The sequence below is a fragment of the Aotus nancymaae genome, unplaced genomic scaffold (genome assembly GCF_030222135.1).
Source record: "Aotus nancymaae isolate 86718 unplaced genomic scaffold, 86718_ANA_hifiasm-v0.15.2.pri h1tg000058l, whole genome shotgun sequence".
In the NCBI taxonomy this organism is placed as follows: domain Eukaryota; kingdom Metazoa; phylum Chordata; class Mammalia; order Primates; family Aotidae; genus Aotus; species Aotus nancymaae.
In genome coordinates, this window is record NW_026988472.1 from 13,983,926 (window position 1) to 14,272,283 (window position 288,358).

General features: G+C 38.8%; 2 protein-coding genes and 1 non-coding gene across 18 annotated transcripts; all 3 read right to left on the minus strand.

Annotated features, from left to right (window-relative positions):
* Positions 1-3,131: 3,131 nt before the first annotated feature.
* On the minus strand, positions 3,132-206,092 carry KDM6A (lysine demethylase 6A). 16 transcript variants are annotated; one of them, XM_064364402.1, is made up of 31 exons: positions 205,576-205,823; positions 205,301-205,364; positions 149,781-149,906; positions 129,320-129,428; positions 117,548-117,597; positions 101,675-101,733; positions 92,431-92,551; positions 77,221-77,275; positions 74,530-74,564; positions 63,567-63,660; positions 61,388-61,514; positions 56,056-56,154; positions 55,691-55,910; positions 55,001-55,135; positions 54,396-54,551; positions 53,742-53,837; positions 52,415-52,516; positions 51,323-51,718; positions 46,175-46,953; positions 33,909-34,038; positions 32,238-32,343; positions 31,417-31,622; positions 30,121-30,185; positions 29,971-30,045; positions 29,159-29,307; positions 26,881-26,995; positions 23,073-23,260; positions 22,139-22,280; positions 7,515-7,641; positions 5,498-5,668; positions 3,132-4,360 (listed from the first exon to the last, which is right to left on the minus strand). In XM_064364402.1, the coding sequence occupies exons 1-31, from the start codon at positions 205,734-205,736 to the stop codon at positions 4,331-4,333; spliced, it is 4,488 nt and encodes a 1,495-aa protein (XP_064220472.1). In that variant the 5' UTR covers positions 205,737-205,823; the 3' UTR covers positions 3,132-4,330. The 16 variants fall into 16 exon arrangements, with proteins under 16 accessions (XP_064220472.1, XP_012303588.1, XP_064220474.1 ...); XM_012448165.3 differs by lacking the exon at positions 149,781-149,906 and having other exon boundaries at positions 205,576-206,092; XM_064364404.1 differs by lacking the exon at positions 55,001-55,135 and having other exon boundaries at positions 205,576-205,822.
* A 20,011-nt stretch (positions 206,093-226,103) lies between these two features.
* TRNAE-CUC (transfer RNA glutamic acid (anticodon CUC)) lies at positions 226,104-226,175 on the minus strand. The gene has a single exon. It is a non-coding gene; the product is annotated as a tRNA-Glu (tRNA).
* Positions 226,176-237,028: 10,853 nt separating this feature from the next.
* DUSP21 (dual specificity phosphatase 21) lies at positions 237,029-237,879 on the minus strand. Its single transcript, XM_012448213.2, has one exon. The coding sequence runs from the start codon at positions 237,765-237,767 to the stop codon at positions 237,201-237,203; it is 567 nt and encodes a 188-aa protein (XP_012303636.1). The 5' UTR covers positions 237,768-237,879; the 3' UTR covers positions 237,029-237,200.
* Between the last annotated feature and the right edge of the window lie 50,479 nt (positions 237,880-288,358).

Sequence of the window (288,358 nt, forward strand, 5' to 3'; positions counted from 1 at the left end):
ATCCTCATTGCAGCATGCTGTGGTCATTTTTTCAAAAGACCTAGCTTGTCTACCACCACCATGGCTCATTTAAGCTTTCTTCTTTGCAGTCTGTCTGCCTTTATGTGCTGTTAGCAGGTATTTTGGTCCACCTTTCTCCTCACTTGATCCTGGATGATCTTACTGGCCTTAAGCACCACCTCAATGGACAGCTACATACATACTTCTGGTCCAGGCCAATCCCAATTCCAGCCTAGCATATCCAACCGTAATCTCTAAGCAAATTAGATGTCCTACAGGCAGTTCATTATCTTCTGCCTCTAGACCTCCTCTATTTCTTATTCTGGTTAGAAGCACCCTCACCCAAATGGAAGGCATTTAGTTAATTACGTCTGTAGACTTTACTTGTCTTCTAAATCTGTGCCCTTACTTTATCTTCACCATATCCAAAGTTCAAGCCCAAATCACCTGTTCCCATGAATTTCTATGCTTTAGAACTATCCTGGCAGCAAATAGAGGGAATCTGTTAAAACAGGTAGGAAGGCTACTGCAAATTCAATGCTCTTCTTTGGCTTAAATCCAGTGGCTGGTTCCATATTAACTACAGAGTAAAGTCTAAGCATCTCTTGGCCAAGGAAACTTTCCAACTTTGGGTCCTTCCTACCTTTGCAGTTGTCTTTTAACACACCACCCCTTAGGCCAAACTACTAAAAGTTTCCAGATCTTGTTCTGTAAGGTGTGATGATGTAACCCCTGTTGCAATGCAAGCCCCACTACTACCTTTTTTTTTTTTAAATCTTCCAGGTTCTGCATATTTACATAAATCTTCCATCTTAGATGTGTGTACAGAGAGAAGGCAGGAATAATATCTTATTCATATTTGGTTTCAGGGGATGCTAAATGAATATTGGCTGAATAAAAATCCATACAGCCAGGCACAGTGGCTCACATCTGTAATCCCAGCATTTTGGGAGGCCAAGGCGGGCAGATCACGTGGTCAAGAGATCGAGGCCATCCTGGCCAGCATGGTGAAACCACGTCTCTACTAAAAATACAAAAATTAGCTGGGTGTGGCGGTGGTGCCTGTAGTCCCAGCTACTCGGGAGGCTGAGGCAGGAGAATCGCTTGAACCCGGGACGCAGAAGTTACAGTGAGCCGAGATCGCGCCACTGCACTCCACAGCCTGGCGACTGTGAAGAGAGTGAGACTGTCTCAAAAAAAAAAAAAAAAAATCCATACAATAACCTAAAATTCTCATAACGAGGTCCTCTTTGAGAAACAGACACTTTGAGTTAAACTTGTAATATTATGTGATCTTAAATTTCAATTGACCAATTAATTACTAATATATTGAAGAACCTGTCAATTTACAACTTTGGGAAAGTGACTTAGATCTTATTTCAAAATATAAAGCCCCTGTAATCCTAGCACTTTGGGAGGCCAATAGGAACACTTGAAGTCAGGAATTCAAGACCAGATTGGGCAACATAACAAAACCCCATCTCTACAAAAAATACAAAAATTAGCCAGGCATGGTGGAGTGTACCTGTGGTCCCAGCTACTTGGAGGGCTGAGGTGGGAGAATGGCTTGAACCCAGAAGGTCGAGGCTGCAGTGAGCTGTCTTTGTGCCAGTGCACTCCAACCTTGGTGAGACCCTGCCCAACACCCCCAGCCCCAAGTTTTTAAAATTGATTTAAGATACTAAGTTCAATTGCTATACTGATGGTAAGTTCTTGTGTCCCTATTTAACTGGTGGCAATGAGAAGAGTATGATTTAGCACTTTCTGGATCACATCTACTTTTTCTATGCACTGTGTGATTAGCTTTTTTCTCTCAAAATTTGTGTGCTAGGATGTAAACTTGTTTCATTATTAAGGCATCTAGATAGAGTGTGCCTTAATGGGATTGCCTATACAAACAGTAAAAAGAAAAAAAATTATTCTATGTCTTCTAAAGCTTAAAAATGCAAATTATAAAGGATGTTCAATTGAAGATAAAAGCAGTTTACATAGGATTTCAATTATCTAATTATATTTCAGAGTAATGTTGATGTGTTTGATTTCTACTCCCTATCCTCTACCCATTCAAAGACTAGGTTCCTGAATAAGTATTATTCTTGACATAGAATCCAAATATGAATTACACTAAATTTCTCTTAAATGTCAGATAATTTATCTAAATGTCAGGTAACTTATTCTTTTAAATGTCAGATAAATTAATCTTGGCAACAAACTATCTTAAAATCATAGAAAATAAGACATTGTGTCAGTAAGATAAACTAGAACAGGTTAGAAACCTTTAGGTAGAGCTTCAGCATTATGATAATCTTTGCTTCTTGATGGTTGGCTTGCAATTTTTGTTTGCAAAAATGTTTGTCTTGAGTTATTCTCAATAACCTTTGGATAGGAGATTTTACAATAAAACCACTTATTAGTGATTAAACATCCTGAATAGCATTTGGACAAGCATTCCTGCTCCGTAACTAAAATAGATTTGGAATTCTTTCCTTCTGAAATTATAAATGAGATGATTACTTCTAGTAGTCAATATTTACCAAATTATTAACTAATTGAAAAAAGTACCTCCATGCTTTCAACCTTCAAACTGTTTCTAAGAGGATAACATACTCTAAATCTGAAAGTATGTGATTAATGCAATCAGCAGGGCATTTTACTAGATAGATTATAAGCTCTCTCTCTCTATATATATATTTATGGCATTATCTATGCTTCTTCACTAATGCTTGCTGGAAAATTCATACGAAGAACAGTATGATAAAATGAGAATATGTGACAAATGCTTCCGAAAATGGAGGTACAAATGCAAGGTGCTGTTATTATAAAATGAAATACTATAACTAGCAGTGCCTTGTGAATGCTTAATATAGATGCTATATTTTACTAGTGATAGGGAATTTGCAGCACCCCTCCCCCAAATCGTGTCATGCAAGCAAAAAAGCATGAGATTTCAAAACTACCTAACATTAAAAAATAAGTATCTTAATTTATTTGCATTCTAAAATAGAGCCCTTCATCCTGAATCCCCTTTTCCATATAAAATGTTACTAAGTCATGTACAGGATTTGTCAAGCCCATATAACATTCCCTTTAAAATCTTAAGTTCAATCACTGTTTGTTTTCTACTATTATACTACATTTTGGCAGCAATTGTTTATTGGTCTGTCATTGCAGTAATTGCAACTTAACAATAAACCAGTCTGACATTTTAGGTCTTGAAGATACATACCATATATATTTCTTTAAAAATAATCATACTTTTTTTGTAAGCAATACTTTACAGTAGACACCTCAAAAATCTACCATAGATGTGAAACTTAAAACGAGAAAAATTTAAGTTCTAAATATTTATACATATATATCCAGATTTCTATATATATTATATATACATACATAAGTATATATAAAATATATATAATCAGATTTCAAAAATGAACAAAAACTGGGCACTGTACATAAAGTCCTTTTAAAACTCAAACAATAGAAAACTCTTTAAACATTAAACAATTTTAATAAAAGTTTCTGTACAATGCTAAGCAGTTTTATTTACACATAGAAAATGTAATAGGAGTAGTGTTTGAAATTACAGAACTCCTTAAAATTTCAATGGCAGGTAAATCTGGAAAAAATAACAGCATTCCATTCACAAATATTTTCAAGCAATAAATATGTATTTATAAATAGTGTAAATTTACATCAAGATTAGAAACAAAAATCACAAATCTGAAGTTTATTCCTTAGTCTATGTGCAATCCATTACCTTTGTGACTTGGCTGTTAATTTTTTTAATGTTTTATTTAGGAACCAAAAGTGTAACCATCATGGTCTCAAAACAAGACAGAAAAACATAAAAGCAGTAAAAAAGTGTCTTAGCTAACTTTTCACATTAAAAAAAAGTTGACCAAAGAAAGACTTAAAATTGCTAACTACCTTACAAAGAAATGACCAGCTAGGCTAGTATTTTTTTTCCAAGGAAAATTCTGAAGGGGGAAAAGACAGATGAAAATAAATTCATCAGCCCAGAAATAGAGAAATATAAAAGAGGTTGTCTTCAAGTCAGTAGTCTGTATGATGTTGCCAGTTTTGTCAGATATATACAAAACATGGAAATTATTATTTTTTTCTGAAGTACAGCTGATCAGCCTTGTGAGAGTCCTGGAGTAGGAGCAATACTCTCTCCTGTCCAGTTGGTTGACACTCCGCACTTGGAAGGTTGCATAGACAACAGTTTTCAGCCAGCAGCCTTACGAGATAGCTACAAAAACCAGTGGTGCAGAACTGGGTTGTTTCCTGAATAGCAGAAAAGGCCTCATTTAATGTCCATGGAACAATATCAAGATGAGGCGGATGGTAATGGAGGAGCCTGAAAATAAAAGTAAGATAGGTTATTTTGGTATACAAATTGTTAATAGCTCATGGCTACAAATATATAGTCTGCTTATGAAGTTAGGCGAAATAACTCCCAAGAAAGTTCAACAGCCTGCTATACAACATAAAAGCACAACCTACCTTACTATCTCCCATTCGGCCAATTTTCCTAAGAGTCTAAGACCATTGTCCTACTCAGAGTACTTGCAGTTTCCTATACTTCTTCACCAACTAGTCAAAAACTCTTGCAATGTTATTAAGTTTACCATTTTTTAAGATTGCTTAAAAAAAGGGGGGCTTCTTGAAAAATAATTTAACAAATTACAATTTCACTAGTGATTGCCTTCAGAATCTATCTCAGCTAGATAATATATTTTGTTCAACATATTCCAGATAATTTTCTTCTTCAGCAATCTTGAAGACCATTCAAGTGAAAATAGCAGAAACTAAATTTCAAAAAGTTAGTTTCTGATCACATATGTGTAGGAGACAAGTACTGGAGAAAATCAACAATTCATAAATTATCTCTGTGTTTCTATTCATAAAGCTATTGATCTGCTAGAGTAAAATGCTTCCCCCAAGCATCTGCTGTCTGAAATTAAAAACTGTGTGCAATTTATAAGTATACTTGAATTTCATAAGGTTATATAACATACCAGGAAGTTAAGCTCCATCAAATATTCTCATGAGGTTAATATTTCTGGCAAGGACAAAATTTTAAACAAATACAATTAGCTCTAAAAGCAGATGTGTATTTAAAGCACACTTACTGATTCACTTTGTGGGCTCTAATAACCTACGTACACAAACACTTTATCAACCGAGATAAAATGACATAAAGGATATGATAGTGTTTTATCTAAAGCACACAAAGATTTTTAAATATAATTGTTGTAAAATCCTTTAGGCTGGCCTCACCCAGAAAGAAAAGTGAAAATGATATATGCCAATTTTATAGGAATAAATACTTGGAAATGGAGGGGGGAATGATATGAATATACCCTCATGCAATATGTAACGAGCCAAAGGAAAACTTAAAATATTTCATTACCTCCTACTTATCAGGTGGCAGAACAAACACTGCTGCTTCATAACCCAGCTAACTATGTACTCACATGTTGATTTGACTTACTAATGTAAATTGGTCATAAACTTGCATCAGATCCTCCATTTTGTACTGTTCTAGCACCACAAAGTTTTCCAGGTTTCCGCTTGTTTTTCGTGCACAATCTTGGCAATGTACTATGTAGGTCTTCCGTGAGTTACTCTCGTTAGTGACAAAAAGCAGATTAAAAACCTCCACCTGTTTTATACAAGAGAAAAATGTATTCAGTAGAGATGGTGGTATTTACCGTACTGCTTTAGTATAATCATGAAATTCTACTTGAATGAAATTGTGAACAGTGATCTCTGGTTAAGAGCAGGTGGTAAGAAAAATATGGCTGTGTTTGAGAATCTTTAATAGACCAGGTTTATTTTGCACCAAATCCAAAGACATGGGTGGAATGCATATTTAGGGCAGTAATCAAAGGGGGAATGACATACTCATGACAACCACCAGCAAAGCCCAGTTCAAAAGTTTGATAAAGGTCAACCTATTTTTAAATCCAAAACACTAGTATACAATGAGATATAAGTGATCATTTTTATGTATTCATGAGCACAACATGATTTTAGAAATAATTCCTCTATCTTCTACAGAAAGATTGATGAGTCGCTAAGGTGTAGGTAGGATAAGGAACAACACACCTAACTGGAATCTATCTATCTCCTTATGACTTATTTCGGTTAGGTCATACAACATTTAAAAAATCAATGGATTTAATCATTTCAAATAAAGGTTGACATTAGAATTACAGAATTTCAAGGTTTGAAATGGACCATCAACATCCTGTCTTTGGCTTATCCTTGAATTTCTTCAGTGACAGAAAACTCTTATGATTCCATGTCTTCTTTGAACAATTAACTACAATCCCAGAGTTCACTATGTTATCCATTACTGTCAACAGGCAGCAATATGAACCTAGTGACCTGAGCTAGAAAGTTGGTGAGCATTCTTCAACTTGTACTTCTGCTTCTGCCATTTAATGAGGTGTCTTGCTGATTTTACCCTCTAAATATTTTTTGAAATTATTTCCCTTCTTTGATATTCCCATTTCCAGGTTCTAGTCTAGGTAACAACTCTTAAGACCACTGCCATAGCTTATATCGCTGTCCTTTCCAACCACTCTTCTCCCTGAAACACTTACCTTACCCTTAGTTGCCTGCTCAAAACCTTTTAATAGCTTCAATGACCTCAGAATATCAAATTCCTTAAAACCATTCAAGATGTGCTACAAATTACATGCCACCTAGACTTATGAGTAGAATTTGCACAGTCTGTGTCCCAGCCAAATTGGAACACATTCAACCTTTTCTAAAACCATTCCATTTTCCCATTTTCTTGTTCCTATAGTCCATGACAGTCTATCTCCGATTCCCATCACTTTCTTAGCCTACTGATACACTTTTTTTTTTCAAGGGTGGACTCAAATGCTAATACTTTTGTGAATTCTTATGCCAATACTACAAGAAAAAATTAGGTCATTTTTTCCCCTCAGTGTTTTTATAACGGTAAGTCCAATCTCACATTCATCATAGTCTCATGTACATTGTAATTAGTTGTTTATAATCTGTATGCTCCAAGTAGAATTTAAGCTCCTTTATATTCATAGCAGCCACCACATCTTTGTTCCTACACCTCTTGCAAGCCTTGGCAACAGAAGATTCACAAATGTATTGTGAATTGCACCAGAGAGGACTGAACATAGATCTGCCTATACTGAACCACACACCCAGTTTATTGACATCTGTGTACATCTAGACTGTTCCCAGTTTAAAATCTCAGACTAAACCTGCTGATTCTCATCTGTTGAAGATCTACCACAAAAATGACTCTGTAGTAGATACTTTTAAGGTTAATTCACAGTGAAATATTGTTATTATCACACTAAACTTTAATACAATGGCTAACAAAGTTGAATCCAATGTTAATAACTATAAACTGCATTGCATAAAAGTATAAACAAGTTTTTTTAAAAAAAAGAGAAACCAAAAGTAGAGAGGGAAGAGGCTTTATAAAACAACTGTGGATAAGAACAATTACTTACTTCACAAATGCTACAGTAATGAGCTGGTTCTTCTTTTGTCCGCCCATGCCATATAATCTCTTTTCCTGCAGCGATGAGGGCTTCCCTCAATGTCTGGCATTGCTTCAGAGTTCTTAGAAGACAATACCTATTGTGGGGGAGAAATTATTTGTGACCAGCAACTGAATATTGAATATTTTTAGCATAAAAGATATACTAACTGGAAATAATGCCAAGAGACTTGACTCTAATGTCTATGATTTCATAATTTTTCTTTCATCAATTTATCAATTATTCTCAGATTTAGAAAAAAAGGCAATGCTCAGCAGGCCTGAAAACTATTAAAACATTAAAAGTTGAGAAAATCGATATCTGGATATCAAAATACAATGGTCTTAATAGATAAAAACTGACTCCCTGCTTAAATGTGAGTTGCTCATTTTGGCTCTTATTTGGGCAAGTCAGTTAACCTCTCTGGGAGTCAATTGCTTTATCCTTGAAATAAGGGGTGTGAATTCCAGGTCTGAACTGCTATGATTCTAATGAGGCAGGAAGGCACATTATTTTTTATCAGCGCTACCTAAACACTCATTAACAACATCATCTGTGCAGCTGCTTTTGAAACTCAAGTCTATAAGCAGAAAATATATTTAAGAATTTAGTTACTACAGGATACGATATTCATTTAACTATAATAGTAAAGAAAAAAGTATGTCTTCATTTTATCTTGAAGGTAACAGTAGAATTCATTCATATTAACATAATTGAACGTTTCTTGTAACTTATACCTTTTCTAAACTCATACTTAGGATGCTAACAACATAGTAAATTCTCACAATTTGTAATGATTCTCTTATAGTTTTCTGTCATTACTTGGAATTCTTTGCTGAATTCTCTTACTTTCCTGTGAATCTTAGTGGCTCAGGTTCTCCATTTGAATGGAGAGGTTGAACTAGATGATCTCTAACGCACTTTTCAGCTCTAAAATTCGGAAACAATGAAAATATCATAAAGAAAGTTTAGCAACTGAGCATTGTCTTGAAAGCAAAGGTCTTATCTATTTTATTACTGCTATCTACTTATCTACTCACCACCTAGGACAGTGCCTAGCATATAGTAGCTTAATCAATAAACAACTAAAATTCAAATTATAAGTAATAAAACATTTAATTTACCTTATTATTTCTTTGCTATTTTATAAGTTACTATGTTAAAGTATTGTTATTTATCAGAACCCACGTATATTAATCCGGCAGTGGGTGGGGAGGCGGGGAATGACTAAATCTTTGTAAAACCTGTTAGCTTATTTAACAAACATAAAACAATATCAATTTCATAGTTGTAGGCCAATTCCTTAAGTATCATATTCAAAGACTGCACTGTCAGCTTGACTTCAACAATTCTTACATATTTAACTTATTTAGAAACAAAAACAATGCTTTAGACCAGCGGTCCCCAACCTTTTTGGCACCAGAGATCAGTTTTGAGGAAGATGAGTTTTTCAACAGACCTAGGGGGAGGCGCAGGGGGAAATGGTTTTGGGATGACACTGTTCCACCTCAAATCACCAGGCATTAGCTTCTCATAAGGAGCGAGGAATCCAGATCCCTTGCATGTGCAGTTTACAATAGTGTTGCTGCTCCTATGAGAATCTAATGCCACCGCTGATCTGAAAGGAGGTAGAGCTTAAGTCATAATGCCAGCTTGCCTGCTGCTCACCTCCTGCTGTGCAGCCCGGTTCCTAACAGGCCAAGGACTGATACTGGTCTGCAGCCCAGGGGTTGGGGACCCCTCCTTTAGACTGTAGTTGTGTGTCAAGGCTAGGACAGCTATCGGTGCGTGTATGCATGCCTGTACAGAGTGTCAGGGAAAGTAGCAAGTAAAAATTTAGAACATGAAAAGAGAGAAGAATATAATTCAGACTCTGCCTCTAGCTCTTGAACAGTACCTGCTCCTCTCTTTTTCCCTCCCCATGTCCCATACAACACTTCTAAAGGTACAGATTTTACTGAACAAGTTTTCCAAGTAGGGCTTCAAAATAAGGTCTCTTATAGGAAAATATTGCCTAAAACTCTGTAGATACCATTGGAAAGACTTCAAACTCAACTGTCTTGACACATGGCCAAACAAAAATAATGTAATAAAAGTAAATAAAAAATAAGAGCCAGACAGGAGCCATGTATTTGCTATTTCACATACATTATGCCAAGTAAGCCTCCTAACAACCTTGTGGAGAAAGGTTATCTCTATCTTGCAAATGGGAAAACAGGAGTGCAGAGAAGTTAAGTTTGTCTAATGTCATAAAGCTATTTAAGTGGCTGAGCTACGAGTTTTTAAAAGAAAATCTCGAGCTTCCCCTTACTATCTCACACTGTACCCTTCTTTTCGGTCTCTTTTCACATCTTATTCTCACCCACTCCCCCTGTTCTTTTCTTGTGAAGATGAGATTCTTGGTTGGGCTCAGGAAGCACAATTTTTCCAAACACAGAGCCTTGGTTCTGTGGATTATCAGGCTACTCGTTACTCAGCAGATAAATTTTCATCTTCAATGACTACTTTGGCAATTAGACCGTAGTTTACAATGTATTGTTAGCTTGGTAGTTTCATCTTAGAAAGAGGCAGTATATCGATTTCCTACAAATAACAAGGGGTCAGAGATAAGGTTGCTAAGAGTAAATACTAAGCTGTAAGTAGTCAGTCTGCTTCTGGAATAAATTCTGCTCCAAAATTTATATTTTATATTTTGTGTGATACCAAAATCTTAGAAAATTGACAGTTCTATTTATCTTATCTGACGATGAATAACAAAACTGTGATTTCTCCTTGCCTTTACTTTTTTAACATTGAAAATTTTTGTTCCTTCTCATTTTCAAAAGGCAGCACTTGGAACAGAAGAATTGAGAGAGATAGAGGCTCTTATGGAGTCCACAGTAATGAGCAAGTCCTAAAGAAAAGATGTGATTCAACTGAATGATAGGGAAAAATGGAAAGTAAAGTGATTTAGGGAAAGGATCCTAGTAAAGAAACAGATATAATATTTAGGACCTTACAGTAACCTGTTCTGCTTTGATTAGCCCCAGACAGATTTTATACAAAGACAACATTTAAGTACATTAACAAGCTAAAAAATAAAAGCTAGGCCGGGCGCGGTGGCTCAAGCCTGTAATCCCAGCACTTTGGGAGGCTGAGGTGGGTGGATCACGAGGTCAAGAGATCGAGACCATCCCGGTCAACATGGTGAAACCCCGTCTCTACTAATACAAAAAAATTAGCTGGGCATGGTGGCGCGTGCCTGTAATCCCAGCTACTCAGGAGGCTGAGGCAGGAGAATTGCCTGAACCCAGGAGGCGGAGGTTGCGGTGAGCCGAGATCGTGCCATTGCACTCCAGCCTGGGTAACGAGCGAAACTCCGTCTCAAAAAAAATAAAAAAATAAAAAAAATAAAAGCTAAACAAAATCAGCGTTCTCATTTCCTCTTAATTTTAGTTCTGCTGAATTTCTGTAAGTTTACCTTATGGTAATTAAGAACTCAATTTGCTAAAAACAGAAGAATAAATCATTTGCAAAAGGTGTAAACACAGAGAAGATGGAAAATGATATTTGCATACGTGCACTTTAGAAACAGGGCCAAAAATGATTTTAGCAGCTATAAAAGCAGGAAATTCTTTGACGTTTAAGGATAAGTATTTGTTTCAGGACCCAATCCCCGTTTTTGGCTGTTTGGATGAAAGACTATACAAAAAGGCAGGGGATAAAGGAAGTTCCAAAATGGAAGAAAACCATGAAAAAGAGGCTGATTGAGGGCTTGGCATATTTGAGGTTATATAACTAGAATCTAATCCAACCAAAAAGTGATCTGCAAAGATGAAGCTTAAAGAGCAATAGAATTTTAGAAAACAACTTCACACAGGGAATCGAATGAAAATCCACTTGCAATATTAGAACAAGAAAACTGGATAAAATAATATGTAGACAAATTATCATGAGCCTTATTTATAGGCAAGTAATGCACAATATATTCATAAATCAATACATTAGGACATTAGGCAAAAAATAAACATAGTATGCTATGGATACTAAAAGAAGAGAGAGATCATCTTCAGGTGAGGGGAGGTAGAGAATCACAGAAGTTTTCATACAGAAGTTGAAATTTCTGAATCAATTTACTTATGAAAAGAAAGGAGAGGTGGTGGAAGGCACATTCTGCACAGAAAGAATGCCACGAGAAGGTTGTATGGGGGCTTCATTAGGGAACAAACAACTGTTCTTACAAGATTTTAATCTTAGTGTGAGGATTCTGGGGCAGGAAATAATAGGAATGAAGCCATACTAATATTACATTACATAAAAGTTAAGACAACACTGGGGGTTACTCTGACATTCTAACAGCAATGTGACTCAGTTTCCAAACTAAGTTACCAAATATCAACGTGGAGATAGATAAAATATGGGTTAACTTGGTATTGCACTTTTAAATGCTTTATGGTAACAATCTCAGCCACTGAGATGTAGATAACAAATTAGCAAACACCAGGAGGTGCCTTGCTCTACCCAGTTTCCCTTACTGAAAGAGCCATGCAGGAAAAACAAGCCAACATGTGAGCTCTCTTGCCATTTGTCACTCCAGGGCTGTGTTCTCCTAGGACAACAGTGGGTATATGAATGTCAATAAGGCATCTAACAGTTTTATTTATACCAACCACATGGCTGAAAATCAAGGTCTCAGTCAATAAAATACTTAAGAACTTTTAAGCTTCTAAATGGAAAAAAAGAAAGCATGAAAGCAAATATATATTAACCATGATAATGCATTTGTAGAATTTTTAGATTTTGTTTGGTCAATGTTATCAAAAAGCATTATATATCAAACTCAACAGAGTATCAGAAGACCACCAGGACTACAGCACTAGGATTAATGCTAATTATGGACTGGTCTTTATGGCTATACCATTACCTATGCATACTGTTGGAAAAATCTTGGTCCATTATTATTAGGTCAAATGAGTGCTGACTAAAGAGTTTTATTACATTGTATCTATCCATTTAAAAAAGGGAATCAAAGAGAAAAGAGAGTCAATGAGTTTGCTTTAATTTACATTTTAAAATTCTGTGTTTGTGATAAAGTGTATTTTATGTAGGTAAGGTAATAAGCTATAATGCATGTGAAAGAAAAGGGAACAAAAAAATTCTTAGTTCTAAAAAAGACCTAACTTGTCTGATAAGGTTCACTAGGCACCATGAAAAAGGTTCCCACAGTTCTTTGCATAGAGCTCTGAAGACCTATTTTAATAAGAGTTCCAGGTGATTCTTCTGATCAGCAAGTAAGAACCAATGCAAATCTCTTACTTTATACGTGTCAAAATTAAAACCCATGTCTCAGAATTGCAGCATATTTTTCGATAGACACTGATAAAATATTAACTTCAGAAATCACTGCATTTTTAGGATTAGAGCCTTTAAGAGACCATAGAAAGAGCTGTAGAGTGGGCAAGAGCAGATTCTATACCTAGACTGTCTGGGTTCAAATTCCAGCTACACATTTCTTACTGTCAGTGCCTCAGTTTCCTCAGCTGTAAAAAGGGGATATTTAACTTATAGTGCTGTTATAAGGATTACATATGTGATACAAAATGTTTAGATTTGTGCCTGGCGGTTACTGCTCAGTAAATGTTAATTATTTGAACTTGACATGTCAAATTCCTAAACTGTATTAAAATAATCATATAATTACTAAATTAATTTGAAAAAATTGTATGACGAATGCCAACTCAAAGTATAATAGTTAACACACCAAAAAGAAAATGAAACAAGGTTATTCTAAAGGTGTTTAGTTTGGATTCCATTAGGTAAGGGTTTTTCAATCTCAGCACTATTGGTATTTAGAGCTGGGTAACTCTTTGTTGTGGGGAGCTGTCCTGCGCACTGCAGGATGTTTAGCAGCATTCCTAATTTCTACTCAAAAAAGCTAGAAGCATCTCTCCCACCCAAGTCATGATATTGCCATATGTCCCCTGGGAAAGGAAACAAGGGGAGGAAAAACCGTCCACATTTGAGAACCACTATACTAGGTCCAAGAATATTAACTTACTAAAAAAATAGAAGGTAATTGGGGTTTCTATAAATGAAAATAATAATTACAACTACCATTTACTGAATGCTTACCCTATGCTAAGACTTGCATGATAGTCATAAAAGTTCTTCTATTAGAAAGAGAGTATTATCATCATTTTTCAGAAGAGGAAGTAAAGGCGAATAGGTTTAGTAATTTGTCCACAGTGCCCCAGTCAGTAAATGAAGAAGCTAAGATATGAAGGCAGATTGGATTCCAGAAAACTACACAGTGCTGCCCTTCCTGTGATATTTTACTGGGATATTAAATAGTGTAGATTCTAAGAAAAATAAAAAAGGATGGGCAAACAGTGAACACATAGCGATCACATATACACAGAAGGCAGAGAAAGCACATATAACATTAACATTGTACATATAAGATGGCACATTTAAAAACTTTAATACTGGCCAGGCATGGTGGCTCATGCCTATAATTCTAGCACTTTGGGAGGCTGAGGCAGGAGGATCCCTTGAGCCCAGGAGTTGAGACCAGCTTGGGCAACATAGGGAGACCCTGTCTCTATTTTTTTTCATTTAAAAAAAAAGGTGGCAAGGCGAGGTGGCTCATGCACGTAATCGCAGTACTTTGGGAGGCCAAGGCAGGCAAATCACGAGGTCAAGAGAGAGAGACCATCTTGGCCAACATGGTAAAACCTCATCTCTACTAAAAATACAAAACTTAGCTGGGTGTGGTGGCGTGCGCCTGTAGTGCCAGCTATACGGGAGGCTGAGGTGGGAGAATGGCTTGAATTTAGGAGGCAGAGGTTGCAGTGAGCCAGAGTCACTGCTCTCCAGCCAGGCAACAGACTGAGAATCTGTCTCAAAAAAAAAAAAAAAAAAGAAAAGAAAAAGAAAAAATATACAAACAGTGCTTTTATAAGATGGTCAAAAGAATGACAAAATAATATGACAAGAAATTAAGTTTGTGAGGAGTGGTTTTTAATGGGTTTGGCACTGTTGAAATTTAAGACTTTATTTTCAACCATTGGCTTATATGTCATTAGTATTTTTAGAATGTGTTATTGTCTGGCAGATTACAGGGGATTAACACAAATGAATGTGTATCCTGAAAATTAACTTTCTACTCCTCAGTATACTATTTAACATGCTCCTCCTAAATCTAAGACTTCCTAATATTAAACTTTTCAGAGGAAAATGTAATCTTTGGCATTCTGTTTCTGACGTATTTTAAAATTTACTAAACTACTTATCGTGATGATTTAAGTGGAACTCACAAAGTTGCTGGTGAAGAAACCAAAGTTTCTAATGTATTGAAAACATATTATCATTGCATTAATTTGACAACAGTCTAACGTGACTGTAACAACTTGTAGCACATTTGTTGGGGTTGGCTGTATCAACTGCCCCTATAAGTCTATTTATTCTGATAGCCTGTTTACAGGAAAATCTCATCAGTACCAACAGTTTGCAGAGCTCATCTCCTGCACTAACACTTGATTCCTTTCAAGGGTCCTGCTAAAAACAAATACTTCAGTGGTAAAACAAGGAATGTATGAGTCCTATGAAAATGAAGCAAAGAGTCTTAGGATTGTACATAGAGAAAACAAAATATAGGCCAAAGTACTGTATCACAAATATCTTAAAATGGGAATCATGAATTTGCAGAGGGTTTCGTTTAAATCAATCTACCAGTTGTAAAATTAAAATCACAAGATAAAAAATAAATACTATGACATACACAGATTAAAAACCAATAATAATCTCACCCCTAATTTTAAGCTTTAAAGTTGCCTTTTTAGTAAAACTTAACTTACTTAAGACCCACTAATGAAAATATCTCTGACACAGTTTATACTGGTGTGAGGCAGGAGTTTAACAAAAGTAAATATCATTAGTAGTTCTTGTCAAAAATTTACCCCAAATAAAATTACGAGAAAACAAATCCAGAATGTAGAACTCTGCACAACACAAAGGTCTGCTATCTTCAAAAAGAAAATGTCATTAAAAAAGACTTTCATAAGTTTAAAAGAAAGAAGACATAATGACTACATATTCAATTAAATGTGAACCTTCATTCAATATGGATAAGGGTGGTAGAGTGAGCAGAGGCAAGAGCTAAAAAAAAAGAACATTTTTTGGATAGTTGGGAAAATCTAAATGTGGACTGTGTATTAAAGGATACTATGGAATTTCCTGTTTTCTAGATATGGTAAATGGTATTACAGGTACGTAGGAGAACAACCTTTTCTTAAGATGCAGGATGAAGTATTCGAGATATATCACGATGTCTGCAAATTACTTTTTCATATAGCTTACATGAAAAAGCGCGTGCAAGCATGTGAGCGTATATGGAGACTGCTAAATAAATGTGGCAAAAACCTAACTGATGAATCCAGATGAGGTTACACAGGTATTTACTGTTCTATTCTTTCAAAGTAAAAGTTGGCGGAAGAAGTATAAACAAGTTGGGGAGGAGTGCAGCGATGTGTTATATATGTAAATTTTATATTTTTTAAAGGAGAATAAATATATTAACATAGAAAAACTGTCATAGTTCAATGAATTAAAGGAGGTCAGTACCCTTGATCTTAAAGTTTTCCTTTATTCATTTCTTGGTGTGGGCACTGCTCTACTTTAAAAGTAGACAATGGTTGGGAAAACTCAATAGCTAATACCTTAGCAATGATCGCCTATCAGCCAGCTAAGGGCTATGAATGTATTATCTCAGACTCCTTTTCTAAGCAATAGAACCATACATCCATCTAGCTGCTATTTAACAGAAATTTCAACTTAAATCTTGTAGGAGGAATTCAAGTTCTGCATGTCTAAAGCTAGCCAAGTTGGTAATCATCATTTTCTACACCCAACTCATTTCAAGCACAAATGTTCCACTGTCTGGCCCATGCCGAAGTCCAGCAATACAGACTTCTCCCTCAACTCCACCACCAAGCAATCATCAAGTGTAGTCTATTTTATCCTCTAATATTTCTCTCTCCTTTTGTCTGAACTGGAGCAATTATCTCCTGATTTAAGCCTCTAAATTTTCTGCCTTCCATTTAATGTTTCATCTTGCTGCCAAGTGATCCAACATGCAAAAATTTGACTATTATTTAAAATATTAAATAACAATAAAGCCTTCTCATTGGCAGCCATTGCCAATGTGAAGTCTACCTGAAATTTTTAGCAACAAAAGTTTAAATCTATCTTCAGCTAATATGATTACACAAGTATGACATAAAACAGGGAAAGACACTTAAAAGTTTGGCCTAAAGGAGAAATTAAGTTCATTTGTAGAGAAAAGTTATTTCATTTAAACAGTTAAATGACGTCAAAAGAGAAGTCATGCACTGAGCTCCCACTTAAATTTTTCTAAGGAGTTAGGTTGTGAACTTTTAAGTCAGGTTCACTGAATTATCAAATGAAAGAAGTAATCAAGAGAATATATATTCTTTTGACTTATGCCAACATACGAGATATTTGGAAGAATGTGAAGTAGAAGATGATTAATGTATTTTAGCAAGATAGCTAGACTGTAGAAATTTGAAGAGATTTACTAAATAACTTACTCAGATAAATAGAACTTAGTGACCTCAATAAGAGAAGTGCTGGGCTTATCGAAGGTAGAAAGCCAAACCGCTGTGGGTGGCAGAGTGAACAGGAGATGAAGAAAATAATTCAAAACAGGGAAGGAATGGCAAGAGAGAACCACTTATTAAGAATGGGCACAGCTCAAAAATCAGAAAAAACCAACACCACTTCATTTTTTGGCAGGAACTAGATTTGAAGATTAGAGCAATGATTTGGATATAACAATTATACAGCAAAACTGTACTTGTGGAAAAACACCTCCTTCTCTATTTCTGTAACAATACATTCTCCATGCTCTCCTGTTATCTAGTTCACCTATTTCTTTTTCTTAAACAGACATATTCATCCCCTCTCCCAAGTGCTATCCCCAACTCTTTCTTTCCCCTTCCCTCTGAAGGCAGTCACACACTCCTAGGTAAAGACTCCCTAGTCAGTTTCTTCTAAATAGCTCTACCCAACTCTTACTGGCTCCCCGAACTTGCCCCCAAATGAAGTCATGTGCCATAGACTCACTCAAGCACTTTCACAGACAGATGTGGGTTTAAAATCTGGCTCTACCTCTCTCTAGTCGACTGAATGACCTTGGGATGCTGTGAAGAGTAAGTGAGATACAGTCTGGGAAGCACTTTGCTCGGTGCTTGGCTAAGTACTAAGCTCGATTTATTAATTAGTATTATTACTAAACCATCTACGTATATAGACTTAAAAGCCAAAGAATCTTTGATTCACTACTTCCTCTTACCAAAAGTTTGCTCTATTTAATAGCTAGAAACACCTTTATGAAACCTAAATTAGATCGTATTAGCTAAAAACCCACCAAGAGCTCACCAACAGAAGTCTTAAGTTTGGTATAAAAAGCATAAACTGCTTCAACTTTTACAACTACACCATATTCAACTACTCATCACACATCGCGCTCAAGCCAAATCATATCACCAATTATTGTCAATATACATATAGCAGTTGTATTGTAAATACATTTAAGCTCATGCAAATGTACAGCAGGGAGGGTAATCAGGAGGGAGGGCAAAGAAGGGAGGTACAGGGGAGAGAACGACAGCAGGAGGAAGAGAACATGATTTGGAGTACACATTTGCTATTCCTCTACAGAGTTCCTCTGACCCTCTCAGAATTATGATGTTGAGTATGACTTTAGTGGTTGAAGACTGGAGTTATTCATACAACTCGGCCTTTCTACATAAGCCAACTATTTTGCCTGGTGCTCAAGTGAAGAAAAGGGATTTACTCCTTCACTGGACGAAAACGTAACTGTGTTGGACTTACAGAGACATGGTATGCATGCTATTTTATGGATGAGCTGGGGCATCTTTCTGGTGGTGCAAGAGTTTGGTTTTAAGCTGGCTTAAGTGTTATTCCTTTCTCTTCTCCCTGCCTCCTCATTTTCATCCATCACACAAAATACATTCTTCCCCAGAATGCACAGCTTTTTTAAAAAAACTCTGACTCCTTGGGCTAGAAACATCCAGTGGCTCTATCACTGAATTTCTTTCAATCTATTTATTTATATGCACTAACTGTCACTTGAAGAAAGGACCTATACCATGTATTTATAAACCCCCAGGGCCTAGCCTAGAGCCTTGTATACAATAAGCAAAGACTCATTAAATCAAAGAAAGGGAGTGATGTTGGCTGCTGAAAAGTACATTTTTAGCAATGGCTGAATGACAATATTTCAAAAAGGGAGGCTTATAAAGTAAGGCCTAGGGGTCTAGAGTTGTGGTTAACATTTTCAAATGGTGTGTCAATTGGTGTGTCAACAGGTACTCAAGCTGGGAAGAAAACTGTTAATATCATGAGAAACACAATCAAGATTTAAATGATCAGACATTTTGTAGTATATGGTAAAATGGAGTATAGATAAGAACGTAAGTCCATCTAGGTTTAAAAAAAAAAAAAGGAATGTATAAGAAACAACAGTATCACTATAAATTATAAGTGGAAAAACACCCAAATTTTGTGTGTCTAATCTCAACACAGGACAACTTTATAACAACATAAATGTCAATGCCTAACATTTCAAATATTGACAGGAACAATAATAAACTGGAAGGAGTCTCCAAGGATAACAAGAATAATGAGGGTGGGGTAGAGAATGGAAAAGATGACAGAGGTGATTAATGTTTAAATTAATGACAATCAGGTATCAAGAAGAAAAGGCTATGATAATTTTTCCTTGTTCCTTTTTCTCTCTCACCTAACCATTTAATCTATGAGCAATTCCTAAGAGCTTTAGCTCCAGAAGAGTCCCTAGTTTGACCCCCTATTTTCACAGGGGTTCTCTGTCCAGGTGGTTGGTCTCTACTGTTACAATTGCCTCCTAATTTGTCCTCCCTACTTCTAAGCTTACCCCCTGGAACCCATTCTAGACAAAGCAACTATATCCATTTTCTTTTTCGAGACAGAGTCTCGCTCTTTCGCCCCGGCTGGAATAAAGTGGCACGATGTTGGCTCACTGCATTCTTCACCCGCCCAGGATCAAGCAATTCTCCTGCCTCAGCCTCCTGAGTAGCTGGGATTACAGGCACACGCCACCATGCCCAGCTAATTGTATTTTAGTAGAATCGGGGTTTCACCATGTTGGCCAGGCTGGTCTCGAACTCCTGACCTCAAGCGATCTGCTTGTTTCAGCCTCCCAAAGTGCTAGGATTATAGGTGTGAGCCACTGCGCTCAGCCACTAAATTCATTTTCTAAATTTTAAGTAAAACCTATTCCTTTCCTGCTTAAAATCCTCTATGGCAAGCTGTAACACCTAGAATTAATAAACTACTCACCATGTCCAGAAAGTCCATGTACAATCTTGTTTCCTGCTTGCTTCATTAAGTTTATTACCATCACTCTCCCTTTCTCTCATTCAGCTATAGTCACCCTGGTCTTTTTGTCCCATAAACATGCCAAAGTTATTCCCAATTTAGCCTTCACCTGTTCTCTACATATGAAAAGTTCTACCCATAGATCTTCGTGTAGTTGATTTCATCTCATTATTCAGGGCTAAGCAGAAAACTCACACTCTCAGATCAGTTAAGCAAAAGTAGCACTCTGACCTTTCCTCCTCCCAAATATTATTGTATTTTATCTTATTCATATAAATAAATTATTCACATAAAATAATTATACTGTTTTTTCTTGTTCTACTAGAATTTAAGTCTCCAGAGGACAAAAATTTCATCTTAAATGCTGGTATGTCTATCATCAGTGCCTAGAATAGTCACTGGCATGGAGTTAGTTTTCAAACATTTGTTGAATGGGATTTATTCTGCATAAATCCTAAATCTATTTAGGAACAGGTAGACTTCAGGCCACTTTGTAAACAACTTTCAAGAATTACAGTGAGATGAAAAGAATATTTAAGAAGTCACTGGATGACCACAAATTATGAATATAGATGCGATTACTATATGAAGCAGGAGCTGATTACGTGACCTTAAAATCCTAATTATAAAATCCTAATCTACCCATAAAGTAATGAGTTACTTTCAGTCTATATAGCTGTTAGATAAATGGCTTCTATACTGAACTACCTTTAAGTGATCTAATGACTTAGCATCTAGTTTATGACTACCTCCAACTTACTAAACACCTTCAGTGACTTTAGGTCATTTTTGGCTCAAAACAAACAAACAAAACAAAACAAAACAAAAAACACTGAACTTGCTATTCAGGGTAAAGTACCATTCTGAAGTATAACAGGATAAATGGAGAGACAATTCGCCACCCCACTATAAATTATATTTATGGAGAATATGGTACCTAAGATCCAATGCTGTAAAGAATTTGTACACTACTTGCTATGATTTAGTATTGGTCCTTTTTGTCTCCCCTATCCTTCTACCCATGACTAGATAAAACGGTGCAATTGAGAAAAGGCTGTGTCATTAGATAATTCATAGGCATGTTACATTGGCCACACAACTTTTGTTTAAATAAAAGTTTGGATCCAGATTTGAAATCATTTTAACAAACCAGGATTACTTTCAAAAGATAGTATTTTGAAAACAACACATGCTGACCAAATTAATATATCTGCAGGAGAAATACTTTATGTAAACACTGTTAACAAAGACCAAGACAAATTTATTTTTTATCAATGAATACAAAGCAGTGTATTCCAAAATGAGCTTTTGGGAAAACTAATTCTTCAAAAGATACTGGTCAAATAAGCTTGGGATATACTGTACACTGTAACTTTTCTCCCCCATTCACAAATTACATTAACACATACAGTATCTAAAATACTTTACAAAAAATAAATTAAAAAAATTTTTAAATAAAGAACTTGTTCACTTGCTGAACTTTAATCTATCATTTCCCATATTCCCTTAGCCAGAATTCCCCATCTTTTGTGGACAGTTAGTAGTGGAAAACACAGTTTAGGGAAACACTGATATATAGCATTGTTTGAAAACAGTACCTCTAAATAGATTTACAAAATGGCTAAGATAGAAATTCTGAAAACAAACGAGAAGCTTACTGGTATATATGTATTCAAACTAGGTCCCTAGATAAGAATTTATATAACTTATATTAGAGTTTAAAAGTAGCTCAGAAAAGAGACATTTAAAAGATAAGATTATGTAATTGAAAATTTAAAAATTAGCATTTTAGTCAAATCCCTATATTAACTGCTAATTTGTCTGTGACAACAAATATTCTGTGATGCCATTTTCCCCTCAAGTTACTAAAGATAGATTTTCAATATAAAACTAAAGTTCTCCTGGGATATCAGAGAGAAATGGGAAAGAAGCACAGGTTTGTGAATCTACTGATTTATAATCAAACATGTCTTTTTTTCCTTTCTGTACCACAGTGGGCTATTTGAAAGGGAAAAATATTTTTAACACGTGGATTCTCTTATTACATTCTGCTACACTTCCGGATGTCAACATAATTCTAAGGGAGAAAAAAAATTTAATAGTTAACACTCCCCAAAAAGAGAGAGACTACAGCAGTTTTAGAAAACACTTACTTAATCATTTCAAAAAGCTTTGGATCTGAGACCTTGATATTTCGTGCCATATTCCAGGAAAGATGAACCATGGGTACTATTGACTTCACACTTTGCAATTTGTTCCATTCGTACCGTTCCACTGCCAATTTATACTGGCAGGCTAGGAAAAAAAAAACAGTTATAAAGCAACCCAAAGTACCAAAAGATATGAAGATAACCATTATCACCTGCTCAGGTGATATCTTCAACATTAATTCTGAAAACCTCCAAACACTGTAAAAATATTTTTTATGCTTTATGATAATTACAGTAGTAATATTAGCGATCATATGAAGAGTGCTTCCTATGCCTATGTGCCAAGCATTGTGTTATTTTTATTTTTATTCGTTATCTCTTTTACTCTTTACCATCACCTTATTAATTTCATTACTTGCATTATACAGATGAAGAAATCAAGAACCAGAGAGGTTAAATAACTTGCCCAAAGTTACAGGAGCCAGATCCTGGTCCTAATCCAGGTCTTTTTGGCTCTAAACTCCACATTCTTAACCTTAAGTGAATATTGCCTGAAGGCAGGCATAATTCAAACAGATTTTGACATTACAGAGCTATTCATATGAAATACTAGGCTTTTTTTTTTAATGTGAAAGAGTAATTTTTCTACTTTGTTTTCTCGCATAGGATTTTTTAAAATAAAATAAACCACGCACTCTAAATATTATTATTACATCCTTCATGTATATAAAGCCATAAACTTGTTATCTGCTAATATCTATGGTCTTAGATTTCCATTTGTTAACCTGAATTACATTTATTGTACTACAAATTACAATTCTATGCAAGGAGACATTCTTCTTAGAACTTTTAGTGAGTTATATTTCAAGAAAAAAAGAACAGACCTATTGGATGTAATCCTTTATAAACTTTTTTTTTAGTGTATTCTTTATAATACCTGTAAGTGGACCAACATTCCAAGCAATGTTGTTGCACCAGCCAATAGCCTGAACCCAATGAACAGTGCCTGCATTTATCCAGACCAAATCTCCAGGTCGCTGAATAAACCTATACACTGGAACGTTTGCTTCATAAAGATCTTCAAGGTTGGGCCACCAAGAACCCATTAGGAAATTCAAATTATTTCTGAAATGAAAAAAAAAATAATGCAAATAATGGAAATAGATCAAGTACATTAAGAAGCTCCCAGTAATACCGGAAGAAAAAGTCACAATTTTTTTTTTTTAATAAACACTTGCTCACTTTATTGAAACATAATTGCTCCTGCAAACAGATCTGCTATATGTATGTAAACAGTGTGCAATTATGGTTGAGTACTAAATGACTAAAGATCAGTATTACTGTCTTTTTTTTTTTTTTTTGAGACAAAGTCTTGCTCTGTCGCCCAGGCTGGAGTGCAGTGGCTCCATCTAGGCTCACTGTAATCTCAGCCTCCCAAGTAGCTGGGATTACAGGTGTCTGCCACCATGCCTGGCTAATTTTGTATCTTTAATAGAGACAGGGTTTCACCATGTTAGCCAGGCTGGTCTCGAACTACTGACCTCAGGTGATCCGCCTGCTTCGGCCTCCCAAAGTGCTGATGTTACAGGCATGAGCCACCATGCCCGGCCCAGTATTACCATCTTAAATTGATTTTTCAAAGATCCAAATGAAATCCAAAGCTACTTTCAAGTAACACATACATTAAGTTTTAATAAAGACTATTTTTGACTGAAGCTTTCTCCCTGGAGCACCTAGAAATCCCTAAAAGGTAAATGGAAGGTGGAGTTGTCATCAAGTCATTTAAATCCATAAACAGGAACACTGGTAAGACAAGTACCAGGAACTTCCCTTAATTTCTGAGGAAAAGGAGACAGAGTGTCAGTCTCTATACAGTTTTGATGATTACCTGATTAAAACTATGCAGTTGAAAACAACGTCATCAAAAACAAACAATCACGCAAATGCACAAATAATCATGACCACTACTACCAATATACTTTGGAAACATTCCATAGATCATATTATTAAGCTTTTATTTTAATATCTGGCTTCTTATACTCCACCATGATATGAAGTACTTTTTAAACTACATAGAAACTTTTTCCATAAAATAACTTTATAAAATTGAATTAACTACTTCAAATTTCATATTTTGGGGAAGGAAGAACTTAGTAAAAATGTTCCTTTCCTTAAGATCTAAGAAATATTATCAATTTTATTTGCCTTGTGCTACAGTGCAAGATAAAGTATACTTTACAATTGTTTTTACTGGTTTAAATTTTATTTTTTATCTAGATAAAGGGTTGGCAAACTATGGCCCACGGGCCAAATTCAACCCACTGCTTGTTTCTGTAAACAAAACTTATTAGAATACAGCTATGTCCATTCATTTATGTACTATCTCTGACTATGTCTGTGCTACAGTGACACAGTTGTGACAGAGAACATATGACCTGCAAAGCCAAAAATATTTATCATCTGGCCCTTTATGGAAAAAAATTGCCAAACTATGATCTAGAAGGAATCTTAGCCTCTCTTTCTTTCTCTTGAAAAATGCAAGGCTACGCGTTAAAGTATAGACTAGAGTGCAAATGGTAGCCTAACTGCAAAGAGATAAGGATTGGCTTATTTTGTGTGACAAGGCCAAGTAGACACAGTCCAGAAAAAGTTGCCTATAAAGCAAAAAATGGCTATAAACAAAAATCCTAGCCTTATTTCATCCCTGTACTGCCATTACAAAATTATAGAAAACTTTTTATCCAAAAGTAATCCCAAATAAACAAACAAACAAACAAAAAACAAAAAACAAAAAAAAAACAAATTTGCCAAAAAGCATGCATTGTTTTAACCATATATTCAAAAGAATGGTTATTTCAAGACAGGTATTATTTAAAGCCATAAAATAAACTAGAGGCAGTATACAGTCACTATCAAAAACAACAATCTTTATATGAAACAAAATTACAGGTGAAATGCTGAAGAAGCAAGTACTACTTTCACAACTGAGTTATTAAATTTACCTAACCCTTCCTACCAACTTGATATTTTTATTATCCCCACGCTCAAGCTTTTTGGACATCATCTGCTTAGTCTAATTATCTTTTTTTTCCCCAAGACACCTCTCCATTTAGATAGGAAAGAAAACTACACCTTAAAAAACAGCCAATCCCTACTCAGAAACAATGAACAAGGATCACTATACTATAGCTCCAACATAGTATTAACTCAAAGTTTAAGAAATAAAAATCTTTCTATATAGCACAATGGAGATTTCCCATATGACAATGTTCTTTCACTGCTGCTACTAGACTGCTGGTACATAAAACAAAGTACAGATTAAAGTAGATCAGGTTATTTCATCAGTACATTAGAAACTTTAAAATTCCTTATCTTTGGCTTTCTTACAGTGAAAGAAACCAATATATGAATAGTGAAGACAATATAAGGTAATGATCTCTTGTTTGCATATAAGGAAACAATGAATTAATATCCTTTTTTTGGTTTTTCAACGATGATGTACTTCTTACTAAATCCAAATATTTACAGCAAAGATTCTTAAACCAAAGTAAGAAATGAGAAATTAGTATGGGGCTGGGCACGGTGGCTCACACCTGTAATCCTAGCACTTTGGGAGGCTAAGGTGGGCGGATCATGAGGTCAGGAGTTCCAGACCAGCCTGGCCAACATGGTGAAACCTCATCTCTACTAAAAATACAAAAATTAGCAGAGCATGGTGGCACACACCTATAACCCCAGCTACTCAGGAGGCTGAGGCAGGAGAATTGCTTGAACCTGGGAGGCAGAGGTTGCAGTGAGTCGATATTGCACAATTGCACTCCAGCCTGGGCAACAGAGCAAGACTCCATCTCAAAAAAAAAAATAAATAACTAAATAAAGAAGTTAGTATGTGGAATATATGTATAATTAGTTTTCAATGTAATCTCATATGTAAATATTTTCTGTGTTTTCTTTTTCCCTTTTATCTAATTGGGATGGGGGGCATAACACCAAATGTGTATATAATTTTATCCTATACTGATTTTCTAATGTTATTACTAAATGAAAATATCAGGTCCTTATATAAAGTACTTTTTAGAAAAGAAGAAAGAATAAGGTTCTATCTAGACAAATGATCAAATTGAAACCAACTAAAAAAAAATTCCAAAGTACTCATTAACCTAAGACACAGAAATAAATAAAGGCTATTTCTGGGATCTTAAGGAAAGGAACCAGCCAAGTTCTTTCAACTAGAGAAAACAAAATCTAGTCTGGATGTGGTGGCTCATGCCTGTAATCCCCACACTGTAGGAGGCCCAGGCAGGTGGATCGCCTGAGCTCAGGAGTTCAAGAGCAGCTTGGGCAACATGGTGAAACCCCATCTCTATTAAAAAACAAAAAATAAGTAATACATTTTATAAAATTTATTCAAAGAAAAAATTGTCAGTCCAAACAAATTCTTCTTGGAATATACAGATTTCAAATGAGTAAGTATGCATCATTTTAAAAATTAAGTAATTCAACTTTTCTATCTTCTAAATTCATGGGTACTACTATTGCAAGAAGTGGTTTCATGGCATCTTTCTTAAAGTATTTCCAATAACACAAAATATGAGATTTGGAATCAAATCATTTAAAATGAATTCTTTGCCAAATGTAAGTGAATACTGGCAGTTTATCCATTAGGATATCCAGCTTGGTAAGCTGTCCTTTACAATTACTGCTTTCTAATATATATTTTAAGAAAATTTACTTTAGAAACCTACTTTTCACAGAAGTCATTCAGAACACCCCAGTAACCTTCAGGAACAACAAACCATTCACAGTCACCTGGGCCAATATTTATATTAACTGAACAGAAGTTGTTATTTTCTTGATGACCTGAAATGTGAAAAGAAAAAAAATTGGAGCTCCAGTGGCGCAATTGGTTAGCACATGGTACTTATACAGAAAAAAAAATAATCACCACACCACAATTCTATAGAAAAATGGGTCTTGAGAAACAAAACCTTACAAATGCTTAACAGAGAACACTCTAGTAGTATTTAGTTTTTCATCACTGTAGCATTTTTGTGTCAACTCCTAACTTAGAGCTTCTATGACAGGCAGTATAAATCATGGTTAAGAGATTAGGCTCTGGAGCCATGCTCCTTGGCTTAGTCATGAACCTGGGCAAGTTGATAAACCATTCTGACTCAGTTTCCCTATATGTAAGAATGGATAATAATGATCTCTGTAAATTGTTGGGCTGTTTTGAAGATCAATAAACTAATGAATGCATATAACAGTGCCTAATACAGATGCTCCTCGATTTACAGATGGGACTAAGTTGAAAAAGCATTTAATACTCTGATAAACCCACCATAAAGTCCAAAAATGGTAAGTTGAACCATTTCAAGTTGGGGACTGTCTGTACACAGTAAGCAATAAATATTAGCTATTATAGATATCATTACCATTTTTTCCTTGTGAACTAAACTCCAGCAACAAAGTTTTTACCCAATAATGAGGTACTCAAAATAATGTTTTTTGCCCAATATTTATATTAGTGTCCAATGACAGAGTAGAAAGCAGAACACAGTTGTTCCATCATTTGTTCCAGAACTCTTTGCAATTTATCTGACTATGGATAAAATATCACAGAATTGGGCTTCCAATGGTCTGAGGATAACAACTATAAGCAATAGTTCTAATCCTGGCTGTACATTAGAATCCTCTGGGGACCTCTGTTAAAAACCCACCCTCATGCCTGGATCTGAATCCTAGAGAATAATTAATTATATACTTTTAAAAAACTACCAGGTGTGGTGACTCAAGCCTTTAATCCCAGGACTTTGGGAGGCAAAGGGAAGGATAACTTAAAGTCATTACATGAACCTCAAAACAAGTAGGCATGGTGGCATGTATTTGTAGTCCTAGTTACTTGGGAGGCAGGAGAATTGCTTGAGCCTAGGGGTTAAACAAGGTTACAGTGAGCTATGAGCACATCACTGCTCTCTAGGCTGGGTGATACAGCAGGACCAGGAGAATCAAACAAGCAGACGGGATGGGAACCAATGAGCCATATTACCCAGAAGCAAGCATAGCTCTATTTTGAAATAATTCTTAAGCATGATGCAGTAAGAATATGAACAAAGTAGGAAGCAGTCTGGGTTTCAAACCATGGCTGCATCACGTAGCAAAGAGAAGCACCTGAGGGAGACTGGTGCAGCCCACAGTACATTGGTACAGCTGAACTGGTTATCGACAGTATCTCTTCTAACTGATCAGTGCTGGGGTTGTAGTAATTGTTAAATATTTTGAATATCACCCTGTGAAATTTCATGTCAATGCAAAGGAGCACGAAGAAGATGGTACTTTAGTACTGGATAGAAAATTTAAGTCTAAAAACAATGTAATTCATTTTACAAATGAAGAAAAAGATGTAAAGAAGAAATGTAACTTGCCAAAAGTGACAAGCCTAATTAGTGGCAATGGCAGTCTAGACTAGATATTAGAATGAGTCTAGTAATGTTTCCACATCATGAAGTTTTTTAAAAAACTGTGCGTTGTGATCCACTTAGAAATTTGCAATCTACACTTTATTGTTTAAATGAAACAATGGAATAGATTGGAAAACGTATTCTTCAATGAAACCGCTGCTGTACACATACATGTGCAGCATTAGGTTACAAATAAAATATACTTTTTATTGTGACTGGGGTTAAAAAATAATTCAAAAACACCACACCCCCCATCACTTTCTGAAACAGATGAGATCAACAATAGAGTCTTGAGGCCAAAAGAACTTATTTCACAGTGCTGCTTCAATGACTCCTTTCCAGATTAAACTGTTATAATGTTTTTGAGCTATTACACTAAAAAAAAATAATGAAAAGGGGAAAAATCATAATCTGAGCCTAGTTAAAAAGTACAATATTGTAACAGGAACAACCCTTTCAGTTTTATTCATTATAAATGACAAGATTCCAGCTGTCTTTGCATGTTTCATATTTTGATTTTGTTTTCAATTTTAACATGATATCGTTAGTTCATACAAATTACCTGGTGTTCTGCTCCCTGGAACTTTCATGTATAGTTGAACTGTGTTCATGCCCAGTATGGTATGACCAACATGGCTTAGAAGATTTCCTGCTGATACGACACGCACAAAAGCAGGAAGTTTAGTCAGCTCATGTAGCTGCAACTTCCACCTGCAATAAAGTAACACATCAAAAGTGAAACTCTGCTACAAATATCTGTGGAAATTTATCATTTCTTCAAAACCCTTGTGTTCCAATCAGAAAAACAATTAAATCTATACATATTTTACTTTTCCATAGGAAAATGCTTAAATTTTAAAATTTTTCCAACAAAAATAGGCATAAAAATTATTGACCAAGTAAATAAAAGGAAAAAAACCTTTCTATTTTTATAGTTGTATAATTATATTTTATAAATACACTTTCATATAACTATTTCATATAATTAAAAATATAATTTTGTGATTATGTAATTAGCATATAGTCAGAATCTTGATGAAAAACTGTACAAAAGTTTTAAGTAAAAACAAAATTTGGCAGGGTGCAGTGCTCACATCTGTAACCCCAACACTTTGGAAGGCTGAGGTCAAAGGATCCCTTGAGCCCAGGAGTTCAAGACAAGCCTCAGCAAAACAGTGAGATTCCATCTCTATTTTTGAAAAAAAAATTGAAAATTTTAATTTTAAAAGTAGCAAAAATAATTTAGCTTAAATTCATGTCAACTTAAAAAAAAAGACAAGAAATGAAACAGAAGAAGAAATTGTAGAGAATTTCCAATCTTGCACAGGATAGCTCTTTGCATCAGTTCACAGAAATATGACTACAAGGACTTACTTTTTGTCATCGGATAGGTCAATATTGGTCCCAAACTTTATGGTTTTAAAGGGTCCTTTCCTCCTCCTCCCAGAACTTAAAAAAAGAGACACAATATTAGAAACATACCTTTTAAAAAGAAATACTAAGTGGACATTAAAAATGACTTACTTATCTGACGATGTAGATTCACTATCTGAGTGGTCCTTATGATGACTTCTTTTTTCATTTTCTTCCTATAGATTAAGCAAAAAGCAGTCTAGTTTAGTATTCTACAACTGGCAATCCTTTCCACCACACAACGGAAAAAAAGTTCATATCTAGATTGAATAGTATTATTTATGTTTTGAAACTAAGTTTCATGTTTTTATTTTTTGAGACAGGGTTTGATTCCCATTGTCCAGGCTAGAGTGCAGTGATACAATCCCAGCTCACTGCAACCTCTGCCTCCTGGACTCAAACGATTCTCCTGCCTCAGCCTCCTGAGTAGCTGGGATTATAGGTGCACACGACCACGCTGAGCTAATTTTTGTATTTTTGGTAGAGACGGGGTTTTGCTGTATTGCCCAGGCTAGTCTCAAACTCCTGAGCTCAAGCCATCCACTCGCCTCAACCTCCGAAAGTTCTGGGATTACAGGCATGAAACACCATGCCTGGCCTTCAAACTAAATTTCTATAGGCCTCTTACACATGAAAATTTCTTCAAACACCACATTAAATAAATACCCAAGTCAAATCTCATTGGCATGGCATCCAATTACCTTCACTAGCCACAAAGTTATACTACAGATTCTCATACTTGCTCCATTTTCAAGAGGAGAGAAAACCTGAGGAAAGTTGAAAGGCCTAGGACATCTCATCTTGATTATAAATGATGTAAGGTAGCAGAGGTGTGTGCATGTGTACATAGCTATATATGTATAAGAGTGGAAGGTAAGGTACTTTTTATTCTATTTCCCCATAAAGATATTTACTTCATCGACCCACAGGTTTGTTTAGATTTTACTAAAAGCAAACTGAGGCTAGGTGTGGTGACTCACGCCTGTAATCCCAGCACTTTGGGAGGCCGAAGTAGGTGGATTCCTTGAGGTCAGGAGTTAAAGATCAGCCTGGCCAACATGTTGAAAACCCGTCTTTACTAAAAATGCAAAAAAGTTAGCTGGGCGTGGTGGCACGTGCCTGTAATACCAGCTACTCAGGAGGCTGAGACAGAAGAATTGCTGTACCTGGGAGGCGGAGGTTGCAGTGAACCAAGATTATGCCACTGCACTCTAGCCTAGGTGACAGAGGGAGACTGTCTCAAAATAAATTAAATAAATAAAATAAAAGCAAACTGCATAGCACTTATGAAGTATTTTATGTAACATAAAATGATGAGATACATATAAAAGTAATGTACCCGTTCAAAACTCCAAAGTAAAATCATCTTTAAAATCCTAAAATAATCTTTAGGATGCAAATACTTACTCTCAATGATTCCTGGAATGAGGAGGCCTGGTACTGTGCATATTTAGCAATTGTAGTATGAGATCTATTACTTTCACAATGCCAGATTTTCCTTGTTCCAGTGGGATCCCAGTTTTCATCTGCTGGCTGCAACAACTGTGTCCTCACTTCTACCATATGTTCATTGTTAGCTTCCACCAAAGTTTTAGTAGAGAAAAGTCCCAGGTCTTAATAAATACATAAATGTAGTTAAAAAATGAAAATTATATTTGGGATAATATTTTAAGTGCTTTTTTGTTTTTTCTTTTAAGGAAGAAGGTAAAGCATTTTATGGCACTGTATCAGTTCCTATAAAAACCAACTAGGGCCTCTACACAACCTGAGCTATGTGCCAAGTTTGCAGAACCATATGCCGAAGCCCTGAATCTAACTGCTATGTCATCTCATCCGAAAAGAATTAAGTGTGTAAAGACTGAAATTTCACTTATTTAATTTCTGCAGATGCCAGGAAATAGTTATGGGGCTATAGTATTTATTGGTAGCATCAAATTTCACCTACATTTTATAATGAAATTTTTTCTATTAACCTAAATCACAATTTTGTAAATGGACCAAAATAATAGCTAAATTTAAAAACTATCACAAAATTGCCAGTAACCAATACCACCATCAATATTATTCACATCATGGATTAAAGAAGTGATACACACACTCTCTCTCTTTCTTAGTACTAAAAAAAATTTAAATAAAAATACAAAAAAAAAAGTTTCTGTCAGTGCTTGAAAAGTTAAAAAATAGCAAAGAAACAGACAAACTTTTTCCTTTTTTTATTTAAGGCTTACCTAACTTAAGAGCTCCAGCAAGGCCACGTATTACTGTAACAGGGTTGTTTGGATTTGTACAAAATTGATGTAATGGAGGAAAGAAAGCATCACGTTTATTTTCCAACTGTAAAATTAAAATATGTGGTTAGATCTCAGGAAAACAGAGCTTTTATTTAAATATTATGCTCCAAATTAATATTCATTTTTTTTTACAGTTTAAGACATTTTATAGGGTGGTATTTCTATTTGACAGTATCTTATTAATATGACTTTTGAGTCTAGCTTCAATTAGATAGTAACCACATACATTTCTCCTGTCCATTTTATCATGACTAATAATGTAGAAGAAATGAAATTGAAATTAAACTTAAAAATCAAAGTGTTTTAAATATTATTCAATCTTGAAAAAAAGAAAATCCTGACACATGCAGCAACATGGTTAACCTTGAAGACGTGATGTTAAGTGAAATAAGCTAGTCACAAAAAGACAAATATTGTATGGTTCCATTTACATGAGGTATCTAGAGTAGTCAAATTTATAGAAAGAGAAAGTAGAATGGTAGTTGCCAGGGGCTGGGAGGAGGGAGAAACAGGGAGTTGTTCAATGTGTAGTTTTAGTTTGTCAAGATGAGAAAGTTCTGGAGATTGGTTGCACAACAATGTGAATATGCTTAACAGTACTGAACTGCACACACAGAAATGGTTAAGACGGTAAATTTTATGCTATGTGTCTTTTAAATATTACAATAAAAGAGGAAAATAAGAAAAAAAAAGTCTCAACAAATATTATCAACAAAAGCAGACTGAAGAGGACCCATAAAAGATAAAAACTTAATTTTGAATATTTCTCCTGAGACCTCACTTTAAACGTTTTTTTTTTACATGTCTATCCCAGTTCTTCCCTTAACTAGTAAGGGATAAATAACAACTGGTTGGAGGAAGAATTAATGTGATAATATTTGGCCTCTAGGGGGCAAAGGGATTAAAAAAATCTATAAAACAAACTCTAGTATCATTTTATAGATTCAAGATGATTATACATACACTACCCTAACTTTATACTTATAAAAAATTTTAATTTGGGATAGAAGCAGGAAAATGAAAGGAAATAGGGCAGGAAGATCTATCTGGAAGAAACAGAAATAGGAATTGCTTTGACTGAACTCTTATCAACTTCCTATATGAGATTCCTATATTTCTATAAAGCAAAACTAATTCCCAGTTTTAAATATTTTAAATAACCTATTAAGTTTTTTAGTAACATATATCTACTATGATACGTTCTCAAACACCTTTTTTGAAGGTAGTATTTTTTTAGGGGGGTAGATGTATAAAACAGAATGAATGTTAAGGTCCACATAACTAAGTAGAATGCAGATTTAAAACCCAGTTTACTCAAAAAAAGTTACACTTTTAGGCAGTGTTTTCCTAATACTGCTCAAAATTAGGGCAATAAAAAGTATTTCTCATGATTCTAATATCATCACAGTTAATAGCTGAGAAGGTCTTTTAAAAATGCTATTATAAAATCTTTTTGAATATATCTTTTTTCCCCCAAAAAATATTTAACCTGCTGCCAATAATTGTAATGTTTCCTAAAGGGCAGCCATATAAATTTAAAGAAAGATTTTATGAAAGACAGGTAGCGGCAAACACTGTTTTATTTCTAGTCAGTCAATTCAGACTCACGTAAATACTAGGTGTAGGTGGATTCAACTTGTCCTTTGGCAAGGGAGGGTATGGTGAAGATGGTGGTCTTGGAGGCGGACATTTATCCAACAAAATGCTACTGTTAGATAAGCCATTTTTACCTAGATTCCTTAAAAAAGAAAGGGGGGGGAGACAAATAAAACAGTTGTACATTTATTTGGAAAACAGAAAAAATCCTGAATTAAGTCCTAATTAAATTACTAGGCATTTGCACAAATCCATGAGATGTGGATCCATCAGGAAAAACACTAAGAATGATTATTAATTTCAGCAAAGACTTGATTCCTATATATCCTCCACTGAAGGAAAATAAAAGATATCACAACATATAAATTATTGATGACATTCCTTATTTTGCTTGAAATTTTCCAATTTATTTTCTTCACCTAAACAACAAACATAAGCTCCAATTTCCTCTCCACTATCACATTCTTTTCCATCAATGTTAAAACATTAACTTTACCAAAAAAGTTCTAGATAACAGTAAAAAACAGAATGTCTCTTTTCCTGTGTCTCATCTTAGCAATTATAATCAGAATACCTTTGTAACAACTCAAACCTGAGATTTTTTCCTTTTTCTCAAATCAGAAAAAAATTTCCTATACAACTCCTTGACTAATAAAATTCAGCAAGACACCAATCTAACTTATACAGCAAATTACACTATTTCTTTTTAAACAATGCATATAATTGCTGTCTACTCTCTGACACTGTATATAATTATTACTTACTGGTATTTAGGTTGATGAAGGTATCCTTCAGTTAAAATTATAAATTCTTAAGATAGGGTAGAATTATTCCCTAACCATAATTCTTATGGTGCAAGCAAGAAAGATATTTCCAAAGTTTTTACCAAACTTAGAAAATCGACAAGAAATAATTTTGAGCTTTCAAACCACTCCAGATTAACTAACTTACCTCACTGAATTATTACAAGTTCAACAGCAATCAATTCATTAAAATATCAAGTACTCTTAACATACTAAATTTCATATAATAATTTGAAATTTTCAATTATTCTGGGAAGTCAAAAACTCGGTAATTTTACTTACTTAAGAAGGTATTTTCATCACAAATTACAGAATAAAACAGGTTGAAACAATTAATTCTCCTAATTTTGCTACACTGAACAAAGTGTTACAAATTAGCCTTTGGTTGGTACTAATGAAACTAAGGCTTAAAATTTCACTGCCATAGACTTTTAAGATGTTATACTAAATAGCACCATGGGTGTTAATTTCTTAATTTTTTCAACTACAACTCCAGGTAGAAACAAAAAAGTTCATGGCAGGTCTCAAAGGAATGTTTTACGTTGAAAATAACTAACTTTCAAATAACAGTATATCAAAATATCATTAAACTGAAATTTTACAGTCAGCTAACAATTCAGGTTACAGGTTGAATAAATTTTCTGTCCAAAAACTAGTTTTCAATTATCTCTCCACAAAGTGCATGTGCCTTGTAGATTTAAAGACAGATAGACATTTAAGCTTTTAGATTTGGGTATAAAATTAGTACCAATTTATAAACTCCATAAAATTTTTGCTTTTTACAAGTAGAAAATTTTGGGCAGAGAATGGGAAATAAACAATTCAAGTATTATCATTAAACCAATGCAAGATAAAACAGTTACAGTATCTACATAAACAATAATTAGTTTTCATGTTAAATTGTGTATCTGCCACTCTATCGAATATAAGCAAAATATGACGCAATACTCAAAAAGAAAATCTGTCTTTTAGGAAAGGAGATGGATGTGCTACTGTATAGTAAATGATTACTATTTTGAAGAAATTGAAAGATATGAACCATGTATTAAAACTGACTATGCTATAAAAGAGTACCTCTAATTAAATGTGTCACCAAAATTTAAGCTTCTACAACATTCTGGACATTTGAGAGATGAGACTAGAAAACAGGTTTTGACACTAGAATTCTGTCTCTATTATTTATACAGTTCTTTAACAATTAAAAAAGAGACAAACGAGAAAGTAAAACAATGGAAAACATTGTTGCCAGTATTTTCAAATAGAAAAGAAAAAGATGGAACATGACTAAGGGAGATAACAATTCAATCACTTGAATGCTGCAATTAAAATTTTAGACAAGAAAGAAGCAAAAGTATTATAGCTGCTTTTTAATGTATACCATTGACCACTGCAACATTAACATAAACTAAACAAGAATCAGATTAAAAAATAACCAGCACTTTAAAAACTAGCTACATATATGGAAATAAAGGGGTACCCAATAGTGCATACAAGTCATACCTAGCAGTTTCTTATTGTGTTTGAAACACTGATTACCTGCCTATTAAGGTCAAGTTTCAAACAAACAGGAATTTCCCTGAAGGAATTGATGATATATATAGTGGTCTGCATAGCAAATATAAGCTATTTCCACTTAAAATATACTGACTAATCCTAATGCAAAGGGCAGGGCTGTGGATAACAGGAACAGACTTTATCTTCCGAACATGTAAGTGTCCAACATTGTTTAGAACACCTCAAGCCAAATAATAAAACTTTAATGTAAATATCCAAAGTGGAGAAAGGAGTTAAGAAAGAAGCAGGTTTTGGAATGGATTTAGAGATTATCCCATCTTAAATCCTTTTCTCCCATTTTTGAAATCTCTTTGAGAAAAGTCAGAGTAGGGGAAAATTAACTGTTGCTCAATTATTTAAAATACTGGCTTAAACTTACTTTCAAATTTACCCATATCATTTGGTAGGTAGAGAAATGGTAAAAATGTGTTCTGTGGTAAACTCATCTACACTTAAATTATCTCTTCTTAGGAAGCTCCCAGACCAGAGATGTCAAATCTCTTGTACCTGTGTTACTTTCCCCTTGAGTTACGGACTCCTGCCCAGCACAGGCCACCATCAAGAGAACACAGAAATGGCAACAACATGACACTTATAATTTGCCATCTTACCTTTTTCTCTATGCCTCAAAAGACTGTTATCTCCAATTTATTAGAGTACTTTTTGGTCTCTTCATTAATTAATTGAGTCCTGGATTTACTGGAATAACCCAAGTAACCCCAGGGTTCTATAGTGTTTTGATGTATCTAGCTGTTTACAAGATACATATAAAAAAATTAAGTCTCCATAATAAGGCAAAATGGCCTTTTTGAGTTAAAAGCTGAAAATATAACTGTGAATGTACAGAAATATTCTGAAATAAATGTTTGTATATGCCTGGAAAATGAGATGGAAGATTATAATCTTTAATACATTAAGAAATACAATCAACTAAGCACCTATAGCATAAAGCTTTATTAATACAAACTTATGAAAACTGCTACTGCACACTTTGTAATTTGGGGAATAGAGCATAGCTCCATGGAACTCTTTCTGACAATATTCGTCCTTAGGTCCATAGAGTTCATGATGTTAGTTCTGAACCTCCAAATCTTCCCCATTTTCTAGCAACCACCCTGAGTCTACAGAGAGTGGATGACAGAGAAAGCCCCTCCTCCAGCAATGAGAGCAGCAGTACGTAGGAAACAGGACAGAGGCTCCAGCAGATGAGGGAGGAGCAGGTAGAACACTGTCAAACTGGCAGTGAATCAAGGCACTGTGTCTAAGGAGAGCCAAGTGTAGCATTTAATCTGAACACTCCCTATTTGTTGTAGGCCCAGAGTTGAAGTGAATGACAGTGTAACTTCTAGACAAAAAAACTAACATAAAAACCTATAATATAAAAATTTCTAAATAAACAAATTTTAGGAACTCAAGAAACTCACTATATGCTTTAAAAGAATTTTTGAGACCATCCAATGCACTTTTAAGTTACTGACATTTGCCGGGCGCGGTGGCTCAAGCCTGTAATCCCAGCACTTTGGGAGGCCGAGGCGGGTGGATCACGAGGTCAAGAGATCGAGACCATCCTGGTCAACATGGTGAAACCCCGTCTCTACTAAAAATACAAAAAATTAGCTGGGCATGGTGGCGCGTGCCTGTAATCCCAGCTACTCAGGAGGCTGAGGCAGGAGAATTGCCTGAACCCAGGAGGCGGAGGTTGCGGTGAGCCGAGATCGTGCCATTGCACTCCAGCCTGGGTATCAAGAGCGAAACTCCGTCTCAAAAAAAAAAAAAAAAGTTACTGACATTTAAAAATCTTGTAAGAAAGTTAAGATTAATTACAGTAATCACCATGTTGTTGGTCACTAAGGAAAATGCTGCCAACAATGTGGACCCAATAGATAAAGAAAAAAACAAAACATAAAAAACGATGTAACTTCTGCTCTAGTTTATATCAGAATAACAGCTAAATAGTTAAAAATTGACAGGAAATAATGAAATAGAAAGTAATAGAAAATAAAACACAGACCAGCTATGGATGGTGGCTCACACCTATAATCCCAGCACTTTGGAAGGCTGAGGCGGGCGGATCACCTGAGGTAGGGAGTTCGAGCCCAGCCTGACCAACATGGAAAAACCTCATCTCTATTAAAAAATATAAAATTAGCCGGGCGTGGTGGCTCATGCCTGCAATCTCAGCTACTTGGCAGGCTGAGGCAGGAGAACTGCTTGAACCTGGGAGGTGGTGGTTGCAGTGAGCTGAGATCATGCCATTGCACTCCAGCTTGGGCAACAAGGGTGAAACTCCATCTTAAAAAAATAAATAATAAAAATAAAAAAACACAGACCAAAAGGTATTTTAAACACTCAAATTCTTTAAAGAAAAATATAGTGTAATTTACAGTAAAGATCTAGCGTCACAATTAAAGTGATAAATTTAAATTTAAATTTATTTTTAATTAATTCTTCCCCATACTCCATTGCTTGTACTCCACATCCCTCCCAAGGAGCAAACTTACATACAAATAATAAAATTTAATTTCACCTCAATCATTTGTCAGTTACAAACATTTAATGGTAGACCCAGGATACCTTCTAATAAAATAATCTGAACAGCAGAAAAGATAACCATACTTTTAGATAACAATAAATAAGACATATAAGCACTAGCGACTGCAGGAAGAGGTTTATATGGCTATAAATAAGAACTGCTTTGAACTTTAAAATGTAAAAGCTATATTAAATGGTCAATGTAGCCATACTAGAACTAATGTTTATATTTTCTAATTATAGAATGGTTATTTTCTACATATTACGACAATCTACAACCAAAAAACCATCTTTTTAAAATCTACTATATGTTTGTTCAAACTTTAAATTTAATGTACCAGAAAGTATTACAGAATTAATTCTTGTTTGTTCCAGGTATGTTAACTAAATTTCATTCAATATTTAGTCACTTATGGAGGACAACAATTACAAGAAAATGAGAAAAATTATATGTTTTATATATAAAATGAAAAGGCCAGTAAGAATTTATGTCCTATAAATATCAGAGAAAGATGGTGCTGCCTGATCCTTTGATTCTTCTTTTAGGAGGTTCATTTCTTCCTAAATTTCTGAGGCCCTGCCCTTCCTAGACTAGCACAGTATGTCTGGCTCCTTCCAGAATGGCTAACAGTCTGTCATGTCTCTCTATTGCCCCTGACCTCTTCCTTCCTCTTCTGCCTCCTTTATAACCTCTTCTAGATTCAAATGAAAACAGTACAGTTTTCTCAACTGTAAGCAAAGGCTAGCCTTGATAATTGATGGGGTCAATTCCTAACCTAACATTTAATAGGTTCTGATCACAATAAAAAAAACCAATAGGGTTTTCCAGCCTGTTTTTGGCCGAATATGATTTAACCCATTCTCTTGTTTCAATCCCCAGAGCTAAGTCAATCACACTGAAACTGACAACCCTAGTAACAATAGAGGGCAGTAACAGCACAATCAGACATACCCACTCAAAATAAACAATTTAGGGAGGATCCAAGATGGCCAAATATGAACAGCTCCAGAGTGCAGTTCCCAGCAAGAATAGCACAGAGGGTGAGTGCTCATCGCATTTCCAAACAAGTTTTCACTGCCCATAGACCAGGAGATTCCGGGCTGAAAAGCGCCAAGAGTTTTTAGTGCAGCGGTTTCAGCCAGTGCCGAGTTGGCACACACAAACTCACACAAGTCTGGGTGGTTGTTTCCACTGGTGCCTGGAACACCTGGGAGACAGAGCCGCCCATCCAACTGAAAGGGAGGGGGCTGAGACAGGGAGCCAGGCAATCTGGTTTGGCGGGTACCACCCCCACAAAACAAGCAATCTGGAACACTCTGGACTGAGAGTTTCTCAGCAAGCGCAGCTGGACCCAGGACAGTCCAGCTCAGTGGGGAACAGGGCATCCCACACTACCAAAGCAGTCTGCCACTGCCAAGGCAGTTCACACAGCAGCTGGGCAGAGCCTGCGACAGCTCAGCAATACCTCTGCTGGCAGACTGTGACTAGACTACTCTGTGAAAGGTAGGGCATCTATGAAAAAAGGCAGCAGCACTACAGAAACTTATAAATAAAGCCAACCTTCCTAGGACAGAGCACCTGGGAAAAGAGGCGGTTGTGAGTTCAGCTGCACCAGACTGAAAGGTACCTGTCCAGCAGCTGTGCATGGAGCAATGGAGCTCCCAGCACAGTACTTGAGCTCCTATAAGGGACAGACTGTCTCCTCAGGCAACTCCCCGATCACCATATGCCCTAAGAGACACCTCATAAAGGACAGCTCAGGCAGACATCTGGTGGGTACCCTTCTGGATCAAGGATAGCAGAGGAAGAAACTGGAGGCAACCCCTGCTGTTCTGCAGGCCCCGCGGGTGATCCCCAGGCAAGGGGGGTCTGGAGTGGACCTCCAGCGGTCCTGCAGCATAGGGGTCTGACTGTTAGAAGGAAAACTAAGAGGCAGAAAGAAATAGCTTCAACATCAACAAAAAGGACATCCATTCAGAGACCCCATCTGAAAGTCACCAACTACAAAGACCACAGGTGGATAAAGCCACTAAGATGGGAAGAAACCAGTGCAAAAAGGATGAAAACACCAACAACTAGAATGCCTCTCCTCCTCCAAGGGATCACAACTCCTCACCAGCTAGAGATCAAAGATGAATGGAGAATCAATCTGATGAATTGATAGAAACAGGCTTCAGAAGGTGGGTAATAACACACTTCTCAGAGCTAAAAGAACATGTGCTAACCCAATGCAAAGAAACTAAGAACCTAGAAAAAAGGTTAGATGAGATGTTAACTAGAATAAACAACTTAGAGAAGAATATAAATGACTTGATGGAGCTGAAAAACACAGCACGAGAACTTCGCAAAGCATACAAAAGTTTCAATAGCTGAATCGACCAAGCAGAAGAAAGGATATCAGAGACTGAAGATCAACTCAATGAAATAAAACTAGAAGGCAAGAATAGGGAAAAAAGAGTGAAAAGAAATGAACAAAGCCTCCAAGAAATATGGGATTATGTGTAAAGACCTAATCTACATTTGATAGGTGTACCTGAATGTGACGGAGAGAATGAATCCAAGCTGGAAAACGCTCTTCAGGATATTACCCAGAACTTCCCCAACCTAGCAAGGCAGGCCAACATTCAAGTCTAGGATATACAGAGAACACCATAAAGATATTCCTGAAGAAGAGCAACCCCAAGGCACATAATCATCAGATTCATCTGGGCTGAAATGAAGGAAAAAGTGCTAAGGGCAGCAAGAGAGAAAGGTCAGGTTACCCACAAAAGGGAAGCCAATCACACAGCGGATCTCTTGGCAGAAACCCTACAAGCCAGAATAGAGTGGGGGCCAATATTCAACATCCTTAAAGAAAAGAACTTTCCACCTAGAATTTCATATCCAGCCAAACTAAGCTTCAAAAGAGAAGGAGAAAGAAAATCCTTTATGGACAAGTAATTGCTGAAAGATTTTGTCACCACCAGGCCTGCCTTACAAGAGCTCCTGAAAGAAGCACTAAACAAGGAAAGGAACAACCAGTACCAGCCAATCCAAAAATGTACCAAATGGTAAAGACCATTGACGCAATGAAGAAAATGTGTCAACTCAGAGGCAAAGCAACCAGCTAGCATCAAAACGGCAGGATCAAATTCACACATAACAATATTAACCTTAAATGTAAACAGACTAAATGCCCCAATCAAAAGACACAGACTGGCAAATTGGATAAAAAGTCAAAACCCATCGGTGTGCTGTATTCAGGAAACCCATCTCACGTGCAAGTACACATATAAGCTAAAAATAAAGGGATGGAGGAAGATTTATCAAGCAAATGGAGAGCAACAAAAAGCAGGAGTTGCAATCCTAGTTTCTGATAAAATGGACTTTAAATCAACAAAGATCAAAAGAGACAAAGAAGGGCACTATATAATGGTAAAAGGATCAATGCATCAAGAAGAACTAATGATCCTAAATATATATGCACCCAATACAGGAGCACCCAGGTACATAAAGCAAGTTCTTAATGACCTACAAAGAGACTCAGACTCCCACAAAATAATAGTGGGAGACTTTAACACTCCAGTCAATATTAGACAGATTAAAGAGACAGAAAATTAACAAGGATATCCAGGACTTGAACTCAGATCTGGACCAAGTGGACAGACATCTACAGAACTCTCCACCCCAAATCCACAGAATATACAATCTTCTCAGCACCACATGGCACCTACTCTAAAATTGACCACAAGTAAATCACTCTTTAGCAAATGCAAAAGAATGGAAATCATAACAAACAGTCTCTGAGACCACAGTGTAATCAAATTAGAACTCAGAATTAAGGAACTAACTCAGAACTGCACAACTTCATAGACCCTGAACAACTGGCTTGTGAATGTCTACCAGATAAACAATGAAATGAAGGCAGAAATAAAGATGTTCTTTGAAACCAACGAGAACAAAGACACAACACACCAGAATCTCTGGGACACATTTAAAGCAGTGTCTAGAGGAAAATTTATAGCAATAAATGCCCACCAGAGAAGCGAGGAAAGATCTAAAATAGACACCCTATCATCAAAATATCATGAAAGAGCTAGAGGAGCAAGATCAAAAAAACTCAAAAGCTAGCAGAAGACAAGAAATAACTAAGATCAGAGCAGAACGGAAGGAGATAGAGACACCAAAAATCCTTCAAAAAGTCAATAAATTCAGGAGCTGGTTTTTTGAAAAGATCAACAAAATAGACTGCTAGCCAGATTAATAAAAAAAAAAGAAAAAGAAGAATCAAATAGATGCAATAAAAAAACGATAAAGGGGATATCACCACTGACTCCACAGAAATACAAACTACAATCAGAGATTACTACAAACAACTCTATGCACATAAACCAGTAAACCTGGAAGAAATGGATAAATTCCTGTACACCTGGCACCCTCCCAAGCCTAAACCAGGAAAAAGTTGAAACCTTGAACAGACCAGTAACGAGGGCTGAAGTTGAGGCAGCAATTAATAGCCTACCAACCAAAAACAGTCCAGGTCCAGACGGGTTCACAGCTGAATTCTACCAGATGTACAAAGACGAGCTGGTACCATTCCTTTTGAAACTACTCCAAACAATACAAAAAGACGGAATCCTTCCCAAATCATTTTATGAAACCAAAATCATCCTGATACCAAAACCCGGCAGAGACTCAGCAAGAAAAGAAAACTTCAGACCAATATCCATGATGAACATAGATGCAAAAATCTTCAAAAAAATACTGGCAAATCGATTGCAACAGCACATCAAAAAGCTTATGCGTCACGATCAAGTAGGCTTCATCCCAGGGATGCGAGGCTGGTTCAACATACACAAGTCTATAAACATAATTCACCACATAAACAGAACCAAAGACAAAAACCACGATTATCTAAATAGATGTACAGAAGGCCTGTGACAAAATTCAACAGCCCTTTATGCTAAAAACTCTCAATAAACTAGGTATTGATGGACTGTATCTCAAAATAATAAAAGCTATTTACGACAAACCTACAGCCAATATCATACTGAACGGGCAAAAACTGGAAGCATTCCCTTTGAAATCCAGCAGTAGACAAAGATGCCCTCTGTCACCATTCCTATTCAATATAGTATTGGAAGTTCTAGCTAGAGCAATTAGGCAAGTAAAAAAATTAAAGGGTATTCATTTAGGAAAAGAGGAATTCAAATTGTCTCTATCTGCAGAAGACATGATTGTATATTCAGAAGACCCTATCATCTCAGCCCAAAATCTCCTTAAACTGATAAGCAACTTCAGCAAAGTCTCAGGATACAAAATTAATGTGCAGAAATCACAAGCATTTCTATACACAATAACAGACTAACATAGAGCCAAATCATGAGCGAACTCCCATTCAGAATTGCTACAAAGAGAATAAAATACCTAGAAATACAACTAACAAAGGATGCAAAGGACCTCTTCAAGAACTACAAACCACTGCTCAACGAAATAGAGGACAGAAACAGATGGAGAAACATTCCATGCTCATCATTAGGAAGAATCAATATCGTGAAAATGGCCATACTGCCCAAAGTAATTTATAGATTCAACGCTATTCCCATCAAGCTACAAATGACCTTCTTCACAGAACTGGATAAAACCACCTTAAACTTCATATGGAACCAAAAGAGAGCCCACATAGCTAAGACAATTCTAAGCAAAAAGAACAAAGCTGGAGGCATCACGCTGATTTCAAACTATGCTACAAAGCTACAGTAATCAAAACAGCATGGTACTGGTACCAAAACAGAGATATAGACCAATGGAACAGAACAGAGACCTTGGAGGCAATGCCACACAACTACAACCATCTGATTTTTGACAAACCTCACAAAAACAAGCAATGAAGAAAGTATTCCCTGTTTAATAAATGGTGTTAGGAAAACTGGCTAGCAGTGCAGAAAGCAGAAACTGGACCCCTTCCTGACACCTTACACTAAAATTAACTTCAAATGACTTAAAGATTTAAACAATAGACCTAACACCATAAAAACCCTAGAAGAAAACCTAGGCAAAACCATTCAGGACATAGGCGTAGGCAAGGACTTCATGACTAAAATACCAAAAGCATTGGCAACAAAAGCCAAAATAGACAAATAGGACCTAATTAACCTTCAGAGCTTCTGTACAGCAAAAGGAACAATCATTAGAGTGAACTGGCAACCAACAGAATAGGAAAAAATTTTTGCAATCTACCTATCTGACAAAGGGCTAATATACAGAATCTACAAAGAAATAAAACAGATTTACAAGAAAAAAACAAAAAAACCCATTCAAAAGTGGGAGCAGGATATGAACAGACACTTTTTAAAAGAAGACATATGAGGACAACAAACATGAAAAAATGCTCATCATCACTAAGTATTAGAGAAATGCAAATCAAACCACATTGAGATACTACCTCACACCAGTTAGAGTAGCAATCATTAAAAAAATCTGGAGACAACAGATCCTGGAGAGGATGTGGAGAAATAGAACACTTTTACTCTGTTGGTGGGAGTGTAAACTAGTTCAACCATTGTTGAAGACAATGTGGTGCTTCCTCAAGGACCTAGAAATAGAAATTCCATTTGACCCAGCAATCCCATTACTGGGTATATACCCAAAGGATTACAAATCATTCTATTATAAAGACACATACACATGTATGTTCACAGCAGCACTGTTTACAATAGCAAAGACCTGGAACCAACCCAAATGCCCATTGACAATAGACTGGACAAGGAAAATGTGGCACATATACACCATGGAATACTATGCAGCCATAAAAAATGAGTTTGTGTCCTCTGTAGGGACATGGATGAATCTGGAAACCGTAATTCTCAGCAAACTGACACAAAAACAGAAAATCAAACACCACATGTTCTCACTCATAGGCAGGTGATGATCAGTAAGAACACATGGACACAGGGAGGGGAGCATCACACACTGGGGTCTGTTGGGGGTGGGGCCAAGGGAGGGACAGCGGGACTGGGGGCGGGGGGAGGTCAGGGAGGGATAACATGGGGAGAAATGCCATATGTAGGTGACGGGGGGATGAAGGCAGCAAACCACATTGCCATGTGTGTACCTATGCAACAATCCTGCATGATCTGCACATGTACCCCAGAACCTAAAGTAAAATTTAAAAAAAAATGTATAAAAAAAAAGCAATTTACAGGATTACTTCTCACATCTGATACATCAATAAATTTGACCTCAACATCTAAGCATAACAAGGCTTCTGTCAAACTCTTACTTTAGATGAATGACTACACCATGTTTTGCTTACTTTCCATAGCTTAAAAGATCCAAATTATGTTTCAGCATTCTGATCATGCCAGTAAGTCAAACATTTTCACTTTGATGAACTTTCGCACACTAACCTGCATGCCTTCAGAACTTCTGCTGAGCTGGGATATATGGACACAGACATTGATGGTATGATCTGAGGACTAGGTTTGTGGTTAACCAGAAGCAGATCTGTTTTCATGGGGCTCTGAGATTCTTCCATCCCTTCTCCATTAATTGTGTGTAGCCCACTGTGAGGGCTGTTAAGGCTGGTAACACTGTTTGTGGTTGTCTGCTCAGTAGATTTTGGAGAAGGTGTTGCTGTGGAAATGGCTGAAGATGGTGAAGAGGCAACAGAGTTATCAGTCTTTGTATGAACAGCTGGGTGGATGTTATTGACTTTGTCACAGGTTCCAGTACCCACATTGTTATTGGCTTTTCCCATCAACAAGGCAGAGAGCTGAGGATTGTCTGAACTTAGTAAACCTGGTGACTTAGAATCTCCATGGCTAGGACTGCAAACAGCATCTGCCGTCATCTGGTGGACATGATTAGGAAGTCCCTCGACACTGGCAGTGCTGTTAGGTGTCTCTCCAGCGTGCCTGCTTGTTTCAGGCACCGTCAATATGTTTCCTGAAGGCTTGCTCTCTTTGGTTAAGGTAATGCCTTGTTGTCCACCTGAGGTAGCAGTGTGAGAGGAGAGGTGATTGAGAGCAGCCCCCTGTGTTACTGAATTGCTAGGCAGGGTGGGATGTCCATTCTGATTCTGAATACCAGAGCCAGCTGCCTGGAGATGCTGGGAAGGCCCAGTGGAAGAGAGAGGTCGTTCACCATTAGGACCTGCCGAATGTGAACTCTGACCTTTGTGAAGCCCCTAAAATGAAAGAAAAAATAGTTTAAAACTAATATTAAGCAAACTCAGAGGGCATATACAGAATTTAAAACATTAAAAAGAAAAGCTACTAAAAATAAATATCTAACTATGTAAGATAATTTGACCCAAGTCCTAAAGTTATCAAAAAGTACCTGTAATTTAGCTAATCAGTATTTAACATCTTTAGAGAAATTTTCCTTCCTTACTATCTAAAATGACTCCAATATTAGTGTAGAATAAACTACTTCAGATGAAGCATTACAAATTTTAAGTTTCAATATACATATTTTCATCTCTAAAATCAGACATGGATAGACATTACAGATAGAATAGATCATTAATATTTAAAAGCCAGTGACCACGGATCAACATAAACCAATTCTCACCAGTCTGTGATCTGTTAAAAGATTAAGATAGAAAGTGAGTTCATTAAACCTTTAAAATTATCATTAACATATAATCTTCTATAATTCAAATCCTATTGTTAAAGCAGCTAACCTCAAAATTAAGGGCTGAAATATTAAATCTATGAAAATATTTAAAACATACCTAAAGTCTCCCCATCTATCCATCCACACATATTTAAAAGACTAGATAGGCTTGGTGTAGTGGCTCATGTCTGTAATTCTAGCACTTTGGAAGGCCAAGGCAGAAGGATCACTTGAGGCCAGGAGTTTGAGAGCAGGCTGGGCAACACAATGAGACTCCGTCTCCACAAAGAAAAAGAAAAGGATAAAGAGGGAAGGGGAAAGAGGAAAGGAAAGGTGGCAGACAAGTTAGGTGTGGTGGTAAGTTTGCCTGTAGTCCAGCCACATAGCAGGCTGAGGTGGGAGGATCTCTTGAGCCCAGGAGTTTGAGGCTGCAGTGAGCTAAGATAGTGCCACTGCACTCCAGCCTGGGTGACAGGGTAGAACCTTGTCATTTATTATTATTTTTTTTAAAAGGGGGGAGGGGGGAACATTCTAAGTCTCTACTAATGACTTTGAGATAAACTTCATTTTTCATCAACTTAATTTGAAAAATTAGAAAAATACACTGCTACTGTTAAAGCAATCTGAGGGAGCAGTATACTAACAGCTAATAGAAGTTTTAAGACCAGAGGAAGATCACTTAGGGCATTTAATGGAATGAAAATATGATAAATAGAACTAAGATGTATAATTTTTACCTGAAATTTGCCTCTGGTGTCAAAGAGAAACTTCTTTAAGAAAAATATTTTCATTTCATTTTACTGACAAAATAATTAAGTAGGACAGCCAATTTTTCAGCAACCCTGATTAAAGTAACATTAGAATCATAAAACAATGGTTTAATAGTTTCCAAATTATTATAATTTAAGATCAAACCTAGTAACATGTATGGGATTTACAAGATTATCGTAATTATATATTAACATATTTTATCTTATATTCCCAATAATAAATAGACCTCCATCTCCAGAAAAAATTTTAAAGCTGTTGCATTTTGAGTTGAGATTACTTCAGCAACAAGGTTAGAGAAATTTGTCATTAATAAGCCATAAAGGAATAAAAATATAGCTGACGACAAGATATTTATATACGAAAGGGTGCATTTAATCATCTAGTTAAAATCAGCTAGCATGCTCCTAAAACCAGTTTCTGAAGCCGAAAATTTTAAACCAATGCTTTTACTCAATAGGCTTATCTACCTAAAAAACTACATACATTAAAAGTTGATATGCATCGGCCAGGCACAGTGGCTCACGCCTGTAATCCTAGCACTTTGGGAGGCCAAGGCAGGCGGATCACCTGAAGTTACGAATTCGAGACCACCCTGGCCAACATGGTAAACCCCTGTCTCTACTAAAATAGAAAAATTAGCTGGGCATGGTGGTAGGCACCGGTAATCCCAGCTACTTGGGAGGCTGAGGCAGGAGAATCACTTCAACTCAGGAGGCAGAGGTTGCAGTGAGCCAAAAATCACACCACTGCACTTGAGACTAGGTGACAGAGCCAGACTCTGTCTCAAAAAGAAAAGCTGATATACATCATGAGTGTGTAAAGGAGTGCAATTAGTTGTAAATGATTCAATAAGTAACAAAGTTCAATCATAATAAAGGAAGGTTGAAATTTGTAAGTTACATGAAAATTTCTCATAATGTAAAAATACTGCATATTGTATCAATATTTAAAATATTATCCAAGAAAGTTTGGGCATTTGAGTTAAAATTTCATCAATTATAAAATATTTAATTCAGAGGCTAATTATTTAACAAATACACTGATTACAATATGCAGACATGTGACAAAGTAACCATTTTATTACATCTTCTCTATCTGCAGATCAAGGTATTTTAAGCTATAAATTCTTTAGAGTGCTTGCTGAATAATCACCTACAATTAATATAATTTTACTTCCATATCTTAAATTATACCCTTGTTACCAAAAGCAATCTGAATAAACTCGTTCAAAACTGTAATGTAAATTCCTCCCTTGAGCAAAAGCTAAAAGGCAGATATACCATTTAGGTCTGTCTAGTTTTCATTTCAACTTCAAAAATTATTCAAATAGGTTTATATAAGACAGTTACCAAAAAAAGCCTCTTTATTTAGAGTCTATGATATTAATACCATACATCAATAGCAGAGATAGAGGCTCCCCAGCTGTACTGCTACCACTCTGGGTGCCATCATCATCTTTTAACCTGGATTACAGATATAAGCTCTAAACCAGTCATACCATTTCTACTTTTGCCTCTTTCATTCTAACCACAGAGTACCAAAGAGGACCTACTTAAAAACAAAGTTAGACCACATCACTCTTCTGTTCAAAATCCCCCTATAGTATCCTGGATACTCAGAATAAAATCCAGTATCCTTACAAGGTATCCTTGGATACAGTATCCTAAACATGATTTAGCCAACCTGTTTCCAGCTGGAGCACATGTCTCTCTCTTCTCACCCCTTGCCTGTCCTATTCTGCCATGCTTGCCCCCTTGATTCTCCTCAAACGTGCACAGCACAATCCTATCTTAGGGTCCATTGCTCATGCCGCTCCTTAGACCTGGAACAATCTTACTACAAATAGCTTCAAGGCTCACTCCTGTAACTCTCATCCAAATGTTATTTTTCAGAAAAGGCTTCTCTGCCCTTCTGATTTATAACTGCAACTCTCCTACCACCAATCTCTAGTATTCTGCTGTTCTCTTTCTAATATATTAGTGCTTTTTTCCGTAGTAGTAACCACAACCATCATCAAACATTATATATGTATTGCTTATTTGTTTATTGTCTATTTACCTAAACCAAGTAAGACATCTCAGTAGGACATGAACCTAGAAGGTAACTCAGTATTTCTCTAGTATAAAGTACTCACCACTTTAGATTAGGGTCCCACCAAGGATATTACTTCAATAATAAACTTTAAAATCTTAGAAAAATAACTTATTTCGGTTTAATCAATAATATAAGACTAACTGGCAATCAGCCAAATATTCTCCTTAAGTCAAATATTTCTCATAAATTAATACAAGTACAAGCAATTTGGCTATATGTATTGAAAGTATTTTCTTAAGGCTTACTCTTTGGCCCTTCAGTTTCACCTCAGCAAGTACCTATATCATGGAAACGATCCAAAATACAGGAAATACTCTATGCACATAAAACCTTCAGAAGTAAAAACTTAGAAATTAAATGTCTAACGAATGTGCTAACGTAGAATAAATTATGACCCATTTCCTTGACAAAAATAATGTTCATGCAATTCATTACTCTGTTTCAAAAACCATAGTGGATCAACTTTGCCTTCAAGATAAATTTGGCCTCTCCTTCCCTCCTCAGCCTCTTATTTCACCCTCCCCTCTTCATAACCTGTCTTCCAGGCACAATTCACCAGCCCTTTCTTCCCCTAAAGTCTAGTTTCTAGAAGACTCTAACATCTTGGTTATGTGCTCTCCTAGGTACTCTGATAGAACTTTCCCACAAAAAGTCACACTTCACAGTCATTATGGTAAATGCTTCTTCACAGATCTTTTTCTCCCACTAAAGCAAATACCTAACACCTAGTGTAGTGCCTAATCTTAAGTAGGCAATTTATGCAGAAATGAACTAACTAATATTACATAAATGTGCTTATGATGCCAATGTAAATTAACGGTGTGTTTTGAGTATTATAGGATCTATTTTCTTCCTTTGTAAATTTGCCAGGTTATCTATGTCGGTAGAAATTGTACAAAGGGAACAAAGATATACTCACATATGTATATAATGAATCACAATGTAGTAATAACATTGTAGTGTTGCAAAATTCTTATATAAAACCAGTTCCCCAAACACTTCTCTCAAAGTGTACAAAACCCAATAAAAACAATTATGTGAAAAGCTAACAACGCAGCTAGTCCTTCTATTACCTGAGTGGAGTTAGATAGTTGGTTTTTCCACGGCTCCTCTGCGCTGCTGGTCAGGTTTGTGCGGTTATGAGGTAGAGTGACTGCGTTTCGCTGCAGGTAAGGCACGTTTCCATTACTTCCACTTCCTGTTACATGATTATTGCCTATCAAAATAGAGTCTGTACTTCCCAGCGTTCTTGATGTGCTACAGGGAACATGGCCAGCAGAAAAGGGTCCATTGGCCAAAGGCTGCCCAGGGCAGGCAGGACGGACTCCAGGCTGAGAGACACTGGGCACTCTGGTCAGAGCAAGCTGTGGTTGCTGGCCAGAGACTGAGTTTGTAGGCAGTGATGAGTCAGCTGTTGGCCCGTTAGGAATTCCAGTAGATCGTACCTGTGCAACTCCTGTTGGTCTCATCTGTCAAAAAACAAGGGAAAAGTAAACGCTGGTGTGTAATCTATAGGGAGAGAATCTATAGGAGACAGATTATGAAGATGGATCATTAGGGAATGTGTGATTTTATCCAAATGCTTAATTTCTCTATGTTGAAAAATACATATTAAAACAAGAAATTGTATTTGTTCATTTTAAAATAAGCTTCCTTGGAAAAGCAGAAATCTGTTTCACTAGAAAAAAAAAAAAGAAAAAAAAAAAAAAAGAAATACCATTAGTAATGACAAAAGGAAGCAGCTGAAAATTATAGAAAATGACTCCAGAACTTACAGGTCCTTGTCTCAACCACAAAAGAAGGGACATCTCAAAATTTCATTCTGTTACATCTATGCCAGATCTGGTAAACTAAGCCCTAAAGACCTTGCCTCAGTTTAGGATCACTTGTTAAGTACTAAATAATGTAAACAAACCCTTAGAATACATGTGAAATATCATGTAAATAAATAAAATACAAAGTATTGTGTTCAAAATTAAATTTATAGTTGCTTTTGTCTAAAAATCTCCGTCAAATACCAGTATTTTAGGATACAGAGATTACTAAATTCTGTCAAATACCAGTAGAAAATAAAAGTGAACATAAACATGCTCTAACATGATATTAGAGTCAATAAAAATACTCAAAATGCTAACAAATTTTAGGGAAAAATATGCTATACACACTTGGTGTTGTTGCATTAAGACAAACTGACTTTCCAGCTGTTCCAGCATCAGTTTCTGTGCTGGATTTAAATTATTTCTATTTGCGCGGAGTTGTTCCAAGTGCTAGAAGAAGAACAAAAAGAGAATATAGTCAAAGATATATTTAGGAAATAAGATCACTATTCTAAGCAACCTTTCCCTGAAATGACTAAACTCAGAACCACTATCTGGTCAAACATACTGTCTTCTGACCAACAGTCATAGACTCTAAGATGAAGTCCTTTAATAAGCTTGAGAAATGTAAGAAGGAACTAAGCATTCATCTGAACAAAGTTTACTATGACTTCTCTGCAAAAGATGGGCATAAAATTTTACTCATCCACAGAGTATTTTTCAGTATTCACACAGAAAGCTCTTGAAGCTTAAAAATATATTGACAAGTATGCTAAAAGCAGCACTGTTTGGAATAGGCAAAGTCTGAAGACAACCTGAATGTTCAAAATTAGTGATCTGCTTAAATAAGGGTGCTACATCTATATAAAGAAATATGATGTAACCATAAAAGAACAAGGAAGCTCTTCACATACTGATGTGGAAAAGTCTGTAAAAATCCTATCATTTGTGCAAAAAAGAAGAAAAATAATAATACATGTGAGAAGGGGGGGATGTATATTTGCTTATACATACATAACACACCTCTGGAATGACAGATGAGAAATTAGTAATACCAGCTGCATTTTGAATGGGTAGGGGCCAGAGTTAGAAGAAAACTTTACCCTATATACTCTATATTCATACTTTATGCAGTGTGAACCATGTGAATACATTACCTGTTTTTTTTTTTTTTTTAAAGAAGAAATTAAAAACAAGAATGAATGATTTCCATTATTCTGGTAAATGCAGGCTTGTTTTACTTTTGTTCAGATTAATTGAATGTACTACCATTTAACTTACAAGAATTAATACTTAGGGCTGGGTGCAGTGGCTGACACCTGTAATCCCAGCACTTTGGGAGCCCAAGGTGGGTGGATCACTTGAGGTCAGGAGTTCAAGACCAGTCTGGCCAATATGGCGAAACCCAATCTCTACCAAAATACAAAAATTAGCTGGGTGTGATGGCACACGCCTGTAATCCCAGCTACTCTGGAGACTGAGGCACAAGAATCACTTTAACACAGGATGCGGAGGTTGCAGTGAGCCGAGATTATGCCACTGTTCTCCAGCCTGGGTGACAGAGCAAGACTCTGGTCTCAAAAAGAAAATAGAATTAATACTTGAAGAACTTAAAGTTTGCTACCTCTATTCCTTTTTAATAGAAAAAACAATCTGTCAAAAACATCTTACATACCTGTAATTTCTGTGGTGTCAAACACCATGAATGAGCTTGTTGCTGTACTGGAGGATGTGACACAGCATGTCCACCACTCCAATTGTCAGAAGTATTCTGAGGAAAATTGATTTAAAAAAAAAAAAATTAAAGGTTATTTGGTTAAATCCACAGTTGTTAATAATGACTAGAGGAGGCCGAATGACTATGAATTGGAATATTTACATGTTAAAAAGATGTTACAACATTCAATTATTTTAAAAATAATTTTACATGCGCATTAAACTTAGAAATAATATATTTAAAAATTACTATTTAATAAGCCACCCAAAAAGGCCCACCCTCAAACTATGGCCCAAACGGCTAGCCTAAATACCACACTGTCCACTAGATCCAACATTAAATTTATTTCAATGTCAGTAAAAAGTGATGATGAAAAGTGTGCTGAGATCTTAACGGCAGGGAGATGAATAAAATGATTTGATGAATGCAAATTTATCCCTACTTTCTATATTTAATATGATACTAAGGGTTTGGGATGGAAAAACTCAAACCTTTCACTCTTTGATGTCCACAAATTTAAAATGAAGGACAGGAAATGTTCAAACTGCACAATTTCAGGGCAGCTGAAGCTTCTTTTTTGACTGGGATTTTCTATTTCTCTAAAACATATACCTTTGTTGGACTAGATGTTCTTTTCCTCTTGGCAGGACTGGACAGGTCATCTACTTGGCTAGAAGGAATCATGTGTAGTGGCAAGGATTGCTGTGAAATTGGTGTTTGACTGAGGCCTAATACAGGTTCAGTATTTGGATGATGAGGTTTACATGCCTAAGAATCACAGAAGGAAGACAAAAATAGGGTTCTATATATTCTTAATTCATTCCTTCAAATTATAAAACTTCACAAGCTGCATACTTTTCAAAGCTATGTGGACATCGCTGATTGCAATGATTGAAAATCAAAATTAAATGATTCGTCAATGGAATAATGTGTACCTTCCTTTGAAAAACTTGCCTTAAAAATTAAATAAACCACTGTAGCATTATTTTAAGAAATCTTCAAAATCATGAAAATGCACAAAGGTTCTAAGCTGGTACCCCAAAATCTTTTCCCATATCAGAGGGAGTTTTATTTTGATCTAGATTCCCTTTGCAATTAAATCAAAAGGCTTTTCATTACTAAAAGCCTCCTGTGCTTAGTAAATTAAGCTTGACCACTAGAGAATTGAAAAGAACCCTTAAAGCTGGGCACCTGCAGAACATAACCCAACTTCTCACCTGCTGTGCTGTGTTCATGGCACCCTGCCTGGAGGTAAGCTCTGCGGGAATTGGTAGGCTCCACGCCTCCTCAATACTAGGAAGTAATTTAGTTTTATTCTGTAGACTACCTTGTGGAAGGTTACACAACTGAGCCTAGGAAAAATTATGTAAAAAGCAAATTTAACACAAGCCTACTTGAGTAAGAGCAAGTCCACTAAATCTTCCTAAATGCTATAGCTAATTGTTTTTAAAAGAAAATAGATTCTTAATTTGGGGCTTTAGAAGACACTAAGTATAAAGAGGGTTACCGGAATATAAACCTTTGTGAGAATCAAAACAAAGCTGAGCTCTGTTTTCAGAGTTCTCATAGCTGTCTTCTCATGAAACTCCAAGCAAGAGTGAAAGACTGTTTGTGTTTTCTCTAAAATGCTATGACAACTTAAAAATGTAGACAGTACATAGAAAAAAATTATGTAAATTAATATGCATCAACAGAGTAAACGTGCAAAAGAGCATCTTTTAAAATACTGCATATCCTACTTAAAATGAAAAGTAAAATAATATTACAAGCTATGGTATGTTTACAAAATATGGAAACAGATTATAGACATCAAAACACAACTAGACAAACTTTCCAGCCACCCTCCTTCTGCCTGAGTGTTCTGGGGAAATATGTGGTTTTAAAAAACTGCTATTTAAAAATTTTACCTGTAAATACTTAATTCGTGCTGCAAGTGCAGAGGTATTACTACAACTTTTGCTTCTAGTTGCATTTAAGTAGCATTTAATGGCATCCTGAGGCTGGTTGCAGGATTCATAGAGAGTGCCTAGGTCCATCCAGGCTGCAGAATGGCCATGGTCCAATTGTACAGCACAAATATAAGCCTGTAAAGCATCCATGGGCTGATTTTGCTGCTGATACAGCACACTGGAAAGAGAAATTAAGAAAAAGTAAGTCAACTAGAAGAATTGCTTGGTTTTATAATATGATTTAAACTATGAAGTATAATATATGTGATGCAACCATCTTTGTATATCAATTAAATTACTACTATTTTAATACAAAGGCTTACCCTATTGAACACCATGTATCTGCACTTGCTTCTGATTTATCAATAGACTGCCGGTAAGATATAAAGGCATCCTGAACTTTCCCAATACTTGAATAGCACCTGAGGGGGGAGGGGGGAGAAATCGAGAGAATTCCATTAATACTGAAACAAATTAATCTGCTGAATGGATGGACTATATATCACAGCAAATTTTTTAAAAACCCTAATAAGCTAATATATTTTATGTGTATGTGTGTGTATATACTTGGTAACTATAATGAATATAATTAGCCCTTCAACAAACCATGCTATAGTCTGTCTTACAGGTGCTAAAAAGCTTGCTGCATTAATGAACTCTATTAAAATAATTAGGGGACATATCACTTCAATATTATAATACTGAGAGCAGCATGCACATGAGCACACGCAAACACACACGCCACTCTTCTTATATAGCTTGACCTCTAGTTTCCTATACCGTCAAAATACAGTTAAAAACAAAGATCCTAAGATTGCTGGCTCAGATTTCAATTTCCCTTTCCCAAGTAACAACACTGAGGGCAATAATTCTTTAATTCATAAAAAATGCACACATAAGACATAATCTCAAACTAAGTGTCAAAAACAGTATAAAGAGCAATATTTTATGACTAAAGGGAGCAAGGTAAGATTAAAGATTCAAGGACTGCCATTTTCTTAATGCGAATATACTTGACGGATACACAATAGCTGAAATTACAAATAAAGAAATTATCTTCTTATTCTGGGCACTAAAGGAAAAAGAAAAAAACAAAAACCCAGTCCCTGTTTTCATGAAGCTTACAATTTAATTCAGAAATGAAGACACATTAAAAATGTCATGGTATCGTATCAAATGGCCAGTATAGACAATAATTGGTCTGAGAATTTAGGATAAGAAGAGACCACCATATACTGCAAGATTTAGGAAACGCAAAAAAGGGGAAGAGTAAGAGTAAGAGATTTGAATATGTAAAGGTGCATATTATTTAGTGATTCCTAATTCCCAGCCAGTATATGGTATGTCTGTCAAGCAAACAGATTGAAAAGACAACATATACATACACAAAGTTTTTCCAACAATTAATATTTATGGTGTAATTCTTTTATTTTGGATACTACTGACTGATAGTAAATTGTAAAAAAAAAAAAAAAAAATTTAATGTTTTTACTTGCTCAAACACCATATTTCTATCGTCATAATTATTCTTTGAAATTGTACTGATTTACGTAACCTAAAATTTTGGGAACCACCGATTCAGTCAGAGAAGATGAGAAAAGGAATTTTAAATGGTTTTGAACAGCATGAGCAAAACCTAATGTATATACAAGAAAGCACAGATACAAAACAGTAGAGAATTTTAAATCCAGCCAAAGAATACCCTGAAGTTTGCTTTTCTAACAAGGAGAACAGCATCATGAAAGCACTTTATAGGAATATTAATTTTCTAACAATGTGTAGGCCAGACTGAAAAGAAAATAAGTTATAAACAGTAAAAAAGAAGGTGGCTACATTCACTGGTTTGGAACAGGCCAAAATTGGAGTGAAAGTACTGGAAGCAGCAAAAAAAAAAAAAAAAAAAAAAAAGAGAGAGAGAGAAACAAGAAACCAAAAGATTGATAAAGACTTTGTGATTAATTGATTAGATGTTCACAGGGTGGAGAAATATAACTTAGTATTTAAGATTGATTAAACAGAAAAAAATGGTGATCTTTTGGCAAAAGTGAAAGGAGAAGGAGCTGGTTTGGGGAAGAACACGGTGAATATGGTTTGAAATATGCTGACTTTGACATGATGTCAGGACTTTACTTTTAAGTATTGAAATCTAGATTTGGAATTCATCCATATGGAAGAGAGGCTGTAAAAACACAGGACACCTACAAGGGAGATGTAAAAATAAGCCTAAGGAATCACTAATCTTGTGGATTGAGAGAGATAAGAAATGTCAGTGATTGAGACAGAGAAGGCAGTTTCAGAGTGCATCTACAAACTGTTTTATGAAGGAAAAATTCATGAGAAGAGATCAGCAATAATGCCAAACAGGGACAGACACAAGAGTGAAAGGGAATACTTAACAGATAGTAGAAAACATGCTCTTTTTGTAGGTGTTGTGAAATCAAAGCCATCTCAGATTTATAGATGAATTTGCCTAACTGCTGGGAGAAATAAGCAGTTCTTCCCAAAACTAATGTTTTAACATTCCATTCCTACAAAATCAAAGTAGGAAACCAACGTGCCCAGATACAGATGTCCCAGTCCAACCATCAGTCATTTTTACTATAATAAAAGTAGGTTCCTCTGAGACACTCTTGTGTAATTAAAAAACCCCAGGGTGAATCTAGGGTCTAATCCCTGCTCTCATACTAATTACTTGTGATTTTGAAGCCACTTTCTAAATCTGTGAAGTGACAGAATTTACAAGGTTAACTAGGTGACCTCCCTGGTCCCTTCCAGTGGTAACATTGTATAGTTCCGTGATAACACAGTTAATGACTGGTGCTAGCATAACAGAATACCACATCACCATTTTACTTTCATATACACATGCCAAATGACAAGCAAAGTCCATCTTCAACAAAAAGACCTGAATGCAGAGGTTAAGTAATAGAAAGCCTCAGAAATATTAGGGTCATCAAATCCCAAAGTTTCTTACTGACAACTGAGGTCTTCATTTGGAGCTTTAGAAACTTCTAAAATATAATTTATTCATAAAATTTTTCTTACAATGAACAGATTAGAGGAAACGCATTACAAGGCAGTGAAAGAGAGTAAGAAAAGTCTAAAGGATTCAGAATTGTATTATTACAGATGGAAAATAATATGTCTCAAATGATTATCTTGAACTCAAAACCAAGTTAAATTGTGATAAGTATTCTTTATTTAATTAGTCAGGAAAAGAATGTTGTATATTTGGAAAAATTTATCCAAAAAGATTAAATTAAAAGCATTGTAATGCTTCGTAATGTTTTACAATGTAAAATTAGCTAACTGGGAAAAAAACGACTGAAATACTGCTCACTGAAATACTGATGATGAAATACCGCTCATTGAAGCTGAAAATTACAGCATGCCTACAATAGTTAATTCTACATGTGGTTCATTATACATTAATTTTATATAACTAGAATTTAAATGTAAAAAACCTATACTAAAAAGACATCTACAGTACTGTATTAAACTATCTTAGGTCAGAAAGAAAATACTTTCTAGTATACATTCCTTTTAATCTATGCTAAAAGAAATTTTCATACATAAACCTGAAAGCAAGAGACAGGCACCTCCTGTTTCCCAGTTCCAGACCCCCTTTACAGTCACTGTATGAAGCCTCATACTCCACAACACTAATAGGATTAGTGCTAGCTCCAAAAGCAAATGGAGTTTAGTTAGTTCATTTCATCCATTTATCAAATAGCTACTTTGTTCAGGCAAAAAAGATACAAAAATAATAAAATCCAGTTTCTGCTCCTGTAGAAGAGAAACACAAAAGTTTGGACCTTCAAGCTTCACTTAGAAACAACCCAAATTAGGCTCTTTTACAAGCCTGGGGAGGGATTAGGAAATCCTCACCCAAAAACAGGTAGCTTTCCAGTCAACTCTTACTGTATGTTAATAATGAGTTAATCAAATATTAAAAAAATTTTTTTTTCTTAACCTTCTAAGCATAATATGAATAATCAAATATTTTTATAGAAGGAAACATCTTACTATTACTTTGTTTCATACAAGCATACTGTGCTTAAAGGAAAAATGAAGCCATATAACCACAATTTAATGTGATTATATGGCAAATTTACTTACAATCAAATATTCTATGTAAAAAATAATAGAACAAAACTTAAAACAGGGTAACTTCAAAAGAAGTCATAAAACTGGAATCTTTAGAGCAGAAAGGTACCTAACAGATCATCTAACCCAGGGTTTCTTAACTACAGCATTACTGACATTTGGAGCCAGGCACTTCTTTGCTGTAGAGGACTGTCCCATGCATTGCAGCATGTTTAGCAGCATCCCTGGTCTCTACCCATTATATGAAAGTAGCACACCCCACAGTTGGGATGAGAAAAATAAATATCTCTAAACATTGTGAAATGTCCTTGGCGGGGACGGGGGCAGGGGCGGGGGTGGCAAAATAGCCTGCCCCTGAGGACCACTGATGTAATACAATTATCTAATATGTTAAACAAAAACTGAGGCTTTAAGAGGTTTAACTAAACCATCCACAATTCCACAAATAGTAGCTGAATCAGAACTTGAATCCAAGTCTCTCGGCTCCTAGTACACTGATCTTTTCACAATGTCATGAAAGTTAAACTGATTAGAAATCAATATACCATCTGATGATAGTCTAAAACTATAATCTATCAGATATTTATGCATGAGGTATAGTTCAGATCCCTAAGCATAATCCAGACATTCAATGTATAAACAGTATGGACGAAAGTTTATAAACTTACAGAAAACTATTTTCATTATACAACACTTCTCCATTCCAACAAATCTAATAATGTATTTACTTTCTCACTGTAAGATTTCAAGTGTAACTGTAATTTGAGATTTATTATGTCAATTCTAACGTAAATATCATTAATCAAAATTATAAATTATAAAGCTTCCATTGACTATCAGTAGTCATCAGGCAGATGAGAAATTAATCCTCTGTTTTATAAAGCAGACATATAATACTAGAAGTCTGAAGGAAAGGCGTTTAAATACTTCATTTAAAATTACTACTGGAGCCGGGCGCAGTGGCACACACCTGTAATCCCAGCACTTTGGGGGCTGAGGCGGGTGGATCATGAGAGGTCAGGAGTTCGAGACCAGCCTGGCCAATATGGTAAAACTCCATCTCTACTAAAAATACAAAAAATTAACTGGGCATGGTAGCGTGCATCTGCAGTCCCAGCTGCTTGGGAGGCTGAGGCAGGAGAACTGCTTGAACCCGGTAGGCGGAGGTTGCAGTGAGCCAAGACTGCGTCACTGTACTCCAGCCTGGGCAACAGAGCAAGACTCCATCTCAAAAACAAAAACAAAAAACAAAAAGTGAAAATAAAAATTACTATTGGATAAGACTTTTTTTTAAAACTAGCAATAATTCAAATCAAATAAAAATCCAATACCAAAATAAGAAATGTCCTGCTAGACCACATTATGCTATGAAAAAACTACCACATTTGGAAACTTAATTTTATTGTTTAACTTCGAAGAATCTTGGTAATGATGTATTTAGAAGAGAAAATACACTGATCAGGTTAGATATGTAAACATTTTAGATTTTAATTCAAATCTCTTAGTTGGAATAGACAAAAGCAAACATAAATGTCTGTTAAGTCTCACCTTCCGAGGAAATACCAGGACTGGCCAGAATTAGGATCTGCTTCCAAGGACTTTTGGAGATACTGAATAGCATAGCTTTCCTTGGTGGCTTTATCTCCCAGAAGATCTACAGTGTGATGCATCCAACCTACAATAAATAATTTTAAAATATTTACACAAATGACTTAATTGTTCTTCTATGTTTAAGAATACCAAGCAGAAAACAAACAAAAAAAGTACTCTTTTTCCGTCAATTTATTAATTTAATTTGGAGTACACATTTCCAAAACTTAGAACTGCCAATTCTGGCCGTAAGAAAGTCAGTTTCTCACAGTAAGGTCCTGTAAAAGCTACGAAGAGCTTTCATTCAAGAGAAATTAAAACAATTTTTAGTACTGATTTTAACAGATTATAAATCATAGACTTTTCTAATTTTGATATTTAAAAACATCCAAGTTATGAAACAAAGAATATAAAGATGTTAAGTCTTATTTACTATTCCATGTAAAAATAAATTAATGTGCTTATGTGCTTTTTTTTTTTGAGACGGAGTCCTGCTCTTTCACCAGGCTGGAGTGCAGTGGCACAATCTCAGCTCACTGCAACCTCTGCCTCCCAGGTTCAAGTGATTCTCCTGCGTCAGCCTCCTGAGAAGCTGTGACTACAGGTACATGCCACCACACCCGGCTAATTTTTGCATTTTTAGTAGAGATGGGGTTTCAGCAATTTGGCCAGGATGGTCTCAATCTCTTGACCTTGTGATCAGCCCAACTCAGCCTCCCAAAGTGCTGGGATTACAGGTATGAGCTACCGTACCCAGCCAATTACCAATCTCCAAGACATTCCATTAACAAAATGTTTATTTCCAAGAAATAAATATAAGGCTATAGAATCAACAATAGTTCAGATTAAAAAACATACGAACACTCCTACCTCACTGGCACTGGCTACATATATTCACGCCCTATATAAGATAAAAACTATAGGCCAAGCACAGTGGCTCAAACCTGTAATCCTAGAATTTTGGGAGGCTGAGGCAGAAGAATTGCTTGATGCCAGGAGTTTGAGACCAGCCTGGGTAACAAAGAGAGAGATCTTGTCTCTACAAAAGAAATTTTTTTAAATTAGCCAGGTGTGATGGCATGTGCCTGTAGCCCTAGCTACTCGGGAGGCTGAGGTTGGAGGATCACCTGAGCCCAGGACTTTGAGGGTGCAGTGAGTTATGATCACACCACTGTATTCCAGACTGGGGGACAGAGTGAGACTCTGTCTAAAATAAATAAGCAAACAAACAAACTAACTATAAAGTATTTGACGACTGAAAAAAAACAAACACTGCCTTCATAATAAAACCTTAGTTTTGTTTGTAATTTTATCCATTAGAATTTTACTTGAGTTGTCTACAGTTTTAAGAATTTTAAGAGTGTCAAAATATTTGTTTTTATTCAGTGATTTATAATTATTTTTATGTATATTATCTAAAGATAAATGATAAAATCTAGGCTTAAGTGACTTTAAAACTATATAAAAATAGTTACATTATGAAAACCTTCATGTTACTACAATGTTGGCTAAAAATTAAGAATAAATGACTTGCCCAGACCAAAAACAAAACTGTAAAAACAACCCAAATATCAAATACAAACAAGAAACATGACTTAATAATTAAGCAACAAAATTAAATGCTGGGGAGTTCCTTCACTACGTTTTTGGTCATAGCTACACCTGATATCCAAATGAATAGATTCCTTCATGTTACACATTAGAATAGAAGTGCATGCTTACAGTGTCAGACATTCTACAGTTTATAGATAAATTGTTTTATAGTCATTATAACTGGTAAAGCTATGAAAGCAAGGTCACCAACCATTAAGTGACATTAGGTAAATCACAACTTCATTAAGTGCTTAAGCACATATCTGGCACAAAGGAAGTATTCAATCCTCCTTGGGTTAAATACTGGGGAGTAATTTTGATAATTTAAATGGACCAGGTATACTAAAGAATTATACTGAGACAGAACGTGGGAAGAACAATGCTGGGCAGAGGACAGAAATATGCTGGATTCAGAATAATTTTATCAACTCTGAGCAATGGAAGGAAAAGGAATAGAATAGATAATTCCCATATTTGCCATACCCAACATGTAAAAAACATAAAGCAAAGCACTTATAATACACTAAATGTATCTATTACATACCTAACTGTTGTAAGACAGTTGCTTTTACTTGTGCAGAAAGGTTTTCTGTCTGCAAAAGTTGTTCATAGGCTTCCTTTGCAGAATGGTATTTCCTCTAAAGAGCAGAAAAAGAGATTTAGAGAAAAAATTAACATAATATTTAAAGAACTACTTCATTATATTAAGAATTATACAATACTGATGTTTTAGCATATTTTTAAAAACTGAAAGTGCTGATTCCATTACTGAATGTTTCTTTAACACTAGACAGTTGAGTAACAAGCCTTGTTCCAGAGTACCTAATACCAGTAAAACTGACATTCATTATAACGAAGTATCATTAAAATAGGACCTTTTAAGAATTTTCCAAATGCCAATAACATCATCTCAAATTTAGTAACGTAAGTGGTCTCAACTTTATTTAATAACATTAATGGATCAAGAGAAGTATTCTACCTCCAAACGCATAATCTGTCTGCCCAGAAACACCAAGCTCCCAAGCAACTCAATAAAATAGAGCACATGTCAAAATTGCTGTAGACAAAATCTAAAGTGCTAAAGTAGTTACAAATTAAAGTTTTAAAGACACAGTTTCTGGTATATATAAAATATCCTATGAAAATATTTATAGCACATATGATTTTAAAGACATCAAAACTCTCATAGTTACAGCCTAACAATGTTTGTAAGACAGGATTTCACAGGCAAATGTCTAAATGAAACCACTTAGCCACAGTTCTCAAGAGTACTAATATGACTGAAACTAGATATAAGGTTATAACTATAGTTATAAACCTTAAGACAACTCCTCCAAAACAAAAGGAAAAAACTGACAAAAGAAAGCCTCATAAATATTATCTTTAAAACATACTTGGCAGAACAATGGATTGAAGTGGCCTTTATTCATATCATTACCAGTACATAACTGCCTGAGCAAACATATATTTCCCAAAACAAGTAGGCAGAAATACAAAACTAGTTGTATGAACCACAGGCAAGTCACTTAAACTATGATTCAACATCAATAAACAATTGATGCAATAAAACAAGAGTTAATATCCAATCTTGCTACCTACTGGGTTGTCCTAATGATGGAAACAAGGAGACACACAGACACACAGACACACACACACACACACACACACACAGCTAACATAAGGAAGATTTTAGAGAACTGTCCATTGAGATGATCAGGAGTTATTAAATTAACTTTCACTTATTAGCTAAACTAGTTCCCCCAAAACACTCATCTAGTCTAAAAAGTCAATTAAATAGTTAGGCCAAGCATAAGGGCCAAGTTATTCAATTCCTTCAATTGATAAATATTTGTTGAACACCTAATACATAATACGAACTGCTAAGACTACATAGTAGTGAAAAACACATACAGAAAAAACAAATTAAGCATATTGTGCTGTGTATGATAACATTATAATACATCTCAGTGGAAGATTGAGTGCATATTAAGTTTAGAGTACTAGCAGGCTGGACAGAAAATGCCAAGACTACTACTTCACAAAGACCTTCCTAATCCATTTAAAGACAACTGACTGTATCCTAAAACAATAGAGAATCACTGAATAATTTCAAGTAAGGTGATCAGATTTAAATTTTAGAAAAACCATTTTCATGAATTATCTTAACAAATGGTAAAATATACTCCCAGCACTGTAATAAAAACAATGATATACTTGAAAAAATGGCAGCATATTTGGAAATATAAAGTTAGATTTCTACCTCATACCATACACAACAAAACCAGCAACTGCATTAAAGACCTGAATACGAAAGGTAAAAGTATAAAATGAAGAGAATAAAACGTAGGAGAACATTTCCTTGAGATGGGAGAGTATTTATTGGACATGACCCAAAAAACCACAAATCATAAGGAAGATTAAAGATCTGACTCAAAAAGCATAGGCAGAAAAATAGGCAATGGACATAAGTAACCCAATAAGTAAAAGGTTAAAAAAAAAAAAGTGACTCACTATACTCCTCTAGAAATCAGAACATACAAGTTTAAATGACATACCACCTTAGGCCTTTAAGACTAACAAACATAAAGTTGAGTAATTCCAAGTACAGTAGGGATGTCTGTAAAGGAGAGCACTCATGTCCTGCTGGAAGGGGATTTACTCATAAAATTAGGAATACAGATATGCTACAATTCAGCAATCTTATTCTTGAATATGTATGCCAAAGAAACCTTTCCACAGGTAATGTTCTAAACAGTACTGCTTATAGTATGGAGAAGTTGGGGGGCAACCTAAGTTTATGTCACTAGCCAAGTAGAAATAAAACAGGATAGATGCTTAGAGTAGAACATTAAGTAACAATGATAAATAATGTGTAAAAAATTAACGAGTTTATCTTTAATAGTGTTGAGTAGAAGTTCTGCCTCTGATAATACTTGGAGTGGCATTCAACAAACAGCTTTACATTCTGGATAAAATACAAAAGTCAACTACAAGACAGCACTGGAGAGAGACCAAAAATAGGCAAAACCAGAGGAAAAGTTCATACTTAAAGTAAATGGCATTAGATGAGTAACCCCCTTTTTCTTGGATTTTCACCTGAAGGCAGGCTTCAACTGGTACTTGGCTGGCTAGAACTCAAATAGAAATTGCCATCTTACTAGGCTGAAGAATCACAAGACAGATTTTGAGGCTACCGTTAAGAGTTGGAAGTGAGGGGAAAAATCCCAGGAAGGAGACAGTCAGAGTGTGGAAACACCGAATTCCACACACAAACTCTGCCCAAAGCTCTGACTGACTGCTGAATTATGCATGAACAGAACAGACGTCAAGCAGCCTAAAGAACTAAAGAGATTTCAGTTGCTGCCACTACAAGGGTGACAAAGTTTAGGGTGTGAGTTAACTGGCTAATAAAGCAAAAATGTATCAATCTTCAGGAAAATATAGGCAATCTCTACAATGTATTATTCATGACATGCAGGCTAAAAATCACAAAACTTATAAAGATCAGGAATTACCCATATTCAAAAGTAAAGAAATTAATAGAAACCAACTGTGCAATTACTCAGATGTTGAAATTTGTAGATTATTTTATTTTTTGAGATGTAGTCTCACTCTGCTGCCCAGGTGGGAGTGCAGTGGTGCAATCTCGGCTCACCGCAACCTGTCTCCGGGGTTCAAGTGATTCTCCTGCCCCAGTCTCCTAAGTAGGTGGGATTACAGGTGAGTCACCACGCCCGGCTAATTTTTTGTATTTTTGGTAGAGATGGTATCTGGCCACGTTGGCCAGGTTGGTCTCGAACTCTTGACCGTAGGTGATCTGCTCGCCTTGGCCTCTCAAAGTGCTGGGATTACAGGTGTGAGCCACTGTGCCTAGCCCTGTAGATAATTTTAAAGCAGATATTTAGGTAGGGTGTGATGGCACGTGCCTGTAGTCCCAGCTACTTGGCAGGCTGAGGCATGAGAATCGCTTGAACCCAGGAAGCAGAGGTTGCAGTGAGGCAAAATTACGCCACGGCACACCAGCCTGGGCAACAGAGCCAGATTCTGTCCAAAAAAAAATAAAAGCAGGTATTTTAACAATGTTCACAAAAAGAAAAACATAATCCTAATGAATTGATATACAAAAAAATCATATTCCAGAAAGAAACAAAAGGAAATTCCAGAATTGAAAAATGTTAATCTGAACTTTAAAAAAGAAAATCACTATATGGATTGAATAGCAGATTGGAAAATACATTTAAAAAAAAAGAAATAAGTGCATTTGAAAACAAGTCACTGAAAAGAATACAGATTGAAGCAATACAAACAAAAAAAACAAAAGTTAAAAAAAGAAAAAGGCATCTAAGAAGTTTCAGGCAATAGCATATAGTCTACCATACATTAATTGGAGTCCAAGAAAAAGAGAAAAACGGTGGAGCAGAAAATCTATTTGAAAACTCAATGGCTGAGAATTTTCCAAAACTAATAAAAGATATCAAACTCCAGGCTTTAAAGACTACAAGCAGTATAATTATAAAGGAAAAACCAGTATCTGAGCACACTGAAGTCAAATTATTGAAAACCAAATATAAACAGAAAAACCTTGCAAAAACCACCAGAGAAAAACAATAGAATACAAAGGAAACAGTAAGAATGATAGCTAACTTTATCCAACCATATCAATAATCAAATTAAATATAAATGGACTAGACACTCCAACCCATCACCACCATCACCACCATCACCACCACCACCACCACCACCACCACCACCAAAAGAGACTGCCAGAATAGATTTACAAAAAGAAGGGCCAAGAACATTCTATTTATGGGATGGACATTACAGGTCCCAAGAACTTTAGAATAAGAATAATACCTTTATCATATACTCAGTTTCTACACGTACTTGGGTCTATTCCCAGGCTTTCTAGGATATTTCACTGATCTATTTGTCTATTCACATGCCATTACCACATTTTTAACTATACAAGTTTTACTGGGTTAGTACAATCCATACAATCCTCCCATCCCTGTTTCATCTTAGCAGTTCTAGCATGTTTTCCATATCAACTTAGCTAACTCCTAACAAAAGTTTGTTGGTATTTTTGTACTGATGTTTGTTATACTAAGAAGAATCAACATCTTTATATACTGTTGAGTCAGTATCTCTCTTAAGTTTATTCCTAAGTATTTAACCTACTTTGCTGAACACTATAAATAGAATTTTTTCCTGTTACGTTCTGACTATTGCTGTTGAAGCTTATTAATTTCTGTATGTTAATCTGTGCCTGTAATTGACTTAACTCTCTTATCTAACCACACTGGCTAATATCTATAGTATAATACCAAGTACTAATGGAATAGTAGGTATCTTCACCTTGCTCCTGATTCTAGTGAAAAGATCTCTAGAATTTTGCCTCAAGTAAAATTTTGACTTTAAAACTAAAGCATACATATCTTATTACGATAAGAAAGTAATCCACAATTCTTTAGAGTGTTTTTATTAGAAATGGGTATTGAATTTGTCAAAGATTTTTTTTCAGAATCTATGGTGATAATGATTTGACTTTACCTTTAAGCTCTATTATTACAACATTAATAGATTTCCTAAGATTCTATTACTACAACATTAATAGATTTTCTAAGATTCCTAGATTTCCTTAGATTTCCTTAAATTTCCTAAGATTCCTGGCATTCCTGAAATGAATAATACTTGGTCATAGTATATTGTGTTTTTTTTAATGAGATAAGATATTCTGTTTGCTAACATTTTATCAGCATTTTTACACCAATATTCATCATATCAATCTGTATACTGATTCTCTTATTATACTGTCTTTTATTAGATTCAGATGTAATACTTGCTTCAAAATGAAATAAGGAAAAACTGTATGACTGTTTTTCAAAAAATTAAACAGAATTACCATATGATCCAGCAACACCACTTCTGGGTATGTTGCAAAAAAGAACTAAAAGCAGGAACTCTTAACAACTTAGATACACACCCATGGTCAAGCAGCACTATTCACAAGAGACAAAAACTGGAAACAACCCAAGTGTCTATCAACAGATGAAACAGATAAACAAAATGTAGTATATCCATACAATGGAATATTATTTAGTCTTAAAAAGGAATGGAATTCTGACACATACTACAATACGTATGAACCTTAAAGACATTATGCTAAGTGGTCAGATGCAAAAGCACAAATACTGTATGATTCCACTTTTTTTTTCTTGAGACAGAGTCTCACTCTGTCACCCAGGCTGGATGGAGCACAGTGGCGCGATTTTGGCTCACTGCAACCTCCACCTCCCGGGTTCAAGCAATTCTCCTACTTCAGCCTCCCGAGTAGCTGGGACTACAGGTGCCTGCCACAACACCCAGCTAAGTTTTGTATTTTTAGTAGAAGTGGGGTTTTACCATGTTGGCCAGGCTGGTCTCAAACTCGTGACTTCAAATGATCCACCCCTCGGCCTCCCAAAGTGCTGAGATTACAGGCATGAACCACTGCACCTAGCTGATTTCACTTTTATGAAATACCTACAGTGGTCAACTCATAGAGACAGAAAGTAGAATAGTGGTTGCTAGGAGCCCAGTGAAGGTGGTAATGAGGAATTATTACCTAATGGATACTTTGGGATGATGAAATAGTTTTAGTGATGAATGGTGGTTGACAGCTGCAGAGCAATGCAAATGTACTTAATGTCAGTGAGCTGTACACTTAAAACTGCTTAAAATGGTAAAACCCAATGTATTCATGAAATAAACCCCACATATTTATCACATACCTATCTATCAGCTGGAATTCTTTTGTTTATGTAGAATTCTTGGATCTGTGTAAAATACTTATCTATATTATAGATGTTTAATATGGATAAGCATTATAGTACTTATCTATATTATTTTGCTATAGTATAATAACAGATAAGACTAGTGTTTTGGTAATAATGCTTGACAGAAAAGTGCTAAAAATGAAAAAATTCTTATAAACAGTGTTATTCATAAAAACATTATTTGTAATTATTCCTCAAAGGGGAGTAGTCAAATTAGTTAACAGTACATCTATATGTAAAGGGATATGATGCAGCTCTACACGTACTGATATGGAATGATTTCCAAGATATAATATTAAGTTAAAAATTAAAGCAAGGTCAGAAGAGAACATACATTATTGACTATCATTTGAATAAAATTAAATACAAGAAATATACATGTAAACATATGTGGACTTGCTTATATATACACCAAGTTTCTCTGGAAAGATTTAAAAACCACTGGTAATATTGATGGCTTTACAGAGGGGAGTCAGTGCCTGGGGAAGTGGAAGGAAGAGGATACTTCACTGTGTATTCTTTCAAAACTTTTCATTTTGGATTATTTATTCAAAAATAACTAACATTTTAGTAACATAATGGAAAGGGAGAAATCCTCTATCTTTAAACTTTAAAGACTATAAGAATTAAGATGGTTAACTGCTCAAATTATTTCACTAAACTCAAGAAAAAGAAAAGAAGCCTAGTATTATTACTGTAGAAAAAAAATGATTTGGAGGTCCCAGCTAATAAAACAAGGAAAGTAAATTAATGCATCAATATAAATGTTCAAGAATAACTGATAATATATTTGGAGATATGACATTATATAGTTATGCATCGCTTAACGATTTCATCATTGTGTAAACAGCACAGAGTATACTTACACAAACCTAAACAGTATTGCCTACTACACAGCTAAGCTATACAGCATAGCCTTTGCTTCTGGCTACAAACCTGTACAGTATGTTACTATACTAAATACTATAGACAATTACAATACAATAGTAAATATCTAAACACAGAAAAGATACAGTTAAAAAAATAGAAAAAGTACAGTAAAAATGCATTATCATAATCCTATGGGACCACCATCATATATGTGATCCTTCATTAATCAAAACATCACTGTGTGGCACATGTACAGAGAAGCAAGTTATCTTTATTTACAGATGATATGACAATATACATATACAATATACAACCTATGAGAATCTTTTTTTCTTTTTAAACAGAGTCTGGCTCTGTCACCCAGGCTGGTGTGCAATGGCGCCATCTCAGCTCACGGCAACCTCCGCCTCCCAGGTTCAAGCAATTCTCCTACCTCAGCCACCCAAGTAGCTGGGATTACAGGTGAATGCTACCACATGCAGCTAATTTTTGTATTTTTAGTAGAGACCAGGTTTCGCCACATTGGCCAGGCTGGTCTCGAACTCCTGACCTTGTGATCCACCCACCTTGGCCTCCCAAAGTGCTGGAATTACAGATGTCAGCCACCACCTTTTTATTTTTTTGTTTGAGATGGGGTTTCGCTTTGTCACCCAGGCCGGAGTGCAACAGCGAGATCTCGGATCACTGCTACCTCCACCTCCCAGGCTCAAGAGATCCTCCCACCTCAGCCTCCCAGCAGCTGTGACTACAGGCGTGTGCCACCACATTCTGCTAATTTTTGTATTTTTGGTAGAGATGGGGTTTTACCATGTTGTCCAGGCTGGTCTTGAACTATGAGCTCAAGCAATCCACCTACCTTGCCCTCCCAAAGTGCCGGGATTACAGGCGTCAGCCACCGTGCCTGGCCAAGACCTCTTTTTTTTTGCCTTTCAAACATTAGAAGCTCAATATCACAAAGCCATTGCACTCGCTAACATTTCTTTAATACTATTCTAGGTAAAGTCGTATTTCATAATTTTACAATTCTAATTATGATGTTAGTATTTAATCCTACGAAGGTAATGTGGGGACAGGTCCTTCGGGGATTATGAAATGACCCTCCTTCATTTATTAGTGGGGAAGACTTCTTCCTATGTAGAGAAGTAGAGAAACTTCCTTTGAACTACTGTTTACCTAGCAGTAGCCATTAAATACATGTCACTTAAATTTCCTAAATCCATATTCATAAATAGGGTCTATTGGTTAAAATTGGTGGAACTATAAAAACTTTTAATAGGTAGGTAAGCAGGCCATCTTGCTTCTCTTAATTTTTCACTTGAAAATGAAAATTTGTATTACAATCACTGGAGTAGAGTTTTTTTTAAATCCTTTCATATGCTTACAGTGTCATCTTCCTGTCACCTAATAATTATATACTGTTTGCCATGAATTTATTCTTTTTGTTTTATTTAATCTGAATCATTATTAAAATTTATTAGATGAAAGAATCAATGGTATTCTTTCATTTGTGAAAAGAAATTCACAAAGGTATTGTGAATTTCAAAGCAGTCAGATAGAATTCCATCTCCAGCAAAAATACTCATGAAAAATAAAGGTTAACACTTTGGGAGGCCAAGGTGGGTGGATCACCTGAGGTCAGGAGTTTGAGACCAGCCTGGCCAACATGGTGAAACCCTGTCTCTACTTAAAAAAAAATAATAATAATAATAATACAAAAAGTAGCCAGGTATGGTGGTGGGCACCTGTAGTCCTAGCTATTTAGGAGGCTGAGGCAGGAGAATCACTTGAACCTGGGAGGCAGAGGTTGCAGTGAGCTGAGATTGCGCCACTGCATTCCAGCCTGGGTGACAGAGGCGAGACTCTGTCTCAAATAAATAAATAAATAAATAACTCTTCTGCTTCAGCTAAGGACAGATCAGTGATCTCATCGAGAACCAGAAAAACTGGAGGAAAACAAAATCAGAACTCAACCTGAGTGTGCATCATTTATGATTCAGGGAATATGGGGTAAGAAGGGGGATGGAGGAGTTGATGTACCCAGAAATGTCATGTTAATTTTTTAAAGCTCCCCATTTATAAAGCTTCCCAGATAATTCTGCCATAGAGCTGGGTTTGGGAACCACCAGTAAAAATGATCTCAAACTATCTGATTACATCCTACAACAATATAAATAATGAGATGTAGTAGGATCTTGCATCTGGTGGGTATGAACTCTGCATGGCACATATATGCCTTATTGTAATACTTGGGTCAATACATCAAAACAGATCTTATAAATTATGTAGACATATAAAAAACAATATTTGTTTCCTAAAAAGCTGTCAAAAATTTATATAAACTACAATGACCTAATTTTGAGTCTCATAAATTTATTCTTGATTTTCCATACCACTGCCTAAAATGAATGTGGTATACTTTTTTTTTTTTTTTTTTTTTTTTTTGAGACAGAGTTTCGCTCTTGTTGCCCAGGCTGGAGTGCAATGGCGTGATCTCGGCTCACCGCAACCTCCATCTCCCGGGTTCAACTCATTCTCCTGCCTCAGCCTCCTGAGTAGCTGGGATTACAGGTATGTGCCACCACATCCAGCTAATTTTGTATTTTTAGTAGAGACAGGGTTTCTCCATGTTGGTCAGGCTGGTCTTGAACTCCCGACCTCAGGTGATCTGCCTGCCTCGGCCTACCAAAGTGTGGGATTACAAGCATGAGCTACTGCATCCAGCTACTTTTTTTTTTTTAATTTTAAGTTCTGGGATGCATGTGCAGAATGTGCAGTTTTGTTACATAGGTATACATATGCCACGGTGGTTTGCTGCACCTATCAACCCATCATCTAACTTTTAAGTCCTGCAGGCATTAGGTGTTTGTCCTAATGCTCTCCCTCCTCTTCCCCCAACTCCCCCAATGTTGTAAACTTTTATCATACAACTAAGCAAAATCTAGATGTACCAATCTTGACTGTGTATCAATCAATACAAACAAAACCAAGATGTTCTAAAATTTAAAAGTTTTTTAAAGTAAAGGAGCCATGAAATTAATGGCAAGGACATCAAGAGATGACTCTTTATGCCTTTCCAATAGTCACACTTAGAAGAGTTATTTCAGTCTTAAGAAAAAGCAAAAGAATTTTTTTTAAAAAACAACGCATTACAACAACCATCTATAAACACTTTGAAAAGAAAAGAACGGCATTTGGCATTAAGAATAAGAGAAATCTTAAATACAGCCATTTCCGCTTGCAAATGATCTAGATCAATCAGCTTGCAAATGATCTAGTTGTTTCTTTTTTTCTTGAGACAGAGTCTTACTCTGTTGCCCAGGCTGGAGTGCAGTGGCGAGATCTTGGCTCACTGCAACCTCCACCTCCAGAGTTCAAGCAATTCTTGTGCCTCAGCATCCCGAGTAGCTGGGATTACAGGTGCTTGCCACCATGCCTGGCTAATTTTTTGTATTTTTAGTAAAGACAGGGTTTCAGCATGTTGGCCAGGCTGGTCTTGAACTCCTGGCCTCAAATGATCTGCCCGCCTTGGCCTCCCAAAGCACTGGGATTACAGACATAAGCTACCGTGCCTGGCTGCAAATGAATCAAGTTTAAAGGAAAATATTAACTGTAATTTATTTGTACACAGCAAGCATTCTGTAGAATAACTATTTTACTAAGCAGCATCTTGATCACATTTAATGAGTATAAAATATAAAGTTTACCTAAGAATTAATGCCCAGAACGCCATTAAATTATCTGTACATTTCTGATTTCAGTAAAGTATGATAGGAGTGATGATTTTTTGTTTGCTTTTGTTTTAAATAAAGTTAAAATACTTACCTGGGTTTCATATAAGTGGGCAATGTGAAACTGAACTGCAAAGGATGATGAAAAATAAAAAAATCAGTAACAATACAGCAGAATTTGGGGCAAATTAAGTAAGAATAACAAAACATCAAACATTATCACAGTCTACATTATATAGATTTAAGTTAGAAAATATAACTTTTATTTGCTTTTACTAAAACAGAATATATAAACAAACACACTAAAGAACACAATCCTAAGAAACCACATGTATTCATTGTTAGTCATTATAAAATGAAATTTCTGTCAATGTTATTAAAATTAGCATTAAATCTATAGGAAGTGAATATACGTTTTACAAAGTTCAAAAGGGCAACATTAAACAAATAGAGAAAACCTTTATAATTTATACATTTCAAAATGCAGTATTTAAAAACTGAAAAAAGAGCAAAGTCAATATTTAATTTAAAAATGTTAAAACTAAAGTACGAATCAATGTTCACATAAAAAATTCAAAGAGAAGTATGTTTTACAAAGACAATAAAGAGGCTAGTGTTGAAAAGAGTAATACTGGCTCAAAATAGGTACCTACATTTGTTGTGACATCAGACATTATCATAATTATCCAGTAATCAGGTCAAATCAACTGAACGGCAATAGCCAAAAGTCTCTAAACAGAGAACATGCTCTCCCGTTTGAGTGCATGTTCCCAACCACCTTTTAGCACTGAAAATCCCGGGAAATTCCTCAGTCCTGGGTTAAATGAATAATGGTTATCCTATTTCCTGTTTCCCTTCTCAATAATAAACAGAAAAAGATGCATAGCCGACTTGAAAGTATACTCAGGATGGTTGTTTCAAATTCAACAGTTTTCTGCCTTGTGGCACTCATCCTACCTATGCAGACATTTTTTCCTCAAGAGTAATGATCTACAACTGAGATTTAAACTCAACAGAGTAGAATAAAATGAGAATTTGCCAAAATATTTAGTTTGATATTTATGAGACATCTGTAAAAAGTTATCATTCAAACTGACTTACCAAAGTTACCTTTTAGGTACTAGGACCATAATGAATTAAAGGATAGTCAGCTGCTTCCTTATTCTCATAAACTGATTTGAAAAGAATTTTAAGCATCTATATATTCTAAATGGTTTATATAACCTGAATATATAATTAAGAAAAAGGTATAAATTAAAACTTTATAAACTACTAAACCAGTGAGTCAGTTTTTTTCAAATCTAACCTTATCTTAGAAACTAGAAAATATTGCTGCATTTGTTATTTTTCTACCATTTATTCTGCAAACACACTAATCAGTACTGGATCCTGAATTTCATTTAAGAAGATAAGAATCCTTTACATTTTCTCAGGAAATTACCTTTAGTAAAAGTAAGACATAATTCATCTGGCTTAGATGATGTTTTAATCCATGTTATATTGAAAATTCCATAGCATTTTTGGTGATTCAACAATTTCCTAGGGCATTTCTAAAGACTAAGACTACTTTTCACTAATATCTCTCTGTACTCTTTTCTTTCTTAAGTGATTTACAAGAGGCTAAGGCAGGAAGATCACTTAAGTGCAGCAGTTCGAGGCTACAGTTGAGCTACTATGGCCCCACTACACTCCAGTCTAAGTGGCAGAAAAAGACCCTGTCTCAAAATGAAACGAAAACTAAAAACAAAAAAGTAACTTACAGCAAAATACTGACTTTCTAAAACCTGGAATCCTTTGTATGACTGAAATTGTTATTAATTGCGCATACCAATTAAAAATTTTATTTTTTAAGTAAGACAATTTTTAAGAAATTCAGCTTCAATGAATATTCTTAAATCTTTTTACTGGATACTTTAGAGTATACTAAATAAATACACCAAAATACATAATTACTGATAAACATATGTAAGTGATAAACATATAATACAAAGGATTCCAGGTGTTAGAAAGTCAGTTTTTGCTGTAAGTTATTTTTTTTGTTTTTTGTTTCATTTTGATACAGGGTCTTTCTCTGCCAATTAGGCTGGAGTGCAGTGGTGCCATAGTAGCTCAACTGCATCCTCGAACTCCTGCACTTAAGTGATCTTCCTGCCTTAGCCTCCTGTAAATCACTTAAAAAAGAGATTATAGAGAGACATTAGTGAAAAGTAGTCTTAGTTTTAGAAATGCTTTTGAAAAGACATCTATATAGAAGCAGAAAATAACTGGAAAAAAATACTTCATTAGAACATGACTTATAAATGCATTCTTTTCTAATTAATTGAAAAATGCCATCTCAAACTTTCTATATGATACACAAAACTATAATAAGTCACAAATATGTCTTCATAATTACCAATAATTTTAATCCCACATAGGAGCAATCAGTAAGCTATCAGATAAGAATCTTTATATACTCATGTTTTCTAAAAGACCAGTAAAATCTGTTTTTAATCCTACCGAGTCATCTACAATATAATACGCAACAGAAAAAAATCAATCTTGTTCATTAGTGCAGATAATTTTAATTCAACAACCTACTTCACTGGCCTAACTATTTTAGACACGGGCTGTTCACAGTATCTGGTCTTGCAGGTTGCATTTGTGTAAGTAGCCATGGCAACCAATACGGTTACATTAAACAATTCTAAAAGAAAAAATTGCACAGAATTTATCACTAACATTATTATTTGCCACGAAGTGATCTGAATACATGTAGAAAACCATGGTACTTAATAATACTTACTTTCAGCATTGGACAAAGTGCAGGGATTACAGTCAACCAAAGCTAACTGAAAATGCTGCAAGAGGAGAGTGAGAAAATTAATGCACTAAATTTAGAGTCACATAAAAGTATCTTAAGATAGTTTCCAGGTATGTAAGGTCTAACACATAATAATGAACACATGCTATGCAAAAAAAAAAAAAAAATACAGTAGCCTACCAACTAGAAATACTTTGAATATTTACTGCTGACAACTGACATGCTGCAGGGTTATTTTCTTGAGAGAGCTGAGAATGGAGAATTTGAAGAAGAGTTAATTTTACCAGGTTATCCTATGTATATTTTTATGTATATGACAAAGGTAAGACCTGTAAGTCTTCAAGTAAACAGGAAGTATTATACAACAGTTTAAATAGTGAATATATGATTATTTTTAAAAATCCAAGTAGAAGTCTGTTGGTATTGTCAGAACACCACTGCTTATCTCAAAATGAGACATGAACTTCTGAAACAAAAAAATCACTATGAGAATTGTCATAGAGGGTAAAACTTTGTCTTTACTGATCTTTCAATAACCACTGTACTTAAGTGTCTTTTAAAATAGCCTATGTCCAAGTTCATCTACCAAATATAACTGTCCTTTTACAATGTGACATTGTATGTATAGAATCTGCATAATTTCCCAGTCAATATTAAGCCACTAACTTAGTATCCACTTATAATATCATGAAAGCACATTAACATCAATGCATAATACTAATTTTTAAGAATGCATATTATCAAGAACACTGGGTGACATTTAACATCTAGTTTATCAACATTAAACCAGGTGTAAGACAAACAAGTACTAGAGTTGGTATGAAATCTAAGTTTAAAAAGATGAATAAATCTCTTGAAACTCTTCTAAAGGATATTCCCACAAATGTATACTCAAATTTTCTGGGCCTCCACAAATTTTTAGCATTAAAAGTAATCAACAAAGTGGAAAGCATTAAAAAAAAAAGACCATGATAAATTCATTCCTATCCACAATCCGAAAATTTACCAAGAGTCGTATTGTTTTATAACTGCTGGAGAAACTGCTAATTGATATTCATAATGACAACTTCTAGATGTAAGCCCCCGAAGAACTTTTATCAAGAGAAATAATGATCAGCAAGCACTGAGTACTGTATTCAACAAAGAATCAATCAAAATGTACTTGGGTCAACTAGAACCCTCAATTAATAAGAAGCAACTAATGTTGGCTACCCAAAGTCACAAGGAATGAAAAATTAGAAGACATCATTTGGTACAAACACTAGCTATTATTAATATATTCACTCAAGAATGTCTCTTGGCGGAGCACGGTGGCTCATGCCTGTAATACCAGCACTTTGGGAGGCCAAGCTGGGTGGATCATCTGATGTGACCAATATGGTGAAACACCATCTCTAGTTAAAAATACAAAAATTAGCCGGGCGTGGTGGCATGCACCTGTAGTCCCAGCTACTTGGGAGGCTGAGACAGCACAACTGCTTGAACCCGAGAGGTGGAGGTTGCAGTGAGCTGAGAGCATGCCACTCCACTCCAGCCTGGGCGACAAGAGACTCCATCTCAAAAAAAAAGTCCCTGATGTGCATGCATAATTAGGCTGCCCAACACTTGTGGTTTTCTTAAAACTTAAAGCTGATTACATCTTCTGAATGGGTAAATTACTAACAAAATGACTGTGACCCTTAAATATTAAATGTTTAATTTATCCAGCAAGTATTTATCAAGAGCCTATAATGCCCTAAAGACAATGCAGACATAAGGAATGAAATGGTCAACAAAACAAAAGTGAAAAATCATTTGTCATGGTTGACTGAATGAAAAAATTCTAACATTTGAACACTTTGGAAACTGCATTCATTTTCCCTTGGCCTACTAAGCAGACTATGTCTTCAAACATCCCTTTAGTGTGCTACCACAGCAATAGAAAACAGACTATTTTAAAATGTGAGTACTATGAAAGCAAAAAAGCACGCTTTATAATAAATTGCTTTTCTCTAGACAGAAAGAGCAGAAGAGTAGTAACACATTCAGACTGTACTACATTTCTAATTTATCCTGTAAGCATAAATTAATATTTAGATTGAAGAACACAGACCACCACTCCTAACTGAGCCATCAAAGGATACAAACTGAAATGAGAAGAAACAGCCTTCGATATGGCAATATTTTAGTTTTACTATTTCACTGAAACCCCACAAAGAATAGAGATGTAAAATTCAAATAGCCCAGCCTACATTTCATTTATCAGTAATTCAAGATACTGCAAGGAAACCTGGGAACAGTATTTCTTGACCACGTTTTGTGTAATTATTGAACAATCTTAAAAGCAGCAATCAAGTTACTGATATACCATTTCAAACCCACGACACTATGAAATATCAAACATTTCCAAACAACAAAGATAGAGGAAAATTAGCGAAAGAATACACATTCAGTCGGGTGCGGTGGCTCATGCCTACATTCCCAGCACTTTGGGAGGCTGAGGCAGGCAGATCACCTGAGATTAGGAGTTCGAGACCAGCTTGGCCAACTTGCTGAAACCCATCTCTACTAAAAATACAAAAATTAGCCAGCATGGTGGCGGGCGCCTGTGGGGAACCAAACAAGAATCCATCTCAAAAACAACAACAAAAAACAAATACACATTCAAAAACGTGCATTATGAGAGTGAAAGAACTTACAGAATAATTGCTAAATGTTTATAAGAAACTAAGAACAGCCACACAAAACAATCCAAGAAAAGAAAAACACTGAAAAACATTCAGCACTCTCAAGAGAGATGAGGGATGGGGTGGGGATAACATGACCACAAAGCTTCATTTACAGGACCTAAACCAGATGCAAAATAGATGTACCTATTAACACATACACCAGTAGAAAAGACTATCAATTATGATAACCAGCCCACAAACATGAAAATACCATGGTAAAATATCCAGCACCCTTCCCTGCAACCAATAGAGGCAGCTAGGGAACATCTGTGCCTCACACTGAAATATTGTAGTGCTGAAACTGGCTACTGCTGTGTGAAATAATTATTATGCAGAAGAGGCCTCCGCAGTTCAAAGACTATATACAAACCTGAAGGCAGAAAGCAGTCTACAGAAAATTAGTTTCCAAGCGAGAAGATTTACTTATGACTTTTTTTTAATGTTATAGAGATTTTCTTTTTATGGAGCACTTCTGGTCCAATTTAACGCAAGGTTTGATTCATTACCATTTCTGTTGACATCTTTATCACCAAAGTCACCTTTTGTTTTAAAAGCCTTCAACGTGTTCAATATTTCAAAATAATGTTATAGTATTTTGCCTAATACAGCCAATGGAACTTGATTTCTATTGCGGAGGAGAAATCTATATTCATGTAATTAACACATAAAACTTGAGTTTCAAGATTTTATTTCCCTTTAAATTGTTTTATTTCTAGCTGTATATAGTCTGATTATCTCATGAATCTTTTCACTTGTAGAAACCTTCAACTGTATTCCCAATCCCGAAAACAAGCAATGGAATAACGCTTTGCAATTGATAAATTGTGTATTGAGTTATAAATTATTAATTTGGAGCAATGTTTGGATTCTAGTACCAATCTAGAATGTTCTGATTCAGTGGGTTGGGAGTAACATTCTACAAACCAGAAAAAACTTCTGCAAGTTATTCTAATATACAGAGTTAAATCACACTATTCTATTTTGAAGTTTTAAAATTATGTGCTTGTCCCAGAAACCTTTATTTCAGACTATATAAACAAGGTATGTATAGTTGATACTGCTGGCTATATCCAATTAAGGTAGACACACGGCATTTTAGGACTGACACTCTGGCAACCAGCTTTTACCAGCTTTTATCTATGTCAGGCACTCCTCTATGGGTATTCACCGGCAGAATACAATGTTCACTAAAATTAATGTGCTAAAAGGAGTTTTAAAAGTTTAGCCTGCTCTGAGAAAGCACAGAAAAGATAACTCTGTAACATAGTCCAAAAAGATATAGATGAGGAATATAAGAAAAGAGTTACTTCAGGTTGAGAAAACCACTGAAGTTATTTTTACAGAACCCTTATAAAACAGGGTTGTACTGACCATTTAAGCAAGAAAATGAAAGGTGTGCCAGGTACTCTTGCATGTCAAAAGAAAATCATCTTTTTCTTATTGTTACAGATTGCCACACTTCTAAAATTATGATTTAGGGTGGGTCATGGTGGCTCACATCTATAATCTCAGCATTTTGGGAGGCTAAGGTGGGCAGATCACTTGAGGCTAGGAGTTTGAAACCAACCTGGCCAACATGGCAAAGCCCAGTTTCTACTAAAATTACAAAAACTAGCTGGGTGCGGTGGCACATGCTTGCGGTGGCATGGTGGCGCACACCTCAGGTAGCTGAGGCATGAGAATCACTGGAACCCAGGAAGCGAAGGTTGCAGTGACCCAAGATCGTGCCACTGCACTCCAACCTGGGCAACAGAGTGAGATTCTGTCTCAAAAAAATAAAATTTAAATTTAAAAATAAAGGTATAATTTAAAACCAACAAACTTGATTCCTAAAACGAATAGTCTATGGGTAAGAATAGGGAAATGCCTTAGGCTGTCATGGTACTTACTTTAAAAATGTAGTCTCTAAAATAAGATACAGAACTGAAAATGGCCAAGTTTTGGTAGGGCTTGTGAGCCATGTTCCTGGTCAAGATGATCTGACTGAGGTTCTCCCAAAGCCCTCAAATTCAGTTCTGATTCTCTTTGTAATGCAAGGTTATTACAACTATTTCCAGGAGGGACTCTGGCATACCAATGACTTGCTAATAGCTAACAAATTCTGGCAATCTTCACTCAAAAAAGAGACTCCTTTTTTGAAGTTTACCAGCCGGTCTCTAAAAATTTCTTTAACAAAAAAAAGGAAGATAAAACACATTGTACACTGAAGATGTTCAAAATCTTAGTTCCAGCTCTTATTTTTGCTTCTTTTTGGCTCCAGATTTATATCTGTCTGCATGAATATCTGATATCCCTCAGGTACCCCCAAATCAATTTACTCCCAAATGACTTATCTCCATTCAGAGCCTTTTCACCTCCTAAACCCAAAACCAGGTGCTACTTTCTTTATTCCCTTATTTAACACAATAAAGTGGTATAAGGCTGGTGGTGGTGGCTCACACCAGTAATCCCAGCACTTTGGGGGGGCCAAGGCGGGCGCATCACCTGAGGTCAAGACTCCGTCTCAAAAAAAAAAAAAAAAAAAAGCGGCCTGAGCCCATAAGCAGGGAATCTCTTCCCACATCAAGTCAGTTGACAAATCTCTAAGATCTCTAGGATACATTCATTACCTTGCACCCATCCATCCAAAGAGCAACCATTTATCTTACAGCTCCTGCTCAACTTTCTTCCTGTAGCTGTATCCTACCTAGTCTTCCCACTCTTCATTTCTATTATACTTTACAAAAGCATACGTATGCAACTGACTAGACATTTTTAAAAACTGGTCCTAGTTTGCATCTAATCCATGTACACAAAATGATCAGAATATGAGCCAATTTAATTTCCAAGGTATTTCTATCTAGTGAGCAATTTGCATTGATATTAGAGTAAGACTGATATGTACACAAATAATTAATACAAGGTGAGGATGATATATATTTTATAAAGGGGGATACTGCAAAAATGTGCACTGTAGAATATCTTTTTAAAACATAACCTTTTTTTTCTTTTTTTGAGACAGTCTCACTCTGCTGCCCAGGCTGGAGTGCAGTGGTGCCATCTCTGCTCACTGCAACCTCCGCCTCCCTGGTTCAAGTGATTCTTCTGCCTTAGCCTCCAGAGTAGCTAGGATTACAGATGTCTGCCACCACACCTGGCTAATTTTTTGTATTTTTAGTAGAGACGGGGTTTCACAATGTTGGCCAAGCTGGTCTCAAACTCCTGACCTCAGGCAATCTGCCTGCCTCAGCCTCCCAAAGTGTTGGGATTACAGGCCTGAGCCATTGCACCCGGCCTAAATTTTGTATTTTTAGTAGAGACGGGGTTTCACTATGTTGGCCAGGCTGGTCTCGAACTCCCAAACTCAGGTGATCTGCCCACCTCGGCCTCCCAAAGCGCTGGGATTACAGGCGTGGGCCACTGCGCCTGGCCAAACATAACTTTTTTAAAAATGTGACAATATAGTGACTGCTTCATAAGCTGCCTTTGAAGACCAAATATATATATATGTATATATATACACACACACATACATATACACACATATACTTGTCTCCAAAATATATACATACACATATACTCTTCTCTCCAAAATATGTATTTTAGAGAGAAGTCTCACTGTGTTGCCCAGGCTGGAGTTGCAATGATTTCTGCTCACCGCAACCTCTTCCTCCTGGGTTCAAGCGATTCTCCTGCCTCAGCCTCCCGAGTAGCTAGGATTACAGGCATGAGGCACCACACCCAGATAATTGTTTTTTGTTTCTTTTTTTGTATTTTTAGTAGAGACGGGGTTTCACCATGTTGGCCAGGCTAGTCTTGAACTCCTGATCTCAGGTGATCCGCCTGCTTCAGCATCCCAAAGTGCTGGGATTACAGGAGTGAGCCACCGGGCCCAGCCGAAGACCAAATATAATGACCTTAAGTTGTTATAAGTTAGCACCCAAAATCACTTTTTAATTAGAAATGACTTCTGTAGTTAAAATATATTAGAAGAGAGAAACCTGTAACACAGGGAACCTTGGAATCACCCTAACTCCTCAGTTTCAAAGAGAAAGAAACAACAGTATTACTGTACATATATGAACAGTCATATAGTCTTCAAACATGCATTTTGGAGGTACTGAAGTATTTTGGCCATTTACTAATTCACACTTGAAGGCATGTTATAGAACTCAGGGCAGAAATAAATATCAAACAGAAAACCAAAATTGGGCAGGCAGAGTGAAATAGAGAAAGCATTATCAAGTGGCCAGATAAATCAATTAGGAGGTTGCCTCATACCAAAAAGTATTATCTAGGAAATTGGTAAAGTACAAGTTGATGAGTAGTAGAAAGAGAAAAGAACAGGAAAAGGATTATTTTTTACTATAAGTGAGAAAAAATAGAAAACAAACAGCAATGAACATCCTCTGCCAAAAGGAACAGTGATGTTACACTCAGGCAAAACTGAGTTCTACTGTAAATGACTGAAAGGAAAAGAAAGATTTAAATCAAAGAAAATAAACTGGCTTGCAGTTTCCTCAATCATAATTCAATCTACTGTCAACCATAAAAAGCCAAGCAAAATCTGTATAAAGAACCAACAGTTACACTGAAGGAAGAAATACAGTGTAACTAATACTAAAAAAGAATGTTGCTGTTCTTTTCTTAAGACGACCAGAATAGTGTGCTAATAATTTTTTGGTATCTGCCTGATGGTTTATCCAAAAACAATGTATATTAAGAGTTGCCTCAGTGAAGCATTTTTTTTGTTGCATTTTAGGTTTTGGGGTACATGTGAAGAACATGCAAGATCGTTGCACAGGTACACACATGGCAGCATAATTTGCTGCCTTCCTCCCCTTCACCTATATCTGGTATTTCTCCCCATGCTATCTCTCCCCAACTCCCCACCCTCCGCTGTCCCTCCCCTATTTCCCCCCAACAGACCCCGGTGTGTGATACTCCCCTCCCTGTGTCCATGTGTTCTCATTGTTCAACACCTGCCTATGAGTGAGAACATGCGGTGTTTGATTTTGTGTTCTTGTGTCAGTTTGCTGAGAATGATGGTTTCCAGGTTCATCCATGTCCCTACAAAGGATGTGAACTCATCGTTTTTGATGGCTGCATAATATTTCATGGTGTATATGTGCCACATTTTCCCTGGCCAGTCTATCGACGACAGGCATTTTAAATGTTAAATATGGTAGCAATGAAAAATGACCTTAATTATGAATCTGCCCCTAACCTTAGTGATGTTGCTGTTGCTGTGTGGTGTTGCTGTTACTTCAATAAGAAATCCACTAAACAAAAAGTACCAAAAAATAAAGATTAGGCCTCACCACTTTTACATCCCAACCAATTCCTATGAAGATTCTACAAATGGAGCTTCCATGATATGCCAATACCCTGTAGATCCTTTCTTGAAGAATTTATTTCCCTTCCTGGTCCCATGTTCTAGGCCAAATCTCAGGATAAACACCAAATCTTACAGTTTTATAACTACCACCAATTATTCCAAGCTGTTAGGGGTGGGGAGAGGACAGGACTTTCCCAATCCCCTAAGAAAACTGAGTCACATGAGTGAGATGCCTTTCTCCATTCTCTCTCTCAAATCAAACCACTCAAAATTAAAATTTTCAAAACGCCAGTTGAAAGAGGTGAGAGCTATTAAGCATGATAAAGGAAAATAGGGCAGACCAAGTATGGAGAAATAATAACCAACTTTCTTTTTTCTTTAGGAGATGGGGTGGTGGGGGCAGTCTCACTATGTTGCCCAGGCTGGTCTCAAACCTGGACTCAAGCGATCTGCCCACCCCAGGCCTCCCAAAGTGCTGGGATTACAGGCATAAGTCAACATGCACAGCCCTAAACTTTCATTATCTTTACACAACTGAACAAAAATATACTGTTAAAATGTCACTAAAGAAACATTACGAGTATTTTAGAAACATAAGGCATACACAAAATTAATTTAATAGCTAGCATTCAAACTCAGCAAGTATTTCCAAAATATAGAAAGTTCACGATATCTTAATTATATGAAACAAATGATCTGTGCATTCTACATTAATAAAATAATAAAAGACCAGGGGCATTTCAGATTTCAAAAGTGGTTTCTAAAAGGAGGTACATATAGATGATTATGTCATCATGTATTCCTTCTGCCTAAATATCCTGGCATTAAAAAAATTACAGTAAAATTCCTGAGTTTACATAGGATAGATGATCAAATGAGACACCTGGAAATGAAGTAGTTCCTAAAGAAGAGTATGGTACAAGACAGTGGAATTGCTACTTCACTCAGAAGTTTCATGTCAAGTATAATAAGATGGGAAACATGCTAAATGAATTGGTGAACTGAGCCATCTGGAGAAAACAACTGCAGTATCAGTTTGGATAGGAAAAAATTCTGTTAAGTGATGATAAATAAAACCAGCTTTTTTTCTTTCTTTTAAATTTTCCAGCCTGTGCTATAAGTAGGCATTTTCTCATTCTATAGCCTCTTCCATTTTATTTATCTACCCATTCGAGAAACACCAATACCCAGTAAAATGCCAAGCTAACACACGTCTTATTTCAGCTCAACCCATTTCCTTTGAAACATTTACTGTTTCTGTAATTCTCATCTTCCTATCCCTTTCACATTAACCCCTTCAATCAGCACTTACCATATTCAAATACCAAATTATAAAAGGGGACTTATATTGGCATCTCAGCCAATGATCTACAGGTTTCCATAAAAAAGCCACCCTCTTTAGTTACCTACCTTTAAAAACCCAAAAAAGTTCTAAGTTGACATACTTTAGGAATATTTAAATATGAAAACATTAGGGAGAATTCCTATATAAGTTCATTAAATAGATGTACAGGCACTGAACTGACTGAAGAATATGGGTGTCATACTATCTTATTATTCACATGAAGAAAATAATTTTAATAGCCTGTCAGGATGTGAAAATTAAGGGCATTATATAAAACTGTCAACAGTAGTATTCTTTTGTTGAAGTAATGGTAGTACACTGCTTCAAATATATAAGGAAAATAAGTAACTGTCATTATATATCATTAAAGGATAATGAAATAAAAATCCTGAATTAGGCTGGGTGCAGTGGCTCACACTTGTAATCCCAGCACTTTGGGAGGCCGAGGCGGGTGGAACACCTGAGATCAGGAGTTCGAGACCAGCCTGACCAATATGGTGAAACCCCATCTTTACTAAAAATACAAAACTTAGCCAGGTATGGTGGTGCATGCCTGTAGTCCCAGCTACTCGAGAGGCTGAGACAGGAGAACTGCTTGAACCTGGGAGGTAGAGGCTGCAGTGAGCCGAGATCACACCACAGTACTCCAGCACGGGCAACAAAGCGAGATTCCGTCTCAAAAAAAAAAAAAAATCCTGAATTAACTGTATGGCATTAACTAGGCAACCAAACCCACCTTGGAGGATATTAGCTGAAGCAAAGAAGAAAAACAACAAGAAAATATCTGTCACCCTCAAATGTACTCTGGATCAGATAATATTAAAACAACTAGTTCAGAGGCCAGGCATCGTGGCTCACACCTGTAATCCCAGCACTTTGGGAGGCCGAGGTGGGTGGATCACGAGGTCAGGAGATCAAGACCATCCTGGCCAACATGGTGAAACCCCGTCTCCACTAAAAATACAAAAATTAGCTGGGTGTGGTGGTGGGCACCTGTAATCCCAGCTACTCAGGAGGCTGAGGCAGGAGAATCGTTTGAACCCGGGTGGAGGTTGCAGTGAGCCAAGATCTCGCCACTGCACTCCAGCCTGGCGACAGAGCAAGACTCCATCTCAAAAAAAAAAAAAAAAAAAAAAAAAGCCTAGTTCATAAATTAAGAATTAGTATCTCCACCGCTCACTGAACACATGAAATCTTTATTGGTCAATTTAATGTAAAAATAACACCATTTGATTATAAAGTTTCCTGAGCATTATCTTCACATTTCTGAGGATGGGCAGAGAGACAAAAATACAAGGATTAAATTTTAAGCCGGGCATGGTGGTTCACGCCTATAATCCCAGCACTTTGGGAGGCTGAGGCAGGTACATCACCTGAGGTTGGGAGTTTGAGACCAGCCTGACCAACATGGTGAAACCCCGTCTCTACTAAAAATACAAAAATTAGCTCGGCATAGTGGTGGGCACCTGTAATCCCAGCTACTTGGGAGGTTGAGGCAGCAGACTCATTTGAACACAGCAGGCGGAGGTTGCAGTGAGCGGAGATCGTGCCACTGCATTCCAGCCTGGGCCACAGAGTGAGACCCCATCTCAAAAAAAAAAAAAAGGAAAAATTTAAGACAGGAAAATTGATTTCTCCAACAGGACCGATGCTGACCTCAAACTATGGTTGTTTTACATGGTAGATAACTGAGACTAAAGGTTGAAACAATTTATTTGCAAAATATAAATTCTAGAAGATAACATCAGAAAAACCGTTCTAGACATTAGGCAAAGAGTTCATGACCAAGAATCCAAAAGCAAATGCAACAAAAACAAAGATAAACAGCTGGGACCTAATTGAACTAAAGAGCTTCTGCACAGCAAAAGAAATAATCAGCAGAGTAATCAGACAAACCAACAGAGTGGGAAAAAATGTTTGCAAACTAGGTATCCAACAAAGGACTAACATCCAGATCTACAAGGAACTCAAATGAATCAGCTAGAAAAATAAATAAACCCATCAAAAAAGTGGGCAAAGGACATGAATTGAGAATTCTCAAAAGAAGACATACAAATGGCCAACAAACAGGGAAAATTGCTCAACATCACTAATGATCAGGGAAATGCAAATCAAACCCACAATGCGATACCATCTTACTCCTGCAAGAATGGCCATAATTTTAAAATAAAAAAATAACATAAGTTGGCATGGATGTGGTGAAAACTGCTGGTGGGAATGCAAACTAGTACAACCACTATGGAAAACAGTGTGGAGGCTCCTTAAAGAACTAAATGCAGAACTATCATTTAATCCAGCAATCCCATCACTGGGTATCTATCCAAAGGAAAAGAAGTCATTATATAAAAAAGACACTTGCATACACTTTATAGCAGTACAATTCGCAATTGCAAAAATATGGAAGCAGCCTAAACGTCCATCAACCAACAAATGGATAAAGAAAATGTGGTATATACACCATGGAATACTACTCAGTCATAAAAAGGAAGGAAATAATGGCATTCGCACAACCTGGATGGAACTGGAGACCATTATTCTAAGTGAAGTAACTCAGAAATGGAAAACCAAACATCACATGTTCTCATTAGAAGTGGAAGCTAAGCTATAAGGATGCAAAGGCATAAGAATGAGATAATGGACTTCGGGGATTCAGTGGGGAGGGGGGCAAGGGAGTAAGAGATAAAAGATTACACCCTGGATACAGCGTACACTGCTCAGGTGATAGGTGCACCAAAATCTCAGAAATCACCACTGAAGAACTCTTCCATGCAACCAAACACCACCTGTTGCCCCAAAACTAGTGATATAAAAATTAAACACACACACACACACACACACACACACACATATATGTACATATATATATATCTTCACCTTTATATCAATCATGTGGGGTGGACAGAATTATTCTAGTTCTTCAGACACAGAGAAAATCAAGAGTACCCAAGGTCACATAGATGTGTGGCAGGGTCAAAGTTTTTAAAACCAAATTTCTGTGCTCTGAGAGCTGTTTACATAGCACCAACACAGAATTTCAGAGACACATTTTGTGAGAAAGTTATCACCAGTGACAGAAACAAAACAGGAGGTCCTAGAATGCATTTCATGTGTGGGTGAAAAAAAGGAATCTATTATGAAAATACACTGTATTTTATTTAAATAGTTTACCGTCTAAAAAGCATTATACATACTTGGGCAGAGGGAAAGGAAATGGGGTAAACAAGATCTGATCTATAACGGACAGATTATTCACACCACTCCCCATACTAGAATATCCTTTTACTCACCCTGTCCCTCCATTGGATAACAACGGTTGATTTACAGATTTGAACAGTGCTCAAAGACTGGGCATAACTGGTTTAGAAAACCACATCTCCTTTGATAAGAAATCAATTAGGAATGGCCATGTGGCCTATTTCTGGCCAGTAAGATGCAAGGTGAAGTATTTTTGAAGAGATCAGTAAGAAACCAGGATCTTTCTCCTACATAAAATGATGATCATCATCATTTACTGTGCACTTATTATATGCCAGCATTACACTAAGCACCTAAGCCACTGCTCTATAACATCTTTTTATATGTGATATGAAAAAGGATGCATTTCACTTTGATTGCATCTGGCAACCATCTTATATCAAACAGAACAACCAGCCTTTAGAAAATGCCAATGCAGAACTAAGAAGAAAATGAATCCTTGATGAAACCCTGAATCAGTTGAATCAACCAATCCTGAAGGCTAGACTTCACATACGGAGCATATTTTTTATTATTTTAGCCAGTTTGAGTTGGAGTTTCTAAGGTTACAGCCTAAAAAGCACTGTGCTAGAAAACAGCATAATGTAGTGGAAAAGTCATCAGAGGTTCTACATTTATCCAGATGAAGGTGAGGTATTAGAAAAATGGAAAACCACCTAAAGGGGGATATCATTCCTTCTATTCCTACCTTCACTCGCTCTGAATTGCTAAGCACTTAAGTAATAAACTAAAATATCTCCTCCTCTTTGACTAAAAATGTTGATGCCCAAATTCTTCTTAAAATAGATAAGGAATACTAAAGAGAAGGCTGAAAAAGCCAACGTCAGGATGAGATAAAAATCAAATGAAACCTTCACACTATAGGGACGAGAAATATCATGGACTCTTTAAAGGTAAAAGTTCCCCCAAAAGAAGGCTGTCCTCAGTTAAGGCAATTTTGCTAAGTAAGATCACCATGACTTGACTTTTTAGACTTTCTACCTGAACAAATAAAAGTGGTATGTAGGAATGTTCCCACCAAGCCTAAGTAAAGTAGAACACTTTCAATCAGCCATGAAGCACTTTTTTCCCTTGATTAAAGATTTTAAATATCGCCACCTCCATTTAAACGGAACTTTGCATCTTTAGAATTACTTAAGGTATCACTGTACTGATACACGGATAGTCACATTCCATAATTTGGGACACATCTGATTGCTTTTTCCTTCAAATGTATTTCCTAAGCAACATTTACCAAACTGCTACCAAAAACACTTGTGCAACATAATAAGCATATTGTAACAATACTGTAAATTGCTTAAATGTTTATTCTATAGTATAAGACATTTTAAGTGTTTTTGATAGCTAATAAAACTGCAAAAAAATGTGAGGCAACTTATTTTCCAGTTCACATTCACTGACGTCCCACAGAATGGTGCCAGAAATGCTACTACTCTAAGCTTGAGGAAAACTGGTAACTTCCAGGCATCCCTCATTCTCCACACTACTTGCACTTACCCTGGACCCTAATTCCTTGACTGCACTTACCTTCAACCACTGTGTGAGCTAAACTCTTCGCAATCTACTGTTTTTAGTGTTTTGGGTTGTATCTCTCTCTCTTTCACATCATCAGCATTGTTCTTTTAACTCATGTAAGGTAGAAACAGTACTTGCATAGTTTTCTACTTTAAAAATCTAGAACAATTAGATACTTTTGAGTATAGTTTTTTTTTTTTTAAAAAAACCTTCAGTAGTTCCTTATTAGTGAGCTCAAAACATCTTTATCTCCCCAACCACCCCTCCTTTAGAATCAAGATAGTCTGCAATGGAGATTCAGAATACATCAACCATTATAAAAAATAACCATAAATTCACAAAAACTTAGTAACTTTTTCCTAGAACTGCTACTCCTTTCAAAATGTTAAGTCCTCTGTTGGGCAGGGAAACACTATTTTCAGAAAAACCCCAGCAAGACCTAAATTGATGGTTCAGATAGCATAAAAAACTCAATGAAAAATGAAAAATTGGAGAAATATCAAATTTCCATGGATAGGAAGTTATTTAATCAACAACTTTTCCCAACAACGTCTATGCTCACAAACCAACAGTCCAAATGCCTTGCAGAGAACACTCTTTTTTCTAATTTAGATATAAGGTGTGCTTCTGCTGGTAGAGGTGGGCAGATTTCTACTGAGACCCTTGGAAACAGATGGTCAATGATTGGGTCACAGATAAACATCCATTAAGTAGCTGGTTCTGAACTCTATAGTGGCAAATCCATTCTAGGGGAGTTATTTACATATCCAAATTGAGATTGAAACCTTTACCCTTTCCTGATGACAGATCTTAGTTAAAACTATTTTTTTTAAGTGTAATTGTATGTTACCATGGAAGTCTTAGCATAACTACTTTGTACCTTGAAACTCTAGTTCACAGTTGATAAACAGTTCTATCACCTAAATTTTCAAATTTTCTTTTAAAGTGGCAATATAAATTCCAACATTTCTCAATGCTCTAATATTTAAGAACAACAAAAACAAAAAACCATAAAATGAAACATTGTATCTTGAAAAAACCCAACAACCTACCTTTAAACTAGACTCATAGTCTGTGTTCACTTTGAACATAAGCCCAAGTCGTAAATGAATTTCCTTGGCTCGACAAAAGCTGGGATCAACATAAAGCACCTCCTGAAATGCTTTAATTGCCCTGAAAGAATATAGACATAAGATATCTTAACTTTTTAACACGCGCATGAATTTTTGCTTGGTAGTACAGTAAAACTTCTGTATTATGCAATATTGTTTTAAAGGAAATGTTGGTTTTATAAAAATGATGTTAATAAATACTAAAAAAGTAAAATTGGAAAGGGGCACATGGACCTTTTATATAATTAAATGTATATAATCTAATTTAATATAAGGAGGAAGGAAGATCAATTGAATTTACTCTAAATTATTCAAACAGACAATATTTCATGGTTTAATCAAATTATCAGTATAAATAATTGATTTCATTGTTTCTGGAATTTCCTGGGGAAAACAGGGTGGGGCAGACAGGAAAGTTTTTAAGGATAAGGGATTAATCTTGCTTCTAGTCTACTCTAAAAAAGATAAGTCTTCTTTCTAAAATTTTACATTTCTGTCTTTCATATTTAGGCTTACAAACCATCTGTACCTCATCTTTTATACTATGTGAGGTTAAGAGACAGTCTTCATATTTTCTAAACTGATATCCAATAGTCCCTGTATCATTTGTAGAAGTGATCATCCTTACTCCAAACTCTATGGTGCTACTTTGTCCTAAATCAAATACTTCTCTATTCCATTTAATTTTTCTTCGTCTATCAGTTTATCTTTGCCCCAAATTTACATTGTATGCTTTACAAAAGGTTTTGATTACCAATAGAATAAGTTCAGGGGTTGGGGAAAGAAACGCTTTTCACTGAATACATTTTTATATTGTTTAATTTGATCATGTATATGCATTACCTACTCAAAAGTAAATATTAAAATAATGACAAAGAAAAATGTCTACCTTGAATTTTGAACATTATATCAAACAGTATATTCAGTATCATTTTAGATTCCTCTACATGATTTAAGGCTTCTTCCAAGCAAAAGCTAATATATTCTTTGCAAAACTTTTAATAAATTATCTCTACCCCTACAGACCTCACAACTGGCTATTTAGAATCTTAGATGCTTTCAAAACAAAAACAATTTTTTGTACAAAATAGTTCAAAACATCATAACCACAAAATAGAGCAAAATAATACTTCATGTCTTTAGTAACTTTACTTTGATGGATTCATACATTATTTAGTTCCCAAAAAAATATGAGTGGTTATGTACATGTTTACTATAAAATTAAGAGTTCTAAAAGGCAGTGTTTATTGCAGAAAGCAGTGAAGGGTGGAACACAGGTCTGGCATCAGACACCTTTACCCTGATTATGACAGTACTTAACTTTCTTCTTGAAGGGGAGCTGGGTATCCATCTGTTGGGTGGTTTTTTAAGTAGGTGGAATATGTGTGTGTTTTATTATCTGATGTATATAGGCTTTGAGGCAGGAGAGGAGAATTAAAGGAAAGAACTATGGTAAATTACCATTCTCATTGAAAGGCAGCTTCCTACTTCTCTCAATCAATGTATACTTTGGGGTTGGGGCAAGTCACATGTTTGGAAAAGGCATCAAAGGGGTTAGGGCGAGAACAAATGCAGCAATAAATGGTGCCAATTAAAACATATGGTGTGACTGGGAAAGGGTATATAAAGGCTTTTAGAAGCTTCTGGGGTGATAGCAGTACTTTTTTTCTTGATCCAGGTGGTGATTATATGAATATTTAATAAAAACATGTTAAGATATACACTGATTTATGCATTTTTCTGTAGGTATGTTATATTTTATAATAATAAAATTATGGATGCTTCTTACTCAACCTTACCTTATGATATGACAGAAAACTCTTTAATGGAATGAGTCAGAACTAAGCAATGTCCACACATGCTAATAAAAAACCCAGGCAGGCCTGAGTCAAAGATATGAAAGAAAATGAATGAAAGTGGAAAGAAATAAAGAAGTAATAAAGAATTCAGTTAAGAAAAAAGGTATAACAAAGAGTACGTGAGGAAGAGAAGGAGAAGGAACACAGAGCACAAATAACAGCCCCTCAGGTGCAATATTTCCTACTCTCAGTTTCTATTTCTAGTCTTTTCCCTAAACATAGTATTTGTGGATGTATTTTACTCCATAGGTGCCTTTAGCACAGATATCTTTTCCACTTAGTTCACAATGTCACACCGAGGCAAAGAAACATGGATTTTAACATGTTCTCTGTTAATAAACTGGGGTTTTAAAAAATACTAATTAACGATAAGCAAAAACACATGTTCCAAATAACAGCGGTCTGGGTCTACGTTTACCCTTTAAGGACTATTAAGTGCCCAGGACAAGATGCATCCTATATATATAAAATCAAGGTTCTCCTCGTTGTTCTTTCAAAGTTTGTCTGTAATCGAATACCTTATAGACTCAATCTTCTGCTTCTGTATCTCATTACTAGATTACTGAAATAGTCTCCTTAAGGACCTTCCTTGCTCTGCTCTGGCTTGTATATATTGCCTTAAATATGTGGCTCCTGTGTTTGCCTAATAAGTACGATACTATAAATAAAATCTCCATGTTGCACTTAAGATGTGTGAGCAGTACCTATTCAACTACATTTCCTCTTATGCCCTATTATTATTGCTCCTCCTCAGCTATGAACTGGCTTATCTCAGGAATTCTTAAATATCGGTTCTCTTCACTGCTTTTCCTTACTAATTCTCCTGATCTGTAATATTTTGATTCTTCCACTCCCCTCTAAACCCACTATTATCGTCAAGACACACCACCCGAACTGGACAACGACTATTTTTTGCTTAGTGTAAACCAGCAGTTAGGCCTACTTTATAATCAAATCATTTCATTCACTACGTATCAGTGTGCTGTCTCCAGTTTTTCCAAGTCTATTCCTTGAGGCCTGTATTTTTCTTCCATGTTTAATATCCTAAAATAATAAAGCAAAAGGTTTAAATTTAATAGATGTTTACTGGTGCCATCGTGTTTACAGTTAATTGATGGGACTTCTCTACTGATCAGTTCTTCTCATCTAACACAAAACACATTATTCGAGTATATAAGTTCATTTCCTTTTCTAGACTTATACCCATGTTCCTCTCTTCTGTGTGTCTTCAGTTTTCGCCATCACAAGAAAAACAAATAAGTAAATAAATAAGAAATAAAACCACTGGGGGAGGGGGAGAAGGAAGTAGAAGGAGAGTTGGATTTGGAGTTAAGAGTTTAGAGTTAGAGTTGGGGAGGTGGGGATACAGAAAATAGGTAACATTCAGACTACATTCTAATTTTGGTCATCAGCTTACTGCATTCATATTTCACCAAAATAGAGGTGGCCAGAACATGATCTCTGTAGCACAAACTAGACTAAATCATCAACACATTCAGTTTCTGCTACCCTCAGAATTCTGACTGACAGAGAATTTTAAAACATGAGAAATAGCTACCAAAAACCATAAATACTTTTATGATACAATGCCCGGAAAGGTTTACAGTTTTCAAATACTTAAAGCATATTCTCTAATGAAATAAAAGATGTATATACTGCTCTGCACGGTATCATTGGCATTTTTCTTAAAATCTGAAAAATGTAGTTTTTATATCACCAAAATAATTTCTATAGATTTTCAGTTTAAAGATTTTTTTCATTTAATGTTTGCCACTGTCAACAACTTTAAAAATGATATAAAGCTAAAACCTCAATAACACTACACCTACAAAAAACATACGCGTGTGCTGAATATATTTCATAATGGTCATTTTTAATAAGATTTCTAAAGCCTTCTCTAGAACTATAGCAAAAATAATAATATTAATATTCTTAGCAGAGTTTCAGCACATTTGGAAAGACACATAATAAAACTTTAAGTTCTCTCAGGCTAATAAGCTGAATCAGAGATTTCTCATAGAGATATATAAAGGGATAAATCAACTAATTCCACAAATTTTCATACTAATAAAAAAAATTTTAGCTCTAATTCAGTTATAACACATACACACACAATACAGATATACATACATATTAGGAAATTTAGAGGTTATTTCTAAATAAGACAATTAGATTTGATCAAGTAAGAGACAGGTAAGATTTTAAAAGGTGGAAATGAAAGAAGGCAGATTAAACAGTAAATGGCACAAAGTTAAACAGGTAAAAAAATGCTTAAGATGTTTTCAGGGAAACGTTAATACAGTATGACTGGCACAAAGAATCTATTAATATTCAGGGGAGCAGTAGGCTAGAAGGATCATTTGAGGTTGAAACAGAAACGACCGTAAATGAGAGGCTAAATTAGAAATATCATACCCTGGATTATTCACACTGACAGTTGCTAATATATCACCTGTCCTGGTTCTTTTCCCCTCACTACCCACTCTTCTTTTCATCACTTCAGGAGTGGGATTTTTTTTTTTCCCCTACCCTATTGCAAGATTTATGTTTTTATTCATAATTTCCCTGAAGCCTAATTAATTAAATCCCTTTCAAAATTTCTCTGGCAATCTACGTATCACTGTTTAAGTGTAACTTTATCAGAACTGCCTTAGTTAAATCTGCTGGTTATTTTCTGAAATAAAAGTGTATATAATAAACTCAAAACATGTTAACATCAACTGCTTAATTTTAATGGAAATATAAGAGCATATTTGAATCATGATAGCTCAAATGTATAATTAGATGTTTGCCAGGCTCCATGCTAGACAAGCCTCAGAATCAATGATATTGCCATGCGTTAGGTATATGTTGCATTATTCTTTTGTTCCATCAAAGAGCCATAAGCACTATTCTTTTTCTTTACTGTACCCAAAGTAGTGACTCTACAGGAGAGCAGAAATTCCTATACCCCTAAGAACACTTGTGACTAGTACAGTGCTATGGAAATGAATCCTACAGAAACTTTACACCAGGCTTGGTGGTTCACACCTGTAATCCCAGCACTTTGGGAGGCCAATGCAGGAGGATTGCTTGAGCCCAGGGGTTCAAGACCAGCCTGGGCAACACAGTGAGACGTCATCTCTACAAAAAATTAGCTAGCCATAGTGGCTCAAGTCTGTAGTCCAAGCTACTCGTGAGGCTCAAGTAGGAGGATCCCTAGAGTCCCAGGAGGTTGAGGCTGCAGTGGGCTGTGATAATGCCATTGCACTCCAGCCTGGGTAACAGAGTGAGATACTGTCTCAGAAAAAAAGAAAAAGAGGACTTTACTAGTAATATGTTAATACTTCTGTCTTTCTAAATTCATCTCCACCTCATTCTCCTAATCCTTTTTGATGTCAAAGTAATAATTATCACATTTCCTTATTAGGCCTGTCAATTCTATTTGGGGTCTTAATTTCCAAAATTCTATGCCTCTAGCACAGTATCTCTTACATTTGCTGCTGTAAGACCACTCTGATATTGATCAATGGAACGAAGAAAGGTTACAGGACAGAGATAGTTAATAAGGATTCTTAGGAAGATATATTTAGAGAGATGGCTATAAGCTGTACTAGGAAGAATGATTTCTATTGTGCTGTCAAAAGACTTTTTTTCCCTCAACTATCTTTTCTTAGTCTAACTTTCCCTTTCTTTCTATTTCACTTACTCTCACCCTAGGATATAGGTTTCTTTCCAAAGGCAAGGAGCTCAGTCCAAGGTATCCCCTAGCAATTAGCCACCTTAACAAATAAGAACAAGTGAACGCAGGGGCATGCATGCATGCACGTGTAAAGGAATGACCTTTTAAAGACTGGTTTCTAGCACTCTGCTGCATATATTTTACACTCTGCTTCTATGTCTTCCTTTATCCGTCTGGACATCTTTTAAATTTGGTCCCAGATTACTGAGTAAGATACCAGCATAGTTGTTACCATAAGTCCAATGAAGATGGAACAGTTCCTCTAATGTACTACTTGACATGGACTCCTCTGTCTAAGAAGAGGCTGCAACTGATACTGGAAAAACTGACCAAATAATTGAACTATCTAGAGACTGACCAATAAAATCAACTCTGAAAGAAAATACAGGTAGCATAACATGACAATAGGTTAACAGTAATACTACAGTTAATAAAATTGCTCTCAATATTTTAAGTCACCAACTCAGACACACGTTGGTTACACACATTATCATCAAATGCCAACAGACACCATTAGCAAATACCAAATTTTACTTAAATTATAAATGTACCAGAGATACAACACTCTGAAACATCATAGGCATATTCTTCATGCTGACAATCCAAAACAAAAACCCATACTCATCCCTAGAAACATTTCTCAATAAATCCCAGAGCACCTGACATGAACTAAAAAAATTCCTGATCCCAGTAATCAACAGGTATCTACAAATAAAACAAAAAAGTAGTTTTAACCTAAATAAGCTCCTATCAATTAAGGCTGTACTCTAAAACTATCACCAAGCACCTACTGCATACTTTCTAATTTTATAGCTGTTAAAGAAATAGCAAGTTAAAGCAGAAATGTGAGGCACAGTTTGTGAAAAAACATTTGATTAGCAAGAAAAAACACAGCCAGAATGAATTCATAAGATAGGGTGTGAGATGTATCATTTTAGGAAGCAGCTATAAGAATTAAAACTCAAGACATGAGAAAATGATGGAAACCAGGACAGAATCAATAGAGCAAGGGGCACTTATTAATTCAGACATTGCATTGTCCTTATATCATTCTGTTTCATTTCTTAGGTCAACTAAAAAATACAGAAATCATATAGATAAGGAATCACAGCTACAAGCCTGCTAACTTAACATGGCCACATGCTTATTAAAGCAATCAACATGTGAACTACAGACAGGTTCACCTCACTACTAATTTTATGTTCTTCTCTTCAGTACATAGAGAGGCTTCCAAGTATACCACAGGTATGTGAAAACTGGCTGGTATGGGGTAGAACTGAAGAGTTCCTCCCCTCAGATTTCACATAAATTATTTCTAGCTGGTGTAAAGATTAAATCAATGTGCTCAAGTAAACAACAACAAATACTGATTAAATAACCACCTATCAATCTTAAAACCTGGGAACAGAGTACAATAAAATATTTGATTGGAGAATATGAGCATAAGCTTGCTTCTACCATTCACCAGTTATACAATACTGACACACACACACACACACCCTCGCTTTCTCCATCTACAAAACTAAGGGGGGAAAACTAAATTATCTCTAAGACTACTTCTAATTCTAAAAATTTAGAATTCTGAATTCTATAAGTAGGCTATTAAAGAAACTAAAAGATTTTAAAACAGTCCTAATCTATCTTTGGCTTTAAATACAATACAATGAACATGAAATTAGGAAGCTTTATTTAGGATTAAGCAAAGGATAATTTAAGAGAATAAAATTACAAAGCTTCTTCATAAAGATCAATTATACTTTTGTAAGATTTACAAAGAAAATCAGTGATGTGAATCATTATAATACACTATATACACACAGATATTCTCTAACAAAGCAGTGCTTCCACACATGATCAAAAGCCAACAAGACCAAAAGCTAAGAGAGAAGAAAAGGATACTAGGAAGACCATCCATGTATAAAGTCTCCTCTTTAGGGAAACCATGTAAAATCATTGTCAATGCATATGTATATGTTCTGTGATAAGTATTCAGGGTGCCCAACAGGTATATGACAGAGTTGTAACATTTTGCCAAATACTCAATCCTTCCTTTGGACTCCCACAGAATTCACTCCTAAGCTTAAAATTCTGGAGCACAGAAGGACTTAGAAAAGGTCAGATACACTAAAAATAAAAAATATCACCAGGTATAGTGGCTCACACCTGTAATCCTAGCACTTTGGGAGGTTGAGGTGGGAGGATCATTTGAGGTCAGGAGTTTTGAGATCAGCCTGGCCAACATGGTGAAACCCCATCTCTACTAAAAATACAAAAACATTAGCCAGGCATGGTGGTGGGTGCCTGTAATCCCAGCTACTCAGGAGGTTGAAGCAGGAGAATCACTTGAACCTGGGAAGCAGAGGTTACAGTGAGCCAAGATCATGTCATTGCACTCTAGCCGGGGCGTCAGAGAGAGACTCAAAAAAGAAAAAAAGTCTACATCGGGTTTACATTTTATAAAATGTACAATATCTCATTTGATCATCAAAACTCTACAAGAAAGGCATGTAACTGCTATGTACTTTTGTTTTTTAAACAAATGAGGAGGCTGGGCACAGTGGCTCATGCCTGTAAATCTCAGCACACTGAGAGGCCAAGGTGGGAGCATGCCTTGAGGCTACGAGTTCAAGACCAGACTGGGCAACACAGGGAGACCCCATCTGTACAAATAAAAATAAAAACAAATTCACTGGGCATGGTGGCATGTGCCTGTGGTCCTAGCTTGGGAGGCTAAGATGAAAGGATTCCTTGAACACAGTAGGTTGAGGCTGCAGTGAGCTGCAACCACACCACTGCATTCCAGCCTGGGCAACAGAATGAGACCCTGTCTCAAAAATAAATAAAATAAAAATAAACTAATGAGGAAACAGACTTAGAGAAGTTATTTAACTCAAGATCAACCTAAGTGGCAATGCTGTGACCACAATACCAATCTTCCAATTAAAACGACTTTTTTTTCTGTTAGCGCATACTACTGTCTGGTAAAAGGAAAAACAATGGGGCAAAGGCCATAATATAACAAGGTACTACACTTTACAGTTTAGAAAATCTTATGCATTATTATATTTAATCTCCAACTCTGAAGTGATACTATTGTTTTACAGAGAACTGAGTGTTTATGATCTCGTGCCTAGTTACTGGATATTGGAAAGTGCTATTTGTTATGTGGCAGGGAGAAGCAGTTAATCTTGTCTAGAAGTCTGAAAACTAGCCATCATAGATCATTTACCCACATATCTTGACATCGGAGATCACAGTCATTCACCAGTTCAACTAACCTGAGGAATACCAGTCCATAATGAATGACTGAGAAATTCCAAAAAGCTTTCTAATCTAAGTCTTCTTCAACAGAATCTAATACTAGATCCTTTTAGGAAAACATACAACTCTAAAAATCTAAGGTGAGCCAACACCCTTGAAGGAACAATCTAATCATTTTAAGAGATTGCTGAAAAGTATAGGTTTAATAACACTATATTTTATATTTATGACACATACATATATATACACACACACACACACACAGATTATCAAGTACAAACAAAACAAGAAAACAAGCCATTTACTGAAAACAACTGGAATTACTGGTTTTATGTCAACTTACCACTGAAATGCATTATAATGGAAGTAGACCAAACCAAGACCATATAAAAAGGCAGCATTCTGTAAAGGAAGGGAAAAAGATTTTTAAGAAAAATACTTCTATCTACTATATATGATGCTATTACTGTAAAATACGGTATCCAAGATGCTTTAAGTCTTAAAACTCTATCATGCATTACAATATATTTGCGATATATTTTTAAAACACTAAAATAACAGTGATCAGATGACACAGATTCCAATCAACTTAGAGAGGTATTCCAACTTCCAGTTAATCAATCCACCCCTGAAATAAAAATACTAGCAGAAATTCTATGGGCAAATCTAAAATTAAAAATCCATTCTTCAGGAATATGAAAATGCTCAGTCTATGTTATCCTACTCTCTCTTGCTCTATCTACATTCTTTCTCTGGTTCTTTCCGCTTCTTGAATTGGATTTTATTTTCTATTTAGTACTGCCAGGAAGGTAATTAGAATTCAAAGGAAATGCACAACATAAACCTAAAACACATTTTAGTATTTAAGAAAAATTGTGTCATGCCAATCATCACCTAGGCCTTAACACCTTAAGCTTTAAACGTCATTGACTCCTTTTGCAGTATGAAACAGACATGCGTCAACACTTAACTTTGACCTCTGGACTCCAAAAAGGAACCAGGTATTTATATAATTTATATAACTGTTTTTTTCTTTCTTTTTTTTTCAAGAGACAAGGTCTCACTCTGTTGCCCCAACACAATCACAGCTCACTGCAGCCTCAACCTCCTGGGCTCAAGCAATCTTCCCACCTCAGCCTCCCAAGTAGCTAAGACTAAAGGCATGTGATACCACGCCCAGCTCCTACTCCTTATTTTCAAAAAGGGTAAATGTTCGAGTACCTAGCATATGTTTTATCAATAACCAAGCAAATCTATCTTAGTAAATCTTCCCTATTAAAAAAAAGTAAAGCTTTCATACTGATCTGTCTGAACGCATTTCTTCTTCTAAATTATAAATTTCAAATTACAAATGTCTCTGAATTCTAAAACTCCAAAATTTTTAAACTGTTATTAAAATGCTTGTCCCACTGCCTTGAGTTGCATCTCCCAAGAAACAGACTCTGAGATAAAGGTTTTTGTGCAAGTAGTTTATTTGAGAAGTACTCTAGGAAATACCTTTAATGAAGTAAAGGATGCCAATAAACGATGCATTATGGAGCTGATTATGACTCTAGGCAACTGGGACTCAAGCCTGCTGGAGATCTCTGGGAGAACGTATGGAACATTTCTCAGAGTCATCTTGCCTTAAGTATGAAGGAACTAGGGTAATTATACCACAACTTCTGTAATTCATTATTTAAGGAAAAAGAATCAATGATGTTTAAAGCCCAAAATGTAAACAGCTTGTCAGAGGTATTTGAACCAGAAGAACTCCATCTTGAATAAGGGCTGGGTAAAATAAGGTTGTGAACTACTGAGCTGCATTCCCAGGAGGTTAGGCATTCTGGTCACAGGATGAGATTGGAGGTCAGCACGAGATACAGGTCACAAGGACCTTGCTGATAAAAACAAGTTGCAGTAAAAAAGCTAGCCAAAAGCCACCAAAACCCAAGATGGCAACAAAAGTGATCTCTGGTCGTCCTCACTGCTCATTATACATTAATTATAAAGCATTAATATACTAAAAGACACTTCTATCAGCGCCATGACGACATCAGAACCCTATAAGGTCTTAAAAAAGGAGGAACCCTAAAAATACAAAAAATTAGCTGGGCATGGTGGTGCGTGCCTGTAATCCCAGCTACTCAGGAGGCTGAGGCAGGAGAATTGCCTGAACCCGGGAGGCGGAGGTTGCGGTGAGCCGAGATCGCGCCATTGCACTCGAGCCTGGGTAACAAGAGCAAAACTCCGTCTCAAAAAAAAAAAAGGAGGAACCCTCATTTCTGGGAATTACCCACTGTTTTCCTGGAAAACTAATGTATAATTCACCCCTCAGTATTCAATCCCCACCAACCTATAAATTCTATCCATCATTCAAGATCCATTTAAATGCCACCTTCCCCATGAAAGCTTTGTTTCCTGTCCCACCTCAAACTAGAGGTGATTTTGCCAACCTCTAAATTTGGTCTTAGTGCTCTATCATCTGACACTATTATGTAACAAATAAGAACTTGGTTTTATGCAAAATCTAACATCAACTCTTTCAAAAGGTTCTAAAAAACCCTATGAAGTGGTAGAGGGTTTCATTTATAGAATGAAGAAACTGTGGATCAGAGAATAAATTTACTCAAGAAGACAGGTACTAAGTAGCAGAAATAGGAACTGAAGCTAGGTCAGTCTCCAGAGCTCACTCTTAACTATTACACTATATATTTGTTATTTATGTATTAACTAAACTGCATCCTATCAAACGAAAGTGCCACAAAGGCAGGAATGATCACTGCCTATATTCCTAGTTATCACCTAGCACAGGGTGCACTTCCATACAGTAGATGCCCAAAGATTTACTAATCTAATCACCGAGTACAGGGGGACTTCAAAAAGTTCATGGAAAAAAAACAAAATGAAAAGTTAAAAATATAAACACCATTTCTCAACATAAGCTCCATCAAGTTCAAGACACTTTTGTAAGCAATGGTATCAGCCATTTATTCCAGCCCTAAACAATTGAGGGGTCCTGAGGATTTAGCCATGTCAATGCAGTCTTTTTTACATTATTTACTAAAGAAAAAAGTGGGTGCCTTTTAAAGATTTTTAAAAGTAAGAAACAAAAAGGAGCCGGAAGAAGCCAAATTAGGACTCTAAGGTGGGTGCCTAATCATTTCCCATGAAAACTCTCAAAATATTGCCCTTGTTTGATGAGAGGAGTGAACGGGGGCACTGCCATGGTGAGGCTTTCCTGGGCATTTTTCTGCTAAAGCTTTGGCATTCTTAAAATATATTCATAATAAGCTGAGGTTATATATCACTCTTCGGCTCTCCAGAAAGTCAACAAGAAAAATGCCTTGAGAAATCCCAAAAACCTGTTGTCATGATATGTGCTCTTGACTGGTCTACTTTCACTATGACAGGACCAATTTCTACCTCTTGGTAGCCATTGCTTTGATTTGAAAGTCAGTGAAAGTCAGTGCTTTGTCATTAAGATTATACTGGTAAAGCCAAGTTTCAACTCCTATTACAATCCTTTGAAGAAATGCTTCAGGATCATTTTTTTTTTTTTTTGAGATGAAGTATCGCTTTGTCACCCAGGCTGGAGTGCAGTGGCACAATCTCAGCTCATTGCAACCTCCACCTCTGGGGTTCAAGCAATTCTCCTGCCTCAGTCTCCCAAGTAGCTGGGTCTACAGATGCATGCCACCACACCCGGCTAATTTTTGTGTTTTTAGAGGAGACGGAGGTTCACTATGTTGGCCAGATTTGTCTTGAACTCCTGGCTTCATGTGATCCATCCGCCTCGGCCTCCCAAAGTACTGGAAATACAGGCATGAGCCACCACTCCCAGCTAAATTATTTTAGAGTTTGACTCTTTTTGTTGACAAAAACATGTATATATAAGGTTCAGTCCCACCTGCAGTTTCAGGATCCCACTGAAGGTCTTGGAACATATCGCTCCATAGGTAAGGGGGACAACAGTAATTAGGTTCTAAATAATAAAATTCTATGTTGTTATAACGTTACCAATTTTGGGTTGGAATGAGAATTTGATTGTAATCATCTTCGAAGACAATTGTATTTTTATGCTAGGATATTAAGAAATAAAACCATGCCAAAATATTACAAAAACATCAAATGTCTTAATCTTACTGTATTATGACTCTAATTCCACAAACCCAGTGATACACAGTTGGGGGAAACAATCTGCTATTAACCCTCTGGGTACCTTTGTCTACCAGATCCGGGAAAGAAAGAAAAATACAATACGATAAAATAAAACAAAATAAACCCTACTGGGGAACAAAAAAAGGGGGAAGGTGGGTCTAGAATAAAGGCATGAATTTCCAAATACTTTCTTTATAATTACCTCCATCTGTTACATATACCATGAATAACTGAAATTACATGACTCTTAACACTGAACAAGAAAGTCTAATGGTACTGCAGATTTTAGATAGTGGTAACAATCTCACCAAGTTGACCAAGCCAAAAAGTAGTCCCACTTTTCTTCTCTCACCTCCTGCCCACCAATAAACCATGCTCCTTCTATTCACAGAGTTCATTTTACAATCTAAAAGCCTTTTAATCTACCCCTTCTCCATCCCTACTATCTTTCTCCAGGTTAGTTAGGACCTCAACTTTATATACTTGTCCTATTTCAACAGGTTTTTAACTTGTCTCCCAAATTGTAGCCTCTCTCAATCTGCCCTCCACACCACTGCCCATGAGCTTTCAAAAACTCAAACATGGAAGTGCAAATCATGCACTTTCTATTTTAAACTCCTCTGAAGAAGAGTCCCCACAATCTAGCTTGATTTACAAGGGCCTTCGTTTTATGACCCCTGCTAAAATGTTTCCAATCTCATAGCCACCACCTCAGTCAGGACAAATAACATGCAGATTTGTGAATAAAATACAACCTTACACATTTCTATGATTTTAACCATGTTTGCTTCTTCTGTCTAAAAAAGCCATTGCCATCTTTCCCTAACTTACTCCTTAATCAGGCAAATTTCTATCTATCCTTTAAAAAGCAACACTCATCTTTTTCTTCCAGAAGTATTATTTGACATATTCCCAAACCCAGAGTGAGTTATAGTTTCTACCACATGCTTTTGATATGGGAGCACTGGGAAGGGAAGAGCGTGGTCCCTTTAAATGATATGGAATGGGGGAAAGAAGTGCTGGGTAGAGGAGGGTGTGGTCCCTAGCTAGGGCTCTACCCCCACAAATCTAAGTGAGGACAAGCACTTCTGCCTTCCCGCCCAAATGCTGTGCTTTACAAGACCACCCTGGTCTCCTACATCCCCATCCTGGGTCTATAAAAACCCAAAACTCTCAGGAAGGACGAGACAGAAGCTGCTAGACGGCAAGAGGAACACATAGGTAGAAGACAAGTGGCTGGACATCAAGAGGACCTCGAAGGGAGCACGCAAAAGGAAGAGCACACCGACATATGCTGGCACATTAAGGTCACTGACCAGCAGGACTAGGTGGAGTTCGGCCGGGACAGTCAGAGGAGAGTTGGGACCACCAAGCAGCCATCTCCCTCTGGCTCCCCCATCGGCTGAAAGTTACTTCTACTCAATAAAACTTTACACTCATTCTCCAAGCCCATGTGTGATCTGATTCTTCCAGTACACCAAGGCAAGAACCCAGGATACAGAAAGCTCTCTGTCCTTGCGACAAAGTAGACGCTAATTGAGCTGGTTAACACAAGCCGCCTATAGACAGCAAACTAAAAGAGCACCCTGTAACGCATGCCCACTGGGGTTTCAGCTGTAAACATTCACCTCTAGACACTGCCGTGGGGTAGGAGCCCCACAGCCTGCCAGTCTGTATGCTCCCCTAGAAGTTTGAGCAGCAGGGCACTGAAGAAGCGAACCACACTCCCATCACACGCCCTGTGAGGGGAACAAGGGAACCTCTCCCATTGCACTTCCAAATGAATACTTACATCTATTATGTCATTTATCTTCTCCACTAGAATATGAGCCTACAAATGGCAGAGATCGACCACAAGTCGTGGTTTGATCCCTACAGCAAAGTAACCAGCATATGCAAGTTATTCCTGCCAGTGAGTAAATCAGTATCTTAGTTTTTAATAAATTGTTACACATTTTTCACAAAAGGATAATACTTTGTTGATTCAATTTATACAGAATCATTTCCTTATTATAGTCTGAATTACCTTCTGGACAATTAAAAGAACGTTAATAGTTAAGATAATATAGTAGAAGAGGTTGGCAAAAGCTCATTATATGCATCATGCCCAAAGTCACAACACTGAAGCAGAAGTTCTTCTTCCAAAGTGTATGTGTAGGATTGTACAGCAATAATGAAATCAGACTGTAGAGGCCATCTCATAACTAATAAGTGACAAGGCTGTGATTCTGACCCCAAGTGGGCACAGCCTTGTCACTTGCTAGTTATGAGATTCACGAAAGGCCAAGCACATTGGCTCACACCTGTAATCCCACCACTTTGGGAGGCCAATGTGTGAAGATCGCTTGAGACCAGGAGTTGGAGACCAACCTGGGCAACATAGTAAGACCCTCATTCTCTACAAAAAAACTTAAAAATTAGCTGAGCATGATGGTGCATGCCTGTAGTCCTAGCTACTTAGAAGGCTGAGGCAAAAGGACTGCTTGAGTCCAAAATTTCAAAGCTGCAGTGAGCTGCAATTGTGCCACTGCATACCAGCCTGGGATACAGAGCAAGACCTGTCTCTTATTTAAAAAAAAAAAAAAAAAAAAAAAATTCAGAAAGACTCATGAAACAGGTTAGCTGATACCAATGTCTTCATCTTTATAAAATGCAGAAAGCAGTATCTATGTCAAAGGGTTGTTTGAGGAATTAAATGAGATGACACATGTAAAATACTTAAAATACTACCTGGCACTTAGAATTTTGGTGACAAGGGGGCAGTGCATCTAGTAACACCAACAACTTCTTTCCTGGTGTTGCTGAACCACAAACTGGTTCAAAAACAGAAGGAATTATAATTAAAGCACAAAGGGTTTTTTAAAAAGTATTCCGACAGGCCGGGCATGGTGGCTCATGCTTATAATCCCAGCACCTTAGGAGACCTGAGGTAGGGAATTTGAGACCAGCCTGGCCAACATGGTAAACTCCGGTCTCTACTAAAAAAATAAATGCAAAATTAGCCAGGTGTGGTGACCTGTAGTCCCAGCTACCCGGGAGGCTGAGACAAGAGAATAACTTGAACCTGGGAGGTGGAGGCAGCAGTGAGCCGAGATGGCACCACTGCACTCCAGCCTGGGTGAGACAGAGCAAGACTCCGTCTCAAATAAATAAATAAATAAATAAATTGTGCCACAACAATTTCATTTACATTTCCTTAAATTATAGTACAGTTTCCAAAAATAAGGCCAATGGCAAGTAGTATACATATTGAAAAACTCTCCTAATACAAAATTAATTAAAATATTAGATGATATATTTTAAAAGGATCTTTATAAATGAATGGCTGAGCTGGCAGCAAAAGGAAAAGGGCTGAAGAAAAAGAAAAAGATAATAGAGGATGGTAAACAAACACCGAAAGCCACTAAAATACCCTGACTTAGGAAACAAATTAGGTACCACACAGAGTTGTATCCAAGATTTCCAACATAAATCTGAACCCCTGGGAATTCTGTCTTAGTAAAATGTTGGAATTTCCCCCAAAAAAACTAACAATGGAACTACCATATGATCCAGCAATCCCACGGCTAGCTATAAATCATAGGAATTGGAATCAAAATTTCAAAGACATATCTGTACTTCCACATTCATTTCAGCATTATTCACAATAGACAAGATATGGAATCAACCTAAGTATCCACTGAAGGATAAATGGACAAAGAAAACATGGTATATATACATCTTGAAATACTATTCAGCTTTTAAAGGAAGGAAATTCTGTCATTTGTGCAACATAGATAAACCTGGAGGACCTTGTGTTAAGTAAAATAAGCCAGGCACAGAAAGACAAAACAGCACGATCTCACTTATATGTGGAATCTAAAAACGTCAAACTCAAAGAATATCTATCTCATAGAAGTAAAGAGAACAACAGTGGTTACCAGAGGCTGGGGGAGGGTGTGGAAAGAGAATTGGGGAGATGCTATTCAAAGGGTACAAAGTTTCACTTAGACAAGAAGAATAAATTCTAGTGATCAATTGCAGAGCATGGTAACTGTAGTTAATAATAATATTATTTCAAATATTCATCAAGAAAAACAAGTGAGTGAGGTTATGGATATGTGGAAAAATCTATCATATCTCTAAAACCAGCTGTAGAAGGAGTCAAAAAATAAAATGGGGACACAGGCAATATTTGAAGAGGTAGTGGCTGAAAGTTTTTTAGTGCTGAAAGCAATAATCCCAATATGCAGAAAGATGAATAAAGAAAAATCCTATGTAGAAATGGAACATGCAGAAGAAAAAGATCTTTTAAAAGACATTAAGAGAGCTGTAAAACAGCTTCAATACAGCATCAAAAGAGCTAAAACAACACTAACAACTAACTTTTCAAAACTATACAGGAAAACTGGAGTCACTGAAAATTCAGGCCCGGCGCAGTGGCTCACACCTGTAACCCCGGCACTTTGGGAGGTGGAGGTGGGCGAATCACAAGGTCAGGAGTTCGAGACCAGCCTGGCCAACATGGTGAAATCCCTTCTCTACTAAAAGTACAAAAAAATTAGCTGGGCATAGCGGGGGGCACCTGTAATCCCAGCTACTCGGGAGGCTGAGGCAGGAGAATTGCTTGAACCCAGGAGGTGTAGGTAACAGTGAGCCAAGATCACACCACTGCACTCCAACCCTGGCGACAGAGTGAGACTCTGTCTCAAAAAAACGAAAAAAGAAAATTCAGTAAGAAGCTGGGTATAGTGGCTGACATCTGTAATCCCAGCACTTTGGGAGGCAGAGGTGGACTGACCACTCGAGCCCAGGAGTTTGAGACCAGCCTGGGCAATATAGTAAGACCTCGTCTCTAATTTAAAAAAAGAAAAAAAGAAAGAAAAAAGAATTAGCAATTAAAATTATTTTCAGTTATTTTTAATGGTAAAGATAAATTTTTATCACATGCATTTTTTTCACACATAAAGAATAATTTAAGTGAAAAAAATTAATTAAGACATCCTAAGTGTAGTGTCCAATTCTGAATCATTTTTTAATCCTGTTAACCACACTCTCATCCATGTTTTTCCACACAGTATCAACTACTGGGCCATCAAAAATGGTGGTGGTATACTATTTCTTAGAAGATTCTTCCACTGTTGTCTACAAACCCCATTTCTGCAAGTTTTGACATCACTTTTTTGACCTTACCACAAGATGTCAATGAAATGTTTTCAGTCAGCAATAAAAACTCCTTATTTCCTCAGATGGTCTATAAATGACTTGTCTACTGAAACAATAGGCTACAGCTATCTAATCATGCCAAGAGGAAAAACAACAAAGATGAGTATGCACAGGCATTGACAACCATATCATGACTACCAGCTGGCCAATGGAGACTTAAAATGGCATGATTATTACATACCTTGATCCAAAAATTTAAACAAAAAAGGTGCATCTTTGAAGGAACAAAAGCAGTATTGCTGGCCCGGCAAGGTGGCTCACGCCTGTAATCCCAACACTTTGGGAGGCCAAGGCAGGCAGATCATCTGAGGTCGGGAGTTCAAGACCAGCCTGACCAACATGGAGAAACCCCTTCTTTACTAAAAATACAAAATTAGCCAGGCGTGGTGACGCATGCATGTAATCCCAGCTACTCAGGAGGCTGAGGCAAGAGAATCACTTGAACCCAGGAGGCGGAAGTTGCAGTGAGTTGCTAAATTTTATTAGGTGGTAAAGATCCAAGGTATTTAAGGAAACATTCTTAGTTTGCAGAAAGGTATTTACAATATGAAGGACTGAAATATTATGTTATCTGTAATTTACTCTGAAATATACATATAGGAAGGAAAATACATATATATGGGGAGAAATATTTAAAATGAATGTTATAAGCCATGATGAAACTAAGTCAGGAAGGCATTAAAAAACCACTAAGCAAATAGTTGATGGTTAACTATCAACTTAGTTAAAATAAATACAGAAGACAGTGAAATGAGCTAAACACCACCAAAAGAAAGCAATAAAACAAAGCCAGAAAATGGGACATTCTATAAGACAATTGAGCTGGTCTCTTTAAGCCAGTGAGAAAAATAAAAACACAAAAGCGATAAGAGTGGAGGGAGACGATGCAAAAAAAAAAAAAAAAAAAAAAGACACCTAAGGGACGTACTCAGTTCTAACCTACAGTAGTCCTGGACTAGATAGTGGTTTGGACAAAAAGGCTGTGGAAGACATTTCAGAGTAAATTAGGTGAGGGAGAGAGGAGGAGGGGGAAGGGAGAGGGGGAGGGGGAAGGGAGAGGGGAAGGGAGAGGGGAAGGGAGAGGGGAAGGGAGAGGGGAAGGGAGAGGGGAAGGGAGAGGGGAAGGGAGAGGGGAAGGGGGAGGGAGGCAGAGGGAGGGAGGGAATAAACACAAAGAAAGAAGGAAAAAAACTAGAGATGATCGACAATGTCAAAATTTTATTCTTTAAAATTACTATTAAAATTGACAAACCTTTGACTGAAGCAAGGAAGAAAACAGAAGGCAAAACTAAGTATCAGAAATTAATTAAGAACCTAATTACAGGTGTATGTGACCATAAACAAATGTAGCAGAGATTTACAACATAAAAAATCAACTGGTAACTAATAAAACCAGTAGTATAAAATCTTCCCACAAAGACATACACCAATCCCAGAGAGTTTAACAGGTTGGTTTTATCAAATATTCACTAAACTACTTTTATAAGATTATATCTAGCTATTTCAGAAAATACAAGATGGAAACATTCCAAACACTTTTAATGAAATGTTTACAATATTGATAACAAAAGAAACAAAACTCTCATTAATTACAAAGGTAGGATAATCTATATAGAAAATTCAAAGTTACACAGTCAAATCACCCGTTAGTAAAAGTTAGTGAAGTTGCTTGATAAGTTTAACACAGAAAAGTCAACTGCTGTTCTATATACCAGCAGAGATAAAAAATAAAATTAAAATGGCAGAAATAGCAATAGAAGTGTAAGATGTAAAATACATTATTTATAAGATGCACAAGAACTTTGTGAGGAAGTTATAAAACTTCACTGAGAAAAGATGACAGCTTCTTTTTAAAATACAAAGCCAATGCAATCCAGAACCAACCCCTAAGAAAAAACCATTGTATAATTTATTTAACTTTATCTGATCTCCAGCACTACAGTATTTCACAAGACACTGACAAATCTAAGACTTCAAAACAGTGCTAACTGTTACAAATGCATTTATGATCTGGCCTTTGGCTTCCTTTCCCCCACGCTGAGTCCTATAATGCCCAACAACCATGCCAGGCTCTAAAAACTATTGCCAGACAAATCCTTGTTTTGTTGTTGTTGTTTTTAGTTAGTTTGTTTTTTTTTTGAGACAGAGTCTGGCTCTGTCACCAGACTGCAGTGCAGTGCCACAATCTCGGCTCACTGCAACTTCTGCCTCCTGGGTTCAAGCAATTCTTCTTCCTCAGCCTCCCGAGTGGTGGCTGGGACTACAGGCACGTGCCACCACACCCAGCTAATTTTTGTATTTTTAGTAGAGACGGGGTTTCAGTATGTTGGCCAGGATGATCTTGATCTCTTGACCTCGTGATCCACCTGCCTTGGCCTCCCAAAGTGCTCGGATTACAGGCATGAGCCACCATGTCCAGCTGCCAAATCCTTTTATTAAGGCCCGGGAGCTAAAAATGATTTTTATATAAAAGATTATCTAACCACCTACATAATAACTGATTTTGCCTCTTAGTCCATAAAACCTAAAATATTTACTGTTTAATTACTATTTTGTCCTATAAGAAAAAGTTTGTGGACCTCTGCTCTATACCAACAATGTGGGAGTTTCCCAAACACCTATTGCACTTCTGTGTGCTCCTCTCTCATTTCTCTTCTTGGAAAACTTGACCAGGTCTTGTATCTTGAAAACTTCTATTAATCCTTCCCTAAAGTTTCATCTTTTCTGCGAAGTCTTTCCTAATCCCCCACTCAGACTTTCCCATACCCCTTAAACAAAGCATGTGCACTTCTGCCTCCAGCACAGCCTTCAACACCTCTAATATATTACTTATCAAAACGTTACTATGTTTATGTGTAACCTCCTCATAGAAACATGGGAGAGGAGGAGCTATCTTACTCACCTCTGTATTGTTAAAAAGCCCCCATCAACAAATATAAAAGCCAGACTAGACTAAATTGTGTAACAGAAAAAGCCACCGGAAAGTCAGAAAATGAGAAGATTCCACTAAGTTATTCCACCACCTATTTGTGCTGACTTGGATGCTTTCTTCATCACCAGGATACATGATATCTAGTTCATAAAGTGAAGGAATTAGATAATAATTTCTAAGATGTATTCTGCTTCTAAACTTGTAAAATTCCCAAAGAATCTAACTCTTACTCCAAAATATACTGCCTTTTAACTTTTCTTTAAAAGATCTCACTCTCTTAGTCTCCTCTAGGCAAAAAAGTTTTTTAGATTTTTTTTTTTAATTCAGGTTAATTTAGGCATTAAACGTGAAATATTAATTATAGTTCTGTCTTTCCTACAAGCTCTAAATATTTTCATATTATGAAGCACTTCCAGACTGATATATTTAAATATTGAATATATTTGTGAATTCAAAAAACAAACTGGAATTAGAAGAAACTTGAGTTCTCCCACTACAATAATTCTCTCTTCAACATTTCTCTCCTACCTGACATTAACCCATAATCCCACATCAGTACAACACTGAAGAAAAAATAAACCCATACAGAAGAAAACCTCACCAATCAGGCCCAATTAGCAAAATAAGGTCAGCATAAATTCAGGGCTGGTAAGAAATACAATTTTCAAGCATGTGCTAAACCAGGCAGTAAAATAGTATTATTTAGACCTTTTTAGTGAATCTGTTTTAAGAGTAAGAATTATCTGTAATTAACATACCAAAAAATATGTAAATTAATCTATACAACAAACTGAAATATTAGGTTGGTGTAAAAGTAGTTGCAGTAATGGCAAAAACCATAATCACTTTTGCACCAACCTAATATTTCAGTTTGTTGTATAGTTTAATTTACATATGTTTTAATACTGCAGCAGTAATATTATAAAGCCCTCTGATACTTACATTCATATAGATATTATGTATGTTAAATTTACTAATCAATATTTTTGGTGTCCCAAACTAAATTTCAGCACAATCAAAACCTTTAAAAATTAGGGTTGTAAAAAATTAATGAATTGATCACTATTTTTAAAAACTGCCCCCCACAAATACTTTAATCAATGTACAAAAAAAAAAAACACTGCATATCTTGTAATAGACCAATTAGTTTTTCAAACTGAAATGCTGTTCTCCATCCTTCCATATTACCATAATGTTTAATCAATGGTTCTATTCAGATAGGTATCGCTTCCAGAATCCAAAACCTTTTCTTTCTTTTGTTAAGTTAAAGTGGAAAAAACTAAGAAAGTCAGTTTTGTTTATTTATTTTAGACCGTCTCCCAGGCTGGAGTGCAGTGGCATGATCTCACTGCAACCTCCGCTTCCCGGATTAAAGCGTTTCTCTGCCACAGCCTCCCAGTAGCTGGGATTACAAGCAAGCACCACCACACCAAGCCCAGCCAATTTTTGTATTTTCAGGAGAGACAGGGTTTCACCATGTTGGCCAGGCTGGTCTCAAACTCCTAACCTCAGGTAATCGCCTGCCTCCGCCTTCCAATATGTTGGGATTACAAGTGTGAGCCACTCCGCCCAGCCCTGAGCGTCTCTTTCACGCTAAAGAGATAACTCAGGGCAGGCAGCCCCTATGTAACTTCAGGATGGGGGCTGGTCACAGCAAAGAGCAAAGCATGATTAGACCATTAGCACATTTCAGTCCCATTCTCCAACCTCTGGGTAGAGGAAAGGGACTGAAGGTTGATTTAATCAGTCATGCCTACATAATAATGCCTCCATAAAAACCCAAAAGGACAGGGTTTGGAGAGCTTCTGGATAGCTGTACAAGTGGAGGTCCTTGTGTTGGTCCAGGTGTTGGCCTACCCAGAGAGAGCATGGAGGCTCCAAGCAAATTCCCACATGACCTCATCCTATGCATCTCTTCATCTGTACCCATTATAATAAACCAGTAAACCTGTTTCCTGAGGTCTGTGCCACTCTTGGCAAATTAATGGAACCCAAGGAGTAGGTCAAGGGAACCCTGATTTTTATATAGCCAGTTGTCAAAAGTTCCAGAGGCCTGCACTGGCACCTGAAGTGGGGGTAGTCTTGCAGGACTTAGCTCTCAATCTGTGGGATTTGAAACTATCTCCAGGTATTGTCAGAATTGAACTGAATTAGAAGACACCCAGCTGGTGTCCACCGCAGAACTGATTGCTTGCCAGGTATGCAGGGGAAAACCCACACACATTTTGTTATAGAAATGTTCTGTACTGTTGACAGCATAGGAGGAGCTGAATTTTTTCCTATATCCTCAGACCATTCATTATAAAAACATTAAGTAGGGGGAAGAGGGAAGAGCCCTAGAAGTAAAGTAACAACAGAAGGGAACATCTTCAATATAAGTCTACAAAAACCCTACAGCTAATATCACATTCAACAGTAAAAATTTAATGTTTTCTCCCAAGAAACAAAACACGGGTGTCCCCTTCTATGCATTGTATGAGAGGTCCCTGCCAGTACAAGGCAAGGAAAAGACTAAAGGGCATCCACAAGTAAGAAAAGAAAAAATAAAATTTTGTTTATTTTCAGACAGCATAATGTATGTAGAAAATCCTATCTAGAGCAACATTACTAGAACAATATAATTTAGTAAGATAATAGGATACTAGATCAGTATGCAATAATATAAGAGCAATATACAATTAGAAACAAAATTTTACAACCACTCCAATCACAATAGCATCAAAAAACAAAAGCAGGAAAACTTAAAACATATGTGGTAAAAACTAGAAAGTACTGCTGTTGAGTCTTAAAGAAGGCTAATAGAGGGTGAAATATGGCATATTCACGAACAAGCAAAAAAATTTGTGCACAAATGTTCACAGCAGTATTATTCACAATAGCCAAAAAGTGGAAACAATCCAAATGCCCATCAACTAATGAAAGGATAAACAAACTGTGGTATATTGATCTAATGGAAGTGTTGAGCAGGATATAGAAAAACTGGAACCCTCACACATTACTGGAGGGAATGTAAAATGGTACAGACATAGGAGAAAAAAGTTTTGGCAGTTTCTCAAAATGCTAAACACAGATTTACCCTATAATCCAACAATTCCATTTCTGAGTACCTACTCAAGAGAACTGAAAATATTACAGCATGTGAATTATACTTTGATAAAGCTTAAAAAAAAACCCCAGAGATTAGAAAAGATATTTTCAATACACTTAAAAAATAATATATATGTCTAAAACTTCTACACAGTGTTCTCAAAATCTCTGCATAGGATGACTGTTGAAGGGCTTTCCCAGACAAAGCCAATCTATGAAGACTGGAATAAGAACCTACTTCAAAAAAAAAGATAAAAATCCACAAAAAATCTGAAACGGCAATTCAGATTAAAAAAACCTCACTGGTCAATAAATTTAAAAGTAAACACGATGTAAAAGATCATGCACTGCCTAAACTAAGATAAGAAAGTGGATGATTCATTGTTTCACTGCTATGCACTTTCATTTAGTTAAGTCTTTCAATTAGGTAGGCCTTCTTAAAAATTGTTAGAGTTCATCATAACTTTCCCATTACACCTTCCCATTTTAGCCTGGTATACACATCTTTAGCCTTCTTTTACTCCCAGGTACCAACTTTAGAAATGAAAACCAAGGAATCATTTTGTTATTGTTATTTGTTTAGTTTTGCTTGATTTTTTACTTATCACACTTCCATCATATTTGACCAGTAAAATGTGTCAGAGGAATCTAATTCTTAATAAAATATAAGGATATTCATGTAAGATAGCACAAACATAAATAATACTCTCTCCCCTTTTCTAATACCTTTCCCCTAGAAGCAATATTTTTAAGCAATTAATCAAAAAAGGCAACTTCAATTCATTTTGAGTATAACTGGCAATAATCTGTCCAAAACATAAACATGAAATTGGCATGCAAATGTGCACTAACCTTCCAGTAGTCAGACTGTAAACTGTAGTACCTCTGGTATGCAGATAATGCTGGAAGAAGGAAAATAATTATGAGTCATAATTATGTCTCACTTTAAAGTCAATAATACACTTAACAAACATTATAACAAGATTCCCACCATACCACCTCCAATGGGATAGTGATATTTCAGACCAAACAACTTAAAAATCTGGGCCCCCCTCAGAAGTTCAAGAACGTAAAACCATGGTCAAATCTCAGATCTGCACTTAAACAGCAACTAGGCTAACCCCTTGGATCAACCTGACCTTCCTCAAAGATCAAAACTGGTAAAGGATTAAGATTTTCCAAGGCTACTCCAGAATGTTCTAGATTATTTGTTCTCACAAGAGACCTCACTTCCAAGAATGGCTAACAACTCGATCACCTTAAAGAGCAAAAGAACTATTTCTTCTGTGTCGCTTCCTATCCTACAATCAACAAAAACTTACCCCGCAATTACCTTTCTCAACCTCAATTATAAAATAGGACAACCCATCCACCAAATCCATCTTGAGGCATAAAAGGTTCTGAAAAACTTAAAAGTAGTTCCTGTCAAACTCAAAATTCAGTGAAGTAAATGTAAAAAAGTAAAAATTACATATATACATTACAATTGGTAGAGACTGCCCTTCTTAAAAAACAAAATACTGATGAATAAACCCCATTCCATACCAATTAAATCAGAATATCTTAAGGCAGGAGGCTAAGCATTTATTTGATCCTTCAAGTACAGGTACGACTGAGGGACACCCTAATGACAAAGGCAGTAAAATGGAGTCTGAAGCAGGATTAAAAAGTGGCAGCAGCTCAGATACATTCTAATATGCTGGGGATGTTTACAGATGAACCAATTTATGAGCTTTAGATATTGGTACAACAGAAGCAAACTGCAAACAGTACGTGAAATGCTTTCATAAAATTAAACAGGCAAAGAAAGTTAAGAAAAAAATTGGATGTAATGAAGAGAACTTGCTCTAACAGATATTGGAATTATCATAAAGTTGTAAGAAATGGAATCGAAAAGAACTGAAAGCCCAAAATGAGAACTTTATATAGGAATTAGCACAGTATATAGGTGGCATTTCCAATCAGTGGGGAATTATTAATGTAATCAGCACCCAAGTGTTTATAAGTAAGCAAAAAAGTAAAATTTCTAACTCAAATCATATACTAAAATAATTCAATGACTACATTAAAATATAAAAAGAAGCCCATAAAACTACTTACTAGATGAAAACATGAGGGGAATTATATTTTTTTGGTCAGCTAGAAAAGGATTTTTTTAACTTGTGGTTTACAATCCACAAGCTAAGATATGGAAGACCACGATAAAAACTATTTGAGAAGCAAATGGTTCCCTCAACTCTCTCACTCAATCCTTGATATTGTTTAGGTAATATGACCAAAAAAATAGAGATTCTCCAACAAAAGGCCATGGAGATCATATTCGGAGATCCCCAATCACATGCTCAGAGCCTCCAGTTCTCAATTATTCCAATAGTGAAATATGGACAGCTAAGAATTATCAGACATCTAAAGAAAACCTCTAACCAAGGAGACAAAAGCTAACACAAACAGAAAAAAAACAACCTAAAAGAAAAAATAATGATTATACAGGGGAAAATATACTTCAAAAAAATTCTTACTAGTCTTAAATAAGGGAAAATATTGTTTTCATTGAGGGGGTGGATATGCAGGAGAACAAACAGGATGCTCTAGAAAAAAAATTAAATTCAGTAAAGTATGATAGGAGAAACACATAATTCAATAAAAAGATTAAAATGAAATTTGAAGAAATCTCTCAAAAAATAAACAAAAAGGACACAAACAGAAAAGCTGTGTCCTGAAGGTCTAACATATCAATAATGGAGCCCCCAAAAGAAAGAATAAAAAAAGAAGAAGAAAATTCAGAAAATAATTCCAAAAAAAAAATCCCAGAAAAGAAGGCTATGAGTTGGTAGTTTGAAGGGTCCTACAACAAATGTGTAATTCTAGAAATAAGGCAATATAACAATGTTTTCAAAATTCTGAAGGAAAATTATTTCCAACCTAGAATTATGTATCCAGCCAAACAATCTATTAGGAAAGTAAAATAAAGGTGTTTTCAGATATGCAAAGTCTCAAAAGAAAATTATCTCCCAAATACCTTTCCTGAAGAAAATTCTGACAAATATGCTCCCGTTAAAGCAGAGTATATACCAAGAAGGAAAAAGATATGGTTTATTGAAAACAGGAGACAAAATAGAGACAAGAGGCCATGGGAATACCCAAGATGAGGAAAAAGAGCAATCTCAGGATAGCAGCTATGCCCCAGATCCAGGTCACTGAGGCTTATCATTAAAATTCTGCTGCCCTTGTAACCTCTTCTCAACCTGAGGACCAAATATCCAGATAAACCTGGCCCAGATTCTTAACTGGGCTTGGCTTTTTCTTGACCATGTTCTGATGAAGTTTCTATTCTCCCTTCTATATTCTACAAAATAGATGATGTGAAGGCTCCCAGAAGTGTTAAGTGTTCTGCTTTAATTTACTTTTGTTAAGGGGAGGGGAGGGGAACACAGAACATCACAGCCAGACATGGGTTACACCTACAGAGGCAGGGAGGCGGATGCAACTGGAGAGAACACAGGATGGTGGTAGCAGTACCATTCTATTTCTTAAATTGTATAGTAGGTAGACAGGTGTCAATTTTAATAGTCTTTAAATCATATATAGGTTTTTAGACATTCTACTTAAGTATAATACACTGCTCAATTTAAAGGGAAAAAAGTATTAAGGATAGGAAACTAGCAAAAAAAAAAAAAAAAAAAACACTTTGCAACATATTGCATGTTACCCTTCACTAGTGACCAAGTTGTTTCTTCAACAAAGCAGTAAATAAAACATTATCTTCTGATTATATATGAGATGCTGAATAAAAGAAGATTTACCAAAAATGGAAGTTAATGCTTTCTAAAACTCTATATGCAATGTTTTCATACTGTTTATTGTAAATTGCCAAAACATATATAAATACCATATAAATAACATTCTGAATATGTTCAAATTACAGAAGCATTACCCAAAAATATCATCACATATCTGAAAAAGTAACTTTTACATATGAATAATGCTCCTCTTTTTTGCATAAAGATGATGTCAACCAACTTATCATTGGACGGACATTAGACTATGAGAAATTTTTCCAGTTGTGGTGAAGAATTAAATTTTAAGCCATCCCCCGTTTCCTAGTTCTTCATGTGTGACGGGGTAGCTAGTTCATAAAGGTCATTAATTAATGGTTTTCTACAAAGAAAAGCAAACCAAATTATCAAACTGGCTGAAGAAAACAGTCAAGCAAGAGTTTGTGTAGTCAGTGGTGTGGCTGACATTCTCACATTCATTTCCAACTACACTCTCATCCCCATTATTGATTTGAAAGAATTATCAGTTTCCTGGCAATCTCAGTGATTGTTTTAGCCCAGAAATGGGCACACGCGCTCAGGTGGCCCAATCACCACTGATTTATAGATGACAGACATGGAAAAGGTTCTCTGTCTACTAATGGATATGAACAAAGAAGCATATATTACCAACTGCCACCACAAGGGAAGTATCTTAGGATGAAGCCCACAGAAGAAACACACTGAAAGTAACTGGCTCCTTCTAGACTTCAAACTATGCCTAGAGAAAACCCCACCTATGAGCTTCCTATTATGTAAGGTAATAAATGTCCTTATTGTTTAAGCTAGAATCAGGTATTTAATACTTGTGCCTAAAAACATTCTGAACAACAGAAGACTTGGTTCCTGAGAATTTTGTGCAGTCACTATACCAAACCTGGAGATTGCCCTTTTAATGATATTATAGAATTTCCACAAATTTGGAGGGCATACTTCCAATAATTTGATAAATGATATATATCATCTGGCTTCATTAAAATTCTCTTTTAGGATTGGCGAGGCTTTAAAAAGACAGTATGATGTTTTTTGAAGCAAATAAAACTGAGGTATAAGAAGTGCATGTGATGTGAAAAGATGTTACAAAAAAAAAAAAAAAAAGAAAACAAAACCCAAAGAAATAAAAAACTAAAGAGAAAAAAATTAAAAAAAATTTTAAAAGAAGTTCACGTAATTATCAGTTGGGAGAAGCATGGCATCCATACGAAAATATGGTGAACTGAGAAATAAATATGAATGTTCAAATTCAAAGTCACAAAGTTAATACTCTAAATGGTAGGAACAGATTTGTAATTGACCCATTTCTTCCATGGGCATTTGTTCCATTTCTTCCATGAGCACTCTTTCTACTTGTTTACACATTTTATCAACAATTATACTCTACTCTCATTATACTTAGCATCTTATTTTAGGAAGATCTTAACATACCGTTTCTTAATCAGAAAAACACATTATTAAAACTTTAAAGGTACAGTATACAAGTACCCATCACCAGAGTCTCTCTAGTAATATCCTTTTGACCAAAGCACATTCCTTATTCCTAATCTTAAAGTTACTTATCCATGAAAACTCCTAGTCTACTGTAACTAGAATTTTCTAAAGTCCTTAATACAGAAGGAGAGAAATCAGTTATTTGGACATCTTCATAATGCTTAAAGCCTGTTTAAGAATGATTACAGAAAATAGATTAAAGAAGTGGAAGATTTTCAAGAAGCCAAACAAAATCTATGATTGGAAAACACACATGTCATGTTCTTATACTATAAATATTCCAAATATTCCAGGATGGAGTATTGTCATTTGACAGACAAAACACAAAAAAAGAAAGAAAACTTTCCAAGCTCTAACTTAAGGCTTCTCCACGTTAGCAGCTCTTGGCATGTAACTTGCCCTGGCCATTTGGAACTGCTTAAGAATTGAAAAAAACAAAGCAAATTTTGCCCAAAAGTGACAGAAATGCAACAAATGACCAACTACTTGAAGGAAGGAGGAATGGAAGAAAAATCTATCACTGGCTAGAATTTCGGGGAACTTATAAATGGGAAAACTTCCAGCTCACAAATACAAAGAAACAATTTTTAAGAGTTTCAAGATTTTCATATTAATGTCAGGAATGATTATTATACTCCTCTAATTTCTTACTTCTGAAATTCTTACTATCTATCCTTTAAGTCTCTCACCTCTAATTTCTATCTGTTTATACTTTTGCTATATACTTTGAAGTAATCTGCTACCTGATATTCTAATTAACTAACTTAACTCAGTGACTCTTTTGCCTATAATTTACCACATATTTATAGATATTAATACATATTTTCTATTAATTAACTGCTCCTAAGATCCATCACATATATTTATCTGAATATATATGCTTATGCATATATATATTATATATGTGCATATATATTGTGCCCAGGGTTTTGTATCTCTCAGGTTGTCCTCCAACCCACAGAAGTGAAATCACTGCATCATCTCCACAGCTGAAGGCTTATCTGTCTGAGAGCCCCATCAGCCATTTGGCTTAGGAGGTTAATGGGTTAGCTTTAGAATTAGGGGTAAAAGGAAGTATAGTAGACACCGTAAAGAACCACTCATATACCACTTCGAGAAAGAACTGCTGGGAGTCCAGCTTGCTGAAAGCCTCTGTGAAATTCGACAGAACCTACTTCAGCTGCAGAGAGCCAACTTGTCCATGATCATACTTCTTCCCAGGCTGGCCCATATTCAATATGGAATAATTGGAGTATAAAGGCCTGGCTATCTTGACCGAACTTGGTATAGCTCTCAAGGGCCAGTGACTCCAGAGCTTCCCATGAAGTTAGTAAAGGCTGCCACAGCTTAATTTCTCCCTCTGTCCAATACTGGTTCTATCCTCCACCTTCCCAAGCTGTTGAACATAAAGGAAACTCCTTACTAAACATCTTATATGCTACACTCCCTCCTGAGGAACAGAACCTACAACAACAGGCTGAATGCACTGAGCCTCTATTTTCCCACAATTCCCTACCCAATTACTATTTTAAGACTTAAAATAAATTCCTATAAGCAAAATGACCAAATAAAGTGACAGAACTTTTTTTTAAACTCTTCATTTATATCACCAGCCAGAAAGGCTAAGAAAATGTTTTACAAAGCTTTTTTTCCTTCTGTATCAAATTCATCTGAAATAACAGAAAAGATAAATGATTACCAAATTATACCATCTTCAGACCAAAATTTTTTTTGGAATTCTTATAAGACAGAAAGTAGATGAGAGCAAAATGACAATTAAGGGTAAGAAAAACCACAGCCCAAAACATACACAAAACAGGTTCTACCATTTTCTACTGTAGAAATATAAGCTTTTTTTTTTCCCCCTACAAGGAACTAAACTCAAGAGGAACACCAAGCTCAGGAAACTTTCCACAGAAAAGATGACGATGAATCAGGGCAAATAATTACAGGGCTGTCTTCAGAAAAACAAGGCCAGGAAGTCGCCTATGTACATATACCTGAGCAGTTCACTCACAGAATTACATGTTTATTATATGGTTTATTCCAGGGAAGTTATGGTTTATAATGTGTTCTCTAAAAATAAGTATCTATTTGCCCAGGGTTAGTAGTTCTCTTATTCTGTACTGGTTCCAAAGAGAGGAGGAGGAAGCAGCCAGAGGTAACGAACGTCTCTATAAATTGGTAATCTTGAGAGTATGAGTGTGTGTTGAAGAGGACCTGAGAGGGCTATTAGAGACCGATTCTAGTTTTGGACTTGCAGAAAGACAGTGAAGAGAACAGATAGAGAATTTTTTTTTAAGTGGAAATGTGCCTTAAAAAGCCTCAAAGAGGATTTTTAAAAATAACAAACTACATCTAGGAAATAACAGAAACCACCAGCTTGAATATTAAAATATACTGAATATATCTGCATACCCCCGCATTCATTTTCTCCTTCCGCTTCCCCCTACTACACATTAATCAAGCTGTTGACTACTTATCAATGGCCAGATCATCTACATAACACTAAACAAAGCACATGTTTTCAAGGACTTAATCCTTAGATTATCCTTCTCTTCTCTTACTAGATTACTCTCACCAGCTACTTTGCTAACACAGTCTAGTTGCCACATGCCCTCCCTTCTAAAAAAAGAAAACACATATCCAGGATGAATGCCCCTGATTCATTACCTTCATATCCAAAATTTTTATAAGTGGCCAGGCACAGTGGCTCACATCTGGAATCTCAACACTTTGGGAGGTTGAGGTGGGAGGATGGCTGGAGCTCAGGAGTTCAAAAATAGCCTGGGTAAAAAAGCAAGACCTCTGTCTCTACAAAAAAATACAAAAATTAGCTAGGCATGGTGGTGTACACCTCTAGTTCCAGCTACTCAGGAGGCTGAGGTAGGAGAATCATTTGAGCCCAGGAGCTTGGGGCTGCAGTGAACTCTGTCTCAAAAAAAAAAACAATTTATAAAAGAAAAATAAAGCTATAGTCATAGTCTAACAGTGTTAAAAGTTAAACGATTTATTGTTTAACAACCACTAAGTAGCAAGTACATACAGCCCCATATGTAAACCACCTAATTTTCAAGTCTAGGTCTCTCTGTACATGCTCTAAAATTAGCATGTCCTCCAACTACATAAAGGTGCAGCAATAAAAAAGTAGCAGATTGTACAGAATTCTACAGGCATACCTCGTTTTATTGCACTTCGCTTTATTGTGCTTCACAGATATTTGCGTTCTTTACAAACTGAAGGTTCATAGCAACCCCGAGTAGAGCAAGTCTATTGGTGCCATTTTTCCAACAGCCATGTGCTCACTTAATGGCTCTGTGTCACATTTTGGCAAATCAATATTCCAAACATTTTCATTATTACTGTATCTGTTATGATGACCTGTGATCACCAATCTTTAATGTTACTAATGTAATTGCTTTGGGGAATCATTAACTGTGCCCGTGTAAGACAGTTAATTGATAAATGTTGTGTGTGTTCTGACTACTCCACCAACAGGCCATTCCCTGGTCTCTCTCCCTCTCCCTGGGCTTCCCTATTCATTAAGCCACAACAATATTGAAATTACGCATATTTAATAACCCTACAATGGCCTCTTAGTGTACAACTGAAAGAAAGGGTTACACATTTCTCACTTTAAATCCAAAGCTAGAAACCATTAAGCTTAGTGAGAAAGGCACTTAGAAAGCTGAGACAGACCAAAAGCTAGGCCTCTTGTGCCAAACAGTTAGCCAAGTTATGAATACAAAGGAAACATTCTTGAAGGAAATTTGAAGTGCTACTCCACTGAACACACAAAAGACAAGAAAATGAAAACAACCTTACTGCTGATATGGACATGGTCTGAGTGGTCTGGATAAAAGATCAAACCAGCCACAACATTCCCTTAAGCCAAAGACCACTCCAGAGAAAGGCCCTAACTCCTTCCTCGGTTCTATGAAGGCCAAGAGAAGTGAGGACGCTGCAGAAGAAAAGTGTGAAGCTACCAGAGGCTGGTTCATGAGGTTTAAGGTAAGAAGCAATCTCCATAACATAAAAGTGCAAGGTGAAGTGGCAAGTGCTGATGGAGAAGTGTAGCAAATTATCCAGAAGATCTAGCTAAGATTATTGATGAAGGCAGTTACACTAAACAACAGACTTTCAATCTCCATGAAACAGCCTTCTATTGAGGAATATGCCATGTAGGACTTTCATAGACAGGAGAGTTATCAACATCTGGCTTCAAAGTTTCAAAGGACAGGCTGACTCTTGTTAGCAGCTAATCCAGGTAGTGCCTTTAAGTTGAAGCAATTGCTCATTTACCATTCAGAAAATCCTAGGGACCTCAAGATTTATGCTAAATCTACTGTCTGGTCTCTACAAATAGAAAAACAAAGTCTGGATGACAGCACATCTGTTCACAGCACAGCTGACTGAATATTTTCAGCCCACTGTTGAGAACTATTGCTCAGAAAAAAGGGTTCCTTTCAAAATATCATTGCTCACTGACAATGCAACTGGTCACTCAAGAGCTCTGATGGAGATGTACAAGAAGATTAAAGTTGTTTTCATGCCTGCTAACACAACATCCATTCTGCAGCCTATGCATCAAGGAGTAATTTTTACTTTTAAGTCTTAATTATTTTTTGAGAACGAGTCTCGCTCTGTCACCCAGGCTGGAGTGCAGTGGTGTGATCTCAGCTCACTGCAACCTGCCCCCCCAACCCTACCCCCCAGGTTCTAGCGATCCTCCTGCCACAGCCTCCTGAGTAGCTGGGACTACAGGCATGCACCACTGCACCCAGCCGATTTTTGTATTTTTGATAGAGACAGGGTTTTGCCTTGTTAGCCAAGCTGGTCTCAACTCTTGACCTCAGGTGATCCACCCACCTAGGACTCCCAAAGAGCTGGGATTAAGTCATGAGCCACAAGCCTCAAGTCTTATTAAAGTAATACATTTTGTAAGGCTATATAGCTGCCATAGTGATTCCTCTCATGGATCTAGGCAAAGTAAATTAAAAGCCTTCTGGAAAAGATTTATCATTCTCGATGCTATTAAGAACACTCAAGGTCAAAATATCAACATTAACAGGAGTTTGGAAGAAGCTGATTCCCAGCCCCATAGATGACTTTGAGGGGTTCAAGATGTCAATGGAGGAAGTAACTGCAGATGTGCTGGAAACAGCAAAAGAAACAGAATTAGAAGTGGAGTCTGAGTAGATAAGAAACTGCTTCTTACAGATGAGCAAAGAAAGTAGTTTCTTTAAAAAACCAAAAAAAGAGAGAATGAGTCTCACTCTGTCATCCTGGCTTAAGTGCAGTGATGTGATCCCAGCTCACCGTAGCCTCGACCTCCCAGGTTCAAGTGATCCTTCCACTTCAGCCTCCAGGGTAGGTCCATGCCACCACACCTAGCTAATTTTCTTTTAAGATATGGGGTCTACAGGCTGGTCTTGAACTCGTTGGCTCAAGTAATCCTCCTGCCTTGGCCTTCCAAAATGCTGGAATTACAGGCGTGAACTATTGTGCCTGGCCAAAAGGAGTTTCTTGAGATGGAATCTACTCCTGATAAAGGTGCTATGAACATTGTGGAAATGATAACAATGAATTGAGAATATTATGTAAATTTAGTTAACAGAGTAGTGGCAGAGTTTGAGAGGACTGACTCCAGTTTTGAAAGAAATTCTACTGTAAGTAAAATGTTTTCAAACAGCATCACATGCTACAGAGAAATCTTTCATGAAAGGAAGAGTCCACTGATGCGGCAAAGTTCAATGTTTTCTTATTTTAACAAACTGCCACAGCCACCCCAACCTGCAGCAACCACTACCCTGATCATTCAGCAGACAACAAAACTGATGCAAGACCGTCCACCAGCAAAAAGATTACAACTTGTTGAAAGCTCAGTTGGCTGTTAGCACTTTTTAGCAAGAAAGCATTTTTTAACTAAAGTATGTACATTTTTTTAGACATAATGCTACTGCACGCTTACAGTGTAAACATAACTTTTATACGTAATAGGAAACAAAAAAATTGTTTGGTTTTGTTACAATATTTGCAATAAATTGCAGTGGTCTAAAACCAAACTTGCAGTATCTCCCAGGTATGCCTCTATTTTTTGGTATAATAGTTTCCTTTAAATAAGTTTCCATTTTTAATTAAAGATAAAATATCTGATGGAGTATTAAGTAATTATTAACACCCATTACTGTGTTGGACTGAAACCATTTTACTAAGTCCTAACCAATGTCACATAATCTGAAAACCCATGAGGTGCCATCCATCACTTCCTCCCCCTTTTACAGATTAGACAAGATGCCAGCAATGTTTATGTATAATCTGTTAAAGGTAACGCAACTGTATATAATAGAGCTGAGCTGAGAAATAAGTCTATATTTCAAACCTCACAGAATATGCCTCAGACTAAAATTGCATTTTCATTAGGAAAACGTACACTTGACCTAACACAAAAGTCGCATAATAAAACATCAACATGAACCACTAACAATGCTTCACTTTAGCCCTGAAACTATCTGCCAGGTGTTTTGCCCTCTAAACACACTTGTTGAAAACAAGCGTAACACATCCATCCACTCCACATCAAAATGTTTACTATCATCAAAAGGTTAAAATGTTCCTGGTTATAATAATAATTTTCTTTTAATGTGGATTTTTCCTTTGGTATCAGAGGGGTGGGGTTTTGGGGTTCTAACTTCCTAAGTGAGTAATGGTCTGAGTTGGCAGCCTGGTACCATAAAAAAGGGCAAATCTTAGGGACTGACTACTTTCAGTTATTTATCTCACTTACTTCTTAAAGGAAAAACATTTCAAGTAAATTTTAAAAACTGGTTTTATCCAAGGCTCATCTGTGATCATCTCTCTGTATTACTTACCTTTATCTGTAAGTTACCAGATAACATGGCTACTTACAGATCAGATTTTCATTCAAGTATTTTTGGGCTAAAATGGAAACGTTTCAGGATAAAGAAAATGCTGAGTTTTTGTTACCTTTCCAAAGTATCCATCAATGTACAAATATCTATATCAAACTAGCTTACTTTCTACTATGGGAAAGCCTTTCAAGGGCAAGGATTTTCACAAGGCAGAACAAAACTGTACTGCACATGTAGGTGGTTTTCACTTTTACTGAATAGCCAACTTACTGATGATTTAGATGGAGTTATATGACATTTTTCCATTTCCATCTACTCCACTTTTCTTTCTCATTGTTTAGTATGTTCATGCACTTAGAATTTCTTAGGATAGTACTCTTGATAAAGCACAAATAATTACAATCCAACACATGTATAAATCAAACAATAATGAACAAGAAAAAAATTACCTTTTGGATAATCTTCCAATAAGAGGTTGAAGTGACCTAATTGACAAAAGAAATCAGACTCCACTTTTCCTTCAGCTTTTAAGATTAGAGATTCATAGCAGCGAACAGCCTAGAAATAAAAAAACACAAATATGTAAGCAAAAAATAAAGCCCTAAAATACATTTCCTCCCCAAGATAATGCATATAGCCTCTATTCGATCACCTAAGTCTGTATTGAAAATTTCACTTCTATCTCAGACATACTGAATACAGCATTCTACAGAAGGACAGCTTCCCCATGTATTTATTAAAAGAGCCACTAATTATGGCATAAGTGCTTTTCCCATTTATACATGAAAACAATACTTGCCAAATAAGATAATGTAGGAGCACTTTGATCCTTTTATTCGTAAGTTGCAAGTCTAAATTATTACTGTGGTCCCCCATTGATATAAACAAAACTGCTCTCAAATATCAATAATATGCATCTTTCCTACAGGTGGGAAGAACTTTATTGAATTATGTGAGATCTCATAGAATCTCTAGAGTAATAAAAATACCTACAATTTACACTGAACTGCCTTTACTGACTTTTTGCCAGAACCTCTACCAGTTTTAAACTACTATATACTGCCTTTCAATGTCTTCACATGATATACTTCAAACACATCAAGTTCATTTCTGATCTTACTTCCAACTCCAATACATGCATGTGCTCCCAGTCTCACATTTCCTTCCCCCCCAAAAAAAATAACATTATTTTAACAATATCAATTCGTTTTTATAACACAGGAGGACTGCAGGACAAAATCAACAATGAAAAGAACACAGTTCTAGAGTCTGACCAAATTCCAGTTGTCATTTGCTACAGGAGATCCTGGGGAATTTATCCTATTTTAATAACACTCAAAGAGCTGATAAAAGGAATAAAACTAGAAAACTCTAAGGCTTTATCTCAACGTTTGGCACACAATAGGTACTTAAGTGTTTCTTTACCTTTACAGGTAATAACAAAGCTCTAATTCTCTCAAGCTTCCCAAAAATTTTGTCAAAATTTCCCCCATTAACAACTAAATACTCCATAACACTGCTCTGTTAATAATGTGTCCTGGAGTCAATGAAGTAAGAAATGTGTGTGAATTCTCAAATCTCTGATATACTCTCAGAAACACTTGCCAAGTTTGGTACCCACAAAGAAAGAAACTTGGCTAGTTTCTATTACAGTAAAAAACTTCTTTCACTACCATTTCAAGAGCTTTGTTGAGATAAGAAAACGTGATGTGGATCAGAGTACTCACTTTGAATGCCTTCATTTTTCCTCTCCTGTGAAATACAGAGCTTTTAATATAGAGTTTCAAAATGTATATCCTAACATTTACCTATCCTAAGCACATAAATAAATGTTCAACAAGTTTGGATAATCCATTCTAAACAAGGCGAATTCTAGGCTTAGTCTATTATCCTTAAAGCCTAAGGATTTATAAAAGAACCTCTCTTCAGTTTCTATTCCACTCTTAGCTATATGTACCAAATCACAATCACTGAAAGCTAATTATTCTGCTTCCCTATAGTGTGAATGCTACACTTTAGTCTCAGAAATTACTATAATCTGAAGGTATGAAATTTCAAAATCCTCTTTAAGTCATATATAATTCTTATCTAGCAGATGGACAAAGTATAAAAATACAATTTATTACAGTGTTTTATAATGTCAAAGAAATTCATAACATTATTGGGATACATTACAATTCTTAATTTTACATTAAATGACTTTCCAAAGCTAACAGGAATATTGTAAATAAAGTTCTCATTATAATAGTGAGCACCTTATTTTTTTTTAAACTCTTAGGCTATTTATAAACTTTTCCTAGTCCTCTGATAGCTTCATATGGCTGATTTACATTAAATTTACAGGCAAATATGTTTTCATGGTAAAAAGGATTCAAGATACAAACACGAATTTTCTTTAATGATGTAAACAAAAAAGATGCCAACATCCTCTACTTCCTCTTATCACCCTTGATGCCACTGCCTTGATCATCAATTCCCTATCTTCTACTTCTCATAAACTAAGGAACACACCTAAAATTAATATTATACATAATGCTGATCATCATGAAATATAAAATCAGGTAAAAACTGGAATGGTTGATTTCAAATTCAGGTACCCATACACTCAGGCTTGATTAACAAATTGTTAATAATTTCCCCATAAACCTGCCATGCACCTACAAAACTAACATGGGTGGTCAACGATGCTGACAGAGCCAAATATCAAACCAAACGAAAATGAGCAAAAAGGCAGAAGAAAGTTGCCAAGCACACTGTGTTACCACTTCATAGTGAAACTTCATGAATTAATTTGAAGTATCTGAGGTAATTCTGATATCCGATACAACCAAATATCTAACACACTTTTAAAAGAAAATTTAAAGGAAAATAAACAACTTGAGATAATTTCCAATGCTCCTAACTCATACAATAATCTAGAATAAAACAAAGAACTTTTATATTTTCACTCAAAAGGCTAACGATAACACAGAAGATATATAATTATTGTTTAGATTCAGAGCATTCAGATAAACTTCCATAAAGCTAAAATATTTCCAGTCAATAGAATTATTTTTATTTCTTGCTTTTTTAAATTTTAAGTGTACACAGGTAAAATCATCCCTGTACAGTATGTTTGGACACAAACTGCAGATAAGAAGGACTGCAATATAAAACAGGTGCTAAGAATAGAAAGTCTATCTAGGGGGACATGTTCTCAGGATTTTCTCAGGGCTGTGTCACAGCAAAAAAAAAAAAGTCTATATAGTTGGTCCACACAGAATCTTCCTTGTATTTTGTTCGTTTTACTTTTCTGTATTTTTGAGATTTTTTTTTCATAATTAACCTATATCATTTCTAGTCTTATAAAAATCATTAAAGAATTATTATGCTTTCCGCCTAGGACTCATCCTATACCTTTAGTTTAAGGATAGTTAGAAATTTGAAAGAAAATCATTTGTGGTTGTATCAGCAATCAATAGAACAATTTCTGCAATGACAAAAATATCCTATGATCTGTGCTGTCCAATACAGTAGTCATTAGACATATGTGGTTACTGAGCACTTTGAAACATGGCTAGTGCAAACAGACAACTGAATTTTTAAATGGTTTCATTTTAATATTTAAATTTAAATGAACATGTGGCTAATGGCTACCATACTCGACAGTATAGACCCAGATAATTCTTAAAGCCTAAAAACAACTTTATATTCAATCCATATACTAAATATTAGGAAAGCAAAATTTCTTACGTTTATAAATGAAAAGCCTATAAAAATAATAAAATATCTTGCAGTAAGGAGGATAAAAGCAATATCCTTCCACAAAAATCATTGTTACATCCTCTAATTGTTTACAGCTGGTGGCATGCACATCTATAATCCTTACCATCTAATAGAAAAAACACTGAAAAGAAAAATAAACATTAATCAGTGAATACTAAAAACAAATGAGAGTAAACTAAGATCCTCCTATCTAGGTAGAAAGCTTGGGTGTATTTTTTATTTCCATCATAGTGCCATATTCCACAACATTCAATATAAACTGTGCTTGGTATCTGTTGTACTGTTATTACTTTAAAAATCTGCTATCTCAGAAAAGTAACATTACCATTACCCTGTATTTCTAAACATTGACACATACATAGACATGTAAATAATTTAATTCAATGTGCAGTATTAATCTTTTATAATGAACTTGGTCAGTGCCTTGCTAAAATAGGATGCTGTCAATATTTCAGAATTGTTAAATATATGCAACCTTTAAACTTTTTTTTTCAATTTAAAAGATTAACTGCAGTAGCTGGGTGACTACCAATGGTAGAAAAAATACAGAGTTTAATACCCCAATGGTTTTAAATGAAGTAAAACTTTGAGGTTGAATATAATAAAAACAAATATGCAGTCCTGCCCATAATTTTTATTTTTATTTTATTTTTTGAGACGGAGTTTCCCTCTTGCTATCCAGGCTGGAATGCAATGGCATGGTCTCTGCTCACTGTAACCTCTGTCTCCCAGGTTCAAGCAATTCTCCTGCCTCAGCCTCCCAAGTAGCTGGGATTACAGGTGCCCACCACCATGTCCAGATAACTTTGTATTTTTAGTAGAGACGAGGTTTCACCATGTTGGCCAGGCGGGTCTCAAACTCAGTGGCCTCAGGTGATCTGCCCGCCTCAGCCTCCCAAAGGGCTGGGATTACAGGTGTGAGCCACCATGCCTGTCCCTGCCCATCGGTTTTTAAAGCCAACCATACATGTACACAATGGTTGAGCATCCAGCATCTAGCAGACTCCTTAAAATAGATTAAGGGATTTAAGCAGACAACAGGTCAATGTATCATCCACATAAAATATGGCTATTTGGCTAGACACGATGGCTCACGCCTATAATCCCTGCACTTTGGAAGGCCAAGGCAGGAGGATTCCTTGAGCCCATGAGTTCGAGACCAGCCTGGGCAACATAGGGAGGCCTCATCTCTGCAAAAAATTAAAAAAAAATAGCCAGGCATGGTGGCACATGCCTATGATCCCAGCTACATGGGAAGCTGAGGTGGGAGGATGGCTTGGGCCTGGGAGGTTGAGGCTGCAGTGAGCCATGATTGCGCCACTGCACTCCCACCTGGGCAACAGAGCAAGACCCTTTCAAAGGAAAAGGAAGAGGAAGAGGAAGGCAGGCAATTTTAAAAGTATTCATGGCCCAAATTAATAAAGTATATTATATACATCAACAGGAATAATCTGCTCACCAAGGTCTAGTCCGACCAGATCTCTAACATTATCAGTTCTGAATACCACATTTTAACAGGTGATAACATAAAGAGGGCTACAAGTTTGGGGAAGGATGTGGAAACTGTCATATGAAAACTATCTTAACTAAGTTTAACTGAGGAGACTCAAATGGGATTGAAGCTTTACTTATTTAAAAAGCAGTCGACCATCCCGGTCAACATGGTGAAACCCCGTCTCTACTAAATACTACAAAAAATTAGCTGGGCACGGTGGCGCGTGCCTGTAATCCCAGCTACTCAGGAGGCTGAGGCAAGAGAATTGCCTGAGCCCAGGAGGCGGAGGTTGCGGTGAGCCGAGATCGCGCCATTGCACTCCAGCCTGGGCAACAAGAGCGAAACTCCGTCTCCAAAAAAAAAAAAAAAAAGCAGTCACTTAGGAAAGAAGATTAATTGCACTTTGGGTAGTGCCAATGAATGAGTATAACTTATAAAAGCAAGTTTAATTCAGCTCATTCACAAAGTAGGAAAAATTAAACACACCAAAAATTAAATGGGCCATCATTGGCTCTTATCAATGCAAAGAAGTAAAGCATATATTACCAAGCTATTTTAGTGGGAGTTAGAAAGGAGATACCTCATTTTGGATACAATTTTAATCTGCATTTTTAAAAAGATTCCTTGGACTCTATGATTCTAAGTATAATTCTATGAAATTTATACAATAAAAAACAAGATAAAATTAAAAATTAAAAAAGAATTATACAAGAATTATGGTTTTTAGAAGCCTACAACTTTCTCAATAAAAGACCACTCAAAACAACATAGTTTTAAGACTTACTTAAATAAGACTATTTTAGGGAAAAACAAAAACCCCTATATTAACCTAAAGGGGATAAATATTGCAAACATTTTTATTAAAAGCACTGAAATATTGCCAATTATTTAATGGGTATGAAGTTCCAGTTTTACAAGGTGGAAAGAGTTCTGGAAACTAACACTACTGAACTGTATATTTAAAAAAGGTTGCAATGGTAAACTGCATGTTATTTATATTTTGCCATTAGTTTTTCTTTTAAGGTACTAAAGTAGATAATATCTATAGATACTTAAAAATACTTAGTATAATACCAGTCACTCATCAATGAGCACCTACTCCATCCTGGTCACTTTAATTGGCTGCTAGGTATCAAAAGTGAAGGCAAACTGGTTCCTACCTCCTTTATTTTTTATTTTCCTCCACATCATTTATTTTCTCCTGGATCCTCTTTTCTAACCCATCTGCCTTCCTCACTCCTCTTTCTTCCTTGGCTCTACCTTACTATCTTGATCCTTAACTAAAGATACTTTCCCAAGAGTCACTTTTGTGCCCTATAAACTTCTGTTTAAATGCTCTTACAAAAGAGAAAGGAGGGAGATGGGAAGGACAGGGGAGGAGTAAGAAGGAAGATGAAGAAGGAAGAAGAAATCTTTTAACTCTAAACAACATACCAGACTTTTCCCACTTGGACACCCCAACATCATCTTAAATTCACCAAGCAAAAATTAAGTTTCTTGCACTGTTCAAAAATTCCTCCTCTTTAAGTTTCCTTTTCAGGAAACTAGCTGTTAACAGCACCTAGTCAAATCATTTCTTTATCCCTACACATATAATGACTGCTGCTAAGTCTTCCCTAACACTTCTCCCATATCATTCCTCTTTTTACTTATCATTTCGTCAAATTCCAATGAATACCTGTACTACACCACTACTGCCACTTGTTGCTCCTTGACTGGTCTGTTTCTGCAGTCCAACTCATACCCTAAACAAACAAAACCCACTTTTCCAGCAATGCTATTTATTGTCATGCTTCCCAGCTCTTAAACTTCCAATTATTTCCTACTGCCTATAACAGTGAGTACTTGGCTCCAGTCCCAGCCTACACATCCATATTTTTTCTTTCACTGTTCCCCAACACAAAGCCCACTCTACTCCAACCCCACATCAAACTCTCATCCCACTAACTTCCTATATTTTTAACAGCTTGTTATTCAGACACCCTAAAGAGGTGGAAAACTATGTAACTATAGCAGATCACTCCTGCTACTTCTGACACAGATCAGTAAAAGAATCTGTTGCAGCAATCCAGACAATATCAAGAAAAGGTGTGTCTCTACTGCACCACTACCATCATCACTACCCACTTAGTTATTACAGCATTTTCTTACTCTACATTATGTGTAAAGAGACATAATATTTAATGTATAATATTACTATTCTTCTGACCTGTTCCCAACAAATCCCCTAAAAGTGTATGCATCATTAAAGTTGATATTCTTTCCAGAAAGATGTGTCATACATCAGAAGGTAATTATTCCTGTTTGCGGGTATTCAGCAATGCCTTTGCCTGACTGCTTTTAAAACACCATAAATATGCTTAGGAATTTAAAAGGATTGAAACTACCTGAATCTAAACCATTTTTGAAATGTCAACACATTATACTTTGTTAATGAGGGAAGAATTACAATTCAAATAATCTTAAGTATTACTGATTTTTTGTTCTGTTTTGTTTTTGTAGACAAGGTCTCACTCTGTTACCCAGGCTGGAGTGTAGTGGCACAATCATGGCTCACTGCAGCCTTGACCTCCCAGGCTCAGGTGATCCTCCCACCTCAGCATCCCCGAGTGGCTAGGACTACAGGCACATGCCACCACATCTGGCTAATTTTTGTAATTTTTGTAGAGATAGCATTTCACCATGTTAGCCAGGCTGTTCTCAAACAATCCACCTGCCTTGGTCTCCCAAATGCTGGGATTACAGGTGCAAAGTATTAGTGATTCTTAATAACATGTCTACTCCTGAACTTATATATCAAACTTGTAGGCTTTTTCTTTTTAATTTCATTTACTATTTTTGAAAATGTATTTATCACCACTTCAAAAAGGAATATATAGTAAAAAGTCTCTCTCCTAGTCCTGACCCCAGCCACCCAGTTCCCTTTCCCAGAAGCAACAAATGTTTAAAATTTCTATCTATTCAAGATTATACTGTAAAGGAAAAAAAGATTATAGCACATATACTTTTCCTACCTTATTATTAATATTTTTATAAACACTGTTTTGTAACTTGCTTCAGATTCTAGGTGTCTCAGCTATCCTTCCTCCTCCCCTTTGTTAATAGAACCCCTAAATTTAATTAGGCACATGTTTACAGACTGAAGGCTGAGATTCCCAACCATCCTCGTAGGTGTGGCTTGGTGATTATATTCTGACCAATGGAATATAATGAAAAGACAGGCTCCACTTCAACCCCTCCTCTGCCTACTTGGGTAGAATCACCCAGATGCCAAGAACTTCAATAGCTCTCCTGGACTAAGAGGTAGATGCCATAGCTGAGAACGTCAGAGTAGGAAATGGAAGCCCATGTTCCTGGAACAGTAGAGTTCCAGTGCAACCCAGAACTGTTTTTGAGAATTCTTAATGAAACAGATGTGTGTGTAACCCTTTCTTCACTTAAGAACAAAAACAAAAAAAAAACAAAGCTGGATGCAATGGCTCACACCTGTAATCCCAGCACTTTGGGAGGCTGAGGTGGGAGGATCACTGGAGACCAGCCTGGGCGCAACATAGGGAGACCCTTGTCTCTACAAAAACATTTTTAAAAATTATGCTGGCATGATGGTACACACCTGTGGTCCCAGCTACTCAGGAGGCTGAGGTGGTAGGATCACTTGAGCCCAGGAGGTGGAGGCTGCAGTGAGCTGTGATCATGCCACTGCAGCCTGGGCAACACAGTGAGACCGTGTCTCAAAACAAAACCAACAACAACAAAACAACTGCCTAATGAAATAATCATTAACACACACAAAAAGGATGGAGGGAAGAAAAAAAGAAACCCAGTTAATTATCACCCATATCTAACATTTTAGAGATGATAAAGGAACTTACACATATGTTACTCTACCCTGTATCTTTCCTACTTTCAATTAATACACATCTTTTATCAAAAGAGTCAGTAGAGGGGCTGGGCATGGTAGCTCATGCCCATAATCCCAGCACTTTGGGAGGCAGGCAGATCACCTGAGGTCAGGAGTTCGAGACCAGCCTAGCCAACACACAATGAAACCCCACCTCTACTAAAAAATACAAAAAAAATTAGCTGGGCATGGTGGTGGTCGCCTGTAATCCCAGCTACTCAGGAGGCTAAGGCAGGAGAATCACTTGAACCCAGGAGGCGGAGGTTGCAATGAACTGAGATCACGCCACTGCACTCCAGCCTGCGCAACAAGAGCAAAACTCCGTGTCCAAAAAAAAATGAGTCAGTAGAATAAAAGTTGAAGATGCCAGTCTCAATCCTAGATTTTTCAGTCTCTTTGGACCTACTACTCTGCATTCATGGGATGTAGTGAATGCTAATGAGTAAACAAGCATCATTCAAGAAAGCATCACTGGCACTTTAAGAACTATTCTTTTCAAATAAACTATTTAAAACACCGAAATACTCTCATAGAATTATACTACTGAAATCAAACTAGACAACTTAGTATTTAAAGTGTTGATAGCTAATATCTGAGCTCTTGATATGTACCAAGCACTATTCTAAGCAACTTACATGTACTTATTCTTTAATCCTCACCATTACTATGAAATGGGGTCTATTACAGTAATTATCCCTAGTTCCTGACAGGAAAACTGAGGCCTAAGTAAATCCTGTGCTTGTGGTCACAAAGCTACAAACTAGCAAAAGGTGGATTCAAACAGTATGGCTTCATAGCCTCTGAGTAGTAAAGTACTTAACTCAGGTCATGCCCAGGGACCTAAAGGCATGTGCAAGAACTACCCTCTCCATAACCAGCTTTTCCTCCTACACACTAGCTCCTCCTCCCCAATTCCACACCAAGCAGAAAAGCAACACATAAAATTTCAACTCCCAGCTCTCACAAACCATTCCTAGACTTACCCTCAGTTCTCTACCATATTTTCTCATCCCTCTTTATTTTAAATCATTATAAAAAGCAATCACCATTAAAAAAGTAAAAAATAAACAGACATAAACACATCCAAAACAAAAGTAACATAACCAAAAACTACTAAGTTCTCATATTCAAGACACCTGTGACAGAAAAATAAAACACTACTACACACACACACACACACACACACACACACACACACACACGTATAAAATAATATGCCAGTTCAGACTAACTGTGGTATGTATCTAGAAAATGTTAAACAGCTTTATTCCACTTCTTTGCAGCTTTGGAATGACAACTCCTTAGTTTACCTTGTTGATTTTTCTCTCTTTAGTATTTTTGGCAAAGAAATTACAAATACAGCTGCAACAAAGCAAACTAAGCTGTACTGTCTCAACAGTCAACAAGTTGCTAGTTTACTACTAACTCCAAAACTTTTATCTCAGATGCATACAACCACACGAATTAATGGATTCTATATTCACATTCACACACACATACACACATAGTATATATTAAATAAAAAGAAGCTGTACTAACACAACAGCTAAGTTATCTTCCAAATTTTTTTTGTAGCATCCTAAATGTAACACTGTAAAGATGGGATATATTCAAGTACATTATAAAGTCTCCTCACTCAATCCTAGATTTTTCAGTCTCTTTGGACCTACTACTTTGCATTCATGGGATGTGGTACATACGAATTAAGCCTTAAACGATCTTTAAAATACTGTATATTTTAAAATTTGGAGCCAAGGACACAATGAGAGATAATTTCAGTTCAGAATGATCCTGTTATTTTCCATATGAAAAAGTTGGCATGATCAGACACGGTGGCTCACTCCTGTAATCCCAGCACTTTGGGAGGCCAAGGTGGGCAGATCATGAAGTCAGGAGTTCAAGACCAGCCTGGCCAATATGGTGAAACCTCGTCCCTACTAAAAATACAAAAATTAGCCAGGCGTGGTGGCGCGCGCCTGTAGTCCCAGCTACTCAGGAGGCTGAGGCAGAAGAATCGCTTGAATCCGGGAGCCAGAGGTTGCAGTGAGCTAAGATCATGCCACTGCACTCCAGCCTGGGCGGCAGAGCAAGACTCTGTTTAAAAAAAAAAAAAAAAAGTTGGCATTATAACCCTTTATTTTAAAATTTAATTCGCTTGTGCTACTCCACAGGGTCTATTATTTACCTAGAAGTTGATGGAAACAGTCTTACATCATTCTGCCTGTCATTTAAGCTGTATATATTTAATTCAAAATTCCAAAAAGATACTTGTATAAAGAAAGCCTGCCTGCAGCAAAATTATGTACACCATATCTTTATGAAGGTAAAAGACAAATTATTCTGCTTGCTGCATCCTGGTCAAATATGTAGCTCAAATTAATATATTTGGTAGCAAAGTATGTATTCCTTTGCCTTATACGCAGTTTTAAATAAATGCACATAAAAACGAAGAAGAAAGCATTTCATCAGATTGCATTAAAAGGTAGAAGAGAGAGAGTTTATGAGCATGAGCTCCACTGAAAATATGCCTTAAATGCCACAACTTTTAATAGGTAGGCACTTAAGATTTATTTCTTGAACATATGAAACACCTTAAATCTAGAGAAACTGCAACATAATAAAGGACTCTCCCCCAAAACAGTATAAGTGCCTTTAAAAAAAAATTTTTTTTAATCAGCCTGAATATACCCTTTCAGACTCTATGCAGATACGCAAAGAGTAAAAATCGTTGTTTTTTTTTTCTTTGAAAGGTCTCACTTTGTCACCTAGGCTAGGGTGCAGAGGCACACCATCATGTTCACTGTAGCCTCCACCTCCTGGGCTCAAGCGATCCTACTGCTTCAGCCACCCAAGTAGCTGGAACTACACACACACCACCATGCCCGGCTAATTTTTGTATTTTTTGTAGAGACAAGGTTTCATCATGTTGCCCAGGCTGGTCTCAAACTCCTGAGTTCAAGTGATTTATCTGCCTCGGCCTCCCAAAGTGCTAGGATTACAAGCGTGAGCCACTGCGCCCGGATTAGTACAAATCTTCATATGCAATTTTATAAAGTTTTATAAAATTTTTGATTCAATATATCGTTTATCCTGTCAAAACATATAGATCTCAAAATTAACATCTGCATAGCATTTTACTAAACAGTTAAACTATAATTTGTTTCTGTTGAAGAGTATCTAATTGTTAACCAAGTTTATGCTATTATTTCCCTAAGAGCAAATTTTGACAAATTTATATTTCTCAAGTTCCTCACAGTCAAATTAAAAGCACAATTTAAGCTGCTGATAAGCCAACCAGCAAAGCTGAACCAATATAACCTTCCTCCAGCAATGCTTGTTTTCGTTACTTTTTCCCTAATATTTACTAGCTAAGTTTATTACTTCTTTCATGAATTATCAACCTGTCCATACATTGTACACAGTTCTCAGTATACTATATCATAAATAGTTCTTTCCTAAATGATCTGTCTGGTGCTATTTATATCTAAAGGATTTCTATATATAATATTACAGAATATTTTTTCCCACTTTGCATTTACCTTTGACTTCTTTATAGAGTTTTTGATGTAAAAGTTCCCCTATTTTCTCAAAACCAACCACCATTTCCTTTACAGTACATAAACCCGGTACAGAATTAGAAAATCCCCAGAACCTGGCCTGATGTAAACACTTACCAATATTTTCTTCTACTGTAAAGCAAGGACCTAATTGCATTTTTCTTCCCTATTCAATGTTGTACTGGCCAAGTATGAGTCAACATCTTTAATTTCCCCATTCTCTCATGAACTAAAAAACTTAATCATGCACACACAGCTCTGTTTCTGGGACTTATAATTCTACAACCAAATATCTCCAACAACTTTGGAGAACTTTGCTTGTAGAATATAAGTTCTGGTAATGGGTAATAGGAGTGCCAAGACAGGGACAGCTTTAACTGCTAGGGCTACGAGGCATAAAACAGCCAGGATACCAGGGGCAGCCAAAGTCTCTCAAACAGAGCCCTTGTAATATGTACCAATCTTAAGAGCCCTCAAGAAATTCTCTCAGTAATTAGTACTATCAATTTTCCATGTATGCCATAAAATGAAAAGAGTTAAGAAAGGCTTCCACTTCTGGACAACCACTGAAATCTTGTGCTGAAAACTAAAAATGTCAGATAAAACACAATGGCAGGCAACCAACACAAAGTTCTTAAGTCCTAGCAAGAAATTTACAAAAAGTGGACTTTGCCGACAGTCAGGGGAACCAGAACTAAGAAAAGCAGAGACAAAGAGAATATCAAAGGGACTTTTTGTATGGATTTTGAAATCCTGTGTGAACCTGAGTGTTAGGTTTAGGGGTCTCATTCAGGGACGGAACACAAGGCCTGAAGGTCACCTAAGAAGAGTCAAATAAGATACCCGCTCAGTGCACTGAGCCTCAATGAGCAAACACCTTCAATCTAAGTATAAACTAAAATGTAATAATAAAACAAATTTTTAAATGTTATTTTAAAACTGTTCTTGAAGGACAAAGAAAACTGCCAATTCCATGATGGCAATGAATGGAAAAGAAAATATGAGTATTTACAACTGTAAGCCTGAATTCGTCTGACCTAGGCAGAACACAAACTTCAGACAAGAATTTAACTATAAATGGTCTTCAACTAATAACAATACACAGTATAGGCCAAGATCAAACACAGTACTATCACATTCCTGGTCTAAAAGAAATCCTACAGTTTCCTCCACACCCCCCCCCACCAAAAAACTGCTTCACATTCAAGAACTCACTATACCTGGTGGGGTGATGGGGAGTAGGGCAGAGCAAAGAAGGTAATCAGTATGTAGATATATTTAAATGAATATTATTTAATGTAATATTTTAATCACAACAAATGTAAATGGAATAAATATGCTAAGAAAAAGACTTTGAACAAAATTTTTTAATCCAGATTTATTAAATTTAGACACACTTAAAATATAACATAGAAAGATTTAAAAAAAAAGACAGACAAATACCACAAACATAATCAAAAGAAAGTTGGCATTGTACCAGATACCATAAAGACACAGAAATATGCTTACGTAAATTTAATGTTTTTTTAAGAAAACAACAACAAATGTTTACGTAAATTTAATGTTTTCTAAGAAAAAAAGACAACAGAAATAAAGAAAGCTGGTGCATGAATACATACATTTAGCAATAAAGAGCTCAGAAACAGAACTTACATGTGTGGAAACCTGTAATGAAACTGGCAAACAATAACCTAACAAAAAAGCGGTGGCAAGCCAGCAAGTTATTTCTAACAAGAGGAAAATAAAATAAAAACAAACAAACAAATAAAGTCTCCTCTGCATTCACAACCTGGCTGTTTGGTGTAAGAGGCCTAGTTTTCAGTCTATCTCGGCTTCTATCTTAGCCTTCCTCATTCCTCACTAAGCTTAATCATTTCTAGCTTTAGCCTTAAAGTGAGAAATATGCAACTCTTTCTTTCATTTGAATACTCAGAGGCTACCACAGGGTTACTCACTGGCCTAATTTCAATACTGTGTCTCAGGAAATAGGAGAGGAGAGGGAGAAAGACCAGGGAATGGCCAGTTGGTAGAGCAGTCAGAACACATATGTGTTTATTAAGTTTACTGTTGCACATGGGCACGGTTCCTGGTGTCACAAAACAATTACAAAAGTAACATCAAAGGTCACTGATCACAGATCAACATTACAGATATAATAATAATGAAAAAGCTTGAAATAGCGTGAGAATTACCACACTATTTGTGGTAACTGTGACTCGGAGTCAGAATGAACACATGCTGTTAGAAAAATGGTTCCAATAGATTTGCAACACATAGTACTGCCACAAACCTTCCATTTGTGTGTGTGTGTATGTGTGTGTGTGTATGCAAAGTACAATAAAGCAAGGTATGCCTATAACTCTCCTATTCCTTCTTTCATGTTTATCCACTTGCCCCAAACCAAAACTATTACAATTTATGTTTCTCCATCCATTCAAAACATCTCCTCCCTACTATTCAGGGTTATAGTATCATTATTTCAGTATCTACAAAATCTAAATATAAATCTTATAATGCCACACCCTCACTTAAAAAAAAAAAAGGGTCAGTGTATCATCAAACTCACTGCTACTCCCAAGGCCTAGGACAGTATCAGTAAATCATGAAAAGTTCTAACACGATCTATAGTAATCATGGTATATCCTAAATAATTTGTAAAGGGTTAACAAAACCCTTCTCTTCTATGGACAAAGTTGACCTTGGCATCTTTTACTTCTAAAGCTTGATAAAGCTTGTACGTCAGTTGTGTTATAGGCTGAGCATCCCGAATCCTAAATCCAAAATGCTGCAAAATCCAAAATGGTTTGAGCAATGACATGATGCCACAAGTGGAAAATTCCACACTTGGTCTTATAACAGGTTGCAGACAAAATTTTGTTTAACAAAATTATTAAAGATTCTATAAAACTGGCCAGGCGCGGTGACTCACGCCTGTAATCCCAGTGCTTTGGGAGGCCGAGGCGGGAGGATCATGAGATCAAGAGATCAAGACCATCCTGGCCAACATGGTGAAACCCCGTCTCTACTAAAAATACAAAAATTAGCTGGGCGTGGTGGCACGAGCCTGTAGTTCCAGTTATTCAGGAGGCTGAGGCAGTAGAATCGCTTGAACCCGGGAGGCGGAGGTTGCAGTGAGTCCAGATAGTGCCACTGCACTCCAGCCTGGGGACGGAGTGAGACTCTGTCCCAAAAAAAAAAAAACCTTATAAAATTACCTTCAGGCTATGTATATGAAGTGCATGTAAAACATAAATGAATTTCATGTTTAAACTTAATGTTCCATTCCCAAGATCTCTCTTTGTGCATATGCAAATATTCCAAAATCCAAAATACTTCTGGTACCAAGCATTTCGCATAAGGGATATTCAACCTGTAGTAGTTAACACTGATTATGGTGAAAATTATCCCTGATTAATGAAATAAATCTAGAGTCAGAGAACTGCAAATGAACTATGAATACCTGCTAGAATGCCACAGCTTTGGGATTTCTATAGAGAAAACGTAGAAATGACCACAAAACCGTTACAAAAGATATTGGTTTCTCTTTGGAGGTGATGGGGCAAGGGAGGGTGTCTCTAAATCAGGGATAGTAGGCTGAAAAAAAACAATACCTTATCTGGTAAAACATGGGATTAAGGTAAGGATCCTGAAAGGAGGCTACTGTCCTGCATTGTCTGGGTGGGCCCCAAATGTAATCGGATGTGTCCTTTTATGAGATAGGCAGGAGTTTCGAGGTACACAAAGTAGACAGTGATGTTAAGACCAGCTACTAGAAGGTAGAAAAAGACAAGGAACTGATTCTCCACTGGAGTCTCCAGGAATACGGCCCTGCCAACACATTTATTTCAAACTTCTAGCCTTTACAACTGTGAAAGAATAAATTTCTATGTTTTCAATCACCCCTTTTATAGTTATCTGTTACAGAAGCCACAGGAAACTAACACACCAAAGCAGATCTGCAACCACCTGTGTGAGTCTCATTCTTGCATACCTGAGCTGTCACTCATGGACCAAACACAAGCCCCAGGAATCCTGTAAGAGCAAGGCATTGCTCTGCTAGCATGCTGTTTCCTGTGCAATATCCTTCTATGTCAATAAGATGCCAAGCGTGACCTGATCAGGTCTTACCTGTCTGAATGACTATTGAGCTTAGGTTTCCCCAGTGGGCAACTGCAGTTACTAATGATACTTATAGTGCCGAAGTATCCAAATGCTTTGTCTTTTTTAATGCCATGAGAGCTAAGTGCAGTGGACAGACCCTGAAACCTGACTGGCTAGGTTTTGAATTTTAGCTTTGTATTGTTTGGCCTTGGGCAAGTCATTTAATCTCTTTGTGTTCTATAAAACAGGAAGATTTTATAGCAACTACCCCAAAGGATTATTCTAAGAATTAAAGGAATCCATACGACAATTTAAGATTTTAAGGAAAAATCAGAATATTTGAAAACTTATACCCATCGCCACTGTGAACTTCATGAATCACAATTCATAATTTGTATTTTTGTCACAACTCACCTGTTTCATCAAGACAACTACAGTTTGGCTGTGCATCATCTTCCATTTATAACTGTGTATATATCCCTTTCTCATTCTTGATATTTTATATTTATGCTCCCCCTTTGCGTACTCCCTAAGCCTTAATAGAGGTATGTGTATTTAGCTCTTTCCAAAAAAAAAAGGTCTGGATTTCTTTATGAACACATTTTAAATGCTGTACCACAAATCACTTAGACTAAGGTGTACATATGTATGTATTCACTGTATAACATCACCCTCTTGAATGTTTTATTACAGGAAAGACCTGGCTTTTCAGGATTGTGCATAATCCCAGAAAAGGCCAAATAAGTACTGCATATATCCTAATAGAGGGGGAAAAATACAATGGAGAACTACTTGCCTGCACCACAATAACAGAAAATGCCAAGGACCTCCACGATATAACACTACCGAATACCCTTGCAAAATCCTGGCTTTCCCTTTAAGAGTTCCCTAGACATATCATTTTTTCTTAGCGCCATGCATTGGTTTATAAGGCCTATTATGCTGAAATTATTCTTTTTTCCTGACTCATCTATATAGGATCTACTCTTGTCTAGAATTCTAACATATACATAATCACTTGCTTCATAACACACCACCACCCCTAACATGTGTGCCTCTATCACCTCCCTCTCTCTCTGACTGAGACTAATTCTCATTCATGTATCTATCCCCAAGTCACATGGAGAGCTGCCATTCTAAATCATCAGAAATTCCTCTAATGGGCATAGGCCATCTACTGGTAATTTCACTACACAGACATACATAATAAAGAGGAGAACCTAATTTTTTCCTATGAAGTTAACACCAAATAATGAAAAGCTTAATCCAACATCCATTTCTCAGACCAGAGGAAGAAAAGTTTCCAGATAGACCAAGGCTCGTTACCATGATTTCTCAGAATATCAGGTATAGATATGATCCTAAAAGCTGAAGGAGGAAGAATGCTTTAAAAAAAAAAAAAAAAAATCAGATTACATACAAAATGGCCCACCCCAAACACAGAAGACAAAGAACAGTAATTTCAAAATTTTAAAGGAAAATGATTGACAACTTAATACCAGACAAACTCTCAATCAAGAAAGTAAAAGAACACAGAAAAGCAAAGCATCCAAGAAAGAAAGCTCCACACTAGTCAACAGCCAAGCCCCATTCTCCCAAAGATGATAGCATGCCAAATATAAAGCAAAGAGGGAACCTAGAAGGACTAAGAGGAAGTTCATCAGGAACTGATAGATTATGTATTTCAAAAGTAGGGAAAAATATCCAGAAGCACTCTTACAGTTGTTGGGCAAGAATTCGTGACAGGAACCTATAGAAAACTTAATAAAAGTTAATAAAGCTTAATAAAATGATAAAAGGCGATAAGCCTTAGGAAAATTATTTAAAGTAAACAGATATCTCGATATATTTCTCGGCTTACTAACTAGAAACATCAATAACATAGTAAACATTATTTATTTAACCTAAAGCTGTTATACTAAAAAGATACAGAAATCGGAAAATATCATTTTAAAATATCAGCATTATCCCTTATAATAGAAAGTTAAGGCCAGCCATGGCGGCTTATGCCTGTAATCCCAATACTTTGGGAGGCCAAGGCAGGCGAATCACTCGAGGTCAGGAGTTCAAGACCAGACCGGCCAACACAGTGAAATCCCATCTCTACTAAAAATACCAAAATTAGGTAGTCGTGGTGGTGCACACCTGTAGTCCCAACTACTCAGGAGGCTGAGACACGAGAATCGCTCGAACTCAGAAGGCAGAGGTTGCAGAGAGCCGCGATTGCGTCACTAGACTCCAGCCTGGACAACAGATGGTGACTTCATCTAAAAAAAAAAAAAAAATTCGGCAGGGCGGGGTGGCTCACACCTGTAATTCCAGCACTTTGGGAGGCCTAGGGAGGTGGTCAGGAGTTTGAGACCAGCCTGGCCAACATAATAAAACCCCATCTCTACTAAAAATACCAAAAAAATTAGCCAGGATGGTGGGGAGGGCAGGTTGCAGTGAGCTGAGATCTCACCACTGCACTCCAGCCTGGGTGACAGTGAGACTCCGTCTCAAAAAAAAAAATCAAGAGAAAGTAAACTGCAAGGGAATGGAAGGACACAGAAACAGCATTATAAGCACATTATCTAGAAATATGGAGGCAAATACCAAAAAAAACAGCTATGCATTGATGGTAGCGCCTCTGAGACTATGAAAAACGGCTGTTTTTCACTTTAAGTCTTGTAGAACCACTCTAGGTTTGTTTTTTAAATTCTGTACCTGCATTTTCTTAATTTAAAAAAATTAGGAAAAACACTACATGAGTAAGACATGTATTTACAATTAAATGTAAATTAAAATATTAGGAAAAAGCAATACATGAGTAACACATGTATTTACAATATTTAATTGTAAATATTTACAATTAATCAGGGAGAAAAGCTATAGGACTAAGTGAAATAAGTAGGCAGAAAAAGAATGGCAGTTAAATGAGTGAAAAATCAAGAGACCTTGGTATGTCAAAGAAACTGAAAGGAGAAAAAAGTTTTTAAAGAATACAAGCATAGTCTATCATGAATAATGTCGCTTAAAAGTAAGATATAGGAAACATATAAGCAAACTGCTACACGCTAAATATCACTGGACACAAATAGTAATAGCAAAAGGTTACGTAGACGGCCTGGCGTGGTGGTTCAAACCTGTAATCCCAGCACTCTGAGAGGCCCAGATGGGCGGATCACCTGAATTTTGAGACCGGCCTAGCCAACTTGGTGAGATCCCTGTCTCTACTAAGAATACAAACATTAGCCAGACATGGTGGTACACTCCTGTAGTCCTAGCTACCCAGGAGGCCGAGGCAGGAGAATCACTAGAACCCGAAAGGCGGAGGTTGCAGTGAGCTGAGATGGCACCACTGCACTCTAGCCTGGACGACAGAGCAAGATTCCGTCTCAAAAGAAAAGGGGGTGGGGATGGTTACCTAGAGCAATCAGGACCAGCAATCTAAAACAGCGATGATCTAAAAGCTATCACAGGAATAATCAACCAAACTCCTCAGTTCAAGACAAATCAGCAGGTTCAAACAAGCATCCATTTCTTGATTCCAAGGTTCCCCAACTAAAAGAACACCAAATAAGATTTTTTTTTTAAAAAACAGGATTCTGAGACAAACTGTATCATTCAAATGTGGTTTTTAAAAACCCGTAACATTAAATTTACAATCTTAACCATTTTTAAGTGTGCAATTCAGTTGTGTAAGTGTATTCATTGTTATGCAACAGATCTCTAGAAATTCTTCAACTTGAAAAACTAAACTTCTATACACATTAAACACTAATTGCCCCTTACAATACTCCCCCCAGCCCTTGGCAACTACCTTTCTACTTACTGTTTCTATGTTTTTTGACTACTTAGATGCTTCATATAAGCAGAACCATATAGTATTTGTCCTTTTATGACGGGCATATTTCATCTAGGATAACGTCCTCAAGGTTCATCCATGTCGTAGCAAGTGACAGGATTTCCTTCAAAATGCTACATAGTATTTCACTGTATGTATATGCCACTTTTTTTTTATCCATTCACATCTGCTGATGCTCATTTGGGATGTTTCCATCTCTTGGCTGTTTTCAATAATGTCACAAAGAACATGAGTATGCTAATACCTCTTTGAGATCCTGCTTTGGAGGCCAGGTGTGGCCTGTAATCCCAGAACTTTGGGAGACTGAGGCGGGCAGACAACCTGAGGTCAGGAGTTCGAGATCAGACTGGCCAACATGGTAAAACCCCGTCTATATTAAAAACAAAAGATACAAAAAATTAGCCAGGCGTGATGGTACGCACCTGTAGTCCCAGCTACTCAGGAAGCTGAGGCAGGAGAATCTCTTGAACCTGGGAGGTGAAGGTTGCAGTGAGCTGAGATCACACCACTGCACCCCAGCCTGGGTGACAGAGTGAGAAAGACTCTGTCTCCCCAAAAAAAACAAAAAAAAAAAAGTGGAATATTCTCCTTTGAATTCTTTTGAACATATACACAGAAGTGGGGTTAATGGATAAGATGAATTTTTTAAATGTCTTCTGCTTATAAGGCAGAGGGCCAAAATATGAAAGGGATGGGGGTCGAGGGTGTCTCAGATAAGAAAATAAAGTATTAAAAATTCAAATGCAAGGGATAGCATGGGGAGAAATGCCAGATATGGGTGAAGGGGAGGAAGGCAGCAAATCACACTGCCACGTATGCACCTAAGCATCAACCTTGCATGTTTTTCACATGTACCCCAAAACCTAAAATGCAATAAAAAAAAAAAAAAAAAAAAAAAAATTCAAATGCAAAGGTGGCATATATTATTCAGATTGGAGGTATGGGAATAGAAACTTTTCTCTTTTGTATTACATCTGTTAAAAATGCTTGTCTGTGGCATTTGTTTTAATTCCAGGTACATAAGAGATAATTATTTATAACTTTTCAGATTGCTTCAAAAGATCAACACTTACAGCCATATGTATTTTTAAAAGTGTGTATCTTTCAACTTAACCAAAATACTTTTAAAATAGCTTTAATTACACTATTTCATACTCCTGAAAATCATTTTACATAACTCCAAATAAGAATAAATTATACAATGTAATAAATTGCACTGTGGCAAATACAGAACCAATACATTTTAATAGAGTATACCTTGAATTAAATAGAGCAACCCTTTTCAGACAATGAACCAAAATTTATAGAACATGTAAAAAGGTAGAGTTCCTATAGTGAAACCCTGAATATAGCTACTTAGAGAAGACTATTACCTGTCTCATTTGTAAAATGGTACTTTTCATCTATTGGAGGTTTAGAATAAAATATCAAATTTATAAAAACAGAATTCTAGGCCAGGCATGGTAACTCATATCTGTAATCCCAGCACTTTGGGAGGCCCAGGCGGATGGATCACCTGAGTTCAGGAGTTTGAGACCAGCTTAACCAACATGGAGAAACCCTGTCTCTACTAAAAATACAAAATTAGCCAGGCATGGTGGCGCATGCCAGCTATTTCGGGAGACTGAGGCAGGAGAATCACTTGAACCCAGGAGGCAGAGATTGAGGTGAGCCGAGATAGTGCCACTGCACTCCAGCCTGGGCAACAAGAGCAAAACTCGGTCTCCAGAAAAAGAAAACAGAATTCTAAACAGAAACTAATATTCTGCTTCAACACAAAGGCACAATAAATCAGGGGAAAAAAATGATAAACTTTATCAGAATTAAAAAGAGAATGTTAAGAGAATGAAAGCAAAGCTCCAAACTGAAGAAAATATTTGCAAAGCATGTATCTGATTAAGCACTTGTATCCAAAATAAAGAACTCTCAAAATAGGGGAAAAAAGAAAAAACTAACTTTTTATAAAGTGAGCAGAATAACTGAACAGGCACTCACCAAAGAATATATACAAGTGACAGATAAGTACATGAAAAACCACTCATCATCATGGGAAAATGCAAATTAAAACCAAAATGAGGATGAGAGACTACTATACCACGTACTACAATGTCTAAAATTGGAGGGAGGGAAGCAGAAAAAATTACTAACGGATACTAGGTGTAATACTTGGGTAATTAAATAATCTGTACAACCAACCCCAATGACACGTTTACCTATGTAACAAACCTCCACATCCTGCACATGTACCCCTGAACTTAAAAGTTAAAAAAAAAAAAAGTGTCTAAAATTAAAAAGAGTAATTATACCAAATGTTGGCAAGAATGCAGAAGAACTGGAACTCTTTTTTTTTTTTTTTTTTTTTTTAGAAAGAAAGAAAGAAGGAAGGAAGGAAGGAAAGAGAGAGAAGAAACACAAAACTACATATTCAAGGACAGACAAGTTCTTGGGTGGTGATTTTATTTTATTTATTTATTTTTTTGAAAGAAAGAAAAAGAATAAAGAAGAGGAGGAAAAAGGAAGAGAAAGAGAGAGAGAGAATGGGAGTATTGCTTTCTTGCCCAGGCTAGAATGCAGTTTAGTAATGGGTATTAAAAACCTCTTTCATACCAATAATTATACTTGATGTAAACAGGAAGGAATAAGGGAAGAAAATAACAAACGAGCAGCCAACCAATATTTCATTTAAACCTATGAAATGCTATGCGATTACTGAGGAGTGATTTACTTCCAATTATGTAGTCACTTATGGAATAGGTGTGAGGTGGTAATGTATGTTATATGTATTTGAAGTGGAGAGTTCTATAAATGTTTATTAAGTTTACTTGTTCCGGGTCTGAGTTCAAGTCCTGGATGTCCTTGTTAATTTTCTGTCTCGTTGATCTATAAAATCGTTAGCTCTTCTTGTTACATTGATCCTTTTGCCATTATGTAATGTCCTTCTTTGCCTCTTTTGATCTTTGTTGCTTTAAAGTCTACTTTATCAGAGGCGAGAATTGCATCTCCTGCTTTTTATTTGTTTATTATTACTCTCTGATTGGTTGATAAATCTTCCTCCTTCTCTTTGTTTTGAGTCTTTGTGTATCGTTGCATGTGAGATGGGTCTGGATGCAGCATACTGATGGGTTTTGGTTTTTTATCCAATTAGAATATATATAACTTTAATACTAGCATTTGATGCTGGCTGGCTGTTTTGCCCATTAGTTAGTGTAAATTTTTCGTTGTGTTAATGTTCTTTGCTTTTTGATATATTTTTGGAAAGGCTGATATTGGTTGTTCCTTTATATGTATAGTGCTTCTTTCAGAAGCTCTTGTAAAGCAGGCCTGGTGGTGGTGAACTCTCTAAGTACTTGTTTGTTCGCAAAGGATTTAATTTTTCCTTCAATTATAAAGCTTAGTTTGGCTGGATAGGAAATTCTGGGTTGAAAGTTCTTTTCTTTAAGGATGTTAAATATTGGTCCCCACTCTTTTCTGGCTTGTAGGGTTTCTGCTGAGATCTGCTGTAAGTCTGATAGGTTTCCCTTTATGGGTAACCTGACCTTTTTCTCTGGCTGCCCTTAGTATTTTCTCCTTCATTTCAACCCTAATAAATCTGGCAATTATGTGCCTTGGGGTTGGTCTTCTTGAAGAATATCTTTGTGGTGTTCTCTGTATTACCTGGAGTTGAATATTACCCTGCCCTGCCAGGTTGGGAAAATTTTCCTGAATGATATCCTGAAGAGTATTTTCCAACTTGGATTCATTCTCTTCATCACATTCAGGTACACCTATCAAACGTAAATTAGCTCTTTTCACATAGTCCGATATTTCCTGGAGACTGCTCATTCCTTTTCATCCTTTTTTCTCCAATCTTGTCTTCTCATTTCATTTTACTGAGCTGGTTCTCGACTTCTGATGTCCTTTCTTCTACTTGATCAATTCGACTGTTTAAACTTGTGCATGCTTCGCGAAGTTCTCGTGTTGTGTTTTTCAGCTCTATCAATTCACTTATATTCCTCTTTAAATTGTCCATTCTCGTTAACATTTCGTCAAACCTTTTCTCAAGGTTCTTAGTTTCTTTGCATTGGGTTAGAACAAGTTCTTTTAATTCACAGAAGTTTCTTATCACCCACGTTTTGAAACCTGCTTCTGTTATTGGAACACACTCGTAATCTATTAAGCCTTGTTCCGTTACTGATGAGGAATTGCAATCCCCTGTAGAGGGAGAGGCATTCTGATTTTGAGTATTCTCTGCCTTTTTACGCTGGTTTCTTCCCTTCTTTATATATTTATCCGTCTGTTGTCTTTGTAATTACCGACTTTCTAACTAGGTCTCTGAGCAGACGTCCAACTTGTTGATTCCCTGCGCCGAAATCTGAGCAATCCACTGAGCCGGCCAAAATAGCGGTGTTAAGATTGATGGTGCTTTTCTGCCTGGGAATCTATGGACTCTGCACCTAGAGCTGCTGCGCTAAGGCACCAGCAAAACCGCCGCGCCGGCCACAAGAGTCACCCTGGCGACACGTGGGGCTCCTCCACTGGGAATCTCCTGGTCCGTGAGCAACAAATATTCGTCTGAAAGTGTGGCATCCTCTCGTTCTCTACGCTTTCACTGGGAGCTAGGAGCCCGAGCTGCTAGTGATCAGCCATCTTGGATATCTCTCCCAGAACTGGAACTCTTATACACTGTTGGTAGAAATGCATTTAAAATGGTACAACCACTTTAGAAAGTGGTTTGGGAGTTTATTCAGTACAACATACACCCACCATACAATCCAACCACTCCACTCCTAGGTATTTACCCAAAGAAAAGCAAATACATGTCCATACAAAGACTTATGTAAGAATGTTCATAGCAGCTTTCTTTTAATAGCCAAAAACTGGAAACAACCCATCAATAACTGAATAATCTATGGTATATCCATATGCTCAATTACTACCTAGCAATAAAGGGGAATAAATTATTGACGAACACACATGCTTGAATCTCAAAAATTATGCTAAAAGAAGCCAGACAAAAAGAATACATACTATATAATTCCATTTAAATAAAACTTTAGAAAACACAAACTAATCTAATGTGATAGAAAGCCAATCAGTGGTTGAGAATGGTGGAGTGAAGCAAATTCCAAAACAGAGGAACTCGGAGAGAGATCCAAGATGGCTGATGATTAGCAGCTCGGGCACGTACCTCCCAGTGAAAGCGCAAAGAACGAGAGGACGCCACACTTTCAGACGAATATTAGTTGCTCACGGACCAGGAGATTCCCAGTGGAGGAGCTCCACGGGTCACCAGGGCGACTCTTGTGGCCGGCGTGGCGGTTTTGCTGGTGCCTTAGCACGCCAGTTCTTGGTGCAGAGTCCGGAGATTCCCGGGCAGAAAAGCACCATCAATCTTAACACCGCTGTTTTGGCCGGCTCAGTGGATTGCTCAGATTTCGGCGCAGGGAATCAACAAGTTGGACGTCAGAGACCAAGTTAGAAAGTCGGTAATTATAAAGACGACAGATGGACAAATATATAATGAAGGGAAGAAACCAGCGTAAAAAGGTAGAGAATACTCAAAATCAGAATGCCTCTCCCTCTACAGGGGATTGCAGTTTCTCATCAGTAACGGAACAAGGCTTAACAGATTACACGTGTGTTCCAATAACAGAAGCAGGTTTCAAAACGTGGGTGATAAGAAACTTCTGTGAATTAAAAGAACTTGTTCTAACCCAATGCAAAGAAACTACGAACCTTGAAAAAAGGTTTGACGAAATGTTAACGAGAATGGACAATTTAGAGAAGAATATAAGTGAATTGATGGAGCTGAAAAACACAACACGAGAACTTCGCGAAGCATGCACAAGTTTAAACAGTCGAATTGATCAAGCAGAAGGAAGGATATCAGAAGTCGACGACCAGCTCAGTGAAATGAAACGAGAAGACTTAAGGATGAAAAGGAATGAGCAAAGTCTCCAGGAAATATGGGACTATGTGAAAAGACCTAATTTACGTTTGATAGGTGTACCTGAATGTGATGAAGAGAATGAATCCAAGTTGGAAAATACTCTTCAGGATATCATTCAGGAAAATTTTCCCAACCTGGCAAGGCAGGGTAATATTCAACTCCAGGTAATACAGAGAACACCACAAAGATATTCTTCAAGAAGACCAACCCCAAGGCACATAATCGCCAGATTTATTAGGGTTGAAATGAAGGAGAAAATACTAAGGGCAGCCAGAGAGAAAGGTCAGGTTACCCATAAAGGGAAACCTATCAGACTTACAGCAGATCTCTCAGCAGAAACCCTACAAGCCAGAAAAGAGTGGGGACCAATATTTAACATCCTTAAAGAAAAGAACTTTCAACCCAGAATTTCCTATCCAGCCAAACTAAGCTTTATGAGCGAAGGAAAAATTAAATCTTTTGCGAACAAACAAGTACTTAGAGACTTCACCACCACCAGGCCTGCTTTACAAGAGCTTCTGAAAGAAGCACTATACATATAAAGGAACAACCAATATCAGCCTTTCCAAAAATATATCAAAAAGCAAAGAACTTTAACACAATAAAAAATTTACATCAACTAATGGGCAAAACAGCCAGCTAGCATCAAACGCCGGTATTAAACTTATATATATTTTAATTGGATAAAAAGCCAAAACCCATCGGTATGCTGCACCCGTCTTACATGCAACAATACACAAAGACTCAGAGAGAAGGAGGAAGATTTACCAATCAAACAGAGTAAAAATAAACTAATAAACAAAAAGCAGGAGATGCAATTCTCACCTCTGATAAAGCAGACTTTAAAGCAACAAAGATCAAAAGAGGCGAGGAATGACATTACATAATGGCAAAAGGATCAATGCAACAAGAAGAGCTAACGATTCTATAGATCAACGAGATAGAAAATTAACAAGGCTATTCAGAACTTGAACTCAGACCCGGAACAAGTAAGCTTAATAAACATTTATAGAACTCTCCACTTCAAATACACAAAACATATATTACCACCTCACACCTATTCCAAAGGTGACTATATAATTGGAAGTAAATCACTCCTCAGTAATCGCATAGCATTTCATAGGTTTAAATTAAATATTGGTTGGCTGTTTGTTTGTTATCTTCTTCCCTTATCCCTTCCTGACTACATCATTAAGTATAATTATCAGTATAAAAGAGGTTTTCAATACCCATTACTAAATTGCATTCTAGCCTGGGCAAGAAAGCAATACTCCCATTCTCTCTCCCTCTTTCTTTTCCTTCCCCCTCCTCCCCATTCTCTCTCTCTCTTTCTCTTCCTTTTTCCTCCTTCCTATTCTCTCTCTCTCTTTCTCTTTAAAAAAAAAAACAAAACAAAACAGAGGAACTCAAAACACGGACAATATCTCCCCTACCCCCTTCCAAAGTCCGTTACACATTTCTGTACAACCAACCCCAACAACACACATTTACCTATCGCACTCCAGCAATAGGTTGCTTTTTAAAACACAGTAAAATGACTTTGAAGGTTATAGTACTGAAAGCATAGAACAAGTATTTGAAAGTATTCACTGAGAAGTGCATTTCAGGTTTGCTGAATTTCCTTTATCAACCCTTCCTTTTTCTTTTCTCTTTTATTCCCCTAAGTATAAAGAAATAAATAAAACATGTTCCCTAACTACCACCTAGATAACTGCTGCTGACATTAAAAAAAAAAAAGTAGGCAGCATATATGTAGAAAATTCAAATAGTGAAGAAAGCTATAATGTAAAACAAAAAAACCAAAAGCTTTCCCCCATCTCCTATTACCAATTTCTGTTAAAGTTTGTCCCAGTGCTTCTCCATGTGTTTGTGCTTGTATCTGCTTTTACCAAATGTAAACAATGTTCAATAACTTGCCTTTTTAATACATTGCTTCAAGGTCTCTCCAATATCAAAAATATTACTATTTTATTATTTTCAGCCATTCTAGAATATTTCACATACTGGAATTTCATTTAGCCTCCATTGTTGGATATTTTTTTCTGGTTTCTTAGTTTTGTATTTTGAAAAATATCAAGCCATCAGAAAAGCTGAAGAAGACAGTACAAGGAACTATAATACACTAGATTCACCAATTGTTAACATGTTGCCACATTTGTACACACCCTCCCTCTCTCCCTCTCTCTCCATTTTACTAAATTCACTTGAAAGTTACCTACATTCTCCAGCATGCATTTCCTAAGAACAAGCGCACTGTCCAAAATAACCACAATGTAGTTACCATTTTTCAGAAATTTGACATTGACTATACTGTTATTTAATATGTAGCCTATATTAAAATTTTTTTTTTTTTTTTTGAGACAGAGTCTTGCTCTGTCACCAGGCATCAGGCTGGAGTGCAGTGGCAGGATCTCAACTCACTGCAACCTCTGCCTCCTGGGTTCAAGCAATTATCCTGCCTCAGCCTCCTGAGTAGCTGGGACTACAGGCACACCACCAAGTCCAGCTAACTTTTGTATTTTTAGTAGAGACGCAGTTTCACCATGGTCGCCATCTCTTGACCTCGTGATCCGCCCGCCTCGGCCTCCAAAGTGCTGGGATTACAGGCGTGAGCCACTGTGCCCGGCCTATTAAAATTTCTTCACTCTCCCATAGTGTTATTTATAGCTGTTGTATTTTAAATACAGGATCATTTTAGAAATTATGTTTGACATAGTATTGTCCTGTCACTTTAGTCTCCTTCATAGTCCCCTAGCCTTTTTCTTTAGTCTGTTTCTTTGCATGTCTCGAAAACTTTTGTTGAAATTGTAGATTTTCAATAATATATAACAACTCGAGATTCTGACCCCTGACACCTCCCAGATTATTGTGGTTGCTTTGTTTACAAACTTGCTTGGACTATTTCTATAGTCTTCTCAACAGTGTATAACCACTGATGTCTCTGGTTAGTTGTTTTCTGTTTTTTACTTTTTCCTCAATTTTTATTTTTAAGCTTGGCTTTCTAGAAGTCACTCCTAAGTCAAGATGTTTGGTGACCAGTTAACGATAAGTAAGAGGTTATGTTTAAACATACTGAGCCAATAAGGTTTCTGTCCTTTACCAAAGTACCTCTCTCTGTGTTGGCTGGGACCCCATTCAAAGTTCAGGTGGCTTACGAACCAGTTCTGACTTCTACTTTCTGCTTGAGCAAAGCCTCACATTGAGCCAGGTGAGTAGAGAGCTGGAGACCTCTCTGCTCTCTCCTGAGCATGTATAGCTTTCCAGACACCCATGAATATGTGCGAGCTTAACAAGGTCTACTATGGCTGTCTCATTCCCCAGATTACCCAGTAAAATCTCCAGCTAGTTTTAGGATTGCCTCTCCCAACACTGTAGCTTCAGGCAGCTATAAGGTTGTCCTTCAGTCATTTGATGTTCAGATTGCTATTGTTTTATGTACAGTTGTTCCTTTGTATCAATGGGTTTTACATCCATGGACTCAACCAACTGCACACTGAAAATATTCAGGAAATAAAAAAGGAAGGTAGCATCTCTACTGAAGGGAGCTAAGGGCTAGTGTTTTTATAAGCTTTATAGGATTTTTCTTATGCTGAACTATATGCATGTACTACTTTGCTAACATTTAAAGAAAAGACTAACTGCAACTCACAGAAGAAGAAACATTAATGTCCAGTAAATAAGAGGGAGGGAAGGCAGCCCTGTAAGTGTATTTTAAAATGCAATGATGGCCGGGCGCGGTGGCTCACGCCTGTAATTCCAACACTTTGAGAGGCTGAGGTGGGCAGATCAGGAGGTCAGGAGTTCCAGACCACCCTGGCCAACATGGTGAAACCCCATCGCTACTAAAAATGCAAAAAGTTAGATGGGCGTGGTGGCACATGCTTGTAATCCCAGCTATTCAGGAGGCTGAGGCAGGAAAATCGCTTGAACCCAGGAGGTGGAGGTTGCAGTGAGCTAAGATCATGTCACTGCACTCCAGCCTGGATGACAGAGCAAGATTTTTTGTTTGTTTGTTTTTGTTTTTTAAATGGACAAGACATGAACAGACATTTTACTGAAGAAAATATACAGATGGCAAATAAGCACATGAAAAGACGTCCAAATTAATCCACTATTAGCGAAACACAAATTAAAATCACAATGAGGCCAGGCATGGTGGCTTATGCCTGTAATCCTAGCACTTTGGGATGCCAAGGCGGGTGGATCACCTGAGGTCAGGAGTTCGAGACCAGCCTGGCCAACATGGCAAAACCTGGTCTCTACTAAAAATACAAAAATTACCTGGGCATGTTGGTGCACACCTGTAGTCCCAGCTACTAGGGGAGGCTGAGGCAGGAGAACTGCTTAAACCTGGAAGGCAGAAGTTGCAGTGAGCCAAAATCATATCACTGCACTCCAGCCTGGGCAACAGAGCCAGACTCCATCTCAAAAAAAAAAAAAAAAAATCACAATGAATCATCACCATACACCTATCAGAATGACTAAAATTTTTTAAAAGTAGTAATACCAAATGTACATATACATTTTGTATACTTACTGTATACAAGTATACATTTGTATATATATTTGTATACCAAATATATATATAGTAAATATACAAGGAAACTGGGTCACTCATACATGGCTGGTAGGAATACAAAATGGGAAAGATTGTTTGCTAGTTCCTTCCAAAACTAAAAATGGACTCACCGTACAACCCAGCAATTAGATTCTGGGTTAGCCTTCATTTCAGAGAAATGAAAATTTTCAAGCAGAAACTTGCATGTCAATATTCAGAGCAGTTTATTTATAAAAGCCAAAAACTGGAAGATATCCCATGTCCTTCAATGAATGAGTAGTTAAACAAAATGTGGTATATCCATAACCACAGAATATAACTCAACAATAAAAACAGACTACTAATACACACGGTAATTTGGATGAACAACGAGATTATGCCACTATCAGAAAATGCATGCTACATGATTCCATCAGATTAGTGGTTCCTAGAGGTTAGGTATGGGGTGGGGGAGATGATTGTGGGGGTTGGTGTAGCTATAAAGGGACACGACAAAGGAATCTTGTGGTGATGGTACAGCTAAATATCTTGATTGTGGTTGTAGTTGCACAAAACTACACCTGATAAAATTGCATAGAGCTATACAAACACAAACAAATAAGTACATACATACCTGGTGAAATCTAAATAAGCTTTACCAATGTTAATTTCCTTATCTTGACATTGCAGAGTACTTAAGCAAGATGCTAACATTGGAGAAGGTTGGGTAAAGAGTGCACAAGCCCTCCCTGTCCATTTCTTCACAACTTCCTATGAAGCTACAACTATTTCAAAATAAAAGTTTTTGAAAAAATGAAAAAGCAAAAGGCAGAGTTCATCAGTTTCGACATGAAAACAAGACCTAACTATATGCTTGCTCCCTGTAAGAAATTTTCTTTAAAGACATAAAAATGTTAAAAGTAAAAAGATATATTATGCTAACATTAATGAAAACTAGAGAAGCTATATTAATATCACAGAGAATTTCAGAGCAAAAAAAATAACCAGAAATAAAGAAGGTCATTTTATAATGATAAAAGGATCAATCTGGCTGGGCTCGGTGGCTCACGCCTGTAATCCCAGCACTTTGGGAGGCTGAGGCAGGTAGATCACCTGAGGTCAGGAATTCAAAACCAGTCTGGCCAACATGGTGAAACCCTGTCTCTACTAAAAATACAAAAAATTGGCCGGGCGCGGTGGCTCACGCCTGTAATCCCAGCACTTTGGGAGGCCGAGGCGGGTGGATTACCTGAGGTCAGGAGTTCGAGAGCAGTCTGACCAACATGGTGAAACCCCGTCTCAAAAAAAAAAATTAGCTGGGCATGGTGGTGCATGCCTGTAATCCCAGCTACTCGGGAGGCTGAAGCATGAGAATTTCTTGAACCTGGGAGGTGGAGGTTGCAGTGAGCTGAGATTATGCTATCGAGCCTGGACAACAAGAGTGAAACTCCGTTTCAAAAACAAAAACAAAAAAGAATCAATCCATCAAGAGAATATAATAATCCTAAACACTAATCTACCTAACAAAAGAGCTCGAAAATACATTAAGCAAAAACTGACAGAACTGAAAAGCTAGAAGTAGATATACAATTAGTAGGATAGAGAAGATTGGAGAAATATAATCAACCAAAGTTGAACTAATTGCTATTTTTGAGGAATATACATTCTTTTCAGGTACACAGAATCACCAACACAGACCATATGCCAGACCATAAAGCAACTTTTAAAGTTTTTGAAAAGATTCAAATCATACAAAATATGTTCCCTGAACAACAGTATTTAGGAAATCCCCCAAATACGTGGATACTAATCACCTAACGCACTTGTAAAAAAAATCCATGGGTCAAAGCAGAAATCAAAAGACTGTAATCCCAGCACTTTGGGAGGGCCAGGCAGGCGGATCAACTGAGATCAGGAGTTTGAGACCAGCCTGGCCAACATGGTGAAACCACGTCTCTACTAAAAATACATAAATTAGCTGGGCATGGTGGCGCATGCCTGTAGTCCCAGCTACTCTGGAGGCTGAGGCAGGAGAATTGCTTGAACCTGGGAGGTGGAGGTTGCAGTAAGCCGAGATTGTGCCACTGCACTCCAGCCTGGAGCCTGGACAACAGAGCGAGCCACTGTCTCAAAAAAAAAAAAAGAAAAGAAAAGAGAAAAAAAGAAATATACTGAAATTAATTTAAATGAAAACATGACATAGCAAAATCTGTGGAATGAAACTAAAGGAGTGATTTAATAAATGGAAAAAAGACAAGCCACCCATTCAGAAGACTCCCAAATAATGTATACAGATATTCTAGCCCTCAAGGAGGGAGAGTGTAATTTTTGATAACATGAAAATGTTACCTGATTTCTGTGATCTTCCTCTAAAAAACTCACAACCCCGGTCTAATCATCATCATAACATCAGACCTACATCAACAGAGGAGCATCCAATATACCTGACCAGTATTCCTCAAAACTAAGATCATCAAAAACAAGGCAAGTCTGAGAAAATGTCAGCCAAGAAGAGCCTAGAGACATGACAACTAAACGTAATGTAGTATCCTGGATGAGATCCTGGAACAGTAAAAAGTAAGGAAACCTAAATAAACTATGGACTTTAAGCTAATAATAAAGTATCAATATTGGTTCATTAATAGTAACAACTAGATCATACTAATATAAGATGTTAATAATAAGGTAAACTGGGTGCAGGAATGCTCTTTTTTTCTATAAATCTAAAACTGTTGCAAAAGTAAAGCACATTTTAAAAATTATACTTCACCTAGGAAAACTTGAATCCTCCCTCCCTTTTTATGATCTTTCAGAACATTTATTTGTACTGTTCATGACATGCAACTCTAACGGTTTTAAGAGTTACATCATGACAAAGATCATGAACTACACATGTAAACTGTAAACTTGTAAATATGTAAAACTTGTAAACAGGAAAAATGTAAACATGTAAACTGCCACTTCCTCTCCCACTTTCACCTAAATATACAGCCTGCGTCCTGTATGCAAAAAAGTTTAAATGGCTAAATCAGGAATCTGAGACACCTTTCAATGATTTCCTTACAAATTATTCTAATTTATTAGTTCAAACTGATAATTCAACTACACAAAAACTGTATTGTTATACAACATAATCAAAATGAGATTTGACTTATACAAAGTCAAACTGGAGTCCACATGTATTCTCCTAGAATTTTCACTATGGAAAAATTTTTAAATTTCTATAATTTAGAAATGCCTGATAGAACATTCTCATTCTTCTCATATTTTAAGACAACCCTACACCCAAATACTGACAAGCAATACTAACGCCCATATTTACTTCACAACCATACTGATTCCAAGCAAAACCACTTTTAGTAGCAAACTGCATAACCCAAAAGAGATGATGTACAAAATAGAAGAGAGTTTCATACAACTTCTAACAGAAAAAAACCTATAGGTGAATGAAGTTAAGTAGCACATAGTAGTAAAGGCATGTCAAAAGAAACCTGAGCTGTCATAACTCTAACATTAATCAAGTGATTTATTATGATAAAATGTCATCCATCATATTGAATTTTTGTACTGGCTTTAGTTCAGTTTATATTTAATTTATAAATACATTTATAAAACTGTTTTCTGGTAGCAGAAAAAATACACATAAGGAATTTATTCAGAGATGTTTGAACAAGCCAACATAGTTTCTGGGAGAAAGTTTTTTACCATGACATTTTCCTTGGTATAAGACGCTGTAAAGTCATAAAAGAAAAGCCATTACATTCACTCAAGAATATGTCCAGTTGTGCTATACGTTTCACACTTTATTATCTTTAGCTTTAAACGTAACTTTACATGTAATTTTAAAGACAAACTTTAAGAATTGCAAGAATACATTACTTTTACTTAACTAGACATTATTCATTATTAACTAAACTAAAAGCTTTAAAACTCAAATTAAAAATAAAACCCCAATAAAAGCTTTAAAATTCAGGTTAAAAATAAAACTTAACAAACCTCAGTTTAAGTTCCAGCTCCACGATCTGGTAACTGCGAGATCTTAGTAAAGCCACTTAAAACCCTCTGAACCTTAGTTTCCTCATATGTAAAATAAGAATACTCTCTCTTTTGCCTATCTCACATAAGCAAGCACAGGAGAAGTAAAACCTACCCACATTGCCAGTATGTTTTCTATTCCTTCTGGACAGAAAAGATCAACTCATATAAACAGTTCACTTCAGAAAAAGACGAAAATATAACAATCTTGTCATCATTTTTAAATGAAAAAGAATTTAACCTACGCTTGAACTACACAGATACAATACATCGAACATTATGACAGACTGAGGAAATACAGAAAGGAATAAAAGATTCATGCTCGCTCAAGGTATGTGTGTGTTGTGGGGTGGGGACGCTTAAAGAGACAATTCTACCCTGCTATCACAAATATGATAGAGAAAATATAGCCAGGCGTGGTGGCTCACATCTATCATCCCAGCACTTTGGGAGGTCAGGAGTTTGAGAACAGCCTAGCAATCATGGTGAAACCCTGTCTCTACTAAAAATACAAATATTGGCCAGGCGTGGTGGCGCGTGCCTGTAATTCCAGCTACTAGGGAGGCTAAGGCAGGAAAATTGCTTGAACCCGGGAGGCGGAGGTTGCAGTGAGCTCAGATGGCGCCACTGCACTCGAACCCAGACACAACAGAGCGAGAGACCATCTCCAAAAAAAAAAAAACAAATATGATCAAGAAAATGTATAGTACTATAAAAACCGTAAGTACCTGACCAACTAGGTAGTCAAATTGCTTTAAAGATGTAAAGCAATTAAAATGTAAGCTACAAGCAATGCAATAATTCCTTGCTGGGTACCTATTATGTGGCAGACACTGTGCTTGGTAGGTATACCAGATTCATAAGTGAATATAGACAAACCCTGTCCTCACAGAAACAGCAATCATGCAGGAAAGACAAAATTTTAAAATGGAAAGACGGGCCGGGCACCATAGCTCATGAGCCTATAATCCCAACACTCTGGGGAGGCTAAGGCAGGAGGATCGCTTGTGCCCAGGATCTGGAGATCAGCCTGAGCAACACAGTGGGACCCTGTTCCTAAAAAAAAATTTAAAAATTAGTCAGGTGTGGTGGTGTGCACCTGTAGTCTCAGCTACTAGGAAGGCTGAGGTGAGACGATCGCTTGAGCGTAGGCTCGGTCGAGCCTGCAGTGAGCCATGAATTACACCACTGTACTCCGGCCTAGGTGACAGTGAGACCCTGTCTCTAAATAAAAAGTAATTTAAAAAAAATTTAAAAAGGTTGGCCGGGCGCGGTGGCTCACGCCTGTAATCCCAGCACTTTGGGAGGCCAAGGCAGGCAGATCATGAGGTCAGGAGTTGAAGACTAACCTGACCAACATGGTGAAACCCCGTCTCTACTAAAAATACATAAATTAGCCAGGCGTGGTGGCTCGCACCTGTAATCTCAGCTACTCAGGAGGCTGAGGCAGGAGAATCACTTGAACCTGGGAGGCGGAGGTTGCAGTGAGCCAAGATCGAGCTACTGTACTCCAGCAAGGGTGACGGAGCAAGACTCAGTCTCAAAAATACACACACACACACACACACATATATATACACACACACACACACATATATATAAAGGCATGACACTACAGAGAAAATATGGTTTACTACTAAAGTATACAGCAGCAAGGGATGGGCAGCCTAAGGAAACATACATTAGCAAGGAAAAAGTTTCAGTTTTCCTTTAACTTTCTCATTCTTTCCTCTTTTAAACAGTAAAGGCAGCCAAAGCATTGGGGAAAATCTAATTCAAAAAGTTAGTTCAGTGTTGATAAGTAAATTGCTTCTCTCTCTCGCTGTTTCCCCTCTCTTCCCTCAAACATTACTATGAAATCTATCCTTTTGACACAGTATAGTCATAAGGGCACAAGTATTCCTCCCCACAGAAGAATACTATTTCTACCCTGCCTGGTCAACAATGAACATTGTCCCAGCACTTTGGGAGGTCGAAGTGGGGGAATCATGAGGTCAGGAGATCAAGACCATCCTGGATAACACGGTGAAACCCCGGAAATCCCATCTCCACTAAAATTACAAAAATTAGCTGGGCATGGTGGCACGCATCTGTAGTCCCAGCTACTCAGGAGGCTGAAGCAGGAGAATCGCTTGAACCCGGGAGGTAGAGGTTACAGTGAGTCTAGATCATGCCACTGCACTCCAGCATAGGCAACAGAGCAAGACTCTCTCAAAAAAAAAAAAAAAAAAAAAAAAGAAAGAAAGAAAAAGAATAAGAAAAAGTTATGTCAATGTGGTCTTTCTCTCTAAATATTGTATTGCACTGTACTCACCCTTCTTCTTGTGAAGAACTTCAGTTTATGGTTTTTTTTTTTTTTCCTTATTAAGAACTTTCTCCTATTCATTTAAAGGAAGCACTTTACGGCTTCTCTTTGTCATATCCAAATTGCGAGCATCACTTCTCTTGTGTTTTGGGGTCATTATTAAGTCAAATAAGGGTTACTTGAACACAAGCACTTTGATATCACAACAGCCTATCTGGTAACTCAGACAACTACTAAGTGGACTAACAGTGGGCAGTGTAAACAGTGTAGATACACTGGACAAAGGAATAATTCATGTCCTAGGCAGGACAGTGCGAGATTTCATCATGCTACTCACAAAAGGGTGCAATATAAAACTTATGAGTTTCTGAACTTTCCATTTAATATTTTCAAACTGCAGTTAACCACAGGTCAACTGAAACCACACAAAGTGAAACCGTGGATAAGAGGGTACTACTCTGTTACAAAGCAGATTAGCTACACCGCTCTTCTACAATAAAAGGTTTTTTCATGACAGCAGATATTTCTTATCTCCAACAGTGAGAATACAGATCCAAGGCCAGCTACTGGTGTACAATACCAGAGGGTGATGAACACAAGCAATAAATTGGGCTAGGTCTCAGAATTGGAGAAATGTTACTCTTTCTAGCATTGGAACAGAGGGATGTCATTTTTAGCTACAATACTTAAACATTTTCCAAAACTACAGTTTGTGCCCTTTCCATTCCTGTTTATTTAAAGAGAAGTGGCAACATAAGCATATGACCAGCAACATAAAAGAAGGTTAAAATAAACAGTCATTTTTCTACATATCCACCATATTATCACCACTCACAGAATGTTCATACTAAGCAAATAACCAATGGCAAGAAAAAACCTTAGAGCTAGGGTCAGTGCTTAGGAAACATCCACAATGTACAAATGTCTAAAGCAGTTGTTTAGATTCAAAAAAGCCTAGCCAGCTCCAAATGTTTCTATCAACACAGAATGTAAATAAATGTAGTAGGACAGACTATCATAACTAGGTTTACTATTATGGGTCAAGAATTAACCCAAGAAAATAGTGTAAGACAGTGGCTGTATGACTTTTTAGTCACAGAATGCTCTCATTTCAGACATACTCTCACAAGAGTATCCTCTCATTTCAGACATACTCTCACAAGAGTATCCAGTATTATGCTCAATTCTAAGCTAGCTTTGCTAATGCCACCCACTTAGTCCAACCACTCAAAGTATACCAGATGTAAACAAGGGTGCTATTACAAAGAAAACTTTGAATTACATCTGATTCTTTTCTAAAAGTAAGTAACTTACCAAAAACTGGTACTTTCATGAGTTTAGTCTGTCCACAGTCTCACAGCTAGTAAGTGTCAAAGTCTAGGGACAGGGTCGGGGAACACATGAAAAAGAACGAATACCTAGAACCCACAACCTAATAGTAACATCTTTCTTATGATTCACTCCTGACACAATGCTCTTCCTGGAATCATTTCCTTTATGTACCTAAAAAACTTATCTAAGACATGAAGAACTTCTGCATTAACATATATGAGACATCATTCTAACATAACCTATTCTTGTTTACCAAGTAGATTATCAGAATTGTTAATTATTAACAACAGTTACTGACTGCTAAATACTATGCACTTTACATACCTTAGCTCATTTAATTCACACAAACCTATGAGGTAAGTACAGATGACCCTTGAATAAAGAGGCAGTTAGGGGCGCTGACCTCCCGAGGCACAGCTGAAAATTTACATATAACTTTTGATTCCCCCAAAACATAACTACTTATAGCCTACTCTTAACCAGAAGTCTTACCAATAATATAAACAGTTAACACAGCCGGGCACAGTGGCTCACGCCTATAATCCCAACACTCTGGGGGGCCAAGGCGGGTGAATCGCCTGAGGTCAGCAGTTCGAGATCAGCCTGACCAACATGGAAAAACCCCGTCTCTATTGAAAATACAAAATTAGCCGAGCGTGGTGGCGCATGCCTGTAATCCCAGCTACTCAGGAGGTTGAGGCAGGAGAATCGCCTGAACCCAGGAGGCAGAGGTTACAGTGAGCTGAGATGGCGCCACTGAACTCCAGCCTGGGCAACAAGAGCAAAACTTCATCTCAAAAAAAAAAAGATTCTAATGATATGCAATTCTAGCTAATCCAAGTGAACAGAGATTTACCTTGGCACTCTGAAGCAGTTTTTTCGAAGTAGTGTTTTATGGAAAAAGGATTTCCCATTATAAAACATACATATGTTGTACAGTGGATCATGATGTAACGCATTTCTTCCCACTGTCATGATTAGGAAAGAAAAATTCTAATAAACACTGTTCAAAAGTTTAAGGAAAAAAATGAGGCCGAGGTGAGCGGATCACTTGAGTTCAGGGGTTCGAGACCAGCCTGGCCCTACTAAAAAATACAAAAAAATTAGCCGGGCGCAGTGGCACACTCCTGTAGTCCGAGCTACTCGAGAGGCTGAGACAGGAGAATTGCTTGAACCCGGGAGGCAGAGGTTGCAGTGAGCTAAGATCACGCCACTGCCCTCCAGCCTGGGCAACAGGAGCAAGATTCTGTCTCAAAAAATAAAAATAAAAAAGTCTATGAAAAACAATAGAGTAACCTTCATTCCTGTATCAAAGAATAAGACATTCTAATTAGGCAAACTTAAAGATCACTGAATGCAGCTGGGCACAGTGGCTCACACCTGTAATCCCAGCACTTTGGGAGGCTGAGGCGTGTGGATCATGAAGTTAGATCAAGACCATCCTGGCTTCAGGTATTGCAGGCTTAAGAAAAAAAAAGACCATCCTGGCTAACACGGTGAAACCCCGTCTCTACTAAAATTACAAAAAATTAGCCAGGTGTGGTGGTATGCACCTAAAGTCCCAGCTACTAGGGAGGCTGAAGCAGGACAATCGCTTGAACCCAAGAGACAGAGGTTTCAGTGAGCCAGGATTCCACCACTGCACTCCAGCCTGGGCAACACAGCATGGCTCTATCCCCTCCTCGCCCCAGAAAAAAAGAAATAAAAGAAAGAAAAGAAAGAAAGAAAGACAGACCAAAAGCTTCCATTATAGCTACTTTAAGCCATCACGGGTATGACCTCCCGAAGATTTCCTCATCTTCTTAAACAGAGTATAGAAAACACAACTGAAGGATTTCTTTGGTTAAACTGAATGTAATTTAACCAAATAACCATTAAGAAAAGCAGGTTATTACACTGTGTTATTTTAATAAAAAGACCATTAAGAATTCATCCTAAACAGCCACAAATTGCTATGCTTTTACTTTCACACAGTCACCTAATTTTTTTCACTATTACACTATCTGACATCAGTATACTAGCACGCAACAACTTCTCTCCTAATCCACATGTTCTAATCTTTCTATGGTAAAGGAAACCAAATAAGCAGCCATCGTTTCTGAAATAAAAATAAACTCAGTAACTGGACTCTGAGATACGTTTTGGCTTAAAGACCTTTCCTTTTCCTTTCCTTTTTATATTACTTCTTATTTTATAATACATTACAGAAATGTATAGATGACTAATACTATACACTATTAGTATTTTTAAATGTATAATCATCTATAGGTGACTATACATTTCAAAATAGAAAATGATAAAGGTCCTCTATATAGTATAGATGACATAATCATAATATAATCATTTGGTTGGAGGAGGTGAAGGGTGACAACAAAGATAAGCTATTAAATGAAAGTCATTAAAGCGCCCAGCGTGCAAGTAAACAATACAAATAAGAGTCAAGATCTACAGAGACCTTTAACCACTATGGGAGACATCAACAGCAAAAGGGATAAATAAATTTATACATTTGCACATTGGAATACTATTCAGCAATAATAACAAATGATGTTTCTGGTTCTGCAAACACAAGGATGAATAAGGAAGAATCTTAAATGTGTTATTGAACAAATGCAGCCAAACATAAGAGTACCCATTATATAGTTCCATTATATAAAAGTCAAAAATAAGCAAAACTAGTCTATGATGATAGAAATCGGTGTAGTGGTTACCTCTGAGGAGGAAGATAAAAGTAATAACTATGAGGCCGGGCGCCGTGGCTCACGCCTGTAATCCCAGCACTTTGGGAGGCTGACACGGGTGGATCACGAGGTCAAGAGATCGAGACCATCCTGGTCAACATGGTGAAACCCCGTCTCTACTAAAAATACAAAAAATTAGCCAGGCATGGTGGCGCGTGCCTGTAACCCCAGCTACTCAGGAGGCTGAGGCAGGAGAATTGCCTGAAACCCAGGAGGCAGAGGTTGTGGTGAGCCGAGATCGCACCATTGCACTCCAGCCTGGGTAACAAGAGCGAAATTCCATCTCAAAAAAAAAAAAAAAAAAAAAGTAATAACTATGAAGGGGCAAGAGGTGCTTCAGAGTGCTACTACCATTCCACTTGCTGATTTGAGGTAGCACTTACAAAATTTGTTTACTATGTGATAAATCATTGAATGGCACACTTGTGATATGTGAACTCAATTGTGTTTACGTTACATTTCAATAAGTTTCCTTAAAAACAAAAATCATCATGCAAAGGACTTCTGGTTAAATGCAGCAACTTGAACAATGGAGTTTATTATCTCTTTTCTCTTCCAACATCTCTGAAATAAAAGCTAAGAAATTAAAAGACAGCAACCCCGAGGCCGGAGCGGTAGCTCACGCCTGTAATCCCAGCACTTTGGGAGGCTGAGGCGGGTGGATCACGAGGTTAAGAGATCAAGACCATCCTGGCCAACATGGTGAAACCCCGTCTCTGCTAAAAATACAAAAAATTGCTGGTTGTGGTTATGCATGCTTGTAATCCCAGCTACTCAGGAGGCTGAGGCAGAAGAAACACTTGAACCTGGGAGGCGGAGGTTGCAGTGACCTGAGATCGCACCACTACGCTACAGCCTGGTGACAGGGCGAGACTGTCTCAAAAAAAAAACAAAAAAAGACGGCAACCCTTAACAAAAGTATATCTGATACTTCTCAAAAATGGCCACAATATCCCCCATGTCACATCCTTTTCTGCAGTGTGGCCTTGCCTCTTCCACATCAAGAGAGGGGCTTTCTGTCCCCTCTCCTAGAATCCGGGTAGGCTTTGACCATTAGGTTATGGCAAAAATGACACTGTGTGACTTCTGAGGACAGGTCACTTAAAAGTACATGCAGCTTTCTACCTGGTCCTCTTACACACTCACTCTTGGATCCCTGAGCTTCTATGTAACTACCTTAAAAGATCAACGCTGGGAAGGCCATATGCAGACCCTTGGGTTGACAACAGCAGCTGAGCCCACCTTTCTAGCCATCCCTGCCAAGGTGCCACACATGGGATGAAGCATCTTTCAGTCTCTCTCTGACATGAGTCATCACAGCTGAGGCCCCAAACATGTAGAACAAAAAGAAGGCATCCCTGCTGTACCCTTTCCAAATTCCTGACCCACAAATTCTGTGAACATAATAAAAAAGTGGCATTGGTAGTGGTTTGTTAGGCAACAAGATACAGACCAGAAAGGGAGAGAAGACAACAGACAATGCAGGTCCATAAATTCGGAAAGACAAAAAGTACATGAAATGTCAAGTGTCTTAGATTTCAGCCACCCAGTCAAAATTCCTTAAACATTTAACTCTAGAGAGATGTTAAATTAAAACAGAAACACCGAGCACAGATGAGGGTGCAGAATGGCCCAAGTCCCCTTCCACAGTTTGGCTATCAAAACACTAACTACAAGGCTTATGCTTCTTGCAGCCCAGGATGAGAGTTAAAGTCCCAGAATGCCAGCTGTCCAACACGCCCAGTGACCTACATATTAACAGTAATCTTTGAAGGATACAGGTAATTTAAAAAAAAAAAAAAAAAAAAAAAATGGAGGCCAGGTTGGTGGCTCATGCCTGTAATCCCAGCACTTTGGGAGGCCAAGGTGGGTGGATCACTTAAGGTCAGCAGTTCGATACCAGCCTGATCAACATGGTGAAACCCTGTCTCTACTAAAAAAACACACGCTACTTGGGAAGCTGAGGCAGGAGAATAGTTGAACCCGGGAGGTGGGGGTTGCAGTGAGCCGAGATCGCGCCACTGCACTCCAGCCTAGGCAACAGAACAAGGCTCTGTCTCAAAAAAAAAAAAAATTAGCTGGGAGTGGTGTCACACGCCTGTAATCCCAGCTACTTGGGAGGCTGAGGCAGAACTGCTTGAATCCAGGAGACAGAAGTTGCAGTGAGCCAAGACAGCGCCATTGCACTCCAGTCTGGGCAACAAGAGCGAAACTTCACCTCAAAAAAAAAATAGTGAAGAGCACTTATTTATGCAGTCTTAATATCTAAACATTGATTTAACACAAAGATATTATGGACAAGGAGGGAAATGTAGGGGCAGATGGAGAAGAGAACAGGTAGGGAAAAGGTTACCTTCCACAGTAGGAAAATACCTAAAACAGAAAAATGAGGGCTGGGCGCGGTGGCTAACGCCTGTAATCCCCAGCACTTTGAGAGGCCGAGGCAGGTAGATCATGAGGTCAGGATATCGAAACAATCCTGGCTAACACGGTGAAACCCTGTCTCTACTAAAAATACAAAAAATTAGCCGAGCATGTGGCGCATGTCTGCAGTCCCAGCTACTTGGGAGGCTGAGGAAGGACAATCGCTTGAACCCAGAAGGCAGAGGTTGCAGTGAGCGGAGATTGCACCACTGCACTTCAGCCTGGGCGACAGAGCAAGACCATCTCAAAAAAAAAAAGAAAAAGAAAAAAGAAGAAATATCAGCATTGGCAATGTGAAATGTGATGATAAATAAGAGAAGAAAGTACTAAAGAATAGAAAGTGGAAAGAGAAAAGTAAAACTAGAACTGTGCACTTTATGCAAATTATGTACCAATAATGTTGCTCCTAACAAAAGATAAGCCCAGCACAATGGCTCAGGCCCAACACTTAGGAGGCCAAGGTGGAGGGATCGCTTGAGACCAGGAGTTGAAGACCAACCTAGGTAACATTGTGAAACCCCATCTCTCTCTCTCTCTCTTTTTTTTTTTTCTCTCTCTCTGTTTCTCTCTCTATATGTGTGTGTGTATATACTCTTTATATCTATACACACACATAACATTTAAAAATAAAATTAAAAAATGAATGAAAATTGTTTAAATTATTCTGGAAGCACAAAGAGCAATTGGTTCTACTTCTACACAATTAAGGGAAAGCTTCATAAAAAGAGAAAGGAAGCCATTTAAAGGTCTTGAAATTAAAATGAGACAAAGAAAAAATGGAGGGCCATACAGTGTCTCACATCTGTAATCTCAGCAATTGGGGAGTCTGAGGTGGATCACTTGAGCTCAAGAGTTCAAGACCAGCCTAGGCAACACACTGAGACTTTATCTTTACCAAAAATTAAAAAAAGAAAAAACAAAAATTAGCTGGGCGTAGTAAATGCCTGTAGTCTCAGCTACTCAGGAGACTAAGGCAGGAAGACTGCTTAATCCCGAGAGCGTGTGGCTGCAGTCAGCCATGATCACACTGCCGTACTCCAGCCTGGGCTACAGAGAGAGAACCTGTGCCCAAAAAAAGAAAAGAAAAGATGGAGGAGAAGTAATGAGGATGAGGTTAAAAAGTTATATGGAGGCCCAAATGTTGAGGGACATCAAATTTTACTCCTCTTTGGGAAGAAAGCAAAGATTTTTTTTTTTTTTTTTTGGAGACAGAGTCTCCCTCTGTCGCCAGCAGGCTGGAGCACAGTGGCGCAATCTTGGCTCACTGCAACCTCCACCCCTCAGGTTCAAGTGATACTCTTGCTTCAGCCTCCCAAGTAACTGGGACTACAGGGACACACCACCACGCCCGGCTAATTTTTTGTATTTTAGTAGAGACAGGGTTTCATCGTGTTGCCCAGGCTGGTCTCGAACTCCTGAGCTCAGGCAATCCGCCCACCTCAGCCTCTTAAAGTGCTAGGATTACAGGCGTGAGCCACCACGCCCAGTCGAAAGCAGATTTTTGGGTAAAAATGTATCACTGAGGGGAGTACAAAGAATGATTCTCTGGAGATTCCAAACCCAAGAAGCATTAGCTACTATACTACCTGAGCAAAGCAAAAGAGACAGAAAAAAAAATTATAGCCACATATAGAAGCTATATATATTCTATACTTACATATATAAACATATATATGTTTGCTTTTAATTTTTAAAACAAAATGTTATAAACATTTTTAAATGGTTGAGGAGGGAATATGATGGTAGATTTGGTTCTGAAACAATGTAAATATTTTACAACCATGTATGTATTTTAAATGTTACGCTGTAAATAAAATTACAGTTAAAAAAGCAATCTTTATAAAGCCAAAAGCAAAATGAAACAAATAAACCTTACTATGTAGCCAGCTGATAACATAACCAGATATAAAACAATTATTTCAAAGAACTTTAAAACAGTAATTTGACCAAACATTCCCAATGGAATATATCTTGCGGACAAAAATAAAAGAACTACAAAAAATCCTCAAGCTACAATTAGGAACCATGTACAGTCATGCATCCCTTAAGACTAAGATATGCCCTGATAAATGGGCAATTTCATCCCTCTGCAAACACAAGAGTATACTTACACAAACCTAGATGGTATATCCTACTACACACCTAGGCTACAAACCTGGCACTGCATGTTACTGTACTGAATACAATAGACCAATGTAACATATGGTAAATATTTGTGTCTAAACATATCTAAACATACAAGAGGTACAGTAAAAATAGGGTATTATAATCTTATGGAACCAACCTTACCATCATTGACCAAAATATTGTTATATGGCAGATGACTATAGTTCATGGTAGGGTTGGTATTGTTATTCCAACACTGTTAATGTATGTAGTGTGTGATAAAGCAACTGAGTCATTACATTGTTGTCTTTGAGAGCCAAAATTTTCAACACGCAAGATAAGACATATTTAAAATTGATAACAAAACATTGTAGTTCTGAATTTGAACTGAAAGGTATGTCTGAAATCCTTATTTTAAAACCTTTAGAAAGAAATGAAGTGTGACATCAGCAAAAATGGTGGCTTAAGAACATCTAACAATTCCTCTCCTCTCCCATGAGAAAACTAGCAAATATTTTCAGAATTAACTTTTTAATAACTCTGGAAACTAATCAAAGGCTTGCGACAATCTTGGAAGTGTTCAGTGAAGAAAAATTGCCAAATCTTGGTAAAAACAGAAAGCTTTGTGGCTTTTTGATTTGCCCTAGTCCCATTTTCTCCATACAGCTCTGCAGTAGACTTGAAAACAAACAGCATGATAGATTCGTGATCCAGCAGCCTGAAAAGCCAGCAGAGGGAGCACAATAAGGCTGAAGCTCCTTCAAAGCCTCATTCCCAGAAAATTCACCTGTATAATGGTTCCCTGGAAAATCCCTCTTGCAAGGCTAGGTATTTGACGTAAATAGAGTTCACCAGAGTGAAATGCCTTTACTTGAGGGCTATTTGTTGAAAACAATTCCAGGGAATTGTTTAGCTTAGAGGCTGGCTGAAGCAGTGGGTAACAACAGAGACAAACAAAAGACTAACCAAAAACTTCAGAAGGAAAAGCAGGAGACTGAGATATCTGTTAAGAGTTTTAAAAGCGCCAACAAAAATATGAAAAACCTAAGAATGAAGAAAGCCAAGCACAGACAGATAAGAGGCCGTGTGCATGTGCCCATGAAAGATCTGAGAAGTCCCTAGGCTTTCACCTCTGCTTTACCATGAGGCTCTGTGCAATCAAAATCATGGCTATGGCAATGTTGTCAACTGCTTGCACAAAGCGCCCCTGAGCAAACACTGGGAGACTTATTGGTCCCAGACAGTTGAGGAAATCACTCGCTAAAATAAACAAGGATAGAATTCAGTGGTAATATGTAACAAAGAATACAGACTTTACAAAATTAATTCAGAGAAGTCACTAAACAAAGAAACAACTACAGCAAACAAAAGCCAGTGCTGCATAGGGGGAACCTTCTGCTTTCAGAGTTGCTACATTATAATAAATTGTTCAGTTTTCAACCAAAATTTCTGAGACATGCAAAGATCCAGCCATAGAACAAAAAGCAATCTACAGAAACCAAAAGTATTGAAAGGAAAAAACAGTCAACCAAGAATTCTAGATTCATTCAGCAAAACTATTCTTAATCATCAAGGGAGGATTAAGACTATCATAAACAAAAACTGAATTTGTCTCTAGGAAACCGGTTGAAAGGAAACGAGACAATAACTAAAATTCACAAGGAAAAATAAGGAGTACCAGTAAAAGTAATTCTCAGCTGCAACTACAAGATTCCTATGTTGAAACTTAATCAACAATGTGATAGTATTAAGAGGTAAGGCCTTTATGAGGTGATTAAGTGATGAAAGCAAAGCCCTCATGAATGGGATTAATAACAATAGAGGTCTGAGAAAGCTGTTCTTCCCTTTGCCCTTCTGCTTTATGTCACATAAAGATGCAGCAATCTTGGAGGCAGAAAGCAAGCCTTCACTAGACACCAAATCTGAGAGTGCCTTGAAGTTCCCTATCCCCAGCACTATGAGAAATAGATTATCCAGTCTGTGGTATTCTGTTATAGCAGAACAAATTGACTGAGACACCAGGTAAATATAAAAGACAGTGTAAATGCGCCAGGCTTGGTGGCTCACGCCTGTAATCCAGCACTTTGGGAGGCTAACAGGCAGATCACCTAAGATCAGGAGTTCGAGACCAGCCTGGCCAACATGGTGAAACCCGTCTCTACTAAAAATACAAAAATTGACTGGTAATCCTAGCTACTTGGGAGGCTGAGGCAGGAGAATCGCTTGAACCCAGGAGGTGGAGGTTGCAGTGAGCCAAGATCGAGCCACTGCACTCCAGCCTGGGCGACACAGCAAGACCTAGTCTCAAAAAAATAAATAAATAAAAAGACAGTGAGATAGTGTAAATGCATTTTTTGTTTGTTGAACTCACTATCTCCTATGTGATTTAAAAGAAACTCTATAAGGCAGTAGTCACGTACCTGTGTTGATGGGAACACAATGTATAAAAATGTAACTCACATGACAATACCAATGCAAATGAGGGGAAAGTTAAGAGAGCTATACAGGGGCAAAGTTTTGTATATTAATGAAATAAAGCTGCTGTTAATCACAACAGGACTGTTTTAGGTTGCTAACTGTAATTCCCAGGACAATTACTCAAAAAATAAAAAACATATAATAAACTAAGCCAAAGGGGAATTAAAATAGTACACTAAAAAATAATACAAAAATGGTAGAAATTGAGGCCGGGCCTGGTGGCTCACGCCTGTAATTTCAGCACTTTGGGAGGCTGAGGCAGGTAAATCACCTGAGGTCAGGAGTTTGAGACCAGCCTAAAAACATGGTGAAACCCCGCCTCTACTAAAAATACAAAAATTATCCAGGCGTGGTGGTGCACACCTGTAATCTCAGCTACTCGGGAGGCTGAGGCAGGAGAATCACTTCAATCCAGGAAGCAGAGGTTGCAGTGAGCCGAGATCATGCCACTGCACTCCAGCCTGAGTGACAGAGCAAGACTCCATCTCAAAAAAAAAAAAAGGTAAAAACAGAGGAATAGAGAACAAAAACAACAGATGATGGTATGATGAAAACAAACAGTAAAAGGGCAGATGTAAATCCTACTTTATCAGTGATCATATAAAATGCAAATGAATTAAACACTCTTACAATTAAAAAGACAAAGATCGACAGAATGAATTTTTTTTTTTTTTTTTTTTTTTTGAGATGGAGGCTTGCTCCATCGCCCCAAGCTGCAGTGTAGTGGCTCAATTTCGGCTCACTGCCATCCCTGCTTCTCAGGTTCAAGCGTTTCTCCTGCCTCAGCCTCCCAAGTAGTAGGCTGGGAATACAGTCACACGCCACCACACCCAACTACTTTTTGTATTTTCTTCTTCTTCTTCTTCTTCTTTTAATCCAAAAGTATTCTCTGCAATAATTTTTAGTAGAAACAGGGTTTCACCATGTTGGCCAGGCTGGTCTCAAACTCTTGACCTCAAGTGATCCACCCTCCTTGGCCTCCCAAAGTGTTGGGATTACAGGCATGAGCCACTGGGCCTGGCCTGAATTTTTTAAAAAGCGTTAACACAACTATATGCTTTCTAAAAAAAACACACTAGATTCAAGGACAAAAACAGGTTGAAACTAAAAGGATGTAAGACCTATGTACCATGCAAAAAATAACCAAAATAGAGCTGGGTGGCTATACTAGTATCATACAAAAGGCACTTTGAATACACACATACTATGTACTCACAAAAAATTATGAATTTTTAAAATACACTTTGAGACAAAAATTTGTTACTAGGGATACAGAATATTCTATAATAATAAAAGGATCAATTCATCAAGAATATATAACAGATAAAAACATAAACATAACAGAACTCAAAATACAAGCAAAAGCTGAACTGAGAAAAAAATAGACAATTCAACATAAGTTGGAGACTTCGATACTTAACTTTCAATAATCAGACAGCAGATCACAAGAAAATAAAAGACTCAAAGAGCTCTATAAAACAAGACTTAAGGCCTGGTGGGCTGGCTCACGCCTGCAATCCCAGCACTTTGGGAGGCTGAGGCAGGTGGATCACCTGAGGTCAGGAGTTTGAGATCAGCCTGTCCAAAATGGAAAAACCCTGTCTCTACTAAAAAATACAAAACTTAGCTGGGCGTGGTGGCAAGCGCCTGTAATTACAGCTACTCGGGAGGCTGAGGCAGAAGAATCGGCTGAACCTGGGAGGCGAAGGTTACAGTGAGCCAAGATTATGCCATTACACCCCTGGGAGACAGCAAGACTCTGTCTCAAAAAAAAAAAAAAAAAAAAAAAAAAGACCTATAGAACACTCCCTGCAACAACAGCAAAATACACATTCGACTCAAATGTACATGGAACACTATCCGGGATACAGGATAAACCACGTTAGGCCACTAAAACAAGTCCCCATAATTTTTCTTTTGAGACGGAATCTCACTCTGTTGCCTTGGCTCACTGCAGCCTCTGCCTCCCAAGTTCAAGCAATTATCCTGCCTCAGTCTCCCGAATACCTGAGATTACAAGCATGTGCGCCACAATGCCTGGCTAATTTTTGTATTTTAGTAGAGATTGGGTTTCACCATGTTGGACAAGCTGGTCTCAAACTCCTAACTTCAAGTGATCTGCCCGCCTTGACCTCCCAAAGTGGTTGGATTACTGGCGTGAGCCACTGCACCCAGTTGTCCCCATAATTTTAAAAGAATTAAAATTTTAAAAGCTGTGCTCTTCCTTAGAAGAATCTGAGTTGGCCAAAAAAAAAAGAAAAAAGCTGTGCTCTCTGACCAAAATGTGGTGAAATTAGAAATCAGTAACAGGAACAAATTGGGGAAATTCACAGAAATATGAAAATTTTTAAACACTCCAAAATAACTAATGGATCAAAGAAAAATGCAGAATACTAAACTATTCCACAACATTATGATTCAACACATTACACACAGAAAATAAATTGCCTCATTTATTAAATAACAGAATAAATGGCTAAACTTATTTTAAGAGAAAATCCATATTATTAAAGGGCCCACCAATCTTTTTTCCAGGAAGATTCCTCTCATAAAAAAAAGTCTCAGATTCTTATATGAATTGTACAGTATCGTTTAAAAATAGCAAAAAGGACAAAATCTCAAAATTTTAGAGCTAGAATGAATTAAAATTGTAGAACTTTATTGCATGTACATTGCTGAAATAATTATTCCCTAAGGCAGACTAATGCCTCCTATCAATTTTTCCCTTGCCTATTCATTTGAAATTCATACAAAAACATATCTGTATGTACCGCCACCTCTCCTTCCTACTCCTAAAAACTTCTGAATCACTTTGTCTATTTTAAGCGTTTTAAGAATTTTGGGGGAAAAAATTTTGTTTGGCTGGCCTTAATATGTTGAAAGGAGCAGAATGTTATGTTATACTGGTATATTTGGCATAGGAAACTAAAGAGTAACTGCTGTTTGACGGCAAACCATAACAGTGACATTCTGCTATAACCCAGCTTATCTTTCAGTTTCTTTCTTTGCATGTAAATATGTACTTCCTTTAAAGAATATGACAGGAAGCATTTTATATTCAAAAGTAAGCCTTGTAGTTATTTAAACCATATCACCAAAATAACAGTTATGGGTCAAGCCCTAATTGAAACAGCTTTAAAATGAGCATCATATGTTGTGATTTTGTCACAAGATTTTCCTAAATTTGATTTTTAAGATTTACTTTGTTCACATGACATAGTATCTTTAGACAAAACTTTCATAATTCAAACTTGAATTACTATAAGACTTCCAGTTCCACCAAAATGGAGTAACATAGCTTCATGCTTCCCAGATCCTTCCTCCTACAACTAAAAAACCGTGAACATAATATAACAAACAAGCACAGAAAGTAGCTGAAAAGTGGAAAGGAAGCAGATTTCCTAAAGACTTCATGATTTGAGGAGTAACAAGGCAATGAGATCCTTGGGTTTTCATATTGCTACCCATATTTCCAAGACAGGATGCTGCTTCAGAAGGCCCCAATCCAGTATCACCAACTGTCACAGAGGGAAAAAAAAAAAAAAATCCCAAGAAAAGCCTGTTCCTCCTAGTCAAAGGGCTGGGAAAAAGGTAAGTTTAACAAAAGAAACCTTTCTGGCAAAACCCATCCTACTCCAGCTAAGTACCAACAGAACACACACACACACACACACACACACACACACACCCCCTCCCTCCCTCCCTCCACAGTTTCAGTAGAGCCAAGCATACAGCTAATTTAACACACAAACCCCCCACCACCAAGCAGAAGCAGCAGGTAAAAGGGTAAGCTTACCAAAAGAAACTTTTCTGGCAAAACCCATCTTACTCAAGCTAAATGCCAACAGAAAACACACACACACACACACACACACACACACACACACACACACACGCCCTCCCTCCCTCCCTCTCTCTGCAGTTTCAGTGGAGCCAAGCATACAGCTAATATAACACAAAACAACCCCCATCACCAAACAGAAGAAGCAGGTGGTACTTTGCACCAGGTGGTACTTTGCACCAGGTGGTACTTTGCACCAGGTGGTACTGGCAGGGCAGAGTACACCCTCCACCCAGCAAAAGCAGGCTGTGGGACTGGAGCCCCTATCAAGGTTGTGTTGGCAAGACCAAACAGGGAATTGATCTTCTATCCCCCACACAGGGGTGCTCCAGTTCCTCTGTTGGGTTAGTGGCAAGGCTAAAAGAGGAGCTGATCTTCCATACTACACCCAGTAAAGCAAGTGGTGTTCAGACTCACCCATTTAAGACAGTGTCAGTGAAGTCTAGGGGCAAGCTAGGTTTCCACCATCACCCATTAGCAAGGAGGCTTAATGAAGCCGTGTGAGGCAGTTAGTCACCACTATCTTTCACCACCACTACATTCCCACCTCCTCCCGCACACACAGGCCTGGTGTCAACAGGACCTAGCAAGAACCTGAATCTGCACCCCTACCCAGCCATTAACAAGACTAAATAAGGAGATGTGAGTTAGAGTCAGTCAGCTGTCTACTCCTCGCCCCCACCCTGGTGTCAGTGGTAACCAGTGAAGAGCTTAACCTCCATATTCACCCAGCATCAAGGCTAAATGAAGCAGTGTAAGGCAGAGTAGATGATGACCATTTCAGCCATTCTCAAACACCAGTGATACCCAGAGGGGGGCTGAGCTTCTATTCCCCACCTGGCATCAACTCGGGGGAAGTGGTATGAGGTAAGGAGCTTTTTCTTCATCCTGCAGCATCAGAGCATTGTGAGTTAGCCTCCCTACTTCTCTCTTGCTGAGGCAGCATGGCCCATCAGAAAGTTCATCTTATACCCCCTACTCAGAGGCAACAAGGTGGCATAAATGGTGCCCAACTTTTGTCAGGAAGATGTGAGGGTAATGGAGGAATTGAACTTCCATCCCACCAGTCTGCATTAAGGCAGTATGACTTAGTGCCCCACGTTTTCCAGAGTAATTGTCAGCAGGACCCAGCCAGAAGCTGAACGAGCACACCCACCTAGCCCTTGCGCTACACCTCAGCAGGGAAACTGCCTACTATAAAAAATAGGCCAGGAACTGTGGTGCACACCTGTGACTCCAGCTATTCAAGAGGCTGAGGCAGGAGGATTACTTAAGTCCTAGAGTTCAAGACCAGCCTGGTCAACAGAGTAAGATCCCATCTCAAAAAAAGGGGGGAAAAAAATTAGCCACGCATGGTGGTGCACACCTGTTGTCCTAGTTATTCAGGAGGCCAAGGTGGGAGAATCACTTGAGCTCAGGAGTTTGAGGTTACAGCAAGCTATAATGATATCACTGCACTCCAGTCTGGATGAAAGAGCAAGACCCTGTCTCAAAAAAAAAAAAAAAAAAAGAACACGAACAAGATGCACAGTTCTCAAAATATGTATGATATCCAAATGTCCAGGATACAACTGAAAATCACATACCATACCAAAAACCAGGAAAGTATAAAATGAATGAGGAGAAACAACCAACAGACACAACAGTGAGGTACATAAGATTTTTGAATTACTTGACAAAAATAAAGATTTTTAAAGCAGTCAACGAAATGCTTCAACAAGCAATTGCAACTGCTCTTGAAACAAATAAACAGAAATCTCAGCAACAAACATGTTAAAAGAGCCAAAGGAAATTATAAAACCAAAAAAAGAAAAACCTAAAATAAAAACTCTTTGGATGAGCTCAATAAAAGAGTGGAAATGATAGGTGACAGAGTCAGTGAACAGATCTATAGAATTAAGTCAATCTAAACAAGAGAGAAAACAGACTGAAAAAAAAAAACCAAACAATGTCTCAGGGACCTATGGGACAAAAATCGAAATAGCTAAGATTCTTCTCAGAGTCCCAGAATATGAGAGAGAATAGGACTGAAAAAGTATTCAAAGATATCATGGCTGAAAACTTGCCAAATTTGGTAAAACACACTAAACAAAGACATAAAAAGGTTAGTAAACCCCAAATAAAAAAGACATCCACACCAATACATCACAATTAAACTTCTGAAAACTAAAGACAAAAAAATCCTGACAGCAGCTAGAGAGAAATGATACATTAGTTTATAGGGGAACACTAATTCAAATGACAGCAAATTTCTCATCTAAAACCATAAAGAACAGAAAAAAAAAACAGCACAATGCTTGTCAAGTACTGAAAGAAAATAACTGTCCACTGTGAATTTTATATACAGCAAAAATATACTTCAGGAATGAAGGAAAATGAGACAATCTCAGAAAAACTAAGAATTTTTTGCTAGCAAACCTACCCTGAAAGAATGGCTAAAGAAGCTCTCTTAAAAAAAAAAAAAAAAGAAAAAGAAAATGATAATGGACGAATGCTAAAACTTCAGGGAACCTTGGAATAGGTAAAAATAGGGGTAAATATAACAGACTATCATACTACTCATACGTTTCTTTTTATTTTTACCTTTTTTTAGTTCTGCTTACTAAGGAAGAGTTCTTAAATCATTTTTGCTGGTTGAAGCAAAATTTTTCACACCATCTGATGTGTTGTTCAATGTATGGAAAGTATGCTTAAGAAAAAAAAATTTTTTTTTTGAGACAGTTTTGCCCTTGTTGCCCAGGCTGGAGTGCAATGGCGCGACCTCAGCTCACTGCAACCTCCCCCTCCTGGATCCAAACAATTCTCCTGCCTCAGCCTCCCTAGGAGCTGGGATTACAGGCGCCCACCACCACACCCAGCTAATTTTTTCTTTATTTTTAGTAGACTGGGTTTCACCATGTTGGCCAGGCTGGTTGAGAACTCCTGACCTACCTGCCTCAGCCTCCCCAAGTGCTGGGATTACAGGCATGAGCCACGGCATCCAGCCAGAAAATTTATTTTCAAAGTAAAGAAGGCAAAAGGGTCTAAATGGAAACAAAGTTTCTGTACTTAACTGAAAGTGGTAAAACACCAATACCAGTAGACAGTGGTAAGTTACATATGAATATTGCAATATCTAGAGCAACCATTAAGAAATTTATACCAAAAAATATATTCAAAAATATTAAAAATCAAGATGGAATCCTAAAATATATTAAGATAACCCATAAGAAGATAAGAAAAAACAGCTGAATAAGAAACACAGAAAAAAAAAATGCAAGTAATAGAAAGAAAACAGGAAAACATCCAAATACTTAGAAACTTAACAACACATACTAAATACTCCATGGATCAAAGAAATTTTAAAATGCACAGAACTGAATCAAAATGAAAATACAAATACAAGAATATGTATTTGTATATACAGCTAAAGTAGTGCTGAAAGGTAAATTTATAGCACCAAATTGTTACATCAGAGAAAAGGAAATTACTCAAATTAATAATCCAAGTTCCAAGCTTAAGAAACTAGAAAACAAAGAGTAATTAAACCCAAAGCAAGCAGAAAGAAGGAAATAGTAAAGATGAGAGAAGAAATCAATAAAATTGAAAACAGGAGAACAATAGAATAAAAAAAATCAATAAAACAAAAAGTTGGTTCTTAAAAAAATATAAATTAGGCTGGGCACGGTGGCTCACACCTGTAATCCCAGCATTTTGGGAGGCTGAGGTGGGCAGAACACGAGGTCAGGAGATCAAGACCATCCTGGCCAACATGGTGAAACCCTGTCTCTACTAAAATACAAAAAATTAGCCGGGTGTGGTGGCAGGCACCTATAGTCCCAGCTACTCAGGAGGCTGAGGCAGGAGAATCGCTTGAACCTGGGAGACAGAGGTTGCAGTGAGCCGAGATCACGCCACTGCACTTCAACTTGGTGACAGAGGAAGACTCTGTCTCAAAAATAAAAGTAAAAATAAAAATAAAAATTAGGCCTGGCATGGTGGCTCACGCCTGTAATCCCAGTACTTTGGGAAACCGAGGCAGGTGGATCACCTCAGGTCAGGAGTTGAAGACCAGCCTAGACAACATGGCAAAATACCGTCTCTACTAAAAATACTAAAATTAGCTGGGCGTGATGATGGGCGCCTATAATCCCAGCTACTTGGGAGGCTGAGGCAGGAGAATCACTTGAACCTGGGAGGCAGAGGTTATGGTGAGCAGAGATCGCGCCACTGCACTCCAGCCTGAAGGAAAGAGTGAGATTATATCTCAAAATAAATAAATATTAAAATTAAAATTAATAAAATTGACAAACCTAAGACAGACATGAAAACACCAATCATTGTGTCAGGAATGAAAACAAATAGAACGCTACAGATTTTGCTGCCATTAAAAGAAAAACATGGGACTAATACTACAAACAATTCTGCATTCATAAATTCGACTTAGAAGAAACAGATCAACTCCTCAAAACCTACAAACTACCAAAACTCAGTCAAGATAACAGACAATCTGAAGAGTCCTATATCCACTAAAGAAACTGATTTTCTAATCAAAAGCTCCAAAAAAAATAAAGCTCAAATGGTTTTACTGAACAATTCTAACAAACATTTAAAGATGAATTAAAACCAATTTTATACATTCTCATCCAGAAATAGAAGGGAACTCATTTTATGGAGGCCGGTATTATCCTGATACCAAAACCAGATACTGTACAAAAAAAGTTACCTACAAACCAGTATCTTTCATGATACTTACAGGCAGAAATCCTCAACGAAATATTAGCATCCTCATACTCTATTATTATATATGAGAATATACTCATCCGTATACTTGTCATGATCTTATACACAAAAATTCTCAACAAAGTATTAGCAAATATAATCCAACAATGTACACAAAGAGGTATACGCCATGACCAACTGGGTTTTGCTCCAGGTATGCAAAGCTGGTTTAGCATTCAAAAATCAATGTTATCATATCAATAGGCTGAACCAAAAAATGTATATAATCACATAGTTGACTCAAAAAAAAAGCATTTAACAAAACCCAACCTCTATTCAAGATTAACAGCAACTTAGGAAGGAGTAGGGTGGAGATGGACTTCCTCAACTGAATAAATAACATCTACAAAAAATGCTATAACTTTAGGACAAAATATTGAGTGTTTTCCCACTACTCTTCTTTAACACAGTACTGGTAGTTCTAGCCACCACAATAAGGCAAAAAACAAAAAAACAAGCATACAGGTTGCAAAGGAAGAAATAAAACTTTTCCTACCCACAGGGTGACATGATTGTCTACCTAGAAAATCTCACAACAAGCAACCTACCAAAAAAAAAAAAAAACCTGCCACCAGGTGCAGTGGCTCACACCTGTAATTGCAGCACTTTGTGAGGCTGAGGTGGGCGGATCCCTTGAGCTCAGGAGTTCAAGACCAGCCTGACCAACATGGTAAAACCCTGTCTCTACTAAAAATACAAAACTTAGCCAGGCATGGTGGTGCACGCCTGTAATCCCAACTTCTAGGGAGGCTGAGGCAGGAGAATTGCTTGAACTCGGGCAACAGAGGTTGCAGTGAGCCCAGATCCCACCTCTGCGCTCCAGCCTGGGCAACAGAGCAAGACTCCGTCTCAAAAAAAAAAAAAAAAACCTCCTATAACAAATGAACTAAGGTTGCAGGATACAAAATCAACACGCAAAAATTTACAGGCTAACAATAAAGACCTGGAAATTTGCATTTAAAATGCATCATCATTTGCAATTGCTCAAAAGGAAATGAAATACCTAGGTATAAACTTAACAAACGCTCATGGAACAAATCAAAGATGACCTAAGTAAACAAAGAGACATCCCATGTTCATGAACTGGAAGGCTCAGTGTAGCATTGGAAATGGGTTTATAATGTCAGGAAAAATCTACACCAAGACAATGGATAACTCAGCAAGGCTAGTTTACTTCCTGCAGGAAGGTGCAACTTGCCGGCAGTCTTGCCACGACAGCACACCTGAACAAAGGAGACAGGGACATTTATAACTTCCATAACCTGACACAATCACTCTACTGCTGTGTCCAGTTTCCAACGGCCAGAACAGGACCTCACATTCTACACTTGGCCCGATTGGCTAAAAACTTGGGAATTTTCTAAAGAGGTAAAGGCAGAGGAAAACAAAGGAAAAGAGGAAGTAACTTGAGGAATGCTTAGAGAAGCAATAACATTTCCAAATAAGGAAAAGGAATAAGCTATGACTAAGACATAGGTGTGATCTCAGCTCACTGCAACCTCCCGGGTTCAAGCGATTCTCCTGCCTCAACCTCCTGAGTAGCTGGGATTATAGGCGCACACCACCATGCTCGGCTAATTTTTGTATTTTTAGTACAGACAGGATTTCCCCGTGTTCACCAGGCTGGTCCCTAACTCCTGATCTTGTGATCCACCCGCCTTGGCCTTCCAAAGTGCTGGGATTACAGGCATGAGCCACCGCACCCAGCCTAAAACTGTAAAACTTTTAGGAAAAAAATAAACCTTAAGGACCTAGGGCCAAGCAATGTGTTTTTATATTTCACATCAACACAAGATCCATAAGATAAAAATTAATACATTGGAACACAACAAATTAAAAGCTTTGCTCTGCAAAGATTGTTAAAATCATTTACAGTTATAAAGCAGGAGAAAATATTTCCAACCACATACCCAACAAGGACTAAAATCTAGAAAATATAAAGAAATCTCAAAACTGAACAGTAAAAAATAAAATAAAATAAAAACCAAACAATCCCAACTAGAAAATGTGCAAAAGACACGAACAGGTATTTTACGAAAGACGATATACAGATGGAAAATAAGAACATGAAAGATGTTCAAAATCACTAGCCATTAGGGAAACACACATTAAAACCATAATGTCTTATCACTACACACCTATCAAGAATGTCAAAAATAAAAAATAGCACAAATATCAGATGCGGGAAGGATGCAGTGCAACTACAACACTGATACATTGCTGGTGGAAATGTAAAATGGTAGAGAAGCTCTGGAGAACAGTTTGATGGCTTTTATAAAACTAAATATGCAACTAACAGCAATTGTACTCTTGGGCATGTAGCCCAGAGAAAACTTATGTTCACACAAAAACCTGTACACAAATGTTCATAGCAGTTTTATTCACAACAGCCAAAAACCGGAAATAACTCAGACGTCTTTCAAAGGGTAAATGATTAAAGAAACTGTGATGCATCAAAAAGGAACAAACTATTGATACAAAATACAACTTAGATAACTCTCCAGGGATATCTGCTCAATGAAAAAAAGGAATTCCAAAAGGATATATACTGTATGATCCCACTTATATAACATTCCTAAAATGACAAAACTATACAAATGAATTCATGGATAAATGGGTTAGTAGTTGCCTGGGGGTGGGAAGAGATGAAAGAAGGAAGTAGATATGGCTATAAAAGGGGAACAAGACATATTTTTGGTGTGGAACTTCTCTGTCCCTTGACTATATTTCAATATCAGCATCCTGGTTGTAATATTATACCAGTTTTGCAAGATGCTACAATTGGGGGAAACTGGATAAAGTACATACTAGCTCTATTATTTCTTACAAATGCATATAAATCTACGATTATCTCAAAATAAAAAGTCAGATTTTTAAAATAAGTTAATAGATAAGTGTTGCCATTTACAGAAATATATCCATGATATCTAATCTATCATGTGATGTCCACTTCTGTAAATAAGGACAACCGAGTCCAACAAGACAAAGAGGCAAAAAAAACTTACATTAGATTGTTAAAGACTCCAGCTTTCCTTCAGATTGTCAGGACCCACTTACCTCTTTTCATAGAATCATGACTATTTAAGGACTAGATAATCTATATAGATAGTCTATTAAAAGTTATTCCCTGAATGTCTGAATGCTGTTTACAACATCCTGACCAATAGTGTCAATGCACAAACCTGAGCACCCTCAAGGACAAACAGACACAATTTTATCCATTTATCATCTTTGAAAAGCTGATTTAAAAAAAAAAAAAACTTTTTAAAAAAGTTTTTCCTTCAGAGTTATGAGTTACACTCTGAATCTAATTTACAAGCTCCAATTCTTTTTAACTGATTGACTTGTAACAAAAGTATAATCATATACACACAGAGACATGTGCAGACAGCAAAATCCAACGATAAAAGCTTACTTTTGGCTGGGTGGAGTGGTTTACGCCTGTAATTCCAGCACTTTGGGAGGCCAAGGTGGGTGGATCACCTGAGGTCAGTTCAAGACCGGGTTGGACAACATAGTGAAACCCTGTCTCTAATAAAAATACAAAAAGCAGACTGGGCGCAGTGGCTCATGCCTGTAATCCCAGCCCTTTGAGAGGCTGAGGAGGGCGGATCACAAACTCAAGAGATCAAGACCATCCCGGCCAACATGGTGAAACCCTGTCTCTACTAAAGATACAAAAATTAGCTAAGCATGGTGGCGTGCGCCTGTAATCCCAGCTACTTGAGAGGCTGAGGCAGGAGAACTGCTTGAACCTGGGAGGCAGAGGTTGTGGTAAGCCAAGATGGTGCCATTGCACTCCAGGCTGGGCAGCAAGAGCAAAACTCAGTCAAAAAAAAAAAAAAAAAAAACTTAGCCGGACATGGTGGTGGCAGGCACTTAACATTCCAGCTACTTGGGAGGCTGAGATGAGCAAATCACTTGAACTCAGGAGGTGGAGGTTGCAGTGAGCCAAGATTGCACCGCTGCACTCCAGTCTGGGCAACAGACCAAGACTCCTCATAAATAAATAAATAAATAAATAAATGCTTACTTTCAATAGATCAGGAAGTGCCTTAACTAATGCCAAGTGACTCTTGCTACTTTTTGGGAAACTAAAGATCCTTACTCATGTTTGTAATATCCACATACCCAGTACCTAATATATATTTATTCAATGTGATATTTCTTATCAATTCATACCTGAGAATTCACTTAACCTTGCCATCACATGAGTTCCTAGCAAGCAGGAATATACAATGATTATGCCCAGAATTAAACATCAGACCTGACCTAAGTAATAACAATCCCAACTGTAAGAAAGAAGTGGTTTGGGAATGTCAAAACACTAAAGAAAAACTTTCAAACCAGTCTAAAACTAAATGGTTAATCTTATATTAACAAAAACATGTAACTTAGATTAACAAAAGCATACAAATCTCAATTTCATTATGTGCATTCAGTTTCTGGTCTTAAAAGCTTGAGGCTAGGCCAGGTGCGGTGACTCATGCCTGCAATCCCAGCACTTTGGGAGGCCAAGGTGGGTGGATCACGAGGGAAGGAGGTTTGAGACCAGCCTGGCCAAGATGGTGAAACCCCATCTATACTAAAAATAAAAATAAAAATAAAAAATAGCCAGGTGTGGTGGCACACACCTGTAGTCCCAGCTACTCAGGAGGCTGAGGCAGAAGAATCACCTGAACCCAGGAGGTAGAGGCTGCAGTGAGCCAACATCGCGCCACTCCACTTCAGCCTGGGCGACAGAGTGAGACTCCGTCTCCAGAAAAAAAGGAAATATTGAACCAATATCCACAGTTGAGCTTCAAGCAAGATTCCCTATACGCTCTGAAATCATATATATATGCAGCTAAAGGGTTACCGACACTCAAGGGGTACATGACTCCAGAAAAGCACTATTGTCTGAGCCCTATCACCAAATTTTTCATCTTTATAACAAAAATAAAGATATTCTGGGCTGGGCACGGTGGCTCTTGTCTGTAATCCCAGAACTTTCAGAGGCCAAGGAGGGCAGATCGCTTGAGGTTAGGAGTTTCAGACCAGCCTGGCCTACATGGTGAAACCCTCTCTCTACCAAAAAATACAAAAACTAACTGAGTGGTGGTGTGCACCTGTAGTCCCAGCTACTCAGGAGGCTGAGGTGAAAGAATCACCTGAATCCAGGAAGCAGAGGCTGCAGTGAGCCAAGGTCACTCTACTGCACTGCAGCCTGGGGGCAGTGAGACCCTGTCTCCAGAAAAAAAAAAAAAGAAGATATTCATCTATAAAATAAGTTAACACACTAAAGGCTGTACTTTTTTTTAACTAATCAAGAATGCAAATTTACCTATTTTATCTTTTCTATAATAAAAACCAGGAATAAATAATGAAAATAAATTAATCTTACAATTACAAGACAGTAAGTAGTCCGGGTGCGGGGGCTCACGCCTGTAATCCCAGCACTCTGGGAGGCTGAGGCAGCAGATCACAAGGTCAGGAGTTCGAGAGCAGCCTGGCCAAAAGGGTGAAACTCTGTCTCTACTGAAAACACAAAAAATTAGCAGGGCATGGTGTCAGGCACCTGTAATTGCAGCTACAGCTACTCAGGAGGCTGACGCAGGAGAATGGCTTGAACCTGGGAGGGATTCAACCCGGGAGGCGGAGGTTGCAGTGAGCCAACATTGTGCCACTGCACTCCAGCCGGGGCAACAGAGCAAGACTCCATCTCAAAAAAAAGATAGTAAGTAGTATAACTGTGGCTACTTCTATACACATTCAGGGAATGAATTCAGTTAGTATTCATGGGGCCTAGTAATCAGTCAGAGCAATGAAGGCAAAATTTGCCAATTATTCCAATCAAGAATTCACAGTAGGCAGGCGCAGTGGCTCACGCTTGTAATCCCAGCATTTTGGGAAGCTGATGCAGGCAGATCACGAGGTCAGGAGTTCAAGACCAACCTGGCCAACATAGTGAAACCTCGTCTCTATTAAAAATACAAAAAATTAGCCAGGCGTGGTGGCACACACCTGTAATCCTAGCTACTTGGGAGACTGAGGCAGGAGAATTGCTAGAAGCCAGGAGACAGAGGTTGCAGTCAGCAGAGATCACGCCACTGCACTCCAGCCTGGGTGGCAGAGCGAGACACCATCTCAAAAAAAAAAAAAGAGTTCACAGTATATAAAATTAAGTAACTATTATCTTAGGAAAACACATGTGAACACACTTTCCATTAAGACCTTCACATGATGAATAATGTCTACATTCAATGCCATGTATAAAAGGAGTAATAGAACCTCAAAATCAAAAAACTTGTATTACCCAAATCAATCCCCTTACCAGTATCTCACTACTTGAACTCAAGAAAACTGGACATAAAAACCACCAGGGCTGAGCACGGTGGCTCACACCTGTAATCCCAGCACTTTGGGAGGCTGAGGCGGGCGTATTACAAAGTCAGGAGTTCGAGACCAGCCTGACCAACAAGGTGAAATCCTGTCTCTACTAAAACTATACAAAAACTTAGCCAGGGCCAGGCGCGGTGGCTCACGCCTGTAATCCTAGCACTTTGGGAGGCCAGGTGGGTGGATCACCTGAGGTCAGGAGTTCAAGACCAACCTGGCCATCATGGTGAAATCCCATCTTAAAAAAAATAAAAAATAAAAATGAAATAAAATTTTAAAAAAGGAAAAAAAAAAAAAAACTTAGCCAGGCATGGTGGCACGCACCTATAGTCCCAGCTACAGGGGAGGCTGAGGCAGGAAATTACTTGAACCCGGGAGGCGAGGGTTGCAGTGAGCCAAGATCGCACCACTGCACTTCAGCCTGGGCAACAGAGCGAGACTCCGTCTCAAAAAAAAAAAAAAAAAAAAAACTACCAGCATTTTCATATAGCAAGCGGTAAATTATAACAAAGCATTTTAACAATATACAGTATGATCTCATTTTTGTGATAAAAATATCTAACAGAATATGCTTGAAATGTGAAAAGCTACCCAATAAACTTATCAGCGGCTGCCTCTTAAAAAAACAGAAATGAGAGAGAGACAATGTAGGAATTTTTATTATTATTGAGACGGAGTCTCACTCTGTCACCCAGGCTGGAGTGCAGTGGTGCAATCTTGGCTCACTGCAACCTCCACCTCCTGGGTTCAAGCGATTCTCCTGCCTCAGCATTCCACATAGCTGGGATTACAGGCTCCCGCCACTGCGCCCGGCTGATTTTATTTTGTACTTTTAGTAGAGATGGGATTTCACCGTGTTTGCCAGGCTGGTCTCAAACTCCTGACCTCGTGATACACCCACCTTGGCCTCCCAAAGTGGCTGGGATTACATGCATGAGCTACGGTGCTCTGCTAGAATTTTTTTTTTTTTTTTAATTTTTGGCCATACTACTCTTCTCTGTATCGTTCCAGTTTTAGTATACGTACCGCCAAAGCAAGCACAGGGGGTGATTTTCACTGTAACATCCTTTCTATAACTTTTCAATTTTGTACTATGTGCAAGTATACCTATATTCAAAAAATTGCATGAAGGCATTTCAAAAGTCAAAGACAATATCATGGCTGCAATTAGGATGGGGGAAGTGGGGATGGAAGGAAACAGATTTAAGATTTAAAATGTAGGCCAGGCACAGTGGCTCATGCCTGTAATCCCAGCACTTTAGCAGCCAAGACCAGAGAAGATCACTTGTGTTCAAGAGTTCAAGACCAACCCAGGCAACATAGCAAGAGCTCATCTCTACAAAAAATCGTCAAAAAAAAATTAGCCACACGTGCTGGCACATGCCTGTAGTCCCAGCTACTTGAGAGGCTAAGGTGGAAGGATACATTTGAGCCTGGGAGGTCAGGCTGTAGTGAGCAGTGATCATGCCAAAGCACTCAGTCTGGGTAACAAAGTGAGATTCTGTCTACAAAAATAAAAAAAAGTAGAAATGATGAGGTCTGATGATTAGGAATTGAGAAAAAGAGATGTTAACAACTATTCCAAGGTTTCTGGCATGGGTAGTGGTAAGTGACATTTACTAAGATAATGAACATCAAAGACAATTATAAATTCAGTTTGCATATGTTCAGTTTGAGACACCTTCAAGATACCAAGGTAGTCAAGTAGGCAGTCAAACATGTATGTAAATTGGGAGGAGGGTGATTAAGAGGACCTAAAACACAGCCTCCTTGCAAAGACTGAGATGTTGTCAGCTACAAAGCAAAAGTAGCAAGAATATTATGAAAGCCAAGAAAAGGCCTTTTTCAACAGCTCCTAGGTCTGCCTTCACCTCACCCCATTCCTAAACCACAGCCTTAGTTTAAACTTGTCTTTTCCAAGATGTTATCATTATCCAAGATATTATCTCATATTGATCACCTTCCATGCACCAAGTCCAATGCCACACACTTTGCATTTTTTTCCCTAACACAAAATGCAACAGCCTGCAGGAAATGTATTACTACTTCTACTTTACGAGAAAACTGAGCCTCTGAAAGATGCTTGCTTGCCCAAGGATCACACATCTAGTAACTGCTAGGAACAGAATTCCATCCTAAAATTGATACATTCCACTCTATCCATCGGTACTGAAGCTCCTTTCCCTTACACCGTATTCTTCTTACAGTGGCCAGTAATATTCCCATAAAACCTGCTTCTGGTCATGACACTTCACCTGATTAAGGAGTTGAGTTTAACAATACCCCAAAACATCCTACGGCCTATGGTAATGGGGCTCCTCACACAGTCAGTTATCTTTTCCCTATTTCATTGAAAAATTCTATTCACAATTCCTCAAACATCATTTAACTTTATACCTCTAACTCTATTTTTTATTTTTTCCCAGATGGAGTTTCACTCTTGTTGCCCAGAATGGAGTGCAATGGCACAATCTCAGCTCACCACAACCTCCGCTTCCCAGGTTCAAGCGATTCTTTCTGTCTCAGCCTCCTGAGCAGCTGGATTACAGGCATGTACCACCACACCCAGATAATTTTGTATTTTTAGTAGAGACAGGGTTTCTCCATGTTGATCAGGCTGGTCTCCAACTCCAGACCTCAGGTGATCCACCCGCCTCAGCCTCCCAAAGTGCTGGGATTACAGGCATGAGCCACTATGCCCAGCCTTACACCTTTTAACTCTTTACCCTCTTTTTACTCTTGCTAAATCTACAGCTACATCCCTGGTAAATTTCTACTCATGTTTCATAACCAAGGCTAAATGCTGAACCTTTGTGTAGTTTCTCTGTCACTTCTCCAGTAAAAACTAACTGCTCCAGGCCAGGCACGGTGGCTCATGCCTGTAATGCCAGCACTTTGGCAGGCAAAGACGAGAGGATTACTTGAGGCCAAGAGTTCGAGACCAGCCTGGCCAACATGGTGAAACCCCATCTCTAGTAAAAATCCAAAAAATTAGCTGGGCATGGTGGCACGCGCCTGTAATCCTAGCTGCTCAGGAGGCTGAGGCAGGAGGATCATTTTGAACCTAGGAGGTGGAGGTTGCAGTCAGCCAAGATCACACCACTGCACTCCAGCCTGGGTGACAGAGTAAGACTCTGTCTCAAAAAACTAACCGCTCCAGCTGGCACGGTGGCTCACGCCTGTAATCCTAGCACTTAGGGAGGCTGAAGTAGGCATATACCTTGAGCCTAGGAGTTGTAGACCAGCCTGGGCAACACGGTGAAACCCTGTCTCTACAAAAAAATACAAAAAGTAGCCAGGCTTAGTGGCTCACGCCTATAGTCCCAGCTACTCAGAAGACTGAGACAGGAGAATAACTTGAGCCTGGGAGGCAGAGGTTGCAGTGAGTCCAGATAGCATGGCTGTACTCTGTACTCAGCCTGGGTAACAGCTGACAGAGTGAGACCCTGTCTTAAAAAAAAAAAAAAAAAAAAAAAAAAAAAAAACTAAACTAACTGCTCCAAAATGTGGAGAACTGTTGAAAGCAGTTCATTAAACTATCTTCAACACCTGTGCATACTTTAAATGATCCATAATAAAAAGTTTTAAATATTTTAATTACTCAATCATTTCACAGCTCACAGTACTTTGCATATATCTTTATTATTATACTTACTACATCATATGATCACTCAGTCTATCAGCCTCTCCCAACAGACTGACTGCAGGGCAGAGGCCAGGTCTTACTGGTTGCCCCAAAACTTGACACAGTCCCTCACCCACAGCAGTTCAACAAATATTTCACAAATCAATCAAGCAAAGCAGAAAGAAGTTTTTGTAGTTCTCATTCTGATATTTGAAATTCAAAAACTTAAAATATTTAACTATAGTACCTTGAAAACAAATTTTCTCTAAAAGTAAAAACTATCCAGACTCAAGCAATTACGATTCATAAAGTTCTTAGGAAAAAGTACCTCTTGTGTCTCATATTACGTAACATTCCATCATAGAACCCTATCACAATATCTAAATACAAACAAAATTCACCTCATATACTCAGCTAAATGTTTTCTACTCATTTTCCAAGCAACTATTTCGCAACTTTCTTATAGCAAAAAACAAGGTCCATAGATAGTTGAGATTAAGAAATTATTTCACATGTAGTAAGGGCATCATGGTTATGTTTCAGAAACAAATATGGATTAAATGATGTGACTGACTGCTGAGATGTGCTTCAAAATAGCATGGGTGAGGGGCAAGATATATATAGATGAAACAGGACTGGTCATGAGTTGAAAACTGTTGAAGCTGGGTGATGGCTGATTTTCACTACTTTTGAAAACACTGAAAATTTTTCCTAATAAGCTTTTTTCTTTTCAAAAAGGGAGAAAGATCTAATGAACAGGTAGTAAATCTATACAGTCTGAAAACAACACTTTCAATTTCTTCCACCATTCTAAACTGAAATGAATTAGATCACCTTATATAATAACCTTCACTATAACAAAGCTCAACTTTCTTCCTGAGAATAAACTTAGCAGTAGCATCTTCTATTCATTCTAACAAAGACAAAATTCTCGGCCAGGCGCAGTGGCTCACACTTTTAATCCCAGCACTTTGGGAGTCCGAGGTGGGTGGATCAACTGAAGTCAGGAGTTCCAGACCAGCCTGGCCAACACAGTGAAACCCTGTCTCTATTAATAATACAAAAATTAGCTGGGCATGGTGGTGCATGCCTGTAAACTCAGCTACTTTGAAGCAAGAGAATCGATAGAACCCAGGAGGCGGAGGTTGCAGTGAGCCGATATGGCGCCACTGCACTGCAGCCTGGACAACAAGAGCAAAACTCCATCTAAAAAAAAAAAATGGCTCTGTTCCAGCCTTTCCAAAAAAAAATAAAAAACACTACCACAGAGAAAATTACAAAAAGCATACAAAAATACATCCACAATGAAATGATACCAACAGTTTTAATAAAAGTTTATATAGAAGAAAGTTCCAAGTTCCAAGCAGTCTACAAACTGGTTCGGAAACCTAAAACTGCCTAACAAGGGATTACTCCCACCTTTCCAGGTTACAGTTTTTAATCAGGTCCCAAGTAGCAGCCTGTGCCAAATCAGACCCAAAAGTAAAGTCAGCAATGAAACAGATGCTAAAGATCAAAATGAAGAATGAGTGCAGTGACTATCACAAAGCCATCTAAAACACGAAGAAATAGGACCTAATTGGGTACATCTCTACTCCATTCACTCCTACCCTCACTGAAGGACCATGAAGTTCAAAAGCATCCCAACTTAAGACTAACAAAACACAATAAGGCCTTCAAAATTATCTCTTCTAACTACAGACATGATAGTGTAAATCCATTTTTAGTCAACCAAAATATAATATTCTGGTGTACTATCAGAGTGCTTATTATTATTATTTTTTTTGAGACAGAGTCTCGCTCTGTCGCCCAGGCTGGAGTGCAAAGGGATGATCTCAACTCACTGCAACCTCCACCTCCAGGGTTCAAGCGTTCTCCTGCCTCAGCCTCCCAAGTAGCTGGGCTTACAGGCGCCAGCCACTACATACAGCTAATTTTTTGTGTTTTTAGCAGAGAGGGGGTTTCCCCATGTTGGCCAGGCTGGTCTCGAACTCCTGACCTCAGTTGATCCACCCAACTCGGCCTCCCAAAGTGATGGGATTACAGACGTGAGTCATCATGCCTGTACTTATTGTTTTGTTTTTTAGACAGTCTCCTTCTGTCGCCAGGCTAGAGTGCGGTGGCGCAATCTCAGCTCACTGCAACCTCCACCTTCCAGGTTCAAGTGATTCTCCTGCCTCAACCTCCCAAGCAGCTAGGACTACAGGTGCGCGCCACCACACCCAGCTAATTTTTGTATTTTTAGTAGAGACAGGCTTTCACCATGTTGGCCAGGATGGTCTCCATCTCTTGACCTCGTGATCCACCCACTTTGGCCTTTCAAAGTGCTGGGATTACAAGCAAGAGCCACTGCACCTGGCCTATTGTATTATTTTTAAGGTAATAAATGTCCTTTTTTTTTCTGTTTTTTGTTTTTTTTTTTTCTCTTTTCCTATCTTTTTCTCTTTCTCTCTTTTTTCTCTTTTTTTCTCTTCCTAGGTAATACATGTCTTCGGTATTAAAAAAAAAAAAAAAAAAAAGGATGGGGGGCCGTACAGAAATCTACACAATAAAAAGTTTAAAATCTCCCCTCCTTCTCACCCTAAAGGCGTCTTATACTCCAAGATGACCATTAAGTACTTCTTGAGTGTCTTTCCAAACTGTCAGAAAATTTAAATTGACCTGTGAACACTCATTTAAGGATCTCAAGAACTCATAACAAGGTAAATATTACTACAAAATGAGATCAAAGGACAGAACACACAGCAGATCATCCTTTGAACATCTGCTAAAAGCTACAATGTGATTCTTAAATCATGTTTTCCTAAACAAAATTTTAAGATGCCTTGCTAACAGCTAAATCAAGAAATACCATCTCTGAGAAACACAATCAGCAAACAATCCTCATCTTTAAGAGCCATTCTAACTTGTACCTTGTTAAATTTACCTTTATCATAAACTTTCAGAGTATTTCACATTTCTCTTCTCCCAAAGATGTTCCTGTGTTAGTTATCCTTAACCTTATCTCACCTCTCTTAAAGAACTTAAGTTCAATACGGGCAAGGAATATCTATGTTATCTTCATACTGCCTGCATAGAAGACTTGCACTTAGTGTACATTAAAATACTGTTTTAGGCTAGGCGCAGTGGCTCACGCCTGTAATCCCAGCACTTTGGGAGGCCTAGGTGGGTGAATCACAAGGTCAGGAGTTCGAGACCAGACTGGTCAATAGTGAAACCCTGTCTCTACTAAAAATACAAAAAATTAGCTGGGTATGGTGGTGGGCCCCTGTAATCCTAGCTACTCAGGAGGCTGAGGCAGGGGAATCGCTTGAACCTGGGAGGCAGAGGTTGCAGCGAGCCGAGATTGCGGCACTGCACTCTAGCCCAGGTGACAGTGTGAGACTCCACATAAAAAAAAAAATACTGTTTTAATTTACTGTCACGATAATTTACAAACCGATGTGGAAAACTGATAAAATTATATGTGAAGGTTCAGGATGAGTACTTAAGACTGTCAATTATGCATTCATTAAATAAACTTCATTAATTAACTAATCTACAAATAATACATGTGAGTCCTAAACAGCCTAACCACCATTTCAATTCTTTGACAAACTTGGTGATGTTTTCCTAACATAAATTAGCTCTCTAGATACCACATTTCAAAAATATTATTAATAATGCAGTGTTATCAGTCATTAACATCAATTTCAAAGAGTTCAAAGCATCACAATAAATTTCAAAGTAAAAATAAACAAATCCTTTCAAAGATACAGAATATTGGTACTATGTAAACAAAAACTAAATGTTACATAATTTAAGTCAGAAAAAGACTTACTCTGCAGCTAGCTAAGCAATGAACTTTCATTTTGGTTTAAAGTACACAACCCATCACTTCACCTAAGTCACAGAAACTCATCTCTCAGGCAGTTTTTCTTAACAACTTAAGACATTGGCCAGGTGTGGTGGCTCACACCCGTAATCCCAGCACTTTGGGAGGCCATGGCGGGTGGATCACACGGGGTCAGGAGTTTGAGACCCACCTGGCTAACATGGTGAAACCCTGCCTCTACTAAAAATATAAAAATCAGCCAGGTGTGGTGGCAGGCACCTGTAATTCCTGCTACTCAGGAGGCTGAGGCAGGAGAATCGCCTGAACCTGGGAGGCCAAGGTTACAGTGAGCCAAGATAACTCTACTGCACTCCAGCCTGGGGGATAGCATGAGACTCTGTCTCCAAAAAAAAAAAAAAAAGTATCTAGAGGTGGCAGTCAAATGTTCTGTATTTCAATTTATAATTGATTCAACAGAACAAGCTATTCAGTTAAAAAAAAAAAAAAGAACTTTAAAAGTACCTGTTTATGTATTGCTGCAGTTCTATTTTGTACCCAAATACGCACACATGTTCTATAATCTCTTAGAATATCTTTATTACCAGGGATGTATCAAAACTTTAGGAAATATCAAGTATATAAGAGTTTGTCCATGTAAAAAATTAAGACAATTGTTCAGAAGACAATCTTCCAAACTAGGAAACTCTTTCAAACCCATTAAATTGAACACCTAGTTTTCAAACACAAAGCATGACATTATTTCTAAGGTTACTTTCTTTTGGGTTTTTTTTTGTGTGTGTTGTTTCTTTTTTGAGACAGGGTCTCATTACTTTTCCAACCAAAACACTGCAACATCTTTAGCACTGCAAATGAATTTACAGGTTGAGCATCCCTAATTTGAAAATCTAAATACCAAAACTTTTTGGGTATCAACATGACATGCTCAAAGAAAATGCTCATTGGAGCATTTTGGAATTCAGATTTTCAGAATAGGGATGCTCAACTGGTATGTATTCTGCAAATATCCTGAAATCCAAAAAAAAAAAAAAAAAAAAAAAAAAATCACAAATCCAAAACATGTCTGGTTCCAAGCATTTTGGATAAAGGATACTCAACCTGTATCCCTTTACATGCCAGCAAACAAAAAATACACATAAATTAGAATTTTTTTGGGGGGGGTTATAATATTCCAGATTTTTTTCTTTTCTCATTTATCAAACTTAAAGTTCTGGGGTACATGTGCAGAATGTGCAGGTTTGCTACATAGGTATACACGTGCCATAGTGGTTTACTGCACCCATCACCCATCATCACATGAGGTACTTTTCCTAATGCTATCCCTCCCCAATCCTCCCACCCCAGAATGTTTTTAATCAACATCCAAATATTACAGTATAAAAAAGCCAACTCGAGAAATGACCTAATAATTTCCCCCTACCATACATGCCAGCAAACCAAATTTAAGAAAATATTCTTTGGCCGGGCGTGGTGGCTCATGCCTATAATCCCAGCACTTTGGGAGGCTGAGGCAGGCAGATCACGAGGTCAGAAGTTCAAGACCAGCCTGGCCAAGATGATGAAACCCAGTCTCTACTAAAAATGCAAAAATTAGCCAGACGTGTGGCAGGTGCCTGTAATCCCAGCTACTTGGGAGGCTGAGGCAGAGAACTGCTTAAACCCAGGAGACGAGGCTGCAGTGAGCCAAGATAGTGCCACTGTACTCAAGCCTGGGCAACAGAGCAAGACTCCATTTCCAAAAAAAAAAAAAAGGAAAATATGTTTCAATGGATCTTAAACTACTTCCATTATCAAAAAAATTAAAAACACCAACTGTTTTAATGCTAATATATCCTAGGGAAAAAAAGAGCATACATTTTTAAGTGATATAAAATCCATAACTTAAGTATTTTGTATAATCTTTCTATTAATAGAACTATCAAAAAAATTTCCAGTAAGATATTTAAGAAAAACTTAAAAATAAGACACTTCAAAACTGCGTATTTTAGTAATAGTTCCGGGACACAGATAAGATTCCCCAGTCCGCTAGCATTATGTTATTACTATAACTATACTTGGCAGTACTACTATATTTATACTTATTACATTTATGGTATATATTCTTATACATTCTACTTTAACTCAAATCCTTACCCTACTTTTAAAAAAAAATTAACCCAAAAGGTTTTCAAAAATGTACTAAAAAAGTCACAAGTTAATATGTTAAAATATTTCTCTTAAGTTTTCAATAACTCCATTGAAATTTAAAAAATAAGAATCTTAAATTATTACCAGAAGATTAAGGGTCAGCATTCAAAAACAAACTGTTAGAGATCACACTATATTACAAGAACTCTGATTACGCAAGCTCTAGCTGTTTACAATCTTAAAGACATTACCAACAAAAAATACATTGTATTTACTTTATTTTTTTAATCCAAAACCCCAGGCATTGTATATCAAATGGCCATCCTACAAACAAAAAATTCTTTCAACGACTGTAATGTAATTGAATCTGACAAAAACATTCGGGAGATGATGAAAAATCAATGGTTTGGATAAACTATCTTCACACCTGGAAAAGGAATATACATGTATGTGTATATATGTTAAAGGGCAAGTAAGAGACACATATTTAATGCTTTAAACTTTCTAAAGCTTTTAGGTCAAGAGTTATTTTTTCTTAACGTACAAATGTGAATTTTAAAAACTTGAAAGAAAATCCAGTAATACATAGGAATAAGAATTTTTGAAAACAAGCAGTAATTGCTAAATTTCTGCCAGAAAGGAAAAAAGTGCAGACGAAATTGGATTGGGGTGGGGGTGGGTGGCAGGACAAAAACCAAAGCTATTAAATAGGGAGTTTTAGGAGTTACTCAATTTCATTCTCCCAATTCCATTATCTGCCCTCAGGTAGGTAGCCTGAACCTGCCCAGTAAAGAAAATCCAACTCTTAAGACTTTCAGAGAATAAGAATTCTGAAACCAACATAGCTCAACATTCCATAAAAAATAAAGAAATACTGCTTCGAGGACTGTTAAAAGAAGGATGAAACTAAATAATTCAATATATCCTATAGCAGGACTCCAGCTCATTCATTTCATTCAGAATTCAATTCAAACAGAGGGTGCGAAGTTATGTAATGTCAAGCTTTACATTACACACTCCACTGGTATGTTCAGGCTCACAAAGATGCAAGCAAGAGCTACATGTGGTTGCAAGCACATATTACAGACTGCTTTATTTTAATGTTAAGGCTGATGAATCTTGACCTAAGCAGGTAGGACCTCACAAGCACTGAGTCTGAAGCAATGAAGATTTTTTTTCTTTAGTTCAACAAACTACTTAATTGTTTATCAAATTACCCTATATATCATGAAGCCCCCAAAACACAGTGAAGCCTCACAAGTTTTTCATTTTTAAGATGTTGTATTCAAACATCAAGTAATGCACAACTTCCCAAACATATTTGAAAATGGTTAATTTTTTAAAATTTAAACTCTTTAGTGCATATCTGCAGGGTTTAATATTACAATCTGAAATCCAACGTTAAGCACTATTCACCATGAATCTGTCTGAATACGAGCGTTCTAAGACATAAAGTCATTAACTAGCATTTTACACATTCTCTACATAAAACATCAGATTTCATTTATTTTTTCATCACCATAACCAAAAGCAATTTGGCCAAACTTTTCCAAGTGAATTATCTTTGCAAGCAATTTTATCAGCCCATGTCAGACCAGCAATAATCCCTCCAAAACAAGCTCTTTAAATTTAAAACATTTGTTTAATCTTTTTGAATGACAACTTTAACAGTAGTCAAATATTTTTAAATAAAATGTTTTAAATACTCAGATTGGGAAAAAAAAAACCTTTAAGGCAGGAGACCAATAATTACTGACACTTAAATCTTTCTAGAGCTAGTCACTGTTCATTTTTACAGCAATAATTGTGATGAAGTCAATTAAAATCTACGTAGTCAAAGTTTAATTCAAGTTTTCTGTATCGGTCAAAGGGGCCGGGCTTACTAAAAAGCATTATTTCCATTTAGTTTTCTAATCATTATATGCAATAAAACTCTTTATAATCACTTTTAAGTAAAAACGAAAGTGTAATTACAGATAAAAAGGAATTAACGACTCTGCTAAACCAAGCTACAGATAAAAATTCAGAACTAAACAAAAAAAAAACAACTTAAGAATAAAATGTTAGACTTATTCCCAACTTCCCTCTCAACCGCAACAATAAAGCTAGATGTCAAATGCAAAAGCTATGATTTCAGCTAGAAAAGAAAATGTCTAACGGACACAACACCTATAGCACACACTCCAACTTTCATGGTCCCAATTACGAAGAAAGTATGCAAATATCATCGCAATCAGATTTTGATCAGGAAATATAAACTGAAGCATACAGATTGAGACTCCAGCCTTTGTTCAATAGCTTACGGATGGATAACTAAATGTGCTACAGGTTGATAAGCATTTACCAGGCTTATGCATGCTGCTTCCAAGCTTGTGAAAGGTACAAGAACTCTATATGCAAATAATCTTGGGTAATTTTTTTAAAACACCACTGAGCTACACACTCCAAAGGAAAGGCTTATTCACGGCTACTATTTATTTCCATGTTTACCTCTACTCCCTCCCCCAAACCCCCCCCTTCACTTTCTCCTCCCACCCTGTCCCGCCATCTTGGGCCGATAGGAGCAGCCATTACTTAACTAAATGACAGTGCCAACAACTTTCCACACAAATAAACAGAGACTATACCCCGAATCCTCCCCAGTCTCCCCTGACAGACACACAGGAAATGCGGCTCTAGGAAGAGAACACATTCACAAATAATTACGGTATTTCTATGCCAAAAAGACCCAAAAAGTAAACAAGTAACCTAACTTCAGGTAACACACATTTCAATCGAGATACATGTCAACAGCCCAATGCAAACTCTTCACCGACCTAAACTCCGTGCAACTTCCCCCTTCTGGGAGCGGGGACACAAGAAAGCCTAAAACATTTGGTTACCAGTAGACATCACGAACAGCCTGCTTGAAGGAAAAGAATTTTTTTAAACCCGTGAGAGGCAAGTTAAGTTCGAAATTTGGAGAGATCTGAGCACATTCACGATCCCTTGACCCTAAATAAGCACCTCGACGATCACTGGCCTACCCCCAAAAAGCTGGAAAATAGCAAGCAGTTTTGTCGATCCGGTGGAGCCCGGCCCCAAAGCGATCCCGTCTCACTTCCTCCAGCTACAAGAGGAAAAGAGCGATTTCGCAAGGGAGCAAGCGGGGTACCCAGGGGTGGGGGGAGAGTAGAGGCAGGAAATCGTTTTCCGGAAGCCCCTCGGCCATCGTCCGCGGTCACAAAGAGCGCAGAGCCGGCCACGGGGCCCGGGGCGAGCGCGGCGCTGGCCGGGGAGACCGTGTCCGCGCTCCGACTCGCGGCTGCCTTACCTTGCCCAGTAGGGCCTTCGTCCTGGCGCCATCTTCATGAAACCTCACGAACCCGAAGAGGCGGCTGTGGGGAGATACACAGGCTGCTTGTAAACGCTCCGGGAACACCACCGACCCGTCCCTGCCCGAGCCCGAAGCCCCGGCGGAGGCGGCGCGGAGAGCGCCAAACCGAGGTGCCCGCCCCGCCGCCGCCAGAGACAAGCCGCGCTCGGGCCCCCCGGGAGAGCGGCTACTGCCCGTCCGGAGCCGACCGGGCAAGTGACGGGGGCCTGTACCTGTCCAGTCCGCCGAGCGCCTCCCTCTCCTCGGCTGTCAGGCTGGGGGACGCCTCCTCGCTCTCGCCGCTCGCTTTTCCCGCCGCCATTTTCTTTTCCTCATCACCGAAAGCGGCGGCGGCAGCGGCGGCGGTAGCGAGCGACACTCCGCAGGATTTCATGGAAACGCAGCGAATTCACAACTCCAACGCCGACACCCCCCCCCGGACCGGGGCCCGCAACGACGCCCCCAATCTGCGCGCGGGACTAGCACACCAACTTTATCGCCGCCTCCTCCTCCGCCGCGGGCGGCAGCGACGAAAAATCCCAACGCGGCGGCGAAGGCGGCGGCGGCAGGGGCTGCGGAGCCCCCGGGTCGGCAGCGGCAGCTATAGGCTGTAGGGTCACATCGCGAGGTTGGGCAAGGGGCAGCCACGGGCGGGGACGGCGGGAACGGCAGGAGCGCGCGGGGCTGGGGAGCACAGGGGGTATTCGTTGGAGACACAAACTTCCCCGGCACCAGCACAAAGTTGTTGTAATTGTGTCACACAGCGAACCCCACGCCGCCGCCGTGACCCCCCCCTCCCCGCCCGGCTGGCGCCACCAATCGGCGCGGCCTGCACGCCTCACGTGACCTTTGTTGACTCACGTCAGCCGTGGCTCCACTTAACTTGCTAGCGGCCCGAGCCCCGCCCACCGAGGCCGCCACCGAGAGGGGAGCGGGACGCAGGCCAATTCTGGCCGGTGGTTGGCTGCTGGGCGCGTCTGTCGGGGGAAGGGTTGTCACCTAGAGGGAGCTTCCTGTTAGGTTGTGCTGGTTAAATACACTGGGGCAGAGAATGGAGGGTCCGGGCCGTGTCACCTCGGGAACCGCGGCGGGCTCGGGAGGGGGAGGGGAGTAGTGGGGAAGGGCGAGGTCCGGCACCGCCCGCGGCGGGCGCGAGCAGCGGGCTAAGACGCCAGGGACGGCCTTTGCCTGCCCGAAGGCTCTGAGATGGTCCCAGACTGCGGCTCTGGCTGTCCAGCGCGCGCTCCAGGGGTCCTGGGACCCCACAGGGCCTGGTACAGGTCGCGTAGCCGGGAGGCGGCGCGCGGCCCTAGACCTCTGCCCTCCGAAGAAGGCTCAGACTTTTGGCACAGCTGGAAATAATGGCCTCCGCAAGGAGTGCGCTCGGGGAGCGGCTGCCGGCCCCGTGCCCCGCGGCCCGGGTGCCGCCCTAGGCCAGACCTGCGCTGGCAGCCCAGATCACCCGCGCCGAAAGTGAAGGGGGAAAAGCTCTCTTGACCCCCACGCATACGCCCCAGGCTGGAGGGAATGAAGAGTCGCCCGCGGGGCCTGGGTCGCCGACCATGGCTCCCCACCGCCAAAGGTCTGTCGGCGGCACTTAGGAACCAAATTTTCGTGCTGCATTTACCCTGTGTCTTATCAGTGATCCATTACAGTCTTATAAGAAAAAGCAATCAGAAATTGTTACGCGGGATCTCCAGAATGTTGGGTTCTATTGCCCTGTCTTCAGTGGAGCCTTCTTACAAAAAGTAGGGGCTGCTTGTGGACAGACCTGGGAGAACACATAATTACATTCTCATCACAGCTGGTGGCCCAGGAAAGCCTTTCTGTCCCCCAAAACCTGCAGGTTTGTAACCCTTAGACAACAGTTAACAGTTTCTTGTTCTGTCTCTCAGGTGCAGGGGAAAGGCGTTCATCTGGCTTTTAATCTTTAGTATAAGTGAGAAAAAAAAAACAGGCCTTCTTTCGACTTTTCTCAAAAGGCAAATTTACTAAGCTATGTCTTATAACAGGGATAGGAAAAAGTTAATGGACATATAAAGACAAGATTCTCTTTATAAACGGAGTTTTGTATATTTTCAATAGGTTTTCCACCTGTAACCAATAAAAAAGGTATATTTAAACTTGGATTTCAAAATATGAGGACAATTTAGTGCTGACCCAGTAATTCCAGTATTCAGCAGGAAGCTATGGGAATCCCAACTGATTTTGCACACAGTGTTTTAAATTGTTCCCCTGAGACTAGTAACTAGATGAACAAACAGTAGTTTTGTATAGATTATATTTCATGTTTAATTACTTCCTCTGAAACACCTTTCCCATTCTTAATGATATTCCATTTTGCTTGAATGAGTGTGTACAGAGGGCCAAATCTTTTCTACGGCTAAATTAATACATTGTTAACTTTGTCGCAAATGGTGACATTCAAAGCCAAGGGAATTTTCACCCTACTAACTCAGTCTCGCACTCTCTCTCTCATACACATACACACACAGAGACTTGGACAAGCAGAGGTAGAAATTTTGCTGGTATTTGACCATCTCCCTGAAATTGACAGTCCTGACTCAGGTCCTTTTCAAGGATTATAAGGGTGCCCACTCCTCACTCCTCAACACCTTTCTTCCTGCTATTACTAGGTAATAGAACTACAAAGACTGGATGCAATGGGTGGGAGTTGGAGTGAGGCAGACCTGGATTCGAATCCTTGCTCTACACAGGCTGTGCAACCTTGAGAAAGTTACCTAGCCTCTAGGCCAGCACATGTCTATTTCAACTACAAGATCTATCCTCCATCATCAAGCATGGGGCAAATTTTATATGGTAACGTAAGTCCTTACATCATACATATGTTTAAGTATTGTGTTATCTGTCAAATATATGTGAAATATATATGGAGCCTCTGAAGTTTAGATCTTTCACTGGAGACAGAACTACGGACATAGAAATAAATGATTTTGTAATAAATTTCCATGAAAAGTGAATCTGAAAACTCCTGTAGAAGGCAGAATAGTGCAGCCAAAAGAGCATGAATTGTGGAATCATATGGATCTAGGTTCAAATCCTAACTCTACCACTTGATAGCTAGGCAGACTTGAACAAGTTAGTCTAATTTGAGCTTCACTTCTCTCATCTGTGAAAAAGAGAAAATATAGCCACTTTACAAAATTATTTTAGATGCCATAAGGTAGGTAAAGGGCCAGACACATAGATTGAAAAACCTCAATAAAATAGGAAGATTGGAATTTCCAAATTTTTTTCTTGCTTTCACAATCTGGGTTCTAAATTTATTATTGCTCTACCCATCACTTCTTCCTTATCCCTCCACAACCTTACTATAAGCCCAACACATAAGCAGTCCTAATCTACTCTGTACTTGAGGCATATAACCCCAGTATTGCTACATGTCTCATTTATTCTAAAATTCAGCCTTATAAGCCGGATGTGGTGGCTCATGCCTGTAATCCCAGCACTTTGGGAGGCCGAGGTGGACAGATCACGAGGTCAAAAGTTCAAGACCAGCCTGACCAACATGGCTAACCCCATCTCTAAGAAAAATACAAAAATTAGTTGAGCCATGGTGGCAGACGCCTGTAATCCCAGCTACTGGAAAGGCTGACATAGGAGAATCGCTTGAACCCAGGAGGCGGAGGTTACAGTGAGCCAAGATCGCCTCATTGCACTCCAGCCTGGACAACAAGAACAAGACTCCACATGAAAAAAAAAAAATTCAGCCTTATATCACTTAGTACTGATTCCTTATCATAATTCTAAATACAACAGGAGCTGGGGAAAGTCTAATCTGAATTTAGCAAATTGATACGACTAATATAGATGAGTATTATAAAATTATATAATATCTAGTGGCTAAGTCATATTTTGTACTAAGTGCATACTTTGTAGCAATATTCTATTAATATTTATATAAATACCATAAACTAATTAGAGAAGAAACCTATTAAGTTATAGGAAAATAATGTAACTTTCTTTTAAACAACTAAATATTTAACCTAAAGCATTTAGGAATATCTAGTGTGTTGATAATGTTAGTGCCGTATAACCTATACAGATAATAAAAAGTTGGCCAGCCACAGTGGCTCACGCCTATAATCCCAGCACTTTGGGGAGCTGAGGCAGGTAGATCATCAAGTAAGGAGTTCAAGACCAGCCTGGCCAAGATGGTGAAACCCCGTCTCTACTAAAAATACAGAAATTAGCCAGGCGTGGTGGTGGGCACCTGTAATCCCACCTACTTGGGAGGCTGAGGCAGGGAATTGCTTGAACCCAGGAGGCAAAGGTTGCAGTGAGCCGAGATTGCACCGTTGCACTCTACCCTGGGCAAGGGCAAGACTGTCTCAAAAAAAAAAAAAAGAAAAAAGTACATAACTGTCATAGTTTATCTAGTCTTAGAACAATACATAAATGTCATGATCAAAAATAAGTTCAAGAACAATTACCAGTTCTTCCCATACTTAGCATTGTCATGGAGACTATCCAATTGATGCCAGAACACAAAAATGACAGAAATCAATATAGGGTGAGGGCTGAGGACAGAGAAGGAGCCAAGTATAAATGGACTTTCAGTTATTCCAAAAACTTCAGTTGTCAAAATAGTGTGAGGACTTCTAGCAGATGCCTGGACTCCTACCTTCAGGCTGCAAAGAGGCACCTCAAATCGCCCCCTACACACATACACATAACTGCACTAGGCAGCCTGGACTTCCACCCAGCAGTTATGAAGGGCCAGTCCCCCTCCCACCTGAATTAATGTCAGAGTCTTCAAAACTTTCATCACTGCACAGAGGTATAAACTACCACCCCCCATTGTATCAGTGGAGGGGGAGCAATACAGAGAGCAATAATGAGGGACTCCTGTAACCTCCCAGCTAGGGTGAATGGAGGCCTCAATCTAGGCCTAGGAGAGAGCCACAACTCCCATCTCCACAAAGCAGTCACAGGGAGCCATTACACTCATTGTCAACCAAGAGTGAGTGGGAAACCTGGACTTCCACCCACACCTGGCAGTAACAAGAGAGTGTTCCCTTTACCCCCGCCAGAGCAATGTCAGAGGAGGCCTGTTAAAATATAAGATTTAAATAAGATCTAGAGTCTTTGCTGGGTGCGGTGGCTCATGTCTGTTATCTCAACAGTTTGGGAGGTGGAGGCAAGTGGATCACCTGAGGTCAGGAGTTCTGGACCAGCTTGACCAACATGGCAAACCCCATCTCTACTAAATACAAAAAAAAATTAGGCTGGTGTGGTTGTGCATGCCTGTAATCCCAGCTACTTGGGAGGCTGAGGCAGGAGAATCGCTTGAATCCTGTAGGCAGGGGTTGCAATGAACCAAGATGACACCATTGCACTCCAGCCATTGCACTCCAACCTGGGCAACAGTTAAAGACCATCTCAAAAACAAAAACAAAAAAAAAAAGGAAAAGATCTAGAGTCTCAGAACAATGCCCAAAATAGCCAGTTTTCAATCAAAATATTACTTATCATGGCAAGAACCAGGATAATTTCAAATGAGAAGAGATCAGCAGATGGAAACACTAAGGTGAATCAGATGTTTACATTATCTGACAAGGGCCGGGTGCGGTGACTCACACCTGTAATCCCAGCACTTTGGGAGGCTGAAGCAGTCAGGAGTTCGAGACAAGCCTGGCCAACATTGCAAAAACCCTTCTCTACTAAAAATACAAAAATTAGCCGGGTGTGGTGATGGGCACCTGTAATCCAGCTACTTGGGAGACTGAGGCAGGAGAATGCTTGAACCCGGAAGGCAGCAGTTGCAGTGAGCTGAGATTGTGCCATTGCACTCCAGCCTGGGCAACAAGAAAGAGACTCCGTCTCAAAAAAAAAAAACCAAACAACTCAGCCTTATGTCACTTAGTACTGATTCTTTTTCATGATTCTAAATACACCAGGAGCTGAGGAAAGTCTAATCTGAATTTAGTAAATTGATATGACTAATATATATATGGATAAATCAATATTATAAAATTACAAAATCTAGTAGCTAAGTCAGATTATGGACTAAGTGCATAATTTGTAGCAATATTTTGTTAATATTTATATAGGTACCATCAATTAATTAGAGAAGAAAGTCAAGTTATAGGAAAATAATGTAACTTTCTTTTAAATAACTAACCTGAAGCATTTAGGAATATCTAGTGTGTTTTTAATGTTAGTGCCATATAACCTATACGCATAATAAAAAGTCACATAACAGAGTCATAGTTTATCTAGTCTTATTAAAAGAACTATATGTAAATATCACAATCAAAACTAAGTTCAAAAAACCTTACCAGTTCTTCCCATACTTAGCATTGTCATGGAGACTATCCAACTGATGCCAGAACACAAAAATGACAGAAATCAATATAGGGTGAGGGTTGAGGAGAGAGAGGGAGCCAAGTATAAATGGACTTTCAGTTATTCCAAAAACTTCAGTTGTCAGAATAGTGTGAGGACTTCTAGCAGATGCCTGGACTCCTACCTTCACTAGGCTGCAATGAGGCACCTTAAATCGCCCAATACATAGACACACACGACTGCACTAGGCAGCCTGGACTTCCACCCAGCAGTTATGAGGGGTCAGTCCCCCTCCCTGCTGAATCAATGTCAAGAGTTATCAAAATTTTCGTAAATGCCTAGAAGTATACTACCACCCCCCATTATATCAGTGGTGGGGGAGCAATACAGAGAGCAATAATGAGGGACTCCTGTAACCTCCCAGCTAGGGTGAATGGAGGCCTCAATCTAGGCCTAGGAGAGAGCCACAACTCCCATCCCCACAAAGCAGTAACAGGGAGCCATTACACTCATTGTCAACCAAGATTGAGTGGAAAGTCTGGACTTCCACCCACACCTGGCAGTAAGGAGGGAGTGACTCACGCCTGTAATCCCAACACTTTGGGGGGTGGAGGGGTGGATCATCTGAAGTCAGGAGTTCTGGACCAGCCTTACCAACATGGTATAACCCTGTGTCTACTAAATACAAAAAAATTTGCCTGGTGTGGTGGCACATGCCTGTAATCACAGCTATATGGGAGGCTGAGGAAGCAGAATTCCTTGAACCCTGGAGGCAGAGGTTGCGATGAACCAAGATTGAGCCATTGCATTCCAGCAGGAGCAACAGAGTGAAACTCCATCTCAAAAAAAGAAAAGAAAAGGAAACATCTAGAGTCTCAGAACAATGCCAAAAATATCCAGGTTTCAATCAAAAAAATCACTCATCATAGCAAGAACCAGGATAATTTCAAATGAGAAAAGATCAACAGATGGAAACATTAAGGTGAATCAGATGTTTACATTATCTGACAAGGGCCGGGTGCGGTGACTGACACCTGTAATCCCAGCACTTTGGGAGGCCGAAGCAGTCAGGAGTTCGAGACAAGCCTGGCCAACATTGCAAAAACCCTTCTCTACTAAAAATACAAAAATTAGCTTGGCTTCATAGTGCACGCCTGTATTCCCAGCTACTACTTGGGAGGCTGAGGCAGGAAAATTGCTTAAACCCGGGAGACTTAGGTTGCTGTGAGCCAAGATTGCGCCACTGCACTCCAGCCTGGACAAGAAAGTGAGACTCTGTTTCAAAAATATAAAAAATTTAGTAGGCCTCAGCAGAGCAAGAGGAAGTTTCAGCAACAACAACAACAAAGACAAGAAAAAGAATTGTTGAGGAGGAGATGTCCAAGCACTTCTGCCCACTGCATCTTGGTACCAGAATCTCCAAGGAAAATACAGTTCATTCAAGCCCTGGGTAGAATAACTTTACTCACATAGAGAAGACAGAGAGCAAGATCAGCTTCAATACTGGACGTTCGTCCTCTCTGGTCAACAGGTCCCTCCGTTAGCTGACACGCTCTTCTTGTACTGCAGCAGAAAGATCTCATCCCCTCCCTTCAGGGGACAGATAGAGTAGTGGTGTGGCCCAGATGCCATAGGACACACACACTTAAGCAGAACAAAGGAGCACACATTGAGTCTGAAACACGGACAGATATTCCCACACAAGGTAACAAGTCTAGTACAGGCTGTGACGACTCTCCATCCCTTAGTAACGAAGTGTTCCAGTCTCAAGGCCACTTCTCGTGGCTGAGAGGGAGTCAAAAGACTGCCCCCATGGAATCAAATGAAAATCTTAGAACCAAAAAATATAATGATCAAAATAAACTCCACATATGGGCTCAAGAGCAGAATGGTGGCAACAGAATGCTTGAACCTCAAGACAGAACAAAAGGAAGTACCTGGCCGGGCACAGTGGCTGGCACCTGTAATCCCAGCAGTTGGGGAGGCTCGAGGTGGGTGGATCATTGTCAACCAAGAGTGAGTGGGAAACCTGGACTTCCACTCACACCTGGCAGTAACAAGAGAGTGTCCCCTTTACCCCCACCAGAACAATGTCAGAGGAGGCCTGTTAAAATAAGGTTTAAATAAGATCTAGAGTCTTCGCTGGGTGCGGTGACTCATGCCTGTAATCCCAGCACTTTGGGAGGTAGAGGCGGGTGGATCATCTGAGGTGAGAAGTTCCAGATCAGCCTGACCAACACAGTAAAACCCTGTCTATACTAAATACGAAAAAAATTAGCCCGATGTGGTTGCGCATGCCTGTAATCCCAGCTATTTGGGAGGCTGAGGCAGGAGAATCACTTGAACCCCAGAGGCAGAGGTTGAAATGAACCATGATTGCCCCATTGCACTGCAGCCTGAGCAACAGAGTGAAACTCCATTTAAAAAAAAAAAAAAAAGATCTAGAGTCTCAGAACAATGCCCAAATTACCCAGGTTTCAATCAGAAAACTACTCATTATAACAAGAACCAGGATAGTTTCAAATGAGAAAAGATAGTTGAAGCCAGGATTGTTTCAAATGAGAAAAGATAAATATGTTTAAATTATCTGACAAGAGCCAGGCATGGTGGCTCACACCTGTAATCCCAGCACCTTGGGAGGACGAATCAGGCAGATCACCTGAGGTCAGTTCAAGACCAGCCTGGCCAACATAGCGAAACCCTGTCTTTACTAAAAACACAAATATTAGCTGGGCATGGTAGCGCAGGCCTGTAATCCCAGCTACTACTTGGGAGGCTGAGGCAGGAGAATTGCTTAAACCCGGGAGACGGAGTTTGCAGTGAGCCAAGATCATGCCACTGCACTCCGACCTGGAAAACAGAGAGACACTCTGTCTGAAAAAAATAATAAAAAGCAAAAAAATAAAACAAAACACTAGTAGGCACTCCAGCCCCGATAACAGAGTGAGACTCTCTCTTAAAAAAAAAATAAAAATTGGCACAGCAGGAGTGTGGAAAAATTAAAAAAAAAATAAAGGCCGGGCGTGGTGGCTCACGCCTGTAATCCCATCACTTTGGGAGGCCAAGGTGGGCAGATCAATTGAGGTCAGGAGTTTGAGACCAGCCTGGCTAACATGGTGAAACCCCATTTAAAAAAATAAAAATAAAAAGCAAAAAATAAAAATTAGAAATGAGTAGGCCTCAGCAGAGCAAGAGGAAGTTTCAGAAAAAAAAAAAAAAGATGCTAAAAAGAAGAATTGTTGAGCTAGTGGTATCTGTGGCCCATTGTCAGGAGGAGATGTCCAAGCCCTTCTTCCCACTGCATCTTGGTACCAGAATCTCCAAGGAAAATACAGTTCATTCAAGCCCTGGGTAGAATAACTTTACTCACATAGAGAGGACACAGAGCAAGATCAGCTTCAATACTGGACGTTCGTCCTCTCTGGTCAACAGGTCCCTCCGTCAGCCGACACACTCTTCTTGTACTGCAGCAGAAAGATCTCATCCCCTCCCTTCAGGGGACAGATAGAGTAGTGGTGTGGCCCAGATGCCATAGGACACACACACTTAAGCAGAACAAAGGAGCACACATTGAGTCTGAAACACGGACAGATATTCCCACACAAGGTAACAAGTCTAGTACAGGCTGTGAGGACTCTCCATCCCTTAGTAACGAAGTGTTCCAGTCTCAAGGCCTCTTCTCGTGGCTGAGAGGGAGTCAAAAGACTGCCCCCATGGAATCAAATGAAAATCTTAGAACCAAAAAATATAATGATCAAAATAAACTCCATGTATGGGCTCAAGAGCAGAATGGTGGGAACAGCGGAGAGAAGACTCCATGAATCTCAAGACAGAACAATAGGAAATATCTGGCCGGATGCAGTGGCTTGTGACTGTAATCCCAGTAGTTTGGGAGGCCAAGGCGGGCAGATCATTTGAGGTCAGGAGTTCAAGACTAGCCAGGCCAACACTGTGAAACCCCATCTCTACTAAAAATACAAAAATTAGCTGCGTGTGGTGGCAGGCACCTCTAGTCCCAGCTACTTTGGAAGCTGAGGCAGGAGAATCACTTGAACCCAGGAGGATGAGATTGTGGTGAGCCAAAATCACGCCACTGGACTCCAGCCTGGGCAACAGAGCAAGACTCCATCTGAAAAAAAAATAAGCCTAATATCACTTAGTACTGATTCTTTTTCATAATTCTAAATACATCAGGAGCTGAGGAAAGTTTAATCTGAATTTAGCAAATTGATATGACTAATATATGTATAGATAAATCAATATTATATATAAAATCTAGTAGCTAAGTCAGATTATGGACTAAATGCACAATTTGTAGCAATATTTTGTTAATATTTATATACATACCATCAGTTAATTAGAGAAGAAACTCAATAAGTTATAGGAAATTAATGTAACTTTCTTTTAAATAACTAACCTGAAGCATTTAGGAATATCTAGTGTGTTTTTAATGTTAGTGCCATATAACCCATACACATAATAAAAAGTCACATAACAGAGTCATAGTGTATCTAGTCTTATAAATAGAACTATAAGTAAATGTCACAATCAAAACTAAGTTCAAAAAACCTTACCAGTTCTTCCCATACTTAGCATTGTCATGGAGACTATCCAACTGATGCCAGAACACAAAAATGACAGAAATCAATATAGGGTGAGGGTTGAGGAGAGAGAGGGAGCCAAGTATAAATGGACTTTCAGTTATTCCAAAAACTTCAGTTGTCAGAATAGTGTGAGGACTTCTAGCAGATGCCTGGACTCCTACCTTCACCAGGCTGCAATGAGGCACCTTAAATCGCCCAATACACAGACACACACGACTGCACTAGGCAGCCTGGACTTCCACCCAGCAGTTATGAGGGGTCAGTCCCCCTCCCTGCTGAATCAATGTCAAGAGTTATCAAAATTTTCGTAAATGCCTAGAAGTATACTACCACCCCCCATTATATCAGTGGTGGGGGAGCAATACAGAGAGCAATAATGAGGGACTCCTGTAACCTCCCAGCTAGGGTGAATGGAGGCCTCAATCTAGGCCTAGGAGAGAGCCACAACTCCCATCCCCACAAAGCAGTAACAGGGAGCCATTACACTCATTGTCAACCAAGATTGAGTGGAAAGTCTGGACTTCCACCCACACCTGGCAGTAAGGAGGGAGTGACTCACGCCTGTAATCCCAACACTTTGGGGGGTGGAGGGGTGGATCATCTGAAGTCAGGAGTTCTGGACCAGCCTTACCAACATGGCATAACCCTGTGTCTACTAAATACAAAAAAATTTGCCTGGTGTGGTGGCACATGCCTGTAATCACAGCTATATGGGAGGCTGAGGAAGCAGAATTCCTTGAACCCTGGAGGCAGAGGTTGCGATGAACCAAGATTGAGCCATTGCATTCCAGCAGGAGCAACAGAGTGAAACTCCATCTCAAAAAAAGAAAAGAAAAGGAAACATCTAGAGTCTCAGAACAATGCCAAAAATATCCAGGTTTCAATCAAAAAAATCACTCATCATAGCAAGAACCAGGATAATTTCAAATGAGAAAAGATCAACAGATGGAAACATTAAGGTGAATCAGATGTTTACATTATCTGACAAGGGCCGGGTGCGGTGACTGACACCTGTAATCCCAGCACTTTGGGAGGCCGAAGCAGTCAGGAGTTCGAGACAAGCCTGGCCAACATTGCAAAAACCCTTCTCTACTAAAAATACAAAAATTAGCTTGGCTTCATAGTGCACGCCTGTATTCCCAGCTACTACTTGGGAGGCTGAGGCAGGAAAATTGCTTAAACCCGGGAGACTTAGGTTGCTGTGAGCCAAGATTGCGCCACTGCACTCCAGCCTGGACAACAAAGTGAGACTCTGTTTCAAAAATATAAAAAATTTAGTAGGCCTCAGCAGAGCAAGAGGAAGTTTCAGCAACAACAACAACAAAGACAAGAAAAAGAATTGTTGAGGAGGAGATGTCCAAGCACTTCTGCCCACTGCATCTTGGTACCAGAATCTCCAAGGAAAATACAGTTCATTCAAGCCCTGGGTAGAATAACTTTACTCACATAGAGAAGACAGAGAGCAAGATCAGCTTCAATACTGGACGTTCGTCCTCTCTGGTCAACAGGTCCCTCCGTCAGCCGACACACTCTTCTTGTACTGCAGCAGAAAGATCTCATCCCCTCCCTTCAGGGGACAGATAGAGTAGTGGTGTGGCCCAGATGCCATAGGGCACACACACTTAAGCAGAACAAAGGAGCACACATTGAGTCTGAAACACGGACAGATATTCCCACACAAGGTAACAAGTCTAGTACAGGCTGTGAGGACTCTCCATCCCTTAGTAACGAAGTGTTCCAGTCTCAAGGCCTCTTCTCGTGGCTGAGAGGGAGTCAAAAGACTGCCCCCATGGAATCAAATGAAAATCTTAGAACCAAAAAATATAATGATCAAAATAAACTCCACATATGGGCTCAAGAGCAGAATGGTGGCAACAGAATGCTTGAACCTCAAGACAGAACAAAAGGAAGTACCTGGCCGGGCACAGTGGCTGGCGCCTGTAATCCCCGCAGTTGGGGAGGCCGAGGTGGGTGGATCACTTGAGGTCAGGAGTTCAAGACTAGCCTGGCCAACATCGTGAAACCTCATCTCTACTAAAAATACAAAAATTAGCCAGGTGTGGTGGCACATGCCTGTTATATTAAAAAAAGTAGCCAATCTGAAAAACAGAGAAAAAATAGACGGAAAAAACAAATAGAGCCTCAAGGATGTGTGGCACTGTAATGAAAGACACAACACCTCTGTCCTTAAGTCTCAGAAGGAGAGGAGAAATAGGGCATGACCAAAAGAAGTATGCCAAGACATAGTAGCTGAAAAAATTTAAAATTGGCATGATCCTTGTCCTGAAGCTACTCTTACTTGAACAGGTGCATAAATAAATGCTATATTATAATACAGTGGTGAGTGCCATGACCTATGCCCAAATTTCTGTGACAGCACACAGAAGAGGCATCTTTGTCAGCATGGAGGGACCAGGGAAGTATCCTAGAGATGAGAAGATAGACCGGGCATGGTGGCACATGCCTATAATCCCAGCACTTTGGGAGGCTGAGGCAGTTGGGTTATCTGAGGTCAGGAGTTCGAGACCAGCCTGGAAACATGTTGAAGCCTCGTCTCTACTAAAAATACAAAAATTAGCCGGGCATGGTGGCAGGTGCATCTATTCCCAGCTACTCAGGAGCCTGAGGTAGGAGAACCGCTTGAACTCGGGAGGCAGAGGTTACAGTGAGCTGAGATTGTGCCATTACACTCCAGCCTAGGTGACAAGCGCAAAACTCCATCTCAAAAAAAAAAAAAAGAAGAAGAAGAAGAAGATACCCGAATTGGGTATGGGGGTGTTTACATTCCAGGCAAAGACAGCACGATACCTGCAAGTACACAGAAGGCTAAGAATATGGGACTTCTGATAAATTCAAGAAGTTGAGTGTGGTTTTGGTCAAGAGGATAAGAGAAAAATCAGGAGCTGAGATTCAGAAATCAGGCAGCACCATGAAGAATCTAGAATGGAATGCTAAAGAATCATACCAAAGTTTACAGTGAGCTATTAAAAATTTTTAGAGAGAGAAATAATAATTGTAGGGTTGCTATTGGTGTTAGTGTTGTTGCTTTAAACAGATTTGCTTTCACCTGGGCTTTGCACTTGGCACCAAGTTCAGTGAATACTGACTAGTTGGCTGGCAGCCTGACCCTTTTGCTAAACCAGGGTTCAGAAAACTATACCCTATGGGCCAAATCTAGCCCACTACCTGTCTTCATATAGCCATTTCATCCCACATGAAAACTACATGAAATTCAATTTTTGGTCTCCATAAAAATGGTTTCATTGAAACACAGTCATGGTTATTTACTTAAGCATTATCTATGGCTGCTTTCATGCAAATACAGAGTTGAAGAGTTGCAACAGAAAATACACATGGCACTCACATCATTTTGCACTGCTGCTTAGTTCCCTACAAATCACAGTGATACTGTTAGAACTTGGCAGTGTTTTCAGTGCCATACATACAACACTGAGACTTTTTAAAATTACCGGTGCATACCTATCATGTCAAAACAAGCAAAGAGAGAAATATGGACTTCAGATGTCGTGCTTTTAAGGTATAGTGGAGTATGGATTATTTTGTTATTAAATTTCATGGCAAAGCATTTATTATGCCATAACACTATAGCTTTGCTAAAAGAATACAAGATATGTCAACATTATTAAACTAAGCACTCATCACAGTATGCCCAAATGACAGAAAAGCAACAGTGAGAACAATTAGAGGATTTAAAACAGAATATTTAATCACAGCAGAATTTCTTCACAAAAATAACAAATGAAAATGAGGCTGCAACCAAAGTAATTTTCTAAATGGCTCATTTCTTAGCCAAACAGGAATGCTGTTCAGCTGAATTGTGTTTGATTACAATGGCCAAAGAAATGTGTCCAGAGAAAACAAACTGAAGGCTTTTAGCTAATAGCTGAAGGCTCTTGGCCTTTCAGCTAGAACAGTTTGCTTGAAGAGTGAGGACATTGGGGGCAACATGAATAGTCAAAGAAAAGGCAATTAATTTTGAGTGGTTTTCCTTGGCTCTTCATGAGTTAACAGATATTACTGATACTATTTAGTTGTTGTTTATTAGAGGAATCAATGCTGTGTTTCAAGCAACTAAAGAATTAACCTCTGTGAATAGTCTGCATGGAACAACTGGGGTGGGGACATTTTCAAAAAAGCTGAGCATGCACTGGTTCAGTACAACATGAAGTGGAATCTTCTAAGATGTGTTACAATTGATGGTAGTAAAAATATATATGGAGAATAAAAGTGCTTAGTTGAACAAATTCACAAAAGTTGTGAGAATGTAAGGTGTTTAAATCCTGTGGCTATTTAGAGTATTATTTATCAGTAGTTACTTTGCACTAATATTTGAATCTATCATGTGTTATTGAACCAGTAGTGTTAGTGATAACTTCATCGAGTCTCATGGATTTAACTATCATCAGTTTGGTGAATTTTTGTCAGAAGTAGAAATGAATATCCTGGTTAGCCCTATCACATAGCAGTTTGATTTTGATGTCTTAGCAGTGGCAAATTTCTATTGTGATTCTTTTGAGCTTAAGACCAAAATTGAAAATGTTTTAATTATAAGAGCTTTCCTCTACCACTATTATCAAACAATGAATGGCTTTGGAAATTAGTTTTTGCTGCAGACTTGATAATGTGTCTTCATGAATTTTACCAATTATAAGGCAAAATAGCACTTATATGTGCAATTTACATCATAGTAAAGTCATTTTGATGACAACTAACATTGTTTGAATTACAAGTAATGTCAAGCCACTTTATACAGTTTCATGCTGTCAAATTTAAAACATGAAGTGAATTGTCAAAAAAAATTTCAAGTGAATTATTCATTCTCATATAAATTTGCAGCAGATATATTTTCCAAGCTCAAACTATGGTTCCAAGCAGCATTTTTCAGACCTCTATGTAAAATCCAAAGAAAATTTCCATATTTCAAAATTCATTTGTGCAATTGAGGAGTTTCTGCCTAATCATCAATTGGAAATGATGAATCTGCAGTGTAATGACATACTAAAAGGCAAATATCAAGAGAAAAATCTACTAGAATTCTATAAATGCCTTTCATGTGATGAATATGCTCAATTAGAATCACATGCACATAGATTGATTCAATGTTCGGCGGTGTCTTTCTGTGTGCAAAGACTTTTTTTTTTTTTTTTGGTGGAGTCTCACTTTATCACCCAGGCTGGAGTGCAGTGACACAATCTCAGCTCACTGCAAACTCTGCCTCCTGGGTTCAAGCAATTCTCCTGCCTCAGCCTCCCAAGTAGCTGGGATTACATGCATGTGCCACTACGCTTGGCTAATTTTTATATTTTTAGTAGAGATGGGGTTTCACCATGTTGGCCAGGCTGGTCTCAAACCCTGACCTCAGGTGATCCGCCAGCCTTGGCCACCCAAAGCATTAGATTCCAGGCATGAGCCACTGCACCTGGCTGCGTGAGAAGACATTTTCAAAAGTGAAATACATAAAATCTTATTATAGATTAGCATTAACAAATGAACATTTACAATGTAATCTGATGATAGGGAACACTAACTTTGAACCTCAATTAAGTAAAATGTATTCCAAAAGCATAGAATTTTATTTTATTTTATTTTTTATTTTTATTTTTTGAGACAGAGTTTCACTCTTGTTACCCAGGTTGGAGTGAAATGGTGTGATCTTGGCTCACTGCAACCTCCGCCTCCTGGGTTCAGGCAATTCTCCTGCCTCAGCCTCCTGAGTAGCTGGGATTACAGGCACGCGCCACCATGCCCAGCTAATTTTTTGTATTTTTAGTAGAGACGGGGTTTCACCATGTTGACCAGGATGGTCTCGATCTCTTGACCTCGTGATCCACCCGCCTCGGCCTCCCAAAGTGCTGGGATTACAGGAGTGAGCCACCGCGCCCAGCCCGTGGAATTTTATTCTTCTCACTAGTAGACCTGTATTACCAAAAATTGTACCCAATTAACTACTATTAGATTTTGAATTTCATCAGTGTAGTATTTGTGGAAATTTGTTTTCTCTATCGTTATATAAGTACTTATATCATATCTTTGGTTCTGCCTTTTGGCCTGTCAGCAAAACCTAAAATATTTACCATCTGGCCCTATACAGAAAAAGTTTGCCAATCCCTGACCTAACTAATTGGTTCCCTGGGGCTTCCAGTTCAAAATAATGGGCCGGGGGCAGTGGCTCATGCCTGTAATCCCAGCACTTTGGGAGGCTAAGGCTGGTGAATCACGAGGCCAACATGGTGAAACCCCGTCTCTACTAAAAATACAAAAATTAGCTGGGGTGGTGGCACACAACTGTAGTCCCAGCTACTAGAGAGGCTGAGCCCAGGAAATCGCTTGAATCTAGAAGATGGAGGTTGCAGCGAGCTGAGATTGCACCACTGCATTCCAGCCTGGCCAAAGGGTGAGACTTCATCTCAAAAAAAAAAAAAAAAATGTATTGCTATATGCCCCCAAATGCATCCTGGCCTAACTTTTCACAAAAGTTCCTTCAAATACAGAAAAAAAAAAAAAAAGGGACAAGATTTCACAACATTAAGGACTAAAACAGGTAACTCAAGGCTTGGATCTGGGTGAAATAGGTGTTAATTATAAGGCGGATGGCCCTAAAGGGCTGGATTGACAAAATCCCTGTCCTGCTTTAGTTTGGCTTTATTTCCTCAGACACTGAAAAAGGTAGGAAGCCACTTATTTAAAGCTCATACCACCATTCCCTGATGACTCACAATCTGTCTCCCATCTCAAAGACTTGGTACCTAAACCAAAAAGAAACATCGGTTTCTCCGCCTTTCAAAGGTTCTCACCGGAATACTGATCCCCACCTCTGCCTCCACTCCACATTCCCTGTACCCCTCTATTTACTATTGTTTATCTAGGCAGATAGATAAAATAAGTGGGCAGGAAATAAGGGAGAAATTGGGAGAAAAAAGGAGGAACACATTTAGGGAGGTACAGTCTCCATACACGGCTGGTTTCATGAGCGTTTGCACTGTGCAGTCCCCAGGGCCCCAAGAAAGAAGGCCCCATGCTTGCTTTAATGCTTTGCTGTCACTGTCTTGAAATTCTTAATTTTTAAACAAGAGGCCCCACATTCTCATTTAACATGTAATTTTCCTGCAAATTATGTAGTGGGTTCTGCCCAAAACTTTAGGAAGAAGTCAACTACTTGAAGGGCTTAGAGAAGTCTGTGCTGGGAACTATATTTTGTTGTGTATCACATTAGTAAATAAGAGGTACAGAAAGTGAAATCAAACTATATGTACATTAATGTGCTCTCCAGCTACCGACTTGAGATGGTGATTTTGCCATGAGTTCCATAGGCAGATGGTGGATCCAAGGATAACCAGCTCACTTACCTGTGGACAGAGAAAAGAGAGAGAAACTTTGTTTTATTTGAGGGTGAAGAGAATAACCAGTACAGAACTAGGGGAAGAACATAGCATTCAGAAACATTAGAGGAAATGAGAACTCTTCTTCACCAGGGCCCAGAAAAAAAGCTTAGAAACCTGTTAGCAGCCCTAAGGATTCCTTCTGTAAATGGAAGGAAGAGGTGGGGACTAGGATGACAATTCAACAGAATGAAATGAGAAACCGACAGGGTAAGGAAAATTAGTAAGTACTCTAAAACAGAAGGAACAAAACTAAAGTACACATTGGAGATAGCAAAGAGCAATATTCATATAGCAAAAAAAATTGAATTTGATGTCAAGGACAAAGCTGATGCTAACAAATTGAATGGAATCTGAAGAACAAAGAGACAGAAACAGAGAGAAAATGATAGTTGTGGAGAAAGAAAAATGGAGAATCTGAAGAACCAACATATGGATAATTTGTGTTCCTAAAGGAGGAACAAAGGCAATCGGAAGAGAAGTAATGAAAGTAAACTAAAACAGAAAAGTTTTCCTTTCTTCTTTTTTTGAGATGGAGTCTCACACTGTTGCCCAGGCTGGAGTACAGTGTCGTGATCTCGGCTCACTGCAACCTCCTCCTCCCAGGTTCAAGCTGTTCTGCCTCAGCCTCCCGAGTAGCTGTGATTACAGGTGCCTACCACAATGCCAAGCTAATTTTTGTAGTTTTGGTAGAGACGGAGTTTCCCCATGTTGGCCAGGCTGGTCTTGAACTCCTGACCTCAACTGATCTGCCCTCCTCAGCCTCCCAAAGTGCTGGGAATACAGGCCTGAGCCACCGCGCCCAGTCGAAAAGTTTTCCTTTATTGAAGAACATCATATATTGATTGAAAGAGCCCACCATGGTGGGACATGGTGACTCACACCTGTAATCTCAGCACTTTGGGAGGCTGATGCAGGCAGATCACCTGAGGTCAGGAGTTGGAGACCAGCCTGACCAACATGGGGAAACCCCGTCTCTACTAAAAATACAAAATTAGCTGGGCATGGTGGTGCATGCTTGTAATCCCAGCTACTCCGGAGGCTGAGGCAGGAGAATTGCTTAAACCCGGGAGGTGGAGGTTGCGGTGAGCCGAGATCGCACCATTGCACTTCAGCCTGGGTAACAAGAGCAAAATTCCGTCTCAAAAATAAAATAAAATAAAATAAAGCAATTGGTTGGGCAGGATGGCTCACTCCTGTAATCCTAGCACTTTAAGAGGCCAAGGCAGGAGGATCACTTGAGCCCAGCAGTGAAACCCCATCTCTAACGAACATCAAAACATTAGCCAGATGTGGTGTGTATGCCATTCGTCCTGGCTACTCGGGAGGCTGAGGCGGGAGGATTGCTTGAGCCTGGGAGGTCAAGGCTGCAATGAATCATGTTCACGCCACTGCACTCCAGCCTGAGTGACATTGAGACTATGTCTCAAAAAAAAAAAAATGTCATTTAACTCTGGATTTATCGATTACATAAAGATAAAGTTAAAGAAGGCTTTTGGCTGGGCACGGTGGCTCAGTCCTGTAATCCCAGCATTTTGGGAGGCTGAGGGGGCAGATCACAAGGTAAAGAGATCGACACCATCCTGGCCAATATGCTGAAACCCCGTCTCTACTAAAAATACAAAAATTAGGCCAGGCACGGTGGCTCACACCATAATCCCAGCACTTTGGGAGGCCAAGGCGGCGGATCACGAGGTCAGAAGATTGAGACTCTCCTAGATAACTCAGTGAAACCCCGTCTCTACTTAAAATACAAAAAATTAGCTGGGCATGGTGGCACGCGCCTGTAGTCCCAGCTACTAGGGAGGTTGAGGCAGGAGAATAACTTGAACCCAGGAGGTGGAGGTTGTAGTGAGCCGAGATTGCGCCACTGCACTCCAGCCTGGCAACAGAGAGACTCCGTCTCAAAAAATAAATTAATTAAAGAAAGGAAGAAAGAAGGCTTCGGTGGCTCACGCCTGTAATCCTAGCACTTTGGGAGGTCGAGGTGGGCGGATCACCTGAGGTAGGGAGTTCAAGACCAGCGCGACCAACGTGGAGAAACCTTATCTCTACTAAAATTACAAAATTAGTGGAGCCTGGTGCATGCCTGTAATCCCAGCTACTCAGGAGACTGAGGCAGGAGAATCGCTTGAACCCAGGAGACGGAAGTTGCAGTGAGCCAAGATCATGACATTATACTCCAGCCTGGGCAACAAGACCGAAACTCGATCTCAAAAAAAAAAAAAAAAAAAAAAAAAACAAGAAATTGAGATTTTATGTAATTGGCTTTTGCCATTGTTGGGACTGGCAAGTTTGAAACTCATAGGGTGGGCAAACATGCTGGGAACTCAGGTGAGAGTAGATGTTTCAGTCTTGGGTCCGAAATCTGCAGGGCAGGCCAGCAAAAACTCAGGGAAGGTTTCTATGTTTCAGTCTCTTTTTTTTGCCCCCCTTTTTTAAAAGAAACTCCCTGGCCGGGAGTCGAACCCGGGCCGCAGCGGTGAGAACGCTGCATCCTAACCACTGGACCACCAGGGACTACGCTGAAGTCCCTTTGCAGAATTACATTTTCTTTGGGAAGACAGTGTTCACTTTGTTGGATGGGCCCCAGCCCGATTAGGAAGGACGGTCTGCTTTATTTAAAATCAATTTCTAGCCAGGCGCGGTGGCGCGTGCCTGTAGTCCCAGCTACTCGGGAGGCTGAAGTGGGAGGATCGCTTGAGCCCAGGAGTTCTGGGCTGTAGTGCACTATGCCGATCGGGTGTCTGCACTAAGTTCGGCATCAATATGGTGACCTCCCGGGGGTCGGGGACAACCAGGTTGCCTAAGGAGGGGTGAACCGGCCCAGGTCGGAAACGGAGCAGATCAAAACTGCCGCGCTGAGCAGTATAGCGAGACCTCGTCTCTAAAAAAAATAAAAAATAAAAAAAGAATAAAAAGAAGAAAATAAAATCAATTTATAGTAAATGTTAATCACCTCTACAAAATACCTTCACAGCAACTTAGACTGGTGTTTGACCAAGCGCCTGGGGACACCATAGGGTAGCTAAATTGACACATAAAATTAACCATCACAGAAATATTAAGGAGAAATTGACAGAGAAAGCAATATAAGACTAACGTAACTCGGGCGGGCGTGGTGGCTCACACCTTTAATCCCAGCACTTTGGGAGGCGAGCCAGGCGGATCACCTGAGGTCAGGAGTTCGAGACTAGCCTGGCAACACGGTGAAACCCTGTCTCTACTAAAAATACAAAAAATTAGCCGGGCGCCTGTAATCCCAGCTATTTGGGAAGCTGAGGCAGGAGAATCGCTTGAACCCTGTGGGTGGAGGTTGCATTGGGCGAAGATGGAGCCATTGCACTCCAGCCTGAACAACAAGAGCAAATCTCTCTCTCAGAAAAAAAAAAAAGACATACCAAGCAACCAAAAAATAAATATGAATGCAGAGAATTTGAATACTATTAAGACTATATACAATATTAATATAGTAATGACTATATATAAGTTATATAAATAGAGAATGGTGGTAGCAATCTGAGCATAAATTCCAGGATATATTCCAAATGGATCAAACATTTAAATGTTAAAACTGAAATATAAAAGTGCTTGAGGACGGGCGCAGTGGCTCATACCTGTAATCTCAGCACTTTGGGATGCCGAGGCAGGCGGATCGCGAGGTCAGGAGTTTGAGACCAGCCTGGCCAACAGGGTGAAACCCGGTCTCCGCTAAAAATACAAAAATTAACTGAGCATGGCGGCAGGCGCCTGTGATCCAGCTACTCAGGAGGCTGAAGCATGCTTGAAACCGGAAGGCGGAGGTTGCAGTGAGCCGAGACTGTGCCATTGCACTCCAGCCTGGGCGATAGAGTGAGACTCCGTCTCAAAAAAAAAAAAAGTACTTGGAGAGGCCGGATAGGCCAGGCGCGGTGGCTCATGCCTGTAATCCCAGCATTTTGGGAGGCTGAGGCAGGTGGATTACTTGAGGTCAGGAGTTCGAGACCAGCCTGGCCAACATAGTGAAACCCCATCTCTACAAAAATAATAATAATAAAAGAAATAAAAGTATTTGGGCCGGGCGCCGTGGCTCACGCCTGTAATCCTAGCACTTTGGGAGGCTGAGGCGGGAGAATCACTTGAGGTCGGGAGTTCGAGACCAGCCTGACCAAAATGGAGAAACTCCGTCTCTACTAAAAATACAAAATTAGCCAGTCGTGGTGGTGGGCACCTGTAATCCCAGCTACTCAGGAGGCTGAGGTACTAGACTTGCTTGAACCTGGGAGGTGGGGGTTGCGATAAGCTGAGATCTTACCATTGCACCCTAGCCTGGGCAACAAGAGCAAAACTCCATATATATATTTTACAAAAAGTATTTGAACAGCTGTGGGATACTTTTGCAGTATAATTTTAGAGTGCAGAAAGCCTTTCTGAGAATGACACAAAATCCTAAAGCCTTAAAAACAAACAATAAATTTGACTAAATAAAAATAATCTGCCTGGCAAAACCACTGTAAACAAAGTCAAAAGATAAATGAAAAATTGTGGAAAATATTTGAAATTTTTATCATAAAGGAATGCCTCATTTCCCTAATAGAGTTCTTACAAATCAATTTTTAAAAAAGACTAACAACCTAATAAAATATTGATACAAGCAGCCAATTCATAGAGAGAAAAATACAAATTATTCTTTTCTTTATTTTTTGAGATGGAGTCTCGCTCTGTAGCCCAGGCTGGAGTGCAGTGGCCTGATCTCGGCTCACTGCAACCTCTGCCTCCTGGGTTCAAGCAATTCTCCTACCTCAGCCTCCCAGGTAGCTGGGATTACAGGCACAAGCCACCACACCAAGCTAATTTTTGTATTTCTTAAGTAGAGACGGGTTTCGCCATGTTGGCCAGTCTGGTCTTGAACTCCTGATCTTGTGATCCCCCCGCCTCGGCCTCCCAAAGTGCTAGGATTACAGGCGTGAGCCACTGCACCCGGCCACAAATTATTCTTAGATGAATGAAAAGAAACTAGAACTTACTCATAATAAAAGACACACAAATTAAAAGTAAGCTGAGACAGCATTTTTCACTGGTCAGAATGGCAAAGATATAAAAGCGCAGTATTATACTGTGCTGTTGATTCTGTAGAGGGACGGGCACTTTCATATATTGCTGACAGGTTTTGATGACATCCATAGGAATTAATTTGGCAATGTTTATGAAAATTTAAAATAATGAAATTAGACCCACCAATTTTATTTCTAATATCCTATAAATATATTTGCACATGTATAAAATAATTTATATACCTAAACCTAACTAACTACAAGTTTATTTACTGCTGTATTATTTGTAGTAGCAAAATTTTGGCAACAAACCTAAACGTCCACCAATAGGAACAGATTAAATGAATTATGATACTTCCATACAATGGAATACTACGCAGTTGTTAAAAAAATGAGGATATTCTCTTTTAATGGCTTTGCATGATCTGTAACATATATTAGTAAACAAAAAGAAACAAGGTAGAGAACAGCATAAAGTATTCTACCACTTGTTGAAAAATGAAAAAGATATGTATGCAAATGTAATTTCTTATATATTCGTAAAATAATACCGTGGACACATACCTGAGGAACTGATAATATTGGCTGCGTCTGGTGAGGGGAACTGGTTGGGTAGAGAACAGATGTGAGGAGCCTTTCACTCTATATACCCTTATATACCCTTTGAATGTTGAATCATGACTGTATTACCTATTCAACATTAAATTTTTTTTTACTTTTTATTTTTTTAGATGGAGTCTCACTCTGTCACCTAGGCTGGAGTGCAGTAGCACGATCTTGGCTCACTGCAACCTCCACCTCCCGAATTCAAGAGATTCTCCTGTCTCAGCCTCCCAAGTAGCTGGGAATACAGGTGCATGCCACCATGCCCGGCTATAAATTTTTTAAATAATAAAATATTGTAAAACTTATGACTGGGCTTGGTGGCCCACACCTGTAATCCCAGCACTTTGGGAGGCCGAGGCAGGCAGATCACCTGAGGTCAGGAGTTCAAGACCAGCCTGGCCAACGTGATGAAACCCTGTCTCTACTAAAAAATACAAAAATTAGCTGGACCTGGTGGCACATGCCTGTAATCCCAGTTACTCTAGAGGCTGAGGGAAGAGAATTGCTTGAACCCAGGAGGTGGAGGTTGCAGTGAGCCAAGATGGCGCCATTGCACTCTAGCCTGGGCAACAAGAGCAAGACTTTGTCTCAAGAAAAAAAAAAAGAAAAATTGTAAAACTTATATATAAACTTAGAATCCTACCAATAGATAATACATCTGTTTTACTGCTCAAGAAACAGTTAACAAGAAAATCTCAATTCTGTGAAGCAAAATTTATGCAGGTCACATTTTTTGACCACTGTGCAATAAAGCTACAAATGAACGCAACCTTTCCCTGTCTCTAGCACAGGTCCCAGTCCTGCCTTAACTTGGAGCCTCCAGAAGTCAACCAAATTGATCAGAGGCCTTCTTAACTTGGTCAAGTCCCATGCTCTTTTTATTCTCTCACTATAAAGTCTGTTGAGGCAAGAGACGAATTGCAAGTTCAGATTCCAATACTATGTATGTATGCATTTATTTATTTATTTATTTGAGACGGAGTCTCACTCTGTCGCCCAGGCTGGACTGCAGTCATGTGATCTTGGCTCACTGCAACCTCCACCTTCCGGGTTCAAGTGATTCTCCTACCTCAGCCTCCCGAGTAGCTGGGATTACAGGCACGTGCCACCACACCCAGCTAATATTTGTGTTTTCACCACACCCAGCTAATATTTGTGTTTTTAGTAAAGATGGGGTTTAACCATGTTGGCCAGAATGGTCCTGATCTCCTGACTTTGTGATCTGCTCGCCTTGGCCTCCTAAAGTGCTGGGATTACAGGCTTGAGCCACCACGCCTGGCTCCAATACTAAGAGCCCCGTTTGAGAAAATCTTGTTACAATACGCTTTTCAAACACAACTATGTGACTGAGGCCGTGATCCATTGTTCCAGATGGAGAGAACTCAGCAAGGAGCCTAAGTACCAAAAGATTGCCCCACGATTCATTTTCACTGCCTTTTCCCTGCTTATCAGGCAGTTCCCAAAAGATGATCAAAAGGTCACTTCCCCACCTCCCTGTATCTCATTATTAGAGGAATAGTGAGTGTATGGGAAAGAGATGCCAAGGTAGCTGGAAATGGGCTCTCAAGTATCCACAGGTAAATGCAATGCTCTTATTAGCTGTATTGGATATCTTTACCTCTTTACCTTAATACCTTAGATAAGAATAGTCATGGATGTCACAGATGTCTCATTGGTAACATAACAGATATGTTGTAAATGTTTTAGCAGACAAAACTTTTTAAGAATTGAAGTGTGGCTGGGTGCAGTGACTCACGCCTGTAATCCCAGTATTTTGGGAGGCCAAGGCGGGTGGATCACCTGAGATCAGGAGTTCAAGACCAGCCTGGTCAACATGGTGAAACCCCATCTCTACAAAAATATATATATATAAACCCAAATCTAATCAAACATCTAGATCTAGCTTCCAGTTTAAAGAAAATACAGGGAATAGAGGAACAAGTTAAACAATAGTATGAAGAAGTAATTGGACAAATCCCGCATACTGGATGTTATGCCACAAAATTATTCTGGACTTATCGAAAAGACAATGTTGGGGAAAATAAGACTAGAGGCACTGCTCTAGATTAAAATAAATACAGTTTCAGACTCATAGATTTAACTGCATACAAATTTAAACTTTTGAATCACAAACAAGGACCATGGACAAATGACAAGATAAACTGGGAAAAATAAATGAAATATATTTGACAAGAAAAACTAAATATCCTTATTCCGTATTTCAGTTTTTACAATTGAAAAGAGAAAAAGCTGGGCGCAGTGGCTCACGCCTGTAATCCCAGCTCTTTGGGAGTCTGAGGCAGGTGGATCACCTGAGGTTCGGAGTTCAAGACCAGCCTGACCAACACGGAGAAACCCTGTCTGTTCTAAAAATACAAAAATTAGCTGGACGTCGTGGCACATGCCTATAATCCCAGCTACCCGAGAGTCTGAGACAGGAGAATTGCTTTAACCCAGGAGGCAGAGGTTGTGGCGAGCCAAGATCATGCCGTTGCACTCCAGCCTGGGCAACAAGAGCAAAACTCTGTCTCAAAATAAATAAACAAGAGAGCAAAACTCTGTCTCAAAATAAATAAATAAATAAATAAATAAATAGGCCGGGTGCGGTGGCTCACACCTGTAATCCCAGTACTTTGGGAGGCTGAGGCAGGTGGATCATGAGGTCAGGAGATGGAGACCATCCTGACTAGACAGTGAAACCCTGTCTCTACTAAAAGTACAAAAAATTAGCTAGGCATGGTGGCACGTGCTTCTAGTCCCAGCTACTCGGGAGGCCAAGATCTGCTCCACTGCACTCCAGCCTGGGCGACAGAGACTCCATCTCAAAAAAAAAAAAAATTAGCCGGGCATGGTGGCACATGCCTGTAATCCCAGCTACTTGGGAGCCTGAGGCAGGAGAATTGCTCGAACCCAGGAAGTGGAGGCTGCAGTGAGTGGCGGTCGTGACACTGCACTCCAGCCTGGGCGACAGAGTGAGACTGTCTCAAAAACAAACAAACAAACAAACAAAAACAAAAAACAACTCCCTTAATGACTTGTAATCACACTCTTTGGGAAGTAAGGGTGTGACTAAAAAGTCTCCTTTCAATCTACTTACCTTTGTCTCAAAAGAAATGCAGGAAAATAGAGTTTCGTCTGTATGTCTCTTCTTCATTCCTGGCCTATGTGCTACCTTAGGCAAATTCCTTAAATACATTAGTACGATGGGAATAATAACTACCTTGAAGGGCTGTTGGAAGGAGTAGAAACACTGTAAAGTACCCAGTACTGTGTTAGGCATTTAATAGCTTCTTAATATGTAGTAGTTATTGTTACTTTTCACTCTAACTCATTTTGCACTAGTTTTAAACTGCTACCGTTCTTTTTTCAGGTGACATGATCCTTTTCTTCGTGTGTGTGTGTGTGTGTGTGTGTGTGTGTTTGTGCTTTATACATAATTGCTTAAAACTGGAAATAACCTTGTTATGGGTTGAGTTGTATCCCCACAAAATATGTGGAAATCCTAACCCCCACAACATCAGAATACAACCTTATTTGAACATAGGGTCATTCGATGTATTAATTTCTCATACTGGAGTAGAGTGGGCCCCTAATCTAATATGATTGGTGTCCTTATAACAAGAGGAAGAGGCCAGGTGAGGTGGTTCACACCTGTAATCCCTTTGGGAGGCCGAGGTGGGCAGATCATGAGGTCAGGAGTTCGAAATCAGCCTGGCCAACATGGTGAAACCCTGTCTCTACTAAAAATACCAAAAAATATTAGCTGGGCGTGGTGGCAGGTGCCTGTAATCCCAGCTACTCAGGAGGCTGAGGCAGGAGAATCACTTGAACCCGGGAGGCGGAGGTTGCAGTGAGCCGAGATGACGCCACTGCACTCCAGCCTGGGCAACAGAGCGAGAGACTGTCTCAAAAAAAAAAAAAAAAAAAAAGAAGAAGATTTGGACATAGATTCGCACAGAGGGGAGAATACACACTAAGGAAGATAGCCCTGTGACTCCAGAGGCAGAGATTAGAGTGATGCATCTACAAACTAAGGAATACCAAGGAGTGTCAGCTAACACTAGATGCTAGAAAGAGGAAGCCCAGCCGTAGTGGCTCACGCCTGTAATCCCATCACTTTAGGAGGCTGAGGCAGGAAGATCACCTGAGGTTAGGAGTTCAAGACCAGCCTGGCCAATATGGTGAAACCCTGTCTCTACTAAAACTACAAAAATTAGCTGGGCATGGTGGTGCACCCCTGTCATCCCAGCTACTTGGGAGGCTGAGGCAGGAGAGTCACTTGAACCCAGGAGGCAGAGATTGTAGTGAGCCGAGATCATGCCACTGTACTCCAGCCTGGGCGACAGAGGAAGACTCTGTCTCAAAAAAAAAAAAAAAAAAGTCAAAGAGGTTTCTCCTCTACAGGTTTCAGAGGGAGCATGACCCTGCTGGCATCTCAATTTAGGACTTCTGGCCTCCATAACTATGAGAAAATACATTTCTATTGTTTTAAGCCACCCAGTTTTTGGTATTTGTTACAGTATTTCCTAGGAAACTAATATGAACCCTAATATTCTTCAATAGGTGCATATAGAACAAACTGTGGTACATCCATACAATGAACTATACCATGGGTGAATCTGAAAGACATTATGCTGAGTGAAAGAAGCCAGTCTCCAGAGGTTACATCCTGTATGATTCCATTTACGTGACATTCAGTTAAAGGCAAATCAGGCCAGGCGCGGTGGCTCACGCCTGTAATCCCAGCACTTTGGGAGGCTGAGGAGGGCGAATCACGAGGTCAGGAGTTCGAGACCAGCTTGGCCAAAATAGTGAAACCCCATCTCTACTAAAAATACAAAAAGTTAGCTGGATGTGGTGGTGGGCTCCTGTAATCCCAGCTACTCCAGAGGCTAAGGCAGGAGAATCGTTTGAACCCAGGAGGTGGAGGCTCCATTGAGCCGAGATCATGCCACTGCACTCCAGCCTGGGCCACAGTGCAAGACTCAGTGTCAACAAAAAAAAAAAAAAAAAAAAGGCAAATCCATAGGGAAGGAAAATTGATCAGTGTTTGCCAGAGGTTGGGATGGGTTGATGGTTTAATTACAAAGGGGAAGTATGAGGGAAATTTTGGGATTGTGGTGATGGTTACCTAAATGTATGCATGTGTTAAAACTCATGGAACTGTTTATCCACAAAGTTTCGTAGTGTGTTAATTTAGATTTTTTTTTTTTTGACGGAGTTTTGCTCTTGTTGCCCAGGCTGGAGTGCAGTGGCACAGTCTCGACTCACTGCAACCTCTGCCTCCCGGATTCAAGCCATTCTCCTGTCTCAGCGTCCCGAGTAGCTGGAACTACAGGTACCCACCACCACAACTGGCTAATTTTGTAATTTTAGTAGGGACGAGGTTTCTCCATGTTGGTCAGGCTGGTCTTGAATTCCCGACCTCAGGTGATCCTCCTGCCTCAGCCTCCCAAAGTGCTGGGATTATAGGTGTGAGCCACCTCGCCTGGCCAATTTAGATATTTTTAAAAATGAAAACACACACATACACACACGAATAATTTTCTTCTAAAAAATACTTTAAAAGAAATTTTCTATCTGAGTCTCTGCCAGAAAGGCTGCTTTGTGGGGCTCTGCCACAGCTCTTGCATTCTGTGGGCTTGTTTTTCCATCTGTAAATGGAGTGGATCTGTCTAGGGCAGTGATTTTTTTTTTTTTTTTTTTAATAGATGGGGTTTCACCATGTTGGTCAGGCTGGTCTTGAACTCCCGACTTCAGGTAATCCACCCGCCTTGGCCTCCAAAGTGCTTGGATTACAGGTGTGAGCCACCACGCCCGGCCTAGAGCAGTGATTTTATCCCCTTTTCCTCAAACTGCACCCTAGGCACTCCCTTTGTAGCAGTGGTGGTGTCTTGGGTTTGGAGAGAAAAAACATTTGGATGTCACTGGGCTTTGGCCACATAGTTCTTCTTCAAATGGAGCAGTTGTACTTTTGCCTCTCCCCCACCTTTTTTTTTTTTTTTGTCTAAAACCCTCTGGATTAGAATAACTGAACACAAGCCAGAGCCCCAGGTTCCCAGGAAGTTAGAATGATCCTGGATTCCAGGGTCTACATGTGGGGCTCAGTTGTTCATCCCTTTGGCGAATGCCCTGGTAATTAGCAAAACCAGGGTGCTGGCTCTAACGGTTACTGACTCTAAACAAGCATTTCAGGGAAGCTGGAATTATGCTTCTACACGACCCCTTGGATAGATGCATACAGATTAAACACAATGGGACCTCTGTAAAGGCTCTAAATCTAGCCAAGCCCCAACCTTTTTTTTTTTGTTTTTGGAGTCTCACTCTGTCATCGAGCCTGGAGTGCAATGGTGCAATCTCAGCTCACCACAACCTCCACCTCCCGGGTCCAAGTGATTCTCCTGCCTCGGCCTCCCAAGTAGCTGGGACTACAGGTGCCCCTCACCATGCCCGAATCTAGGTCCATTCTAAGGTAAGGACCAAAAGGACCTTAAGCCATTTGTTTTTACACACTTGATGATTTTTTGTAAACAAAAAAGGACTGTGTACAGATGGGGGAAAAGCCATTACGAGGATGAGTGTGTTGACCTCAAGCCAGGGCCAAAGTGTATCATTGCCCTTTACTCCCGGCATGAAACCATTGATGTGCCAGGTACTGTGCTAAGGAACCTAGTCCTCACAACAGCTCTGTGGGAGAGAGTTGTTTTGACAGGTGAGGACAGTGAAGCTCTGAGAGGACCCAGGTCACAATCAAAGGAGATGTTAGAGGTGACGGGGCTGGGTCATGGCCAGCAGTTCCAGCCTCCTAAGCCCAGGCTCACGAGAGGAACCCCTGTGCCTGGTGTCAGGCCTCTTCTCTCTCAGTATATGCCCTGGGAAAAGGACTAATGCCCCTTTTCACAAAGGCTGGTGGGAGATCACCAAGGACACTTTGAGACCTTGCCATCTAGTACAGCACTCAAAAAAAAAAAAAAAGCATTTTTAAACTTTATGGAGTGGAATGGTCTTTTAAAAAACTAGTATATTTTTAAAATTAATGTATAAATCCAATCTAGAAAACCAGAGATGGGCCACTGTGATTGAAGGTGGGCAAGGGTAGCCTCAGACTCCTCCAGAGCTCCTGGAGCACAGCCCGAATGAAAGCCACTTATCCACTAGGTTGACACTCACAGGGAGAAGTGCAAGGGACACCAAGATGTCTAAGACTTTGACTTTGGGTTGGAAAGAACCAGGTGGGATTCTAGGGGATTTACTCCTGGGTTAGTCAGCCTCTGGCAGGGCTCAGGATTCCAGGCCTGCCACATGTGTTGGGTGCTGCTGGCAGGTTTATGTGAGCTGGGCATCACTTACCCCACCTTGGTTCCAGCCAGGCCCCAATAGCTTGACCTCACAAGATAAAAGACATTTTGACCAAATTACGTTTCACGAATTTAATTCTTTTTTTTTTTTTTTTGAGATGGAGTTTCGTTCTTGTTACCCAGGTTGGAGTGCAATGGCACGATCTCGGCTCACCGCAACCTCCGCCTCCTGCGTTCAGGCAATTCTCCTGTCTCAGCCTCCTGAGTAGCTGGGATTACAGGCACGCGCCACCATGCCCAGCTAATTTTTTGTATTTTTAGTAGAGGCGGGGTTTCACCAGGTTGACCAGGATGGTCTCGATCTCTTGACCTCGTGATCCACCCGCCTCGGCCTCCCAAAGTGCTGGGATTACAGGCGTGAGCCACCGTGGCCGGCGAATTTAATTCTTTTAAGGTAAGAGTGACTACGTTCAAAACTCCAACCCCCTTCCTTTTTTTATTGCCCTTTAACAAGGTATCATCCAGTTTTTTTAATCAACAAAACGTCAGTGTTCAAGTTCAGTCTTGGTGCAAGATCGATGGTAGATGTCAGGGATGACAAGGATGGCTTACGCTGACATCATCGTAAGTACTTCCTTTTCATATATGTCAGGGATATCACCTACCGGCGAGTTGATCATGCGCACGGTGTTGTTGTTAAACAGCTTGAATTCGTAATGGATGAGCTGTTCCCAGAAGCCGTTGTTGGGCCGGATGATGGGGCGGCGTGACTTGGTCCATAGGTAGGCGTTCAGCAGCGACCTGGAGTGGTATTTCATGAGGTAAGCAAGGCACAGTGAGGCGGAGCGGCTCACTCCAGCCACGCAGTGCAGCAGCGTGCGGTCCTGCCTCATTTCCGCGCTGTGAATGTGATCAGCAATTGGGTCAAAAAAGTCGTAGAGACGAGAGTCAGGAGCATGAGTAACAGGCATCTTTACGTACTGAATGCCCTCGAAGAACACGTTGACCACTTCTATTGAAACATTGATAACGGTGGTGATGCGATGGCGGGTAAGCAGGAGTTCGCTGTTGGCGGCCACACCATTGCTGAGAAAGAGGCTGCTGGTTATCTGAGAGAGGCTGAAGATGGGAGGCTGCTGGACAGCCTGAGATGGAAGGGGAGACAGGGATGTCATTAAGGCTGCTGGTCCGAGGTCTCACTGAGGTGGTTTTGGGCACAATCCTTACCAAACTAGTTCAGGATAGCAGCCATGCCGCAAAGTCTCAGGCTAGGGCTTGGAGAAAGAGGACCTGCCGTGGGTCACCACCCTCTTCCTGTCTCCTTCCACCACTCCCATCTGGGCGTCACAAATCCCGGACAGATAGCCCGGTGGTTCTGGTTTCCATGGCAACGGCTGCTTGCTGCAAGGAGGGCAGGGCCTCTAAGCAGGGTCTTCAGAGACCCCTCCAGTCTCTTTTCTTTTTATCTTTCTTCATAGTCATTTATTGTTCAAAGCTTAATTCTTATCTTTCTTGACTTTTAAAAATGTTCTGTTACAAGATATCTATTTTATATTTTAATTATTGGACCACATTAAACACAATATCTATGAATGCTTCTATTCCATCAGTGTTGCAGAACAGGGCTTACACTTTCCCTGAAAAATAGCAGTATCATATTCTAAGTTGGGGAACAGCGTTTGGCTCGTGTAATTTGCTAATCTCTATAAAACTGGAGCGAATTATGGGATTTGGCTGGGCTTGGTGGACTGGACTGATACCTCTTTGTTGATTGCAACCATAAAATTATTATCCTGCTTACAAACACATCAGGGCTGGTTGTAAGTGAGCATTGCTGACTGATATATAGCCTTTATCTTGAAGCTGGCCTGGGGTGGACAGTTGCGACTAATTTAGCTGTGTGATAGTCCATTTGTACGTACAGCTCAAATGACTTATCGAGTAAGTCTACTTTCTTACCTGAAACAACAGTTCAAATTATTTTGCGTATTTTCTTCAAAAAGAATGCCCACATGCTTTGTGAACTACAAATCACTGTGACCCCTACCAATGCTGTCTTCCCAGTAACATTAAACATTCTGGAACAAGTTAACGCTACATGGTAATTGGGCTAAAAATTGAGGCGGAGTCATGCTCTGTCGCCTAGGCTGGAGAGGCTCAGGCCTTTGCCTCTGGGGTTCAAGCGATGCTTGTGCCTCAGCCTACCAAGTAGCTGGGATTACAGGTGTGCACCACCATGCCTGGCTAATTTTTGTATTTTTAGTAGAGACAGGGTTTCACCATGTTGGCCAGGCTGGTCTCGAACTCCTGACCTCAGGTGATCCTCTCCCACCTCGGCCTCTCAAAGTGCTGGATTACAGGCTAAGTTACTGCAGCCAGCCCAAAAACTGATTTCTAAAATGCGACCTGACATTTGCATTTCCTTCCAGCTAAGATTTTTGTAGAATTTGGCTGAAAATTGAAAAGAACTATAGCTTAAAACTAACAAATTGTTTCACAGAGCAGCCAGTTGGCTCACATACTTTGCTCTGATTCCATCGACATTTTGGTATGTGTTCAAAGGTGTGCTGTGATTGTGAACAAAGATGAAATAGATGTCAGGCTGCTTATGATGGTCAAGGAAATGATAACCTCAAAACACAACACACTTTTCTCTTTCTCAGTTGTCATAATTAAATTATTTTGCATTACTTAAATTGTCAGTCTCTGCAACTCTATCTGGAAGAAAATAGAACACAAATACTAAATAAATATGAAAACTGTCTATTGAAGACAGCTCAACTGGGCTAAAGGAGAAGCTTTGTAATCTATGTAGTAACGTGGAGTCCCTAAACTACTATTGGAGTCTACTTATTTCGTAAGTATACACTCCTCAAACTTTAAAACTATAATAAAATTAATAAAATAATTTCAGACACTATTTTCTTTCTTCTTCTTTTTTTTTTTTTTGAGATGGATTTTTACTATTGTTGCCCAGGCTGGAGTGCAGTGGCATGATCTCAGCTCATTGCAACCTCCACCTCCCAGGATCAAGCAGTTCTCCTGCCTCAGCCTCCTGGGTAGCTGGGATTACAGGCTTGTGCCACCATGTCCAGCTACTTTTTTGCATTTTTAGTAGAGACGGGATTTTATCATGTTGGCCAGGCTGGTCTCGAACTCCTGACCTCAGGTAACACTTCTGCTTTGGCCTTCCAAAGTGCACTGATCACAGGCATAAGCCATCGCGCCTGGCCTCAGACACTATTTTCAAAAACAAGCATGACCCATATTAAATAGATTTATTTATTTATTTATTTATTTATTTATTTATTTATTTATTTATTCATTTATTGAGACAGAGTCTCACTCTGTCACTCAGGCTGGAGTGCAGTGGCACGACCTCGGATCTCTGCAACCTCCACCTCCTGGGTTCAAGCAATTATCTGCCTCAGCCTCCCGAGTAGCTGGGATTACAGGAGCCTGCCACCATGCCCAGCCAATTTTTGTATTTTTAGTAGAGACGAGGTTTCACCATCTTGGCCAGGCTGGTCTTGAACTCCTGACCTCGTGATCCACCCACCTCGGTCTCCCAAAGTGCTGGGATTACAGGCGTGAGCCACCGCACCAGGCCTTATTTATTCTTTCATATTCTGTGATATCCATTAGTCTGAGGGATGTTGGATGTTTTAAAATTCCATGAGAGAGATCCAAGATGGCTGATCACTAGCAGCTCAGGATTGTAGCTCCCAGAGAAAGCGCACAGAACGAGAGGATGCCACACTTTCAGACGAATTTTTGTTACCCACGGACTGGAAGATTCCCAGCGGAGGAGCCCCACGGGTCACCAGGGCGACTCTTGTGGCCGGCATCGCGGTTTTGCCTGTGCCCCTGTGCGCAGTTCTTGGTGCGGAGTAAACGGGACTGATCGATGTTTGGAGCTCCGGGAAGGCAGAGTCACCCATTTACCTGGCAGAAGAGCACCACGAATCTTGATGCCGCTGTTTTGGCCGGCGCAGTGGGTTGCTCAGATTTCGGAGCTGGGAATCAACAAGTTGGAAGTCCACTCAGAGACCTAATTTGAAAGTAGGCAATTACAAAGACAACAGGTGGATGAACTCACAATGAAGGGAAGAAACCAGCGTAAAAAGGCTGAGAATACCCAAGATCAGAATGCCTCTCCTTCTACAGGTGATCACAGTTCCTCATCAACGAGAGAACAAGACCTGATTGAGAACGAGTGTGTTCCATTAACAGACTTAGGCTTCAGAAAGTGGGTAATAAGGAACTTTAGTGACTTAAAAGAACATGTTCTAGCCCAATGTAAAGAAACTAAGAACCTTGAAAAAAGGTTTGAAGAAATCCTAATGAGAATAGACAACTTAGAGAGGAATATAAGTGAATTAATGGAACTGAAGAATACAATATGAGAACTCCGCAAAGTATGCACAGGTTTTAACAGTCTAATTGATCAAGCAGAAGAAAGGATATCAGAGGTCGAAGACCAACTTAATGGAATGAAATGAGAAGACAAGATTAGAGAAGAAAGAGTAAAAAGGAATGAGCAAAGTCTCCAAGAAATATGGGACTATGTGAAAAGACCTAATTTACGATTGATAGGTATACCTGAATGTCACGAAGAGAATGAATCCAAGTTGGAAAATATTCTTCAGGGTATTATTCGGGAAAACTTTCCTAATCTACTAAGGCAGGACAATACTCAACTCCAGCTAATCTAGAGAACACCACAAAGATATTCCTCAAGTAGAGCAACTCCAAGACACATAATCGCTAGATTCACTAGGTTTGAAATGAAGGAGAAAATTCTAAGGGCAGCTAGAGAGAAAGGTCACGTTACACATAAAGGGAAGCCAATCAGACTCACAGCAGACCTCTCACCAGAAACCCTACAAACTAGAAGAGAGTGAGGGTCAATATTCAATATCCTCAAAGAAAAGAATTTTCTATTTTTTTTTTTTTGAAATAAAGAAAGAAAAAAATGAAGAAGAGGAAGAAAAAGGAAGAGAAAGAGAGAGAGAGAATGGGAGTATTGCTTTCTTGCCCAGGCTAGAATGCAGTTTAGTAATGGGTATTGAAAACCTCTTTTATACCAATAATTATACTTGATGTAGACAGGAAGGAATAAGGGAAGAAAATAACAAACAGGCAGCCAACCAATATTTCATTTAAACCTATGAAATGCTATGCGATTACTGAGGAGTGATTTACTTCCAATTATGTAGTCACTTTTGGAATAGGTGTGAGGTGGTAATGTATGTTTTGTGTATTTGAAGTGGAGAGTTCTGTAAATGTTTATTAAGTTTACTTGTTCCGGGTCTGAGTTCAAGCCCTGAATGTCCTTGTTAATTTTCTGTCTCGTTGATCTATAAAATCATTAGCTCTTCTTGTTACATTGATCCTTCTGCTGTTATATAATGTCCTTCTTTGCCTCTTTTGCTCTTTGTTGCTTTAAAGTCTACTTTATCAGAGGCGAGAATTGCATCTCCTGCTTTTTATTTGTTTATTTTTACTCTCTGATTGGTTGATAAATCTTCCTCCTTCTCTTTGTTTTGAGTCTTTGTGTATCGTTGCATGTGAGATGGGTCTGGATGCAGCATACTGATGGGTTTTGGCTTTTTATCCAATTAGAATATATATATAGGTTTAATACTGGCATTTGATGCTAGCTGGCTGTTTTGCCCATTAGTTAATGTAAATTTTTCATTGTGTTAATGCTCTTTGCTTTTTGATATATTTTTGGAAAGGCTGATATTGGTTGTTCCTTTATATGTATAGTGCTTCTTTCAGAAGTTCTTGTAAAGCAGGCCTGGTGGTGGTGAAGTCTCTAAGTACTTGTTTGTTCGCAAAAGATTTAATTTTTCCTTCGATTATAAAGCTTAGTTTGGCTGGATAGGAAATTCTGGGTTGAAAGTTCTTTTCTTTAAGGATGTTAAATATTGGTCCCCACTCTTTTCTGGCTTGTAGGGTTTCTGCTGAGAGATCTGCTGTAAGTCTGATAGGTTTCCCTTTATGGGTAACCTGACCTTTTTCTCTGGCTGCCCTTAGTATTTTCTCCTTCATTTCAACCCTAATAAATCTGGCAATTATGTGCCTTGGGGTTGGTCTTCTTGAAGAATATCTTTGTGGTGTTCTCTGTATTACCTGGAGTTGAATGTTACCCTGCCTTGCCAGGTTGGGAAAATTTTCCTGAATGATATCCTGAAGAGTATTTTCCAACTTGGATTCATTCTCTTCGTCACATTCAGGTACACCTATCAAACGTAAATTAGGTCTTTTCACATAGTCCCATATTTCCTGGAGACTTTGCTCATTCCTTTTCATCCTTTTTTCTGCATTCTTGTCTTCTCGTTTCATTTCACTGAGCTGGTCCTCGACTTCTGATATCCTTTCTTCTGCTTGATCAATTCGACTGTTTAAACTTGTGCATGCTTCGCGAAGTTCTCGTGTTGTGTTTTTCAGCTCCATCAATTCACTTATATTCTTCTCTAAATTGTCCATTCTCGTTAACATTTCGTCAAACCTTTTTTCAAGGTTCGTAGTTTCTTTGCATTGGGTTAGAACAAGTTCTTTTAATTCACAGAAGTTTCTTATCACCCACGTTTTGAAACCTGCTTCTGTTATTGGAACACACATGTAATCTATTAAGCCTTGTTCTGTTACTGATGAGGAATTGTGATCCCCTGTAGAGGGAGAGGCATTCTGATTTTGAGTATTCTCTGCCTTTTTACACTGGTTTCTTCCCTTCATTATGTATTTATCCGTCTGTCGTCTTTGTAATTACCGACTTTCTAACTAGGTCTCTGAGCTGACGTCCAACTTGTTGATTCCCAGCTCCGAAATCTGAGCAATCCACTGCGCCGGCCAAAATAGCGGTGTTAAGATTGATGGTGCTTTTCCGCCCGGGAATCTCCGGACTCTGCACCAAGAACTGGTGCGCTAAGGCGCCAGCAAAACCGCCACGCCAGCCACAAGAGTCGCCCTGGCGACCCGTGGGGCTCCTCTGCTGGGAATCTCCTAGTCCGTGAGCAACAAATATTTGTCTGAAAGTGTGGCGTCCTCTCATTCTCTGCGCTTTCACTGGGAATTATGAGCCGAGCTGCTAGTGATCAGCCATCTTGGATCTCTCAGAAAAGAATTTTCAACCCAGAATCTCATATCCTGCTAAACTAAGCTTTATAAGCGAAGGAAAAAGAAAATTTTTCGTGAACAAGCAAGCACTCAGCAATTTCATCACCACCAGGCCTGCTTTACAAGAGCTTCTGAAAGAAGCACGACAAACAGAAAGGAACAACCAGTATCAGTCATCCCAAAAACTTACCAAAACATAAACAGTATCTCTATAATGGAGAATCTCCATCAACTAATGGGCAAAATAGCCAGCTAGCATTAAATGACAATATTGAACTCACAAATATTAATATTAATTCTAAATTTAAATGGATTAAATGCCCTAATCAAAGACACAGACAGGTAAATTGAATAAAAAATCAAAACCCATCGGTACGCTGTATCCAGATCTATTTCACAAGCAACGACAAATAAAGACTCAAAACAAAGGGATGGAGGAAGATTCACCAATTAAATGGAGAGCAAAAAAAAAAAAAGAAAAAAAAAACAACCAGGAGTTGTAACTTTCATCTCTCACAAAATAGACTTTAATAGTAACAAAGACTAAAAGAAACAAAGAAGGACATTACATAATGGTAAAAGGATCAATGCAACAACAGGAGTTAATGATTATAAATATATATGCACCCAATACAGGAGCACCCAGATACATAAGACAAGTTCTTAATGACTTATAAAGAGACCTGGACTCCCGCACAATAATAGCAGGAGATTTTGACACCACATTGTTAATATTTGACGGATCAATGACATAGAAAATTAATAGGGACATCTATGATTTGAACTTAGACCTGGAATAAGTAAACTTAGTGAATATTTATAGAATTCTCCACCCCAGGTCCACAGAGCATACATTTTTCTCAATATCACATTACACCTATTTTGAAAGTGACCACATAATTGGAAAATTGAAAGTAAATCACTCTTCAGCATTTGCATAGCATTTCACAGACTTAAATGAAATATTGGTTGGCGGTTTGTTATTTTCTTCCCTTATTCCTTCCTGTCTTCGTTGTTAAGCACAATTATTGGCATAAAAGAGGTTTTTAATACATATTTTTACATTGCATTCCAGCCCGGGCAATAGAAGAAGAATCCTGTTCTCTCTCCCCCTTTTTCTTTCTCTTTCTTTCTTTCTCTCAAAAAAAAATAAAATAAAATAAAATAAAAAAAATAAAATTCCAGTATGGAGTTTTTCCTGGATAGATAATATTTTCTCCCCTTGAGTTTGGAAACAGGTCATTTTCAGATCCCACTTGTCTCTACTTTCCCTTTTTTTTAAAACACACTCGTGGAGGCAATTTTCCTTGTTACTTAGTGAAGAAAATGTATGAGGGACTTGCCCAAGAGCATACTCTCTTTACCGCTGGGAAAACACCCTGGATGTTAACAACTAGTTCATGTTCAGATTTCTCAATTCAGTAGTCAAAGCCCTTTCTAATCTGATCTAAGCCTGCCTTTCACATCTTATTCATTCATTTATTCGTCAGATTTTTATTAAGAATCTATTGCGTGTTAAGCATTTTCACCTATACAAATCCTCAGTTCTGACCAAACAAATCAAATGCTTTTGGTAAATACAAAATGTACGTTTCTGTTTCCCTACCTTTGCTCATGCCATTCCTCTCTCTTGACAAAGCTGACTCCTCTATGCTTTCTGAACTCTGTCCAAGCTTCGAGACTCAGCTGGATTAATTTAAAAAGAAGATCAACTGAGCATCTAATCTGTGTCAGGTACAGCCTAGCAGTGTAGATCTATCACAACACAGGCCCTGATTTCCAAGAGCTTATAGTTTGGTCAGAGAGATAATCTTAGAAGACTCCGGAAGAGAGGGTATGATTCATTGTTTTAGGTGAGTGTTTGGGGGCCAGGGCCAGTAGGGGTATGTCATGAAAGGCTTAACAGAAAACATGACTGGGAAAAATCTTTTTGTTTTTATTACTCATTATTTAATGTGTCCAAATTTGTGTTTTAAAAAATATCAAAACTACATAAAAACTGCAAGAATGGAACAATGAGCATCTGTTTATCCTTCACCTACAGTTCATCTATTGTTAACATTCACCACATTAGCTTTATCTCTTTATTTTGATAAACAAACACACATATTTACTTATTTGCTTGTTTCTTTTTGCTGAAACATTGCGAGTTTCTTGCAGATACAGCAACAATTTAGCCCTTCAGCACGTATCTCCGAAGAACAGGTACATTCTCTTCCATCACCACAATACAATGACCACACTCAGGAAATTTAACATGGACCCCATATTATTATCTAATATGTGATCCATATTCAAATTTCACCAAGTCTGTTAATAATATTATTTATAGGTGTTTTTTTGCTTTTGATCCAGGATCACACATTGCTTTTAGTTATCACACTTCTTTAGCGTCTTTAAATTTGGAGCTGTTGCTGAGCCTTTTATTTTGTTTCGGTCTTGCTGGACATTGGCATGTTTAAGAGTTCAGAGCAGTTTTGCAGAACGTCTTTCAATGTGTATTTGTTTGATTGTTCCCTTGGGATTAGATTCAGGTGAAATATTTTTGGCAAGAATACCACCAGAATGTGTGATTCTCAGTACATCGTACTGGGGGCATATGTTATTTGTTTGTTCCATTAATGGTGATGAGAAATTTTCTTTTCTCTTTCAAAAGCTTTAGGGGTACTAGTGGTTTTGGGTTACATGGATGAATTGTATAATGGCAAAGTCTGAAATTTAGTACACCCATCGCCTGAGTAGTGTACATTCTTTCCAATATGTAGTTTTAAAATCTCTCCCCCTTCCCATCCTCCCCCATTCTGAGTCTCCAATGTCCATTATACCACTCTGTATGTCTTTGCATACCCATAGTTTAGCTCCCACTTATGAGAACATGAGGCCAGGTGTGGTGGCTTACACCTGTAAGCCCAGCATTTTGGGAGGCTGAGGCAGGCGGATTACCTGAGGTCAGGAGTTCGAGACCAGTCTGGCCAACATGGCAAAACCCTATCTCTACTAAAAATACCAAATTAGCTGGGCGTGGTGGTGCACGCTTGTACCCCCAGCTACTTGGGAGACTGAGGCAGGAGGAAGGTTTGAATGCAGGAGGATCGCTTGAACCCAAGGCAGAGGTTCCAGTGAGCCAAGATTGCATTATTGAACTCCAGCCTCGGCAAGCGAACGAGACTTATCAAAAAAAAAAAAGTGAGAACACGTGGTATTTTGTTTTACATTCCTGAGTTGCTTCACTTAGAATAATGTTCTCCAGGCTGGGCTTGGTGGCGCACGCCTGTCATCCTGGCACTTAGAGAGGCCGAGGCGGGTGGGTTGCCTGAGCTCAGGAGTTCAAGACCAGCCTGGGCAACACAGTGAAACTCCGTCTATTAAAAAAAAAAAAAAGAATAATGTTCTCCGGTTCCATCCAAGTTGCTGCAAAAGACATTATTTTCTTTTTTTTTTTATAGCTGAGTAGTATTCCATGGTGTATATATATCACGTTTTCTTTATCCACTTATCAGTTGATAGGCACTTAGTTTTGTTCTGTATCTTTTTAATTGTGAATTGTGCTGTAATAAATATATGCGTGTAGGTGTCTTTTTGATATAAGGACTTCTTTTCCTTAGAGTAGATACCCAGTAGTGGGATTACTAGATCAAATGCTAGATCTACTTTTAGTTCTTTAAAGAATCTCCATATTGCTTTCCGTAAAGGTTGCACCAATTTACGTTCCCTCAGCAGTGTTACCTTTTTACCACCTCCATACCAATATCTATTTTTTTCTTTTTAATTTTTTTTAAATTTTATTTATTTATTTTTGAGACAGAGTCTTGCTCTGTAGCCCAGGCTGGAGAACAGTGGTGCCATCTCGGCTCACTGCAACCCCTGCCTCCCAGGTTCAAGCAATTCTCATGCTTCAGCTTCCCATGTAGCTGAGATTACAGGCGCCCGCCACCATGCCTGGCTAATTTTTGTATTTTTAGTAGAAGTGGGGTTTCACCATTTTGGCCAGGCTGGTCTTGAACTCCCGACCTCAGGTGATCTGCCCACCTCAGCCTCCCAAAATGCCCGGCCTTTACTTTTTAATAATGGCCATTCTGGCTGGGGTAAGACGGCATGTCATTGTGGTTTTAATTTGCATTTCCCTGATGATTAGTAATGTTGAGCATTTTTTCATGCTTGTTGGGCATTTGTATATCTTCTTTTGAGAAATATCTATTCATATCATTTGCTCACTTTTTTTGGGGGGGATTTGAACACAGGAATTTGCTCACTTTTTAATGAGATTATTTGTTTTTTTTCCTACTGATTTGAGTTTCATGTGGATTTTGGATATTAGTCCTTTGTTGAATGCATAGTTTGCAAATATTTTCTTCCATTCTGGGGGTTGTCTGTTTACTCTGGCGATTGTTGCTTTTGCTGTGCATAAGCTTTTAAATTTAATTATGTCCCATTTTTTTATTTTTGTTTTGTTGCATTTGCTTCTGGAGCCTTAGTCATGAATTCTTTGCCTAGGCCAATGTCCAGAAAAGCTTTCTTAGGTTTTCTTCTAGAATTTTTATGGCTTCAGGTCTTACGTTTGAGTCTTTAATTCATCTTGAGTTGATTTTTGTATATGGTGAGAGAAATGAATCTAGTTTCATTCTTCTACATGTGGGATCCAGTTTTCCCAACACTATTTATTGAATAGGGTGTTCTTTCCCCAGTTTATGTTTTTGGATGCAAGATCAGTTGATTGTAAGTATTTTGCATTATTTCTGGGTTTGCCATTCTATTCCATTGATCTGTGTATCTACTTTCATACCTGTACCATGATAGCCTTGCAGTATAATTGGAAGTGTGGTAATGTGATGCCTTCAGATTTTTTCTTTTTGCTTAGGATTGCTTTAGCTATTTGGGCTCTTTTTTGGTTCTATATGAAAATTTCAGGATCATTTTCTCTAATTCTGTGAAAAAATGACGTTGGTATTTTGATAGGAATTGCAGTGAGTTTATAGATTGCTTTGGGCAGTATGGTCATTTTCATGATACTGATTCTTTTTTTTTTTTTTTGAGATGGAGTCTTGCTCTGTTGCCCACTCTGGAGTGCAGTGGCATGATCTCAGCTCACTGCAACCTCCATCTCCCAGATTCAAGCAATTCTCCTGTCTCAGCCTCCCGAGTAGCTGGGATTACAGGCATGAGCCACCACCAAGCCTGGTTAATTTTTTTTTTTTTTTGTATTTTTAGTAGACGCAGGGTTTCACCATATTGGCCAGGTTGGTCTTGAACTCCTGACCTCAGGTGATCCACCCTCTTCAGCCTTCCAAAATGCTGGGATTACAGGCGTACCTCACCTGGCGATATTGATTCTTCTAATTCATGAGCATGGGATGTATTTCCATTTGTTTGTGGCATCTACAATTTCTTTCAGCAGTATTTTGCAGTTCTCCTTGAGATCTTTCACCTCCTTTCAGCTTCAAGCAATTCTCCTCAGCCTCCCGAGTAGCTGGGATTACAAGCATGCGCCACCATGCCTGGCTAATTTTTTTTTTTTTTTTGTATTTTTAGTAAAGGCAGGGTTTCACCATATTGGCCAGGCTGGTCTTGAACTCCTGACCTCAGGTGATCCACCCACCTCAGCCTCCCAAAGTGCTGAGATTACAGGTGTGAGCCACCGCACCCGGCTTTCTTTTCCAATTTGAATGCCCTTTATTTCTTTCTCTTGCCTCATTGCTCTGGCTAGGACTTCCAGTACTATGCTGAATAACAGTAGTGAAAGTGGGCATCCTTGTCTTGCTCCTATTCTCGGAGGGAATATTTTCAGCTTTTCCCCATTCAGTATGATGTTGGCTGTCAGTCTGTCATATATGGCTTTTATTATTTTGAGGTATGTTCCTTCTATGCCTAGTTTGTTTAGGGTTTTTATCATAAAGGGATGCTGGATTTTATCAAGTGCTTTTTTTGCATCTATTGAGATAATCTTATGGTTTTTGTCTTAAATTGTTTGTATTAGTAATTTTATTATTATTATTATTTTGAGATGGAGTTTAGCTCGTGTTGCCCAGGCTGGAGTGCAATGGCGCTATCTCGGTTCACCGCAACCTCTGCCTCCCGAGCTCAAGCGATTCTCCTGCGTCAGCCTCCCAAGTAGCTGGGATTCATTTTGCATTTTTAGTAGAGATGAGGTTTCTTCATGTTGGTCAGGCTGGTCTCGAACTCCCGACCTCAGGTGATCTGCCCGCCTGGGCCTCCCAAAATGCTGGGATTACAGGCTTGAGCCACCGTGCCCAGCCTATTATTATTATTTTTATTGAGACGGAGTCTTGCTCTGTCACCCAGGCTGGAGTGCAGTGGCATGATCTCAGCTCACTGCAGCCTCCGTCTCCAGAGTTGAAGCAATTCTCCCACCTCAGCCTCTCAAGTAGCTGGGATTACAGGTGCTTGCCACCATGCCCAGCTAATTTTTGTATTTTTAGTAGAGACGGAATTTTCCCATGTTGGCCAGGCTGGTTTTGAACTATTGACCTCAAGTGATCCACCCACCTTGGCCTCCCAAAGTGCTGGGATTACAGGCATGAGCAACCGCACCTGACCCTCTTTGTATTAATAATGAATAAAGAGTATGTGGGGTGGTGCTTTGAGTTTGTGGGACTATCCTTGGAATAGAACTGAAGAATGAATAGTTTTCCAGTCAGACAAAGAGGAAAGGATATTCTAGACAGAAAGGGAAGCATATGCAAAGGCGTATAGGTATGAAACAGTGTCAGAAGGACAAAGAACAACTCCGAATTGCTAGAGTATATAGAGCGAAGCTGTAGAAGTTGTAGGAAGGATGGCTAGAGATCCCAGAGGGCCTTAAAGCAGGGACTTGGGCTTGATCCTGTAGATCAGGCGATAAACAAGTATTTTGTGCAGGGAAATTACATCATCAGAATAGAACTTTAGGAAGCTCACTTATAGCTATGTGGATGAATTTGTAGAGAGAAGGGGCGAAGTGGGAAGACTGGCAATACTAGCAGGAGTAAGAACTATCGCAATAGTCTAGGTGAGCAATGAGATACATCTATGTAGACTCTTTCCTGCATGGAAGCTGGATCAAATCCAAATATATTTCATCTAATCAAATGTACACATGGGCTAGGTGACATAAGAGGATGGAATACCAAACTTCCTATGGATCAGGCTCTGGAGAGTTTGACGTCCTGAAAGGAGAGAGTAAGGCAAGAGGTTGAGGTTGCAGGTAATATGTTTAAATTGGAGGGTAGCAGTAGGGAGAAAACCTGCAGGAGTATAGAGTGAGGGCACAGGAGAGCCCTGTAGCTAAAAGGAGTTGCAGGTTATGCTGTCCAACAGGCAGGTAAGATGGGAATTCCCCAGCAGAAGGCCCTAAGGCAGAGGTGGCAGTTGTCCTACCTGAGTAATGAGCACGTGGGGCTGGGTCAGTTGCAACACGATATACAACCAGCAGGAAGCCAGTTCCTCTAGGACTTGTTGCTGGACTCAGCCTGGTCCTTGGTTTATGGACGGTGAGTGGGGAGACAGATGGATATGAATATGGAAGTCTTTAAATAACACCCTCTAGTCCTGAACACAAATAACATGAGAAAATGATTGTTGCTTATTTGTTAGGTGAAAAAAAAAACAGTTTATAAAAGACTAGATACATTTTTGTAAAGGCAAAATATATATGTGGATATTTGTCATTATGTGTACATATCATATATATTAAACACCTATTTATGAATCCTATTTATGGAAATATTAGGTATTTGAAGGAGCTCTAGTTATGGAGTAAGAATTCAATTTGTTAAAGTCTTTTTCATTGTCGGTTTTAACTGTAATCTACGTGAATCATTCAAATTAAGACAGAATTTTATTTATTTAAATTGACAAATGACAAATTGAGCTGAGCGTGGTGGGTAACATAGGGAGACCCTGTCTCTACAAAAAACTTTTTAAAAATTTTTAAAAAATTAGGTGAGTGTGGTGGCATGCACCTGTGGACCCAGCTAGTTTGGGAGGCTCAGGTGGGAGGATCACTTGAGCCCAGGAAGTCAAAGCTTCCATGAGCTATGATTGTGCCACCACACTCCAGCCGGGGTGAAAGAGGAAGACTGTCTCAAAAAAGAAAACCTGACACCCAGTACTTTGGGAGGCTGAGGTGGGCGGATCACTTGAGGTCAGGAGTTCTAGATCAGCCTGGCCAACATGGTAAAACCCTGTCTCTACTAAAAATACAAAAATTAGCTGGGTGTGATGGTGGGCACCTGTAATCCCAGCTACTCGGGAGGCTGAGGCAGGAGAATTGCTTGAACCTGGGAGGTGGAGGTTGCAGGGAACCGAGATCGCAACACTGCACTCCAGCCTGGGCAACAGAGTCCATCTCAAAAAAAAAAAAAAAAAAAAACCCCACAAAAAAACAAATAACAAATTGTATGTATTTATGCTGTATAACATTGTTTCGATATGTATAAACATTGTGGAATGATTAAAGCATGCTAATTAACATATCTATCACCTCACATATCATTTTCGTGAATGCTAGATATTATCTAGTATTATATTTGAGTGGTGAGATTCAAGGGGATTCTCCCTTGTTTTCTCACTTGTCTATACTTTTAAATTTTCTAAAATAATGTGTGTTATTTTGTAATGAGAAAAAAGAAAGAATACAAGTGTTCTTAAACATTATCAACAAATACCCTTTTTTCTTTTGCCAATAAAATTAGCAAAGTTGGCCGGGTGCGGTGGCTCATGCCTGTAATCCCAGCACTTTGGGAGGCCAAGGCGGGTGGATCACGAGGTCAAGAGATCGAGACCATCCCGGTCAACATGGTGAAACCCCGTCTCTACTAAAAATACAAAAAATTAGCTGGGCACGGTGGCGCGTGCCTGTAATCCCAGCTACTCAGGAGGCTGAGGCAGGAGAATTGCCTGAACCCAGGAGGTGGAGGTTGCAGTGAGCCGAGATTGCGCCATTGCACTCCAGCCTGGGTAACAAGAGTGAAACTCCGTCTCTAGTAAAAATACAAAAAATTAGTCAGGGGTAGTAGCATGCGCCTATAGTCCCAGCTACTTGGGAGGCTGAAGCAGGAGACTCACTTGAACCCGGGAGGTGGAGGTTGCAGTGAGCTGAGATCGTGCCACTACACTCCAGCCTGGGCAACAGAGTGAGACTCCATCTCAAAAAACAAACAAAAAAACAAACAAAAATTAGCAAAGTTGGGCCGGGCACAGGGGCTCACACCTGTATTCCCAGCACTTTGGGAGGCCGAGACAGGCTGATCACGTAAGCTCAGGAGTTTGAGATCAGCCTGGGCAACATGCCAAAACCCCGTCTCTACTAAAAATACAAAAATTAGCCGGGCATGGTGGCGCCGGCCTATAATCTCAGCTACTCAGGAGGCTGAGGCAGGAGAATTGCTTGAACCCGGGAGGCGGAGGTTGCAGGGAGCTGAGATCATGCCACTGCACTCCAGCCTGGGCAACAGAGTGAGACTCTATCTCAAAAAGATAAAAAAATAAAATGAAATTAGCAAAGTTGAAAAACTGATAATACGTGGCGATGACAAGAATTTAGAGAAATGGATACGCTCATGCACTGTCAGATTTGGAGGTGGTATAGAGCAACACTGGCCAAACCATGTGATGATGATGTAAATCAAAAAAACCTCTATCGCCTTGGAGAATAAGGAGGGTACTACCAGTTTGGCAATATCCAGTAAACAGACAGTGCACATACTCTATCCCCCAGCAACTCCACCCCAGGCAGAAACTCTTGCTTATATACACAAGAAGACATTTACAAGAAAGCTTATAATAGTGAAAAAATGGAAACAATATAAATGTTCACCAAGAAGAAAATTAAAATTTGATGGCATAGTCATATTATGAACACCGCACAAACAGCTATGAAAATAAATGAACTAGAGCTACATGTGTAAATCTGTAAGCCTTAAAAGTATAATGCTGTAGAAAAAGAGCAAATCGGCTGGGCACAGTGGCTCACACCTGTAATCCCAGCAGTTTGGGAGGCCAAGGCGGGCAGATCACGAGGTCAGGAGATAGAGACCATCCTGGCTAACATGGTGAAACCCCGTCTCTACTAAAATACAAAAAATTATCTGGGCGTGGTGGTGCTCACCTGTAGTCCCAGCTACCCTGGGGGCTGAGGCAGGGGAATCGCTTGAACCCGGGAGGCAGAGGTTGCAGTGAGCTGAGATGGCGCCACTGCACTCCAGCCTGGTGACAAAGTGAGACTCCGTGTTAAAAAAAAAAGAAAGAAAGAAAAAGCAAATCACAGGAGAATATGTGCGGTACGAAGTTTAAAGACAAGAAGAACAGTGCTATATATTGTTTATGCATGCATATGCATATACATATATTATATATAGCAAAAGTTAAAAACCCTGCACGGGTCTGAGAAACACCAAATTGAGGATATGATTCCTCCAGGGAAAGAGAGGCTCTGGGACGTCTAGCTAGGCTGTTTCAATATGTCTTAATACTTTATTTCATTAAGGAAATAGATCTAAAGCAAATATAGCAAAATGTTAAGGTCTAACAAGCTGCATGTTGGGTATATAGGTATTTATTGTCATATCCAGTAGACTGTTAGGATTGCTTAAAACATTTCTTAATAAAAATGCATGGGGAAAAATGCACATATGCTTTGGGCTAGCAATTTCTCTGCTGGTTATTTATTTATTCTAGGGAAACCCTTACAAATGTGTACAAGAGATTTACCTACCAAGATATTTATTGTAGGTATTATTTATGATATAAAAAATTGGAAAAAACCTAATCCAGCAATAAGGGCTTGTTTAACTATAACACCTCCATACAGTAAAATATAATGCAGATCTTAAAATGATAACCTAGAAGAATATTTATGGATACAAACAAAAATTCATACTATTTTGTTAATAAGAATACTATAAAAGGGTTTAATCTCAATTTATACAATAAAGTAATATCTATTTATCTATATATATAGATTCATGAATAGAAGAAAGCAAAGAATGAAATATACAAAAATGTCCACAATCATTGCCTCTGAGCAGTGTTACTGTAAAAAATTTATATTTTCTGGATTTCTCCAACATTTATATCATAGATCTGTAACAATTTTATAATTAGAAAACTATATGTTTTAAAAAAGATACTAATAAGATGGTTTTGGTGGGAGATAATATGGAATAAGACAAAAAAGCAGCAGCCACAGGATGAAGAAAAAAAGAGAGAAAATCAAGAGTGATGAAGAAGGTGTATTCGACAAGAATTTCTAACGGATTAAGAAGGGAGGGGAGGACCAGCCGCGGTGGCTCATGCCTGTAATCCCAGCACTTTGAGAGGCTGAGGTGGGCGGATCACAAGGTCAGGAGTTCAAGACCAGCCTGGCCAATATAGTGAAACCCGGTCTCTACTAAAAATACAAAAAAGTTAGCCAGGCGTGGTGGCACATGCCTGTAATCCCAGCTACTCAGGAGGCTGAGGCAGGAGAATTGCTTGAACCCAGGAGGCAGAGTTTGCAGTGAGCTGAGATCGCACCACTGCACTCCGGCCTGGGCAACAGAGCAAGACTCTGTCTCAAAAAATAAAATTTAAAAAAATACGTAGTTTATATATAGAAGTTTATAGGGTAGTGAAACTCTCACTTTCATTCACCCACTAATCCCATTTTTTAAATCAAAAGTAATTAACTGCTGATAATAATATGAGTTACCCTTCAGATATTTTATTGAGCATTTTGCACACACACACACATTTTTACTAAAATTGGAAGGAATATTTAAGATGGTCTCAGAATTTGGACTTAGCAGTCCTGTGGAAGGAAAAAGAAAAGGAAGATGGGCTAAGGTAAAACATAGGCCATGGAGCATACCTGCAATTCTTGGTAGAGAGCACTGGTACCTCAAAAAGATAAAGCAGTCATCTTTCAGAAGAGCTGAAATAATATGTCAGTGGGCCTGTGAGAAATGGGCTAGACAAGAAAGACATACATATGTATTAACAGAGTGTGTTCAGAGAAAACAAAGATATTAAAGTCAGAAGTCTCAGAGACAGAGCCTTCAATTTTCAGGCATTGATTAATGACAGAGCTTGTCATGTGGGCAATTCAATATAGCATGCTCTAGGAGGAGTCATTTGGAGCATGTGCCAAGATTTTCCACGATGTGTAGCAGTAGCAGGGATTCATTTGTGTAAAGATTAATAATAATTTATTTGTGTAAGATGGATAATGCTGGGAAAATTAAGGAGTATCATATTTATGAAATCACACTATATAGGTTAGTCTGAAATTATTATTATTATTATTTCATTTTTATTTATTTATTTTCCTTCTTTTTGTTAGTCTGAAATTATGTTAATTGAACAATATATCTTGGAGCTCTGTTCATCTTGAACTCATTTTTTACACAGGCTGTGTGGCATTTCGTGGTATGAATGTACCATACTTTATTTCTTTCTTTATTTTTTGAGGGGGAATTTCACTTTTGTTGCCCAGGCTAGAGTGCAATGGCATGATCTTGGCTCACTGCAACCTCTGCCTCCAGGGTTCAAGTGATTTTCCTGCCTCAGCCTCCCAAGTAGCTGGGATTACAGGCGTGTACCACCATACCCGGCTCATTTTGAATTTTTAGTAGAGACAGGGTTTTGCCATGTTGGTCAGGCTGGTCTCGAACTCTCAACCTCAGGGGATTTGCCCACCTTGACCCCCCAAAGTGCTGGGATTACAGGCGTCAGCCACCATGCCCCGCCATTATTTAACCGTTACCACTTGGACTGATACTTGAGATATTTTCAGTTATGTATTTATTTATTTTTTTAGATGGAGTTTTTGCTCTTGTTGCCGAGGCTGGAGTGCAATGGCATGATCTCAGCTCACTGCAACCTCCGCCTCCCGGGTTCAAGCGATTCTCCAGCCTCAGCCTCCTGAGTAGCTGGGGTTACAGGCGCTGGCCACCACACCCAGCTAATTTTTGTATTTTTAGTAGAGATGGGGTTTTACCATGTTGACCAGGCTGATCAACTCCTGACCTCAGGTGGTTTGTCCACCTGGGCCTCCCAAAGTGCTGGGATTACAGGCATGAGCCACCGCGCCCAACCAAAGTTATTTGTTATTACCAATAATGATGTGATAAACATCCTTGCACATATACTTTTGTACATACGTGTGACTGTTCCAGTGTGGTAGATTTCTAGATGTAAAATTGCTGGGTCAAAGAGTATGTATACTTTATATTTTAATTATCATTTAGAATTGCCCACCAAAAAGCCCGTTATCAATTGGTATTTACACCAAAAGTATGTAAGAGCATACATCTTCATACCTTCCTCAACCTTGTAAGTTAGCAATCCTTTTCATTTTCACCAATTTATTTTTTATTTTATTTATTTATTTATTTATTTTTGAGACAGAGTCTCGCTCTGTCACCCAGGCTGGAGTGCAGTGGCGTGATCTCGCCTCACTGCAACCTCCGTCTCCCAGGTTCAAGTGATTCTCCTGTCTCAGCCTCCCAAGTACCTGGGGTTACAGGCCCACGCTGCCATGCCCGGCTAGTTTTTTGTATTTTAGCAGAGACCAGTTTTCACCGTGTTGCCCAGGCTGGTCTCAAACTCCTGAGCTCAGGTGATCTACCCGCCTCGGCCTCCCAAAATGCTGGGATTACAGGCATGAGCCACCGTGCCCAGACCATTTTCACCAATTTAATGGGGGAAAATGGTACCTCATTCTTTTAATTTTCATTTTGCTGATTGTATATTACTATATTAGATCTTATCTTTATTTTAATTTTATTATTATTATTTTTGAGACAGAATCTTGCTCTGTCACCCAGGCTGGAGTGCAGTGGCTTGATCTTGGCTCACTGCAACCTCTGCCTCCTGAGTTCAAGCGATTCTCCTACCTCAGCCTCAGCCTCCTGAGTAGCTGGGATTACAGGTGCATGCCAACACACCTAGCTAATTTTTTGTATTTTTAGTAGAGATGGGGTTTCCTCATGTTGCCCAGGCTGATCTTGAACTCCTTAGCTTAGGCAATCCACCTGCCTTGGCCTCCCAAAATGCTAGGATTACAGGCGTGAGCCACCACGCCTGGCCTAGAGCTGTTTTTTTTTTTTTTTTTTTTTTTTTTTTTTGAGATGGACTTTCCCTCTGTCACCCAGGCTGGAGTACAGTGGCTGCCTCTTGGCTCACTGCAACCTCCACCTCCCTGGTTCAAGCGATTCTCCTGCCTCAGCCTCTGGAGTAGCTGGGACTACAGGCGCAAGCCACCACACCCGGCTAATTTTTGTATTTTTAGTAGAGACAGGATTTCACCATGTTGGCTAGGATGGTCTTCATCTCTTGACCTTGCGATCTGCCTGCCTCGGCCTCCCAAAGTGCTGAGATTACAGGCGTAGAGCTTTTTTTTTGAGATGCCCAGGCTGGAGTGCAGTGGGACGATCTTGGCTCACTGAAACCTCTGCCTCCCGGCTTCAAGTAATTCTCCTGCCTCAGTCTTCTGAGTAGCTGGGATTACAGGTGCATGCCACCAAGCCCAGCTAATTTTTGTATTTTTAGTAGAGACGGGGTTTCACCGTGTTGGTCAGGCTGGATTCGAACTACTGACCTCGTGATCTACCCGCCTCTACCTCCCAAAGTGTTGGGATTACAGGCGTGAGTCCCAGCGTGCGGCCTAGAGCTTACTTTTATACCATCATTCCTCAGTATCCATGAGGAATTATTACCGGACCCACACAGATACCAAAATCTATGGACGCTTAAGTCCTTATATAAAATGCTGTAGTAGTTGCATATAACCTACATACATCCTCCTGTGTACTTCAAATCATCTTTAGATTACTTATAATACAAGGCAAATACAATGCTTTTATATAGTAGTTTTAAAAATTTGGGTTTTTTAATGTTGTATTCTTATTTTTTATTGTTTTTTTCCATAAACATATATTTTTATATATATATGTTATTGCATTTTAGGTTCTGGGGTACATGAGCTGATCATGCAGGATTGTTGCATAGGTACGCACATGGCAATGTGGTTTGAGAATTTTTGGCATAAAGGGCTGTTGAATTTTGTCGAAGACCTTCTCTGCGTCTATTGAGGTAATCATGTGGTTTTTGTCTTTGGTTCTATTTATGTGGTGGATTACGTTTTTAGACTTGTGTATGTTGAACCAGCCTTGCATCCCAGGGATGAAGCCTCCTTGATCATGATGGGTAACCTTTTTGATGTGCTGTTGCAATCGGTTTGCCAGTATTTTATTGAAGATTTTTGCATCAATGTTCATCACGGATATTGGCCTGAAGTTTTCTTTTTTTGTTGAGTCTCTGCTGGGTTTTGTTATCAGGATAATGTTGGTTTCATAAAATGATTTGGGAAGGATTCCCTCTTTTTGTATTGTTTGGAATAGTTTCAGAAAGAGTGGTACCATCTCCTCTTTGTACATCTGGTAGAATTCAGCTGTGAACCCGTTTGGACCTGGACTTTTTTTGGTTGGTAGGCTATTAATTGCTGCCTCAGCTTCAGCCCTTGTTATTGGTCTGTTCAAAGTTTCAGTTTCTTCCTGGTTTAGGCTTGGGAGGGTGCAAGTGTCCAGGAATTTATCCATTTCTTCCAGGTTTACTGGTTTATGTGCATAGAGTTGTTTGTAGTAATCTCAGATTGTAGTTTGTATTTCTGTGGGATTGGTGGTGATCTCCCCTTTATCATTTTTTATTGCATCTATTTGATTCTTCTCTCTTTTCTTTTTTATTAATCTGTCTAGCGGTCTGTCTATTTTGTTGATCTTTTCAAAAAACCAGCTCCTGGATTTATTGACTTTTTGAAGGATTTTTTGTGTCTCTAGCTCCTTTAGTTCTGCTCTGATCTTAGTTATTTCTTGCCTTCTGCTAGCTTTTGAGTTTTTTTGATCTTGCTCCTCTAGCTCTTTCAATTTTGACGCTAGGGTGTCAATTTTAGATCTTTCCTCACTTCTCTGGTGGGCATTTATTACTATAAATTTCCCTCTAGATACTGCTTTAAATGTGTCCCAGAGATTCTGGTACGTTGTGTCTTCGTTCTTGTTGGTTTCAAAGAACATCTTTGTTTCCGCCTTCATTTCGTTGTTCACCCAGTCGACATTCAGGAGCCAGTTGTTCAGTTTCCATGAAGTTGTGCGGTTCTGAGTTAGTTTCTTAATTCTGAGTTCTAACTTGATTGCACTGTGGTCTGAGAGACTGTTTGTTATGATTTCCATTCTTTTGCATTTGCTGAGGAGTGATTTACTTGTGGTCAATTTTAGAGTAGGTGCCATGTGGTGCTCAGAAGAATGTATATTCTGTGGATTTGGGGTGGAGAGTTCTGTAGATGTCTAGTAGGTCCGCTTGGTCCAGATCTGAGTTCAAGTCCTGGATATCCCTGTTAATTTTCTGTCGTGTTGATCTGTCTAGTACTGACAGTGGAGTGTTAAAGTCTCCCACTATTATTGTGTGGGAGTCTAAGTCTCTTTGTAGGTTGTTAATAACTTGCTTTTTGTACCTGGGTGCTCCTGTATTGAGTGCCTATATGTTTAGGAACATTATTTCTTCTTGATGTATTGATCCTTTTACCATTATGTAATGCCCTTTTTGTCTCTTTTGATCTTTGTTGGTTTAAAGTCCATTTTATCAGAGACTAGGATTGCAACTCCTGCTTTTTTTTGCTTTCCATTTGCCTGACAAATCTTCCTCCATCCCTTTATTTTTAGCCTATGTGTGTCCTTGCACGTGAGATGGGTTTCCCGAATACAGCACACCGATGGGTTTTGACTTTTTATCCAATTTGCCAGTCTGTGTTTTTTGATTGGGGCATTTAGTCCATTTATATTTAAGGTTAATATTGTTATGTGTGAATTTGATCCTGCCGTTTTGATGCTAGCTGAATGTTTTGCCCATTAGTTGACACATTTTCTTCATTGCGTCGAGGTCTTTACCATTTGGTACATTTTTGGATTGGCTGGTACTGGTTGTTCCTTTCCATGTTTAGTGCTTCTTTCAAGGGCTCTTGTAAGGCAGGCCTGGTGGTGACAAAATCTCTCAGCAATTGCTTGTCCATAAAGGATTTTCTTTCTCCTTCTCTTATGAGGCTTAGTTTGGCTGGATATGAAATTCTGGGTTGAAAGTTCTTTTCTTTAAGGATGTTGAATATTGGCCCCTACTCTCTTCTGGCTTGTAGGGTTTCTGCAGAGAGATCTGCTGTGAGTCTGATGGGCTTCCCTTTGCAGGTAACCTGACCTTTCTCTCTGGCTGCCCTTAGCATTTTTTCCTTCATTTCAACCCTGGTGAATCTGATGATTATGTGCCTTGGGGTTGCTTTTCTTGAGGAATATCTTTGTGGTGTTCTCTGTATTTCATGGAATTGAATGTTGGCCTGCCTTGCTAGGTTGGGGAAGTTCTCCTGGATAATATCCTGAAGAGTGTTTTCCAGCTTGGATTCATCCTCTCCGTCACATTCAGGACACCTATCAAACGTAGATTAGGTCTTTTCACATAATCCCATATTTCTTGGAGGCTTTGTTCATTTCTTTTCACTCTTTTTTCTCTATTCTTGCTTTCTCATTTTATTTCATTGAGTTGATCTTCAATCTCTGATATCCTTTCTTCTGCTTGGTCGATTCAGCTATTGAAACTTGTGTAAGAACTTCATGAAGCTGCTTCATGAAGTTCTCATGCTGTGTTTTTCAGCTACATCAAGTCGTTTATATTCTTCTCTAAGTTGTTTATTCTAGTTAGCATCTCATCTAACCTTTTTTCTAGGTTCTTAGTTTCTTTGCATTGGGTTAGCACATGTTCTTTTAGCTCTGAGAAGTGTGTTATTACCCACCTTCTGAAGCCTGTTTCTGTCAATTCATCAGATTTATTCTCCATCCATCTTTGATCCCTAGCTGGTGAGGAGTTGTGATCCCTTGGAGGAGGAGAGGCATTCTAGTTGTTGGTGTTTTCATCCTTTTTGCACTGGTTTCTTCCCATCTTAGTGGCTTTATCCACCTGTGGTCTTTGTAGTTGGTGACTTTCGGATGGGGTCTCTGAGTGGACATCCTTTTTGTTGATGTTGAAGCTATTTCTTTCTGCCTCTTAGTTTTCCTTCTAACAGTCAGACCCCTCTGCTGCAGGACCGCTGGAGGTCCACTCCAGACCCCCCTCACCTGGGGATCACCCGCAGGGCCTGCAGAACAGCAGGGGTTGCTGCCAGTTTCTTCCTCTGCTATCCTTGTCCCAGAAGGGTACCCACCAGATGTCTGCCTGAGCTGTCCTTTATGAGGTGTCTCTTAGGGCATATGGTGATCGGGGAGTTGCCTGAGGAGACAGTCTGTCCCTTATAGGAGCTCAAGTGCTGTGCTGGGAGCTCCATTGCTCCATGCACAGCTGCTGGACAGGTACCTTTAAGTCTGGTGCAGCTGAACTCACAACTGCCTCTTTTCCCAGGTGCTCTGTCCTAGGAAGGTTGGCTTTATTTATAAGTTCCTGTAGTGCTGCTGTCTTGTTTCATAGATGCCCTGCCTTTCACAGAGTAGTCTAGTCACAGTCTGCCAGCAGAGGTGTTGCTGAGCTGCTGCAGGCTCTGCCAGCTGCTGTGTGAACTGCCTTAGTAGTGGCAGACTGCTTTGGTAGTGGGGGACACACTTCCACCCACTGAACTGGACTGTCCTAGGTCCAGCTGCACTTGCTGTGAAACTCTCAATCCAGAGTGTTTCAGATTGCTTGTTTTGTGGGGGTGGTACCCTCCAAACCAGATTGCCTGGCTCCCTGTGTCAGCCCCCTCCCTTTCAGTTGGATGGGCTGCTCTCTCTCCCAGGCGTTCCAGGCACCAGTCAAAATGGCCACTCAGACTTATGTGAGTTTCCGTGTGCTTAATCAGCACTGGCTGAAACCGCTGCACTAAAAACTCATGGTGCTTTTTGGCCTGGGAATCTCCTAGTCTGTGGGCAGTGAAAACTTGCTTGGAAATGCGGTGTTCACTCACCCTCTGTGCTGGTCTCGCTGGGAACTGCACTCCGGAGCTGTTCCTATTCAGCCAACTTGGATCCTTCCCTTTCCAAATATTTTTAATCCTCGTTTGGTTGAATCCATGTATGGATGAAATCTCGGATGTGAAACCGATGGATATGGATATGGATATGGAGGGTCAGCTGTACTGTATATGCATTCATCATTTATATATCCTCTCTTCTGAGTTGCTGGTTAATACCTCTTCTTTTTTTTTAGTTTTTTAAATTAATAACCTACAGGAACTGTTACAATAGTGGGATTTAAATCTTTTGTCTATTGTATGTGTTAAACATATTTTTTCCTAATCTGTTGTTCTTGTTTTTCAATTTTATTTTTAGTCTTTTTTGCCATATGTAAATGTAAAATTATGTTGCTTAATCTGTACATCTTTTTTCTTTGCAGCTTCTGGATTTTTGATTTCCAACACCAAGATTTAAATAAATGCATTCTTTTTATTTACTTCCAGTATTTTTTTTTTTGAGACAGTTTCACTCTTTCACCTAGGCTAGAGTGCAGTGGCGCAATCTTCACTCACTGCAACATCCACCTCCCAGGTTCAAGCGATTCTCCTGCCTGGCTGTGGCTCATGACTGTTCATATTGTTCAGGCTGGTCTTGAGCTTCTGACGTCAAGTGATCCACCTGCCTCCGCCTCTCAAAGTGCTGGGATTATAGGTGTGAGTCACTGTGCTCAGGCTACTTCCAGTATTTTGTAGTTTTGTTTTTTATGTTTACATTTTTTTCCCTCAAGAAGAAACTTTTTATTGTGGAAAATTGCAAACATACAAAAGTAGAAAAAACAGTATAATTACTCCCCATATATATCCGTTACCTAACCAACAACTATCAACTCACTGCCAGTCTTGTTTTGTCTGTACCTCACTTCCCTGCCCCACTCCTATATTAATTTGAAGCAAATCCCAGGCATATTATTTCATTTGTAAATGTTTTAATATGTTTCTCCAAAAGATAAAGATGCTTTAATAAATAACAATATACCATTATTGTACCTAAAAAATGCCTAAAATGCCTTTTTGTTACATACAGAATCCACATATCTATATCATTCTACTTTTTAACTTTATAGTTTCTTTGCTATTTTTTTCCTTTCTCAAAAAAAAAAAAAGGAAAGAAAATGTTACAGCTACAGTACCGCATCTCTGCTCCTTCTCTCCCTCCATATGATTTTACAGAGTAAAAAGTGAAGGGCTCCCCTCACCAATCCATTGCTTTTCTCAGAGGTTAATTAGTACTGATAATGTAAGTTTCCTTTCAGATCTTATACTCGACGTTTACACACACACACACATTTTTGCCAAAATCGGAGGCAATGTTTAAGATGGTCTTTGGTAAAATAGATGCCATAAACCACCATCTTAAAGTTGGTAGTTTACACACACACATAAGGAATGTACTCTTTGATTTTTTTATTTTTATTTTTTGTTATTTATTTATTTATTGAGACAGAGTCTCGCTCTGTTGCCCAGGCTGGAGTGCAGTGGCAATCTCGGCTCACTGCAGCTTCCGCCTCCCAGGTTCAAGTGATTCTCCTGCCTCAGCCTTCCAAGTAGCTGGGATTACAGGCGCTCGCCACTATACCTCGCAAATTTTTTGTATTTTTAGTAGGGACAGGGTTTCACCATGTTGGCCAGGTTGGTTTTGAACTTCTGACCTGAAGTGATCCACCTGCCTTGGCCTCCCAAAGTGCTGGGGTTATAAGCGTGAGCCACCGCATCTGGCTGTTTTATTTATTTTTTAAAGACAATGTCTTGCTCTGTCACCCCAACTGGAATGTAGTGGGTTTGATTATGGCTGAACGCAATCTTGACCCCCCCTCCAGGCTCAAGCGGTCCTCTCACTTCAGCATCCCATGGCTAATTTTTTTTCACCATGCTAGGCAAAATTTTTTTCTTTTTTTTTTTTTTTTTTTTTAATAGAGCCAGAGTCTCATTATGTTGCCTAGGTTGGTCTTGGACTCCTGGGCTCAAGTGATCTTCCTGTTTCAGCCTCCCAAACTACTGGGATTATAGGTATGAACCACTGTGCCCAACCCTATACTTTTCTTTACAAAGGACTCATATTTTTCGTGGTGACTTCTTAGTATTTTCTGGGTTTTGCAGCTACTGTGAATGAAATCGCTTTTTCATCCCTTCCTCCCTCTATCCCTTCCTTCCTTCCTTTCTTTGGCTAACACAAGTTAAACCTTAACTAATACAAACTACTTCTTCATTTCTTATTCTGATTCAGTGACAGAAATGTCAGCCCACAGAACTGGAAGTTTTGGCCAAGGACCTTGGTAGGTATGAAGCAGAAAAACAAAAGTCACTCATCCAGTGGATTCACTGGTGCTAATAAGCCAATTCATTTGTTAATACTTATAATAAAATATGGCCCAGACAGAACCTCCAGGTTTAGAAAAAAATTTCCCGATTAATTAAAAATATATATAAATTATGATTTTGGACATTGGAATAAAGTGTTAAGGTCTGTATATTAGTCCATTCTCATGCTGCTAATAAAGACATACCTGAGACTGGGTAATTTATAAATACAAGAGGTTTAATTGACTTCTGCAGGGTCCGGGAGGCCTCAGAAAATTTACAATCATGGCAGACGGGGAAGCAAACACATCCTTTTCACATGGCAGCATAAGAGAGAAGAATGAGCCTAAGGGGAAAAGCCCCTTACAAAACCGTCAGATCTTGTGAGACCTCACTCACTATCATGAGAACAGCAGCATGCAGGTAACCCCCCCGCCCTGTGATTCAATTGCCTCCCACCAGGTCTCTCTCACAACACATGGGGATAATGATTTGGGTGGGGACACAGCCAAACCATATCATTCCACCCCAGCTCCTCACAAATCTCATGTTCTCATATTCCAAAACACAATCATGCCCTTCCAACAGTCCCCCAAAGTCTTAACTCATTCCAGCATTAACTCAAAATTCCAAGTCCAAAGCCTCATCTGAGACAAGGCAAGTCCCTTCCACCTATGAGCCTGTAAAATCAAAAGCAAGTTAGTTACTTCCTAGATACAATGGGAGTATAGGTATTAGGTAAATACACCTGTTCCTGATGGGAGAAGTTGGCCAAAACAAAGGGACTACAGACCCCATGCAAGTCCGAAATCCAGCGGGGTGGTTAAATTTTAAAGCGCTGAAATGATCTCCTTTGACTCTATGTCACACATCCAGGTCATGCCGATGCAAGATGTGGGCTCCCACAGCCTTGGGCAGCTCCGCCCTTGTGACTTTGCAGGCTACAGCTGTCCTCCTGGCTGCTTTTATGGGCTGCCATTGAGTGTCTGCCGCTTTTCCAGGTGCACAGTGCAAGTTGTCAGTGGATCTACCATTCTGGGGTCTGGAGGATGATAGCCCTCTTCTCACAGCTCCACCAGGCAGTGTCCCAGTGGGGACTCTATGTAGGGGCTCTGACCCCACCTTTCCCTTCTGTGCTGCCCTATCATAGGTTCTCATGAGGACTTCACTCCTGCAGCAGACTTCTGCCTGGACATCCGGACATTTCCATATATCCTCTGAAATCTAGGCAGAGGTTCCCAACCTCAGTTCTCATCTTCTGCACACCTGCAGGACCAACACCACATGCAAGCTGCCAAGGCTTGGATCTTGCACTCTCTGAAGCAATGGCCAGAGCTGTACCTTGGCCCCTTTTAGCCATGGCTGGAGCTGAAGCAGCTGGGACGCAAGGCACCATGCCCTGAGGCTGCATAGAGCAGAGGACCCTGGGCCCAGACTAGGAAACCATTTTTCCCTCCTAGGCCTTGGGCCTGTGATGGGAGGGGCTGCCTTGAAGATCTCTGACAGGACCTGGAGATATTTTCCACACTGTCTTGGCAATTAACATTTGGCTCCTTATTACTTATGCAAATTTCTGCAGCCTGTTTGAATTTCTCCTCAGAAAATGTGTTTTTGTTTTCTATCACATCATCAGGCTGCAAATTTTCCAAACTTTTATGCTCTGCTTCCCTTTCAAACCTAAGTTCCAATTCCAAACCATTTCTCTCAAGTTCAAAGTTCCACAGATCTCTAGGGCAGGGGCAAAATACTGCCAGCCTCTTTGTTAAAGCGTAACAAAAGTCACCTTTGTTCCAGTTCACAGTAAGTTCCTCATCTCCATCTGAGACCACCTCAACCTGGACTTTCATTGTCCCTATCACTATCAGCATTTTGGTCAAAGCCATTCAACAAGTCTCTAAGAAGTTCCAAACTTTCCTACATCTTCCTGTCTTCTGAGCCCTCCAAGTCTCTAGGAAGTTCCAGATTTCCCACATTTTCCTGTCTTCTTCTGAGCCCTCCAAACTGTTCCAACCTGTGCTCATTACTCAGGTCCAAAGTCGCTTCCACATTTTTGAGTATTCTTATAGCAGTGCCCCAGTCTACCAGTAACAATTTACTGTATTTGTCCTGTTATAAGTAAAATTTTGATGCCGCAAAAGAAATAGCACTCGAAGATACGTCCTCTCAGCAAGGCAGTTTACTTCTGTAGAAGGGTGCGGGGCTCACGGGCAGAGCAATGATGGCCACCACATGCTTGGACAAAGCGGGGAAGGGGTAATTATGCCTGACGGGGTTCGTCCCTACTGCTGTATTGTCCCCTATTGACTAGGGTTAGACTGCACAAACTAGACTGATCCTGATTGGCTATTTTTTTGTTTGTTTGTTTGTTTTTTGTGCTGATTGGCTATTTTAAAAAGAGCAGGGGTCTGAGCTGGAGTGGCAGGGTGGGTGTTTTGGCAGAAAGGACGGTTACGGGAGTGTCAGAGCGGGTAGCTAGGGGTGATCAGGTGACCAGGATGAGTCAGGATGGAGCTGGGGTGGGGGAGGGGGGAGAGATGTGAACTACTGATGAACTGGTGGAGAACGTTGTTTACTGGAATTACAAGGAAGTTAAACTTTAAAATAAAGATTTAAAGAATAAGAGAGCTGAACATACTGACATACTGATTATTTGAAGAGAAACCTGGGGTTCACTATAATTGTGTGTTCTCACACTGCTAATAAAGACACATCTGGCCGGGCGCAGTGGCTCACACCTATAATCCCAGCATTTTGGGAGGCCAAGGCAGGCGGATCACCTGAGGTCAAGAGTTCAAGACCAGCCTGACCAATAAGGAGAAACCCTGTCTCTACTGAAAATACAAAAAATTAGCCAGATGTGGTGGCGTATACCTGTAATCCCAGCTACTCAGAAGGCTAAGGCAGGAGAAGCACTTGAACCTGGGAGGCGGAGGTTGCGCTGAGCAGAGATGGTGACACTGTACTCCAGCCTGGGCAACAAGAGCAAAACTCCATCTCAAAAAAAACCCCAAAAACAAAAAAGACATAGCCGAGACTGGGTTTATAAAGAAAAGAGGTTTAATTAACTCACAGTTCAGCAGGCCTGGAGAGGCTTCAGGAAATTTACAATCATAGTGAAGGGAAAGCAAATACAACCTTCTTCACATGGCAGCAGGAGAGAGAAGAATGAGCAACACAGGGGAAAGCCCCTTATAAAACTATGAAATCTTGTGAGACCTCACTCGCTATCATGAGAATAGCAGCATGGGGGTAACTGTCCCCCCGATTTAATTATCTCCCATGGGGTCCCTCCCATGATAGGTGGAGATTATGGAAAGTACAATTCAAGATGAGATTTGGGTGAGGACGCAGCCAAGCTATATTAGTATGTGCTTATATATATATTTTTTCTTTTTTAGTAATTATTTTTTGTGCTTACATATTTTTATTCTAAATTTTATATCCTGAAAATGATTTATTTATATAATTTAATAGGAAGATTTGTTATGAGCTGAATGTTTGTGTCCCCCCAAAATTCATATGTTGAAATAAATCCTAACCCCCAAGGTGACAGCATTAGGAAGTAGTGCACTTATAAGAGAGGCCTGCTCTTGCAGTAAAACAAAGAGAGCAAAATTAAAAAAAAAAAAAAGAGAGAGAGAGGCCTGGGAGATACCTCTCATCCACTCCACCACGTAAAGACACAGCAGGAAGACAGCCATCTGTAAATCAGGATGCATGTTCCCACTAGACACCAAACCTGCTGGTACCTTGATCTTGGACTTCCCAGCTTTTGGAACTGTAAGAAATATATTTCGGTTATTTATAAGCTACCCAGTCTACAGTATTTTGTTACGGCAGCCCCAACAGACTAGGATAAGGTTTTTATGTGAAGCTATTTATAATGTAATCAGAAATTGCTGCATAGCAAGATATAGCTCTGCATCCAGTGGCACTTACATTACAAACTCATTGAGTGAATAGGATCTGAGAACCAAGTCTCTCTTTATCTCCTGTAATATCCAACACAGTGCCTTGCACTTGGTAGGTATTCACAAATACGTGCTCAATTTATGAAAGAAAGGCAATTTTCACAAAGAGAATGGCTTTTAAAGTAGACTGCTTTCTGTAGGGTTTTCTGATCTAGAGTTTGATTGAGATCTTATTTCCCCAACTAGTTTTCATAGGAATATGAGTGAAATAAACATGTCATTAGTACCCTCTTTCCTACCACTTAAGTGACTTAGGTTTTAAAAAAAGAAAAGGGCCAGGGATGGTGGCTCATTCCTGTAATCCCAGTAATCCCAGCACTTTGGGAGGCTGAGGAGGGCGGATCACCTGAGGTCAGGAGTTCAAGACCAGTGTGGCCAACATGGTGAAACCCGGTTTCTAATAAAAATACAAAAATTAGGCCGGGTGCAGTGGCTCACGCCTGTAATCCTAGCACTTTGGGAGGCTGAAGCGGGCAGATCATGAGGTCAGGAGTTCGAGACCAGCCTGACCAATATGGTGAAACCCTATCTCTACTAAAAATACAAAAATTGGCTGGACGTGGTGGCACATGCCTGTAATCTCAGCTACGCAGGAGGCTGAGGCAGGAGAATCACTTGAACGTGGGAGGCAGAGGTTGCAGTGAGCAGAGATTGTGCCACTGCACTCCAGCCTGGGCACAGAGCGAGTCTCCGTCTCAAAACAACAACAACAACAAAAAAAAACAAAAACAAACAAAAAAACTTAGCCTTAGCTTCCTCATCTGTAAAATGGGAGTATTTCTATGGTCTCACTCAGCTGTATTTAAAGCCAAAGTAATGTTTTATGGCAAAATCATATATCAAATGTTGACAAAGATGAGGTCTCCAGGGTTGAAAAGCTGTTTACAGTTTCCACATCAGTAAATATGCACATACTATTTTAGTATTCAGATGGAAGCTAGCCACCAAAGTAACTTCCTAGGCAAAGTGGTGAGCTCTAGTACCGGAGGGCCTTCCTTCCTTCCATTTTTCCACATTTTTCTATCAAAGTTATATGTCCATGTAGTTTAAACAGTTAACTACTTCATAATAAAACTACAAAACTATAAGTTTTGTTATGAAAAGCCACCTTCACCTTTTACATGGTTATTTTGGTACTTAACCTCTCTGTGTCTAGATCAGAGCTGTCTAATACAAATAGAATGCAAGCCACAAATATAATTAAAAATTTTCTAATAGCCACATCAAAAAGTAAAAGAAAACATGACTTAATTTTGGCAATATCTTTTTTTTTTTTTGAGACGGAGTCTGGCTCTATTGCCAGGCTGGAGTGCAGTGGCGTGATCTCCGCTCACTGCAACCTCTCCATCGTGGGTTCAAGCAATTCTCCTGCCTCAGCATCGGAAGTAGCTGGGATTACAGGCGCCTGCCATCACGTCCAGCTAATTTTTGTATTTTTAGTAGAGACGGGGTTTCAGCATTTTGGTCAGGCTGGTCTTGAACTCCTGATCTTGTGATCTGCCCGCCTCAGCCTCCCAAAGTGCTGTTGTTACAGGCGTGAGCCACCGCACCCGGGTTCAAGGGATTCTCCTGCCTCAGCCTCCCGAGTCGCTGGGATTACAGGCGTCTGCCACCACGTTTCGCTAATTTCTTTGTATTTTTAGTAGAGACGGTGTTTCACCATGTTTGTCAGGCTAGTCTCAGGTGATCCGCCCACCTTGGCCTCCCAAAGTGCTGGAATTACAGGCCTGAGTCACTGCGCCCGGTTTTTTTTTTTTTTTTGAGAGGGAGTCTCACTCTGTCACCAAGGCTGGAGTGCAGTGTGCAGTGGCATGATCTCAGTTCACTGCAGTCTCTGCCCCCACAGGGTTCAAGCAATTCTTCTGCCTCAGCCTCCCGAGTAGCTGGGATTACAGGCATGCACCACCATGCCCGGCTAAGTTTTGTATTTTTAGTAGAGATGGGGTTTTGCCATGTTGGCCAGGCTGGTCTCAAATTCCTGGCCTCAGGTAATCCAGCTACCTTGGCCTTCCAAAGTTCTGGGATTACAGGTGTGAGCCACTGCGCCTGGCCAGCAATACTTTTTTTTTTTTTTTTTTTTTTGAGACGGAGTCTTGCTCTGTCACCCAGGCTGGAGTGCAATGGCACGATCTTGGCTCACTGCAACCTCCGCCTCCCAGGTTCAAGTGATTCTCCTGCCTCAGCCTCCTGAGCAGCTGGGACTACAGGTGCACAACACCACGCCCGGCTAATTTTTTGTATTTTTAGTAGAGACGGGATTTCACCGTGTTAGCCAGGATGCTCTCGATCTCCTGACCTCGTGATCTGCATGCCTCAGCCTCCCAAAGTGCTGGGATTACAGACGTGGGCCACCACGCCTAGCCCAATACATTTTAGAGAACTTGATTTACCAAAACCTTATCATTTCAGCATGTAATCAATATATGAAATCATTTAGATATTTTACATTTTTTGGTACCAAGTCTTTGAAATCTGCTGTGTATTTTACACTTAGAGCACATTTCAAGTTAGATGTTAAATTTTCATTGGCAATACTTGATCTGTATTTAGATTTCATAAAATTTACAATTGAAAAAGTAGATTCACATACCCAAGTTGTTCCAAATATTCTTAAATTTTTCCAATAACTGGATTGAATATCAATTTTTAAATTTAAATTAGGCTAAGTTAAATTCAGTTAAATTATATTTAAGTAGAAAATTCAGTTCTTTATTCCATATTTCAAATGCTTAATAACCATAGATGGTTAGTGGCTACTGGTTGGACAGAGAAGCTCTAGATAACATGTTTCTATCACTATTTCTTTGGGTTTTTTTTTTTGGTTTTCTATTTTGTTTTGTTTTTGTTTTTGAGCCAGAGTCTCACTCTGTCACCCAGGTTGGAGTGCAGTGGTGCAATCTCAGCTCACTGTAACCTCCGCCTCTTGGGTTCAAGCAATTCTCCTGCCTCTGCCTCCTGAGTAGCTGGGATTACAGACACTCGCCACCATGTTTGGCTAATTTTTTAAATTTTTTATAGAGACAGGGTTTCACCATGTTGGCCAGGCTGGTCTCGAACTCCTGACCTCAGGTAATCTGTCTGCCTCGGCCTCCTAAAGTGCTTGGATTACAGACATGAGCCACCACACCTGGCCTATTTCTTTGTTTTTTATTGAAGTATAAACAATTGTCTTTCTTTTCTGTTTTTCTTTTTTTTTGAGAAGGAGTCTCACTCTGTCACCCAGGCTGGAGTGAAGTGGTGCAATCTTGGCTCACTGCAACCTCTGCCTCTCAGGTTCAAGCAATTCTGCCTAAACCTCCCGAGTAGCTGGGATTACAGGTGCCTGCCACCACGCCCGTCTAATTTTTGTATTTTTAGTAGAGACAGGTTTCACCATGTTGGCCAGGCTGGTCTTGAATTCCTGGCCTCAGGTGATCCACGCACCTCAGCCTTGGAAAGTGCTGGGATTGAGGGGAGGGTCGGTGGGGTAAAGGAAAGTGCTGGGATTATAGGCATGAGCCACTCCACTTGGCCTAACAATTGTCTTTCTACCATGCAAGATGAATAAGTTCAGAGAAGGAAATCAATGCATGGGATTAGATCTCCCTCTTGGTGCTATAATCAAATTATTACGTTTAAATAACTTGATAATAATATATTTTAATAATATAAGAAAATAGGGACTGGGCATGGTGGCTCACACCTGTAATCCCAACAGTTTGAGAGGCTAAGGCGGGCAGATGACCTGAGGTTAGGAGTTCGAGACCAGCTTGCACAACAAAGTGAAACCCGGTCTCTACTAAAAGTACAAAAATTAGCCAGACATGGTGGCACATGCCTGTAATCCCAGCTACTTGGGAGGCCAAGGCAGAAGAATCACTTGAACCCTGAACTCGGCAGGCAGAGGTTGCAGTGAGCTAAGATCATGCCATTGTACTCCAGCCTGGGCAACAAGAGCAAAACTCCATATCAGAAAAAATAAAAATAAAAAAGAAAATAGGATTGGAAAATATTTTAATATTCAGCTTAATTTGATAACCAAATTTATGCAAAATGCTATGTAAGTATGCAGAACCCCTTAGAACGAGGCATGGCAGATTGTAGTTTCCAAAGAAGGCCGCACAATATCTACCATCCCACCTATACTTCTCAGAACATGATCTTGACACTCTTGCCGTCAAGAGGTGTGGTCTGTGTCCCATCCATTAGAAACTGTAGGAGTTGGAATTCCTTATTTGCTGTCTTTAAAACTTTGTTAGTGTTGGCCGGGCGTGGTGGCTCACACCTATAATCCCAACACTTTGGGAGGCCAAGGCAGGTGGATCACCTGAGGTTAGGAGTTTGAGACCAGCCTGGCTAACATGGTTTAACCTCATTTCTACTAAAAATACAAAAAATTAGCTGGGCGTGGTGGCGGGCACCTATAATCCCAGCTACTCAGGGAGTTGAGGCAGGAGAATCGCTTGAACCCGGTAGGTAGAGGTTGCAGTGAGCGGAAATTGCGCCATTGCACTCCAGCCTGGGCAACAAGAGCAAGACTGGTCTCAAAAAAAAAAACAAAAACCAACTTTGTTAGTGTCTAAAACATTCTGAGGCAGGAGAATAGGGCCTGGAGGCAGGGATTCTAAGGACTTCCTAGAACTAAATTAAATGGAAAAACCCCAACCTTCTAAGCCGAAGTAAATAACTTTGTAACTCTACTTCAGCTGCAGCAGGAAACATCCTCTTCATTTGCACAGGGTGTACACCGAGTAAGTAACTTTGTGACCTCACTTTAGCCTCTTCATCTGCATAGGGTTACACCAAGTAACCAGTGGAAACCTCTAGAGGGTATTTAAACTTCGGAACATTCTGTAACCGGGCCCTTGAGCCTCTTGCTCAGGCACTGTCCTGCCCTGTGAAGTGTGCTTTCGTTTTCAATAAATCTCTGCTTTTGTTGCTTCATTCTTCCCTTGCTTTGTTTGTGCCTTTTGTCCAGTTCTTTGTTCAAGATGCCAAGAACCTGGACACCCTCCAGCAGTAACACTTCCACCATGAAAGTGGGCTTCTATGACTGTTTTTGACCAGTTAGAGCACTGGTCTGTGAGGCTTTCAAGGCTAAGTCATGAAAGGCAATACAGCTCCCAGCTGTTTTGCTGTAACAGTCTCTCTTGAAGCTGTTGGTAGCTAGTAAACAGTCTGATTGCCCTGAGGCTGCCATGCTGTGAGGAAGCCAAAGTAGTCCACTTGGAGAGTCTACAGGGCAAGATGCTGAGCTTATGGGAAGAGACGGACTCTAATTAGCCCAGCTGCTCTAGCACCCTGCTTCCTGCCATTCCAGCACCTGCTACCTATAAGGTTTGTTAAGTTCTTGCCGAGTTTAAAAGGAAGAAACAGGCCACCACGAGAAGATCCAATGCGAAGAATTTATTCGGCTCCCGGGCGAGATTCTGCGGTCTGACAGGAGGGGCCAGAGAAGTTGCATGGACTCCTCTCAGATGTGGGGTTTTATAGGGAGTGGAGGCATTCGATTGGTTGTGGGAGAGCAGGGTGTGGGCAAGACAGGACTGCTATTGGGTAGGGTTGCAAGCCTTCGTTTGCATACAGGACTTGACTGCTATTGGCTAGAGTTACAAGACTTCATTTGCATATAAGACTTGACTGCTATTGGCTAGAGTTACAAGACTTTGTTTGCATACTGGCGGGGTTTTTAAGGGAAGGCTAGGCTGTGCAAGGGGGTGGACGTGTCTGAGCTCTCAGAAAAAAAGGAGGGGGGTGCGTCTGAGCTCCCCGCGAGGCAACCGGCCTTACACTACCATCTCACTGCAACCCAATAACCTTGAACTGGACTCCCAGATGAGCCCTTCCCGGATTCCTGACCCACAGAAACCGTGGGATATAATAAAATGATTATTGTCATTCTAAGTCTCTAAGTATGGGGTGATATGTTACAAAAACAATAGTAACTATAGCACAAGGTATTGTTTCTCTTTGATATTTTGGTATCCCTTGTTGGGAACTCAGTTTCTGTTCTCTCACCCAGGCTGTAGTGCAGTAATGTGATCATAGCCCACTGCAAACTTGAACTCCTGGGTTCAAGCAGTCTTCTTGCCTGAGCCTCCCGAATAGCTGGGACTACATATGTGCACCACTATTCCCGGCTAATTTTTTAATTTTTAGTAGAGACAGGGTCTCACTATGTTGTCCAGGCTGGCCTTGAACTCCTGGGCTCAAATGATCCTCCCACCTTGGCCTCCCAAAGTGCTGGGATTACATGTGTGAGTCTCTGCACCCAGCCCGGAACTCAGTTTCTTGATTTGAGTGATGTCTAAGGTCCCTCGCAGAGCAAAGATTCTTTTATTACATCTTTTTTATGCCTCTGTTTAACACTTGTGCAGTAAGATTCTGCTAGCATCCAATCGAGTCTGGTTCAGTTTCAAAACAATTTCATCAGCATGATTTTAAAATCCTTTGTCATTATTATACTCTACATTTGCAATGCATTTTTAACTTTTCAAAACTCGTTTATATTCATTAGTTCATCTAATTCTCCCAACAGACCTATGAAGTAAGCAGGGTAGGTATTAATGAATGAGAAATTGAAAAATAAGATTACATGTAGACCAGATACTTGAATTACAGACTAAGGGAATTGGAAGGATCCTCAATGGTAGTTCCTTTTGAAAGATAAGGAAACTGAGAAATGGAGATTTTAAACGTCTGGTCCACATTCAAATAGGTAATCAAAAATTGAAATGAAAACTAAAGTCTTCTGGGTGGGCATGGTGGCTCAGATCTGTAATTGCAGCACTTTTGGAGGCTGAGGCAGGAGGATCACTTGAGCCCAGGAGTTCAAGACCAGCCTAGGCAACATAGTGAGACCTCATCTCTACAAAAAACCAAAAACGACCTAAAATCTTCTGATCTTGGCTTAACTCATTAAAATCTCACTCAGTTTTGCTTTAGATTAATACCCTGATTAAGTCCAAATTTATTCACCCTGAGACATGCTAAGTTGTATGGTACTTGACAGAAGCCTGCTGTTCTTATGTTAATCAAAACTCTCTCTTTCTTATTCCTTATTTGCTGTCTTTAAAACTTTGTTAGTGTCTAAAACATTCCACCAAAGTATTTCATTTCAGTGTTAACTCAGACACAAGTGATGATAATTATGTTCCAAAGTTTAGAAAATTATGCACAAATTATCAATTAAGCAAATGCTTCAACAGTTATATGCCTCATCAAGAGAAATTATGCAAACTCTGGGAGAATGACAATTTTATGCAAGATGTTTTTATTTATTACATTTTCTAAATCGTTGTGGATAATTTCCAATAACTTTATCAAAATATTACACCATTTACATTCCAGATGAAATTTTGAGATCAGAAATTTTTCTCAAATGTGGTATAAATATGAAACCCCATGTCAATCTTTGGCATAGATGTGAAATATGAAAAGTTTGTCAAACTCAATGTATCTTAAACTGTACTCATTATATTTCCTACAAATCGGCTTCCCCCTCAGTGATCATGTTGAACAACACTATCATCAGGTGCCCACTCACCTAATTAGAAACTTTGTAGTGAATTTCAGTATCTTCTTCTTCCTTGAACCCTCATTCTCCACCATTTATCTGATATGTCACCTAGTCCCACTGACTCTGTGAGAGAGCTCCTGAATCCGTCCTCGCCATTTCCATTCCAATTTAAGTTCCTATTCAGGCAGCAGTAAAGCAATATGATAGCTGTAAGAAGTTGGATATAAGTGCTTAAAACACAACTCTCTTGAATTTGTGTGGGGTCTTATTGTATTCGGTTTAATGAGAACTTAATGAACACCTACTGTGTGCTAGATAATCTGCTAGTTCTGGAGGGTACCAAGGTGAAACAAGGTTCTGGCCCTTAAAGGGATAGATACTGAGACGAATAATTACAGTATAGTGAAAGTTAGGGTAGAACAGTGTCCCGGATGAAAATGTGATTCATCTAGAAAGAGTTTTCAAGGAGGTGGCCTCAGAGTAGTTTTGACAATTTGGAAGCACATCAGTACTGAAGTTTGTTGCAGACAAAAGAACAACTGTGAAAAGCTATGGAATTGACGTCCTGGTAAGATAGTGCATGATATATCCTCTCCAGTCTAAATTCAGAATATCTATAAATATAATATAAAAGCAAAATAGGAAAAACTTATAGACAAACTTAAATGTAGGGTAAGCAGGCTGGGCACAGTGGCTCATGCCTGTAATCCCAGCACTTTGGGAGGCTGAGGCAGGCAGATCACCTAAGGTTAAGAGTTTGAGACCAGCCTGACCAATATGATGAAACCTCGACTCTACAAAAAATATAAAAATTAGCCAGGCATGGTGGCATGCACATATAATCACAGCTACTCGGGAGGCTAAGACAGGAGAATTCCTTGAATCTGGGAGGCAGAGGTTGCAGCGAGCCGAGATCACGCCATTGCACTCCAGCCTGGGCAAAAAGAGCAAAACTCCGTGTCAAAAAAAAAAAAAAAAAAATAGGATAAGCAACTGCTTAGACAGAAATGGAACAGAGATAGGAAAGGCTGGGGACCTAAAGCTTCAAGTTCGGGAGGCACTGGATCCGGAAGCTGATGGTTATGCAGGATAAAGGGAGCTAAACAATCCATTCAAGGACACTGATCAGGGTCTCTGTTTAGGGTCAGTGGTTGGAATGGACCTCACCTAGTAAAGAAGCTGAGGAGGGGAGAAGCTATTGTCAATCTATGGCTTTTAGTAAACTATGCATGTAGGAAGGTGGGAGGACACAGATACAGCCTTGGCACTTGGAAGTGAATCAAATCACCTGCTGGATACCATCTGGAAGACCCTAAAAATGCTGTCATAAAGCCTGATTTTGGGCTGGGCGTGGTGGCTCACCCCTGTAATCCCAGCATCTTGGGAGGCCAAGGCGGGCGGATCATAAGGTCAGAAGTTTGAGACCAGCCTGACCAACATGGTGAAATCCTGTCTCTACCAAAAATACAAAAATTCGCCGGGCGTGGTGGTGTGCATCTGTAGTTTCAGCTACTCAGGAGACTGAGGCAGGAGAATCACTTGAACCCTGGAGGTGGAGGTTGCAGTGAGCCAAGATCACACCACTGCACTCCAGCCTGGCAACAAACTGAGAGTCCGTCAAAAAAAAAAAAAAAAAGAATGAAATCCCGTCATTTGCAGCAACATGAATGGAACTGGAGGACATTATGTTAAGTGAAATAAACCAGGAACAGAAAGTTAAACACTGCATTGTCTCACTCATGTGGAACCTAAAAACAACCAGTTGATCTCATAGAAGTAAAAAGTAGAACAGAGAGAGGATAGTAAAGGCTGGGAAGAGTAGAAGGAAGAGGGGATAGGGAGAGATTTGTGAAAGGATACAAAATTATAGCTAGATAGGAGGAATAAGTTCTAGAGTTCCATAGCACTGTACTATGACTGTAGTTAGCAATAATATATAGTTTCAAATAGCTGGAAGGAGGATATTGAATGTTCTCAATAAAAGAAGTGATAGGGCTGGGCGCAGTGGCTCATGCCTGTAATTCTAGCACTTTGGGAGGCCAAGGCGGGCAGATCACAAGGTCAGCAGTTCAGCATGGTCAATATGGTGAAACCCTGCCTCGACTAAAACTACAAAAATTAACTGGATGTGGTGGCGGGCACCTGTAGTACCAGCTACTCGGGAGGCTGAGGCAGGAGAATCACTTGAACCTGGGAGGCAGAGGTTGCAGTGAGCCAGGATCATGCCACTGCACTCCAGCCTGGGCAACAAGAGTGAGACTCCATCTAATATATATATATACATATATATATGTTCTAATATATATATACACATATATATGTTCTAATATATATATACACACATATATATATGTTCTAATATATATATACACACATATATATATGTTCTAATATATATATATACACATCTATATATATACGTGTATATATATACACATATATACATATATATACATATACATGTATATGTGTGTGTATATATATACATATACATGTATATGTGTGTGTGTGTGTGTGTGTATATATATATATACTTAAAAAAAGTAAACATTGGGGCCAGTAGGCTCACACCTGCAAGGAAAACAACTTGTACTAAAAATAATAAAACCAAAAAAAAAAAAAAGAAAACAACTTGTACTAAAAAATAATAGTATGAGTAATATTTACTTAAAAAGTAAATATTGGGGCCAGGCGCGGTGGCTCATGCCTGTAATTCCAGCACTTTGAGAGGTGGAGGCAGGTGGATCACTTGAGGTCAGGAGCTGAAGACCAGCCTGGCCAACATGGTGAAACCCCATCTCTACTAAAAATACAGAAAATTAGGCCAGGTGCCATAGCTCACACCTGTAATCCCAGCATTTTGGGAGGTTGAGGCCGGCAGATCACCTGAGATAAGGAATTCGAGACCAGCTTGGGGAACATGGTGAAATCTCACCTCTACTAAAAATACAAAAATTGGCTGGGTGTGGTGGCAGGCACCTGTAATCCCAGCTACTCGGGAGGCTGAGGCAGGAGTGTTGTTTGAAGCCGGGAGACAGAGGTTGCAGTGAGCTGAGATCACTCCAATGCACTCCAGACTGTGTGATAGACCAAGACTCTGTCTCAGGAAAAATAGAGAAGTAAATAAATAGATAATTAAAAAGTAAAAATACAAAAAATTAGCTGAGCGTGGTGGCAGGTGCCTGTAATCTCAGCTACTCGGGAGGCTGAGGCAAGAGTATTGCTCGAACCTGGGATGCAGAAGTTTCAGTGAGCTCAGATCCCACCACCGCACTCCAGCCTGGGCGACAGAGGGAGACTCGGTCTTAAAAAAAAGAAAAGTAAATACTGGGGAGAAATAAGTTATTCAATAGATTGTTAAGGAGAGTTAAGATCTGTATTACGTTCAGGAGGGAATAAAAATATTGAATAACCTTAAATTTTGTTACAAAAACATACATTTAATTACAGATAGGCAGGGCACAGTGGCTCATGCCTGTAATCTCAGCACTTTGGAAGGCTGAGGCAGGCAGATCACCTGAGGTCAGGAGTTCAAGATCAGCCTGACCAACATGGTGAAACTCTGTCTCTACTAAAAATACAAAAAGTAGCTGGGCATGGTGGCTAGCACCTGTAGACCCAGCTACTTGGGAAGCTGAGGTGGGAGAATCATTTGAACCCAGAAGGTGGAGGTTGTAGTGAGCCGAGATCGTGCCACTGCACTCTAGTCTGGGCGGCAGAGCGAGACTCTGTCTAAAAAAAAAGGACGTAGGGCCGGGCGCGGTGGCTCACGCCTGTAATCCCAGCACTTTGGGAGGCCGAGGCGGGCAGATCACCTGAGATCGGGAGTTTGAAGCCAGCCTGACCAACATGGAGAAACCCCTTCTCTACTAAAAATACAAAATTAGCTGGGCTTTGTGGTGCATGCCTGTAGTCCCAGCTACTCGGGAGGCTGAGGCAGGAGAATCACTTGAACCTAGAAGGCAGAGGTTTCGGTGAGCTGAGATCGTGCCATTGCACGTATAAATAGGATATACGGGTTGAATATAGAATTTAGATGTTTTGTAAAACAAAACCAACAAACTTGAGAAAATATTTAATGTAAAACTTTATGCCTAAGAAATGGAGAATATATATTATTTGTAATACTCAGCTCATTGTATGAGACTAGTATAACATACCAAAGCAGGACAAGGATAATATGGAAAACAAAAATTATAAACCAATTTTATTTATGAATAGTGATGTTAAAATCATAAATAAACTCAAATCTAATAATGTATACAAATAATAATAATAATTAGTGACCAAGTAAGTTTACCGTAGGAATGCAAACAGGAATGCAAATAACGCATCAGAAAATCTTTTTTTTTTTTTTTTTTTTTTTTTTTTTTTGTGACAGAGTCTCGCTCTGTCACCCAGGCTGGAGTGCAGTGGCACAATCTCAGCTCACTGCAACCTCTGCCTCCAGGATTCAAGCGAGTCTCCTGCCTCAGCCTCTGGAGTAACTGGGATTACAGGCGAGCGCCACCACGCCCAGCTAATTTTTTTTGTATTTTTAGTAGAGACAGGGTTTCACCATGTTGGTCAGGCTGGTCTCAAACTCCTGATCTCATGATCCACCCGCCTCGGCCTCCCAAAGTGCTGGGATTACAGGCGTGAGCCACTGTGCCTGGCCCAGAAAATCTATTAATATAATGCACCAAAATAACACACTAAACGAAAAAATAATCAGGCTGGGCAACATAGCGAGACCCCATTTCTACGACAAAAAAATATATAAAAATTTAGCCAGGCGTGGTGGCACACACCTGTAGGCCCAGCTATTCAGGAGGATGAGGTGGGAGTATGGCTTGAGCCCAGGAGTTTGAAGCTGCAGTGAGCTATGACTGTGCCACTGCACTCCAGCCTGGGTGACAGAGTGAGACGCTGTCAGAAAAAAAAAAAAAATCCCCCAAACAAAGAAACAGAAAATAATAATAATAATAAACCACAAAAAAACACTCAAAAATGTATCAGTCCAATAGATGCAGAAAAGAACATTTCAAAATTAATTCATGATTAAATTTTTAGTTTCAACTGCATCTGTCATGTTTAATTTTCTTAAACAATCTGGAACAGCAATATTGATAAAATGTTGACAATTATTGAAGCTGGGTGGTGGAGAGTCATTGCAATATTCTATCTACTTTTGTGTATGTTCAGAATTGTCCATAATAAAAAAGTTAAAAAGATACTCAGAAGCTAAAAAATAATCTAAAGCAATTAAGGCAAAATGGTAGTGAGTATATAGATGTTTGATATATTATTCTTTGTACTTCTTATGTTTGAAATATTTCACAATTTAAAAATAATTAACACAAAACAAAAGTCACAGAATCTTCCAAAACAAGATTTCTTTTTTCTTTTTTTGAGACAGGGTCTCACTCTGTCTGCCCAGGCTGGAGTGCAGTGGCACTATCTCAGCTCACCGCAACCGCCGCCTCCCAGGTTCAAGCGATTCTCCTGCTTCAGCCTCCTGAGTAGCTGGGATTACAGGCATGCACTACCATGCCCAGCTAATTTTTGTATTTTTTGGTAGAGACAGGGTTTCACCATATTGGCCAGGCTGGTCTCACACTCCTGACCTCAAGTGATCTGTCCACCTCAGCCTCCCAAAATGCTGGGATTACAGGCATGAGCTACCGTGCCCAGCCCAAAACAAGATTTCTTTGGGTCTATAAATTATTTGGTCTGGGCTCAGAAAACAGGAGTAAATGATACTGGAGAGGTAGGAAGGGAGAAGATCTTTAAGGGTTTTGTGTATCATGATAATATAATTAGATTTCCTGTCATAGGAAATTGAGAGCCACCAGAGGATTGGAAAAAATAAGCTACATATAGTATATTGTAATGATAATAATAAAAAACAATAACGGCAATATGTATTTCATAATTGCATAGCACCTATATGTAGCAGGCTTTTGTTATAGGTGCTTTACACATACTGATTCGGTACTCACAAAAAACTTTTTTTTTTTTTGAGACAGAGTCTTGCTCTGCCGCCCAGTCTGGAGTGCAGTGGTGTGATCTCGGCTCACTGCGACCTCTGCTTCCCGGGTTCAAGTGATTCTCCTGCCTCAGCCTCCCAAGTAGCTGGGACTACAGGCACATGTCATCATGTATTTTTGTATTTTTAATAGAAATGGGGTTTCACCATGTTGGCCAGGCTGGTCTTGAATTCCTGACCTCAGGTGATCCACCCGCCTTGGCCTCCCAAAGTGCTTGGGGTGAGCCACTGTGCCCACAACAACCTTTTGACCTACTTCTACTCTAAACCTCATTTTACAGATGAGAAAATGAAGGCACAAAGTGATAAAATAACTTGCCTAAATCATACAACTGGTAACAACCTTCAAATAGTGATGCAAAAAGGAGTTTGTCTCTAAGTCAGTGCCCTAGTCTTGTGCTATCCAATACCAGCCTTATTTAAATTTATTGTCGGGTATGGTGTCTCATGCCTGTAATCCCAGCACTTCGGAAGGCTGAGGTAGGAGGATCACTTGAGTCCAGGAGTTCGAGACCATTCTGGGCAATATAGTGAGACCCCAGTCTCTACAAAAAATAAAAATATTAGCTAGGTGTGGTGGTAGTCCCAGCTACTTGGGGAGGCTGAGGTGGGAGGACTGCTTGAACCCAGGAGGTTGAGGCTGAATTTTTGTAATTTTAGTAGAGATGGGGTTTCGCCACATTGGCCAGGATGGTCTCGATCGCTTGACCTCATGATCTGCCCGCCTCGGCCTCCCAAACTGCTGGGATTACAGGCATAAGCCACCGCTCCAGGCAATTATTTCTTTACATCAGACTTTTTTCTTCTAGACACTCTAAATTTTTTTGTTTAACCTTCATCAAAAGAGAATTTCTCAACCCCAATACAGCTGATATTTTAGGTTGGATAATGATTTACTGCAAAGGGCTGTCCTGTGCATTGTAGGATATTCAGCAGCATCCCTGGCCTCTACGCCCTAGATACCTGTGGCATCCCTCCACCCTAACTTGTGACAACTAATGTCTCCAGACATTGCTAAATGTTCCTGGGGGTGGGAGTGGTGAGCAAAATCTTTCTTCGTTGAGAACCACTGGTCAAAACAATAAATCACTGTCATAGATGAAATTTATAGTTCGATATAGTTTCAGATTTACAGAGACACTATTTTATTTATTTGAGACATAGTTGCTCTGTCACTCAGCCTGGAGTGCAGTGGCCTGATCTCACCTCACTGCAACCTCTGCCACCTGCATTCAAACAATTCTTGTGCCTCAGCTTCCCGAGTAGCTGGCATTACAGGCATGTGCCACTTTTTTTTTGTACATTTAGTAGAGACAGGGTTTTGCCACTTTGGCCAGGCTGGTCTTGAACTCCTGACCTTAGGTGATTTGCCTGCCTCAACTTCCCAAAGTGCTGGGATTGCAGGTGTGAGCCTCTGTGCCCGGTCAGAGACGCTTTTTATTTTCTGAATTAATATTTTACCCCTACTACAATCCTTACAAGCATGTCTATGGAAACCTATCTCAAGGAGGTCCCAGTGATGTACACAATATTAGTGAATGAAAATGAGATATTCTTTTTTTTTCTTTTTTTAAGACAGGGTCTCCCTCACTTTTTCCCCCAGGCTGGAGTGCAGTGGCATGATCTCAGCTCACTGCAGCCTCAACCTCCCAGGTTCAAGCGGTCTTCCCACCTCAGCCCCCAGGTAGCTGGGACTACAGGTGTGTGCCACCACACCCAGCTAACTTTTTTTTTGTATTTTTAGTAGAGCTGGGTTGCACCATGTTGCCAGGCTGGTCTCAAACTCCTGAGCTCAAGCAATCCACCTACCTCAGCCTCCCAAAGTGCTGGGATTACAGGTGTGAGCCACTGCGCCTGACTAAATATTAGAAATTCTGATTTGTAATAGTTGTCACTTCTGTGCTCTAGGTGAAATTTCTTTAGTGACTTTGAGGAAAAGACAAACTCATAATAATGTTTAAAGTTCTGTGGTCCTAGACATTATCCGAACTTCTAGCATCATAGATGAATTTTGCCTGTTTTTGAACTTTATATCAAGAGTTGGCTGATTGAGGTAGTGGTTACAAGGATGTATACATTTTTCAAAACTCACCAAACTGTACACTTAATATGAGTGTAATATATTGAATGTCAATATGTCTCAATAAGGTTGATTTAAAAATTAAAACAAAAGAGTTGGCCAACTTTTTCTTAAAGAGTCAGATAGCAGGCCAAGTGTGGTGGCTCACGCCTGTAATCCCAGCACTTTGGGACATCGAGGAGGGTGGATCACAAGGTCAGAAGTTCAAGACCAGCCTGGCCAAGATGGTGAAACCCCGTTTCTAGTAAAAATACAAAAAAAATTAGCCAGGCGCGGTGGCAGGCCCCTGTATTCTCAGCTACTCGGGAGGCTGAGGCAGGAGAATCGCTTGAACCCAGGCAGCAGAGGTTGCAGTGAGCTGGGATTGCGCCACTGTACTCCAGCCTGGGTGGTAGAGTGAGACTCCGTCTCAAAAAAAAAAAAGAGTCAGCTAGCAAACATTTTAGGCTTGCAGACCAGATGGCCTCTGTCACAACTACTCGACTCTGCAGTTGTAGCACTAAAGCAGTCAAAGACAATACACACATGAAGGAGCATGGCTGTGTTCCAATAAAACTTTAATCACAAAAACAGGTGGCTGCAGGGCACGGTGACTCACGCCTGTAATTCCAGCACTTTGGCAGGCTGAGGCAGGCAGATCACCTGAGGTCAGAAGTTTGAGACCAGCCTGCCCAACATGGCAAAACCCTGTCTGTACTAAAAATACAAAAAATTAGCCAGGCATGGTGGTGGACGCCTGTAATCCCAGCTACTCTGGAGGCTGAGGCAGGAGAATCGCTTGAACCAGGGAGGCAGAGGAGGTTGCAGTGAGCCGAGATCACTCCACTGCACTCCAGCCTGGGTGACAAGAGCAAAACTCTGCCTCAAATATCAAAAACAAAAACAAAGCAATACAAAAAAAACCAGGTGGCCAACCCATGGGCTGTACTTTCACAACTTCTACTTTATATAAATGGAATCATGTAGTATGTATTATTTTTTATAGTCTGGCTTCTTTTGCTCAATATTATGTTTGTGAAAATCAATTGTGTTATGCATAGTTGTAGTTCATCATTCTTATTACTTAATATGAATTAATTAAATAGATTTATTTATCCAGTCTGTCATCAAAGTTATTTTTCACATAAGGCTTTTATGAAAAGTGCAGGTATGGTCTGGATGGGATGGTTCATGCCTGTAATCCCAGCACTTTGGGAGGCTGAAGCCAGAGGATCACTTCAGCCTAGGAGTTGGAGGCTGCAGTGAGCTGTGACTATGCCACTGCATTCCAGCTTGGGTGACAGAGTGAGACCATGTCTCAAAAAAAAAAAAAAAAAAAAAAAAAAAAAAAGTACTGCTATGGTGACATATTATACCTAGGAGTGGAGTCAGTGTTCTGGTCATGTTTATTTTTAGCAAGTACTGCCCAGTGGTTGTACCAATTGGTACTTTCACCAGCAGCATATGACAACCATGGCACTTGGTATTATTTTTCTTTGCAATTGTATTTTTTTCTGGAGTGTGGGCAGAAGTATTGCATTATGGGCTTTTGATTTGCATTCACCTTAGACTATTTTTTTTTTAACTTTTAGGTTCAAGGGTACATGCGAAGGTTTGTTACATTTGTAAACTCATGTCACAGGGGTTTGTTGTACAGATTATTTCACCACCCAGGTAATAAACCTAGTATCCAATAGTTACCTTTTTTTTTTTTTTTGAGACGGAGTCTTGCTCTGTTGCCCAAGCTGGAGTGCAATGGCGCGATCTTGGCTCACTGCAACCTCCGCCTCCTGGGTTCAAGTGATTCTCCCACCTCACCCTCCCAAGTAGCTGGGATTATAGGCATGTGCCACCACACCTGGCTAATTTTTTGTATTTTTAGTAGAGACGGGGTTTCACCATGTTAGCCAGGCTGGTTTCGATTTCCTGACCTCGTGATCCACCCGCCTGGGCCTCCTAAAGTGCTAAGATTACAGGCGTGAGCCACCGCGCCCGGCCCAATAGTTACCTTTTCTGCTCCTCTCCCTCCTCCCAACCTCCACCCTCAAGTAGACTCCAGTGTCTGTTGTTTCCTTCTTTGCGTTCATAAGGTCTCATCATTTAGCTCCTACTTATAATTGAGAACATGTGGGATTTGGTTTTCTCTTTCTCCATTAGTTTGCTGAGGATAATAGCCCCCAGCTCCATCCATGTTCCCCTGAAGATATGACCTTGTTCTTTATTTACTTATTTATTTATTTTTGAGATGGAGTTTTGCTCTGTCTCCCATCCTGGAGCGCAACCTCGACTCACTGCGACCTCCACCTGCCACGTTCAAGTGATTCTCCCACCTCAGCCTCCCAAGTGGCTGGGATTACAGGCACACACCACCATGCCTGGCTAATTTTTGTGGGCTTTTTTGTATTTTTAGTAGAGACGGGATTTCACCGTGTTGGACAGGCTGGTCTTGAACTCCTGACCTCAAGTGATCCAGCTGTCTCGGCCTCCCAAAGTGCTGGGATTACAGGCATGAGCCACCACGCTTGGCCCACATTTTATTTTTCTCTGTTTTATTATCATGCTGGTTGTACCATTTCAATGACTGTCATCCGTGTCTGCCTCCCTACTTTACTGCCATGGACATCATTCAAGCCCTTATCACCTTAGACCAGACCAGTTCCAAGAAAGAGGTTGTAATTCCTTTTGATGACCTACCTTCTCCTCAGAGATCATCAGATGAATCTCATCTCTGAACCTCAGTCACCAGCAGAGATTCTGCTGTAGCCTCTATAGTTATACTGCAGCCCGGAACTTCTGAGCTCAGGTGATCCTCCCACCTTATCCTTCTGAATAGCTGGGACTACAGGCGTGAGCCACCACGCCTGGATGATTTTTAAATTTTCAGTAGAGGCTCATGTCTGAAATCCCAGCACTTTGGGAGCCCGAGGCAGGTGAATCACGAGGTCAGGATTTCGAGACCAGCTTGACCAACATGGTGAAGCCCTGTCTCTACTAAAAATACAAGAATTAGCTGGGTGTGGTGGTGCACAACTGTAATCCCAACTACTCAGGAGGCTGAGGCTGGAGAATCGCTTGAACCCGGAAGGTGGAGGTTGCAGTAAGCTGAGAATGAACCATTGCACTCCAGCCTGAGTGACAGAGTGAGACTTAGTCTCAATAAAAAAAAATTCCAGTAGAGATGGGGTTTTACCATGCTGCCCAGGCTGGTCTCAAACTCCTGGGCTCAAGAGGTCCTCCTGCCTCAGCCTCCCAAATTGCCGTGATTACAGGCACGAGCCACCTGCAGCCCTTTAGAGACAGGAGTGCGAGTGATTTCTCTCCCCCACCCCTCTCACCACTGGGTTTGATGATGGGTTAGGGTCTCCTGACCCTTTCTTGCTGCTTACAGAGCATTTGACTTATCCTGTGACTTCAAAAACCCTGAATCTTTGCAACCTGAGCAATTGCACTACAGTCACTCTTCCTCATGCATTAAAAACATGGGCTGGGCACGGTGGCTCATGCATGTAATCCCAGTACTTTGGGAGGCCGAGGCAGGCAGATCACCCGAGGTCAGGAGTTTGAGACCAGATTGACCAACAAGGTGAAACCCCGTCTCTCCTAAAAATACAAAAAATTAGCCAGGCATGGTGGCACATGCCTTTAATCCGAGCTACTCTGGAGGCTGAGGCAGGGGAATCGCTTGAACCCGGGAGATGGAGGCTGCAGTGAGCTGAGATCATGCCGTTGCACTCCAGCCTGGGCAACAAGAGCAGAATTTCATCGCAAAAAACAAAAAAACAAGAAAAACAAA

Bases quoted from the DNA above. Each gene is read 5' to 3' on its own strand.
- KDM6A (XM_064364402.1), bottom strand. From the start codon at position 205,736: ATGAAATCCTGCGGAGTGTCGCTCGCTACCGCCGCCGCTGCCGCCGCC. The intron at 117,598-129,319 runs GTAATTTTTTTC...TCCTTCTTCCAG, and splicing joins ATTGGAAGATTATCCAAAAG to CATTATCTGCATACCAGAGG. The intron at 52,517-53,741 runs GTATGTAAGATG...TTCTTCTTCTAG, and splicing joins TGACACCACAGAAATTACAG to CACTTGGAACAACTCCGCGC.
- DUSP21 (XM_012448213.2), bottom strand. From the start codon at position 237,767: ATGACATCCCTGTCTCCCCTTCCATCTCAGGCTGTCCAGCAGCCTCCC.